At 42.3% G+C, this 285,000-nt stretch overlaps 9 protein-coding genes across 39 annotated transcripts in view; 6 read left to right on the plus strand and 3 right to left on the minus strand.

The window, feature by feature from the left end:
* Positions 1–21,963: 21,963 nt before the first annotated feature.
* Positions 21,964–27,316, plus strand: LOC146976730 (tumor necrosis factor ligand superfamily member 14-like). The gene is made up of 4 exons (XM_085794276.1): positions 21,964–22,173; positions 24,731–24,764; positions 25,173–25,247; positions 26,927–27,316. The coding sequence occupies exons 1-4, from the start codon at positions 21,964–21,966 to the stop codon at positions 27,313–27,315; spliced, it is 708 nt and encodes a 235-aa protein (XP_085650402.1). The 3' UTR covers position 27,316.
* Positions 27,317–33,084: 5,768 nt separating this feature from the next.
* On the plus strand, positions 33,085–66,404 carry naa25 (N-alpha-acetyltransferase 25, NatB auxiliary subunit). 2 transcript variants are annotated; one of them, XM_085792502.1, is made up of 24 exons: positions 33,085–33,177; positions 36,466–36,551; positions 37,578–37,716; positions 40,822–40,940; positions 41,129–41,203; positions 42,194–42,301; positions 42,822–42,900; positions 43,685–43,796; positions 43,902–43,991; positions 45,263–45,435; positions 46,011–46,123; positions 47,446–47,653; positions 49,836–49,925; positions 52,260–52,440; positions 54,038–54,137; positions 54,276–54,427; positions 54,898–55,023; positions 55,714–55,966; positions 56,903–57,026; positions 57,132–57,197; positions 58,354–58,451; positions 58,537–58,647; positions 59,669–59,809; positions 63,593–66,404. In XM_085792502.1, the coding sequence occupies exons 1-24, from the start codon at positions 33,120–33,122 to the stop codon at positions 63,713–63,715; spliced, it is 2,925 nt and encodes a 974-aa protein (XP_085648628.1). In that variant the 5' UTR covers positions 33,085–33,119; the 3' UTR covers positions 63,716–66,404. The 2 variants fall into 2 exon arrangements, with proteins under 2 accessions (XP_085648628.1, XP_085648629.1); XM_085792503.1 differs by lacking the exons at positions 33,085–33,177; positions 36,466–36,551; positions 37,578–37,716; positions 40,822–40,940 and adding an exon at positions 40,992–41,031.
* On the minus strand, positions 66,189–121,116 carry LOC146976732 (NLR family CARD domain-containing protein 3-like). 27 transcript variants are annotated; one of them, XM_085792482.1, is made up of 10 exons: positions 120,805–121,116; positions 119,405–119,611; positions 118,230–118,336; positions 112,649–114,776; positions 110,950–111,123; positions 110,114–110,287; positions 109,357–109,530; positions 70,610–70,783; positions 69,734–69,898; positions 66,189–67,114 (listed from the first exon to the last, which is right to left on the minus strand). In XM_085792482.1, the coding sequence occupies exons 1-10, from the start codon at positions 120,921–120,923 to the stop codon at positions 67,096–67,098; spliced, it is 3,441 nt and encodes a 1,146-aa protein (XP_085648608.1). In that variant the 5' UTR covers positions 120,924–121,116; the 3' UTR covers positions 66,189–67,095. The 27 variants fall into 27 exon arrangements, with proteins under 27 accessions (XP_085648608.1, XP_085648606.1, XP_085648603.1 ...); XM_085792480.1 differs by having other exon boundaries at positions 66,189–67,045; positions 69,725–69,898; XM_085792477.1 differs by having other exon boundaries at positions 66,189–67,094; positions 69,725–69,898.
* On the minus strand, positions 93,556–102,601 carry LOC146976733 (uncharacterized). Its single transcript, XM_085792467.1, has 6 exons — positions 102,566–102,601; positions 101,287–101,452; positions 100,791–100,910; positions 96,763–96,869; positions 95,844–96,562; positions 93,556–93,663 (listed from the first exon to the last, which is right to left on the minus strand). Exons 2-6 carry the CDS (start codon positions 101,403–101,405, stop codon positions 93,556–93,558), a joined length of 1,173 nt encoding a protein of 390 aa, XP_085648593.1. The 5' UTR covers positions 101,406–101,452; positions 102,566–102,601.
* Positions 121,117–138,862: 17,746 nt separating the features above from the next.
* brap (BRCA1 associated protein) lies at positions 138,863–169,530 on the plus strand. 3 transcript variants are annotated; one of them, XM_085792504.1, is made up of 13 exons: positions 138,863–139,220; positions 144,202–144,372; positions 147,441–147,699; positions 149,213–149,402; positions 151,190–151,303; positions 152,766–152,914; positions 154,097–154,172; positions 154,788–154,926; positions 159,706–159,815; positions 161,337–161,426; positions 161,555–161,658; positions 162,306–162,445; positions 169,284–169,530. In XM_085792504.1, the coding sequence occupies exons 1-13, from the start codon at positions 139,136–139,138 to the stop codon at positions 169,514–169,516; spliced, it is 1,860 nt and encodes a 619-aa protein (XP_085648630.1). In that variant the 5' UTR covers positions 138,863–139,135; the 3' UTR covers positions 169,517–169,530. The 3 variants fall into 3 exon arrangements, with proteins under 3 accessions (XP_085648630.1, XP_085648631.1, XP_085648632.1); XM_085792505.1 differs by having other exon boundaries at positions 147,447–147,699; XM_085792506.1 differs by having other exon boundaries at positions 138,864–139,220; positions 144,202–144,363.
* A 9,644-nt stretch (positions 169,531–179,174) lies between these two features.
* On the plus strand, positions 179,175–195,614 carry tor4aa (torsin family 4, member Aa). Its single transcript, XM_085792355.1, has 3 exons — positions 179,175–179,260; positions 187,653–188,156; positions 194,478–195,614. The coding sequence occupies exons 2-3, from the start codon at positions 187,653–187,655 to the stop codon at positions 195,342–195,344; spliced, it is 1,371 nt and encodes a 456-aa protein (XP_085648481.1). The 5' UTR covers positions 179,175–179,260; the 3' UTR covers positions 195,345–195,614.
* Positions 195,615–204,407: 8,793 nt separating this feature from the next.
* Positions 204,408–222,874, minus strand: LOC146976736 (non-selective voltage-gated ion channel VDAC2). The gene is made up of 9 exons (XM_085792507.1): positions 222,664–222,874; positions 220,216–220,286; positions 218,190–218,239; positions 213,237–213,389; positions 213,073–213,125; positions 211,323–211,544; positions 210,502–210,652; positions 206,898–206,955; positions 204,408–204,658 (listed from the first exon to the last, which is right to left on the minus strand). Exons 2-9 carry the CDS (start codon positions 220,280–220,282, stop codon positions 204,567–204,569), a joined length of 846 nt encoding a protein of 281 aa, XP_085648633.1. The 5' UTR covers positions 220,283–220,286; positions 222,664–222,874; the 3' UTR covers positions 204,408–204,566.
* A 2,452-nt stretch (positions 222,875–225,326) lies between these two features.
* slc25a1b (slc25a1 solute carrier family 25 member 1b) lies at positions 225,327–243,825 on the plus strand. The gene is made up of 9 exons (XM_085792508.1): positions 225,327–225,865; positions 233,347–233,454; positions 236,679–236,778; positions 238,584–238,722; positions 239,013–239,097; positions 240,808–240,912; positions 241,245–241,360; positions 241,897–241,970; positions 243,593–243,825. The coding sequence occupies exons 1-9, from the start codon at positions 225,736–225,738 to the stop codon at positions 243,705–243,707; spliced, it is 972 nt and encodes a 323-aa protein (XP_085648634.1). The 5' UTR covers positions 225,327–225,735; the 3' UTR covers positions 243,708–243,825.
* Positions 243,826–247,734: 3,909 nt separating this feature from the next.
* pi4kaa (phosphatidylinositol 4-kinase, catalytic, alpha a) overlaps positions 247,735–285,000 on the plus strand; it is a 69,466-nt gene continuing 32,200 nt past the window's right edge. The window contains exons 1-20 of one of the 2 annotated variants that reach the window (XM_085792510.1): positions 247,735–247,970; positions 254,288–254,404; positions 255,799–255,892; positions 256,009–256,097; positions 261,569–261,641; positions 262,995–263,257; positions 264,971–265,037; positions 265,175–265,323; positions 267,513–267,578; positions 267,686–267,782; positions 269,139–269,330; positions 271,045–271,145; positions 273,470–273,599; positions 274,403–274,532; positions 274,647–274,742; positions 275,987–276,170; positions 282,338–282,438; positions 283,158–283,326; positions 284,558–284,608; positions 284,882–284,990. In XM_085792510.1, coding sequence (XP_085648636.1) covers positions 247,872–247,970; positions 254,288–254,404; positions 255,799–255,892; positions 256,009–256,097; positions 261,569–261,641; positions 262,995–263,257; positions 264,971–265,037; positions 265,175–265,323; positions 267,513–267,578; positions 267,686–267,782; positions 269,139–269,330; positions 271,045–271,145; positions 273,470–273,599; positions 274,403–274,532; positions 274,647–274,742; positions 275,987–276,170; positions 282,338–282,438; positions 283,158–283,326; positions 284,558–284,608; positions 284,882–284,990 — 2,377 coding nt within the window. In that variant the 5' untranslated portion in view covers positions 247,735–247,871. The remainder of the gene's footprint in view (positions 247,971–254,287; positions 254,405–255,798; positions 255,893–256,008; positions 256,098–261,568; positions 261,642–262,994; positions 263,258–264,970; positions 265,038–265,174; positions 265,324–267,512; positions 267,579–267,685; positions 267,783–269,138; positions 269,331–271,044; positions 271,146–273,469; positions 273,600–274,402; positions 274,533–274,646; positions 274,743–275,986; positions 276,171–282,337; positions 282,439–283,157; positions 283,327–284,557; positions 284,609–284,881; positions 284,991–285,000) is intronic. The other variant, XM_085792509.1, reaches the window with a different exon arrangement.

Below are 285,000 nucleotides of genomic sequence, written 5' to 3' on the forward strand. Positions count from 1 at the left end.
GAGGGGAGCAGAATTCAACATCACATAACAAGATTGCTCAGCCTGGATTCGAACTAGTGACCTTAGGGTTGGCAAGCGGCCACCTTACCAACTGGACTACAGACAGAGTTGTTGAGAAGTTACAAAGTTGAGCTCCTTCTCCTGCTGCTGTGAAAAAAATGCATTGGGCTGAATGAGAGCAGAGAGCTCCCTGGCTGCATTTAAGAAATATTTTAAATTATTATCTAAGTCTCTTTGCATTTTTGACCAGAATTTTAGCCAGAAGACAAGTGTGGCTACAAAACTGGAGAAAACTATTTGTCTAGAGTTTAATTTGCAGAAAAAGTTAAATATTTTAAAAAGTATAAATAGTTAAAAAGAGAAAAGTAATGCCGATAAAGTTCAAAAAAAGCTGCACGTTTTGATATATGAATTGTTGAAATAGCACAACACCTAACACACTAACCATATGGCCACAGAGAACCTGAGTTACAATGAGCTTTATACTATGAGGAATCAAAGACTGTCCAATGACAGCTGAATAATTGGAATGAAAAGTCAAGCAATGATGTGAAATGACTGAGGCAAGAATCGAACCGATGACCTTATGATCATTAAGTCTTTACTCTGCCACTCGGTTACAGAGAGCACACTGCTTTCAAGACTGTTGTCATTCATTGTAATGTGATGATGTGCTGCAAACTGGTACGAGTAATCAAGGAGATAACAAACACCTGTAACCAATTGAAGGCGGGGGAGGATAGCAGAATTCAACATAACATAACAAGAGTTCTTCCGTTGGATTCGAACCAGCGACCTTAGGGTTGGCAAGCAGCCACCCTACCCCCTACACTATGGTGGAGTTGTAGAGAAGAGAGGTTGAGACTTTGAAGAATGTGAGATTTTTCAATGATGCTTAAAATAAAAAGAAATTAGTATAAATTAGCCACACCAAGTAAGAAGAGGACTTTTTTGTGACCTGTGACTATTTTTTGGTGAATTAAAATGAACTAGAAAAGGCATTTCCAAGAATGGAAATGGTGTGACTGCTGACAGCAGCTGAACGCTGTTGCAGAATTAGCAAATAGTGCAAGCAGTGATCACCATACAAATGTTTGACCAAGGTCGGATTCGAATCCACGACCTCATGGTCAATAGACTTCCACTCTGCCTCTAGGCCACAGTGCACACATAGTTGCAGAGACTGTTGTCTGTTGATGAGCTGCACTCTGTCTCACTCTGACATCAAGAAAGCTTGAGAGTCAAGCTTGAATGACTTAGAATGAAAATTTCTGTGAATAATTGTTATTGAGGCAAGATTTGAACCAGTAACCTTCAGGTCTCCAGCTCAGCAAGCTAACCACTAGGCTACAGGCAGAGACAGTATGTGAGTGGCAAAGAAAACCTTTAATAAGAGGATCACTGGCTCCTGCTTAAAAAAAGGTAAGGAAAGTGCAGAAATTAGCCACACCAAGTAAGACTTAGAATGAAAATTTCTGTGAATTTCAGGCTGAGAGCAGCAGTTTCAACATGAAGCAAGTTATCAGAAGTCAACAGAGGACGACTGGGAAAATAATTCACTATAATTGTTGATGAGGCAAGATTTGAACCAGTAATCGAACCCACAACCTCATGATCACTAAACCTTTACTCTGCCACTTCACCACAGAGAGCACAGACATAAGCATGTTGCCATTGTAATGTGATGATGTGCAGAGAGCTCCCTGGCTGCATTTAAAAAATATTTAAAATTATTATCTAAGTCTCTTTGCATTTTTGACCAGAATTTTAGCCAGAAGACAAGTGTGGCTACAAAACTGGAGAAAATAATTTGTCTAGAGTTTAATTTGCAGAAAAAGTTTAATATTTTAAAAAGTTTAATATTTTAAAAAGAGAAAAGTAACGCCGATAAAGTTCAAAAAAAGCTGCACGTTTTGATATATGAATTGTTGAAATAGCACAACACCTAACACACTAACCATATGGCCACAGAGAACCTGAGTTACAATGAGCTTTATACTATGAGGAATCAAAGACTGTCCAATGACAGCTGAATAATTGGAATCAAAAGTCAAGCAATGATGTGAAATGACTGAGGCAGGAATCGAACCCGTGACCATATGATCACTAAGCCTTTACTCTGCCACTCAGCTACAGAGAGCACACTGCTTTCAAGACTGTTGTCATTCATTGTAATGTGATGATGTGCTGCAAACTGGTACGAGTAATCAAGGAGATAACAAACACCTGTAACCAATTGAAGGCGGGGGAGGAGAGCAGAATTCAACATAACATAACAAGAATTCTTCCCTTGGATTCGAACCAGTGACCCTAGGGTTGGCAAGCAGTTACCCTACCCCCTACACTACAGTGGAGTTGTGAAGAAGAGAGGTTGAGACTTTGATGAATGTGAGATTTTTCAATGATGCTTAAAACAAAAAGAAATTAGTATAAATTAGCCACACCAAGTAAGAAGAGGACTTTTTTTGTGACCTGTGACTATTTTTTGGTGAATTAAAATGAATTAAAAAGCACTTAACAGCAAGTTACAAAGTTGAGCTCCTTCTCCTGCTGATGTGAAAAAAATGCATTGAGCTGAATGAGAGCAGAGAGCTCCCTGGCTGCATTTAAAAAATATTTTAAATTATTATCTAAGCCTCTTTGCATTTTTGACCAGAATTTTAGCCAGAAGACAAGTGTGGCTACAAAACTGGAGAAAATAATTTGTCTAGAGTTTAATTTGTGGCCGTGCTGACAGTTTAGCCAGAAAAACTCTAGAATGTTTTTTTGCCTCTCTACACTCTAGCACCACTCTGGCTCTGCTCGTTAGACGCAATACACACACATTATAAAGCTGAAAAAAATCAGAAAAAGTTAAATATTTGAAAAAGTATAAATAGTTAAAAAGAGAAAAGTAATGCCGATAAAGTTCAAAAGAAGCTGCACGTTTTGATATATGAATTGTTGAAATAGCACAAAGTATGAAGGACTAGAAGAAGACCGTAAAAAGGCGGAAGAAAATGGCCAAACAGAAGAACAATAGTGTGACTGCTTCAGCAGTCACACTAATTAAAAAGCACTTAACAGCAAGTTACAAAGTTGAGCTCCTTCTCCTGCTGCTATGAAAAAAATGCATTGGGCTGAATGAGAGCAGAGAGCTCCCTGGCTGCATTTAAAAAATATTTTAAATTATTATCTAAGTCTCTTTGCATTTTTGACCAGAATTTTAGCCAGAAGACAAGTGTGGCTACAAAACTGGAGAAAATAATTTGTCTAGAGTTTAATTTGTGGCCGTGCTGACAGTTTAGCCAGAAAAACTCTAGAATGTTTTTTTGCCTCTATCCACTCTAGCACCACTCTAGCTCTGCTCGTTAGACGCAATACACACACATTATAAAGCTGAAAAAATCAGAAAAAGTTAAATATTTGAAAAAGTATAAATAGTTAAAAAGAGAAAAGTAATGCCGATAAAGTTCAAAAAAAGCTGCACGTTTTGATATATGAATTGTTGAAATAGCACAAAGTATGAAGGACTAGAAGAAGACCGTAAAAAGGCGGAAGAAAATGGCCAAACAGAAGAACAATAGTGTGACTGCTTCCAGCAGTCACACTAACTAGAAAAAGCATTTCCAAGAATGGAAATGGTGTGAATGCTGAAAGCAGCTGAACGCTGTTGCAGAATTAGCAAATAGTGCAAGCAGTGATGACCATACAAATGGTTGACCAAGGTAGGAATCGAACCCACAATCTCATGGTCAGAAGACTTTGACTTTGCCTCTAGGCCACAGTGTACACACTGTTGCAAAGACTGTTGTCTGTTGATGAGCTGCACTCTGTCTCACTCTGAAGTTAACGAGCCCAAAGCTGCACCTGTTGGAAACACACTGTGTCAACACCAAGAAAGCTTGAGAGTCAAGCTTGAATGACTTAGAATGAAAATTTCTGTGAATTTCAGGCTGAGAGCAGCAGTTTCAACATGAAGCAAGTTATCAGAAGTCAACAGAGGACGACTGGGAAAATAATTCACTATAATTGTTATTGAGGCAAGATTTGAACCAGTAACCTTCAGGTCTCCAGCTCAGCAAGCTAACCACTAGGCTACAGGCAGAGACAGTATGTGAGGGGCAAATAAAACCTTTAATAAGAGGATCACTGGCTCCTGCTTAAAAAAAAAGGTAAGGAAAGTGCAGAAATTAGCCACACCAAGAAAGAAGAGGACTTTTTTGTGACCTGTGACTATTTTTTGGTGAATTAAAATGATTTAAATGCACTTAACCCTCTATTGCATGAAATATTACTAAGGCATGGTAAAAAATGTTTTGCATGTTTTTATTACTTAAAATTGTCTAAATAACAGAAATATTAAAAAAAATCTTAAATTTTTTGTAAAGGGGGGGTCGTTGGTAAATTGTTGCCATATGGCAACAATATGCAATCGTGGAAAGTCCCATAAAATCAACATTTTTGACCAAAAACTAATTTTATTTAAAGCAAAACTCAACAAATCCATCTCATACTCAACCAAAACTAACAAACAAACATTTATACAATAAAAACATTGTATAATTTCAACAGTTATCTAAAATGTCTGAGAACCTGGAACCTGGAACCCGTCTCAATGAAGTACATTGAATCACTCATTTTATTTCATTTCATTCAGTTATCTAGAAGATATAAGTGCAAGTCCATTTAGATAATATGTTACAAAATACCTTTAATCACAAAATATAAAAAAATATAATGTTTTTACCTTTAAAATATAAGAAAAGGTTGTAAACATAGTCTTAGGGTGGGTTCATGCTATGTAAAATCAATGGGACTCCATTGCGTTGAATGCACCAGGAATTTTCCATATTTGCATACTGTTGCCATATGGCAACACATGTATTTTAGCATATTACAAAAATACTATTACATCAAAACTGAATTAAATGTTAAAAAAATAAAGTTTACTTTCCCCAGATAGGGATTTAAATTTTTTATTTGATGAAAACTTTCCAAAATTCTAAATAAAAGACGGTCTTCGGGAGCCCCGCACAGTGATGTTCACATGGCAGATGTCCATGAGCAAAAGGGACTGGCAAACAGGATATCTTGGTAATTTGACCTCATAAATTGTATGTCCTTCAAAGTAAAAGCCCCCTTTTCACACCTAACTGAAAAAACAAAAAAAAATATCATAGCTTTTTAGAAAAATGAAGATAAAGTAATTGTTGCCATATGGCAACACTATGCAATAGAGGGTTAACAGCAAGTTACAAAGTTGAGCTCCTTCTCCTGCTGCTGTGAAAAAAATGCATTGGGCTGAATGAGAGCAGAGAGCTCCCTGGCTGCATTTAAAAAAATATTTTAAATTATTATCTAAGTCTCTTTGCATTTTTGACCAGAATTTCAGCCAGAAGACAAGTGTGGCTACAAAACTGGAGAAAATAATTTGTCTAGAGTTTAATTTGTGGCCATGCTGACAGTTTAGCCAGAAAAACTCTAGAATGTTTTTTTGCCTCTCTCCACTCTAGCACCACTCTAGCTCTGCTCGTTAGACGCAACACACACACATTATAAAGCTGAAAAAAATCAGAAAAAGTTAAATATTTGAAAAAGTATAAAAAGTATGAAAAATTTGAATACATCCGATAAAGTCCAGAAAAAGCTGCACGTTTTGGTATATGAATTGTTGAAATAGCACAAAGTAGACCGTAAAAAGGCGGAAGAAAATGGCCGAACAGAAGAACAATAGTGTGACTGCTGAAAGCAGTCACACTAACTAGAAAAAGCATTTCCAAGAATGGAAATGGTGTGAATGCTGAAAGCAGCTGAACGCTGTTGCAGAATTAGCAAATAGTGCAAGCAGTGATCATCATACAAATGTTTGACCGAGGTAGGAATCGAACCCACAACCTCATGGTCAGTAGACTTTCACTCTGCCTCAAAGCCACAGTATACACGCAGTTACAGAGACTGTTGTCTGTTGATGAGCTGCACTCTGTCTCACTCTGAAGTTAACGAGCCCAAAGCTGCACCTGTTGGAAACACACTGTGTCAACACCAAAAAAGCTTGAGAGTCAAGCTTGAATGACTTAGAATGAAAATTTCTGTGAATTTCAGGCTGAGAGCAGCAGTTTCAACATGAAGCAAGTTATCAGAAGTCAACAGAGGACGACTGGGAAAATAATTCACTATAATTGTTGTTGAGGCAAGATTTGAACTAGGAATCAAACCCACAACCTCATGATCACTAAACCTTTACTCTGCCACTTCGCCACAGAGAGCACAGACATAAGTATGTTGCCATTGTAATGTGATGATGTGCTGCAAACGGTGGCAGTAGTAATTAACACGTCTCTTAACGAACACCTGTAACCAATTGAGGGTGGGGGAGGGGAGCAGAATTCAACATCACATAACAAGATTGCTCAGCCTGGATTCGAACAAGTGACCTTGGGGTTGGCAAGCGGCCACCTTACCAACTGGACTACAGACAGAGTTGTGGAGAAGAGAGGTTGAGACTTTCATGAATGTGAGATTTTTCAATGATGCTTAAAAAAAAAGCAGAAAATAGTATAAATGATCCACAACAAGTAAGTAAACTTTTTTGTGACCTGTGACTATTTTTTGGTGAATTAAAACGAGTTAAAAAGCACTTAACAGCAAGTTACAAAGTTGAGCTCCTTCTCCTGCTGCTGTGAAAAAAATGCATTGGGCTGAATGAGAGCAGAGAGCTCCCTGGCTGCATTTAAAAAATATTTTAAATTATTATCTAAGTCTCTTTGCATTTTTGACCAGAATTTTAGCCAGAAGACAAGTGTGGCTACAAAACTGGAGAAAATAATTTGTCTAGAGTTTAATTTGTGGCCATGCTGACAGTTTAGCCAGAAAAACTCTAGAATGTTTTTTTGCCTCTATCCACTCTGGCACCACTCTAGCTCTGCTCGTTAGACGCAACACACACCCATTATAAAGCTGAAAAAAATCAGAAAAAGTTAAATATTTGAAAAAGTATAAAAAGTATGAAAAATTTGAATACATCCGATAAAGTCCAGAAAAAGCTGCACGTTTTGATATATGAATTGTTGAAATAGCACAAAGTATGAAGGACTAGAAGAAGACCGTAAAAAGGCGGAAGAAAATGGCCTTTCAGCATTCACACTAATTATAGCTGCTGCACAGCGATGGGTCGGGTCCGGGCTATTTTTGGGAAAATTTAGGCAAATTCTGAGCAACAAACAGGTGAATAGGAAGACAGGACAGTTGACCATATAGTTTTCACTTTGCACCAGTTGAGGATTGAACCCACAACCCGTGGAACCAAAGATCGTTGTCTATCGCACTGAGCTAATTGACAAATGGCAGTTCAACAGTGGCTTCACAAGTTGATTAGGCCATTCACTGTCGTGCAGGCAAATTTGAAACCACTGTAAAAAGAAAAATGAGTTTTTGAGATAAAATTCTACCCTATCTATTTTGTACATTTGTTTCACAAAGACCATCTAGTATTTTGATGTGTTATCATCAACTCCATTGTTGGGTCTTGAACCTACAACCTCCAACACCAAGAACCAGCTCCTAACTCACTGAGCTAATGGTCTGGAAGCCGGTGCATATTCTCATTTGCCCAGGTCATAGTATTTCAAAGGAGGTTAAATCGAAAGCAACTGGACTTAGTTATTTGTCTAGGAAGACGTTTCACCTCTCATCCAAGAGGCTTCATCAGTTCATGTACGCATCTGACCAGGCTGGGACTGGTCCAACTATCTGGTGTGGAGACTCACTATTTAACCTCTTGTGTGGGCGTTCACAAGGGTGATGATGTCACTGGTTCCCATTTGTGCTCCAAGTGCCAACGACAGTCGTTTAAATGACTGCCTTTGATGGAAGGTTGGTTTCGACTTCGTTAGTGCCCTATTGTGTTATAACGACAGTCGTTGGAGCCACTTGCCACTTGTGAACAGTGGTTGTTCTTTGAGGCTAGATTGTTGAATCTCCTGGGAAGGGATGAAAGGGCAGCATTGTAAATTGGAGATAGGTGGTGTCTGAGGCCACCTCCCCTGTTGAGGGATGGTTTCTCTACTTTTACAAAAATAGCTTCTTTGACTCCTCTTTCAAACCATCTGTCCTCTCTGTCTAGGATTTGGACATTGCTGTCCTCAAAGGAGTGGGCTTTCTCCTTGAGATGTAAATGGACAGCAGAGTCCAGTCCTGAGGAGTTTGCTCTCCTGTGTTGGGCCATGCGTTTATGCAGTGGTTGTTTTGTTTCTCCAATGTAGAGGTCTTTGCATTCCTCGTTGCATTGGACTGCATACACCAGATTGCTTTTGTGGGTGTGTGGTGTTCTGTCCTTGGGATGTACCAATCTCTGTCTGAGTGTGTTGCTGGGTTTGAAATACACAGGGATACGGTGTTTGTTAAAGATCCTCCTGAGTTTTTCTGATACTCCAGACACATATGGAATGACTATGTTGTTTCTCTTGTTTTGTCTTTCTTTCTCAACCACTTTGCTGGTTTTCTTTCTGGAAGCAGCTGCAGTTTTCACAAAGGTCCAGCTAGGGTAACCACAAGTTGTGAGGGCGCCTCTCAGGTGCTTGTGTTCTGCCCCTTGGGCCTGTGAGCTGGTGGGCACGTTATCAGCTCTGTGTTGTAAAGTCCTGATAACCCCAAGCTTATGTTCCAGAGGGTGGTGAGAGTCGAAAAGTAGATATTGGTCTGTATGTGTGGGTTTTCTGTATACCCCAATGTGGAGGCTCCTGTCCTTTTTCATATGGACGTCACAATCTAAGAAAGGCAGACTATTGTCCTTGACATCCTCTCTGGTGAACTTGATGTTTTTGTCCACTGAGTTAATGTGTTCGGTAAAAGCTTGCACCTCTTTGGTTTTGATTTTAACCCATGTGTCGTCCACATACCTGAACCAGTGGCTCGGTGTTGTTCCTTCAAAGGAGTTTAGAGCCTTTTTCTCTACCTCCTCCATGTACAGGTTTGCCACAATAGGGGATACTGGTGAACCCATGGCACAGCCGTGTTTTTGCCTGTAAAATTTGCCGTTGAACTGGAAGTATGTGGTGTTCAGGCACAAATCCAGAAGCTGGCAAATATGTTCAGGTTTGAGTTTTGTTCGGTTTTGCAGGGAGTTGTCTTGTGTGAGTCGTTCTCTTACTGTGGCCGAAGCCTCCATAGTTGGGATACAGGTAAAAAGAGAAGTCACATCATAGGATACCATAGTGTCATCTGGTTCCATTTTTATGTCCCGGACTTTATCCACAAAGTCTATAGAGTTTTGGATGTGGTGTGGGGTGTTTCCCACCAAAGGAGCCAAGATATTAGCAATGTGTTTGGCTATGTTGTAAGTGACCGAGTTTATGCTGCTGACAATGGGCCTGAGCGGGGACCCTTCTTTATGGATTTTGGGGAGTCCATATAGGCATGGGGTTGAGTCCTGGGGGTAAAGCCTGTAGTATTGTGTTTTGTCAATGACCCCTTCTTTTTGTAATTGTTGTAGACATTCTATCACCTTCTTTTTATAGCCACTGGTCGGGTCTCGTTTCAGAGTTTCATAAGTGTTAGAGTCGCTGAGTAGTGTAGATATCTTAGCCTGGTAGTCAGTTGTATTGAGCACAACTGTGCATCTACCCTTGTCTGCTGGGAGGATTGTAATGTTTTGGTCTTTGCTCAGAGCCGTCACTGCTTTCCTCTCCTCAAAAGTGAGGTTAGAGGGGGGGACCTTAGCCTCGGCCACCGCCGCTGACACTTTTAACCTTAGCTGATCTGCCTCAGTTCCGGTTAAGTTGTTTTTCCTTATAGCAGATTCTGTAGCTGTAATCAAATCCACTATAGGTAGCTCTTTCGGTGTCATGGCAAAATTCAAGCCTTTGGCTAGGACCTCTTTCTCAGGTTGGGTGAGTTCTCTGTCAGACAAATTCTTAACCCATCTGTTTTGTGTTTCTTTCTGTGCTGAATGGTCAGTTTTTTGCCCCCATGTGAGTATTTCTGTGTTATTGTCAACACGTCGAGATTGTAAATTGCGGAATTTCTTGGTTTGTCTCTCTTTGCTTTTGTTATGTTGTGATAGTTGTGCCTTTTGGGTGAAATCCACAACTTTCTCCATGATGGAGCTAGGTAAATGTTTTTTCAGTTTAAGCAGTGAGTGGTCAGTTTTCACTTTTAGCCCCTCGATAGTGAAATTGACCTGTCTTATTCGTTCGTTAAGGAGTTGGTTTTGAGCCTTTTCCATGATTTTCTCCACTCTATGCCCTCTCATAGTGGAATTCAAGCGTAGGCTAGTTGGTGTAAGCCTTTGTTGTCTGCATCTCAGACTGAACCGTAGGTGGTTCCTGTAATCTGCAATTTTCCGAGCCAACCTTTCATGTTCCCGCACCATTCTTAGGGTAGCCAACCCAAATTGTTCTGCAATAAGCCGGTGCATATTCTCATTTGCCCAGGTCATAGTATTTCAAAGGAGGTTAAATCGAAAGCAACTGGACTTAGTTATTTGTCTAGGAAGACATTCCTAGACAAATAACTAAGTCCAGTTGCTTTCGATTTAACCTCCTTTGAAATACTATGACCTGGGCAAATGAGAATATGCACCGGCTTATTGCAGAACAATTTGGGTTGGCTACCCTAAGAATGGTGCGGGAACATGAAAGGTTGGCTCGGAAAATTGCAGATTACAGGAACCACCTACGGTTCAGTCTGAGATGCAGACAACAAAGGCTTAGGGGAGAGCGGGGTAAGTAGTGCCAATTTTCACTTGAATTTCCTTTAAAGCAAGGGGATTATAATAATGCCCCCAACTAATATATGTACATATAGTTTAGGATGTTGTGCATCCCTGGGAACAATCACTTTGAATCTTAAATAAACTGTTTCAGAAATATAGCTTTAGAAAAAAAAGTGGTTTTGTGGCACAACTTGCCCCCGGTGCGGGGTAAGTTGTGCCATTAGAGAGAATACACTGGGGTAAATTGTGCCATTGATAATTGAAGTAAAACAGATTAGTTTAATCTCACAAATGATAAGGCTATATAAAAGCAAGACGTTCAGAAGCGGCGATGATCGGGCCCTCGCTTGTCCCCATGCAGTCGTGGAGGCCTGAGGCACGCTGGGGGCTGTGGCGCAAAGAAACACAATGTTTCGTTCATCCACCAGGTGGCGCTACGAGCACAACCAGACTGGGCAGGTGTGTTCAGGGGCGGTCCCTCATCACACATGTTAAGTTTCAAGCAAATCCGTGCCCACTGCCATGTTTCTCCTATACACAGACAGCACTGCCACTGGCACAACTTAACCCAGGCCCTTTGGCACAAATTACCCCAAGCCCAGCATTTTGAGAAAAAAGGATTCTCCAGCTGTTTTGAGCTGGCATCATGCTAACTGTATAGACTCATGGTGTAGCTTAATAAAGCACTAAAACATGTGTGAACTGTTTTCAAAGTTATCTATAATTGTTCAAACACGGCAATCAAAAAACCTTGATCATAGAAATTTTACTTTGGAGGGCAAAAACTTGTTTTTTGAACATAAATGTGCTTTCCTCTCAAGCCATGTGTCTCCCTTCTTGATATGATGAGTGAAATGGATGCCCCTTCAAAAATATGTGGTCACATGACCAACTTCTTCTATGGTTTTCTAGATAACAGGAGTGGAACTACTTGCCCCGTGGCACAAATTACCCCACTCTCCCCTACACCAACTAGCCTACGCTTGAATTCCACTATGAGAGGGCATAGAGTGGAGAAAATCATGGAAAAGGCTCAAAACCAACTCCTTAACGAACGAATAAGACAGGTCAATTTCACTATCGAGGGGCTAAAAGTGAAAACTGACCACTCACTGCTTAAACTGAAAAAACATTTACCTAGCTCCATCATGGAGAAAGTTGTGGATTTCACCCAAAAGGCACAACTATCACAACATAACAAAAGCAAAGAGAGACAAACCAAGAAATTCCGCAATTTACAATCTCGACGTGTTGACAATAACACAGAAATACTCACATGGGGGCAAAAAACTGACCATTCAGCACAGAAAGAAACACAAAACAGATGGGTTAAGAATTTGTCTGACAGAGAACTCACCCAACCTGAGAAAGAGGTCCTAGCCAAAGGCTTGAATTTTGCCATGACACCGAAAGAGCTACCTATAGTGGATTTGATTACAGCTACAGAATCTGCTATAAGGAAAAACAACTTAACCGGAACTGAGGCAGATCAGCTAAGGTTAAAAGTGTCAGCGGCGGTGGCCGAGGCTAAGGTCCCCCCCTCTAACCTCACTTTTGAGGAGAGGAAAGCAGTGACGGCTCTGAGCAAAGACCAAAACATTACAATCCTCCCAGCAGACAAGGGTAGATGCACAGTTGTGCTCAATACAACTGACTACCAGGCTAAGATATCTACACTACTCAGCGACTCTAACACTTATGAAACTCTGAAACGAGACCCGACCAGTGGCTATAAAAAGAAGGTGATAGAATGTCTACAACAATTACAAAAAGAAGGGGTCATTGACAAAACACAATACTACAGGCTTTACCCCCAGGACTCAACCCCATGCCTATATGGACTCCCCAAAATCCATAAAGAAGGGTCCCCGCTCAGGCCCATTGTCAGCAGCATAAACTCGGTCACTTACAACATAGCCAAACACATTGCTAATATCTTGGCTCCTTTGGTGGGAAACACCCCACACCACATCCAAAACTCTATAGACTTTGTGGATAAAGTCCGGGACATAAAAATGGAACCAGATGACACTATGGTATCCTATGATGTGACTTCTCTTTTTACCTGTATCCCAACTATGGAGGCTTCGGCCACAGTAAGAGAACGACTCACACAAGACAACTCCCTGCAAAACCGAACAAAACTCAAACCTGAACATATTTGCCAGCTTCTGGATTTGTGCCTGAACACCACATACTTCCAGTTCAACGGCAAATTTTACAGGCAAAAACACGGCTGTGCCATGGGTTCACCAGTATCCCCTATTGTGGCAAACCTGTACATGGAGGAGGTAGAGAAAAAGGCTCTAAACTCCTTTGAAGGAACAACACCGAGCCACTGGTTCAGGTATGTGGACGACACATGGGTTAAAATCAAAACCAAAGAGGTGCAAGCTTTTACCGAACACATTAACTCAGTGGACAAAAACATCAAGTTCACCAGAGAGGATGTCAAGGACAATAGTCTGCCTTTCTTAGATTCAGGGATGCAAACAGCGCGCTGAAAAGCGAAACTCGCTTTTTTCATGACCAATTAGGTGACTTGTGTGAATTGTTCAGATCCGAAGAGTTTTTGTTTTCGAGAGGGGGGGGTCTCAGCTGGGGTCAGTAAAATGTTTTTCTAACAGGCTGACAGTGACAATCACGTGAAACTGAGGCGAACTCATTCATGGTTGTCTCTGATTACACTGATAACAGCCGACCTCAAACGTAGACGCGCGACATGCGCGCTCATTAAGCGGCGCGTATCCGCGTGCAGTCGGTGCGACGGCGACGCTGTTTTTTCCCCCGTGCATGTCATGGATGTATTATATTAACGGTGCATGTCCGTGGAGCTGTGCACCGGACATGCCCCGTTTCAGAGGTGAAGGAAGCCCTAAAGACGTCGCCTCCGCGATGTAGAATGTGTTCAATTAAAGTGAAACTAACACATTATATAGGGCTATATGTCCATTACACACTGGATGAAACATCCCATGTCTTTATTTATTTAGTTAATTTTAATAGTAATAATTATGACTAACATTCAGTGAAGACCTAATAATCAGTATCTCCAAAATGGAAATATTGCAAAGGATTTTTTTAAAAAGCATTTTAATATAGAAATGTTGGCCTTCTGAAAACTATGTCCATCTATATGCACTCAATACTTAGTTGGGGTTGAACTATTGGAAATTGACTTTTCCGTGATATTGTAATGTACTTATTTGTTAATGGTGAGCGCCCCCCCCCCCCCCCCCCCCCACCCCGGAAATTCCTCTCTTTTTTGGTCCTGACCCGTTTGCATCCCTGTAGATTGTGACGTCCATATGAAAAAGGACAGGAGCCTCCACATTGGGGTATACAGAAAACCCACACATACAGACCAATATCTACTTTTCGACTCTCACCACCCTCTGGAACATAAGCTTGGGGTTATCAGGACTTTACAACACAGAGCTGATAACGTGCCCACCAGCTCACAGGCCCAAGGGGCAGAACACAAGCACCTGAGAGGCGCCCTCACAACTTGTGGTTACCCTAGCTGGACCTTTGTGAAAACTGCAGCTGCTTCCAGAAAGAAAACCAGCAAAGTGGTTGAGAAAGAAAGACAAAACAAGAGAAACAACATAGTCATTCCATATGTGTCTGGAGTATCAGAAAAACTCAGGAGGATCTTTAACAAACACCGTATCCCTGTGTATTTCAAACCCAGCAACACACTCAGACAGAGATTGGTACATCCCAAGGACAGAACACCACACACCCACAAAAGCAATCTGGTGTATGCAGTCCAATGCAACGAGGAATGCAAAGACCTCTACATTGGAGAAACAAAACAACCACTGCATAAACGCATGGCCCAACACAGGAGAGCAAACTCCTCAGGACTGGACTCTGCTGTCCATTTACATCTCAAGGAGAAAGCCCACTCCTTTGAGGACAGCAATGTCCAAATCCTAGACAGAGAGGACAGATGGTTTGAAAGAGGAGTCAAAGAAGCTATTTTTGTAAAAGTAGAGAAACCATCCCTCAACAGGGGAGGTGGCCTCAGACACCACCTATCTCCAATTTACAATGCTGCCCTTTCATCCCTTCCCAGGAGATTCAACAATCTAGCCTCAAAGAACAACCACTGTTCACAAGTGGCAAGTGGCTCCAACGACTGTCGTTATAACACAATAGGGCACTAACGAAGTCGAAACCAACCTTCCATCAAAGGCAGTCATTTAAACGACTGTCGTTGGCACTTGGAGCACAAATGGGAACCAGTGACATCATCACCCTTGTGAACGCCCACACAAGAGGTTAAATAGTGAGTCTCCACACCAGATAGTTGGACCAGTCCCAGCCTGGTCAGATGCGTACATGAACTGATGAAGCCTCTTGGATGAGAGGTGAAACGTCTTCCTAGACAAATAACTAAGTCCAGTTGCTTTCCATTTAACCTCCTTTGAAATGGTCTGGAAGTGAGACCTGCTGTGTAGCTTCTCTAATAGACTCAGGGAGTCAATGCCCGGGCAGCAGCTGTTGTCAAGGCAGATTTAAAAAATTGTCAAAATGTCACAAATTCTAATATCTAAACAAAAATCTGATAATACATGAATTGCATCTTGTTGGTGATTTGTTTTTAGCGGTAAGTGTTTTGCTTCTCAAGAGAAAATGTCACTCTTACATTGACTGCAGTTGTTCCCATGAGAGCAGAATTCAAAATGTTCTAGAAGATTCAGTTTTTGAGTTAAAATTCTGATATTTGCCAAACTTCATCAACCATGACTCCAAAATATTCTCAATTTTTTTTCAGGAAGATTGAAAATGTATTTATCAGGAATTTGATGGTATATGTGTTAACAGTACAGTCAAACGTTTTCATGCACTGTAGGCCAGTGGCGCCGCCAGGATTCTATGTCAATGTATGCACAGAAACGGCAAATAGGCTACAACAATTTTTTTTTTCGGGGGGGGGGGGGGGGGGGGGGGGGGGGGGGGGTGGGGGTCGCACACCAGGCTCTACAAACACTGGTGTGCTTATCATGCCACATAGCAATGGGACTTGTCGCTCATTAATATACTGCACAACTGAAAATATTGATGTAACCCCGCAGTAATGTTGTTATGATGTTTAAGTTGTGTGATTTCTGACTGACTGTGAATGTGTACGGGCAGGTAGCGTGTGGTTGGATGAGAAACTGAGGGGCTGGGGTGAGTGTGAGGAAGACAGTGTGTGTGTGTGAGTGAGGAGGAGCAGAGGAAGAAGTGAGAGCTGTCAGATAAGTTTGTGTTATGTTGTTGTACGTCGGCTCGGACGCTACAATATCAATAACAACATGTGCTTATAGACGTCGGACGCGAAATAGCTGCGGAGCGGAGCCAGTTTCCTTTCGGTGCCGTTAACAGATTGTGCCAGATGCGCCAGCGGTTTGTGTTTATTCATCTTAACAGAGCGCGTGAGAGATTAACACACACATTCACACATGCTACACACACATACGGGCTACACATACCCACAGACACACAGCTGATGGGCCGAGGCCCCCCCAGTGGGAGCTCAACCTGGAATCGGCGCCTATGAGCCCATAATGGCGGTGCAGACGAGTGAGTTTGGAGCTAGAGAGGAGAGAGCTTCATTATCGCTGCTCTGCTGCGTGTTTGTGATCGTGGGTTTGGATCTCTCTTTTTTTTTCAAATGCCTGGAAAAGGCTCAACTGTCTTTTTGACATTTCTATACTGGACCGGGCGTAATCATCACATAGCGGTAGTGTAAATAGGCGCCAGAAATCAAAAAGAGACAGATGACAATCACTGGCTTTTACGTTAGGCTTCCAGTGATTGGTTTAACAATCAATGAACTTAGCACGTTTAGCTTGTTACAAACAACAAGCGTCTTTATCACACCCCCTCAAAATAAACTAAATTGCTTCTTTTTTTTTTCACCTATGAAAAAGATTGTACGCACAGTGCGTACAGGATTCCGGCTGGCGGCGCCACTGCTGTAGGCTCAATTTTTGCTTAATCAAAACTCTGAGAAACAAGTTTTGTGGAGGACAGTCTGAAGATGCTCTGTAGCAAGTTTGGTGACAATTGAGCAAAAATTGTGGGAGGAAGATTAATCTGCTTTTCTTCTAGCTTCACCTCAGCTCTTTGTTTGTTATATTCTACGTATATTATAACGATCCTCTTTAGTGAAACCACAGGTCTGAACTTGTTTGATTTGAACTTGTGAGTAAAACTGAAATGAACTCGACTCTTTGTAAAGTTTAAAATCTGTGAAAGTGAAAATCGATCGTCAGCTCCAATAAAACACGTTTCAGTTTCAACAAATAAAACATCAGAAAGAAACTGAATTTAAAGATGAACCGCTCACTTCCTCCTGCAGCCTGCAACACACACACACACACACACACACACACACTTCTCTTCAGTGAATTACTGTAACAACAATCCACAATGACAAACATTAACATCACATTCTTATCATCAGATGTTTCATTAATTCATCAACAGCTTCGTTTCTCCTCATGAGAGTTCAGTTTTTAAAGGTTTAATAGTTAAGGAGGAACTCTTTAGTATTTCCACCTTAAAGGATAATTACCGTTTTTTTTACAATCTGGACCTTATTTCTGTCATAAAATCCGATCATTTCCTCCCCCAGATAACTTTGGTGTCATTCCAAGTGGTTGTGATGAAATGAGCTCCAGCCGAGAGGCGCGTATATCCGTATAATGGAGTCTACAGGGTCTAAATAACACATTATCTGCAGAGAAACTCCTTCATTTCACCAATATTTAGTTGTGATAGGCTAGTGCTATTCCCCTCTGAGTCCGGGGTTAGCTGTTATCAACATCCGGGGTCTGTAGGTTGACCTACTGACCTCTGACCTGGATGATGTCATCTCTGAGCTTGTTGCTACCGCTAATGCTACGGTTCGTTTCTGCATGTTTCTGACTTGTCAGAACAAAATGAGCAGCTGGATGAAGTTCAGCTTCCACAGGCTTCCTCTCCTCAACCTGGACTCACTAAAGCTCCGGCTAGTTGAGATAAAAATGGACCCGAATGCCGAAGCAGAATGATTATTATCAGAATGAGCCGCGCTGTGTGGCGCTCAGAGATGACATCATCCAGGTCAGAGGTCAGTAGGTCAACCTACAGACCCCGGATGTTGATAACAGCTAACCCCGGACTCAGAGGGGAATAGCATGTACTAGCACTGTAAATGAAGCAAAAGTGAAATCACAATATACAATACAAAACAATGTGTTCATGTGTTTTAACTTGAGTTCTTCTGTGTTATTATTATTATTAGTGTGAATGCTGATTCAGCATAGTAGCTACTATGATTCTACACTGATTTTGAGTGAATTGATCACATGACCTGGAAGCTTTTGAGCTAAAATGCTAATATTCAGGCTACGTAGCCTATAAAAATTAATAAAAAATTATGAACAGATGTAAAAACAAGAAGTGTATCTCATGCAAGGGAATTTCTTTCTTTCTTTCTACCCCTCTCTATCTCCATCTATCTACCTCTCTCTATCTATCTCCCTCTTTCTTTCTTTTCTTTCTTTCTTTCTGTCTTTCTACACCCTTTCTCTGTCTTTTTACTTTTTTCTTTCTTTCTTTCTTTCTTTCTTTCTTTCTTTCTACCCCCTTTCTCTGTCTTTTTACTTCTTTCTTTCTGTCTTTCTACCCCCTTTCTCTGTCTTTTTATTTCTTTCTTTCTTTCTACCCCCTTTCTCTGTCTTTTTACTTCTTTCTTTCTTTCTTTCTACCCCCTTTCTCTGTCTTTTTACTTCTTTCTTTCTTTCTTTCTACCCCCTTTCTCTGTCTTTTTACTTCTTTCTTTCTTTCTTTCTTTCTACCTCCTTTCTCTGTCTTTTTGCTTCCTTCTTCAGCTGCTTTCAGCATTCACATGCATTTCCTTCCCTACCAGGAAGTGCTATCTTTTTCTAGTTATTATTATTAACGCACGATCTGATATCACGAAGTAATTAACAGCCCAGGATCAATGTCCAAGTTGTTCGTCCAGGAGCACTGTTACAACCAACCAATCAGGGGTCATTTGTGCGTTGTGATGTCATTGACAGTGCGACGTGAAAAATTCAATGTGCGTTAGCCTGCCTCCTTTTTTGTAGCCTGCCTTCATTTCAGCATTTCCAAATTCGACTTTTGATTGTTTTTAAAACATTTGTGAGAAAAAAGGCTTGATGAGCACGTAGGCTAAATGTTTTCACACAGTGTTTAATAAGGTAGCTAATTTGCTAACAACTAGCAACTAGCCAGTTGTTAGCCTAAGTAATACTTTTGCTTGGTTTTAAAACATTTGCGAGAAAAAAAAGTCTTAGCCTAATAAGCAGGTAGGTGAATGTTTTACGTGTTGGATAAGGTAGCTAGTTTGCTAACAACTAGCAACTAGCCGATTGTTAGCCTAACTGTTAAAACTAGCCAGAACAGTGAACAGTGGGTGAACTGTGCAGTTACTGCCTTGGGAAATATTTAGAATTACTGTCAGATAATGCATTTTGCCTTGATAATGAGTAGTTACTTTTGAGGGGCAGAGTGGTGAAGCAGCAGAGTTCATAATATTTCTGAACAGGATGCGTTGTACGTAGCTTTGTAAACTGTTAGCAGGGAAACAGACTAATGTAAATAATAGCTGTTAGACGAGGTAATTCATCAATAGCTAACTGTAGGCTACTCACCTCAATTTTGACAGAGAATGATGGCAACAGGCTAATCTAGGCCAGGCCGATAACCCCACACATTTTGCTTATCTGTGCTATCAACATTTTAATCCAGGAGCAATATAGTATCACATTTATCCAGGACCACTGTTCATCACCAGTCCAGGACAGTCAGTCTCACTTTCCACTCATTGTTAATCCAGGACTGATACAGCATCACATTCATCCTGGACTGTTGTTACAAGATCTTTAGTCCAGGACAGTCATCACCTTGACGTGGACTGTTCTTCATCAGTCCAGGACAATCACAGTCTCACTCTCCTCTCATTAAGTTTTAATCATACTGATACAGTATCACATTCATCCTGGGCTGTTTTTGCTTAGGCCTATCTTTAGTCCAGGACTCCTGCACTTTAATCTAGGATCACCATAGCACTACTTTTATCCGGACTGTTGCGGACTGTTATTTATTATTAGCCCCGGACAATCACAGCCTTATAGCTATGGTTTACTGTTATTAGAATATTATATCTTGTATTCCTGAATTGTCATTTGGTCTGAAATGTAATTGTCCCTGTTGTTATGATTTTGTCCCAGATACAATGAGATTTAGGGTAGTAGTTTTAATAACTTGATGTTTTTTGTTTGTTGAAAATGTACAGTAGTTGACCCATATGCTTCTTCAACAGGCAATAGACGCACTGATTTACCTCCAGTGTAAGGTATTGACACACTTTATTGTCAATATTTATCAAGTGAATATTACATTTGATTTTATAGTTTTTATGCTTAATGTAATTTCAAAAATACTTTTGGGTAACACTTTATAATGAGTACACCCTATTAAGCATTAGTTAAGCATGAATAAATATTGAATTCATAATTTATAACATATGAATACTCATTAGTATGTAGTTAGTAAACATAGTTATAAATGTTTTACTCATTGGTAAGCACAGTAGTTATGGATTAGTAAACACTGAATTCATCATTTATAAAGCATGTTTCTGACGTTATTACTCATTAGTATGTGGTTTACAATCACAGTTGTAAATGTTTTACTCTTCATTAATAAGCTTATATATATTATATAGTATATATATAAATGATGGATTCAGCATTCCCAAGCGCTCTTACACGTCCAGTATGAATGGTTAGTGAGTGTTAGTAAATGTTTTATAAAAACTCACAAATTTCATTTCCAATGGATGACTTATAAACAGTTATTAATGCAGGAATTCATGAATTCAGGCAGTTACAAAGCACTTACTACTTGTTAATTAAGTATTTTGTGTGAGCTCATCTAAAGTGGGCACTATCTATGCCTTGTAGAGCATTTACAAATGCGATATTAAGGCTGGCAATACCTCAAGACTCATAAAAGTCTTGGTTATCTTAACAGACCAAGGAGAGACACAACACAAAGGGATAGTTTATATTGCATTGTATTTATTGCAACTTCCCAACATATTGTAACTGTACAACTGTTCTGTTGATGAAGGCAGGCTACAAAAAAGGAGGCAGGCTAACGCACATTGAATTTTTCACGTCGCACTGTCAATGACATCACAACGCACAAATGACCCCTGATTGGTTGGTTATAACAGTGCTCCTGGACGAACAACTTGGACATTGATCCTGGGCTGTTAATTACTTGGTGATATCAGATCGTGCAGCCTATATCACCCAGCACGATCTGATATCACCAAGTAATTAACAGCCCAGGATCAATGTCCAAGTTGTTCGTCCAGGAGCACTGTTATAACCAACCAATCAGGGGTCATTTGTGCGTTGTGATGTCATTGACAGTGCGACGTGAAAAATTCAATGTGCGTTAGCCACCACTCTGCCCCTCAAAAGTAACTACTCATTATCAAGGCAAAATGCATTATCTGACAGTAATTCTGAATATTTCCCAAGGCAATAACTGCACAGTTCACCCACTGTTCACTGTTCTGGCTAGTTTTAACAGTTAGGCTAACAATCGGCTAGTTGCTAGTTGTTAGCAAACTAGCTACCTTATCCAACACGTAAAACATTCACCTACCTGCTTATTAGGCTAAGACTTTTTTTTCTCGCAAATGTTTTAAAACCAAGCAAAAGTATTACTTAGGCTAACAATTGGCTAGTTGCTAGTTGTTAGCAAATTAGCTACCTTATTAAACACTGTGTGAAAACATAAGCCTACGTGCTCATCAAGCCTTTTTTCTCACAAATGTTTTAAAAACAATCAAAAGTCGAATTTGGAAATGCTGAAATGAAGGCAGGCTACAAAAAAGGAGGCAGGCTAACGCACATTGAATTTTTCACGTCGCACTGTCAATGACATCACAACGCACAAATGACCCCTGATTGGTTGGTTGTAACAGTGCTCCTGGACGAACAACTTGGACATTGATCCTGGGCTGTTAATTACTTGGTGATATCAGATCGTGCATTATTAACAGTAGTTTTCCAGTTCTGACCTGCAGTACTAACTAGTTTCTATTTCTAATCATAATAAGTGTCACTCTCTCTCTCTCTCTCTCTCTCTCTCTGTCTGAGCCAACCCACTTCACTTTTCCTTCACACTTCTCTGTCCGTCTGCTCTCACTGCTCTCACTCTGAGCCATGGCGCTGAAGGACGACTACGTCCCCGGTCCAGAAGGCATCGGCCTCGTCGGCCTCGTCGGCCCCAGACCAGCAGACATCACCGGTCTGGGCCGGTGGCGGCGTCGCGTCGGCGCCACTCAGACTCTGCTGCTGCTGCTGGTGACTGTGTCTCTGTGTGGCCTCGTGATCCAAGGCTGCTTCATCTACAGACTGATGCATCCTCCACCTGTAAGTATACAGCTTCATCATGGATTTATCATGTAATAGATAATAAATGTACTATAATAACCAGCTTCATCATGGGTTCACAATGTTATAATAAATGTACTATAATAACCAGCTTCATTATGGAGTCTATAGATAATAAATGTACTATAATAACCAGCTTCATTATGGAGTCTATAGATAATACATGTAATATAATAACCAGCTTCATCATGGGTTCACAATGTTATAATAAATGTACTATAATAACCAGCTTCATCATGGGTTCACAATGTTATAATAAATGTACTATAATAACCAGCTTCATCATGGGTTCACAATGTTATAATAACCAGCTTTATCCTGGAGTCAATACATAATAACCAGCTACATCCTGGATATATCATTTAATAGATAATAAATGTACTATAATAACCAGCTTCATCATGGGTTCAATACATAATAAATATACTAATAACCAGCTTCATCCTGGATTTAGTAGATAATAAATATACTATAATAACCAGCTTCATTATGGAGTCTATAGATAATAAATGTACTATAATAACCAGCTTCATCATGGAGTCAATACATAATAAATGTACTATAATAACCAGCTTCATTATGGAGTCTATAGATAATAAATGTACTATAATAAACAGCTTCATCATGGAGTCAATAGATAATACATGTATTATAATAACCAGCTTCATTATGGAGTCTATAGATAATAAATGTACTATAATAAACAGCTTCATCATGGAGTCAATAGATAATACATGTATTATAATAACCAGCTTCATTATGGAGTCTATAGATAATAAATGTACTATAATAAACAGCTTCATCATGGAGTCAATAGATAATACATGTATTATAATAACCAGCTGGAGTCAATAGATAATAAATGTGTTATAATAACCAGCTTCATCAATAATAAATAAATAAATGTACTATAATAACCAGCTTCACCATGGGGTCAATAGATAATAAATGTGCTATAATAAACATTTATTACAGGAAATGTAACATTAGTGCAGGGCTCCAGACAACTGCCCCCAAATAGCAGCATTTTGCCTCAGCAGTTTGAGACGGTGCAAATAGATGTTTCGTCTAGTTGTACATGTACATCCAGTAAATTTGGTGTTTTTTGTAAAGGGGCGACTCAAAGACTCAGAGGAGATATTTTTCTCAGTGTGCACCCCTAAGTTTCCTGTCAGGAGCCGCTGTGCTCAGTCCGTTGGTGATAAAGAAGCTACTTTAACATCTGAATATTATGCATTTTATGAATGAAAAGTTTGAGGCAGAACGGTCTCAGTTCACGTGAGTCTGTTAATGTCAGGAAACGTGCAGCAGCGGTGAGGTTGTTGTCAGGACGACGGAGCCCCTGTGGGTTTAAAACATGTGCGTCATCAGCAGAATGTGGAGTCGCAGCTCTAAACTTCTGTTTACGACACTTTGTTTGGGTTTTGTGGAGAAAGAATCTCACCTTCCTCTAACCCTAAACTCTAAACCCAACGGAGTCTCATGACAGAAACAAGAGAGACAGAGAGATGGAAAAGAGCTGATGGTGGAAGAAGTGGAAGTGGATGAGGAAGAGAGAGAAAAGATGGAGAAGTTCTGACCAGACCTGAGGATCGTCATAAAGAAACAGGAAGTGCCTCTTCCATCTGAAACCATGAAGCCACAGAGAAACAGAAGATTTAATGGAGAATAATAAACAAAGATTCACTGACACAGTCACATCTATTCATTTATATTAATAACATAATCTCCTCATCACAATAATATTATTATTCTTCATCACTGACATAATTAGACACAGTGTCTTTGTTCATCTACAGCTTCATTTCTCCATTTCAACCACATTTCACCACATTATAATATAAACTGGAATAATCTGTTTCATCTTGGTTCAATTTATGATCTGATTCTGGTTCACTTGGATGTGGAGGAGGAATTTCAAATTTAAAGCACCACTTACACATGATGATTATGAATGAAAGTATCTGATTGATGTTTTCATGTTGGATCAATGCTGTTGATCAGTGGGGACATTAGTGCCACTATTGTTATTCAATTTTCGATTCGCAAACTGACGGAAAAAAAAAATCCATAGAGAATGAATGGGAATAAACAATTTATTAGACTTTTTCAAAGGTCTACTACTCCGACATACTTTCACCTACAGACTCCATTTAAACTGTAAAATGTAGACACAAGTCTTGTCTATTGGTGTGTTGATCTACGTGTCGATAGGTCATACAGTTTCTGATTAATCACTGTTCAATGACCATGACCATATTTGGTGAAGTGTTGAGATTATCATGGGTGTGTGTTGCACGGAATGTTCTGGTTAGAGTGGTTGTCTGAAATCTTCTGAAACGTTTCTGTTTCGACGCTGCTCCCAGACACAGTTTACACTCTACACACTTGAGTTTTTCCACAGTTGTAGACAAACTTGTCCTCTCTCCAACAATGTGTTCAACAAAGCAGAGAGACTTACAGAATTTAAACTGTGAGCCTCTCAGTGCGGCCACGTCTCTCTCTGCTCCTCATTGACTCGTTGTGTTGTCTGCAGGTTTCCTCGGCCTCGTCCTCTCAGCTGCTGGCAGGTACGTCAACACCTGCACTGCAAAAACTCAAACTCTTACCAAGAATATTTGTCTTATTTCTAGTCAAAACTAATCTCATTCTACTTAGAATAAGACTCATCACCTAAAAAGCAGCTTGTTTTTAGACACTTTTTACTTCTTTCAAGCTGATTTTCACTTGAAATAAGTAGAAAAATCTGATAGTGGAGCAAGTTTTTCTTTCTTATTACAAACACAAAAAACTTGCTTTGACTGGCAGATTTTTCTACTTATTTCAAGAGAAAATTAGTTTGAAACAAGTGAAAATGATGTAAAGACAAGTTCATTTTTAGGTGATGAGTTTATTTTAAGTGGAAAGAGATTAGTTTTGACTAGAAATGAGACATTTTGACCTGAAATAAGACAAATATTCTCCTCCTCCTCCCACAGGTCCAGAGGTCACGTCTCCCCCTGACGACCAACATCACGACGTCCTCCCGTCCAAACCTGTTGCCCATCTGACAGGTGAGTCCTTCATCATCATCATCATCATCATCATCATCATCATCATCATCATCATCAGGGCTCAGTCGTTAAAAGAGTTTAATCTGATCAGATTCTGGATCAAATACGTCAAATGATCCCTCCACACAGACCGGCTCCATGATGACGCCCTGTATCCCTCCGCCATCGGCTGTTTAGATCAGCAGCGTGTGGAAGAGGTGGAGGGATACAGAGCCTGTCTGTCTGTGTGGAGGGATACTGAGTGAGTCGGTTAGTTCCAGATAAACAGCTTTTTCTGACCAGTTGATGAACTGAAACATAATGTGTTTATAACGTATAACTACACTTTATGGGACTTCTTGAGTCAAGTAACGGAGCGTTTTACTGTTGTAACGCTATCGTGACGGACGTAACAGTAACTTGTTTGATTAGCCTACTGTTACTGAAAAAAGTAGTGCCGTTAGTAATGCTCATCAAACTCATCAAATACACAATCCAACAACTCCACAACGCTCTGGTGGACAAGTTGTGAGCTGCACATTCACCACGCTATGAGATAATAACACAACGTTACCACACAGAGTTGTTGTAGAGGGAAATACATGCAAAACCGCTGATGCACGTTGCCTTCAGGGACAGTTTTTCATCAACAGTCTCTGTATTTCCCTCTAAAACAACTCTGTGTGGTAACGTTGTGTTATTATCTCATAGCGTGGTGAATGTGCAGCTCACAACTTGTCCACCAGAGCGTTGTGGAGTTGTTGGATTGTGTATTTGATGAGTTTGATGAGGGAAACCAAGAAATCCCATAATGAGCCTCCGTAGCGTAGCTCTGAGCAGCTCACGGCTCTGCTCCGCCGTTCTAAAAATAGCTTGGACCGACAATTGACCTCTGGCTAAGCCACGCCCCCAAACACGATGAGCCAATCACAGTGCTCATAGCTAGCCCATACACTGGGACATTCTCTGCTTCCACGTCCATTGAAATGCATTGCAGTTAGTCAGTTTTCACTTGCTTTTATATGTTTTTTCTTGACATTTTAAGTTTAAATGGTCAAACGGTGTTCATGGGGTACATGTAGCTCTGACACTAGGTATCCTGAGAGGCCACGGGGGGATTTTTTTACCTTTTCCCAAGCCACATCTCAACCCAGAGAAGTGTCTGCTCTGGATAAAGTTATGAGGTAGACCACAACACCAACTAAACCTGGATAAACTTAACAAGGATGTCTACATCTGTTCTAAGTTAAGTCAACAACGTATTTGAGGCAACATATTGTCAGAGATGTTTAGATGTTAGCCAGTATCACAGCTAAGCATAAAGTCCGCTAGCTTAATGCTAACGTATAATGTAAAACTCCATAGACAGGCTAACAGAAATTAGCCCGTCGCTATCTGCGTTTCACTGATGACTTCAACATGATATTTAATCTTTCTGTCTCCAAGAATCATCAATTGCCTCCTGTGAAATGTCTCCATATGTCTCCAATGTCGCCATAGCAACTGTCACCCAATGTTGACTGTTTGTCCCAGTGAGTGGAGGGGGCGGGGCTTAGCCAGAGGTCAATTAAAGGTAACAAACCTACTGCTATGACTATAGAGATGGAGGGCCAATTTGACAACATGTTGAATTATCCCTTAAATGATTCCCTAACCCTGTTGTTGTCATGTTGTCATGTTGTCATGTTGTCCTCTTACAGACGGCCAGGACGTGGTCCACGGCCCTCAGGTGTTGTGCTGGTCTCTGAGCTCTGAGCCGCTGCTGCACCAGATGCTGTACGGGGCGGGGCGGCTGCAGGTCCAGACCGAGGGCTTCTACTACGTCTACTCTAAGGTCTTCTTCTCCGACTGCAGCATCTTCCACCACAGCGTCGGCCTGCTCACCGCCAAGTACACGGGCGGCGGCGTCACGCTGCTGCAGGCCAGGAAGTACTCCTCTAGCGGGGGGGCCAGGACGCGCTCCAACAGCTTCCTGGGAGGAGTCTTCCACCTGTACGCCGGAGACAAAGTCTACGTCCGCGTCAGCAACTCCTCCAAGGTGGAGCGGCACGGGGCCAGCGAGAACGTCTTCGGGGCCTTCATGATATGAAGCAAACAAACCACAACACACCACACTGGTGACGTTGTAGCGCTAAGTGCTAAGTTGAATAGAAGGTGTATAGAAGATAAGGTGGGAGGACTAGATTATTCTGAGCTACAGAATATGAATGAAACCCATAGACAAAGGAGGTTGAATGAAGCAAAGTGTATTGTAGCCTACACAGGTGATAAATATTTACAAGATATACAGTTGGCCAAAAGCTTAGAATGAATAAATGGTTTATCAATTGACTAAGTCTAGTTCAGTATACTTCAATTTAACCAAAGCAATAATAAATCACACACACAAATAGTAAATCACACCAGTATCAAAACCCATGCAGCCAGAGATAGATAGATATAGATACTTTCATTCATCCCAAGGGAAATTCACAACTTCCAGCAGTTTAGGATAAAAAAAAAAATCATTTTTTTTTTTTTTTAAAGGGACAATGAGGAGTTTCTATTTGGTTATAAAACAGTCTCATATTAATGTGGATGAATCTACGTTACCACTTGTTAGGGACTGTTCGTTATTTATCATCAGTGCCACCGGAGGGATTCACAGGACTTTTTTTTTTTTTTTACATGACCCCCCTGTCGGAGTCAGTAAATTTTAACATGACCCTGCATTAAGCCTTATCAAAAGATACATGACCCCCCCCCCCCAGTCATCGACACGCGACATCGCATCACGTAGCGCGTGACACTACATTATTTCATTTTGACAACTATGTGCAACACCTTCTCATCAATCCATGCCATTTATCAGCTGTTATTAAAACCCAACTCATCAATAACAGAATCGCGATTTTGGACCAGCTCACATTACACAACAAGCCATTAACAATTAATCCACACTCAAACCGAAGCAACAATAATGTGAACTGCACTCAACAACAACGTATTATTACAAGGTTTACGACAGATATGACAGACAACTGTGTGTGTGTGTGTGTGTGTGTGTGTGTGTGTGTGTGTGTGTGTGTGTGTGTGTGTGTGTGTGTGTGTGTGTGTGTGTGTGTGTGTGTGTGTAAGAAAGAGAGGGAAAGAGAGAGAGAAGTAGATAAAACCAGCTAACTGTAAGCTACCGTAGCTCAGGCGTCGGTCTCCCGTCAGGTAAAAGCTGCCGTTTATTCCTCAAATGTAGTTCATGAAGTTGTCTCCGGTACAGTTATCCATCACTGCAGTTGAATTAGCCGCTAAACTGCTGGACGCTAAAACCGAGGGGGGTGTCTGTGTGTTTACAATTCACAAAAGCAACGTGAACGTACGTGCTGCTCAGACTATGTAGAGTTACGCAATGAGGCAGGCAGGCAGCGTAGCCTCTGTATGGTACTGAAGTTAAACTCACTCACCCATAAGAGACGTGCTAAGCCGCAGGCAGAACCCTTATTGAGTTCTTGGCGAAGCGGTTAGCATCTTCGCCTGCGGTGCGGGAGACCCGGGTTCGAAACCAACTCAGGGCAGATCAGGGCAACATAACATAACGTTGTGATTCGGGGGCCGTTGCTCTCATTGTCATCAGTGCTTGCAGCTTTGAAATGTCCCGTTTTTGTTTTGTTTTTGTTTTCTGCGGGCATTGCAGTGTCCTCCAGACAAAATGTTGAATGACCCCCCCTCACTGACCTTTTTTTTTTAGTGGACCCACCCCTCAACAAAGAATATTATGACATGACCCCCCCCCATTTTCCTCCGGTGGCCCATTCCATAAATAACGAACGGTCCCTTAATGGGCCCGTTTTAGATAAATATATGGTTTTGTCTCTATCGTTATCAGAATCAGAATCAGAATCAGATTTTTACGTACGCACAGACATACAAGGAATTTGACTCCGGTTTATGTGCTCACTTGTACACACATAAGAAAGAAGCAACAAGAACTGAGCAATGACATCATACAACAGAGAACACGTACAAGTACAAACATAGATAAGTAAAGTGGCAGGTGGATTAAGGTGGTCAGTCGGTGGTGCAAATAAACAATGAGATAGATAGATAAATAATAAATACTGGATATGTGTGTATATGTATATGTTATTTACAGCAGGGTTGTATTGCAATATCTATGGCAGTGACAGTGGGACATGAAAGATGATTTAGTGATGAGTAAGTGGGTTGATACGTTATAGATGGTTATTGACAGTGTATGACACAAACAGGAGTTCAGGTGTTCAGTAGAGTGACGGCCTGAGGGAAGAAGCTGTTGTTGTGTCTTGTTGTGTTGGCGTACAGTGTTGTATAGCGCCTTCCAGAGGGGAGGAGTGTGAACAGGTATTGTGTTATTATTAGTGGTGGTGGAAATGCTGGGCGAGCCGACCAGCGTTTCTTTACTTTCGGTTTCGTGGCGAGTCATGAGAATAACGCCGCCGTATGAATCTCCGTTTATGGTGGGAACTACGACGGTATGTGATCGTCTTCCAACCTCTGACTTTAATTCTTGATGAATGAAAACATGAGTCTGTCTTGCGCCGGTCAAAGAATTTCACGGTGCGGAGGCTCATAAATGTAGTGAGAAACACTTCGCTTTTACAAAACTCCTCGTTGTCCCTTTAAGGTGTATGTAGCCTACAAGTTTATTTACGCCACATTGGATGCTGACGTATATGAAGTGCACAAAAACGTTCCCAAACAGGACAACCTTCACTCACACAGACCACATTGGGCTTTTACACAACTGGCTTTTAATGCACAAATGCTTCCACCTTGTTCCAAAATTAAACTAGTAGCCTACAAACAAAAATGAAAAAAAAAAAAGATAAAAAATTGAAGGATTTCTAATGATGTTGAAATAAGAGAGTCAGGTGGAAGTTAAGTATTACTATTGAACCTCAACAGAAGTAAATAAAATACACATACATGCAAAAAGAGAAACAGAGCTGTGTGTAAATGGCATCAAAATCTAGAAAACATTTCATTATGAAAACCTACAGTATGCACATCACATAAAACACATATATAATACACATATAATACGCCCCAAGAAGTCGTTTCAGTAGAGCTAATTTCCAGCGTTTACACCAGAAAAAAAACATTTAACAAAGCATGCAATAAAATACTAATAAATACAATAAAATATATCAATACTGTCTTAAAATGCAAGGTTTTTCAGCGTGGAACTGAAGAGCTGCATCGTCATCATCATCGTCGTCAGAAATCCATGAAGCTTGACTCGGTGAAAACACCCTGAATAAATAATAACATGAACGTTTGGAGTTAAAGTTTCAGGTGTGAAGAGAGTCGGACTGAACTGTTTTATAGTTTATATTATTAACAACTAAAACCAGGTGCTTCTTATATAAACTGCATTATTCTTATTATTCACTTCAATAAACACAGATTGAAAAGTCTGCGAGGTTTCCCCGACAACCAGCTAATAATAATAATCACAGTAAAGTTTTGATTTAATCCATGTTTGATTTTGAGCTGATAAATGTATTTGTTTGTAACATTTGTACTTCTGCTGCTGGTGAAACTTTTTATTAAAATGTTTTGATTAAAATGATTTGATCAAGTGGTTTTGATTCTGGTTCAAACACACAGGAAGGACGACCTTTCAAAATAAAGCTCCTGTCTCATAATAAAGGTCACTACACGAGCAGCAGGTGAATGATGTTCTATGAAGTTGTCCTATACTACACACTGTGTCAGTCTGATTTAGCTGTGTCTGTGTCTTTATAAACATTTAAACGAGCGCCAGGTGGATTGTTTATGAAGTTAACGAGCTCTGGCCTGAGGATCAGAGGTTACCACGGCAACTCCAGGTGGTTACCACGGCGATAGGGGCCCCCGCAGGCTGAGACAGACAGAAACGTGGAGAAAAAGAGCCATTTTCTGCCTCTGCACCGGTCTCACATTTAGGCTTAGCATGACAAAACGGTAACTCCTATCAGAACAAAACACAGATCACATTGCTCTAAGGACTTCCTGAAAATTTCGGTACGATTTGGTGTTTCTACAGTAAATATTTTGGCGACGCTGGCAGTTTTAAAACATCAGGCCGTTCTGCTTCTCTCAGAAAATATTTGTATTGGAGTCAATGAGGAGCAGAGACAGACGTGGCCGCACTCAGAGGCTGATTCTGTCAATTCTGTAAGTCTCTCTGATATTTTGAGCACATGATATGAGAGATAACAAGTTTGTCTTACAAATTCTGAAAGAATCATGTGTGTAGAGTGTAAATTGTGGCCGGGCCGAGTGTGGAAAGAGAAAAAATCTGGAGTTTTTCTGGCATCTCTCGCACTCTAACCGATGATGTCACGCACTCTGACACGAACATTCCATGCAATACACACCCATTATAATCTCATAATTTCTCCAAAAATGATCATGGTCATTGATCAGGGATTGATCAAAAACTATATGACCTATCAAAACGTGGAGTAATACGACAATACACAAGACTTGTGTCTACTGTTTAAAGTTTAAATGAAGTCTCTAGGTGAAAGTATGCCTGAGCAGTAGACGTTTGTTAAACTCCAATGATTGGTCTTTTTCGCTCTTTTTTTCCCCGCCCGTCCCATTGACTTACATGCAAAATTTTGCGCAGTTTTTCGCGACTTACGTACACTGTTGAGAAAAGTAATAGCACACCGATCCCGATCAGGACGCACGTTTTGATATATAATTTGTGGCTAGTAGTGAATCGAAATCTGCTCGTTAGACGCAACACACACCCATTATAAAGCTGGATTTTGTCAAAAAACTTAATGATTTTAAAACTGCCAAATATCAGAAACTGTTGAAGATATCAATAAGCTGAGTCATAGAGGAACACTTAAAAAGTTTGTCTACAGCTTAGAATTTGAATGAAGTCTCTAGCTGGAAGTATGGTGAAGCTTTAGTGGCTGAAAGAAGTAAGAAGATTTGAAGAGTTTGAAGACTGTTCCAATGCATTCTCTATGGGGGAAAAAAAAAACAGAAAAAGTTAAATATTTGAAAAAGTATAAAAAGTATGAAAAATTTGAATACATCCGATAAAGTCCAGAAAAAGCTGCATGTTTTGATATATGAATTGTTGAAATAGCACAAAGTATGAAGGACTAGAAGAAGACCGTAAAAAGGCGGATGAAAATGGCGGAGAGGAAGAACAATAGTGTGACACTAACTAGGAAAAAATCCACACAATAACAGTAGTGCCCGGGCTTTGCAGCTATTTCATAGCTGTTGGGACCAGTGCCCGGTGCGATGGCCCGTGGCCCTAATAAGTTAGCTCCTTTAACTCTGCTCCCCGACAGAGTACTCCACTACTCTGAGTAGTCTGATTACTGCCAGTACTTGCTGCAGCGCTCAGCACTAACTCCTTTAATCCCCCTCCTCTTCCTCTCCTCTTCCTCCTCCTCCTCTCTCCTCCTCTTCCTCCTCCTCCTCTCCTCTCCTCCTCCTCTTCCTCCTCTCTCCTCCTCCTCTCTCCTCTCCTCTCCTCCTCCTCCTCCTCCCCCTCCCCCTCCTCCTCTCCCCCTCTCCCCTCCTCCTCTCCTCTCCTCCTCCTCCTCTCCTCTCTCCTCCTCTCCCTCTCCCTCCTCCTCCTCTCCTCCTCCTCCTCTCCTCCTCCTCCTCCCCCCCCCCTCCTCCTCTCCCCCCTCCTCTCCCTCCTCCTCTCTCCTCCTTCTCCCCTCCTCCTCCTCCTCTCTCCTCCTCCTCCTCCCCCCTCCTCCTCTTCCTCCTCCTCCCCCCCCCTCCTCCTCTTCCCCCCTCTCTTCCTCCTCTCTCCTCCTCCTCCCCTCTCTTCCTCCTCTCTCCTCCTCCTCCTCCTCCTCTCCTCTCTGTCTCTCTGCGCATGCGCAGTCCTTCAGCAGCAGCAGTATCTCCACCATGGCGGCTCGAGGCCATGTGCAGGACCCCAACGACCGCAGACTCAGACCCATTTACGGTCAGTTACAGACTCTCAGTGCTGGGGTGGGGGTTCGAACCTGGTCCCGGCTGGTCCGGTGGGGGGAGGAGGGGTCTGGTGGTGGTGTTAGAGCGGGGTTAGGGGGGGTAGAGGGGCTCTGTTCGGAGAGTTTCTGCTGCTAACGCTTCTCTGTTTGACAGCTAGCCTAGCATGCTAGCGTGTCGGCTAGCCGGGACAGACAGTCTGTAGCTGCTTCTTTTTATTCTTTTTCTTTTCTTTTTTTAGATAAAGATGTTTTTATTTAATTTATTTATGTAATGTGGTTCCGGTGGACCGGTTGTGGAGGTCCTGGTCCGGTGTCCAGGTCCGGTTCGGTCCGGTACCAGCTCCAGTGTGGGGCTAAGGGCAGCTAGCTGAGTTAGCTCCAGCGTTAGCTCCACTGTTAGCATCAGGCTCATTCACCGTTAAAGGACAATGCTGCTGCTGCAGGCTAGCCGCTAGCCGCTAGCATGTAGCATGTAGCCTGTTAATAACCGTTAACGCTACAGAGACTCTGTTAAACTGTGTTAGTGTTGATGAGAGCAGCTGCAGATGTTGGACAGATGTTCACAGCTTCACCAGCTGCTGGTAGCTTCTTGTTACTGAGGAGTATTGATTGTTTATAAACTGATATGTCAGTGAAATCCTCCACTGATCGATAAGAAACAGTTTCCTGGAGCTTTGACTGTGATAATGAGCCAAAAACACAACAAAACACATTAAAACAACTCTTCTACTGAGGAAAGAGATGAAAAAGATGTGACAGTTGTTATATTAGAGCTGGGTATCAATATCAAGTCGATCCCCATTCAATTCGATATTGATTCATTCAGAGAAATTTCAGTTGTAATACCAATTTCCACAGAACTAAAGCTGCAGATTGGACAAAGATTTAACTCTCTAACATGGTGCATTATAAAAAATATTAATGTTTACATCAAATATTGACCCAAAAGCAGTTGCATCAATGCACATGTATTTAATAAGACCAGTTTAACAGTGCAACAGCTCTAACAGAGGAAACAGAACATTTCATAGATTAAAAGATCGATCTAATCCTTCAAATGAAGATCGATATGAATCGTAAAAATCTATTTTTTAAACCCAACCCTAATCAGCGTGTTAGCAGTTTATAGATACCACTCAGGGAATTCAGAGTATTGATTGTTTATAAACTGACATGTCAGTGATTTTCTCTACTGATCGATGAGTTGGTTTAGAAACAGTTTCCTGTGACAAAGAGACAAAAACACATTAAAACAACTCTTCTACTGAGGAAAGACATGAAAAAGATGTGACAGTTGTTATATTAGAGCTGGGTATCAATACTGATTTACTGAATCAGTTCGATATTGATTCATTCAGAGATATTTCAGTTTTAACACCAGTTATGAAAGAGATTTCCACAGAACTAAAGCTGCAGATTGAACAAAGATGGAACTCTCTAACCCGGTGCGTTATTAAAAATATGAATATTTACATTAAAGATTGACCCAAAAGCTGTTGCATCAATGCACATGAATTTAACACAACCAGTTTAACAGTGCAACTCCTCAGTTCAGCTGTGGGAAAATCGATTTTTTAACACACAAACACACATCACATATAGATTTATATATATTTTTTAAATGTAAATGAAGCAATCAGATGAATGTATTAGCCTAATGAATCCACTGAACAGTTGTAACAGCTGTAACAGATTATAGATGACAGGTGTCTGCTTCAGTCTGACAGTTTATAATCTATAATCTCTCTCATGTCAGATTAATTATCTCTGAATCTCAGAATAAATCTGTTGTTGATGTTGATCAGTAGAATAAAACTCAAAAATACACACATCTAAAAAACAGGAATACAGATGTGTCCTGTCCTCCAGATGTTTTAATATATAAGTTAATAAGTTAAGTTATTTTCTTCCAGCTGTTTCCCAACTTGTTCTGTGACCTTTCAAAATAAAAGTCTGAAGTCAGAGAACAGAGAATAATCGTTAGTGAACTAATACGTAAAGCTGACGCCGTAAACTATTAACGCTTCTGAATGGACGGTAAAGACACACACACACACACACACACACACACACACACACACACACACACTCTCGTCAGGACAGCTGGGGGCCAAATTTAACTGTGTGAGACAGGACAGTGTGATGATGTCATGTCTATTCTCTGGGTTCATGAGGAAACTGCTGCTCCGCTTCACATCCAGACTCAGATGGAGCCTTAATGTTTAATATATATATAATATATATAATATATTAAATATACATATACAGTATACAGCTCTGGAAAAAACTAAGAGAGCACTTTCACAAATGTTTGTTAAAAGCATCTCTACATGTATGAATGATGAACTGCTGGATTAAACATCGACATTATCCCACTAAAACTGGTTTATAAACTCTTCCTGAGGTAAAATATTCTTGCTGTGTTGTTTAGGAATAAATATGAACTTGTTTTCTTTGCATTATTATTATTATTATTATTATTATTATTATTATTAAAGATCTGAAAAGACTTGATATTTTTGTTATTTAGACTAGTTTAGTCATTTTCTAATTTAATTTTACTCAAACACACACCTAGAAATAGTAAAACCAGAGAAACTGATCATTTTGGGAGTGGTCTCTTAATGTTTTTCCAGAGCTACAGTATATGTGTATATATATATACATATAATATAATATAATATAATATAATATAATATAAAGACTAAGACTTAAAGTGGTTGAAGGTGAAACGTCCCTGAGACTGAAACGCTGACGGAGCCGTTGCACTGTAAAAATAAATCAGTTACAAGAAACAGGACAAAGTGGAAGTGAAGCTTGTAAATGTTGCTTTCTGTTTCATTATTATTAGTTTTATTATTATCATCATTATTATTATTATTATTATTATTAGTATCATTATTATTATTATTATTATTATTATTATTATTATTATTATTATTATTATTATTATTATTATCATATCAGTAGATAATTAATATGTGGTGTTGGGTGGTTGGTTGATAGTTAGTTTTATAGTTTATTCATTAGTTATTTAAAGTAGAACCAGTGAAGCTGCTGGTTCATGTTTCAGACGACCTCCTGCTGTGACTGGTCTCATCTCAGACTGATGATGCTGATGGACTATTGATTATTGATTGGTGACCCTGAGCTGTGTGTGTGTGTGTGTGTGTGTGTGTGTGTGTGTGTGTGTGTCTCTCTCTGTGTGTGTGTGTGTGTGTGTGTGTGTGTGTGTGTGTGTGTGTGTGTGTGTGTGTGTGTGTGTGTGTGTGTGTGTGTAGACTACCTGGACAATGGGAACAACAAGATGGCGATCCAGCAGGCCGACAAGCTGCTGAAGAAGCACAAGGACCTGCACTGTGCCAAGGTGACACACACACTGTTACTGTTACTGCTACTCCTCTTCTTCTCCTTCTTATTCCTCCTCTTTTTCCTATTACTCCTCCTTGTCCTCCCCTCCTCTTCTTCCTCCTCTTCTCTCTCCTCTCCCTCCTCCGTCCTCCAGTCTCCTTGGAGGACCGTCACTCTACTGACATTTCAGACCAACATAACAGTTCCATTATGTTATTGTGATCATTAGGGTCGTCACGATGCCAGAACTTCAGTAGTCGATACCAATACCTGTGAATTTCCACGATTCTCGATGCTAATTCGATACCAAGATTAAGAAACAAAACAAAAACAGAACCCATGTACTTGTTATGTCAAGTGTTTAACATCACTGCGCTTCAACATCTTTTTGCACAGAATTTAAAATAAGGGCTGCCCCCAAATAGTCGACCAAGCAAAAAACATTTGGAGCCCTGTCTGGTCAAAATGAAGTCAAAGTCATGACTGAACTGTAGGCCTATGTGAAAGGCTATAGGACTTTTAATTTGAAGGGCCAGATTGGTGATAAACGGGCATGCTGCCTGTAATAACTGTAAAACCCGACCGGCTTGTTGAATCTCCGACCCAACATGGCTGGACTCAAACTCAACTAAAAAAGCAGGTATCGAATATTTCTTTTCTGTGTTGGTATCGAATTGGTACCGGTAGTATCGGTTGTTGTGACAACCCTAGTGATCATAAAGAAGAGGCTGTGTAACAACAGTTGTGTTGTTGTTGTGTTGTGATGTTAGGGATTGTATTCGCGTCTATCCCGTCTGGTGTGAACGCCCCGTAACATAACGGTTCCATTCTGTTATTGTGATCATAACCACACCTGCAAACTGGTCACCTTTTGGCTACAGTCACCTTTTTTTATGTCAACCAGGGTAGTAGAAGTGAATGAAGAGGGTTTTAGTTTTGTATCTTGTCACCCTTTTCACTACTCCAGAGTTTGTAGGTCTGTAATGAAAAGGCCCTCTAACAGTTGAGTTGTTGTTGTGTTGTTGTGTTGTTGTGGTGTTAGGTGCTGAAGGCCATCGGCCTGCAGAGGACGGGGAAGCAGGACGAAGCTTTCTCTCTGGCTCAGGAAGTGGCCACGCTGGAACCTACTGACGACAACTCTCTGCAGGCTCTCACCATCCTCTACAGAGAGATGCACCGCCGTGAGGACTCACACTCACACACACACACACACACACACACACACACACACGCATGCACACGCACACACACACACACATCAAACTAAAAATCTGCAATATCAGAGAATCACAATTTAACTCGAATCTGCACTAGTGCTGTGAGATATGGACAACATTTTATATCCCGATAACGATATATATATATATATATACGATATAGAATCTTCTCTTAAAATCATTTATGTACAGGGTTGTTCCTGCATAGATAATTCGGTGGTGGCTGCCACGTTAAATATCCCACCGCCAGCTCACGAGTCAGAGTTTTTTTGTTGGTTTTTTTCCCTCCGGCTTTTTGTGCTTTTATTTTGAAAGGACAGCTAGAGAAAGACGGGAAGGAGGAAGAGAGAGCGCCGCTTCAGCTTCAGAGTTGGGGCAGACGCACAATAATGGCTCTTTACACTACAAAGTTCCAGCTCTACTCGACTTGGTTTAGGTCCTGTTCCATAACAGCAGAGTTCCTCCTCAGCGGCCGGGGACACGGTCGTTGTCATATCACGGCCGCTACGTTCGTCTCGCTCTCGTTTTTCTCTCCTCCCGTCAGCTCCAAACACACTCGTCTGCGACTCGATCACAGAACTACAGCGTGGTTTTCTACACAGCAGTTTTTCCCCCCACAACTCATGTGAAACGGTATTAAAACGTGACGTCAGCCGACTGCCTTCCACTGATTGGACAGAGCGTCGTCACTGGAAGAGTGCAGCGCTACGTCCGACATGAGAATCAAACCTGGACATTTCAAAAACAGAACAGCACCAGCAGCTGATCTGTATCAGACTGTTGTTGTTCCTTCACCTGAGTTAAATGTTGCTGTGTTAAACCACTGTGGTCTGTTAACTCATTGAGTGCCGCGCTCCTTTCCAAAGTTTTAGTCAAGTGTACCGGCAAATTAGACCATATTTGACTTTTTATTTTAGAGCCATAGTGTATTCTATATTATTGCCACCAACACATACTGTGGCTCATTTGAAAGGTTTAACTTTATCCTTCAAATGGCCACAAACCGTTTGTTTCTACGTGCCTCCGTTCCTGAGAAAAGTCAAGCTAAACATGGCTGGGTTTCACCAAAATCCCTCCTTTTTTTCTAGAAAAGGAGATAGAGCGTCTTTTATGAAAGGTGCTCTGTTTGTGTCTGTCGCTCTTCAGACACTCGCATTTCTGGATCAAAGGGCTCGTATAAGATAAATATACACAACAATTGTTGTTCTATTCACAAAACCACCATCGGGGGGGGGGGGGGCACCACTAAACAGCAATAACACAGACGCACCGTGCCGTGTCACAGCCTCTCGCCGCGGAACGTGAGGCTCTGCCGGCCACAGCGGCTCGCGAACACCGGTCCCGCCGGTGGTCGCGGTCCTTCTGTGGTACGGGTCGGTGGTGCCGGTCTGCTTTGGTCCAGAGACCATCAGATTTTACCGCGGGAGGACTTTGGGGAGGACACGGTGTTGCTCCAGATGAAGACCGGGCGAGACAGTGGGCTGAGAGCTTCCTGGTTCAGCTCCCAGCTGCTGCAGCCTCGCGGGTGAGAGCAGAGCAGCAGCGGAGCAGCTGCGCTGCATCTGCATGCAGACCTCCGTTTGCAGAAGCTGAGTTATGATAAAAACTTCCAGATCATGAGCTGTCATGTGACTTTGATCGTCATCTATTTCAGTTCTCCTCGTCGTAGAGTCCCCAAATTTACATATAATGTGTATTAAAGTGTCTATTTTCATAATTTAAAAAAAAAGCAAAAAACGAAAAATTTCGTTTTTGGCACTCAACGCATGGGAACGAAAAACGAGAAATTACGTGGTTGGCACTCAATGAGTTAACGAGGTGCAGACCAGTCAGTTTGGAGCTGAAGAGACGAGAGAAACAAAAGAGACGGACAATGCGGCTCCGCTACGACCCCGCCCCCGCTGAGGAGGAACTAGAAGAACTCAGCTGTAGTGGAAAAGCACCTTTAGTTTACAATCTCCTCTCCTGCAGCGTCTCGTCCTCACTACAGCTGTTCAGTTGTAAACAAACTCACTTGTGGAGTTTGGCTGTTTGTCTGTCACTCAGCATGCAGAGATGGTTCAGGGTAGAGGGCTGCATTGGGATTGGGTCCTGCCGGGTCCCGCGGGACCCAACCCAAATCTCGCGGGAGCGGGCGGTTTGAACTTTGCTGCGGGCGGGAACGGGCGGGTAAAACAAAACACTGCGGGAGCGACAGGATGACGGAGTCAACAAATGAAATAGAAAAAAAGCTAAAACAAGGTCTCTACAACACAAAAAATAAGCAAGGCAAGTCTGATATTTGGAAAAGATTCTCAATTGTTTGTGACAAAGATATAAAGGTAGAAAAATAAATAAAATACAGAAGAGGAGAATAGAATATGAAACAGCCCTTATTGAATTGAAAAATGAAAACAACGAAATAGGAGCGCTAGACCAGTGCGTCAAAAGACACGCAGCCCATGAGTCTCTTTTTAATAGCCTATAGAATTACGTGTTTTCTCCTGCGGGACAGGAGAAGACACAAAATCAATGCATCTCTATTATTGTGCGGCATAAATTCTCAGAGTTTTGCAGGTGCGGGCGGGAGTGGACATGCACATTGCGGGAGCGGGCGGGAATGTAACACACACGTTGCGGGCGCGGGCGGTAATGGTCAGAAATTCAGCGGGAGCGGGCAGGAGCGGGATGAAGAAAACAGTCCCGTGCAGGGCTGTAGTTCAGTGTCCCACATCCTTGAGTTTTACACTGCTGACTTGTACTTGGAACAAGTTTTACATGTCCTGTGACCTGTAGAAATGTCAACATTGGTTAGCTGTAGCAACAGAGCTAACCCAGTACTACACACGTTGAAATCACGATATACGAGGGCTATATCGTATGGTAGACATTTTCATATCGCACTACGATATACATCCTAATATCGCACAGCACTACAGTAATCTGCACTCAAAATATCATAAAAGAATTGAATCAGGAGAAAAGCATATCGTCCCAGCGCTAGTGTGTTAACTGTGTGTTAACTGTGTGTGTTAAGTGTGTGTTAACTATGTGTGTTAACTGTGTTAACTGTGTGTGTGTTTTGTGCAGCTGAGCTGGTGACGAAGCTGTATGAAGCAGCGGTGAAGAAGGTTCCTCTCAGTGAGGAGTATCACTCTCACCTCTTCATGGCCTACGCCCGGGTGGGAGAGTACAAGAAGATGCAGCAGGTAACTATACACACTGTATACACTATATACACATACTATATACTACACACAGGCCTACGCTCGAGTCTGAGAGTACAAGAAGATGCAGCAGGTAACTATACACACTGTATACTACACACTGTACACACTCTAGCCTCTACCCTCTCCACCTCTAACCTGTGTCCTCTCTCCTTCTCTCCCCCCTCCAGGCCGGCATGGCGCTCTACAAGATCGTCCCTAAGAACCCGTACTACTTCTGGTCTGTCATGAGTCTGGTCATGCAGGTGAGATTGATTCCTCTCTTACAAGAATTTTTCGCACTATCTGGCAACCCTGGTCTGCCTGAGTGTATGAGCCTGGTGATGTGACTCAGTCACTATACTGGTTTATACCGGTACGTAGCAGCGTTGGGTCTCCTGCTGCTGTTGACGTCGGCACGAGCGGACTTGTTGGTCATATGTTGGTCCGCCGCCGCGGTCCGAGCGGACGTGGCGGCGCGCATTCGGTTTGTTTGTTTTTTTGTTTTGTTTTTTACCGTGCATGTCCGCTGTGCACCGCTGCACGGACAAACAGCAGAGGAAACTGCCCCTGAATGGCTGGTCCAGACCAGGTCCAGACCAGGTCCAGACCAGGTCCAGACCCCTACATTTAAAATATGAGATTTGTTTTTGCTCCACTAGACCAGTTCTGAGTTCAGTTTAAGTTTCATACACCCCAGCCATTCTGGCCTTGTTGCCTTACAATGAGAGGAACCTTAGTCAGTAGGCCTAATCAATTTTTTTTAATCTGAAACAAATGTTCCCTTCATAGATAGAACTTTATTCATCCCGAAGGAAATTATTCGGCCAGGCCGCTCCAGAGGAAAATAACTTAGTTTAAGTAGTAGTTCATGTTCTTCTCAGAGTGGCCTAGTACACCAGAATGCTTCATTGATGTGTTAAAATCACACATTTTTTCTGGGCCCCCAGACCCCCCTACAGGGGTTCGGTGACTCACCTTTTTCACCACTTCAGAGTTTGCAGGCAGTGTAGCTGCATCTTCAGGTTTATGCATATGCAGAATCATTTATTGAAGAATCAAAGAAACAACTTTACCCATGAGACCGGACCGGGAACCAGTTAAACACAGAACCAGCTGCAGGTTGTTATTGATGTTCTGGTGGTTCTGACCCGTTGTTGACCTGTTGTTGTCCTGTTGTTGACCTGTTGTTGACCTGTTGTTGACCTGTTGTTGACCTGTTGTTGTCCTGTTGTTGTCCCTCCCGTGTGGTCCAGGCGATCTCAGCGCAGGACGAGAAGCTGTCCCAGACCATGTTCCTGCCTCTGGCCGAGCGCATGGTGGAGAAGATGGTGAAGGAGGACAAGATCGAGGCCGAGGCCGAGGTGAGAGGAGGAAACACCCCGTTCTGCAGCTTCCTGGGTCTCATTAAGGCTCACAGACATTATTAACCCTTCACAGTCTGTGTCTCTCTCTGCTGGACTCTCTGTGTATTAACACCTTGTTAAACCTCAGGACGACCAGGGCTTTAATATTCATCCTGTTGTGTTGTCATGTGAACGTAGAAAAAGATATATGATAGGAAAAAGACAGGACAATAAAACACAGAAGATAATTTTCACATATATTTGTTGGAAACACACTGAAAATTAATATAAACTTGTATTTAGACACAATATAACTGTTGAGTAAAATATTACCAATTACTTATTAAGGGCCAACCTTCAATTTTGTAAATTTCGGATTTATTCCCATATATTTCCGTTAACTGTTATAGTTGTTATGGTAACCACTCACCTGTCTCTCTCTGTGTGTTGTTGTCATGGTAACCACTCCCCTGTCTCTCTGTGTGTGTGATGTAGTTGTTGTTATGGTAACCACTCCCCTGTCTCTCTGTCTCTGCAGGTGCAGCTGTACTTCATGATCCTGGAGCGTCTGGGGAAGTGTGTGGAGGCTCTGGAGGTGGTCAGAGGTCCTCTAGGAGGTGAGGGACGGTCCAGATGTTAATACTGCCTCACACATGTTACAATACGACTGAACCTTACTGCAAAACAAGGACCAACGTCTTCATCAGGGTCAAATGCTTCTGGTGCGGTATACGAGGCATTTAAAGGGATAGTTCACCCAAAACTGAAGTTTCCCTCATGATCTCCTCCCCCTCATGTGGACTAAGGGCTGGGAGAAGTTTCAGAGTCCTCCATGGCTTCTCTGAGTTACAGGGGGTCTCGGCGTAGCAGTGCATGTCCATATGACGGTTGCTAATGGATACCTACTGTCTTCATAACAAAAAGACACACCAAAAAACATCCAAATACCTCCATGCTGCTCGTATGTAATGTCCCTCTGGTATTGAAGCCCTGAAATGCGAAAAATAAAAAAATTAAATAAGTCTATATTTCAAGCTTGTTTGTAGAGGAAGCTTCTCGAATCTTCTCTTCCCGGTTCGTCCAAATTTGACGAACTGGGAAGAGAAGATTCGAGAAGCTTCCTCTACAAACAAGCTTATTATTTTATGTGCCTCGTATACCGCGCCAGAACCATTTGACCAAACGTTGGTCCTTCTTTTGCACTAATTAAACTACAGTGACAGACACAGACACTCCTACTTTAATTACTAAACGTTACTTGTGTGTGTGTGTGTGTGTGTGTGTGTGTGTGTGTGTGTGTGTGTGTGTGTGTGTGTGTGTGTGTGTGTGTGTGTGTGTGTGTGTGTGTGTGTGTGTGTGTGTGTGTGTGTGTGTGTGTGTGTGTGTGTGTTTGCTCCACAGAGAAGCTGACCAGTGAGCTGCAGAGCAGAGAGAACAAGTGCATGATGCTGTACCAGCGGCTGCAGCGATGGCCCGAGTGCAACGCTCTGGCTCACAAGCTGCTGCTCAAGAAGTCAGTCACGGTTTAACACACTGGTTAAAGTCCTGTAGACCTGTAGAGTAACACACAGCAGTTAATGTGTATGTGGTGTGTGTGTGTGTGTGTGTGTGTGTGCAGCCCTGACGACTGGCAGTTCTACCCCTCCTACTTCGACTCTCTCTTCCACCTGATGGATCAGTCGTGGAGTCCTCCAGAGGACGGAGAGCAGTGAGTCCATCCAGCTTCTGCTCTGAAAACCTCATCACACATTCACACACATTCACCACAGGATAAAAGACTGGTCTTTAGACTATTTCTCTTCCTTATCATGTCCTTATCATCATAAATTTGAGATTTTGGGCTGTTTTGCTTCTTTATCACATCTTCTTTCAGAATAGAGGAAAGAAATGGTAGAAAATCCACTTTAAGGTTTTTATTTCATCAGTAGATTTCTCCTAAACTCACCAGGAGTTAGTCTGAGCCGTGTCATGTCAGGTGTCATTGTAAAGCTCTCTCTCTCCTGAACAATGATGTCATTTCCTTTGTATCATAGCAACAAATCCTAAAAGTAGGATTTACATTAACAATCTGTGTAGTTTTACAGTCCAAGTCTTTAAAGGCCGTTTTCTTCAGACTCAGACTCTGAGCTAGAAATCTCCACTTCAGCAGCACTTCCAGACACCAAACCTTCCACTTTGATCCCTTTCTGAAGGTTTTTACAGAGGGGATTGTTGGTATATCATTCACAGCCTCATTTATACAACATTTTATTACTACAAACATGGAGACATTAGATGTTTTAAAGGGCTGGTGACAGTATTTTCTCATTTACAGAGTGATAAAAAGAGATATCCACAATCCTCCTCTGGAAAAACTAAAGACTCTAATGTGTCAACAAAATAAAACAAAGCAGCTTTATCCATTGTTCAGATTTCTGTTCTGGAAATACCGCTTTGGAAAAAATTAAGAGAGCACTTTCACAAGTGTTTCTTAAAAGCATCTCTACATGTATGACAGTCATTCTTCTCTTTTCTTTTCTTTTTTAAACACAACTCATTCTCCTTAATGAGACACTGATGAGGTCATCACCTGAACCAGATTATAAAAACCACTGCTGGATTAAACATCGACATTATCCCACTAAAACTGATTTATAAACTCTTCCTGAGTTAAAATATTCTTGCTGTGTTGTTTAGGAATAAATATGAACATGTTTTCTTTGCATTATTATTATTATTATTAGTCAAGATCTGAAAAGACGTGATATTTTTTGTTATTTAGACTAGTTTAGTCATTTTCAGCCAATAAAAGCTCTAAATGACAATATATTTTTTTTTCAATTTTTGGAGAAATGTAAACAAACACATACCTATAAATAGTAAAACTAGAGACACTGATCATTATGGGAGTGGTCTCTTATGCAAATTAGCGCATATTTAATGAGACATGTTGTGTGTGTGTGTGTGTGTGTGTGTGTGTGTGTGTGTGTGTGTGTGTAGTTGTGCAGAAGGCCCCGTCCACCACACCGTGGCCGAGGTGGTGAGGTTCGTGGAGGAGAGGATTAAAGGAGAAGACGGTAAAGACTCGCGCTCGCTCCGAGGACCGTTCCTGGCTCGACTGGAGCTGATGCAGCGGCTCAGGCAGCGCGGCGCCGCGGAGGAGAGCATGCTGGGTAACGCACACACACACACACACACACACACACACACACTGCATGTAGACTGCACATCTTTAAACCAGACTTCTGGGAGAGAGAATGAGAGAAGGAATAAACAAAGAATAGAAACAAACTGCAAAAACTCAAAGTCTTTCCAAGAATATTTGTCTTATTTCTTGTCAAAATGTCTCATTTCTAGTCAAAACTAATCTCTTTCCACTTAAAATAAGACTCATCACCTGAAAATCAACTTGTTTTTAGATCATTTTCACTCGTTTCAAACTAATTTTCACTTGAAATAAGTAGAAAAATCTGCCAGTGAAAGTAAGTTTTTTGTGTTTGTAATAAGAAAGAAAAACTTGCTCCACTATCAGATTTTTCTACTTATTTCAAGTGAAAATCTGCTTGAAAGAAGTAAAAAGTGTCTAAAAACAAGCTGCTTTTTATGTGATGAGTCTGATTTTAAGTAGAATGAGATTTGTTTTGACTAGAAATCAGACAAATATTCTTGGTAAGATTTAGAGTTTTGTGTAAAGTTGCAGTGTAAATGTACAGTGTGTGTGTGTGTGTGTGTGTGTTCGGTCCAACAGGCGACCCTCTGGAGCTGATGGTCCAGTTCTTTGGGAAGTTTGGGGACAAGCCGTGCTGCATCACGGACCTGCAGCTCTACCTGCACCTGCTGCCGTCGGAGCAGCACGTCCAGGTGAGGCCCCGCCCACCGCCGCCGCCGCCGCTGCTGCTGCTGCTGCTGCTGCTCGCTCCTTTTTTTTATTTTTTATTTTTTATTTACTTAGTGCAATACAGGTGATAAAACAACATGAAACAGGAAACAATACAAGTGTAAAAGTGTGTAAGACAGGGGTGAAAAACAAACATACATCACAACAACAACACGAGACAAGAGGGGATGTTAAATTCTAATATGTGTGGTGGCCTGGGAAAACCCTTCACATGGTGGGATTTTGACATTTTCATGTTTTAATAATAGCCCTCTCAGATCAAAAGTTATGGGCATTTTAATCTATTAGGACCAAAAAACTGAAAAGTGAGAAAAATGGCTTTAACTAGAACGTTGTTGTTTTAACGCTCTAAAGACGAATGTTTTACAAAACATTAAACAGCTTCTGAATCGTTTATGATAGAGATTAGCTGTAAACTGTATCTGAATCGTGGGATTCTCTGCTTTCCGAGGGTCCTTGAATGTTTCCTCAACAATAACAACGGACCTCCTCTCCTCTAGCGCTGATGCTGTAGCTCAGCTGAAAATGAAATGCTTTACTCGCCACAAAAGCATAAAAATAAGTGCTTTCTGTTTTGTTTTCTTAAAATATTTATTCACCACGATGTAGTAGAGAGTTCAAAGTACCAGAATCACACAAAATATCAAAATCGTGGAAATAAATAGTACTTTTCCACCTATTTTGGCTATTTGCCACATTAGAACGTCAGCGATTTCCGACGGGTTTTCCCAGGCCGCCACACATATATGGACGTATTTTAAATATAATCCAGCAGAAAAAAAACTGAATGCACCACTGTTACCACTTTATCTGTGTGTAGGCTAATGCATAATCCTTAGACCAGAAAGTATTCGCCATTGGGTGGAAACATTATGTGTAAAACCATTTCTTTATTGAATTAATTTGTTAAAAGACTTTTTTTTTTTTTTAACTAAAACTGACTAAAACCTTGTTGAGTTTTTGTCGACTAAAACTAGACTGAAACTATCACATATAGAAATGACTAAAATTGACTAAAACTAATAAGTATTTTCGTCAAAAAGACTAAGACTAAATCTAAAATGCCTGCCAGAAACAACACTGTTTATGTCTCTAACAGAGTGGAGGTATTTGGCCAATTTATATTCTCTGTTTAGAGTTAAATAACAATTTAGTCTGCTTTGAGTTTTTGTTTTCTTTTCCCAGTATTCTAAATATAAATCTTTTGATTGATTAATGGTGGTTTTTATTCTCTGGTGTTTTGGGGCTGAGCTGATGGGAGCTGTCTGTCTGTCTGTGTCTCCAGTTCATCAACCGTCTGAGCGAGGCCGTCCCTCTGGGGCAGCAGGGGGACGACGGCCTGTCCTTCCCCGAGGACACGCGGGCGCTGCAGAGACACCTGTGTGTGTGTCAGCTGAGCCGAGCGCTGGGGCTGCACCACGCTCTGGACCGCCACGGGAAGCTGCGGCTCATCGCCGAGCTCAAGGCGCACTACCGGCACGGACTCAAGTTCGGTGAGAGTTGGTTTCTGTTCAACGAGTTCGGTGAGAGTCGGTTTCTGTTCAACGAGTTCGGTGCGAGTTGGTTTCTGTTCAACGAGTTCGGTGAGAGTTGGTTTCTGTTCAACGAGTTCGGTGAGAGTTGGTTTCTGTTCAACGAGTTCGGTGAGAGTTGGTTTCAACGAGTTCGGTGAGAGTTGGTTTCTGTTCAACGAGTTCGGTGAGAGTTGGTTTCTGTTCAACGAGTTCGGTGAGAGTTGGTTTCTGTTCAACGAGTTCGGTGAGAGTCGGTTTCTGTTCAACGAGTTCGGTGAGAGTCGGTTTCTGTTCAACGAGTTCGGTGAGAGTCGGTTTCTGTTCAACGAGTTCGGTGAGAGTCGGTTTCTGTTCAACGAGTTCGGTGAGAGTCGGTTTCTGTTCAACGAGTTCGGTGAGAGTCGGTTTCTGTTCAACGAGTTCGGTGAGAGTCGGTTTCTGTTCAACGAGTTCGGTGAGAGTCGGTTTCTGTTCAACGAGTTCGGTGAGAGTCGGTTTCTGTTCAACGAGTTCGGTGAGAGTCGGTTTCTGTTCAACGAGTTCGGTGAGAGTCGGTTTCTGATCAACGAGTTCGGTGGGAGTTGGTTTCTGTTCAACGAGTTCGGTGAGAGTTGGTTTCTGTTCAACGGCCGATGGTCCTGGTATCTGGTATCTGGTATCTGGTATCTAATCCTGAACCAGGAGCAAAGAGACGGGAAAGATTCACCACCTGTTCATCAGTGATGGAATAACGGCTTTATAAAATAACAGAGCTACTTCGGTAACACTTTACTGTAATAGGTATTCATCAGATTGACATAACACTGTCATAACCATCAATGAATACTTCTGACAGCTGTGGTTAAGTGTCATTCAGTAAGTTATATCACTTTGGATGCAAAGTTGACATTGTTTGAGATGTTTTTGTTCTGACAACTTGACATAAAGACAATTTAAACTGTCATAGCAGACCTAATGGACACACTTTAAAAAATGATGTCAAGTTGTCAGAACAAAAACATCTCAAACAATGTCTACTTTGCATCAAGTGACATAACTTACCGAATGACACTTAACCACAGCTGTCAGAAGTATTCATTGATGTTTATGACAGCTGTTATGTCAATCTGATGAATACCTATTACAGTAAAGTGGTACCACTAATTTTCTCAGTAACAGTAAATAAAGAAGCCCCTGTTTCCCCCGTCAGAGCGCTGTTACCGCTACTGACAATAAAACGCTCTGTTACTGACTCAACAAGTCCCGTCACATGATAATAACACACCTGTTAACGTGTAAGACGTTATTTACACATTAGATTCAGTTCATCAACTGGTTGAAAGAAGATGTTCATCAGGAACTAACCGACTCACTCGGTATTCTTCCGCCTGTGTGGAAGGATACTGAGTGAGTTGGTTAGTTCCAGATGAACGGGGGCGAGTCCAAGTCATTTGACATATTTGAGCGATTTTATAAAATGCTCAAATATGTCAAATGAAAGTAAGGAGTAACTAACTAATTACTTTTTTTTTTTTAACTTTATTGCCTTTTGCACATTAACAGGCAATTACCATCACAAAGGAAAACAAATCAACACATCCTGAGATTGGGTCTCATTTGTCACACAAATAGCACTGTAAAGGGTATTGCACGTATTTTATCTGGTTTTATATTCCAAAAAAAAGGGATATTTTAGATAATAATAGTGTATAAGAGTCTTAAGCGATAGAATCAGTAACTGGGGTCCACCTTCTCATATCATATGAGTCATATATTCCATCATGTACACATGTTTTACTTTCTGTAACCACTGAGGGATCATGGGGGGGTCAGTCTTCATCCAAGTTATATATATGTTATGAAACACATCTAATAGAAATAACAAAGAGTCCATAGGAAGTTGTCGTACAACGCTATTTTGCCTGGACTACTATGGCATCTGGAACATATGTTAACTAACTAGTTTTTATAGTAACGTGCCCAACGCTGGTGTTTATAGACCTGAGGGTGAACTGGTTTTTCACAATAAAAGCTCCTTTAGTTTGAACCTGAACAAAGACGTTTATAAAACACTGAACTATGATGTTGATCCTCCTCTTCCTCCTCCCTCTCCTTCGGTCTGTGTTGTTGTTGTTGTTGTTGTTGTTGTTGTTGTTGTTGACTGTTGTTTCCCTGCTCACAGGGAAAAACTCCCTGAAGACGGAGCTGCAGTTCTCAGACATGTACTGTCTCATGGCAGCGCATGTGTACGTGGACCTGTGGACCGACACGGGTGAGTCTCTGTCTCCTAGGCAACCAGGACACGGTCTGTCTCTGTCTCCTAGCAACAGCTGCTTCCTGTTTCCTTCAGATTTTTACAAAATAAAAGCGATAATCCTGAAATTGAGAGGTTTTTCAAAATGTAGGTGTTTCCATTACCCGTTTTTTATTGCGATATTTGATTGATTTGATTGATTGAAGTGTTTATTTCGAATATGAAAATAAAATAATAAAAAAAGAGAATAAGACAAAACATTTAAACATGAGATATAGAATACATATTCGAAAAGGAGTGAGAAGAAGTAAAACTTATAAACTCCCACCCCCTCTCCTTATATATGACTAACTAAGATCCTTGTCTAAACATATCTTATGTTACCAAATCATGAATATAATTTACTTATACACACTAATTATACATACACAATTGATATTTAGGTTTTACGCATTTCTAGGGGAAATGGAAACGCACCTATTGTCTGTGTCTGTCTCCTAGCAACAGCTGCTTCCTGTTTCCTTCACAGATTTTCACAAAATAAAAGCGATAATTCTGAAATTACGAAATTTTGCAGGTGTTTCCATTGAAAGGTGTTTAGCGAATTAGCCGTAATCTAGTTTCGCGATATCCCATAATTCTCACCCCGCGAGACTTCACTTTGAGGAAGATGTACACAAGCGGCTTGCGTTTCCATGGTGACGGCACAGCGATCTCAGCAAACTACATCATCATCGTGGTTCAGCTTTTTGTCGTGTTGAACAGTTTCAGATCAAACAGCAACGTGATTTTCTGCTGTGTAAAAGTGTTTTTGGATCGAGCCTCGGACTTTCAAACCTTTTACAATAATCTGTGGTGGTTCCCTCGGAGACGACAGGTGTCATCAAGTCTGGTAGAAAATCTGCTGCTTTCAGTTTACAAACACTCTGAAACCTTCCCAGTTATTTCCTGAGACGATGTGAGGCCGAGAGGAGCGAAGGCACCAACATGTAGCGTGGAGTAATAAGTACTAGGGGTGTCACGATTTCGATTTTTTTATCGAAATCGATCGAAATTACGTCACGATCTCGAGCATCGAAGTCAAAGAGAGGATCGACGACCCCCCCCCCCCGCAAAGCTACAACTGCCCGTTGTCCCCATTGTGCACCAAGCGTCTTGTCAGTCACTGGTCCGAGTTCTCCTTTACTTTTTATTTCGAGACAACACTCACTCATTCTCTCTCTCTCTCTCTCCCTCGCTCTCTTTTTTTTTTTTTGGCCCCTGGATCATGATTTTTGGGGGCATGTTACCTTTATATTGTAAATAAATTATTTAAATGTGACCATTAGTGCCTAATGTGATACATTATGGAAATTGCATCACTTATATGTAGCCCATCTTTTGAAATAAGATTTACTGTACAAAATTTGATGAATAAAACCAATGATCGTAGACTAGACTAGTCTGAAAATAGCAAAGGCCTCTGTGCTGTAAGAAAAAGAAAAAAAATAGAGAATCGAATCGTGACCCTAAAATCGAAAATCAAATCAAATCGAGGATTTGGAGAATCGTGACACCCCTAATAAATAAACACCGCTAATGTGTTAAAAAAAAGAAAATAAAGTTTTCTCCTCCGAGGCAGCCGCGGCATAAAGATGCTCATCTGCCCCGTATGTGCATCTTCAACTCCATCTCTGCTCTGATTATCACCTGATGTTTAGTCTGACGACGCTGTGTGTCAGTGATGTGACTGTCTGACGGACAGAGAGCATTTATGCCCCGGCTGCTCTCTGTCCGTCACATAGATATACAGTATATACACGTATACAGAGTATATATATCTGTCCATCAGACATGACGTCATTTTATTTTTTATTACAGTATTCGGTTACCCGGGTACGACAAGGTTAGGATACTCGGTTAGAAAATTATTCGAAATGCCCATTAGGGCTGGGCCAAAAAAATGATTTTTATATAAATTTTTATATTAATTAATAATGATTTTTTTTTTCTGGTGATTTTTTTCAATTTTTTATTTTTTATTGTTATTTTTTTTTTGGGACGACCAATCTTTATTGTACGATCATGTATTCTGTGCCGTTACACTCAACAAAGTCAAACCGGCCTGAGGCAAACTGATGTGATATGTGTATTGTTTTTTGTAAATATGACTAATGATGTATTGTCAAGCAGGTTGAACCTGCTCTTGTTTAAGGACAGAAAATCACAATAATTGAAATATAAAATCACAATACTTGTTTAATCAGAATCGCAATTAAAATCGAATCGGGACCCAAAAATCGTTAGAGAATCGAATCGGCACAAAAGCGTATCGGCCCAGCCCTAGTCTCTAACCCTGTCTGTGTCTCCTAGGCGACGAGGACATGGTCTGGCTGGCCCTAGCGATGCTCCAGGAGGGCCTGTCCCACAGCGGCTCCAACGCTCAGTTCAAGCTGCTGCTGCTGCTGCTCTACTGTCGCCTCGGGGCCTTCGAGCCCGTCGTCGACCTCTACTCCAGCCTGGACGCCAAGCACGTGCAGCACGACACCATCGGGTCAGAGCGCACACACACACACACACACACACACACAGACACCTTTAATTACATGGAAGAGAGTTGTACATCCAGTAATAAACACGACCAAACAACTGAAGTGTTCATATATCTTAGAGTTAAAGGGACAGTATGTGACATTTACCCCCATCTAGCGGTACGGTTGCATGTCAGCACGTATTCTTGCTGTTGCGTTTACGTAAACTCGGGCAGAAGTCAGAAAAACAACACACGCTGCATGTATCAGGATAAACAAGCCTCTATGTAAACAAACGGTCCGCCAGCACGAGGCAAAACAATACAGGCGTGACAACATGTTGTCATGGCGATGTCGTATTGTTTACCCGACCCACGTTTTACCGGCTTTCTCTCGTCGAGTAAAATAACATCCAGTCGGTTTGCCGACGGCGTCACTCACGGCGTCATTCAGGTGTCTGACTGCACCTGAAGGCAACACCAGTGCCTCCGTCCTTCCTCACACTAGCTACACGGTGGTGACAGTTTTAACAGGCGCTGTCTGGAAAACTTTCTCCCCGAGCCGAGAAGCTCCGGCGGCCCGAGTTTGTGGTTACTGACGGCCACGGTGACGCTGAACGTAAAACATGGCGATTCAACATGGCAGAGAAGGTTCGGTGAACCCCCCCTGTATGTTTGTAACGACTTGTAACATCTCATTCTAAGGTACGAGAAAGCGCTCGTTTGTATGCGGGCGCGATTCCACTTCAGTGAAATACGTATTTATGAAAGCGATATTTGATTTTTGTCAATAAAAAGCCAATAAAGTCCCATACTGTCCCTTTAAAGAGATAGTTCAACATTTTGTCAAACTGGCCCATCACCATAACCCCTATAGTCATAGCAGTAGGTTCGTTACCTTTAATTGTCGGTGCAAGCTGTTTTTAGAACGGCGGAGCAGAGCCGTGAGCTGCTCAGAGCTACGCTACGGAGGCTCATTATGGGATTTCTTGGTTTCAAACTCATCAAACTCATCAAATACACAATCCAACAACTCCACAACGCTCTGGTGGACAAGTTGTGAGCTGCACATTCACCACGCTATGAGATAATAACACAACGTTACCACACAGAGTTGTTTTAGAGGGAAATACAGAGACTGATGATGAAAAACTGTCCCTGAAGGCAACGTGCATCAGTGGTTTTGCATGAATTTCCCTCTAAAACAACTCTGTGTGGTAACGTTGTGTTATTATCTCATAGCGTGGTGAATGTGCAGCTCACAACTTGTCCACCAGAGCGTTGTGGAGTTGTTGGATTGTGTATTTGATGAGTTTGATGATGAGGGAAACCAAGAAATCCCATAATGAGCCTCCGTAGGGTAGCTCTGAGCAGCTCACGGCTCTGCTCCGCCGTTCTAAAAATAGCTTGCACCATCAGTTTCTCCAAATGAAGCCTGTTTTTTCATCATTTACTAATCTACTAATCTAATCGTTGGTCATTAAACTCAGGATCTAGTTTGACTTGAGTCTGATTCTGTGTAAATGAACGTGAAGGAGATAAACTGCATCTGAGTGTTGCAGCTTTCTGGATCTCAGACTGACGTGTTGGACCTTGTTCCTCTTGTTGTCCCCTTGTGCAGGTTTCTGTTGACGCGCTACGCTGAGTCTCTGGGTCAGTTCGCTGCAGCTTCACAGTCCTGCAACTTCTCCCTCAGGTTCTTCCACTCAAACCAGAAAGATGTGAGTTGATCCCAGCAGCTGGTCTGGTCTGACATTTGGACTGGGGGGGGGCAAACTTTTGCATGATGACACTGTATTTATATTTATTATCGTTGGTCTGTGTGTGTCTCTCTGTGTGTGTGTGTGTGTGTGTGTCAGACCTCAGAGTACATCATCCAGGCCTACAAGTACGGAGCCTTTGAGAAGATCCCAGAGTTCATCGCCCTCAGGAACAGACTCAACCAGTCGCTGCACTTCGCTCAAGTCCGAACGGAGAGGATGCTGCTGGACCTGTTCCTAGAGGCTGACATGTAGGACGCACACAGACACACAACACACACACACACAGACACACAACACACAGACACACACACAGACATAGATATCAGACACATAGATATCTGTGAACAAACCAACACAACAGGCCGGTTTGACTTTGTCGAGTGTAACGGCACAGAAAGAATACATGATCGTACAATAAAGATTGGTCGTCCCAAAAAAATAAAAATCGCCAGAAAAAAATTGCTATTAATATAAAAATCGTTTTTTTGGCCCAGCCCTAGTACGCAATGTAGACTGGTCAGATACTGGAGAGATTTATGAATCGGTACGACATCCGGGAATTTCATTCTCTCAGCAGTGTTCTAACTGTGTGTGTGTGTGTGTCTGTGTGTGTGTGTGTGTCTGTGTGTGTGTGTGTCTGTGTGTGTCTGTGTGTGTGTGTCTGTGTGTGTGTGTGTGTGTCTGTGTGTGTGTCTCTCTGTGTGTATTTCTCTGTCAGAGTTGTGAGTCTGGAGGAGAGTGTGAAGGCCATGTCTCTGTCGGCGGAGGAGGACGACATCCCCTGGGAAACCATGAGGGACAACAGAGACCTGACGGTCTTCACCTGCTGGGACCCTCAGGACAGGTAGGAGGGGGAGGGGCTTAGAGCAGGGGGAGGGGGAGGGGCTTAGAGGACAGAGAGGAGGGGGAGGGGCTTAGAGCAGGGGGAGGGGGAGGGGCTTAGAGGACAGAGAGGAGGGGGAGGGGCGGTTTTGCAAAAGAACTGACATCTCTGCATTGTTGGTGAATGAGCAGTGTGGTGTTTTCAATAATTTAAGGACATTTATAGATCACCCACGTTAATAGCATCATTGAGGACCCTTTACAGATAAACATTAACACATAGGTCAGTAAAAAAAAAACAGTTTTCTACATTAATGTTTCAATCTACATTTTGTAATAAACAAATTCTAAGTATAATCTGATATGACCAAGACACCTAAAAACAAAAACACGGCCGTTTTCATCAATTTACCAGCCAGTGGGCAACACACATACATTGGAGTGAATGGGTTTTCTGGGGCTGTTGCAATACCCACATCCTGCCACTAGGGGGCATGAGGCTTTAACCACGGGAGTCAACGGAGGTGTCCTTACTCTCTCTTACAGCGCTCTAGTAGCAGGGGGAGGGGCTTAGAGGACAGGTGTCCACTGGGAATACTGATATCCATCCTAACCTCCTCTTCCTTCTCTTCCTCCTCCTCCTCCTCCTCCTCTCTCCTCCTCTCTCCTCCTCTCTCCTCTTCCTCTTCTTCCTCCGCCCCCCCCCCTACAGAAAGCTGACGGAGGAGCAGCGGCGGCGCTCCCTGGAGGAGGAGACCGTGTGGTTGAGGATTCGCTCCCTGACGCTGCGGCTCCTCGCCCTATTGGCCGGGATGGGCCACGCCCCCTCGCAGCAGAACTCTGAGACGACCAATGAGAACGGAGTCGGAGAGAAGACGTCGTCGTCGTCGTCGCTCGGCGGTTTGTTGTCGCAGCTCCACCAGACGCTGCAGACGGCCAATCAGACGGCAGAGAAACACACACAGGTGAGGTCACCTGCTGTAGCGGTCAAACTGTAAGACGGTTTATTATTTTATTATTGTTCTAACTTTATTAAAACATTTCACTCTGTTTGATCCGCAGAATCAGAGCAGATTAATTAGTTATTCTTTCTTTTAATTATTATTATTGTTCCATAGATTTATTAACCCATTTGCTTGTGGTCCCAAAGTTACAACTCGTGGATTTTAACTTTACAATGTTATGCTTTGGCACAACTATGGGTCAAGTATAGTTGGGTCACACCCCAACAACAATAATAAAATGATGAAATTATCTATTTTATTATTGTATAATCAAAATCCACGACTTGTCACTTTAGTTTATTTGTTTCATTCATTGAAAAAAAGAAAAGAAAAACAGTCAAACACAAAAAAATATTAATAATGCAACTCCTGAATGAACGGGGGCAGAAAGAAGCAAACTTGTGTTTTATTAAAAACTGTCTCATCAAATAAAACTGAAACTGAACAGAGTTACATTTGCACATTTTACGTTTTGAAGATGTTAAACTCTTTGCAGAACATGTGAATGATAGAGACCGAATCGCCTTGTACTTCCGGGTAGAAAACCAGCATGTAATTTGAATGAGAACAATAGGAACGAACGAGAGTTTATATATATATATATATACAGTATATTGTGTTTTTCACGCCCTATCACCATTTAGACAATGATATAGTGACATGAAAAATGAGGTATACTGTATATAGCGAAACTCTTGTCTGTCACTATTGTTCTCATGCTGGTTTTCTACCAGAAGTAGATGTAAACAGGAGATTTATCCTATAAAACGTGTCACTATAGTGGTTATAGTATATATATATATATATATATATATATATATATATATATATATATATATATATATATATATGTAGTAGATGATGATGATGGTGATGATGATGTTTGTTGTGTTGTAGTACCCGTTCCTCGGCCCCCCCTCCACCCGTCTGGCTGCTGCTCTGTCCAGTGGAAGCTGCCAGTGTCAAGCTGCAGCGCTGCAGCTGTCTGTCCATCTGCAGGAGCTGGACGCCGTGGGGCTAGGTACAAATACATCCCATAATATCTCAGATACATCCCATAACATCAGATATTAAACCACAGAAACATGTGGATCATGTTGTAATGTTTGTGGTTGTTTCTCCTCAGACGAGTCGTCGGAGCTTCAGACTCAGATCTGTAACGGTTTCAAATCTTTAGTAGTTCAGCTTCAAGGTGAGTGAGGATGAGGATGAACGTTGTCCTGTCTGTCTCTCACCTGTCTCTCTCTGTCTCTCACCTGTCTCTCTCTGTCTCTCTCTGTCTCTCTCTGTCTCTCATTTCATTTCATTTCATTTATTTGTTTTCATTATTTGTAACGGGACTCTGCGTATTCATGAACATACAAAATGTAAACACACCAGATCCGTAGTCCCGCAGTTCACACAACAACAACAACAGTTATACAAGGAGGAGAATAAGAACAAAGTGGTACAAATACCATATCACAATATAGTATACGATATATCATACTGAAACAGTAGCTTCTGTCAGAAAGAGCAAGGAGTCGTAGTAAAATTAAGTGCATGTAAAAGGTGTCGTATAGCGCTGTTAAGATTCGTTAAAGTGCATCTGTAATAAAGTGCTGGTTTTTATAGTGCCTAGAGTAAAGTGCCTACTATTTTAATCTAAAACAAAGATTGTTTTGTCTCTCTGTCAGGGTTCTTACGGATCCTTAAAAAGTCTTAAAAGGCATTGAATTCATTAATCTAAAAACAAGGCCTTAATTGGCATTAAAATGTCTTCAATCAATTTTTCAAAGGTCCACTTGGTAAGTGGGATTTTATGATTGTAATTAGTCTCAAATCTCAAAATAATTGGTAACATTCTGACATAGAGAAGTTAGTGGCGGCCGTCAACGCTAAATTTCTCACCGCCACCAGCTCCTGAGTCAGTTTTTTTTTTTTTTTTCCGGACTTTTTATGCATTTATTTTGAAAGGACAGCTGGAAAGAGACACAATCCAATGTTCATGTAGCAGTCACAGTAAAATTGTCCCTAACCCTATGTAATTGATGTGGTGTATTTATTTGCTTGTTTTTTTTTCTGCATTTGTGTTTATTATGAAGTCGGTCTTAAATTTCATTTCTAGCGGCTTTAAAAAAGTCTTAAAAAGTCTTAAATTTAAGTTGTCTTAAGCTGTAGGAACCCTGCTCTGTGTCTCACCTGTCTGTCTCTGTCTCACCTGTGTCTCTTTCTCTCACCTGTCTTTCTCTCTTTCTTTCTGTCTCACCTGTGTCTCTTTCTCTCTGTATTTCTGTCTCACCTGTGTCTCTTTCTCTCTGTCTCTCTTTCTTTCTGTCTCACCTGTGTCTCTTTCTCTCTGTCCACAGAAATCCTGAATAAATGCAAAGGAGATGTATTGGAAATGAACGAGAGCAAATTAAAAACGCGGCCGTCGTTATTAGAAAACCTGGTCTTCTTTGTGGAGGTGAGAGCTCGCTGCTACACACACACACACAGACACACACTCTGTCTGTATAAGGTAGTAACCGTAACCATGGCGCTCTGTCCAGACGGTTTCCATAGTGCTGTGGACGGCTGCGTTCTGTGCCAAGGTCCTCCGGCCTCTGAAGAGCAGTCTACAGAAGAAGAAGAAGAAGAAAAAGGACTCCAACACGGCTCTGGTACGATGACGTCGTCCCCTCATCCTCTTGTTCACTGCAGGAAAATATCTTAGAAATGCATCGAAATTTATCACGGCTTCTGGTTGAAGATTAGACAGATTAGAATTTTACCATTTACATTTTTTTTTACATTTTACCATTTACCATAGAATTACAGTAATTCTCCTAACTTTCATGAGAAATGTGATTAACAATAAAAAAAAACACAGTATTTCTCAGATGGATCAGATGGTGTTCACCAGAAATGTCAACAAATATCCAACCAGACAATCCAGATATGATCATTAACTGGCACCTAAACCAAGGACAAACTTTTTAAAACATACTGTAATATACAGAGCCATTATAGGATGGAACCAGGGTTCAAAATTAGCGCCAGTCGCCAGTGGCGGCTAACTTTGATGCTTTGGCGAGTAAAGGAAGCCAGCTGACTGGCCACTCTGGCGAGTGAAAAAAATCCAACTACCTCGTTGTTGTTACTGTTCCTCCCGACCCGGCTGTGACGCTTGGGTTGTGAGCTGGTGTCGTGCAGATCTTAAGGCTCACAACATGCCGTATACCAATGATTTGTGACCGATTACAACGCTTGCGGTGCACCTGTGTTAACATGGATCAATTATAATACGTCCATGTATTTAACGGCAAAAAAAAGGCAAACAAACACTGCATATCTCCAAAATCAGGCAGGTTTCCAGGATGCCAAGTAGCTACTCATTTTAATTTAACAACTGCCGATGAGAACCGGTGTCAAAAAGGAAAAAAGGAAGTAAAAAAAACAATCTATCACGGACTTCATGATCGATTACCATGGCAACAAACAAAGCTTCGAAGCTTCGATTTTTTGGGGTCAGCCCTAGACCCCAGGAAGAATAGCTGATGTTATGACATCAGCCAATGGGGATCCTACAGTATATAAATAAACAAAATCCTCTGACGCCTGCTGCAGGTGGTGAACCCTGAGCTCACGGTGTGTGTGTGTGTCTCTGTGTGTCTCTGTGTGTCTCTGTGTGTGTGCGTGCAGCCGGTGGTGGTGTGTGGCTTCCAGGAGCTGACGGGGAGTCTGCAGGACCTTCTGACCCAGGTGTTGGAGCACATCAAGGGGCAGGAGAGCAACGTGACGGCCCTGAAGCTGGCTGCATTAACTCTGGAAGGATCCTCACAGGTTATACATCACTCTCTGTCTCTCTGTTTCTCTGTCTCTCTAGAAAACCTTTTATTGTTGTTTTTACAAAAGACAGAAGGCGTCAGGTTTAACTTTCACACAGATTCCATCCAGGCCACAGATCCAGATTCAACGCTTCAAATAAAACACAGGAGACGAGAAAATATACAAAGCTTTAAGCTTCTGTCAGACAAATACTTTTTTCCATCCATTGTCCACCGCTTTATCCGGTCCAGGTCGCGGGGGCAGCAGTCGGAGCAGGGATCCCCAGACTTCCCTCTCCCCGGACACTTCCTCCAGCTCTTCCAGGGGGACCCCAAGGCGTTCCCAGGACACTGGAGTGACGCAGTCACTCCAGTGTCCTGGGTCTTCCTCAGGGCCTCCTTGAGGGAGGAGCAGCGGCTCTACTCCGAGCTCCTCCCGGGTGACAGAGCTCCTCACCCTATCTCTAAGGGAGCGCCCCGCCACCCTGCGGAGGAAACTCATTTCGGCCGCTTGTATCCGGGATCCTGTCCTTTCGGTCATGACCCAGAGTTCATGACCGTAGGTGAGGGTGGGAACGTAGATCGACCGGTAAATCGAGAGCTTTGCCTTTTGGCTCAGCTCCTTCTTCACCACGACGGACCGATACAACGACCGCATTACTGCGGCCGCCGCACCGATCCGCCTATCGATCTCGCGCTCCGTTCTCCCCTCATGAGCAAGACCCCAAGATACTTAAACTCCTCCACCTGAGGCAGGAACTCTCCCCCAACCTGGAGGGTGCAAGCCACCTTTTTCCGGTGGAGAACCATGGCCTCGGACTTAGAGGTGCTGATTCTCATCCCAGCTGCTTCACACTCGGCTGCAAACCGCCCCAGTGCATGCTGAAGGTCCTGGCTCGAGGGAGCCAACAAGACCACATCATCTGCAAAAAGCAGAGATGAAATCAAGTGGCTCCCAAACCAGACCTCAGCAGAGGGCCTCCGACCCCATACTCTCGGAGCACCTCCCACAGGATGCCACGTGGGACACGGTCGAAAGCCTTCTCCAAGTCCACAAAACACATGTGGACTGGTTGGGCAAACTCCCATGCGCCCTCGAGCACCCTGCGGAGGGTGTAGAGCTGGTCCAGTGTTCCACGGCCAGGACAAAAACCGCATTGTTCCTCCTGAATCCGAGGTTCGACTATCGGCCGAATTCTCCTCTCCAGCACCCTGGAATAGACTTTCCCCGGGAGGCTGAGGAGTGTGATCCCCCGGTAGTTGGAACACACCCTCCGGTCCCCCTTTTTGAAGAGAGGGACCACCACCCCGGTCTGCCAGTCCAGAGGCACTGTCCCCGACTGCCACACGATGCTGCAGAGGCGTGTCAGCCACGACAGCCCCACAACATCCAGAGACTTGAGGTACTCAGGGCGGATCTCATCCACCCCCGGTGCCTTGCCACTGAGGAGCTTCTGGACTACCTCAGTGACTTCAGCTTGGGTGATGAATGAATCGACCTCTGAGTCCTCAGCCTCTGCTTCCTCTATGGAAGGCGTGTCAGTGGGATTGAGGAAATCCTCGAAGTATTCCTTCCACCGCCCGACGATATCCCCAGTCGAGGTCAACAGCTCCCCTCCTCCACTGTAAACAGTGTTGGCGGAGTTCTGCTTCCCCTTCCTGAGGCGCCGGATGGTTTGCCAGAATTTCCTCGAGGCTGACCGGTAGTCCTCCTCCATGGCCTCCCCGAACTTTTCCCAGACCCGAGTTTTTGCTTCCGTGACTCCTTCTTCAGCTTGACAGCATCCCTTACTTCCGGGGTCCACCACCGGGTTCGGGGATTGCCGCCGTGACAGGCGCCGGAGACCTTACGGCCACAGCTCCGGATGGCTGCGTCAACAATGGAAGTGGAGAACATGGTCCATTCAGACTCAATGTCTCCGGCCTCCCTCAGAATCCGGTCAAAGCTCTCCCGGAGGTGGGAGTTGAAGACCTCCCTGACAGGGGATTCTGCCAGACGTTCCCAGCAGACCCTCACGATACGCTTGGGTCTTCCAAGTCCTCCCATGTGGCATCCTGTGGGAGGAGCTCCGGGAGTATGGGGTCGTAGGCCCTCTGCTGAGGGCTGTACGGTCCCTGTATGACCGGAGCAGGAGCTTGGTTCGCATGGCGGCAGTAAGTCAGACCTGTTCCCGGTGCGTGTTGGACTCGGGCAGGGCTGCCCTTTGTCACCGGTTCTGTTCATTGTCTTTATGGACAGAATTTCTAGGTGCAGCCAAGGGCCGGAGGGGGTACGGTTCGGGAGCCACTTGATTTCATCTCTGCTTTTTGCGGATGATGTGGTCGTTTTTGCACCAGGTGGTGATGAGTTGACAGCTCAGCCCCTCTCTTCACCCGAGTGTCCAAGACAAACGGCCGGAGGTCAGATGACACGACTACAACGTCGATCATTGACCTCCGGCCTAGGGTGTCCTGGTGCCACGTGCACTGATGGACACCCTTATGCCTGAACATGGTGTTCATTATGGACAAACTGTGGCTAGCACAGAAATCCAATAACAAAACACCGCTCGGGTTCAGATTGGGGAGGCCGTTCCTCCCAATCACACCTCTCCAGGTAACACTGTCGCTGCCTAGTGAGCGTTGAAGTCCCCCAACAGAACGATGGAGTCCCCGGTTGGGGCACTTTCCAGCACCCCTCCCAGGGCCTCCAGGAAGGCCGGGTACTCTGCACTGCTGTTCGGCCCGTAGGCCGAGACAACAGTGAGAGACCTATCCCCGACCCGAAGGCGCAGGGAAACGACCCTCTCGTTCAGCGGGGAGAACTCCAACACATGGTGGCTGAGCTGGGGAGCTATGAGCAAGCCCACACCAGCTCGCCGCCTCTCACCGTGGGCAACTCCAGAGTGGAAGAGAGTCCAACCTCTCTCCAGGAGTTGGGTTCCAGAGCCCAGGCTGTGTGGAGGTGAGCCCGACTATCTCTAGCCGATACCGCTCAACCTCTCGCACGAGCTCAGGCTCTTCCCCCCCCAGCGAGGTGATATTCCCAGCTAGGTGACATCCATGTCCCTAAAACCAGAGTCGTTGTCCGGGGATCGGGTCGGCACCGGCCCCTTCTGAACGCTCCCGCAGTGGTGAGCCTACGGAAAGGCCGGCCCACGTCGCTCGTTCGGGCTTTTTTAATTTGTTTTGTTTTTATTCTTTATGATTTTGCTGCTCTTTTTCTTTCTTTCTTTCTTTCTTTCTTTCTTTCTTTCTTTCTTTCTTTCTTTCTTTCTGTTTTTCTTTTGTTCTTTCTGTCTTTCTGACTTTCTTTCAGTCTTTTTTCATTTCTTACTTTTTTCTTCCTTTCTGTTTTTCTTTTGTTCTTTCTTTCTGTCTTTCTTTCTTTTTTCTTTCTTCCTTTCTGACTTTCTTTCTTTCTTTTTTCTTTCTTTCTGTCTTTCTTTCTTTCTTTCTTCCTTCCTCTCTTTATTTCTTTCTTACTTTCTTTATGTCTTTACCTTTATTTATTCAGGGAGGGCCACTCCCTGACGCCCTGACGCCCTGATTTCAATAATTAAAACAGAACAATTCAACAGAACAATAAACTGAACATTCAGGGTGTCAACATAAAGCAACAATTCTGACAAACCATCAAATATTTGACATTTGTGAACAAAAATGATGACTGAGTGATGAAACGACTGCAGATTATTATTATTATACAGCATATACTTATATATATGTATATATGTGTGTGTGTGTGTGTGTGTGTGACTGTGTGTGTGTGTGTGTGCGTGCGTGTGTGTGTGTGCGTGTGTGTGTGCGTGCGCTGCAGGAGGAGGCGTCGTTTACGAAGGCTGCTATGGACAAGGTGCAGAGCAGTTACCTGCGCTCGCTACAGGAGCTGGGAGATCTGCTCAAGAAGAGAGTGGAAACTATAAAGAACCTCAAGATCTGAACCATGATGCATCACGCTGCCCCCCCCCCACAACCCCCCCACATTAAGATGACTCTACCCCCCCCAACATCAGCCCCCACTCCTCCTCCTCTTCCTCCTCTCAGCCCACTAGCTCCTCCTCCTCCTCCTCCTCCTCCTCGTCCCTCAGCGTTTGTGAAGCTTCTCCGTCTGGACCTCCTCCTCCTCCTCCTCCTCCTCCTCCTCCTCCTCTCTTCCTCTCACTCCGACACACACCTCTGGAACATTTGCAACTCTTATAGCACATAAGCTTGTAAGTAAAACTCATGAATTTATACCGCAGTTACACAAAACTACAACAACAACAAGGATGACAACGACTCGCTCCTTTAAAAGTCAATAGAGCAAATTAGGAGAAACAAGCAGCAGTTTTAGATGAACTAATCTAATAAATTATTGTACATAGTGAAGAGCAACTACCACCGTTCATTGACTGAATGAGAATATACGACACAATAAACCACTATACTGTTTGTTGGTCAGTTACGTTTCGTCTTTGTTCCTCACACACTCACTCGTCGCTCTGAGGACGAAACTCCTTCAGTGTTCGTCACCGTGGAGACGTGGACACTCGGCTACCAGCAGGAAGCAAAGCCTTCGCATTCAACTTTCTCATTCAGACATTGTTTTGTCTCGTGTGTGTGTGTGTGTGTTTTTGTTTTCTTTGTGTATCTTGTGTGTCGCTTTGTTATTGGAAGTGGAGCCACCTCTGTAGTCGCAGTATTATTATTATTATTATTATTATTATTATTATTATTATTATTATTATTATTATTATTATGATGAGCAATGTTGGTATGAGGTCGATCACCAGGACTTTGGAAAATATGAATTGTCTGTTTGTTTTTCCCCTTTTCTCTTCCTGTCCCGCTCCCTTTCGTTTGCTTTTCCCTTTTCCCTTTTACATGCCTCTTCCCCTTTTTATTTCCTCTCCCTTTTCCCTTCTGTCATTCCTTTTTCCCTGTCTTTTTGTTCCTTTTTCCCATAACTTTCCTTCACTACAAGTGGGGATTAGTTCAAGACAAAGAAGAAACTTTTCATTCTTTCCCTTTTCCCTTCCTGTCCTGTTCCCTTTTTTCCACTTGCCTTTTGTTTGCTTTTCCCCTTTCCCTTTTTTCTTTTATATCCTCTTCCCTTTCCCCTTTTCATTCCCTTTTTCTTTTCTTTGCCCATACTTTCCTTTTTCCCTTGTCCCATAACTTTCCTTTACCACAAGTGGGGATTGCTTCAACACAAAGAAGAAACTTCTCATCCCTTTTATTTTTTCCTTTCCTCTTTCATTTTGTTTGGTTTCCCCTTTTCCCCGTCTTTTTGCCTGCCCTTACTTTCCTTTTCCCCTTTTCCCTAAACTTTGCTTCAACACAAGTCCCCTTTTATTTCCCCTTTTCTTTTTATTTTCCGTTGTTTTCCCTCTTCCCCGTCTTTTTGCTTGCCCTTATTTTCCCTTTTCCCTCAACTTTGCTTCAACACGAGTCCCCTTTTCTTTTTCGTTTCCTTTTCCGTTGTTTTCCCTCTTCCCTGTCACTTTCCTTTCCTAATTGGGTTTTTTTTCCAGCACAAAGAAAGAGAGGACAATTGGGCATGAATCAAACACTCAGAATCCTTTGAGACTGGACTGATGATCGTTCTGTATGTGATTCATCTAATTATGAATGTCACCAACTCCGGGATGTTTTCTGTTTCCTCCGACTCTGTAGTCGAGCAGTGAGATAAAAGCATCAATATGCAACTACTTTATTTAAACGGGGTAAAAGGAACGAGACCCTGATAAGAACTTCTTCTTCCTCTTCGTGGGCAGAAATGGACCTGGTCTGCCAGATTCTAGACTTTATATTGCGACACATGAGTTCTGGTTCGGTCTTAGACCAGATCGCTGAGAGGATTCTGACCCAGGTCTGATTGTACATTTTGGGCCAACGTGCAGTTTTGTAGAATATGATGATGTTTGTTCTGGTGTGGCTCTTTCCTTCGGTCGTTTACGGCTCAAACCCACAGAGGTGCGTTTCCCAGACAGACATTGGACCTAATTGTAAATAAAAGTCTCGGCAGCCTTTTCAAAGAGCAGCGAGCGAGCGAGCGAGGACGTCGGTGTGTTTTTAAGAGCAGCTGCAGTAGAAACTATCAGATTTGTCCTGTGTTTTATGTTTTGTCATTCCCACCACCGACTCCAAACAACTTCATAGGCTTCGGCATCTTCTCAGTTTTGTGAAAAATGATGGTCTACTGTTAGGAATAACCAATGAATTATAATCTGCAAACAGTGAGGCCGTTTACAGATCTCACCCAGGAGCACTGACGGACGACTGCCACACTGCAGCTCGTTGTTTTCTTCTCTTTTTCTTTTACAATTTGAAGAATTTGGCAGAGCGATGTGAAACTGTGACACACGGTGAATCCTCCCCTCCCATCAGTCTTGTATATGCATACAATCACTATCACATCTGCTAACAAATGCCTTTTTCTGGTCTTTTTTTTTCTTTTTTTGAAGTGTTGAACCCATCTGTTTGAATGGAGAAGATGTTTGTGATCTGACCACATGTGTTGTTGAGGTTCAGAAAAATGGTTGACAATCTGGAGTGTCATCTCACCACCCTCTTTTGTTAGAAAATGGAAAACAGAAACACTGGAATGTCAAAGATTTTTTAAATAAAAAAGGTAAATGTGACATTTCTTCTGTTGTGCAGTGTCTCAACCTTTTTATTTTATATAAGAAAGAATTGATATTTATTATAGTCAACAAATAATCCATAGCTTTATTGACAGAAAATTAATCTGCAGTTGTTTATATCATCGTTTATTACTCTTGCAAAGGGCTTGAGAAATAAGAAAAAAATAAAACTTGAATAATGAAACTCTGAAATCATCTGGTTTCTTGGCATGAAACGTGATGTTTTAAACAGGTAGAGGTTAGAGAACAATGCTGAAGCCACGGTAAGTCAGAATTTTGATTAAATTTAATTGTAAAGCGAATTTCAAAATGGTCAAAAGGACGTTACTTGCGACCACAGAACAATTTAAAGATTAGTCCAGAGCCCATTAATGAACATCGAAAAAACAATAGATTCTTGAACAAAAACGAATCTAAACGTCCAGACGCTGCAGTTGGAGTATGGATGGTAGGAAATGACCTGGTCATAGGTGACCTGATATCTGAGGTAAACATCGATTACGAGTGGAAATGCCCTTTAAGTCCAGAGACACTGATGATGGTCTGTCAGGTCCAGAGGACACACAGGGACGATGGTGGACTGGACTCTGTGTGTGACAGTGGAGCTGTTCTTAGATCAGTTCAGACTGCAGCGCTGGAGTCTCCTCCACTTCCTCTGGTTCATCTGACAGGAACTGGTGAAGAAGCTGTGAACTCAATGTGAATCCATCCACCTACAGACACACAGACAGAGGAGAGGTGATGAATGACAGACTGTTGAGTCAGTGATGCAGCAGCCACTTCAGTCCTGTTCAGACCTAGGGCCTCATTTATCATTGTGGATACACCTTTTTTTACGCCATTTTCCCCCCGTTTTGTGCATACGCACTTTCTCCGCCAAATTTGGGATTTATCAAACCAAAACCTGACGGGGAAAAGTGCGGACATTTACACCCATTTTGACCCTGGCGTACCGTGATTTACGCCTTTTTTGAGGAACAGGAGGAATTGGCGACACCGTTGCTGAGTCAGAGAACTGCAGTGTGAGAGGGAGAGAGGAGCGGAGTACATTTAGAAGAGCACAGTAGGATTTTATTAAGTAATTGTGGTAGTGGTGGACCGTTGATGCTGGCAATCCAACCCGCTCTATAATAACACTAGGCTCTATGTTAATTGAAAAACAGAGCGGATTGTGGATTTTGCTTTTTTGATTAGGATATGTGTGTGACGTCTGACAAGGATCAAACCATCCAAGTTTAAAAACACATCGGCAGCAGCACAAACTGATCTGCAGCCTAGACTGTTATTATTCTGTCACCTGAGTTAACGAGGTGCACGTGTGTTTGGAGCTGACGAGAGAATAAAGAGTGAGACAACGCGGCCCTGAGGAGGAACTGTGAAGGGCTGTAATGGAAAATGACCTAAACCGAGTCCAGTAGAGCTGTAACTGTGTAGTGGAAAGGCGTTCAAAGTAATGGTAACTATCGTCCTGCTTCCTACATTGTTTTAACATCTAGGTAAAAAAAAAAAAAAAAAGATTTTCTGGGATAAAGGGACAGATTACATAAGATTCTTCTTCTTTCTGCTCCCTTTTGTTGAGATTTGGGAGGTTTTTGTTTTTATTGTAGCTTATTAAAGTGCAAGATCATTTTTCTGACTGAGTTATTTCCCGTGTATCTGCTTTCGGAGAAGCGGAGAAGTTCCGCTTCTTTCCCCCGCCCTCCGCCCGTTGTCTCCGTTGTCACTTTGTTGTCACTTGTTGCTGCACCACAGAGAGCACATGGCTAATTAAATATGCACGTGCTGACCATATATAGTTGTATATAGGCGTTGTGTACTCACAACTCTCCGCAATAAATCACACCAGACCCAAGAATGGTGCACACGTGAACACACCTCTTACCCCACCCCCGGAACGCCTATATACAACTATATATGGTCAGCACGTGCATATTTAATTAGCCATGTGCGCTCTGTGGCGCAGCAACAAAGTGACAACGGAGACAACGGGCGGAGGGCGGGGGAAAGAAGCGGAACTTCTCCGCTTCTCCGAAAGCAGATACACGGGCAATAAATCAGTCAGAAAAATGATCTTGCACTTTAATAAGCTACAATAAAAACAAAAACCTCCCAAATCTCAACAAAAGGGAGCAGAAAGAAGAAGAATCTCATGTAATCTGTCCCTTTATCCCAGAAAATCTTTTTTTTTTTTTTACCTAGATGTTAAAACAATGTAGGAAGCAGGACGATAGTTACCATTACTTTGCACGCCTTTCCACTACACAGTTACAGCTCTACTGGACTCGGTTTGGGTCATTTTCCATTACAGCTGAGTCCTTCACAGTTCCTCCTCAGGTGTCTCACTCTTTATTCTCTCCTCTCAGCTCCAAACACACGTGCACCTCGTTAACTCAGGTGACAGATTAATAACAGTCTCAGTAGCAGATCAGTGTGCGCTGCTGCCGGTGTGTTTTTAAACTTGGATGGTTTGATCCTTGTCAGACGTCACACACATATCCTAATCAAAAAAGCAAAATCCTCAATCCGCTCTGTTTATCAATTAACATAGAGCCTAGTGTTATTATAGAGCGGGTTGGATTGCCAGCAGCAACGGTCCACCACTACCACAATTACTTTTTAAAAAATCCTACTGTGCTCTCTAAATGTACTCCGCTCCTCTCTCCCTTTCACACTGCAGTTCTCTGACTCAGCAACGGTGTCGCCAATTCCTCCTGTTCCTCAAAACAGGTGTAAATCACGGTACGCCAGGGTCAAAATGGGTGTAAATGTCCGCACTTTTTCCCGTCAGGTTTTGGCTTGATAGATCCCAAATTTGGCGGAGAAAAGTGCGTACGCACAAAACGAGGGAAAAAGGGTGTAAAAAGAGGTGTATCCACAATGATAAATGAGGCCCCAGATGTGTCAGTTGTTGTTAGTCAGTAGTTGAGTGAGTGGACATTGGCCTGTAGTGAGAGTGAAGCCGTTTCCTGTAACATTGTGTAGAGAGGGGGGGTGGAACCACCTTCACACCTTTTCACACTGTATTGCTGTGTCTTCATTAACAACATGGATTTAGTCAATCTGATAGGAGTGATAGATGCAACAGGACGTCTGGCTCCTACTTCCTGGTTTCATCCTAACACCTTTACCTGATGCTGGAACATTTAGACCTTCAGCTATGGCATCCTGTCTAGATGTGTCTGTCTATATGTCTAAATGTCTGGTTGTGGATCTAAGTTACATGATGAAAGAAACAAACTCCAGAAACCAGATAAACTGCCCAGAAACACTTTTCCTTCATGAGTTGATTGATCTGGAGGGAAACAGCTACAGACTTGACTGACCTCAGAGACTTCAGTCTACAGTCTGGACTCTTCTGGAGATCACACAGATCCTTCAGGTCTGAATCCTGCAGGCCGTTGTACCTCAGGTCCAGTTCTCTCAGGTGGGAGGGGTTGGACTTTAGAGCTGAGACCAGAGAAGAACAGCTGATCTTTGACAACCAGCAGCGCTCCAATCTGAATAAAGAATAAAAGAAGAACAACATTCATTCACCTCTTCATGTCAAAACTGATCGTTGCTGCTGACCTCAGGACAGTCTGTCAATATAGAATCAATATCTGATCAGACAGATCACTGACTAAACACTGACTCCAATACTTTGATTCAGGACTGAACTGGATCAAAGTCTAAAGGTCCAGTCCTGATCCAGGACTAAGGTCTTTCTTGGTCCTGGTCTCAGGAAACTAAAACTACACACATTCAGCTGAACACACACCTGTTGACAACCCCCCCACACACACACACGCACACACGCACACACGCGCACACACACACACACACACACACACACACACACACACACACACACACACACACACACACACACACACACACACACACACACACATCTTATGTGATGGCTTCAGACCAGTCAGTCTTTATTCAGTCAAACGCTCCGACTTTAAGATCAGATTCAAATCATCTCTGTGAACAAAATGAAGTCAAGTGAACAGACATTATTGATCAGACTGAGTGAAATGATCTGAAAGTGAAGAGTCATTGTCAGTGTGAGAGAAGAACAAGTGGAAACATGAGACAACAACTATTTCAAACGTCCTTCATTCATCACATCAAAATCAATGATTCAAGTTCTGAGTGGAGATCAATCAGGTTCAGTTGTGGATCAAAGATCTAAGATCTACAACAGTAACAGTCAGTGAACTGACCTCAGAGTCTCCAGTCTACAGTCTGGACTCTCCAGAAAACCACTCAGATCCTTCACTCCTGAATCCTGCAGGTTGTTTCCACCCAGGTCCAGGTGTCTCAGGTGGGAGGGGTTGGACTTCAGAGCTGACACCAGAGAAGAACAGCTGATCTCTGACAACCGGCAGCTCAACAATCTGAATAAAGAATAACAGATGTAGATCAGATCAGTGGTAATGGATCAGATGTGTCCTGATCAATGATCAGTGTCTAAATGAGTAGAGGGACTTTGTCCTTCTGTTCTTGTGTTCTTCTGTTATTGGGCCTCAAAGAGCCTGAGCCCTATCAGAGCCTTTCAGACACATGTCACATCTACAGTGGAAGGACAATCAGCTCTTTGTGGAACATTGAAGCCTGTAAATCTGTTTGAACAGACACCAAGAATAAAATGATCAACAGTGAAAATGAACACAATAGATTCTGTTTTCAAGAACCAGCTGGAAATCAACTGGAACCTTAGAAACCTTTGATGTTTCCAGAAATCTCCAATCTGCTGCCGTTCATCATCATCACTGATGTGACTTCAGCTTGGTGAAATATTTGTTGAAGCTTCTGTCATGTTCAAATCAGCAGCAGAACATCTGTGAGTTTGATCCTCATCAAGTTTCTGGTTTGAAGATCAAAATCTAGATGATAAAAACCAGAGAACTTGTCTCCATCACAAACACTGACTGGTCTCTCCTTCTTCTTGTAGTAATAAACACTGAGTCCTTTCTCTTCTCCAGCTCTTTGTTGAAATCCTCAACCAATGAACAAGTGAAACTTCAAACATTTGACCTGAATACAGACAAAACACTACGACAGACAAACTGACCTCAGAGTCTCCAGTCTACAGTTTGGACTCTCCAGTCCAGCACACAGAACCTCCACTCCTGAATCCTGCAGGTTCCTGTTGTCACTCAGGTCCAGGTGTGTCAGGTGGGAGGGGTCGGACTTCAGAGCTGAGGCCACGACTTCACAGTGAGTCTCTGAGAGTCCACAGCCACATAGTCTGTGATTAGAGAAAACATCAAATCTGTTCAAATAAAACTCTGATGTAAATAGTGAAAATCCAGTTGGTGCATGTGATGGTGGGACATGATGATGGGATGGTTCAGCTCATCTTCTCTCACTGAGATGATCCTCATGGCTCGGTCCTGCACCTGATTGGCTGGGCCCTTTTTAAATAGAGTCTATTTCCTCCTGAAGGAGCTCTGAGGCTTCCTCTTCTTTAATTCTATTCAACAATAACATCCAATCATATCACTAGATTTCAGTCCTGAGCTACAATAACATTCATGATCTTTGTCACTGCAACAAGGTGGTAACTGCAGACATAGGCGTCATTTACGCTGGGGACGCTGGGGACATGTCCCCACCACTTTTTGTCAAGAACAATTTTGTCCCCACCACAAAATTAACGTAACATTATCCTAAAGAAGAATGGCGAAAAAACGTTGATAAACTATGACAAAATAGGCATCTGAAATAGTGTGCACGGCGCAGAGCTTCTGCCGGAGCCGACTCGCAACAATGTAGCTTACATTTAGTTACTTTTGGATTACTTTAATACCAAAGATGCAAATTCAGTCACGCAGCCATCACGCATCAATCCACGCAGAGGAAACAGGAAATGAAACGCACCGAGCATTCGCTAAATTTCAAAATAAAACACAATGGATAAACTCTCGATTGTAAATCATCACTTTAACATTAGTGACAGCCGCCGGCACAAACCACGAGTTTGGGGGGGGTCACAACAAACAGGTTTGAGGTAAACAATGGTTTACACTTTGCACAGATAAGTCTTAAAGTGTGTATTGCAACACCTTCTCATCACAATCCACATTAATTTACAGCACAGATCAGCTGTTATTAAAACCCAACTCATCAATAACAGGATCTGATATTGGACCACTGCTCACATTAGCTACACAACAACAACCGTTAACAATTAATCCACACTCAAACCAAAGCAACAATAATGTTAACTGTACTCAACAAGCTATTATTACAAGGTTTACAACAAATATGACAGACAACCCGCGCTGTGTGTGTGTGTGTGTGCCAGAGGTGGCAAGTAACGAAGTACAAATACTTCGTTACTGTACTTAAGTAGATTTTTCAGGTATCTGTACTTTACTTGAGTATTTATTTTTTTGACGACTTTTTACTTTTACTCCCTACATTTATACGCAAAAATATGTACTTTCTACTCCTTACATTGTAAAAACAGGCTCGTTACTTTTTTTTTGACACGACGTAAAAGCACCGGGAAAAGACGAACTAGAGAGGGAAAGAGGGAGAACAAGAGGGAGGAGGGAGGGGGGGCGGTAGAGAGAGAACCAAGTTACCTACTTGTACTGTAGCAGCGACATGGAGGCAGCAGCATGGAGGAAGGAAGCGATGGTGGTCGGACTATCCGACGGGGGGGTTGAACACTGTACAATCAGCGCGATATAGCGCATTTATTGTTTACGAGCGGCAAAGCGCAACCTGTCCATGCGCCCGTGTCTCTGTGTACGTGCGCGCGCGCGCATGTGCGTGTGTGTGCGACCGCACGCGAGAGAGACGGCAGGTGGACTGACTGGCAGAGATGAGAGGTGGTGAAACGCTGTTTAAAAATTATTATTAGGGCCCGAGCGGCGACTGCAAGTCGCCTGGCGAAAGCCCTATTGTAATTCGTTCATGCCCCAACGTGCAAGTGACCCCAAAGTGCAAGTGACCCCAAAGTAATCAAGTAGTGAAGTAATCATGTGGTATGGAAGACCCAGGGGGAAAAATGCTATATTGAAATTGTAATGTTTATTATTAGGGCCCGAGCGGCGACTGCAAGTCGCCCAGCGAAAGCCCTATTGTAATTGCTATGTTTATTATTATTATATTCTCCCTAAAATCGCATTTTTGGGGGCCTCAACATGCCCCAAAACGCGTGAATTTTGGCATGCACATCAGGCCTCACGAAAAATTTGATATTTTAAAGTCGTTGGAAATGGGCGTGGCCAAATGGCTGAATAGCGCCCCCTACAAACACGTGTCAATGGCATCGCCATCGTCTTACTTTGTCATACACACACAAAATTCGGTACACATATGTATTATACCCAGATATACAAAAAATCCTCTTGACCTCATGACCTCAACACAACAGGAAGTCGGCCATTTTGGTTTTGATTTTTCCCGCCTAAAATTAACTCCTCCCAGAGCGTTCGCCCGATCAAGTTCAAATTAGGTACACCATATCTCCAGACCTAGCTGAGCTTATCTTGTGCTCCGTGAGTCCGTAGGTCAAAGGGCGTGGCTGCCAGCGCTCAATTCACTTTGGCGTGCTCGCCATGTACATACGAGTGGCTCTCACGCCCACATACTTCATCCAATCAACTTCAAACTTGCTGGACATGATGTTGGCTCCGCCCTGAACGTCCCGATATATTAACTTCCCACGTAACTCATAGCGCCCCCCGGTGGTAACAGGAAGTGGACTAAAATTTGGAAAATGTACATACTTTATCCCATCAACTTCATTCCACTTCTAAAACATGCAGAACCAGTTGGTGAAGCTACATTATGAACACTGTGAAGCTACGAGTAATGGCGTCCGTGTGGCGACGCCGCGACCATTCCTCGCCATGACAATACGTTTGGCTTCATGATGGCTTTAATGAACTCGTATCAACATGAAAATTGGTACACAGGTCCAGGGTCATGACCTCAACGTCTCCATATGCTCATAGGCGATCTCACTCATGTTGCCCCCTAGTGGAAACAGGAAGTGGCATATTTTACATCAACATTGTCCGATTTCCACGAAACTTCACATGTGTGATGAGGGACTGACCCTGAACACACCTGCATGCATCCCATTACTGCCCCCTAGTGGATGAACCATTAACTGCTCATAACTCCCTCATGCTTTGTCCGATTCACTCCAAACTTCACATGAGTGATGAGGGGCCGCCCCTGAACGCACCCGCCCACAACTGCTTAGCGCCACCTGGTGGATGAACAAATCATTGCAGCCCCGACATGCCTCAGGCCCCGCGGTCGCATGGGTGAGCGAGGGCCCGTCATCGCCGCTTGCGGCTTTAATTATTAGGCCCGAGCGGCGAGTAGCACTCGCCCGCGGAGGGCCTATTGAAATCGCGCTGTTTATTATTAGGGCCCGAGCGGCGACTGCAAGTCGCCCAGCGAAAGCCCTATTGAAATTGTAATGTTTATTAGGGCCCGAGCGGCGACTGCAAGTCGCCCAGCGAAAGCCCTATTGTAATTGCTATGTTTATTATTATTATTATATTCTCCCTAAAATCGCATTTTTGGGGGCCTCAACATGCCCCAAAACGCGTGAATTTTGGCATGCACATCAGGCCTCGCGAAAAATTTGATATTTTAAAGTCGTTGGAAATGGGCGTGGCCAAATGGCTGAATAGCGCCCCCTACAAACACGTGTCAATGGCATCGCCATCGTCTTACTTTGTCATACACACACAAAATTCGGTACACATATGTATTATACCCAGATATACAAAAAATCCTCTTGACCTCATGACCTCAACACAACAGGAAGTCGGCCATTTTGGTTTTGATTTTTCCCGCCTAAAATTAACTCCTCCCAGAGCGTTCGCCCGATCAAGTTGAAATTAGGTACACCACATCTCCAGACCTAGCTGAGCTTATCTTGTGCTCCGTGAGTCCGTAGGTCAAAGGGCGAGGCTACCAGCGCTCAATTCACTTTGGCGTGCTCGCCATGTCCATACGAGTGGCTCTCACGCCCACATACTTCATCCAATCAACTTCAAACTTGCTGGACATGACGATGGCTCCGCCCTGAACGTCCCGATATATTAACTTCCCACGTAACTCATAGCGCCCCCCGGTGGTAACAGGAAGTGGACTAAAATTTGGAAAATGTACATACTTTGCCCCATCAACTTCATTCCACTTCTAAAACATGCAGAACCAGTTGGTGAAGCTACATTATGAACGCTGTGAAGCTACGAGTAATGGCGTCCCTGTGGGGGCGTGGCTAACATTCCTCGCCATGACAATACGTTTGCCCTTTTGATGGCTTTAATGAACTCGTATCAACATGAAAATTGGTACACAGGTCCAGGGTCACGACCTCAACGTCTCCATATGCTCGTAGGCGATCTCACTCATGTTGCCCCCTAGTGGAAACAGGAAGTGGCATATTTTACATCAACATTATCCGATTTCCACGAAACTTCACATGTGTGATGAGGGACTGACCCTGAACACACCTGCACGCATCCCATTACTGCCCCCTGGTGGACGAACCTTTAACTGCTCATAACTCCCTCATGCTTTGTCCGATTCACTCCAAACTTCACATGTGTGATGAGGGACTGACCCTGAACACACCTGCACGCATCCCATTACTGCCCCCTAGTGGACGAACCATTAACTGCTCATAACTCCCTCATGCTTTGTCCGATTCACTCCAAACTTCACATGAGTGATGAGGGGCCGCCCCTGAACGCACCACACCACATGCGGTGACTGCCCCCTGGTGGATGAACCATTAACTGCTCATAACTCCTTCATGCTTTGTCCGATTCACTCCAAACTTCACATGAGTGATGAGGGGCCGCCCCTGAACGCACCCACCCACAACTGCTTAGCGCCACCTGGTGGATGAACGAAACATTGCAGCCCAGGCATGCCTCAGGCCCCGCGGTCGCATGGGCGAGCGAGGGCCCGTCATCGCCGCTTGCGGCTTTAATTATTCTTATTATTATTCACGCGACTCTTCATGCCCCAATTTCGCCCCTTTCCCCAACTGGAAAAGTTGTCTAACTTTGCATGTCCCTCCGGCCTCATCCGAAATTCGATATTTTTGGGTCGTCGCACATGGTCGACGCAAAATGGCGAAATAGCGCCCCCTACAAACTCTCAAAATCCCCATAGGGAATTTGACTGACTTTGTCCGATGTTGATAAAATTTGGTACACATATGTATTATACCCAGATATGCAAAAAAGCCTCTTGACCTCATGACCTCAACCCAACAGGAAGTCGGCCATTTTGGTGTAGATTTTTCCCGCCTAAAATTAACTCCTCCCAGAGTGTTCGCCCGATCAAGTTCAAATTAGGTATACCACACCTCCAGACCTAGCTGAGCTTATCTTGTGCTCCGTGAGTCCGTAGGTCAAAGGGCGTGGCTGCCAGCGCTCAATTCACTTTGGCGTTCTCGCCATGTCCATACGTGTGGCTCTCACGCCCACATACTTCATCCAATCAACTTCAAACTTGCTGGACATGACGATGGCTCCGCCCTGAACGTGCCGATATATTAACTTCCCACGTAACTCATAGCGCCCCCCGGTGGTAACAGGAAGTGTACTAAAATTTGGAAAATGTACATACTTTGCCCCATCAACTTCATTCCACTTCTACAACATGCAGAACCAGTTGGTGAAGTTACATTATGAACGCTGTGAAGCTACGAGTAATGGCGTCCCTGTGGGGGCGTGGCTAACATTCCTCGCTATGACAATACGTTTGCCCTTTGGATGGCTTTATTGAACTCCTATCAACATGAAAATTGGTACACAGGTCCAGGGTCACGACCTCAACGTTTCTATGTACTCATAGGCGATCTCAGTAATTTGCCCCCTAGTGGAAACAGGAAGTGCCATTTTTTGCATCAACATTGTCCGATTTCCACGAAACTTCACATGTGTGATGAGGGGCTGACCCTGAACACACCTGCACGCATCCCATTACTGCCCCCTAGTGGACAAACTTTTAACTGCTCATAACTCCCTCATGCTTTGTCCGATTTCCACGAAACTTCACATGTGTGATGAGGGACTGACCCTGAACGCACCTGCACGCATACCATTACTGCCCCCTAGTGGACGAACCTTTAACTGCTCATAACTCCCTCATGCTTTGTCCGATTCACTCCAAACTTCACATGAGTGATGAGGGGCGGCCCCTGAACGCACCAGACCACATACGGTGACTGCCCCCTGGTGGATGAACGAAACATTGCATTTTTGGCCTCCTTCCAGGTTTTTTCTCCATTTCTGCTCCGCGCCACGGCCCCGGCGTGCCTCAGGCCCCGCGGTGGCATGGGCGAGCGAGGGCCCGCCATCGCCGCTTGCGGCTTTAATTATTATTATTCTTTATTATTCTTGCGCTCTTAAAATGCCATTTTGACCCCTTTCCCAAAGGCGAAAATGCGTGTACTTTTGCATGGGCGTCCGGCCGGATCCGAAATTCGATATTTTTGAGTTGTCGCACACGGTCGACGCAAAATGGCGGAATAGCGCCCCCTACAAAGTCCAAAAATGCCCATAGGGAATTTTGCTAACTTTGTCCTACACTCACAAAATTTGGTACACATATGTATTATACCCAGATATGCAAAAAAGCCTCTTGACCTCATGACCTCAACCCAACAGGAAGTCGGCCATTTTGGTTTTGATTTTTCCCGCCTAAACTGAACTCCTCCCACAGCGTTCGCCCGATCAAGTTGAAATTAGGTACGCAACATCGTCATACCTAGCTGAGCTTATCTTGTGCTCCGCAGGTCTGTAGCTCAAAGGGCTTGGCCTCTGGCGTGCCCCCAAGTTTGGCGACTGTTTCGGTGCTCGCCATGTAAATACGAACGGCTCTCATGCCCACATAGTTGATCGTAGACGCTTCAAACTTGGTGCAAAAATCTATGGCGAGACCCTGAACGATCCGACATATTATTTGCCTACGTCGCTCATAGCGCCCCCCGGTGGTAACAGGAAGTGAACTAAAATTCATTAAAAATACATAGTTGACCCCATCAACTTCATTCCACTTCTAAAACATGCAGAACCAGTTGGTGAAGCTACATTATGAACACTGTGAAGCTACGAGTAATGGCGTCCCTGTGGGGGCGTGGCTACCATCAATTACTCGCCATGAAAATACGTTTGGCTTTTTGATGGCTTTAATGAACTCGTATCATCATGAAATTTGATAGACAGGTCCAGGGTGGAGACCTCTTCCATCTGATAGGGGTGTCGCTCATGTGGCCCCCTAGTGGAAACCGGAAGTGCCATTTTTTGCATCAACATTGTCCGATTTCCACGAAACTTCACATGTGTGATGAGGGGCTGACCCTGAACACACCTGCACGCATCCCATTACTGCCCCCTAGTGGACGGACCTTTAACTGCTCATAACTCCCTCATGCTTTGTCCGATTTCCACGAAACTTCACATGTGTGATGAGGGGCTGACCCTGAACACACCTGCACGCATCCCATTACTGCCCCCTAGTGGACAAACCTTTAACTGCTCATAACTCCCTCATGCTTTGTCCGATTTCCACGAAACTTCACATGTGTGATGAGGGACTGACCCTGAACACACCTGCACGCATCTCATTACTGCCCCCTAGTGGACGAACCTTTAACTGCTCATAACTCCCTCATGCTTTGTCCGATTCACTCCAAACTTCACACGAGTGATGAGGGGCGGCCCCTGAACGCACCACACCACATGCGGTGACTGCCCCCTGGTGGATGAACGAAACATTGCGTTTTTGGCCTCCTTCCAGGTTTTTTCTCCATTTCTGCTCCGCGCCACGGCCCCGGCGTGCCTCAGGCCCCGCGGTGGCATGGGCGAGCGAGGGCCCGCCATCGCCGCTTGCGGCTTTAATTATTATTATTCTTCTCCGCCTTCAAACCCCAATTTCGCCCCTTTCCCCAACTCAAAAATGCGTGAACTTTTTGCCGGACGTCCGGCTTCTTCCGAAATTCGATATTTTGTGCTGCTCGCGCATGTCCGACACGAAATGGCGAAATAGCGCCCCCTACAAAGTTCAAAAAAGCCCATAGGGAAATTGGGTCACTTTGGCCTAGACGGACGAAATTCGGTACACATATGTACCATACCCAGATATACAAAAAAGCCTCTTAATGTCATGGTGAAATGTCAACAGGAAGTCGGCCATTTTGAATTGGTCGTTTTTGGCGCCAAATTAACTCGTCCAAAACGATTTGCCCGACACGCTCCAAATTTGATAGACAACATCTTCTGACCTAGCTGAGTAAAGATTGTGCTCCGTAGCTCGATTCGTCAAAGGGCGTGGCTTCTGGTGGGCGCCAAAGTTGGGCTCGAACGCCATCCAAATTCGGTTGGCTGTCACGCCCACATACTTTATCCTATCAACTTCAAACTTGAATTGCAATTACGGCAGTGAGTCCCTGATTCGCCCGATATATCAATATCCCACTTTGCTCAATGCGCCCCCCGGTGGTAACAGGAAGTGACTTTTTTTACATAAACAAGTTAACTCCGCCCACAGATTTTGTCCGATCAACTTCAAATTGGCTACAGACCAGCGAGATACCATGCTGATTAAAAGTTGTGCTCCGCAAGTCTCTAGGTCAAAGGGCGTGGATTCTGCGGCCTTGTCAAGTTTGGCGCCTTTTTGTTTGCTCGCCATTTCACCTTCGAGCGGATGCTCCGCCCACATACTTAATCCTATCAACTTCAATGTTGCTGTGAATGACGATGGCTCCGCCCTGAACGTTTTGATGTATAAACTTCCCATGTACACCCCCTGGTGGTAACAGAAAGTGACCTGCTTTATTGTTGCATTCACTTACATGAGCAGATTCAATTCTAATTTACCATGGGTGATGCCAGTCAGCCACTGAACAAACCTAATACAAATACGCCCCCGGTGGTCAGAGTGACCTGGTTTACACTTACATTGTCCGATTTTCTTCAAATTTAACACATGTGATCCTGGTCAGCCCCTGATCACACCTACCCGCATCTGGATTGATACAAATGCGCCCCCCGGTGGTAACAGGAAGTGACCTGCTTTACACTTACAATGTCCAATCGACCTCCAATTTTACAGATTTCATCCCGGTCAGCCCCTGATCACACCTACCCACATCTGGCTTCATACAAATGCGCCCCCCGGTGGTAACAGGAAGTGACCTGCTTTACACTTACATTGTCAAATCGACTTCAAATGTTACACGTGTGATGACACTCCGCCCCTGAACACACCCAACCACATCTGGATTCATACAAATGCGCCCCCTGTTGGTAACAGGAAGTGACCTGTTTTACATTTACATTGTCCGATTCACATCAAACTTCAGGTGCTTGATCCCGGTCAGCTCCTGAACGCCGCTACCCGCTTCTGGCTTCGTAGCGCCACCTAGTGGACGAACCGCACGTTGCGTTTTTCCGCTCCCGCAGCGCTTTTTCGCCATTCTCGCTTCGCGCCACGGCCCCCGCACGCCTCAGGCCCCCGCGGTCGCATGGGTCGAGCGAGGGCCGATCATCGCCGCTTGCGGCTTTAATTAGGGCCCGAGCGGCGACTGCAAGTCGCCCAGCGAAAGCCCTATTGAAATCGCGCTGTTTATTATTATTATTATTCTTACGCAACTTCTGGCCCCAATTTCGCCCCTTTCCCAAATGCGAAAATGCGTCTACTTTTGCACGGACGTCCGGCCTTCTCCGAAATTCGATATTTTGGTGGTGCCGCACATGGACGGCGCAAAATGACCGAATAGCGCCCCCTACAAACACGTGTCAATGGCATCGCCATTCGTCTTACTTTGTCGTACACACACAAAATTTGGTACACATATGTATTATACCCAGATATACAAAAAATCCTCTTGACCTCATGACCTCAACCCAACAGGAAGTCGGCCATTTTGGTTTTTATTTTTCCCGCCTAAACGTAACTCCTCCCACAGAATTTGCCCGATCAAGTTCAAATTAGGTATACCACATCTCCAGACCTAGCTGAGCTTATCTTGTGCTCCGTGAGTCCGTAGGTCAAAGGGCGTGGCTACCTGTGCTCAACAGACTTTGGCGTTCTCGCCATGTCCATACGAGTGGCTCTCACGCCCACATACTTCATCCAATCAACTTCAAACTTGCTGGACATGATGATGGCTCCGCCCTGAACGTCCCGATATATTAACTTCCCACGTAACTCATAGCGCCCCCCGGTGGTAACAGGAAGTGTACTAAAATTTGGAAAATGTACATACTTTGCCCCATCAACTTCATTCCACTTCTAAAACATGCAGAACCAGTTGGTGAAGCTCCATCATGAACGCTGTGAAGCTACGAGTAATGGCGTCCGTGTGGCGACGCGGCGACCATTCCTCGCCATGACAATACGTTTGCCCTTTGGATGGCTTTATTGAACTCGTATCAACATGAAAATTGGTACACAGGTCCAGGGTCACGACCTCAACGTCTCCATATGCTCATAGGCGATCTCACTCATTCGCCCCCTAGTGGAAACAGGAAGTGCCATATTTTACATCAACATTGTCCGATTTCCACAAAACTTCACATGTGTGATGAGGGACTGACTCTGAACACAGCTGCACGCATCCCATTACTGCCCCCTGGTGGACGAACCTTTAACTGCTCATAACTCCCTCATGCTTTGTCCGATTCACTCCAAACTTCACAGGAGTGATGAGGGGCCGCCCCTGAACGCACCAGACCACATGCGGTGACTGCCCCCTGGTGGATGAACGAAACATTGCGTTTTTTGCCTCCTTCCAGGTTTTTTCTCCATTTCTGCTCCGCGCCACAGCCCCGGCGTGCCTCAGGCCCCGCGGTGGCATGGGCGAGCGAGGGCCCGCCATCGCCGCTTGCGGCTTTAATTAGGGCCCGAGCGGCGACTGCAAGTCGCCCAGCGAAAGCCCTATTGTAATTCGTTCATGCCCCAACGTGCACGTGACCCCAATGTGCAAGTGACCCCAAAGTAATCAAGTAGTGAAGTAATCATGTGGTATGGAAGACCCAGGGGGAAAAATGCTATATTGAAATTGTAATGTTTATTATTCTTATTATTATTATTATTCACGCGACTTTTCATGCCCCAATTTCGCCCCTTTCCCAAACTGGAAAAGTTGTCTAACTTTGCATGTCCCTCCGGCCTCATCCGAAATTCGATATTTTTGGGTCGTCGCACATGGTCGACGCAAAATGGCGAAATAGCGCCCCCTACAAACTTTAAATTTGCCCTCGCCTATTGGGTTACTTTGTCGTAGGCAGACGAAATTTGGTACACACATTCATCATCCCCAGACGCACAAAAAAGTCTCTTAACGTCATGGTAAAATCTCAACAGGAAGTCGGCCATTTTGATTTTAATTTTCAATTTTTGCCATTTTTTGGCCATTTTTGGACATTTCCACTACTTACGTTTGATCTAACTCGTCCTAGGGATTTCACTCGATCGACTTCAAATTTGTTTTCCAGCATCAAAACCCCATGATGACCTTATCTTGTGCTCCGCAGGTGTGTAGGTCATAGGGCGTGGCTGCTATGGCTCAATTCACATTGGCGACTGTTTCGGTGCTCGCCATGTAAATACGAATGGCTCTCACGCCCACATACTTTATCGTAGCTACTTCAAATTTGCTGGACATGATGATGGCTCCACCCTGAACGTCCCGATATATTAATTTCCTACGTCACTCATAGCGCCCCCCGGTGGTAACAGGAAGTGACCAGTTTTTACATTACGTGTACTAATTCCACATAGTTGACCCCATCAACTTCATTCCACTTCTAAAACGTGCAGAACCAGTTGGTGAAGCTACATTATGAACGCTGTGCAGCTACGAGTAATGGCGTCCCTGTGGGGGCGTGGCTAACATTCCTCGCTAAGACAATACGTTTGCCCTTTGGATGGCTTTATTGAACTCCTATCAACATGAAAATTGGTACACAGGTCCAGGGTCACGACCTCAACGTTTCTATGTACTCATAGGCAATCTCACTCATTCGCCCCCTAGTGGAAACAGGAAGTGCCATATTTTACATCAACATTGTCCGATTTCCACGAAACTTCACATGTGTGATGAGGGACTGACTCTGAACACGGCTGCACGCATCCCATTACTGCCCCCTGGTGGACGAACCTTTAACTGCTCATAACTCCCTCATGCTTTGTCCGATTCACTCCAAACTTCACATGAGTGATGAGGGGCCGCCCCTGAACGCACCACACCACATGCGGTGACTGCCCCCTGGTGGATGAACGAAACATTGCAATTTTGGCCTCCTTCCAGGTTTTTTCTCCATTTCTGCTCCGCGCCACAGCCCCGGCGTGCCTCAGGCCCCGCGGTGGCATGGGCGAGCGAGGGCCCGCCATCGCCGCTTGCGGCTTTAATTAGGGCCCGAGCCTGTGTCAACGACCCAGGGAGGTCCCTATTGTAATTCGACATCCACACCGATCACCGACAAGCAACAAGTAACCAAGCAAGTAATCAAGTACTCAAGTGACCTGGCAGGGAAAAAACGCTATCTTGAAATGCAAATGTTTATTATTATTATTATTATTATTATTTTTTTCGAAGGCCATTTCGACCCCTTTCCCAAGCCGAGAAACGGACGAAATTTTGCACGCACGTGGGGCCTGTGGCAACTTAGCGTTGAGTGGTGGTCTCGCATGTGGGCGTGGCCAAATGGCAAAATAGCGCCCCCTACAAACTTGTCAAAAACCCATAGGGAAAAAAATGACGTTAATAAAAGCGGACAAAAGTCGGCACACATATTTATCAATGCAAGATGAACAAAAAATCCTTTTCTGGCGAAGCCCGAAACCCAACAGGAAGTCGGCCATTTTGCTTCAAAGTTTGTAAACGCAAAACGAACTCCTCCGAGGGGTTACGCCCGATCGGCTCCAAATTGAGTCCAGAACATCGCCAGACCTAGCTGAGCTTATCTTGTGCTCCGCAGGTCTGTAGCTCAAAGCGCTTGGCCTCTGGCGTGCCCCGAAGTTTGGCGACTGTTTCGGTGCTCGCCGTGTAAATACGAACGGCTCTCATGCCCTCATACTTGATCGTAGACGCTTCAAACTTGGTGCAAAAATCTATGGAGAGACCCTGAACGATCCGACATATTATTTGCGTACGTCGCTCATAGCGCCCCCCGGTGGTAACAGGAAACGTACAAAAATTCGTTAAAAATACGTAGTTGACCAAATCGACTTCGTTACACTTCTAGTACATGCAGACCCGGATGGCGAAGCTACATCATGACCGCTTTGACCCTACGAGCAACGGCGTCCGTGTGCCGCCGCGGCGAAAGTGTATCATCCCAATTTAAATTTCGTTTGCCTTTCACGCGCACATACTTCGTCGTAGCCACTTGAAATTCAAAGGACATGACGTTGGCTCCTCCCTGAACGTTTTGATGTATCGACTTCCTGCCTGGCTCATAGCGCCCCCCGGTGGTAACAGGAAGTACGCAAAAATTCATTAAAAATCCATACTTCACCCGATCAACTTCATTCCACTTCTAATACATGCAGAACCAGTTGCTGAAGCTACATTATGAACGCTGTGAAGATACGACGAACGGCGTCCGTGTGCCGCCGCGGCGACTGACGATTTTTTATCGTACAATTACGTTTGCCTTTTTCGTGGCTTTAACGAAGTCGTGTCCTCACGAAATTTCATCCACGGGTCAAGAATGGCGAGCTCTTTCAGCGGATAGAGTCGTTTCCCATGGGCGTGGCTAAATGCCTCAATAGCGCCCCCTAGAAGTTTTTCCGAAATTCTCCATAGACAAATTTCGCTTACTTTGTCGTACACATACGAAACTCGACACACACCTGTATCATACCCAAACATACCAAAAATTGAATTGGAGCCACGCCCTAAACCCAACAGGAAGTCGGCCATTTTGGTTAGCATTTCTTTGACGCAAAACGAACTCCTCCGAGGGAGTTCGCCCGATTCACTTCAAATTGGGCACGGAACATCTCCAGACTGAGCTGATTACGGCTTGTGCTCCGCAGGTGTGTAGGTCAAAGGGCGTGGCTGCTAGGGCACGGCCAAGTTCCCGAATTCAGCTAAAAAGGTTTAAATGCTATCGCGCCCACAGATTTGATCGCAGCAGCTTCAAACTTGGTACACATGATGATGGCGTGACCCTGAACGATCCGACATATTATTTTCCTACATCACTCATAGCGCCCCCCGGTGGTAACAGGAAGTGCGCTAAAATTAATTAAAAATACATAGTTGCCCCCATCAACTTCATTCCACTTCTAAAACATGCCGAACAAGTTGGTGAAGGTATTTCGTGAACGCTATGACGCTACGGCTAATGGCCCCCTTGTGGCGGCGACAGGAATAGCGCTCCATCGTGAACTGCCACCTCCCACGGATTTTGCCCGATTGACTTCATATTCGCTACAGATCATCAGGAGACCGAGCTGGTCAAACACTATTAAAAGCTTTTCTCTACGTGAAACGGCGTGGCTGCTAGGGGGCGACAAAGTTGGTCAACTGCTCGTTTAGTCGCCATGCTATTACGTTTGCCTTCCACGCCCACATACTTGGTCGTAGTCACTTCAAAATTTCAGTACATGATCAGGGGCCCGCCCTCTACGCCTCCGTTTGATCGTACGCTAGCTCGCTCAATACGCCCCCTTGTGGACACAGGAAATGTCGCGTTTTGCATTGACATTGTCCGATCGGCTCGAAACTTCACATGTGTGATGAGGGCACGACCCCGTACGCAACGGCCCACATCCCGTTACCGCCCCCTGGTGGACGAACCGTAAACCTGCCGTAACTCCATCGTACGTTGTCCGTTTTGCTCGAAACGTCGCGTGTTCCACGAGGGGACCGCCCTCGACGCAGCCGCCCACGTCCGGTTGCGCGCGGGGGTTTTCGAAGAGCGGCCCGGGGGTAGCGGGGACGCCGAGTGGCGTGGAGCGAGGGCCCGTCATAGCCGCTTGCGGCTTTAATTAGGGCCCGAGCGGCGACTGCAAGTCGCCCAGCGAAAGCCCTATTGTAATTGCTTTGTTTATTATTATTATTATTATATTCTCCCTAAAATCGCATTTTTGGGGGCTTCAACATGCCCCAAAACGCGTAAATTTTGGCATGCACATCAGGACTCGCGAAAAATTTGATATTTTAAAGTCGTTGGGAATGGGCGTGGTCAAATGGCTGAATAGCGCCCCCTAGAAAATTTCAAAACATCAGCCCCTCCTTTGCGTTTCACCTACATGCATGAAATTTGGTGGGCTTATAGAACATGGCAAGACACACAAAAAAGCCTCTTAATGACATGGTGAAATCACAACAGGAAGTCGGCCATTTTGATTTGAACTTTTGACCTGTTTGATCTAACTTCTCCTACAGATTTTGTCCGATTGACTTCAAATTGGCTAGAGACCACCGAGATGCCACTCTGATCAAAAGTTGTGCTCCGCAGGTCTCTAGGTCAAAGGGCGTGGCTTCTGGGGCCTTGAGGATTTTGGCGACTTTTCGTTTGCTCGCCATTTCACCTTCAAACAGCTCTAACGCCCACATACTTTATCCGATCAACTTCTAACTTGCTGGACATGATGATGGCTCCGCCCTGAACGTCCCCATATATTAATTTCCTACGTCACTCATAGCGCCCCCCGGTGGTAACAGGAAGTGGCCAGGTTTTACCTTAACGTGTACTGATGCCACATAGTTGACCCCATCAACTTCATTCCACTTCTAAAACATGCAGACTAAGGTGGTGAAGCTCCATCATGAACGCTGTGAAGCTACGAGTAATGGCGTCCGTGTGGCGACGCGGCGACCATTCCTCGCCATTAAAATACGTTTGGGTTTATGATGGCTTTAATGAACTCGTATCAACATGAAAATTGGTACACAGGTCCAGGGTCACGACCTCAACGTCTCCATATGCTGGTAGGCGATCTCACTCATGTTGCCCCCTAGTGGAAACAGGAAGTGGCATATTTTACATCAACATTGTCCGATTTCCACGAAACTTCACATGTGTGATGAGGGACTGACTCTGAACACACCTGCACGCATACCATTACTGCCCCCTAGTGGATGAACCATTAACTGCTCATAACTCCCTCATGCTTTGTCCGATTCACTCCAAACTTCACATGTGTGATGAGGGACTGACCCTGAACACACCTGCACGCATACCATTACTGCCCCCTAGTGGACAAACCATTAACTGCTCATAACTCCCTCATGCTTTGTCCGATTCACTCCAAACTTCACATGTGTGATGAGGGGCCGCCCCTGAACGCACCCCCCTACAACTGCTTAGCGCCACCTGGTGGATGAACAAAACATTGCAGCCCCGACATGCCTCAGGCCCCGCGGTCGCATGGGTGAGCGAGGGCCCGTCATCGCCGCTTGCGGCTTTAATTAGGGCCCGAGCGGCGACTGCAAGTCGCCCAGCGAAAGCCCTATTGTAATTGCTATGTTTATTATTATTATATTCTCCCTAAAATCGCATTTTTGGGGGCCTCAACATGCCCCAAAACGCGTGAATTTTGGCATGCACATCAGGCCTCGCGAAAAATTCGATATTTTAAAGTCGTTGGAAATGGGCGTGGCCAAATGGCTGAATAGCGCCCCCTACAAACACGTGTCAATGGCATCGCCATCGTCTTACTTTGTCATACACACATAAAATTCGGTACACATATGTATTATACCCAGATATACAAAAAATCCTCTTGACCTCATGACCTCAACACAACAGGAAGTCGGCCATTTTGGTTTTGATTTTTCCCGCCTAAAATTAACTCCTCCCAGAGCGTTCGCCCGATCAAGTTCAAATTAGGTATACCACATCTCCAGACCTAGCTGAGCTTATCTTGTGCTCCGTGAGTCCGTAGGTCAAAGGGCGTGGCTGCCAGCGCTCAATTCACTTTGGCGTGCTCGCCATGTCCATACGAGTGGCTCTCACGCCCACATACTTCATCCAATCAACTTCAAACTTGCTGGACATGACGATGGCTCCGCCCTGAACGTCCCGATATATTAACTTCCCACGTAACTCATAGCGCCCCCCGGTGGTAACAGGAAGTGTACTAAAATTTGGAAAATGTACATACTTTGCCCCATCAACTTCATTCCACTTCTACAACATGCAGAACCAGTTGGTGAAGCTACATTATGAAGACTGTGAAGCTACGAGTAATGGCGTCCGTGTGGCAACGCGGCGACCATTCCTCGCCATGACAATACGTTTGCCCTTTGGATGGCTTTATTGAACTCGTATCAACATGAAAATTGGTACACAGGTCCAGGGTCACGACCTCAACGTTTCCATATGCTCATAGGCGATCTCACTCATTTGCCCCCTGGTGGAAACAGGAAGTGGCATATTTTACATCAACATTGTCCGATTTCCACGAAACTTCACATGTGTGATGACGGACTGACCCTGAACACACCTGCACGCATCCCATTACTGCCCCCTAGTGGACGAACCTTTAACTGCTCATAACTCCCTCATGCTTTGTCCGATTCACTCCAAACTTCACATGAGTGATGAGGGGCCGCCCCTGAACGCACCCACCCACAACTGCTTAGCGCCACCTGGTGGATGAACGAAGCATTGCAGCCCCGACATGCCTCAGGCCCCGCGGTGGCATGGGCGAGCGAGGGCCCGTCATCGCCGCTTGCGGCTTTAATTAGGGCCCGAGCGGCGACTGCAAGTCGCCCAGCGAAAGCCCTATTGTAATTGCTCTGTTTATTATTATTCTTTCTTTCTTTCTTTCATTCTTTTTCTCTCAAAAGGATCGCATTTTTGGAGGCTTCAACATGCCCCAAAACGCGTGAAATTTGGCATGCACATCAGGACTGGCGAAAAATTTGATATTTTAAAGTCGTTGGGAATGGGCGTGGTCAAATGGCTGAATAGCGCCCCCTAGAAAATTTCAAAACATCAGCCCCTCCTTTGTGTGTCACCTAGACGCATGAAATTTGGTGGGCTTATAGAACATGGCAAGACGCACCAAAAAGCCTCTTAATGACATGGTGAAATCACAACAGGAAGTCGGCCATTTTGATTTGAACTTTTGACCTGTTTGATCTATCTTCTCCTACAGATTTCTTCCGATTGACTTCAAATTGGCTAGAGACCACCGAGATGCCACTCTGATCAAAAGTTGTGCTCCGCAGGTCTCTAGGTCAAAGGGCGTGGCTTCTGGGGCCTTGAGGATTTTGGCGACTTTTCGTTTGCTCGCCATTTCACCTTCGAACAGCTCTAACGCCCACATACTTTATCCGATCAACTTCAAACTTGCTGGACATGATGACGGCTCCGCCCTGAACGTCCCCATATATTAATTTCCTACGTCACTCATAGCGCCCCCCGGTGGTAACAGGAAGTGGCCAGGTTTTACCTTAACGTGTACTGATGCCACATAGTTGACCCCATCAACTTCATTCCACTTCTAAAACATGCAGACTAAGGTGGTGAAGCTCCATCATGAACGCTGTGAAGCTACGAGTAATGGCGACCGTGTGGCGACGCGGCGTCAATTCCTCGCCATTAAAATACGTTTGCCTTTTTGATGGCTTTAATGAACTCGTATCAACATGAAAATTGGTACACAGGTCCAGGGTCACGACCTCAACGTCTACATATGCTCATAGGTGATCTCCCTCATGTTGCCCCCTAGTGGAAACAGGAAGTGGCATATTTTACATCAACATTGTCCGATTTCCACGAAACTTCACATGTGTGATGAGGGACTGACCCTGAACGCACCTGCACACATCCCATTACTGCCCCCTGCTGGATGAACCATTAACTGCTCATAACTCCGTCATACTTTGTCCGATTCACTCCAAACTTCACATGTGTGATGAGGGACTGACCCTGAACGCACCAGACCACAACTGCTTAGCGCCACCTGGTGGATGAACAAAACATTGCAGCCCCGACATGCCTCAGGCCCCGCGGTCGCATGTGTGAGCGAGGGCCCGTCATCGCCGCTTGCGGCTTTAATTATTATTATTATTCTTCCGACATTTCGTGCCTCAATTTCGCCCCTTTCCCAAATGCGAAAATGCGTATACTTTTGCACGGACGTCCGGCCTGATCCGAAATTCGATATTTTTGGGTGGTCGCACATGGTCGACGCGAAATGGCGAAATAGCGCCCCCTACAAACTTTCAAAATCCCCATAGGGAATTTGACTGACTTTGTCCGATGTTGATAAAATTTGGTACACATATGTATTATATCCAGATATGCAAAAAAGCCTCTTGACCTCATGACCTCAACCCAACAGGAAGTCGGCCATTTTGGTGTAGATTTTTCCCGCCAAAAATTAACTTCTCCCAGAGCATTCGCCCGATCACGTTCAAATTAGGTATACCACATCTCCAGACCTAGCTGAGCTTATCTTGTGCTCCGTGAGTCCGTAGGTCAAAGGGCGTGGCTGCCAGCGCTCATCAGAATTTGGCATTCTCGCCATGTCCATACGTGTGGCTCTCACGCCCACATACTTCATCCAATCAACTTCAAACTTGCTGGACATAACGATGGCTCCGCCCTGAACGTCCCGATATATTAACTTCCTACGTAACTCATAGCGCCCCCCGGTGGTAACAGGAAGTGTACTAAAATTTGGAAAATGTACATACTTTGCCCCATCAACTTCATTCCACTTCTACAACATGCAGAACCAGTTGGTGAAGTTACATTATGAACGCTGTGAAGCTACGCGTAATGGCGTCCCTGTGGGGGCGTGGCTAACATTCCTCGCTATGACAATACGTTTGCCCTTTGGATGGCTTTATTGAACTCCTATCAACATGAAAATTGGTACACAGGTCCAGGGTCACGACCTCAACGTTTCTATGTACTCATAGGCGATCTCACTCATTCGCCCCCTAGTGGAAACAGGAAGTACCATATTTTACATCAACATTGTCCGATTTCCACGAAACTTCACATGTGTGATGAGGGACTGACCCTGAACACACCTGCACGCATCCCATTACTGCCCCCTAGTGGACGAACCATTAACTGCTCATAACTCCCTCATGCTTTGTCCGATTTCCACAAAACTTCACATGTGTGATGAGGGGCTGACCCTGAACACACCTGCACGCATCCCATTACTGCCCCCTAGTGGACGAACCTTTAACTGCTCATAACTCCCTCATGCTTTGTCTGATTCACTCCAAACTTCACGCGAGTGATGAGGGGCGGCCCCTGAACGCACCAGACCACATGCGGTGACTGCCCCCTGGTGGATGAACGAAACATTGCATTTTTGGCCTCCTTCCAGGTTTTTCTCCATTTCTGCTCCGCGCCACGGCCCCGGTGTGCCTCAGGCCCCGCGGTGGCATGGGCGAGCGAGGGCCCGCCATCGCCGCTTGCGGCTTTAATTGTTATTATTTTGTGAGAGTCTGTGGCGGCCCAAACGTTGGGAAACACTGCCTCTGGTCACTTCAATATTGATTATTCTGTCTGAACTTTTTTTTGTTTAACAAAATTATCAAATGATGTAGGTTTCATTAACGGCAAAAATTCATTTTTACTTTTTACTTTTACTTTGAAAGTACATTTCAGAGCCTGTACTTTCTTACTTTTACTTAAGTAAAGGAGTTGAATCAGTACTTCTACTTTTCTACTTCTACTTCTACTTTTACACATGTATCTGTACTTCTACTTAAGTAGTAGTAGTAGTAGTAGATATAATATGAGTACTTTTGCCACCTCTGGTGTGTGCGCACGCGCACGTGTGTGTGTGTAAGAAAGAGAGGGAGAGAGAGAGAAAGTTTGTAACCTGCTAGCTGTTAGCTACCGTAGCTCAGGCGTCGGTCTCCCGTCAGGTAAAAGCTGCCGTTTATTCCTCAAATGAAGCTCATGTTGAGCCTCTCCGGTACAGTTATCCATCACTGCAGTTGCATTAGCCGCTAAACTCCTGGACGCTAAAACCGAGGGGCCGTCTGTGTTTACAATTCACGAAAGCAACGTGCCGCTCACACTAGTAGAATGAGGCAGTGTAGCCTCAGCCACATACACACCGTACGGGCAGAAGAGGCAGAGCAGCTCTGTGCCTCTCCTCTGAAATACAACGAGACAGCGAGTGGCTTCTACGGCCGCTCTATAGCCTGTGGTTGATTTTTAAAATGTGAAGTAATCAGCCAAGTAATCTCCGTTTTTATCAAATGTACCGGTAATCTGATTACGGGTTTTTTTTCTGTACTTGTAACAGACTACAGTTACCCTTTTTTATATCCTGATTACGTAACGCCGTTACATGTAGTCCGTTACTCCCCAAGCCTGATATCAACCATAGTGAGTCAGTCACACACCTGTGTGTGCAGTGTGTGAGAGGAGCAGCAGAATGAGAGTCAATGACAACAACAGACTGATGGAGATGATGTTTGCTGCTCACATGCTACTGGATTCACTGGAGATGAGAAACACCAGCTCCAGCCCAGTTGAACCTCTGTTATAGGCAGAGTTCAATCTGACACAAGAGGGAGGGGCTCAGTCTGTCAGGTGATGCCCCTCCCAACAGGTGAGTTTAATCTTAAATCTTGTTGCCTTGGTAACAAGTTCAGAGCTGTCTGCAGTGACAGAGCCACTTTACTCACACTACGTACACAACGTAGCTTTGACCAATAGGAGTCATTTACAGTGAGGATGGGGGTTGTAAACAACCACCCCCCCCCAACTTCACCTCATCTTCAGACTCCGCCCACACTGACTCAGGTGACATCACCTGAGAACATTGATCAGACTGTACACAGCTCCCTCTGGAGACACTACAGCTTTAATACTACACAGTCCTACCAACAGCTGGAAACAGCTGGAAACACTGAGGAGGAAGATCAGTGGAGCTGCTTTCACTTGTTTCATCAGGTTGGAATCAAACCAAAAGGTCAAAATGAACTCAACAAAAAACACTAAAGATGTGTTTTTATTCACTGAGCAGCAACAACACAACCAACTGAAGAATCCCCATGTTGGAGCTCACAGCTTTGACAACAGCTCCAGAAAAAATACAACTGACCTGTCGTTGTTTAAAGTCAAACTAAGAAGAATGAGAATCAATGAAAACTGTTTTTTTAACTTGACTAAACCACTGATCTGATCCACTGATCAATAATTATATTGATCTGGACTCACCCAGCCTTCCTGCAGTTCCTCACAGCTGGGATCAGTCTCCATCGTCCCTGATCTGATGTGTTGTACTTCCTCAGGTCCAACTGGTCCAGAACCTGCTCTGACATCTGCAGCATGTAGGCCAGAGCTGAACACTGGATCAGAGAGAGTTTCTTCTTTGATCTGTTCTCTGACTTCAGGAACCGTTGGATCTCCTGATGAACTGACTGGTCCTTCATCTCCGTCAGACAGTGGAAGATGTTGATGCTTCTGTCAGGAGAGATTTCATCACAGTTCATCTTCTTCAGGTTGTTGATGGTTCTCTGGATGGTTCCTGGTCTGTTGTCTGTCTGACCCAGCAGACCTCCTAACAGCCTCTGGTTGGACCTCAGAGAGAGGCCATGAAGGAAGCGAACAAACAGGTCCAGGTGACCGTTTCTACTGCCGAGGGATTTCTGCATGGCTCTCTGCAGGAAGACATCCAGGGTTAAATCATCATGTTGTTTTCCCAGGAACTTCTCCAGGACCTGTGTGTTCCTGTTGGTGAAACAGTGGAACATGTAGACTGCAGCCAGAAACTCCTGAACACTCAGATGAACAAAGCAGTAGACTGTTTTCTGGAAGATCACACTCTCTCTTTTGAAGATCTCAGTACAGAGTCCTGAGTTCACCAAGGCCTCTGTGACATCCAGACCACACTGCTCCAGGTCTTCTTGGTAGAACATGATGTTTCCTTCCTCCAGCTGTTCAAACGCCAGCCTCCCCAGCTTCAGAAGAACTTCCCTGTCGGCCTCCGTCAGCTCCTGTGGACTCGTCTCATGTCCCTTACTAGAGGTCAATGGACGGTGGGTTTTTAATGATCGAAAGAATGACAACCGTTTGGAGCCTGAAGAAGCTGATGATTGATTAATCACCTGATCACCTGTGAAAACAAAATGACATTGTTGTAAATGAACAAGTTGAAGATATTTTTTGTTTTGGCAGCTGATCATCACAAACTTAGTCACAAACTCTACATTTTGCTTTTCCAGGGGAAATTTCTAAAGAGACTGTTTAAAATGTTTTACATCTAGTCTATCAGCATGTCGATCAGAAGCATTAGTATTGGTATATTTCTGATTCAGATTCAGATTTATGATTTATTGTCCCCAGGGGGAAATACTTCATGTTATTAAAAGTAAAGATGTTCATGCTTCTCTGCAATATGACCGAATGTATTTGTTAATACCTGCGGTGAGAGGGATGAAGCAGCAGACCTCTGTGGGCTGTTACCTTTTTCTTTTTGTAATTTCCACACTTTCCACACATGTTTCTCAATAAACTCATTCATATCTTTTCATTGCACTTGGACGTTCAGTTTGGATTAAGGAGCTGAGGGAAAAACCCTGGACACTGAGTTAAAGTCCTGCTATAACACAACCACCAACCTTATCATGCTGATAGTTAGTGAATGAAGTGTTCTCAGTAACAGAGGTGTTACCCTGGCCTGACGCCTGTGCACATCTGCTGCAGTAACATGATGCAGCTGAATGTGACTGGAAGCTGCACAGCCATCGGCCACTATCAGAGCTGAACTGGAGCAATAACAACAGTTAATAAAATGTCCTCTCCACCTCCATCACTCACCGTACTTGTTCTTCTTCCTCTTTGTCTGGACCAGCAGGAAGTGTGAGAACAGGTCCGTCGTGGTCTTGGGCAGCTCTCCTCTCTGGTCTGTGGTCAACATGTGCTCCAGAACTGTAGCACTGATCCAGCAGAAGACTGGGACTTGACACATGATGTGGAGGGTCCTGGACGTCTTGATGTGTGAGATGATTCTTCTGGACAGATCTTCATCACTGGACCTCCTCCTGAAGTACTCCTCCATCTGGGCGTCAGTGAAGCCTCGGACCTCTGTTACCCTGTCAACACATGTAGGAGGGATCTGATTGGCTGCTGCAGGTCTGGAGGTGATCCAGACCAGAGCCGAGGGAAGCAGATTCCCCTGGATGAGGTTTGTCAGCAGCACGTTGACTGATGACGTCTGTGTGACATCAGACACAACCTCCCTGTTGTTGAAGTCCAGTGACAGTCGGCTTTCATCCAGGCCGTCAAAGATGAAGAGAAGTTTACAGACAGCCAGCTGCTCTGCTGTGACCTTCTGTAATGTTGGATGGAAAACATGGAGCAGCCTGAGAAGACTCAACCGCTGATCTCTGATCAGGTTCAGCTCCCTGAACGAAAGCAGAACCAGCAGACTGACATCTTGGTTCTCCAAGCCCTCGGCCCAGTCCAGAGTGAACTTCTGCACCGAGAAGGTTTTTCCAACGCCAGCGACACCGTTGGTCAGAACCACTCTGATGATGGGTCTCTGTTGGACAGGTGAGACCGTAGACACTTTGTTTCTTTGTTGAAGACGCAAATATTTAGAGAACTTACATCTCATTTTGTCAAAAACGTTCGAAGAGACTTTGTCTCTCTGTTGGACAGGTGAGACCGTAGAGACTTCCTCTCTCCGTTGGACAGGTGAGACCGTAGAGACTTCCTCTCTCTGTTGGACAGGTGAGACCGTAGAGACGTCCTCTCTCCGTTGGACAGGTGAGACCATAGAGACGTCCTCTCTCTGTTGGACGGGTGAGACTGTAGAGACGTCCTCTCTCTGTTGGACAGGTGAGACCGTAGAGACGTCCTCTCTCCGTTGGACGGTTGAGACCGTAGAGACGTCCTCTCTCTGTTGGACAGGTGAGACCGTAGAGACGTCCTCTCTCTGTTGGACAGGTAAGTCTTTAAAGATGTCGTTGCACTTGATTGTAGTGTCACGGAGGATCTTCTTCTTCTTGGACGTTGTCTCCAGCTGTCTCACCTCATGTTGGGTATTAACCTCTTCACTCTGTCCCTCTGTGATGTAGAGCTCAGTGTAGATCCTGTTGAGGAGGGTTCCACTTCCTGTTCCACTTCCTGTTCCCTCAGTTCCTTCAGTCACTCGTTCACATCTGCTCCTCAGACTGATCTTATGTTGATCTAAAACCTCCTGCAGACCACCATCTGCTGAGAGACAAGAGACAGAGTCAGACTGAAGACAGAGAGTCTGACAATCTGATCAGATTATTTTCATCAGCTACAGAAAAACTACAGACAACAAAGACAAGGTTTGAATCATCATCTTAAATGTCAGTGCTGTGTGATGGAACAACGACTCTGGAGAAAACAACAAATGACCACATCAGCAGACAGATGTTCAGTCTCACTTTGTCCACAGCTGCTGTGATTGGCTGTCTGCAGCTCACCTCTGGTTCTGGGTCTTTGTCCACTGCAGGACGGCTGCTCGTCCACAGAGACACCGCTCCTCTTCTCTCTGTCAAGACATTTCTGTATCAACAACATGTCACAGTCACAGGTCAACATCTGGGCTCTGATTGGTTCACCACCTCAAGGGGCGGGGCTTCAGTAACCAGAGGAGCAGAGGGAAAGAAGAGAGAGAGTCCTAATGACGCTGCTGTGGCTCTAATGAACCTGTGTTGGAGCTCTGGTCCAGTGTGAGGAGACTGAAGCTGACAACAGAAGCTTCAGCAGCTTCACTACATGTTGTGGAGAAGCTCAGACACTCACAGGCAGGAAACGCTGATTACTCCTCTCTTTAAAGTCATCATTCTGCTCTTTCAGCTGTTTGGTTTCTGATTTTTCAAAATAAAAGTCTCTCTGCATCTGTCTGCCATCCCGTCCTCCCATTAAGCTGGTCTGCCCTCCCTTCCCATGAACCAGTCTGCCAAGCTGGTCTGCTCTCCCTTCCTATGAACCAGTCTGCCATCCAGTCCTCTCATTAAGCTGGTCTGCCCTCCCTTCCCATGAACCAGTCTGCCATCCAGTCCTCCCATTAAGCTGGTCTGCCCTCTCTTCCTATGAACCAGTCTGCCATCCAGTCCTCCCATTAAGCTGGTCTGCCCTCTCTTCCTATGAACCATTCTGCCATCCAGTCCTCCCATTAAGCTGGTCTGCCCTCTCTCAGCAGTAATGACTTCCTAACTTTCTTTACCGAAAAGATAGTTAATATTAGAACAAAAATTGCTAGTAATGGACCACAGATTACAGTACCCATAGAAACACCTCCCAGACTTGGTACACACTTGGACAGCTTCTCTCCCATCGACCTGTCAGACTTAACTTCTGCAATTACTTCTTCCAAGTCAGCCACATGTCTGCTGGATCCAGTCCCGACAAGACTACTTAAGGATGTCTTCCCCTTAATTAACATTTCTTTTCTGAACCAAATCAATCTTTCCTTAGCCACAGGCTACGTGTCACAGGCCTTCAAGGTGGCTGTCATTAACCCTTTACTTAAAAAACCTTCTCTTGACCCAGATGTCCTAGCCAACTATCGGCCTATATCCAACCTTCCTTACATCTCTAAGATCCTTGAGAAGATTGTCCTGGAGCAGCTACATGAACATCTGCACAGCAACGAGCTCTTTGAAGCTTTCCAATCTGGATTCAGAGAACACCATAGCACTGAAACAGCACTTGTCAAAGTCTCTAATGATCTTCTTATAGCTTCAGACAGAGGTCTCGTCTCTGTTCTTGTACTTTTGGACCTCAGTGCTGCATTCGACACCATCGACCACAGCATCCTGCTGCAGAGACTAGATCATGAAATAGGGATTAAAGGAACTGCCCTAAAATGGTTTAAGTCATACTTATCTGACAGGTTCCAATTTGTTAATGTTAATAACGACCACTCAGAGTATAGCAGAGTTACGTATGGTGTACCGCAGGGTTCAGTCTTAGGGCCAATCCTCTTCATTCTTTACATGCTCCCATTAGGTGGCATCATCCGGAAGCACTCAATCAATTTTCACTGTTATGCGGATGATACGCAACTCTACTTGTCCATGGAGCCAGATGACAGAAGCCGCCTCATCAATCTGCAAGACTGTCTGAAAGACATTAGATCCTGGATGTCCTCTAACTTCTTGCTACTGAATTCAGATAAAACTGAGGTCATCGTGTTTGGACCTAAACATCTCAGGGACACGTTCTCTAATCAGATCGCTACTCTAGATGGCATCACCCTGACCCCGAGTACAACCGCGAGGAACCTTGGAGTCATTTTTGACCAGGACCTTTCCTTTAGCTCCCACATAAAACACGTGACTAGGACCGCCTTCTTCCATCTGCGCAGTATCACTAAGATTAGGAATATCCTCTCCCAGAGTGATGCTGAGAAACTAGTACATGCATTTATCACTTCTAGGCTAGACTACTGCAACTCTCTCCTGTCAGGATGTCCGAAAAACTCTCTAAAGAGTCTCCAGCTGGTCCAGAATGCCGCAGCAAGGGTTTTGACAGGAGTTAGGAAGAGAGAGCACATCTCTCCCACCTTAGCTTCTCTCCACTGGCTTCCTGTAGGATTTAGAATAGACTTCAAAATCCTTCTGCTGACTTATAAGGCTCTTAATGATAAAGCTCCAACCTATCTGAAAGAACTAATCATTCCTTACTGTCCTACCAGAGCACTCCGCTCCCAGAACGCAGGTCTGTTAGTGACTCCCAGTATCTCTAAAAACAGACTGGGAGGTAGAGCCTTCAGTTACCGGGCTCCTTTACTGTGGAACCAGCTCTCTCCATGGGTCAAAGAGGCAGACACTCTAACTACATTTAAGTCTAGACTTAAGACCTTCCTTTATGACAGGGCTTTTAGTTAGGGCTGGTTCAGGTAGCTCTGAACCATTTTATAGCTACGCTGCTATAGGCTTAGACTGCTGGGGACACATCTGGTTACACAGAGCCCTCTCCTTTTTCCTCCTCTCCTCTCCTCTCCTTTCCTCTCCTCCCCTCTCCTCTCCTCCCCTCCCCTCTCCTCTCCTCCCCTCCCCTCTCCACTCCTCTCCTCTCCTCTCCTCAGTATATTTTTGAACTGTCATTTTCTACTGTACTTTGTAGTTTGGCCTTGGTGTCTCGCACTCTCTCTGTGTTTCTGCAGATCCACCGGAGCTCCATCTCTCTGCACCAGCCGCCGCCTGCATCGCCCCCCCCCTCCCACCCCTTCCCCTGCTGTTAGACCGGCCTCCCCTTCCTTCCCATGGACCAGTCTACCACCCAGTCCTCCCATCGAGCTGACCGGCTCTCCCTGCCCCCCCCCTCCCCTCACCAGAGACTGCCTTCATCAACTCCTGCTAACATTTCCATATTTCGCACATTCTGTGACAAATTGTAAACTGTTTTCTTGTCTGTAACAACATCTATTGCACGTCTGTCCGTCCTGGGTGAGGGATCCCTCCTCTGTTGCTCACCCTGAGGTTTCTCCGATTTTTCCCTGTTAAAAGGGTTTCCATGGAGTTTTTCCTCAGTCGATGTGAGGGTCTAAGGACAGAGGATGTTGTTACGATGCCATGTAAAGCCCTTTGAGACAAACTGTTTGTAAAAACGGGCTATACAAATAAAATTGCCTTGCCTTGCCTTGCCTTGCCTTGCCTCTTCCTATGAACCATTCTGCCATCCAGTCCTCCCATTAAGCTGGCCTGCTCTCCCTGCCTCTCTTGCCTACCAGAAGCTTCCTCCTTCAGCTGTTGTTAACATTTCCATGTTTCTCACATTCTCTGTTATAAACTGTTTTCTGTTCTCTGTCTGTAACAACATCTCTGTCCCGTCTGTCCGTCCTGGGTGAGGGATCCCTCCTCTGTTGCTCACCCTGAGGTTTCTCCGATTTTCCCTGTTAAAAGGGTTTTCTATGGAGTTTTTCCTCAGTGGATGTGAGGGTCTAAGGACAGAGGATGTTGTTATGATGGGATGTAAAGCCCTTTGAGAATAACTGTTTGTAAAAACGGGCTATACAAATAAAATTGCCTTGCCTTGCCTTGCCTCACTGATCTGATCCGGGACCTCCTCTGTTAATCAAATGTGTTATATGTGATCAGTTATTTCTCAGACTGCCATAGTGGGCATATTGCAGATGCTATGTCACAGGAGTTATTACAATGTTTCCATTTCATGACTTCTGCTGCCGTGCTTGTATTTTTTTCTTGTTATAATTTTGAAAATTGGCCAGATTCTCTCGTGTTTCTTTGTTTGACTTCCTGCCCAACTTGATGCGATCGCTTCTGGTCCCGGAACAGCACCCTCTTGGTGTTCTGGGACCTACACATGGACAAATTAAGCACTGCTCAGACGTGGGGATCGTACACAGAGTCTGATGGATCTGGTTCCTGGTTTCTCTCTGTTTCCTTCACACGAGTCTAATGACTGAATCATCTTCAGATCAGTTTACAGTAGAAACTCTTACCGAGACTCTGAGGGTCCAGGTTCAGGACTGAAGACTGGAGGACGATCTTTGGACCGGTCACTCTTCATAGACAGACAGATGGATCCTGGAGACTCTGCTCTCAGTCGGTGGTTCTGACCTCTGCAACAACACAAACTTGTTTTTATTCATATCACATCAAGCAGCTATCAGTTCTCTGATGACAGAGGCATTGTGGGAAGTCTACAGTGACATCAGCGTCCAGCACCACACACTGTAGTGAAGGACTGATTGTCACTGACTGTAGCTACACACTGAAGTTCAACGGTCAGGCTGTAAAATGATCCTGTTTACTGTCTGGACTTTAGATCACAACTGCTCCGAGCAACTGGTTTTATGGTTTTATGTTCTTATGTTCCTGTTTTTAATGTGTCCTTGTTTGTATTTTGGTCTTTTTTGATTTTATTGTGAAGCTCTAAACTGAACTCTTGTTGCAGAGACAGTTTGGAGGTTCACAGGTTAGTAGCAGGTCTCTTACTGTGACTCTGAGGGTCCAGGTCCAGGACTGAAGTCTAGAGGAGGATCTTTGGATCGGTCACCCTTCACAGGGGGACAGATGGATCCTGGAGACGCTGCTTCGTTCCCCTCTTCCTCCATATTAACACTCCTCTTCAGGACTTCAGTTAGGAAACCACCAACACTGACTGTGAAGGAACACACACACACAGACAAATAATCAAGAAAGAAGTCTGTCCACCAAGGACAAACTCAAGGACAAGCTCAATGCTGCGTACAAAACAACTCGGAAGTTGGTAAAAAAAAAAAACAAGCTTTGAGTTGTCAAAAATGAATTGAATGGCGTTGAACTTGGACATTACAGATTTGGATACTCGGGTATCATTTCAGAGCTCCAACTTTCCGACTCGACGTCATGACAACATCAAATCATGGCTACCCTCGTCTTAAAATAATTTAAGATAAGTTATTTCTTTGAGTTTTAATGTTTACAATTTTTGTGTATTATTGCAGTATGCCTATATGAAATACATTTATATTAAGCTGTGACTGTTGTATTGTTGTATAGGCTAGCGTATGTGTGCCTATGCACATATGTTTGTATATATGCATACTACATGCATTTGTGTGTATGTGTGATGATATGCATGTATTTCTTGTTTCTTATGTCTTTCTAAATTGTGCTGTATACATATATGTGAACTTGATCTTGAACTACTTTGTGTGTGTGTGTGTGTGTGTGTGTGTGTGTGTGTGTGTGTGTGTGTGTGTGTGTGTGTGTGTGTGTGTGTGTGTGTGTGTCTGTGTCTGTGTCTGTGTGTGTCTGTGTCTGTGTCTGTGTGTGTGTGTGTCTGTGTCTGTGTGTGGGGTGCTTAGCAGAGGTTCATAAAAGAGAACTGACTGTATTGAATTTTCCGACCGAGTCACAGACTTTACTTTCACTTTTGTCAACTTACCAACTGTAGCTTTAAACAAGCTCCTTTATTTCCTGTCTTACATTATTGGACAAACTGATTAATCCAGATGTGTCTGACTCTGACCTCAGTAGTCACAACAATGGTCAGACACACCTGGATGAATCAGTTTGTCCAATAATGTAAGACGGAAAAAAAAGGAACTTGTTTAAATTCAGCAAGTAGTGGAGCTGTGCATAAAGCCCATGTGCTGATGAGAATGAGACAGACAGACGATGTCTGACTCCACAGGGACAAACTGATTCACACACTCTGACACATCAACAATAATAATACTACTACTATTAATACAAATAATGAGAAGAGGAATATTTTGTTAACACTCACCCTCAGTCACTTCTGCTCTCTCCAGTCTAAAATGCCGTCAGAACCTCTGGCTCCTCCCTCTTCCAAAGGAAAGGAAATCATGTGTGTTGTTCAACAGGTAGAACGGGCTCAATGCACAGCTGCACTACTTCCTGAACTTAATGCTGCTCCTTTGTTTCCTGCCTTACATTATTGGACAAACTAACTGATTAATCCAGGTGTGTCTGACATTTGGATTAATCAGTTTGTCCATTTGCTAGTGTGAATGTATTTGTTATTCAAATCTCTATGCTGTTTTATTAGTGTGAATGTTCTTCAGATCTTTATTAGTGTGAATGTTCTTCAGATCTTTATTAGTGTGAATGTTCTTCAGATCTTTATTAGTGTGAATGTTCTTCAGATCTTTATTAGTGTGAATGCTGACAGTATTCATGACAGTGTAAACTCAGCTCATCCTTGGCTCTTTGCAGCTCAGTGGTGAAGCCGTTCATTTGCCAACTCCAAGCTTGTGAGCTCAAATCTTGCCTGAACAATCTTGATAGGACATTTTTCCACCAGTCTCTCTCTTTACCTCTTTGTCTTTCTCTCTTGGTTTGTGTTAACATGCCTCTTGTTTACACCGCTGCTCTCAGATTGATATGCACTGAAACTTTGAACTCCAAGACGACAGCGGAGACAAAGCACTGCTCATGAAGGATTTGAATTCAGACATTGTGTGTCTTTCATTTCTTGTCCTGCTCTGCCCTCTAATGGGCTCTATGCACAGCTGCACTACTTCCTGAACCTAATGCTGCTCCTTTGTTTCCTGTCTTACATTATTGGACAAACCGATTCATCCAGGTGTGTCTGAGTCACAATGGTCAGACACACCTGGATGAATCAGTTTGTCCAATAATGCACTTTGGAAAATGAGTTGTCTGTTTTTTCCCCTGTTTCCCTTCCTGTCCTGTTCCCTTTTTGTTTGCTTTTCCTTTTTTGTTTTCCCTTTTTCTTTTTATATTCCTCTTCCCCTTCCCCTTTTTATTACCTTTCCCTCTTTCCTTCTCTCATTCCCTTTTCCTTTTCTTTTCGTTTGCCCTCACTTTCCCTTTTCCCAAAACTTAACTTCACTACAAGTGTGGAGTGCTTCAACACAAAGAAGAAACTTTTCATCTCTTTTCATTTTTCCTTTCCTTTTTCTTTTTGTTTGCTTTCCCCTTTTTCCATTTTCTTTTCCTTTCTCCTGTCTTTTAGCTTGCCCTAACTTTCCTTTTCCCATTTTCCTTCAACTTTGTTTCAACACAAAAATAACCTCCGTTCTTTCTCCCATTCCCCCTTTTATTTCCCCTTTTCTTTTTCTTTCCCGTTGTTTTCCCTCTTCCCTGTAACTTTCCTTTCCTAATTGGGTTTTTTTTTTCCAGCACAAAGAAAGAGAGGACAATTGGGCATGAATCAAACACTCAGAATCCTTTGAGACTGGACTGATGATCGTTCTGTATGTGATTCATCTAATTATGAATGTCACCAACTCCAGGATGTTTTCTGTTTCCTCCGACTCTGCAGTCGAGCAGTGAGATAAAAGCATCAATATGCAACTACTTTATTTAAACGGGGTAAAAGGAACGAGACCCTGATAAGAACTTCTTCCTCTTCCTCTTCGTGGGCAGAAATGGACCCGGTCTGCCAGATTCTAGACTTTATATTGCGACACATGAGTTCTGGTTCGGTCTTAGACCAGATCGCTGAGAGGATTCTGACCCAGGTCTGATTGTACATTTTGGGCCAACGTGCAGTTTTGTAGAATATGATGATGTTTGTTCTGGTGTGGCTCTTTCCTTCGGTCGTTTACGGCTCAAACCCACAGAGGTGCGTTTCCCAGACAGACATTGGACCTAATTGTAAATAAAAGTCTCGGCAGCCTTTTCAAAGAGCAGCGAGCGAGCGAGCGAGCGAGGACGTCGGTGTGTTTTTAAGAGCAGCTGCAGTAGAAACTATCAGATTTGTCCTGTGTTTTATGTTTTGTCATTCCCACCACCGACTCCAAACAACTTCATCGGCTTCAGCATCTTCTCAGTTTAGTGAAAAATTATGGTCTACTGTTAGGAATAACCAATGAATTATAATCTGCAAACAGTGAGGCCGTTTACAGATCTCAGCCAGGAGCACTGATGGACGACTGCCACACTGCAGCTCGTTGTTTTCTTCTCTTTTTCTTTTACAATTTGAATAATTTGGCAGAGCGATGTGAAACTGTGACACACGGTGAATCCTCCCCTCCCATCAGTCTTGTATATGCATACAATCACTATCACATCTGCTAACAAATGCCTTTTTCTGGTCTTTTTTTTTCTTTTTTTGAAGTGTTGAACCCATCTGTTTGAATGGAGAAGATGTTTGTGATCTGACCACATGTGTTGTTGAGGTTCAGAAAAATGGTTGACAATCTGGAGTGTCATCTCACCACCCTCTTTTGTTAGAAAATGGAAAACAGAAACACTGGAATGTCAAATATTTTTTAAATAAAAAAGGTAAATGTGACATTTCTTCTGTTGTGCAGTATCTCAACCTTTTTATTTTATATAAGAAAGAATTGATATTATATAGTCAACAAATAATCCATAGCTTTATTGACAGAAAATTAATCTGCAGCTGTTTATATCACCGTTTATTACTCTTATAAAACACTTGAGAAATAAAAAATAAAAAACCTGAATAATGAAACTTTGAAATCATTTACAGTCATAAGTGTCGTGATTTTATTCTTGTTTTTCCAGACAGCCTGTGTAGCGGCTGCGGTACCGAGTGAGTCCTGTAGGTGGCAGCGTGTGGTGAGTGACGTCCCCTACGTCACCTGTAGTCTGTCTGGAATTTCATTTTATCATAGTTATACAACAAACTGTTGATTTCTTGTCATGAAACGTGATGTTTTAAACAGGTAGAGGTTAGAGAACAATGCTGAAGCCGCGGTAATTCAGAATTTTGATTAAATTTAATTGTAAAGTGAATTTCAAAATGGTCAAAAGGACGTTACTTGCAACAAGGCCCGGCTCTAGCCATTTTGGTGCCCTAGATTACTCCCAGGCGCCCCCCCCAACAATGATCAATAATGATTATAATGATAACGTAGCAGTGTATCTGTATGTCCCCTCTGACCCCGAGATACACAACTTGCACAACACATCGCACATCAGTAAAATGTCATTAAGTAAATCCTGGGTGAAGACATGAAAAAAATGAGTCTACAGTCATGAGAATAACCTGTTGTGATGCTTGAAATGGGTATACGAAAGTCTTAGCTTCACAAAAGCAGTGGAATATACTGTATGAATAAAAGCTAATAGATACGTGTGGAAAACAAGTTAAAATGAAATTTTATGAAATTGCTTTTTGAGCATAAATGTTATCTGTCATTCTATTTTCACCTAATGTCTCAAATGTAAAATAAAAGAAGCTAAATATTGACTGAAAGCAGAAGTAAGTGATATATTTGTGTTACTATAAGTCTTAAATAGTTATATCTTCCGACAGCAATCACTTCTATAGAGTGTTTGGTCTGAAACACGGGTCTGTCAGTCCCTCTGCTCTGCTCTGAGCCCAGGAGAAAACTTTTATCGTATCCTACAGTTTTTATCCAATGAGGAGAGAGAACGGCATGCAGGGCTGTGTGTGCAGCCAAGGAACGCCGTGAATGTGGTGACGTAGGGACGAGGACTGTTATGGTGCGTTCAAGGAAACTCGTGTTTTTCCGACCTGTGAAGTCGTACCAGTTCGATCTGGTACGAGTTCACGGGTCAGAAGTTACGAGTGGCCGTTATAGTGACTTTCACAGGTAAAACAGGTCGGAGAAACACGAGTGGGTTGCCTGGAACGCTACAAAGTCGTAAGTTGTGACTTGAAGCTGTAATTTACGGTTTCAAAAGCCTGCCTGGAACGCAGCATTAGCCAAAACCACCGGATCGCTTACTTCTGCTTTAACATTACATTTCAAACTTCATGAGATGTGTGTAGCCCTAAATGAGAAATTAGCTTTTTTTCTCCAAACAAAATATCAACTAAACAGACAAAAAACACAACATTTACAATATTTAACCTATATAATGTACCCTCCATGTGTTGTCACTGTGGTGCTGTTTGGGAGGTAAAAAACTGGTTTGAGAGCTCAGCAGGTCTGTATACAGAGCTGGAGCTGTGGCCCTGCTGTCTGAGCAGGCTCAAGTCTCAACTCTCTTCTTTTTATCTAATATCTTATATCTTCCTCATCTAATGAGTCAAAACTTTCAGCCTCTGAAGCGCCTTCATCCTCCTCACTGCTTCTCTCTCTCTCTCTCTCTCTCTCTCCTAACGATTCTGCGGCTTCGAAGCGCTTCACAGCTGTTCTTTTGATTGACAGGTCGTCAAGGGCGGCGTAAAATGACCGAAATATGAACAAAAACATATCGAGACGGTCGCGCAAACGAGCCGGCATTCGCGCCGACTTTGAGGATTAATGCAACCAAGTATCCACACATCTAATTAAAAATGTGGCGTTTCTAACAAGAAAACGGCTTGAAAGCATTCCCACTGCAGACAGGTACCTCTGCTGTGTGTGTGACTGCGGGGAGAGCGGAGGGCACGTACCAATGGGCATGTGGGGGAGAGAGGGGGGGGGGGCGACTTCGTAAGTAATGTTGTAACATTTTAATTATTACTTTTTAATAGGTATTGCTTTGCATTTAAATTAACGTGTGGTTATTTTTTGTATTAAGAAATAATAGTATCAACTAGTTATAAAAATAGTGAAAGTTACACTTTTTTTTCTTTCCCATTTGTGGCGCTGGCGCCCCCTGGATGGACGGCGCCCTTAGCATTTGCCTATACGGCCTATGCCACGGGCCGGCCCTGCTTGCAACCACAGAACAATTTTAAAATTATTCCAGAGCTCATTAATGAACATTGAAAAAACGATAGATTCTTGAACAAAAACTAATCTAAACGTCCAGATGCTGCAGTTGGAGTATGGATGGTAGGAAATAACCTGATCATAGGTGACCTGATATCTGAGGTAAACATTGATTACGAGTGGAAATGCCCTTTAAGCAGTGCTTAATTTGTAAATCATGAGGTGCCGGAACGCAAAGTACATATGACAGCCCAGGGATGACGAGACGGGCAGAGGTCCCGGAACGTATGCGGCGCACGTCGGGGGGGGGGGGGGGGCGATGACGGCGGACATGCCATGCTGTGGGACACAAGCCTCAATTTCAAATATAGGCTATAGCCTACTCTGTACAGCACAGGCAAATGCCCACATCACCACAGGCAGGAATTTTCTCAACAGGTCAAAACAAACAAAAAAAAGAGCTTATAATAAATCACACAAATCTTTCTATTATTCAAAGACTGGCACGGCGGCCTATAGACAGTATGCTCAGCTCAGTTGTGCAGCAACACCTGAATTTTCCATAAGAAGCCAGGGGTAGTAAGTCTGCTTCACCTTGAACTGAGCTGCTGTCCAAACAGTTGTGCATCTCATCCCTGACCTGCCGCTGGACGTCCCACACTACTCTCACTGCGCTCTCCTCTTCTTCTGAATCTCCCTGCTGTCAGTGGGCTGATGCCAGGGTCTCCGCCTGTTGCTCCGGCCACTGTTTCCCACAGTTTCAAATAAATTACGTCCGCCACGAATACATTTTTCGGCAATATCGTTCCGTTCATTCATCTCGCTCTTTCGCCGTTATTGGCGCGCGCGGCACACACACGCGCGCACACACACACGCATGCATACACACACACACACACACACACACACACACATACACAGGCAGAGAGGGGTGGAGAGAGAGAGAATGGCGAGTGCAGCAGTGCGCACGCGGTAAAAGCGAAACTATACCGATCAGTGCGTCAACTTCAACAGATCTCCGACTCTTTCAAATGACGTTAAATCTTAATAAACAACATGGATTTATGGGGATTTGTTCTGTAAATTAATAAATAGCCTACATATTATTTTATTTTAAACATTTTTAAAACGTTTTTTTTAATGAGAGGTGCCGATCTGCCCAAATAAGTACCGGAACACAGGGAGGCCAAAATTAAGAGGTGCCGGATCTTGTTCCGGCAGGATCCGGCACAAATTAACCCCTGCCTTTAAGTCCAGAGACACTGATGCTGGTCAGTCAGGTCCAGAGGACACACAGGGACGATGGTGGACTGGACTCTGTGTGTGACAGTGGAGCTGTTCTCAGATCAGTTCAGACTGCAGCGCTGGAGTCTCCTCCACTTCCTCTGGTTCATCTGGCAGGAACTGGTGAAGAAGCTGTGGTCTTAATGCCAACCCCACCTACAGACACACAGACAGAGGAGAGGTGATGAATGACAGACTGTTGAGTCAGTGATGCAGCAGCCACTTCAGTCCTGTTCAGACCAGATGTGTCAGTCGTTGTTAGTCAGTAGTTGAGTGAGTGGACATTGGCCTGTAGTGAGAGTGAAGCCGTTTCCTGTAACATTGTGTAGAGAGGGGAGGTGGAACCACCTTCACACCTTTTCACACTGTATTGCTGTGTCTTCATCAACAAGATGGATTTAGTCAATCTGATATGAGTGATAGATGCAACAGGACGTCTGGCTCCTACTTCCTGGTTTCATCCTAACACTTTCACCTGATGCTGGAATATTTAGACCTTCAGCTATGACATCCTGTCTATATGTCTATGTCTATATGTCTAAATGTCTTGTTGTGGATCTGAGTTACATGATGAAAAAAACAAATTCCAGAAACCAGTTAAACTGCCCAGAAGCACTTTTCCTTCATGAGTTGATTGATCTGGAGGGAAACAGCTACAGACTTGACTGACCTCAGAGTCTCCAGTCTACAGTCTGGACTCCACTGGAGATCACGCAGATCCTTCACGTCTGAATCCTGTAGGTTGTTGTCTCTCAGGTCCAGTTCTCTCAGGTGGGAGGGGTTGGACTTCAGAGCTGAGACCAGATAAGAACAGCTGATCTTTGACAAACTGCAGTTCCTCAATCTGAATAAAGAATAAAAGAAAAACAACATTCATTCACCTCTTCGTGTCAAAACTGATTGATCATTGCTGCTGACCTCAGGACAGTCTGTCAATATAGAATCAATATCTGATCAGACTGATCACTGACTAAACACTGACTCCAATACTTTTATTCAGGACTAAGGTCTTTCTTGGTCCTGGTCTCAGGAAACTAAAACTACACACATTCAACTGAACACACACCTGTTGACAAACCCCCCCACACACACACACACACACACAAACATCTTATGTGATGTCTTCAGACCAGTCAGTCTTTATTTATTCAAACGCTCTGACTTTAAGATCAGATTCAAATCATCTCTGTGAACAAAATGAAGTCAAGTGAACAGACATTATTGATCAGACTGAGTGAAATGATCTGAAAGTGAAGAGTCATTGTCAGTGTGAGAGAAGAACAAGTGGAAACATGAGACAACAACTATTTCAAACGTCCTTCATTCATCACATCAAAGTCAATGATTCAGTTCTGAGTGAAGATCAATCAGGTTCAGTTGTGGATCAAAGATCTAAGATCTACAACAGTAACAGTCAGTGAACTGACCTCAGAGTCTCCAGTCTACAGTCTGGACTCTCCAGAAAACCACTCAGATCCTTCACTCCTGAATCCTGCAGGTTGTTTCCACTCAGGTCCAGGTGTCTCAGGTGGGAGGGGTTGGACTTCAGAGCTGACACCAGAGAAGAACAGCTGATCTTTGACAACCAGCAGCGCTCCAATCTGAATAAAGAAAAACAGATGTAGATCAGATCAGTGCTAATGGATCAGATGTGTCCTGATCAATGATCAGTGTCTAAATGAGTAGAGGGACTTTGTCCTTCTGTTCTTGTGTTCTTCTGTTATTGGGCCTCAAAGAGCCTGAGCCCTATCAGAGCCTTTCAGACACATGTCACATCTACAGCTCTTTGTGGAACATTGAAGCCTGTAAATCTGTTTGAACAGACACCAAGAATAAAATGATCAACAGTGAAAATGGAAACAATAGGTTCTGTTTTCAAGAACCAGCTGGAAATCAACTGGAACCTTAGAAACCTTTGATGTTTCCAGAAATCTCCAATCTGCTGCCGTTCATCATCATCACTGATGTGACTTCAGCTTGGTGAAATATTTGTTGAAGCTTCTGTCATGTTCAAATCAGCAGCAGAACATCTGTGAGTTTGATCCTCATCAAGTTTCTGGTTTGAGGATCAAAATCTAGATGATAAAAACCAGAGAACTTGTCTCCATCACAAACACTGACTGGTCTCACCTTCTTCATGTAGTAATAAACACTGAGTCCTTTCTCTTCTCCAGCTCTTTGTTGAAATCCTCAACCAATGAACAAGTGAAACTTCAAACATTTGACCTGAATACAAACAAAAAACTACAACAGACAAACTGACCTCAGACTCTCCAGTCTACAGTTTGGACTCTCCAGTCCAGCACACAGAACCTCCACTGCTGAATCCTGCAGGTTGTTCCAGCTCAGGTCCAGGTGTCTCAGGTGGGAGGGGTCGGACTTCAGAGCTGAGGCCACGACTTCACAGTGAGTCTCTGAGAGTCCACAGCTACGTAGTCTGTGATTAGAGAAAACATCAAATCTGTTCAAATCAAAATCTGATGTAAATAGTGGTGAAAACACAGTTGGTGCATGTGATGGTGGGACATGATGATGGGATGGTTCAGCTCATCTTCTCTCACTGGGATGATCCTCATGGCTCAGTCCTGCACCTGATTGGCTGGGCCCTTTTTAAATAGAGTCTATTCCTCCTGAAGGAGCTCTGAGGCTTCCTCTTCTTTAATTTAATTCAACAACAACATCCAATGATATCTCTAGATTTCAGTCCTGAGCTACAATAACATTCATGATCTTTGTAAAAGCAACAACCTAAACACCTGTTACTGAGTCAGGAGAAGGTCACAGAGACTCAGAGCGTCATGGTAACTGCAGATGGACATTAGCTTGAAGCTAACTCTGCTACAACGCATCACATGGCAACATTTAGCCTGTGTGTAATATTGTACATGGGCCCATTAGAAATAAAATTGAAAAATAAAGTCTATAACAACCATAGTGAGTCAGTCACACACCTGTGTGTGCAGTGTGTGAGAGGAGCAGCAGAATGAGAATAAATGACAACAACAGACTGATGGAGATGATGTTTGCTGCTCACATGCTACTGGATTCACTGGAGATGAGAAACACCAGCTCCAGCCCAGTTGAACCTCTGTTATAGGCAGAGTTCAATCTGACCGTTCCTCTCTCCTCAACACAAGAGGGAGGGGCTCAGTCTGTCAGGTGATGCCCCTCCCAACAGCTGAGTTTAACCTTAAATCTTGTTGCCTTGGTAACAAGTTCAGAGCTGTCTGCAGTGACCGAGCCACTTTACTCACACTACGTACACAACGTAGCTTTGACCTATAGGAGTCATTTACAGTGAGGATGGGGGTTGTAAACAACCAGCCCCCCCCCCAACTTCACCTCATCTTCAGACTCCGCCCACACTGACTCAGGTGACATCACCTGAGGACATTGATCAGACTGCACACAGCTCCCTCTGGAGACACTACAGCTTTAATACTACACAGTCCTACCAACAGCTGGAAACACTGAGGAGGAAGATCAGTGGAGCTGCTTTCACTTGTTTCATCAGGTTGGAATCAAACCAAAAAGTCAAAATAAACTCAACAAAAAACACAAAAGATGTGTTTTTATTCACTGAGCAGCACAACACAACCAACTGAAGAATCTCCATGTTGGAGCTCACAGCTTTGACAACAGCTCCAGAAAAAACACAACTGACCCGTCGTTGTTTAAAGTCAAACTAAGAAGAATGAGAATCAATGAAAACTGGGTTTATCTGAACTTGACTAAACCACTGATCTGATCCACTGATCAATAATCATTGTGATCATTGTCATGTATTGGATTATGTTGGTCACGTGAGCAGTGACGCGTACGGGAAGTGTTAGGGAAGCCATGAGGCTGTTATTCATCTGTACGGTTGGAGCAATGAAGTGAGTAAATGAGATGCTTGAGTCATGATTAAATTCAGGATGCATATTCTAAGATAAGCACACAACAATCATGTCTGGACTCACTCAGCCTTCCTGCAGTTCCTCACAGCTGGGATCAGTCTCAGTCGTCCCTGAGCTGATGTGTTGTACTTCTTCAGGTCCAACTCATCCAGAACCTGCTCTGACATCTGCAGCATGTAGGCCAGAGCTGAACACTGGATCTCAGAGAGTTCCTTCTCTGATCTGTTCTCTGACTCCAGGAACTGTTGGATCTCCTGATGAACTGACTGGTCCTTCATCTCCGTCAGACAGTGGAAGATGTTGATGCTTCTGTCAGGAGAGATTACATCACTCTCCATCTCCTTGAGGTTGTTGATGGTTCTCTGGATGGTTTCTGGACTGTTGTCTGTCTGACCCAGCAGACCTCCTAACAGCCTCTGGTTGGACTCCAGAGAGAGGCCATGAAGGAAGCGAACAAACAGGTCCAGGTGACCGTTTCTACTGAGGAGGGATTTCTGCATGGCTCTCAGCAGGAAGTCATCCAGGGTTGAACTATTACCTTGTTCTCCCAGGAAGTTCTTGAGGACCTTTCTCTTCCTGTTGGTGAAACAGTGGAACATGTAGACTGCAGCCAGAAACTCCTGAACACTCAGATGAACAAAGCAGTAGACTGTTTTCTGGAAGATCACACTCTCTCTTTTGAAGATCTCAGTACAGAGTCCTGAGTTCACCAAGGCCTCTGTGACATCCAGACCACACTGCTCCAGGTCTTCTTGGTAGAACATGATGTTTCCTTCCTCCAGCTGTTCAAACGCCAGCCTCCCCAGCTTCAGAAGAACTTCCCTGTCGGCCTTTGTTAGCATCTGTAAACTTTTCTTATGTCCTTTACTGTACTTGTTCTTCTTCCTCTTGGTCTGGACCAGCAGGAAGTGTGAGAACAGGTCCGTCGTGGTCTTGGGCAGCTCTCCTCTCTGGTCTGTGGTCAACATGTGCTCCAGAACTGTAGCACTGATCCAGCAGAAGACTGGGACTTGACACATGATGTGGAGGGTCCTGGATGTCTTGATGTGTGAGATGATTCTTCTGGACAGATCTTCATCACTGGACCTCCTCCTGAAGTACTCCTCCATCTGGGCGTCAGTGAAGCCTCGGACCTCTGTTACCCTGTCGACACATGTAGGAGGGATCTGATTGGCTGCTGCAGGTCTGGAGGTGATCCAGACCAGAGCCGAGGGAAGCAGATTCCCCTGGATGAGGTTTGTCAGCAGCACGTTGACTGATGACGTCTGTGTGACATCAGACACAACCTCCCTGTTGTTGAAGTCCAGTGACAGTCGGCTTTCATCCAGGCCGTCAAAGATGAAGAGAAGTTTACAGACAGCCAGCTGCTCTGCTGTGACCTTCTGTAATGTTGGATGGAAAACATGGAGCAGCCTGAGAAGACTCAACCGCTGATCTCTGATCAGGTTCAGCTCCCTGAACGAAAGCAGAACCAGCAGACTGACATCTTGGTTCTCCAAGCCCTCGGCCCAGTCCAGAGTGAACTTCTGCACCGAGAAGGTTTTTCCAACGCCAGCGACGCCGTTGGTCAGAACCACTCTGATGGGTTTCTGTTGGACAGGTGAGACCATAGAGACGTCCTCTCTCTGTTGGACAGGTGAGACCGTAGAGACGTCCCCTCTCTGTTGGACAGGTGAGACCGTAGAGACGTCCTCTCTCTGTTGGACAGGTGAGACCGTAGAGACGTCCTCTCTCTGTTGGACAGGTGAGACCGTAGAGACGTCCTCTCTCTGTTGGACGGGTGAGACCGTAGAGACGTCCTCTCTCTGTTGGACAGGTGGGACAGTAGAGACGTCCTCTCTCTGTTGGATAGGTGAGACCATAGAGACGTCCTCTCTCTGTTGGATAGGTGAGACCGTAGAGACGTCCTCTCTCTGTTGGACAGGTAAGTCTTTAAAGATGTCGTTGCACTTGATTGGAGTGTCATGGAGGGTCTTCTTCTTGGACGTTGTCTCCAGCTGTCTCACCTCATGTTGGGTATTAACCTCTTCACTCTGTCCCTCTGTGATGTAGAGCTCAGTGTAGATGCTGTTGAGGAGGGTTCCACTTCCTGTTCCACTTCCTGTTCCCTCAGTTCCTTCAGTCACTCGTTCACATCTGCTCCTCAGACTGATCTTATGTTGATCTAAAACCTCCTGCAGACCACGATCTGCTGAGAGACAAGAGACAGAGTCAGACTGAAGACAGAGAGTCTGACAATCTGATCAGATTATTTTCATCAGCTGCAGAAAAACTACAGACAACAAAGAGAAGGTTTGAATCATCATCTTAAATGTCAGTGCTGTGTGATGGAACAATGACTCTGGAGAAAACAACAAATGACTGTTATGATTGGATGTTATTACATGTTTGACCGCTAGGCGGCAGTACTGGTTAGTAGTCAGCTTACCGTACCATATAACAGGGTAGAGCAGGACTGCATGGGGCCGCATGTGTGTTGTTGAGAACGTGAGACATTAAACTAAGTTACTTGCTATCAACACGGCCTCATCCTTGGAACACGAACATGACATGGTACCAGGAGTAAACTCGAATGAACGACATGGATTTAAAACCACCGGAAAGTTTGAAACTAACGGGGGACGTCGACGAGAACTGGCGCACCTTCAAACAGCGGTTTCACCTGTATGTTGCTGCTACGGGACTCGAGGAAAAGCCGGAGGCAAGAAAGGTAGCGCTGCTGCTAACAATAGCAGGGCCACAGGCCATAGAAGTATTTAACACGTTCGTGTTTGACAGTCCTGAAGATAATGAAAAGTTGGATGTAGTGCTTAGCAAGTTTGATACTCACTGTTCTCCGAAGAAGAACGAGACGTACGAGAGGTACGTGTTTCGGTCTCGTACACAGCGGCAACATGAGCCTTTTGATAGCTTCCTGACGGACTTGCGGCTAAAGGCGCAGTCCTGCAACTTCGGAACGCTGAGTGACTCCATGGTCCGGGACCAGATCGTCTACGGCGTAGAGGATAAAAAGGTCAGAGAGAGGCTACTACGGGAGATGGAACTGACGCTGGCAGGAGCCATTAAGATCTGCCAGGCCAGTGAGCTGTCCCAAAGGCACGTGAGGACGTTCAGCGAGATGTCTGCAGTCACCTCGGCGCAGAGCGACAGCGCGGCAGCGGTTGGAGCAGTGTCGTATCAGCGGAGACGGCGCACACAGACCCGGCCTGCACAGCAGGAGGACGTGATGACAAACTGCACGCGCTGCGGCTCACAGCACAAGCCTAGACAGTGTCCAGCGTTTGGTAAGCAATGCTCCACTTGCCAAGGCAAGAATCATTTTGCTAAACAATGCTTCTCCAAACGGAAAGAGTGGAAAAAAGAAAAAACTGTAAACTTAATAGACGAGCCTGATCTCAGTGACACGTTCTTTGTTGGAATGGTAAATTGTGAAAGTGAACAAATAAATAAGCCAGACAATGTAAATGATGTCACTACAGAAGATAAGTGGATAGCTCCTCTAATGATAAATGGGACTGTAGTCACCATGAGATTGGACACTGGTGCAAAAGCAAATCTCATAAGCATGTGTGATGTGAAGGCAATGAAAAATAAGCCACAAATAAGAAGAAAAGAATCTGGACTGAAAGACTACAATGGGCGGCCAATCAAATGTTTGGGCACATGCAGGTTGAATGTCACAGCTAAAGGAAAAGTGCACCACCTATTCTTCTTTGTTGTGAATGAGGGACGTGAATCACTTCTTGGTGACAGAGCCTGTGAAGAACTGGGGCTTGTGGAAAGAGTGTATCAACTGATATATACTCCAGGTAAACACCTAGTCGTTGCTGATGCCCTATCCAGAGCAACTACAGGCGACAGTGTGAGTGCAACAGACGAAGACATACAGTGTCACGTGAACATGGTGTCGGCTACACTGCCTGTGTCTGACACAAAGTCAAGACAAATAGCTGAGGCTACAGCAAAGAATGCTGAGCTACAGCATGTCATGAAGAACATGGATGAGGGATGGCCAGCTGGTTCGTGTCCACAATTTTACCATGTCAGAGGTGAGCTTAGTACTGTGGATGGTCTGCTGTTGAAAAAGGGCAGGATTGTTATTCCACGGGCTTTGAGAATGGACATGTTGCACAGGATACATGAAGGCCATCTCGGCATCGAAAAGTGCAAAAGGAGGGCGAGAGACACGGTTTTCTGGCCCGGACTGAACAAAAACATTGAAACACTTGTAAGTAAATGTGAAACATGCCAGAAACACAGGAACAAGCAGAGCAAAGAGCCTATGGTGGTAGCTGAGGTGCCAACAGCACCATGGCACAAAGTAGGAATGGACTTGTTTCATCTCAGAGGTAAAGACTATTTAGTGGTAATGGATTACTACTCAAACTTCCCTGAGATGGCGCTACTAACAAGCTCAACATCAACTTGTGTCATAACACATGCTAAATCTATCTTCGCCAGGCATGGCATCCCACACATCGTGGTGAGCGACAATGGCCCCTGCTTCAGCAGCAAAGAATGGCAGAAGTTTGCAGTGCAATATGATTTCAAGCATGTGACGTCAAGCCCACACTATGCACAGTCAAACGGGCAAGCTGAAAAAGGAGTTCACATTCTCAAGCAACTCCTAAAGAAAGCGGCTGACAGTGACTCGGATCCCTATCTGGCTTTATTGAGCTACAGAGCATCACCTCTTCAGTGCGGCCTATCACCAGCTGAACTGCTGATGAAGAGGAAGCTACGAACAACGTTGCCGAGTCATCAAAACGACAAATTAAAGCAAAAGAATCACTCAAAGATTGAACATAAGCTACGACAACAGAAAATGATGCAAAAGTCATTCTATGACAGAACAACCAAGCATCTCCCTCCACTGTCTACCAATGACACAGTCAGGATTGAGGATGCTGATGGATGGAGTACAAAAGCAACTGTCCTGCAAGAAGTTGCTCCACGATCGTACACGGTGAAAACTGATGATGGACAACTCCTCAGACGCAATCGTCGCAGTCTGTTAAAGACTCCTCAAGGGACTGTTGGTGAGCTCAGTGTAACCTGTGGTGAATCTCAGGTAACTCCCACACCTGCTATGGACTGTAACACTGACTCTCACACACCTACTCCAAGCGAACCTGAGTTAAGAAGGTCCACAAGAGAAATCAGAAAGCCTGATAGACTGAACTTATAAACAAAGACAATTCAATATGCATGTTAAAGATGTTGAACAAAATGTATATTGATTGATGTTGTGAATGTGTTCTAAATGGTCTAGTAGTGGCTTAGAGATGAGTTATGCAATCTGATAAACTGTTTATACTGCTTATGTGTTGCAGAGTTATGCTGAATGAGAAATGGTTGAAATAACTGACACAGCTAATGTGATGATTCATGTTAATGCATTTTACCTTAGAAAAGGGGGGATGTTATGATTGGATGTTATTACATGTTTGACCGCTAGGCGGCAGTACTGGTTAGTAGTCAGCTTACCGTACCATATAACAGGGTAGAGCAGGACTGCATGGGGCCGCATGTGTGTTGTTGAGAACGTGAGACATTAAACTAAGTTACTTGCTATCAACACGGCCTCATCCTTGGAACACGAACATGACAATGACCACATCAGCAGACAGATGTTCAGTCTCACTTTGTCCACAGCTGCTCTGATTGGCTGTCTGCAGCTCACCTCTGGTTCTGGGTCTTTGTCCACTGCAGGACAGCTGCTCGTCCACAGAGACACCGCTCCTCTTCTCTCTGTCAAGACATTTCTGTATCAACAACATGTCACAGTCACAGGTCAACATCTCAGCTCTGATTGGTTAACCACCTCAAGGGGCGGGGCTTCAGTAACCAGAGCAAGTTGCACCACTTCTCGCTAAGTGTTTACTAACCTTAGTTAAAGTCTAAGTGTTTACTAAATCAAGATTTAGTCATTCCTAAATTAAAATGTATTGCACCAGTTTTACCAGGAATCATGTAGAGCTAGTAATCACTAAATGTTTACTAAATATTTACACCTACCCTAGGGGTTGCGTAACTGTTACCTTGTTACCTAGTTTGCCGACACAGGATCAAACTGAAGAAAACAGCAACTAGCTTATAATGTCTCGTTTAGAGAGGTTTCCTTTACAAGACAGAGAACCTGCCGTTAGGAAACGGGTTTTGAGAGACTGAATCCACCCTTTAGATGAACTATATGATGACTTTGATATTTACTGTCGGTTAATCCGCAGATGAAGTGGATCACGGACAGTCAAAATAAAAGTGCCCAGCTGTTCCTGTGTACGTTCTGCTCCACACGCTGATTGGGTAGCCGAGTTGTTGTCATCACTTCATGCGACTGGTAACCACTTACACATCTACTAGATACGGGATTGCGTGAACTGGTCTGGTGCAAGCGGAATTAGTAAACAACTAGCTGCAAACTAGCTAGTAATTCCTAAGTGTTTAGTAGTGGTTTAGTAATGACTAAATCCTGAGTTTAGTAGAGAGATACGCCAAACTGGTGCAACCCCACCCAGAGGAGCAGAGGGATAGAAGAGAGAGAGAGTCCCATCAGCTCTTTGACTAATGAGCTCCTCATCCAGACGCTTTATATTCATCATTGTGCTCTTTCAGCTGTTTGGTTTCTGAATTTTCAAAATAAAAGTCTCTCTGCATCAGCTGCTTTAATGTCTACTGTGACTTCAGTTTAAAAGCTCAGACGTGGGGATCGCACACAGAGTCTGATGGATCTGGTTCCTGGTTTCTCTCTGATTCCTTCACACGAGTCTAATGACTGAATCATCTTCAGCTCAGTTTACAGTAGAAACCGTCTCTTACCGTGACTCTGAGGGTCCAGGTTCAGGACTGAAGTTTGGAGGTAGATCATTGGACCGGTCACTCGTCAAAGACAGACAGGTGGATCCTGGAGACTCTGAGGGTCCAGGTTCAGGACTGAAGTTTGGAGGTAGATCATTGGACCGGTCACTCTTCATAGATGGACAGATGGATCCTGGAGACTCTGCTCTCAGTCGGTGGTTCTGACCTCTGCAAACACAAACATGTTTATATTCATATCACATCAAGCAGCTATCAGTTCTCTGATGACAGAGGCATTGTGGGAAGTCTACAGTGACATCAGCGTCAAGCACCATACACTGTAGTGAAGGACTGATTGTCACTGACTGTACACACTGAAATTCAACAGTCAGTATGTAAAATGATCCTGTCTACTGTCGGTTTGTTTCATACTATGTATTTTGGTCTTTTTTGATTTTACTGTGAAGCACTTTGTGGACCCCATCTATGAAGTGCTATAGGAACAAAGTTTATGAATGTGGCAAGGTGAAGAGGGCCTGGGCGGGGATTGAACCCACACCTCCCGGGTAATAGTTATGCGCACTTGCCAGTCACCCCCTTGGCCAAGTAGCCAGGGCACATGATCAACTGGAGACATAGTGGCAGGAACCTCAACTGTCACATCTCTCCCCCTCTTTTCACAAGCACGTCCTCGCAGGCTGCCACACATTAGGAATCCACGGACCCACCCCTAGTGCTACATGGATCCTGCCAACAAGCACGTCCTCGCAGGCTGCCACACATTTGGAATCCACGGATCCTGCCAACAACGCAGATTGTGGCAAGGTGAAGAGGGCCCTGGCGGGGATTGAACCCACACCTCCAGGGTAAGAGTCATGCGCGCTTACCAGTCACCCAAAGGGACATCCCCTTGGCCAAGTAGCCAGGGCACATGATCAATTGGAGGCATAGTGACAGGACCCTCAACTGTCACATTAAAGCAGAAGTAAACGATCCGGTCGTTTTGGCTAACTTTTTGTCAGCCGATGGAGTTAGCAGTCCCCGCCCTCGTCCCTACGTCACCACATTCAGGCGCATCCCTTGGCTGCACACACAGAGAGGACCGCCCCTTTATGCCGTTCTCTCTCCTTATTGGATAAAGGTTGTAGGATACAAGGAAAGTTTTCTCCTCGGCTTACAGCAGAGCAGAGTGAATGACAGACCCGTGTTTCAGACCAAACACTCTATATAAGTGATTGCTGTCGGAAGATAGAATTAAGACTTATATTAACACAAACATTCCGCTTACTTCTGCTTTAACTTACTTACACACACATAAACGGACAGAAAGTTATGTCCTGTTCCAGTGACGGTGACACGCTAAAGTAACCTCTGTTACAGAGACAGTTTGGAGGTTCACAGGTTTGTAGCAGGTCTCTTACTGTGACTCTGAGGGTCCAGGTCCAGGACTGAAGTTTAGAGGATGATCTTTCGACCGGTCACCCTTCACAGGGGAACAGATGGATCCAGGAGACGCTGCTTCGTTCCCCTCTTCCTCCATATTAACACTCCTCTTCAGGACTTCAGTTAGGAAACCACCAACACTGACTGGTAAGTAACACAAACACACACACACACACACACACACACACACACACACACACACACACACACACACACACACACACACACACACACACACACACACACACACACACACACACACACACACACACACACACACACAAATAATCAAGACACAAGTCTGTTAGTCTGTCCATCAAACTCAAGGACAAGTTCAATGCTGCATTCAAAACAACTCGGAAGTTGGACAAAAACGAGCTCCGAGTTGTCAAAAATGAACGGCATCAAACTCAGAAATTACAGGTCAGAAACTCGGGTATCATTTCAGAGCTCCGACTTTCCGACTTGACGTCACAACAACATCAAAGCATGGCGGCCCTCATCTTAAACGGTTAGAATTTAAAATTATAAAATTATTAGTTATTTATATGAGGTTTTAATGCATATTTTTGGTGTATTATTTATTGCTGTCAAGGGTGAGGGAAGCAGGTGGACCCAAATGCAGGAGCTGGAGCGGAACAAAACAACCATGTCAAACACACAATAATCGGACAAGGAACTGAAAGACACACAAGACTAAATACAACAGAACTAATCAAAGCAACAAGCAACAGGTGAGGAGACAGGAGGGCAAAGAAACCTGATTGGTGGAGACACACAAGGAGCAGAGCAACGCTGACAAGGTGAAACACAGGACAGGTGTGCAAGGAGAGTGTGGAGGGAAAACACAGGAAGTGACACTAGAACAAAATGCACAAGAACTGAACTACAAAATAAAACAGGAACTGAAGAAAACAAGAGTCCAAAACAACAGAAAACGGAGCCACTAAATGGCAGCAGGCTCAGGGCCATGACAGTACCCCTTCCTTAAAGGATGGATCCCAGACGTCCTACCAGGCCAGACAACCCTAACCAGGGTGGGCGGAGGGGGCCTGGAGGAGGGAACCAAGGGCAAGACCAGGCGACATGACAAGCAGAGCATGAGACCTCAGGCGGGCGGCCTGAGAGGCCAAGCAGACAGGCATGGGAGCTCCGGAGGGTGGCCTGGGTCCGAGCCGAGGGGTGTAGGGATTCTGGGGGTCGGCCTGAAGGCCGGGCAGAAGCGCACAGAGTCTGGGGAACGGACCGGAGGCAGGGCTGGAGGGCGACGCTGCTTGTGGGACTGAAGACCAGGAGGGTGGCTTGCCGCTGACTGGAGTCTCGGGACATAGATGGGCTGGGGTGCCAGCTGGACACAGGCGGCAGGAGCCGGACAGATCTCCGGCTGGACACTGGCAACAGGAGTCGAGCATTCCAACAGCTCAACACTTGAGACAGGAGCCGCGTGGACCACCAACTGGACGGTGGCAACCAGTGTTGAGCAGACCACCGGCTGGACACTGGAGACAGGAGCCGGACAGGCCTCCTGCTGGACACTGGAATTAGGAGCAGATGAGCCCCATGGCTGGAGGCTGGGAACCTAGGACTGCTCACCACCAGGTTGGAGACAGGAAACTTCGAGCTCATCAGAGCTGTGGGGTGCTCAGGATCGGCATCCTCGCCGCCTATATCTTCTCCTCGGTGCCCTGTCCTCCACAGGAGAACTAGGTGCTACATCATCTGACACCAGAACTGGGGTGACATCCACCAGGACCCCTGACACTGGAACTAGAGTGGCGTCCGGGGGCGGCTGCAGCCCAGGGAATGGCACTGGAGGACGCTGCAGCTCCGAGGAAGGCACCGGGGAATTCTGTAGCTCTGGAGGTGGCCTGACCACCAACAAAGCACGGGGAGTGGGCGTCGGCCAGACCGCCAACAGGACACGGGGAGCAGGAGTTTGCCAGACGGCCGACGTGGCACATGGCAGGGCTGTGGGCTGTTGAGAGGCCGGGGAGCTGAGCTGCTGACAGACCAGGGCCGGTGAGCAGGGCAGCAGGGCATTCAGGGCTGATGACTGCCGCACAGCAGGTACAGGAGAGTGGCTAGCAGGCCGGGACGAGGCCTGTGCTGCCCTGTTAGCCCGCTGAATGGAGAGGGGTCCTCCACGTGGCAGATGGGATCCCCAGAACAGGTTAGTCTCTGGCTCCACCTACAGCCTGTAATGATATTTGCCAAAATCCACCGCAACCGAAGACTCTCCACCAGTCAGGTAGAGGGAGCAGGAGGAGCAGCCAAGAAAGTGAAAGTAAAGTCCACGATTTGGTCAGACATTTCAAGACAATACACCGTCAGCTCCCTCTTTTTACCTCTGTCAACCCCCCTCCCTCCCTCCACACACAGACACACACAAGAAGAGTGTGTTTCATGGTGAGTGAGACGTGAGATCGTTGTGGAGTCTCCGGTTGCTATGGATATGGTACGTCTTCTCTGGGTGTGTTAATGGGCTACTTTGTGTGTGTGTGTGTGGGGGGGGGGCGCTTTGGCAGAGGTTCATAAAGGGGCCTGATGGAGTATTGTCTTGAAATTTCTGACCAAGTTGCGGACTTTACTTTCACTTTCGTCAATTTACCACAACAATGGTCAGACACACCTGGATTAATCAGTTTGTCCAATAATGTAAGACAGGAAATAAAGATACAATACAAACAACATTCCATCATACAAATATGAAACAATACTGAAGTACAGGTAGCAGTGCATAATACAAATACAATGTATCATGCGTAAGGATAATCATAAGTTCCACATAAAACAAAGTTTCATTTGGAATAGCCTAGAGAAATCTGGCTTCATGTACCGGTATGTGGAATTTATCCAACAGACAAAGCAATTCTATTATATTATTAAAGCAGATATCATCGGCACGGCCGTTTCGGCTAATGCTGTGTTCAAGGCAGGCTTTTGAAACCGTAAGTTACAGCTTCAAGTCACAACTACGACTTGGTAGCGTTCCAGGTAACCCGTAGCTCGTGTTTTTACCGTCCTGTTGTCTGTGAAAGTTCCCTATAACGGCCACTCGTAACTTCCGACCCGTGAACTCGTACCAGATCGAACTGGTATGACTTCACAGGAAGGAAAAACACAAAGTACGAGTTTCCTTGAACGCACCATGAGTTAGCAGCCCCCGCCCTTGTCAGGCATCAATTGGTCCTCGTGCTACGTCACCACATTCACGCGCATCCCTTGGCTGCACACACAGCCCTTCATGCCGTTCTCTCTCCTCATTGGATAACACTTGTATCCCACAAGGAAAATTTTCTCCTCGGGTTACAGCAGAGCAGAGTGACGGAGAGACTCGTGTTTAGGCTGAAATACTTCATGTAAGTGATTGCTGACGGAAAATAGGACTATTTAGGACATATATTAACAAAAACATTCCACTGATATCTGCTTTAACTCCCTTATTTTTACATTCAACATTTAAGAATAAGACCATACTTAAAAGTGATCAAAACTTAATGAGATTCCCAAATCAATAAAGAAATTTGAGTCCAAAACTTTGTAGAATAGGGACGTCAATAAAACAAATGAGAGAAGGACTCAACCTCTTTTTTGCAGAAGGAACATAAAGGGGTATATATGGCAAGGCAAGGCAATTTTATTAGTATAGCCCGTTTTTACCACCAGTTTGTCTCAAAGGGCTTTACATCCCATCATAACAACATCCTCTGTCCTTAGACCCTCACATCCACTGAGGAAAAACTCCATAGAAAACCCTTTTAACAGGGAAAACCAGGAGAAACCTCGGGGTGAGCAACAGAGGAGGGATCCCTCACCCAGGACGGACAGACGGGACAGAGATGTTGTTACAGACAAGAAAACAGTTTATAACAGAGAATGTGAGAAACATGGAAATGTTAACAACAGCTGAAAGAGGAAGCTTATATACAGCTCTGGAAAAAATTAAGAGACCACTTTCACAAGTGTTTCTTAAAAGCATCTCTACATGTATGACAGTCATTCTTTTCTTTTCTTTTTTAAACACCAACACAAACACAACTCATTCTCCTTAATGAGACACTGATGAGGTCATCACCTGATGAGGTCATCACCTGAACCACATCTGGTTTTATAGGAAGATTATAAAAACCACTGCTGGGATTCCTTCCTGAGTTAAAATATTCGTGCTGTGTTCTTTAGGAATAAATATGAACATGTTTTCTTTGCATTATTATTATTATTATTCAAGGTCTGAAAAGACTTGATATTTCTGTTATTTAGACTAGTTTAGTCATTCAAGTCAAGTCAAGTCAAGAGATCTTTATTGTCCCCGGAGGGCAATTTGTAGTGCAGCCAGCAGCATAAGACAATAAAAACCAAAGCACAACAGTGACACAACATACGCTAATAATAAAAATGAAAATAGAAATAAAATACATACACAGGACAAGAATTAGCAATAGTTAATAAAATAAATAAAACAACCAATGTGCAACAATGCCATCCTAGAAGAAACAGGAGTTAAAGTGCAACAATGCCACCTGGATGAAACAGGAGTTAAAGTGCAACAATGCCATCTGGATGAAACAGGAGTTAAAGTGCAACAATGCCATCTGGATGACACAGGAGTTAAAGTGCAACAATGCCATCTGGATGAAACAGGAGTTAAAGTGCAACAATGCCATCTGGATGACACAGGAGCTAAAGTGCAACAATGCCATCTGGATGAAACAGGAGTTAAAGTGCAACAATGCCACCTGGATGAAACAGGAGTTAAAGTGCAACAATGCCACCTGGATGAAACAGGAGTTAAAGTGCAACAATGCCATCTGGATGACACAGGAGTTAAAGTGCAACAATGCCATCTGGATGAAACAGGAGCTAAAGTGCAACAATGCCATCTGGATGAAACAGGAGTTAAAGTGCAACAATGCCACCTGGATGAAACAGGAGTTAAAGTGCAACAATGCCACCTGGATGAAACAGGAGTTAAAGTGCAACAATGCCACCTGGATGAAACAGGAGTTAAAGTGCAATAATGTCATCCTGGATGAAACAGGAGTTAAAGTGCAACAATGCCACCTGGATGAAACAGGAGTTAAAGTGCAACAATGCCACCTGGATGAAACAGGAGTTAAAGTGCAACAATGCCACCTGGATGAAACAGGAGTTAAAGTGCAACAATGCCACCTGGATGAAACAGGAGCTAAAGTGCAACAATGCCACCTGGATGAAACAGGAGTTAAAGTGCAACAATGCCATCTGGATGAAACAGGAGTTAAAGTGCAACAATGCCACCTGGATGAAACAGGAGTTAAAGTGCAACAATGCCATCTGGATGAAACAGGAGTTAAAGTGCAACAATGCCATCTGGATGACACAGGAGTTAAAGTGCAACAATGCCATCCTGTAACAGGAGTAAAAGTGCAACAATGCCATCTGGATGACACAGGAGCTAAAGTGCAACAATGCCACCTGGATGAAACAGGAGTTAAAGTGCAACAATGCCATCCTGTAACAGGAGTAAAAGTGCAACAATGCCATCCTGTAACAGGAGTAAAAGTGCAACAACGCCACCTCGATGAAACAGGAGCTAAAGTGCAACAATGCCATCCTGTAACAGGAGTTAAAGTGCAACAACGCCACCTCGATGAAACAGGAGCTAAAGTGACCACAGTGCTGTCAATTGTTAAGAAGGCCAATGGCCACTGGAACCCAGGAATTTTATATCTGTTGGTCCTGCATCTTGGCACATGAAGTCTGCGTCTGGATGGGAGCAGTTTAAATTCAGGTGCCAAGGGATGGCTGGGGTCAGACAGGACGAGTTTGGCTTTATTCATGGCCCTATAGTTTTGTACAGCAAGGAAATGTCTTTCAGTGGAGCACCAACAATTTTACTGCACACTCTGACTATGCCCTGAAGTCTGTTGCGGTTCTTCAAGTTAATTGACCCAAACCAAGTCAGGACAGATTCGATAAAACAAGAATAAAACATTTCCATGAAATTAGAGTCCATGTTTATGTTCCTGAGCTTACGGAGAAAGTACATGCGCTGGTTGGCCTTTTTGCATACGGCATCAACCTGATGCTCAAAGGACAGCCTGTCATCAATTACTGTCCCCAAATATTTATACTGCTGGACAGATTCTACAGCTTGGTTATTTTATTGATCATTAGCCAATAAAAGCTCTAACTGACAATATTTTTTTTTCAATTTTGGGAGAAATGTTGTCGGTAGTTGACAGAATAAAACTAAAAAAATTAATTTAATTTTACTCAAACACATACCTATAAATAGTAAAACTAGAGACACTGATCATTTTGGGAGTGCTCTCTTAATTTTTTCCAGAGCTGTATATATACCCCTTTTCAATCTGGTTTCCGCCCCCGCCACAGCACCGAAACTGCACTCATAAAAATCACCAACGATCTTCTCACTGCAGCTGATTCCGGTTCACTTTCCATCCTCATCCTCCTCGACCTAAGTGCAGCTTTTGACACCATTTCCCACCCCATCCTCCTTCATAGACTCTCCTCCATCGGCATTACCCACACCCCCCTTCACTGGTTCCACTCCTATCTCTCAGGCCGCACTCAGTTCATCCAGCTCAAATCCTTTAAGTCTGACCCCTCCCCAGTCACTACAGGTGTGCCCCAGGGCTCTGTCCTGGGGCCACTTCTCTTCATCACTTATCTCCTCCCCCTTGGCACCATCTTCCGTAAATACAACAATCATTACCACTGCTACGCGGATGACACCCAGCTCTACCTTTCCAGTAAACCAAACTCCGCACTCCCACCCTCTTCCCTCATCACCTGCTTATCCGAAATCAAATCCTGGTTCACTTCCAACTTCCTCAAATTAAACAGTGATAAAACAGAAATCCCTCTAGTTGGCACCAAATCTACACTATCCAAAATTGACCGTTTCCCCCTTCTTATCGACAGTTCCTCAGTTTCCCCCTCCCCTCAGGTTAAGAGTCTGGGTGTCATCCTTGACAGCACTCTATCATTCAAATCTCACATCAATAACACCACTCGGGCTGCCTACTTTCATCTACGTAATATCAATCGACTCCGTCCCTCCCTCACTCCCAACACCGCCTCCATCCTTGTCCACAGTCTCGTCACCTCCCGTCTTGATTATTGCAACTCGCTCCTCTTCGGTCTCCCTCACAAGTCTCTCCATAAGCTTCAACTGGTTCAAAACTCTGCTGCACGTGTCATCACCAAAACCCCTTCTTCCCACCATATCACCCCCATCCTACAGCAACTTCACTGGCTCCCGGTCACATTACGAATCCAATTCAAAATCCTTCTGTATACTTTCAAAGCTATCCACAACCTCGCCCCTCCATACTTGTCTGATCTTCTCCACATTGCCACTCCAGCACGCTCCCTCAGATCTTCCTCCTCTCTCCACCTCACTGTTCCCCCTGCTCTCCTCAGCACCATGGGGAGCAGAGCTTTCAGTCGCTCTGCTCCCCGACTCTGGAATTCTTTACCATCTCACATCCGTAACATTGACTCTCTCCCTCTTTTCAAAACAAAAATCAAAACCCACCTGTTTCAAATTGCCTATCCACCCCACCACCCCTCACCCTAACACTTCCCTTTTATTCTGCACAGTTTTATTTATTTGTTCTTTTCATTATTCATTCTTACTGATGTGTTTATTGTTGTTTATTCTGTGCTTTTTAATGTTGTTTATTCTGTGCTCTTGTGTTTTGGTATTGTTTATTGATGATTTATTCTGTGTTTTGGTGCTTGATGATTTTAACTGCTGTAAAGTGTCCTTGAGTGGCGTGAAAGGCGCTTTCTAAATAAAATGTATTATATATATATGTTTAGAACACGGCTCTCTTGAATACTCGATTCTGATTGGTCAATCACCAATATTCTGCGGTGTTTATTTCTCGATAGACCACCGCTGAGCGGACCGTTGCTAGGGACTCCATAGCAACAGCCGACTCTGCATGTCCGGTCAATATAATACATCCATGGGTCACGGCCGCTGTTTTGCTGAGCCTCCTCCCGTTCGTGCATTTGAAGCCTTTGATAATCAATCAGTGGATCGATGGATTACCATACACGTTACGTGTATTTTGTGTAGTCCTATCTGTCATAAACAAGAGATTATGGGGTGCGTTTGTGTCGCGGAGCTACAGAGAGGAGAGGAGCTGTGACACGGTCAGAGGTTCTTTTCAGCCACGATGTGGAAATAACTTAGGAGCCTCCACTCTCCCTGTAACAGGTTACAAGTCGTTTATCAACATCACTATTAGTCCGAAGCTATTTAATGACGGTAAAAATGAAACATAAAGTAAATATCCTGCATAGTTTCTCTTTTCTGTGCTGCGCTGGTCAGAGCGGCGTCCCGAGCAACGGTCTAATTTTACATGAATAAAATCTCTTTTTATCATTATTTTGTGTTACATTATTGAATGATTTAGTTGTAGGCCGTGTTCTAAGCGGGATAATGTATAGTTGGTCGGTTGTTATGGAGAAATAAACCCCTTCAGGTTGTATGAAACCCCTCCGCTTCGCGTCGGGGTTCCATACAACCTGTCGGGGTTTATTTCTCCATAACAACCTCCGAACTATACATTATCCCTTACATATATATATATATATATATATATATATATATGAATTTCTTTAGCTTTATTGACAACAAAAAATCTACCCTAACCCTAAATTCAGTCCAGACATTGTTACTGATGTCAGGAAACATCACTCTCCAACGATGAAATGAATTTGGATACTGACTATAAACAGAAGTAAAAACTGATCTAATATGAGCATTGTTACATGAACGTTTCTCAAGAACCTTTCCACCAAGCCACAGAGCAGGAATCATTCCTGAGAAAAGTGTCTACAGAACAGGCGATCTAATAAGAGACAACAGTAGGTATACTTTTGAGCAGAGGTACTGCAGGGGGGTCGCGAAAGTTTTGGTTGAGGGAAAAAAAATATGAAAAAAGATATGGAAGTTATGAAAAAAAAGATCCATTGTGAATATAGGGGTGTTCCCTGCTGCTGAACATCGGATTTTTACATACAAGTCCTTTGTTTTCTATAGGCGTCAGCCTTTGTATTGTATCCGATACAAACACTGCGCACCGTCTCTCTCTCACTATCTCTCGCTCTCTCCCCCCCACCCCCCTCTAAAATCAGCCCGATCGTGGGCGCGCACACACACACACACACCGCTGTCAGTGGTGCTGTGACACTTGGTCCCTGAACCGTCGGCTACACAACGATGGGACTTTTTCATTCTCCATACACACTCGTTAATTCACAGCACACACTCATACGACGGTGACATTTACGCGCGCCGCCACGTCTGCTCATAGCGCAGCAATAAAGAAGCAGCTCAGGCCGTCACTGAAACGCTCCGTGGAACCGAGACATCACGGCGCGCTCGGTGGAAATGTTCCCAGAATCAGCTCCGGTGACCGCAGCGCTGACGACTGGGGGTGAGTTGCGAGCGTCATATGTCTTGGTCGAGCACGGCCGCTGCAGCGACCCTCAGACAGTCTCATCGCTGCGTGCAGGGCCGGCTCAAGCCATTTTGGTGCCCTAGGCGAGATTACTCTCAGGCGCCCCCCCAACAATACATAGCAGTGTATCTCTATGTCCCCTCTGACCCTGAGATACACAACTTGCACAACAATCAGTAAAATTGCATTGAGTAAATCCTGGGTGAAGACATGAAAAAATTAGTCTCTTCACAATCATGAGAACAAACTGTTGTGGTGCTTGAAATGGGTATACGAAAGTCTGGGCTTCACAAAAGCAGTGGAATATACTGTATGATATAAGGCGAGAAGTGTGGAAAAAAAATTGTGAAATTGCTTTTTGAGCATAAATGTTAGGCCTAACTGTCATTCTCACCAAATGTCTCAAATGTGGGATAACAGAAGCTAAATATTGACTTCATTGACTTCAACTTCATGAGATGTGTGTAGCCCTAAATGAGAAATTTTCTCCAAATATCAACTAAGTAGACAAAAAACACACAAAATTTACAATATTTAGCCTATATAATGTATCCTATATGTGTTGTCATTGTGGTACTGTTTGAGAGGTAAAAAAAACAAAAAAAAAACTAGTTTGAGAGCTCAGCAGGTCTGAATACAGAGCTGGAGCTGATCTGGAGCTGTGGCCCACTGGCCCTGCTGTCTGAGCAGACTGAAGTCTCAACTCTGTCTTCTTTTTTCATAATCTTCCTCATCAAATTAGTCAGAACTTTAAACCTCTGAAGCACCGTCATCATCCTCACTGCTTCTCTCTCTCTCTCTCTCTCTGAACGACTCTGCTGTTTCGAAGCGTTGCACAGTTGTTTTGATTGACAGGTCGTCAAGGGCGTGCGGCCGTGCGTATTTGAAAGAGGAGAGTCTCCCAATCACAGTAGTTGAACCGCATTTCTACTGCGTAAATGACCGAAATATGAAAAAAAAAAAAACATGGAGACGGTCGCGCAAACGCGCCGGCTTTTGTGCCACACATCTAATTAAAAATGTGGCGTTTCTAACAAGAAAACAGCTTGAGAGCATTCCTGCTGCAGACAGGTAGGCTATCTGCTGTGTGTGTGTGTGACTATACACAATTTAGGAACATGTTTGTCATTGTTTTTTTCTACACAGAAAACACTAAGTGAGGGGGCGCCAGCGGACATAAATCATTATTATTATCTTTTTTTTTCCCTTGACTGGCGGCGCCCCTCCAGCAGTTGGCGCTCTAGGCGACCGCCTATATCGCCTATGCCTAGAGCCGGCCCTGGCTGCGTGTCAATCCCCCCTCTCACTTTCTCTCCGCATCCCTGTCTCTCTCCAGCTGCCCTTTCAAAATAAAAGCATAAAAAGCCTGAGAAAAAAACAAAGTAGGGGAAACACTGCTTTGTTTTCTCTGTCTTTTTATGCTTTAGTCATGTAATTCTTTCATTGGTGCAGTAGCAGCGTCCCATGACCAGCCAAACTCCTAAAAAAAGCGTGATTTATAGTCCAGAATATGGTACTTTTGGCACATGGCACTACAGGACCAGTTAAATAGGCTATACAACACAATTTTATACAATATATATAAGTAGGGGGTCCCCGCTCCATCTCTCCATCAGTTTGGGGGTCCTTGGCCTGGAAAACGTTGAAGACCCCTGCTTTTGAGTATTCTTGAATGCATAGAGCGAGACATGTCTAATCCTTTTCGTTGGATGAATTCTTTATAGGTAGCTAGGTCCCCGTTATCATTCAAAAGATCAAAAACAAACATACCACCTTGATCACCAGTCTTTGATAAAGGAGCTGGTTTAAGTTCAGGAAGTAGTGGAGCAGTGCATAAAGCCTATGTGCTGACAAGAATGATACAGACAGACTATGTATAGCCCTATTTGCACGGGATTAGTTTTACCTGGGGACCTCTGGTAATTTGTAATAATTGCGGAGGACGTCTGTGATTTTAATCCCGTGTGAATGCGCCATGTCAGTAATTTGTAAAGTAAAAATTCCCCCGCAAATGACCGACTATATTTCACCAAAGACCGACGTCCCGTGGTAAAACTAGTCCCGTGCCAATCTGCATCTCAGTAGTAATTGAGGGGCATTTTTTTGTTTTTGTTGTTTTTATTGCGCGCCTTTTCTACTTCTTCCCCGGTTGAAACCAAACTGTAAGGGGTTAAAACATGGAGGCTGCGGTGGAAATTATGAGCGGCATTTTCGAAGGCGTTTTAGGTGCAAACACACGGGCTGGTATCGGTGCTGGAGGCTCATTTAAATAAACAGCTCAGATCCATAAAAAGAGAGACATTTCGGAGGATATTGAGATGGATGACGGCGGCTTTCAACAGGTTTAATACAGATGCCGTGACGGCCCGTTACTGCGACAACAACTGCACTGTTGTGAAGTCACGTTGCTGCTTTGACATTTTATTTACATTTGCTTCGCACATGGATGTGACTGCAGTGGATGTTACGATGTGCACAGCTTTGACGTCATATCAGAGCCTCAGTAAATTCGAGTAAAATACAGACTTCACTTATCCCGTGCGATTGCACTGCAAGAAACACAGACGTGGGGGGGGGGTAATTTACAAATCACCAGACGTGGGGTAAGGGTTTAAGACTCCACAGGGACAAACTGATTCACACACTCTGACACATCAACAATAATAATACTATACTACTATTAATACAAATAATGAGAAGAGGAATATTTTGTTAACACTCACCCTCAGTCACTTCTGCTCTCTCCCGTCTAAAATGGAACCTACGGCTCCTCCCTTTTCCAAAGGAAAGGAAATGCCTGAACAATCTTGATGGGACATTTTTCCAGCGGTCTCTCTCTTTACATGTCTTGTCCTGCTCTGCCCTCTAATGGGCTCAATGCACAGCTGCACTACTTCCTGAACTTAATGCTGCTCCTTTGTTTCCTGTCTTGCATTATTGGACAAACTGATTCATCCAGGTGTATCTGACCATCGTGACTACTCAGAGTCAATGGTTTCTGATGTTCAAGTTTATTTCTATAGCACGTTTGAAAACAACCATTGTTGACCAAAGTGCTGTACAAGTCTTATCAGACACATAATATCAACACACATTCAGCACAAATAAACAGTCCCACAGCATACATAGCTGAGTTTCCCATATTAACCTACATTGAAGGGCAGCGAGAAAAAGTAGATCTTGAGCAATGATTTGAGGCTTATTCCAGAGCCTGGGAGCTGCCACCGCAAAAACTCTGTCACCTCTACTTCTGCATCTTGTTCTAGAAACCCCCAGGAGAAGCGTATTTGCTAATCTTGTTGCTCTGGGTGCAACTTGAAAACTTAAAAGGTTGCATAAATAGGGTGGGGCTAGCCTCGTAAACAGGGCCGGTTCTAGGCGGCATATATGAGGGGGCAGTCAGAAATGTGAAGGGGGCATCATGTGAACACATCATGCTCCAGCACTTTTTTTTCTCTGTGCTTATAGTAACTTCATTGAATTGGATTGTTGACTATGTGTCCAACGCCAACCTGGAGAAGTGGATTGCACTTTGTCAGGCCTCTACCTTCAGACTTGTCCAAATAGGGGCCGGGGGGGCCAACCAGGGTCTTAGAGCCTCTACCTTCAGACCTGTCCAACTAGGGGCCGGGGGGGCCAACCAGGGTCTTAGAGCCTCTACCTTCAGACCTGTCCAACTAGGGGCCGGGGGGGCCAACCAGGGTCTTAGGCCTCTACCTTCAGACCTGTCCAACTAGGGGCCGGGGGGCCAACCAGGGTCTTAGAGCCTCTACCTTCAGACCTGTCCAACTAGGGGCCGGGGGGCAGGGTCTTAGAGCCTCTACCTTCAGACCTGTCCAACTCGGGGCCGGGGGGGCCAACCAGGGTCTTAGAGCCTCTACCTTCAGACCTGTCCAACTCGGGGCCGGGGGGCCAACCAGGGTCTTAGAGCCTCTACCTTCAGACCTGTCCAACTCGGGGCCGGGGGGGCCAACCAGGGTCTTAGAGCCTCTACCTTCAGACCTGTCCAACTAGGGGCCGGGGGGGCCAACCAGGGTCTTAGGCCTCTACCTTCAGACCTGTCCAACTAGGGGCCGGGGGGCCAACCAGGGTCTTAGAGCCTCTACCTTCAGACCTGTCCAACTAGGGGCCGGGGGGCCAACCAGGGTCTTAGGCCTCTACCTTCAGACCTGTCCAACTAGGGGCCGGGAGGCCAACCAGGGTCTTAGAGCCTCTACCTTCAGACCTGTCCAACTAGGGGCCGGGGGGCCAACCAGGGTCTTAGGCCTCTACCTTCAGACCTGTCCAACTATGGGCCGGGGGGCAGGGTCTTAGAGCCTCTACCTTCAGACCTGTCCAACTAGGGGCCGGGGGCCAACCAGGGTCTTAGAGCCTCGACCTTCAGACCTGTCCAACTAGGGGCGGGGGGGGCCAACCAGGGTCTTAGAGCCTCTACCTTCAGACCTGTCCAACTAGGGGCCGGGGGGCAGGGTCTTAGAGCCTCTACCTTCAGACCTGTCCGACTAGGGGCCGGGGGGCCAACCAGGGTCTTAGGCCTCTACCTTCAGACCTGTCCAACTAGGGGCCGGGGGGGCCAACCAGGGTCTTAGGCCTCTACCTTCAGACCTGTCCAACTCGGGGCCGGGGGGCCAACCAGGGTCTTAGAGCCTCTACCTTCAGACCTGTCCAACTAGGGGCCGGGGGGGCCAACCAGGGTCTTAGAGCCTCTACCTTCAGACCTGTCGAACTAGGGGCCGGGGGGCAGGGTCTTAGAGCCTCTACCTTCAGACCTGTCCGACTAGGGGCCGGGGGGCCAACCAGGGTCTTAGAGCCTCTTCAGACCTGTCCAACTAGGGGCCGGGGGGCCAACCAGGGTCTTAGAGCCTCTACCTTCAGACCTGTCCAACTAGGGGCCGGGGGGCAGGGTCTTAGAGCCTCTACCTTCAGACCTGTCCAACTAGGGGCCGGGGGGCAGGGTCTTAGAGCCTCTACCTTCAGACCTGTCCAACTCGGGGCCGGGGGGCCAACCAGGGTCTTAGAGCCTCTACCTTCAGACCTGTCCAACTAGGGGCCGGGGGGCCAACCAGGGTCTTAGGCCTCTACCTTCAGACCTGTCCAACTAGGGGCCGGGGGGGCCAACCAGGGTCTTAGGCCTCTACCTTCAGACCTGTCCAACTAGGGGCCGGGGGGCCAACCAGGGTCTTAGGCCTCTACCTTCAGACCTGTCCAACTAGGGGCCGGGGGGCAGGGTCTTAGAGCCTCTACCTTCAGACCTGTCCAACTAGGGGCCGGGGGGCCAACCAGGGTCTTAGAGCCTCTACCTTCAGACCTGTCCAACTAGGGGCCGGGGGGGCCAACCAGGGTCTTAGAGCCTCTACCTTCAGACCTGTCCAACTAGGGGCCGGGGGGCAGGGTCTTAGAGCCTCTACCTTCACACCTGTCCAACTAGGGGCCGGGGGGCCAACCAGGGTCTTAGAGCCTCTACCTTCAGACCTGTCCGACTAGGGGCCGGGGGGGCCAACCAGGGTCTTAGGCCTCTACCTTCAGACATGTCCAACTAGGGGCCGGGGGGCCAACCAGGGTCTTAGGCCTCTACCTTCAGACCTGTCCAACTCGGGGCCGGGGGGCCAACCAGGGTCTTAGAGCCTCTACCTTCAGACCTGTCCAACTAGGGGCCGGGGGGGCCAACCAGGGTCTTAGAGCCTCTACCTTCAGACCTGTCCAACTAGGGGCCGGGGGGCAGGGTCTTAGAGCCTCTACCTTCAGACCTGTCCGACTAGGGGCCGGGGGGCCAACCAGGGTCTTAGAGCCTCTACCTTCAGACCTGTCCAACTAGGGGCCGGGGGGCCAACCAGGGTCTTAGAGCCTCTACCTTCAGACCTGTCCAACTAGGGGCCGGGGGGCAGGGTCTTAGAGCCTCTACCTTCAGACCTGTCCAACTAGGGGCCGGGGGGCAGGGTCTTAGAGCCTCTACCTTCAGACCTGTCCAACTCGGGGCCGGGGGGCCAACCAGGGTCTTAGAGCCTCTACCTTCAGACCTGTCCAACTAGGGGCCGGGGGGCCAACCAGGGTCTTAGGCCTCTACCTTCAGACCTGTCCAACTAGGGGCCGGGGGGGCCAACCAGGGTCTTAGGCCTCTACCTTCAGACCTGTCCAACTCGGGGCCGGGGGGCCAACCAGGGTCTTAGAGCCTCTACCTTCAGACCTGTCCAACTCGGGGCCGGGGGGGCCAACCAGGGTCTTAGAGCCTCTACCTTCAGACCTGTCCAACTAGGGGCCGGGGGGGCCAACCAGGGTCTTAGGCCTCTACCTTCAGACCTGTCCAACTCGGGGCCGGGGGGCCAACCAGGGTCTTAGAGCCTCTACCTTCAGACCTGTCCAACTAGGGGCCGGGGGGGCCAACCAGGGTCTTAGAGCCTCTACCTTCAGACCTGTCCAACTAGGGGCCGGGGGGCCAACCAGGGTCTTAGGCCTCTACCTTCAGACCTGTCCAACTAGGGGCCGGGGGGCCAACCAGGGTCTTAGAGCCTCTACCTTCAGACCTGTCCAACTAGGGGCCGGGGGGGCCAACCAGGGTCTTAGAGCCTCTACCTTCAGACCTGTCCAACTAGGGCCGGGGGGCCAACCAGGGTCTTAGAGCCTCTACCTTCAGACCTGTCCAACTCGGGGCCGGGGGGCAGGGTCTTAGAGCCTCTACCTTCAGACCTGTCCAACTAGGGGCCGGGGGGCAGGGTCTTAGGCCTCTGCCTTCAGACCTGCCCAACTAGGGGCCGGGGGGCCAACCAGGGTCTTAGGCCTCTGCCTTCAGACCTGTCCGACTAGGGGCCGGGGGGGCCAACCAGGGTCTTAGGCCTCTCCCTTCAGACCTGTCCAACTAGGGGCCGGGGGGGCCAACCAGGGTCTTAGGCCTCTACCTTCAGACCTGTCCAACTAGGGGCCGGGGGGCAGGGTCTTAGAGCCTCTACCTTCAGACCTGTCCGACTAGGGGCCGGGGGGGCCAACCAGGGTCTTAGGCCTCTACCTTCAGACCTGTCCAACTAGGGGCCGGGGGGGCCAACCAGGGTCTTAGAGCCTCTACCTTCAGACCTGTCCAACTAGGGGCCGGGGGGCCAACCAGGGTCTTAGAGCCTCTACCTTCAGACCTGTCCAACTAGGGGCCGGGGGGGCCAACCAGGGTCTTAGAGCCTCTACCTTCAGACCTGTCCAACTCGGGGCCGGGGGGGCCAACCAGGGTCTTAGAGCCCAAATTTGTTACTGTCGTAATGCAAAGAGCCACATTATATGGGGGGTTAGGGGTGCATATACCTGAAGATGCATTGCAAACCCAGAGGGGGTGAAAAAGGTGATTAGCTAAACCCCTGTAGGGGGGTCTGGGGGAATCGGGGGCATCGGGGGCACCCACCCCCCCCGAAAATGTTTGTGATTTTAAAATGCCAGTGAAGCATTCTGGTGTACTCTGAGAAGAGTGGGGGGGGTCTACTATGGTCAAGATTTACAAAACTGAAAGGTAGTCTTATGAATAAAAAAAGAAAAGAAAAAAGAACAGAACATTTTAGAAAATGTCCCTTTTTCGGCGGATTTTTGTGCTACTGCAGGTAATTTTGTCAACTTGTAGTATACACATGTTTTGACTATATTAAAATGTGCTTTCTCAACTTCTAAAATTTGGATTTGAGGGGGCAAGACATTTATTTGAGGGGGCGCTGCCCCCTCTTGCCCCTGCATAGAGCCGGCCCTGCTCATAAACCAGCCGCTCCCGGAAATGTATTTCATTTAATTTCTGAGGGAGAGTCTGGCCTCATCCCCATTCTAAGTGGTTGGACTGAAACCCTCAGAAGGCCGAGCCAATCAGCGTCGCCGCTGTGATTGACACACGTTGGCCAATCAGGGACCGACTGGTGCAAAGCCCCGTCACTACACCAACTTGCTGATTGGCTGAATGGGGTTGTCTGTCAACGCTACTACTCCCGCCCAGCTCCCGCCCACCCCAAACGCTGACAGGGGGAATGAGGCCAGACTCTCCCTCAGAAATGAAATGACATGAAATGCATTTCCGCAAGAGGCTGGTTTACGAGGCTAGGGTGGGGCAAGGCCATTTAAGATCTTAAAAACAAACGATAAAATCTTAAAATCAATCCTAAATTTGACAGGAAGCCAGTGTAGTGAGGCCAAAACTGGTGTGATATGGTCCCTTTGTCTTTTTCCTGTTAAAAGACGGGCAGCTGAATTCGGTGGAGGGATGACTGTCCCAGGCCAGCATGTTGACTGACTAGTTTCTCTTGCAAAGTGCTTGAGAAATAATAATAATAATAGTAATAATAATAATAATAAACATGAAGAATTCACCTTTTTTAATCATTTACAGTAATAAGTCCCACTTATATAGATTGTATGTTTGTTTTCCAGACAGTTAGCTACACCCAGTGTTAGTGCCTGTGTATCGGCTGCAGTACCGGGTAGATCCTGTAGGGGGCAGCACCACTGCTCTGGCCGGTCAGCTCCTGTTGTCTTTAGAGCGGAGAAGCAGAGCGCTGTTATGAGCCTCTAGTTAGCTGTTAGCTTCTGTTAGCATCAGCTGTGACAGCAGCTCCAGTCTCACTCTGCTGCTGCTGCTGCTTCATGTCTTCATGTCTTCATGTCTTAGTGTCTCTTCACAGCTTTAAAACACAACATGTGTGTGTTCACCAGCGGCGGGAACAACAACAACAGGAAGTTAAACTCTGTGTTGTGACGGAGCAGTTTGTTGTTTAGCCTGTTAGCCGCTTAGCTTAGCCTAGCCTAGCCTAGCTTAGCCTAGCTCCTTGTAGTTGTTGTGTTTGTGGCTCGGTGAACTAAACAAAACAAACACATGAGTGTGAGTGTGTCCCTGGTCGTGATCCGTCTGGAGCTGGCTGACCAGTCCCCCTGTCCGCGAGGCTTCACCTACTCAGCAGGTGAGTTAATTTACCTTACCGGTAGTCCATCATGACGTCACTGCCTTCACCTGGCTGCAGGACAACGGTCACAACACGTCACAGCAACACGTTAATATAACACATCCACGGTCACAACACGTCGTTTAGAAACGTCACGTCGTTCATTTTTTGTATTTTATTTATTTGCACCATAAAAAAACGACAATTACAAAAAACAGAAATGAAAGAAGAATAGTAAGTGCAGGAGAGGTTAAAAAACCCTACATGGGCTTATAAGAAGCACCTCCCCAAGAAATATACACATTCAGAGGATAAATCAACAACAACAATTATAGGAGAAAGCAACAACAAATAACAACAAAAAAGGAAGCAATACAAGTGCCATTTTATAGCACACACTCAAAGAAGTCAGAAAAATAAAAACATGGGCATGGTTCAACGTTACAGACACACACATTACAACACGACAACACAGATGGAGAGGAAACGAATGGTAGAATTAGAGATACTATACTCACTATTTCAGAGGATTAAAGATGAGGAAACAAAAAAAACAAACAGTGAACACAACTCTCTATTCAACAACATCTTCTTAAACTGAGTTATACTTGTACAACTCTTCAGTTTCATTCATTTTCATGTATGAGTTTATTTCATAGGGACAGTGCACCACTAATCAACAGAGTTAAAAGACAAACTGTCAGTGGGCCAGAGTTAGAGCCAACAAGGCTAGTTCTCCTCCGTTGTCCCTGGACAGATGTTAAAGGCAACCTAAAAGACAAAAAAAGGGGCAACAATTAGGCCTAAGTACTTTCAAAACACAACTTACATAACAATCTAGCTAGTAAAAACTCATAATAACAAGTAAAACAGGTAAGAAGTCTGACATACAGCATAACAATATCAGACATTACAAGACAGGACATAAAATGGCATTAGGCAAGAAAACAAAAGCTAACAAACAAGCAAACAAACAGGAAAAAAAACAAAACAAAAACAGGACATATAATTACAAGCACTTCAAGTTCTTTGCTTTGTGAAGTAGTAGCTAGTAGTTTTACAGCTGCAACAGAAACACACATTTGTTTTAAACTTAGCTTTGTAAATGTCTGTTTACAATCCAGCTTTAATCTGTCATCCTCTTCCTCCAGTAAAACGGTCAGAATACGTCACAACACGTTAATATAACACATCCATGGTCACAGCACATCGTTTAGAAACGTCACGTCGTTTCATTTCAGTTTAGTCCGTTCATGGTTCAACGGTACAGACACACACATCACAACATAACAACACAAATGGAGAGGAAACGTATGGTTTCTGCTGGTTTCTATAGTTATAATTACCTTCACGTAGATACTATACTCACTATTACAGAGGATTAAAGATGATAACAGTGAACACAACTCTCTATTCAACATCTTCTTAAACTGAGTTATACTTGTACAACTCTTCAGTTCTTTGCTTTGTGAAGTAGTAGCTAGTAGTTTTACACCTGCAGCAGAAACACACATTTGTTTTAAACAGGGTATCCACGGGGTCTTGAAAAGTATTAAAAGGTGATAAATCAATTGTGGGAAAATGAAGACCCTTAAAAAGTATTAAAAAGTCTTTTCACAACTTTATAAAGTCTTAAATGTTGGAGGTATTTTTTCTGAATTAGTTGTCCAAGAGTTTGAGTCCTAAAAAAAACATTGTAAAAGTGTGTGAATTTATTCATTTTATTAAAAAACAAAGATGAACCGGTACATAAAGAAGAAAAGAAGATTGTTGTTTTTGTTTTTTTGAGAGTTGAGCAATGTTTTTTTTATAAACTTTGCCTTTGATTTCTTATCCCAGCCTTTTTTGAATTCTGTTGTATCATAGTGGTCTATAGTCTTTATCACAAACTAAAACTGTTCAGTTAAAAGTGTCACTGATGTAAATGGTTACAGCTTGAAGTGGCGGTGAGGTGTTGAAAAATGTTGAGAAGGTCTTGAAAAAGTCTTAAAAAGGTATTAAAATTAACTTCAAGATTCCTGTATAAACCCTGTTAAACCTAGCCTTGTAAATGTATGTTTATAATCCAGCTTTAATCTGTCATCCTCTTCCTCCAGCGTGAACATGTTCTGCAGATGTTCTGCTAATGTCCAATATACCAACTCATGATCCAGATGTAGTTACAGTAGAGAAGTAATCAGAGTATATTACAACAATATAAATATCAAAGTGCTCGAGGTTTAAGAAAGTGTTGATGGTTTTCGTTGTAGATGAGAATAGAGTTTTGGTGCTGGTTCAGTCGAAGGCAGGTTAGTATGAGTTCAGAGTGTGTAGGATCATCCAGATGTTTCACACACACACACACACACACACACACACACACACACACACACTGAAGATAGTTTGAGTTATAGCGCCTATGAGCTTTAAAGCTATCAGTGAGCGATCCGGTTTTTTTGTCTAACTTCCTGTCAGCCGATGGAGTTAGCAGCCCCCATGTTTCAGACCAAACACTCTATAGAAGTGATTGCTGTCGGAAGATACAACTATTTAAGACTTATATTAACACAAACATTCACCTGACTTCTGCTTTAACGCTGCTTCGATGACATGCACCAATTGAGCTGAAAGCCACATCTCATTTGAAGTCAGATTGAACTGTTTATTCAGAAGAATCTTAGGAAAAACCTCCTGTGTTGTAGTTTGACACATGAACGTGAGCTGTCTGTCCATGTGGACATCTGAATCTGATGAAACTACAACAGGATTGTGGTCACCGACGGACTTTGGATATGATTTCTTCACATCTGAGTGTCTCTGTCTCTGTCTCTGTGTCTCTATGTCTCAGTAGTTGCGTTTCCATCCACCTTTTTTTCTTCGCATTTTCAAAAATTGCGAATAAATACTTGGATGGAAACGCCAGAAATTTGAAAAAAGGCAGTAAATGCGCATAAAAGTTTATACGCTTGGAGGGGGGGGATTTGTCAGTGTATCAATTAAAGGAAATGAGAGTTTTTGTGATGGAAACAGATGATGTGAACTGAGGCAGAGTTTGTGGGTGAAGCTGCTGGACTTCACCCAGCGACGCCCCGGTCTCCCAGCTCTCCTCTCTGCTGCACCGCAACACAAACGCTCCGTAACCCATAATCTGTTGTTTATGACGGTTAAGACGACACAAACACACGTGGCAACATCGTTATGTAACGTTATCCACCGCTACATTTATTGATTTTTCACCGGCTTCGTATGTAAACAGATGCACATGGGCGAGAGGAGCGTAACCAGAACAGCGGAAAAGCGAGCGGACTGTCACAGTTCTACTGTCTTTCTGTGTAAATATCTCATGTTACAACATGAAAACCTGCAGCTTATATTCAAGTGCGGCCTATAGCTATGTACAGTATTTTCTTTTAACATTTAGCTGGTGCGGCTACTCAGGTCCGTCTATAGTCCGGAAAGTACGGTAAATTGTCCATGATGTTGAGTGTCAGCTGAGTGTCAACTGTTGGATACATTCATATAGGCTATATATCACATAATGAATGGAAACGGTCATAAATTCACATTTGCTTTTTGCACATTTTCACAAAATCTGCTTTTAAATTCGATACGACTTGGATGGAAACCCAACTTGTGTCTCTATATGTCTCTATGTGTCAATTCAATTCAATTCAATTCAATTGGCTTTATTGGCATGACATACATTGTATATATTGCCAAAGCAAGCGTTTGGAATTAAAGAAAAATAATAATGATCATGACAATTAAGGAAAACAACATTTACAGTATAGTGTTGTCATTACTGAGTAAAGACGTGTAATCATTGTAAATACAATAAACAAAACAACAAACAACAACATTTGTGTCAGCTGGGAGTGTCACTCCCTGTCCCTCAGACACAGAGACTGCTGCTAGTTTATTAGTCTTTGCTTCTTCCCCCAGCAGGATGGGAAGTTTTTCTTCATCTGATAGTTTAAACTTTTGTTATAGATTCAAATTTTAGGAAATATGTTTCTCTAATATTTATATATTTTTCACATTTGGTGAGGAAGTGTAGTTGTGTTTCTGGTTGATTAAAGCAGAAGTCAGGTGAATGTTTGTGTTAATCTAAGTCTTAAATAGTTGTATCTTCCGACAGCAATCACTTCTATAGAGTGTTTGGTCTGAAACACGGGTCTGTCAGTCACTCTGCTCTGCTCTGAGCCCAGGAGAAAACTTTCCTTGTATCCTACAACCTTTATCCAATGAGGAGAGAGAACGGCATAAAGGGGCAGTCCTCTCTGTGTGTGCAGCCAAGGGATGCGCCTGAATGTGGTGACGTAGGGACGAGGACTGTTATGGTGCGTTCAAGGCAACTCGTAACTGGTGTTTTTCCGACCTGTGAAGTGGTACCAGTTCGATCTGGTACGAGTTCACGGGTCAGAAGTTACGAGTGGCCGTTATAGTGACTTTCACAGGTAAAACAGGTCGGAGAAACACGAGTGGGTTGCCTGGAACGCTACAAAGTCGTAAGTTGTGACTTGAAGCTGTAATTTACGGTTTCAAAAGCCTGCCTGGAACGCAGCATTAGCCCAAACCACCGGATCGCTGACTTCTGCTTTAATATAGTGTCTCTCTGTGTCTCTCTGTCTCTCTGTGTCCTGTCTGTCTCTCTGTCTCTCTCTGTCTCTCTGTGTCCTGTCTGTCTCTCTGTGTCTCTGTCTCTCTCTGTCTCTCTGTCTCTCTGTCTCTCTGTGTCCTGTCTGTCTCTCTGTGTCCTGTCTGTCTCTCTGTGTCTCTGTCTCTCTCTGTCTCTCTGTCTCTGTGTCTCTCTGTGTCCTGTCTGTCTCTCTGTGTCCTGTCTGTCTCTCTGTGTCTCTGTCTCTCTCTGTCTCTCTGTCTCTCTGTCTCTCTGTGTCCTGTCTGTCTCTCTGTGTCTCTGTCTCTCTCTGTCTCTCTGTCTCTCTGTCTCTCTGTGTCCTGTCTGTCTCTCTGTGTCCGTGTGTCCTGTCTGTCTCTCTGTGTCCTGTCTGTCCCACAGCGGAGGACATGTCTGAGGACGAGCAGCAGGACCGAGCTCTGGGATTGGCTCGTCTGACTCTGAGCGGGAAGACGGAGCAGGAGAGAGCGTCTGTCCTCCACCAGCACATCGGCAGCAGAGCCATGGGGGACATGGTCATAGAGACATTCCAGCCTGGGACAGGTGAGACAGGTGAGACATGGGGGACATGGTCATAGAGACATTCCAGCCTGGGACAGGTGAGACAGGTGAGACATGGGGGACATGGTCATAGAGACATTCCAGCCGGGGACAGGTGAGACAGGTGAGACAGGTGAGACAGGTGAGACAGGTGAGACACAAGCTGCGTTTCCATTACAGATTTTCGCAAAATAAAAGCGATATTTCTGAAACTTCGAAAAAGTGCAATTGCTATTTGCGGGTGTTTCCATTGAAAGGTATTTCGCGAATGAGCCGTAATGCGTCTTCCGTTTCTATGGTGACGGCACAGCGATCTCAGCTGCCGACAGCTGTTGCTGTTATTGTTATTAACAAAGACAAAAACAGCGCTTGATTGCTGAAAGGCAAAGCCCGTGTGGCGCTGCAGCGGCCACAAATAAGGACGCACTCACACGGGCCAGTTGTACCGTGCTGAAGCTCTAATGCCCCCTCCCCTGTCCCCCGCTGGCCCCTCACACCACCTCCAACCCAAGCTGCTCAGCACGGTCGCCTCCGTTGATATAGAGGGATTAATTGTTTACCAACACGGCGGGTGTGCGCTTTAACCTGACTGCAGAAAGAACGGAGCCTTTTAACACCAGCGGGGATGAGGCGCTGACAACAATATAGGTGGTTGTGTCCACACACCCGTACTGGTTTATGTGACTTAAGGTGACATGTCGGCGCAGGAGGGAGTGGGAGCGTGGATGCGAGCCAGTCTCCTTCAACCATGCACGGAAAAGGGGAACGATAGGAAAGGGTTTTCTAATTTATTGAGAAACAATGCCCAGGTCAGCAATGCATGACAATAAACATGTGGTTCATTTGTCCCCTCAAGTTACATAAACCAACACAGCGTGGACACACACAACTCCGCTGACGCCGTTGACGTGTAGAAAAGCGGAAAAAGTGTTTCCATTACACTTTTGCGATACACTTTTGTATCGATACGTCTCAAAAACCACCTCATGAGAGTGCAAAAACTTTTTTGCGATATTTGTGAGTTTTTTCGAAATGTAGGTGTTTCCATTACCACTTTTTAATTTCGATATTTGGGTTTTGCGCATTTCAAGGGGGTAATGGAAACGCACCTACTGTCCTGTCTCCTAAATCTGCCTTCACACCGGACCTTTAGTTTTTCTCTCTGGCGACCAGTTTACATGTTAAGTCGATGCAAACGAGCGATTGAACGTTTAATCACTCAGGTGAAAACTCGCTGGGGCTCGGAGCGATGGAGCGACGGAGCAATTTTTTTGGAGCGATACGAGCGATAGCGTCAAAAATAAAAGGTCCGGTGTGAACGCAGCTTAACACAACCATCATCAGTCCAGCTCTAAAGCTGCGTTCACACCGGACCTTTTATTTTTGTCGCTATCGCTTGTATCGCTCCGAAAAAATCGCTCCGTGGCTCAGCTGCAGTCGCTCGTCGGTTTGGCACAGAGCCACAGACTCACATTTTGGCTTTAAAGCCAAAATATATATATATATATATACAGTATATATATATATATATATATATATACAGTACAGGCCAAAAGTCTGGACACACTCAATGCATTTCCTTTATTTTCATGACTATTTACATTGTAGATTCTCAGTGAAATTCCACTAATGAACCTGACAAGGCAACACCACCTGTGAAGTGAAAACCATGTTCAGGTCAGGTTCACCTCTTGAAGCTCATCAAGAGAAGCCAAGAGTGTGCAAAGCAGTAATCAGAGCAAAGGGGTGGGGGCTACTCTGAAGAAACTAGAACTGGTGGGGGCAGAGATAGAGGAGGAGGAGGAGGAAGAAGGAGAGGAAGAAGAAAAGAAGAAAGAGAAGACAAAGAAGAAAAGACGTGTTTTCAGTTATTTCACACTTTTTTGTTAAAGGGACAACGAGGAGTTTTGGAAAAGCGAAGCGTTTTCACACTACATTTATGAGTCTCCGCGCGCACCGTACATTTCTTTGACCGGGCGCAAGACAGACTCATGTTTTCATTCATCAATAATTAAAGTCAGAGGTTCATAGAGGTTCACATACCGTCGTAGTTCCCACCATAAACGGCGATGCGGCTGCGTTATTCTCATGATTCGCAACGAAGGAAACGCTGGTCGGCTCGCCCAGCATTTCCGCCACCACTAATAATAACAAAATAACCATAGAGACAGAACGATATATTTATCGAAAATGGGCCCATTAACAAGTGGTAACGGAGATTCATCCACATTAACGTGAGACTTTTTTATAACCGAATAGAAACTCCTCGTTGTCCCTTTAATTCCACATGTGTTCATTCATAGTTTTGGTGCCTTCAGTGAGAATAAAGGAAACACATTGAATGAGAAGGTGTGTCCAAACTGTTGGCCTGTACTGTATATATATTAGGGCTGTCAGAGTTAACGCGTTAATCGCGATGAGATTAATTAAAAAAATTAACGAGATTAAATGTTTTAATCGCGGTTAATCGCAGCCCATTTTGTCCTCTGTCTGCTGGACTGGAGGACTGGAGTGTGGGACCTCCAGTCCAGTAGGTGGCGGTAAGCCACCTTCAAGTTGGTTGCTACACAAATATACACAGTCTAACATATATCCACAGCTCCATCCATTCATTTTTGGACGGCTTTGTTGTAAACAAATGCACATGGCCAGGCAGAGGCGTAGCAAAGTAAAGGGCAATTTCCACTGGATGCAATTTGTTTCAATTCTGTGTGAGTTTCATGCATCATGTGTTATGATTAGGTAGGCCTGCTAGGTCTGGTCTAAAAGTTGTTTGTCTAGAGATTATAACACTTTGGAGTGTTGAAAGTCCAAAGCGCCATATATAATATTTTTAATAGAGATTAATCGCAAGTTAACTATGGAAAAAATGCGATTAATCGCGATTAGAAAAATTAATCGTTTGACAGCCCTAATATATATATATATATATATATATATATATATACATACATACACAAACACCATCACCTATGTTTTTAGACTCAGGAAGGGTAACCACCAGTGTTTAAAGGCAGCAGTGGTTTGTATGAGTGTCAGCGGCCATGAGCTCCAGATGTGAACATGAGCTTCTCCTGCAGATAAAGGAGGAGGTGAGGAGTCGACGGAGCAGAGCTCTGATGTTCAGGCTGCACAGACCGACCCAGAAGCAGACCCAGAACCAGAACCAGAAGCAGACCCAGACCCAGACCCAGAGAGCCCCGAGGCCTCAGACGGCTCAGCGGCCACAGGTTCGACTCCAGACTCTCCCTCCAAGCAGCTGCCAGACCAGATCTCCTTCTTCAGCGGGAACCCGTCGGTGGAGATCGTCTACGGCATCATGCACCTCTACAAGACCAAGTCAGTCTCATCTGGCCTCTCACATCCACGTGGTTACATACAGACACGGGTTTATTTCTGTCCTTCAGTACCTTCAATAATGTGATATTAATAGAGCTGCAACAATTAATCAATTAAACGAACAATAATCGATTATTAAAGCAGATATCAGGGGCACGGCCGTTTCGGCTAATGCTGTGTTCAAGGCAGGCTTTTGAAACCGTAAGTTACAGCTTCAAGTCACAACTACGACTTGGTAGCGTTCCAGGTAACCCGTAGCTCGTGTTTTTACCGTCCTGTTGTCTGTGAAAGTTCCCTATAACGGCCACTCGTAACTTCCGACCCGTGAACTCGTACCAGATCGAACTGGTATGACTTCACAGGAAGGAAAAACACAAGCTACGGGTTACCTGGAACGCACCATGAGTTAGCAGCCCCCGCCCTTGTCAGGCATCAATTGGTCCTCGTGCTACGTCACCACATTCACGCGCATCCCTTGGCTGCACACACAGCCCTTCATGCCGTTCTCTCCCCTCATTGGATAACACTTGTATCCCACAAGGAAAATTTTCTCCTCGGGTTACAGCAGAGCAGAGTGACGGAGAGACTCGTGTTTAGGCTGAAATACTTCATGTAAGTGATTGCTGACGGAAAATAGGACTATTTAGGACTTATATTAACAAAAACATTCCACTGATATCTGCTTTAAATGAAGCAGCTCACGGCTCTGCTCCGCCGTTCTAAAAACAGCTTGCACCGACAATTAAAGGTAACGAACCTACTGCTATGACTATAGGGATTATGGCAATGGGCCAATTTGACAAAAATGTTGAACTATCCCTTAAAATATACTATCCCAAAAACTTTCAACATTTACTGTCTGAAATGACCTTATTTCTTGTATTTGACCACGTGTACACATTAATTCTAAAAAGGTTTTACACAAACACAATTCCATTCAAACTGAAAACTTCCTATTTTACAATTTGAAACATGTTCAATCATAATTCATTAAAGGGACAATGAGGAGTTTCTATTTGGTTATAAAAAAGTCTGATATTAATGTGGATGAATCTCCGTTACCACTTGTTAATGGTCCATTTTAGATAAATCTATGGTTTTGTCTCTATGGTTATTTTGTTATTATTAGTGGTGGTGGAAATGCTGGGCGAGCCGACCAGCGTTTCTTTACTTTAGGTTTCGTGGCGAGTCATGAGAATAACGCCGCCGTATGAATCTCCGTTTATGGTGGGAACTACGACGGTATGTGATCGTCTTCCAACCTCTGACTTTAATTCTTGATGAATGAAAACATGAGTCTGTCTTGACCCGGTCAAAGAATTTCACGGTGCGGAGGCTCATAAATGTAGTGAGGAAACACTTCACTTTAACAAAACTCCTGGTTGTCCCTTTAAATTCTAAGAGAAACTGTTTTAACTTTAACTTCTTTATTACTTATGAACAGAACCGTGTTAAACCTCCTTCCTCTCTGTCTTGTTGTCTTGTTGTGTTGTTGTTGTTGTTGTTGCTGCAGTAAGATGACCTCCCTGACCGAAGACGTGCGGCGCAGCGCCATGGTCTGCATCCTGACGGTCCCCGCCACCATGACCAGCCACGACCTCATGAAGCTGCTGGCGCCGTTCAACGACGTCATGGAGCACATGAAGATCATCAGAGACTCCACCCCCAACCAGTACATGGTGCTCATCAAGTTCTGTTCCCAGGTCAGTTATACAGCCCAACCAGTACATGGTGCTCATCAAGTTCTGTTCCCAGGTCAGTTATACAGCCCAACCAGTACATGGTGCTCATCAAGTTCTGTTCCCAGGTCAGTTATACAGCCCAACCAGTACATGGTGCTCATCAAGTTCTGTTCCCAGGTCAGTTATACAGCCCAACCAGTACATGGTGCTGATCAAGTTCTGTTCCCAGGTCAGTTATACAGCCCAACCAGTACATGGTGCTCATCAAGTTCTGTTCCCAGGTCAGTTATACAGCCCAACCAGTACATGGTGCTGATCAAGTTCTGTTCCCAGGTCAGTTATACAGCCCAACCAGTACATGGTGCTCATCAAGTTCTGTTCCCAGGTCAGTTATTCTGGACCAGGAGCTACTTTACTTTACTTTACTTAATTTGTGTATTTAGTCGAGACAGAGTGCATATTAATGGACAGTGAGTGCAGTACTACTCACTGTAAATACACCGCATTTAGCACTAATGCTAAATTACATCCGTAGTCCCCAAAACAATACAACAAGTAACATAAAAAGACAGAGGACCGTTAGATAACAGGATAAGTACATTTACATAATTGCAGGAGGATTGGACATGATTCGTTGAATTATAAGAAAATATAATCTAATGCAGTTGCGATTGACATGATTCATTGAAATCTAAAAATATATGTATCTATACAGTTGCGTTAGACATGATTAATTGAATTATAAAACATGAGAGAGTTACAATAAAACATTTCAAAATGCATGTGCAACTCGGTTAAATAAAAGTCTGTTGGTCCAGTCATATATTTTGTCATTGTAGTTTTCTTAAAATCTCGTCTCGTCTCGTGAGCTGACTGTATCGTCACACCCCTAAAATATATATGGACATATAAAAACATGTAAATGAGCCGGATTATAGCAGCTAGTGCTAATTTCCATCCGGAGTCCCAAAACATAAAAACAGTACAGTGACAGAACAACATAGTATTATAAACGACATAACAATGCAGACAACAAGGACATAACGCAACGACTATAACGAAATAAAACATTGACATTTTGACAACTCTTCCATGGGTAGTGGGACCTAAAGAGTTTCTGAGAGATAAAGTGCTAAAGTTTTGTCGGACTTCATTCAATCAACGCACTTTAAAATACAGAGGACCATCCTTATGGAATAATCTACCTACATCACTACTTGTTCAAAAAACATCTGAAAAAAACATTTTTTAGTTAAGATTTGTAACATTTCTGGATCTGTCAATTTGCACCTTTAATTTACTTTTTTTTTTCTTCTCATTACGTGAATTGTTTTTTGTTTTTTTTAATTCAGTATCTTTCATTTTTCTATGTTTATTTGTCTTTCTTTCTTTTCATTTTCATTTTTCTATATTAATTTGTCTTTCTTTCTTTTCTGTTTCTTATGTTGTGAATTTCTGTATTATCTTTTTACTCTGAAGACCACCGCTGTTGTTGTTGTTGTTGTTATATATTTTTATCAGCCTTTTTTGGCTTCTACCTCTCCTGTACAATGTTTAATTTGACTATTTTCATTGTTTATGCAGGTTATATAATGTGCAAATAAAAACTAAACTAAACTAAGTGCAAAAGTGCAGCAGTGTATGGGTACCAAGTTGTACTGCACGGTGCTCTAAAGTGCACAACAGTTCAAAGTGCCAGATTGTGTTGCACGATGCCCGTACACAGTTGCACAAGCAGATAAAACCTGTCATATGTCATATTTCATATTTCATATTTGATTCAGTCTGTGCTGCTGTTTGTGCTGCAGGCGGACGCCGACAGCTTCTACACGGCCTGTAACGGCCGACAGTTCAACTCCATAGAGGAAGCAGTCTGTCAGCTGGTTTATGTGGAGAGAGCCGAGGTCATCAAGTCTGACGAGGTAAACACACACACACACACACACACACACTGCTGCTGCTGCTGCTGCTTATACAGGTGTGTGTCTTAAAGGGATAGTTCACCCAAAATTCAAATTTCAGAGTCCTCCGTGGCTTCTCTGAGTTACAGGGGGTCTCGGCGTAGCAGTGCATGTCCATATGACGGTTGCTAATGGATACCAACTGTCTTCATAACAAAAAGACACACCAAAAAACATCCAGATACCTCCATGCTGCTCGTATGTAATGTCCGTCTTGTATTGAAGCCCCGACATGAGAAATTGTTCCGAAAAAAATGAGATAAGTCTATATTTTAAGCTTGTTTGTAGCGGAAGCTTCTCGAAGCTCCTCTTCCTGGTCCGTCCAAATCTCGCGTGATTCGCAGTAACCGCACTGACGCCGGCGCAAATCACGCGAGATTTGGACGGACCAGGAAGAGGAGCTTCGAGAAGCTTCCGCTACAAACAAGCTTAAAATATAGACTTATTTAATTTTTTTCGGGACAATTACGCAATTTGGGGCTTCAGCACAAGACGGACATTACATACGAGCAGCATGGAGGTATTTGGATGTTTTTTTGTGTGTGTTTTTTTACGAAGAGCTCTGGTGTCCCTTTACAACCGTTATATGGACATGCACTGCTATGCCGAGACCCCCTGTAACTCAGAGAAGGGACGGAGGAATCTGAAGCTTCTTCCAGCCCTTAGTCCACATGAGGGGGAGGAGATAATGAGCGAAATATCATTCTAGGGTGAACTATCCCTTTAAGACAGTTGATGTTTAGTTTTATGTGTCGCCTCGACAAATCAGAGAATCACATAATTGAGGCTCTAGTCAGCCCATTGACAGCTACCGATTCACTTCTAGGCTACGGTGGCATTGGTGCAATAGTCTGTATATTTTATGAAATGTATTTTTGTACTTTCTTTTTATTTTTGTACTATTTATTATTGTTTGATTGTGATATGGACCTGTGTCTGAAATAAAGTTTATATCAGGGTTCCTACGCAAGTATGGAAAGTATGGAAAAGAATGGAATTTTATTTTATACATTTCCAGGTCTGCAAAAGTATGGAAAATGGAAACTATTGTATGGAAATATATTTATTTTATTTATCTTATCTTGGTTTGGTCTCATCTGAAGTGATTTGGGTTAATTATTTTGTATGCGCTATTGTACCTAGCTACAATCTCCTGGAAATCATTTGGTTGCATAATGGCATACTCATTCAGAATAATGACAAGAAATGAGAAATTGCATGCTTTTTTTATATTATGCACGTCTATTTACTTAAATATCACAAATTATTAGATTTTTTTTACCGAGAAGTCTGGAAATTAGGGTCTGGAAAAAGTATGGAATTTGGGATTTTCAAATGTGTAGGAACCCTGTTATATATATAATGAGGGAAATTTGAATTTTGGGTGAACTATCCCTTTAAAGCTGCCCCCCCCCCCCCACAGGGAGCCAGCCTTCCTGTGATGGAGCTGACTGAACTCCCTAAATGCACCGTGTGTCTGGAGCGGATGGACGAGTCGGTCAACGGCATCCTCACCACGCTGTGCAACCACAGCTTCCACAGCCAGTGTCTGCAGCGCTGGGAGGACGCCTCGTCAGTAGCACACACACACACACACACACACACACACACACACACACACACACACACACACACACACACACACACACACACACACACACACACACACTCACACACACACACACACACACACACACACACACACACACACACACTCTCACACACACACACACACACACACACACACACACACACACACACACACACACACACTCTCACACACACACACACACACTCACACACACACACACACACAGTCTTACATTTACACAACTTTCTAAATAAAAGCTCGAATAGAAATAAGAATTCTCTATAATAAACTAAAGCAGGTAAAACCACTCACCTGTCAATCAGGTCAACTCTTATATAACAAGTAATAAAAGTCATAAATCAAAACTTTTTAAGCTCTTACAATAATAATTTAACCAGAAACATGCTGTATACAGGTAGAAATGGGTGGAATGGACCTTAAACAAGACTCTAGACGACGATACTGGACTGGAATAATAATTGATGGATGCACTAATCTGCAGAATAATGTTCAATCCCCAGGCAGCTTTCTGTTTAGTTTGTTAGCAATAATTTGTCAATAAAAATTTAAGTGACAGAAAAAGCATCAAGTGCATCTCAATGAATTAGAATATCATGTAACAAAGTGTATGTCAGTAATTCAAATTTACACCCCGTCCTGACATTTGGCGGCGGTGTCCCGCCCCTAAACGCTTCTTATTGGTTGAAAAGTCCACGCTGCTTCCTGTTGACAAGCTAGTTATCAGAGAGAGGAGAATATGAGAGGCATAAAATTAAAAAAACACTCAAAGATGTGAAAAACGGCAACCAGGAATCTCAGAATAGCGCCGCAAGTTTGTGTAGCTACGTCCCTCGATAATTTGATTGGTTTGGATTCTAAACCAATAGAATATACTCGCAACAAAATCGTCACGCTGCAGATCAGGACACCTTCGCGCAAGTTTTCTTTGCCGTTTAGCTCACTGGCTGTATGTCAGGACGAGGTGTAAGAGAGGGAAACTAACACATTATATAGATCCACCATTACACAAAGAATGAAACATTTCATTGCTTTATTTAATTTCTTGTTTTTGTAATGATTATGTTTTCACATTTAATGAAGAACTAAATCTCAGAACATGTGAATGTTCCAGAAGACCAATGAAGTGATGTGTTGTGTTGCAGGTGTCCCGTGTGCAGGTACTGTCAGACCCCCGAGCCGGTGGAGGAGAACAAGTGCTTCGAGTGTGGAGTTCAGGAGGTAACTGACCTCTGTCTATCTATCTATCTATCTATCTATCTATCTATCTATCTATCTATCTATCTATCTATCTATCTATCTATCTATCTATCTATCTATCTGTCTATCTATCTGTCTATCTGTCTATCTGTCTATCTGTCTATCTATCTATCTATCTATCTATCTATCTATCTATCTATCTATCTATCTATCTATCTATCTATCTATCTATCTATCTATCTATCTATCTGTCTATCTGTCTATCTGTCTATCTGTCTATCTATCTATCTATCTATCTATCTATCTATCTATCTATCTATCTATCTAATTTAATTCAGTTTATTTGATAGGGACAATGCAGGTTAACATAGTGACACCTCCACTCGTTACAAACAAGTCAATGTGACTGATGTTCTGCAGATTATAGCTGATGCTAGTTTCCAACTCCCGTCCCTAGTTCGGCTTTTAGTAAAGGCTGTCTGTCTGTCTGTCTGTCTGTCTGTCTGTCTGTCTGTCTGTCTGTCTGTCTGTCTGTCTCTAACCTGTCTCTCTCTCTGCCCCCCCCCCCCCCCCATAGAACCTGTGGATCTGTCTGTCTCTAACCTGTCTCTCTCTCTGCCCCCCCCCCCCCTGTAGAACCTGTGGATCTGTCTGATCTGCGGCCACATCGGCTGCGGTCGCTACGTGAGTCGTCACGCCTACAAACACTTTGAGGAGACGCAGCACACGTACGCCATGCAGCTGACCAACCACCGCGTCTGGGACTACGCCGGAGGTACCACCCCTTATATTTATATATATATATATATATATATATACGCCGGAGGTACCACCCCCCTGTTTATCACGCACTCAGGGTTTATATTTATATATAGTGGAGTTGAGGGGGGATGAGGGAGGATGGCATCCCCCCTGAAATAAAAACAATCAAAATCATCCCCCCTGAAATAAAAACAATCAAAATCATCCCCCCTGAAATAAAAACAATCAAAATCATCCCCCCTGAAATAAAAACAATCAAAATCATCCCCCCTGAAATAAAAACAATCAAAATCATCCCCCCTGAAAAAATGCCACCCCCCCTCTCCATCCGTCCCCTTTTTACATTAAATGTTGGACATTTAACTTGTAATCATAGGCTGTCAAATCAATTTTAACGGCGTCAATTTCTTTTTATCTATTGATAGTTGATTTCATTAAAAAACATTTGCACAAATCAAGCCTACCCACTTTTCCATGTTGATAAAAGTATTGAAATGATAATTCAAGGGACATTTAGGCGATAATAGATAAAAATGTGCAATTAATTTGCGATTAATCACGAGTTAAGTATGACATTCATGAGATTAATCGGGATTAAATATTTTAATAGATTGACAGCCCTAATTATTTCATCATTAGAGAGTTGAATAAAATAAATAATAAAATCTGAGGGCACAAATAAAAAAATTCAAATAAACTTGGCTTGATTTGATTTGAGAGGATTAAGAAGTCTTATTTTCAGTGTTTTGTTTTGATATCATTTTTTTAAGGTGAAAAAAAAACCATCCCCCCTGAATTTTTTTTACAACTCGACTACTGTGTATATATATATATATATATATATATATATATATATATATATATATATACATACAGCTCTGGAAAAAAAATAAGAGACCACTTTGACAAATGTTTCTTAAAAGCATCTCTACATGTATGACAGTCATTCTCTTCTGTTAACGGTTGAGTCCTGAGTGACTCCAGTGGTTTTTAAAGCTGTTGTAGCTGCTGTGAAGCTGTTTGACCAGCAGGGGGCAGAAGGACATCATATATAGTTTATAGTATTTGCTCCCTTCTGGATTTCTTACTTTTTTGCAGATTCTTCTCTACATGTATGACAGCCATTCTTTCTTTTCTATTTTAAACACCAACACAAACACATGAGGTCATCGCCTGAACCACATCTGGTTTTATAGGAAGATTATAAATAAAAACCACTGCTGGGATTAAACATCGACATTATCCCACTAAAACTGGTTTATAAACTCTTCCTGAGGTAAAATGTTCTTGCTGTGTTGTTTAGGAATAAATATGAACATGTTTTCTTTGCATTATTATTATTATTATTATTATTCAAGGTCTGAAAAGACTTGATATTCCTGTTATTTAGACTAGTTTAGTCATTTTCAGCCAATAAAAGCTCTAAATGACAATATTTTTATTTCAATTTTGGGAGAAATGTTGTCGGTAGTTGATAGAATAAAACCAAAAAAAAATAATTTAATTGTACTCAAACACACAGCTATAAATAGTAAAACCAGAGAAACTGATCATTTTGGGAGTGGTCTCTTAATGTTTTCCAGAGCTGTATGTTTTCATGTGATAAGAGCTGAAGGGTTTTATTTTTAGATTTCACTGTAAAAACAAAGTGGTGGATGAAGTGGTTTTTGTTTGAGCTTGAACTGAACCGACCAGTTCCTGTGTGTGATTCATCAGCCGAGATGTTTTTATATCGACACATGATTTATTATAGTGTTAGATAGTTGTTGTTTAGTTGTTGGTTAGTTGTTCTGACAGATTTCACCACCATATTTGATAATATATCTGTTAAAAGTTGAGTCCTGAGTGACTCCAGTGGTTTTTTAAAGCTGTTGTAGCTGCTGTGAAGCTGTTTGACCAGCAGGGGGCAGAATGATATCAAATAGTATTTGCTCCCTTCTGGATTTCTTACTTTTTTGCAGATTTATCACACTTTTGTTTCACACTTTGTTTATATATTAGACAAAGACAACCCAAGTAAACATAAAATACAGTTTTTAGATGATAATTTCATTCTTTAATCACTTCTATTTCTATTTAATCATTTGGTCCCAAAGCTTTACAACGGTCTCTATAACACTTTCCAAACTGAAAGTTGTCAGTGATTTCGTTTTTCATTTTATCTTGAATTTTATAATGTGTTGCTGCAGAACAACTGGATGCAAATCACACTGTCAGACATTTCCAAAGCTTTTTTTGTCTCTAGTGTGAAAGCAATAACTTATTTATCTGTTGCTCTGTCTGATTTATTCACAAAAACACGTGCTCATAGTGTGCATTCATCTCTTATCTACGGTTCAGTTTCTTTTTTTGCTATTTTTCTACTTTATTTTGTTCTTATTGCATGTTTTTATTATTCTACTGCAGCAACAGTGTGTGAGACTCATATTGTTTCTAAATTAATTAAGATTTGCATTGATTCTGAATGGGTTGTTACAGGATAGATTAATATATAAAGTTAGATATTCCACAGAAAATAAGGCAAGGCAAGGCAAGGCATCTTTATTTATATAGCGCATTTCATGCCAAGGCAACTCAATGTGCTTTACATAAAGACAAAACTTTTTTTTTTTTAAAAGAGAAGCATAAAACAGAATAAAAACAAACACAAAAAAGTTTTAAGTTCTTAAAAAGAGCTCAGCTATAAGCACGTGAAATGAGAAAAGAGAAATAAGAGCATTAAGTGGCTCTATGATGGTAGAGATCCACACAAGACAATACGTAAGTCATAACCTCCACAAAGTAAATACATGAGTAGCTTGTAATAATAATAATAAATCAATGAAGGTGAGAGTAGAAATGTGCAGAATGAGGCAGAGCCGGATCAGAACAATGGTCCTAGTGTCTCGACCGACTCTCTGGTTTCATGACGTTTATTTGAGTTTCACTCTCTGACTGAAGCTGAGATCGTTACGTCTTCATCTGATCTGATCCCACACTGTTATTAGGAGAAATGACGTTGTAGATATCTGTAACTGGAATTATGACTAGTCAGAATTAGGGCTGGGACGATACACTTTTCTCCCGATTCGATTTTTCTACGATTTTTTTGGATGGCGATTCGATTTAAATTGCGATTCTACGATATTGCCGATTCTCTCTATGATTTTTAGTCTTTAGCATTTTTAACATTTATCTGCACACAAATACTGTAGGAGCCTATAAATTAACATACTCCATTATAAAGTGAACTTAAACCAGGGTTTCCCCCAGAAAACTTGTTAAAGGGATAGTTCAACATTTTGGCAAATTGGCCCATTGCCATAATCGCTATAGTCATAGCAGTAGGTTCGTTACCTTTAATTGTAGGTGTAAGCTATTTTCAGCACGGCGGAGCGCAGCAGCAGGCTGCTCAGAGCTACGCTATGGAGGCTAAGGGAATTTCTTGGTTTCCCTCATTAAACTCATCAAATACAAAATCCCAAAACTCCACAGCGCTTTTGTAGACAAGTTGTGACCTGCACAACCACCACGCTATGAGATAATGACGGAACGATACGAAACGGAGCCGTTTTCGAGGTAAATTCATACAAAACCGCTGATGCGCGTTGCGTTCAGGGACAGTTTTTCAGCAAGCAGTCTCCGTATTTACCCTGTATTTACCTCGAAAACGGCTCCGTTTCGTATCGTTCCGTCATTATCTCATAGCGTGGTGGTTGTGCAGGTCACAACTTGTCTACAAAAGCGCTGTGGAGTTTTGGGATGTTGAATTTGATGAGTTTAATGAGGGAAACCAAGAAATTCCCTTAGCCTCCATAGCGTAGCTCTGAGCAGCCAGCTGCTGCGCTCCGCCGTTCTAAAAATAGCTTACACCTACAATTAAAGGTAACGAACCTACTGCTATGACTATAGCAATTATGGCAATGGGCCAATTTGCCAAAATGTTGAACTATCCCTTTAAGCCCGGTGGTAGGGTGGCACCGGCGGGCCACCGGTGCCCAAGCGTGTTTTTCTGTGACAGGGGCCTGACCCTGACCGATGGCAGGGCCCTGTAGGGAACAGATTCATTAATGGAGCAGTAGCATTTAGCAGGTGTGATTCCATAAGGCCATAAGATCCATGTTAAAAGTTGACTGGAAATTTGAAAATATTATCATAAACATCTGTTATTATAAGACTTTATGTAACTTAAACACCAGCTATAGCAGAGTCTTACAGAAAGGCACTCTTGAAATGCTGTTCAATCAACCACAAAAAAAAGTAGGCCTAATAATTATAATTATAAAAAAATATTTAAATAAATAACATCAACTGTTTGCATTAAAAACTAAAAAACAACTGCCTGGTGTCTCCATTGTTAAAGTCTAGCCTTATTTCCATGGATTATAGATCCATCATCCATGTTTTGTTTTTTTTATTTATTTTTTACATCTGGAGTCACGTGCACATGACGTACCACTCTCTTTTTCCGGTAAATGAACTGTAGATATCTGTAATGACAAACCCCATACACATGAATGGTTAAAGTGACGTCATTTGTCCTATAGGAAGAACGTAGTTGTGGATCTGAAATGTTCTTTTTGACAAGAGGCAAAACTGAATTACAGATATCTGGAATAAAAAATCCAACTATTCAAAATGTAGTTAGGACCAGTCAGAAAGACGTTGTTGATATCTACAATGTTCATTCTGGAGAGTCAAACTGAGCTTTTAAATGTTAAATCTGCTTGTCATAGTCTGCTCTCCCTGACTCCTGTCTGTGTGTGTGTGTGTGTGTGTGTCTGTGTGTGTGTGTGTGTGTGTGTGTGTGTAGATAACTACGTCCATCGGCTGGTGGCCAGTAAGACGGACGGGAAGATGGTTCAGTACGAGTGTGAAGGCGACACCTGCCACGCTGAGAAGATCGACGCTCTGCAGCTGGAGGTACAGAGGAGCATGTTGATGTGTTAAAGGGACAGTTCAACATTTAGTCAGACTGGCCCATTGCCATAATGTCCCTATAGTCATAGCAGGTTCATTACCTTTAATTGTCGGTGCAAGCTGTTTTTACACAATCCAACAACTCCACAACGCTCTGGTGGACAAGTTGTGAGCTGCACATTCACCACGCTATGAGATAATAACACAACGTTACCACACAGAGTTGTTTTAGAGGGAAATACAGAGACTGTTGATGAAAAACTGTCCCTGAAGGCAACGTGCATCAGTGGTTTTACATGTATTTCCCTCTAAAACAACTCTGTGTGGTAACGTTGTGTTATTATCTCATAGCGTGGTGAATGTGCAGCTCACAACTTGTCCACCAGAGCGTTGTGGAGTTGTTGGATTGTGTATTTGATGAGTTTGATGAGGGAAACCAATTAAGAAATCCCATAATGAGCCTCCGTAGCGTAGCTCTGAGCAGCTCACGGCTCTGCTCCTCCGTTCTAAAAACAGCTTGCACCGACAATTAAAGGTAACAAACCTACTGCTATGACTATAGGGATTATGGTGATGGGCTAATGTGACAAAATGTTGAACTATCCCTTTAAACAGTTCAGCAAGTGGTAGATGAAATGATCTCCAAAAGACATAAAGTTACAGACGACACATTCCCTTTACATTTTAAATATTTGTTTTATTTTTATCTTTTACATTTTTATTTCATGTCATTAGTTTGTTCCAGTCCTGGGGTCTGAAAGGAGCAGGATGAAGAGAACTTATAACACCTGCTCCTTTCTTCAAAAATAAGCACAAACATCAGATGAAATACCATAATAATGAGCCGGTTGCAGCCAACAATATACAAAATCAAAAATCCATAGCAATTCTTTTTTTATTACATGTTTTTATATTATTCTTTTGCTTATACTTCCTCTTGAACTGAAAAATATTTGAGCAGCTTTTTCCTTCTATCGTTACAGTAATAATAATAAATTCCTTATTGTAACAGCCACCACAGAAATACACATTTGTTTTAACTTAGTCTTTGCAATGTAGAAAATTAAAAATAATACACTGATATTGATTAAAATATTGAAAAAGAGTGTTTCATGTTTAACTTTATGTCTTTTGGAGATCATTTCATCTTCCACTTAACACATTAACGGACACTTGGACCAGAGCGGGTGGACAAACTTTCACATGTTTCATTTTATTATGAGTTAAAATTAAATTAAATTTTCTTATTATGTATTGTTTTAGAAAACTAAAATAATCCACTGATATTGAATAAAATATTGAAAAAGAGTGTTTCATGTTTAACTTTATGTCTTTTGGAGATCATTTCATCTTCCACTGGATGAACCGTTAAACACATTAACACACATTTTAAACCAGAGGGGGGACAAACTTTCACATGTTTCATTTCATTATGAGTTATTATGATTTCTAATGTGATATTATGGGATGTAATGTGTTGTAACGAGGTGTTGTGTGTGTGTGTGTGTGGTTGTGTGTCGTCAGTACTCGTACCTGCTGACCAGTCAGCTGGAGTCTCAGAGGATCTACTGGGAGAACAAGATCGTTCACCTGGAGAAGGAGACGGCCGAGGAGGTGAAACACTGACACACTGACCCCAGACCAGCCAGCTGCACACATCTGGCTGCTATGGCAACACACATCTGGCTGCTATGGCAACACACATCTGGCTGCTCCCTCTGACTCCTGTCTGTGTGTCTCAGATCAACAACATGAAGGCGAAGTTTAAGGAAACTCTGGAGCGCTGCGACAACCTGGAGCAGCGACTGGGAGAGATCAGCAAGGAGAAGCAGAGCGTGGAGAAGAAGTAGGAGCTCCTTAAAGGGATAGTTCACCTGAAAATTGAAGTTTCAGAGTCCTCCGTGGCTTCTCTGAGTTACAGGGGGTCTCGGCGTAGCAGTGCATGTCCATATGACGGTTGCAAATGGATACCAACTGTCTTCGTAACAAAAAGACACACCAAAAAACATCCAAATACCTCCATGCTGCTGGTATGTAATGTCCCTCTTGTATTGAAGCCCCGAAATGAGAAATTGTTCCGAAAAAAATTAAATAAGTCTATATTTCAAGCTTGTTTGTAGCAGAAGCCCAAATCTCGGACCAGGAAGAGCAGTGCTGGGAGCTTCCGCTACAAACAAGCTTGTAATATAGACTAATTTAATTTTTTCTGAACAATTTCTCATGTCGGGGCCTCAATACAAGAGGGCGTGGAGGTATTTGGATGTTTTTTGGTGTGTCTTTTTGTTACGAAGACAGTTGGTATCCATTAGCAACCGTCATATGGACATGCACTGCTACGCCGAGACCCCCTGTAACTCAGAGAAGACACGGAGGACTTCTCGGACAGAAATTTCAATTTTGGGTGAACTATCACTTTAATCCTTTACTCACTGTCTACATGTGTTTGTTCCTGCAGCCAGTGAATGCACCACTCACTGTCTCCTCCTCCTGCAGGTTCACGCAGCTGAACAGTCGGGTGGTGAAGCTGAGTCAGGAGCTGAAGGAGGAGCAGGAGATGAACCGCTGCCTGAGAGCCAATCAGACGCAGCTGCAGGCCCAGCTGGGGGAGGAGGAGAGGAGGGGGAGGGAGACCGGTGAGTGGAGGGGGAGAGGAGGAGGAGGAGGAGGGGAGGGGGAGGGAGAGGAGAGGAGGAGAGGAGGAGGGAGGGAGACAGTAGTAGTAGTAGTAGTAGTAGTAGTAAACCTTTATTTTACCAGGCAAGAATAGCTAAGAATACATTCTTATTAAGGCAATGTCCTGGTAGGAGGTGAAGACCTCCTAAGGGACAAGGGAGAGGGGGAGTAGAACATTAAAATATAGACAATAAAAGCACATACAACAACAGTGACACAAAAGAAGAAAGAATAAAGACAGTAAGCCAACATAATGCAATGACATACCACAAAATGACAGTTAGTTTGACGTACAGTGACATACAACCAGTTAAGTAAGGACAGAGACACTAAAAGTAAAAACAGTGATACTAGACAACCATAGATGAGACAGTAACAGAACAACAGCAGTAACAGGCGGTGTTAGTGAGGTTAGTGAGGTGACAGGATCAGAGAGAGCTCTGGCTGGGACAGCTGCAGGTAAACTTTATACTTTATGGATTTAGTTTTGACTTGTTTGAAGGAGTTGACAGAGGTAGGAGTTTGTAATCGTAAGGATTTTTGGAGTTGATTCCAGCTGTCGGCGGCTGCAACCTGGAAGGAGGAACGGCCCAGGGAAGAGTTGTACCCTCGGGGCATTTAACAACAATGATGTAACAGCTGTGAGTCGTTGGTAAAGGTCAGGTGGTTTATTGATCACAGAGAGAATCCAGTAACACTCATCATCAGACAGCAGAGAAGAGACGGAGGGTTGTTATTATGTTATTACAGGGTTCAGCTCTGGCTCTGCCCACATGTAGCTCACATAGATATAGATATAGATATAGATATATATACTGACTAGATGCAGCGTTCCCAGGCAGCTCTGTTGAGTGGAATACGTCAACGCGGCGGCCATCTTGGTCAGGGGGAAGCCATGTCTACTTCCTGCATTAGAGATCTATCAACCATTATAATCACCAGAACTCACTGAATATTCAACCCATTTTCAAGCCGTTTGGTTTATTATAAATGATAAATGATGAGTCCAGTGTCCTCAGTCCACTTCCTGTCTCCTCTCTGAGCTCAGCTCCTCCTCTTCTTCTTCGTTATTTACGTCTTCTTCTTTTTCGTCTTCTTTGTATACTTCTCTTTTTCTTCTTTCAACTAGCTTCTTGTAGTGCGGCCTCAGGTGTTGATGCAGTTGTGTGTTGTGTTGTTAGATAGACAGACAGACAGACAGACAGATAGACAGACAGACAGACAGACAGACAGACAGACAGACAGACAGACAGATAGATAGATAGATAGATAGATAGATAGATAGATAGATAGACTTTATTGATCCCAAGCTGGGAAATGACAGTGCAGCAGCAGCATTACACACAGTGACGCTACAGTGACGATAACAACATATAGTATAAGAATGTAAAGGACAAACTATACATAATAAAATAGCAAAATAGCAATACCAAATAAAATAAAATGTAATGTACAAAAGTATATACAACAAATTGGCAGTGTTGTGTTGTTGCAGTGACACACTGGTTCATACATACAGAGACAGAGACAGAGACAAGAGCAGCAGCAGCTTCAGCAGCAGGGGGCGCTGTGTGGATGTGAGGAGCCGTTCTCACTCTTATTGATCCTGAAAATGAGTAATAATGAGCCACAGTTACTAGTTACTTCCCCCAGAAAGTAACTGAAGACTTTACTTTACATACATAAAGTAATGTGAGTTAGCTGTAAATGTTTTAAACCCCTGAGTCTGAGTCTGAGTCTGAGTCTGAGTCCGACCTGCAGCTGCTGCAGTTCACCGTTCAGTTCCCAGAAGTTTCTGGTTTGCTGGTGAAACAGTTTGAACTAATCTCAGAGTTTTGAAACGTCTGTGTGAAACAGAAGAACAGGAAACGATCCGGTGTTTCAGCTGCTCAGTCTGAGTCTGAGTCTGAGTCTGGGACAGTGGAGAAGTAGATTTGTGTCATTATGATTCAACCAAAAGAAGTTGCTTCAACCAAAACAAATATTTAAATCAAAAAAGAAAAGTGTTTGAATGGAAAAAAACATTTGACACCCAAAAGAATTGTATTTGAACACTATATTTTTGCTTTTTTTGCTTGAAGTGAAGTTTTTATTTTGATTGAATAATAAAGACACAAATCTATCTTCATAACAGATGAAGTGTTTTCTCCTTTGAACCACACTGCAAAAACTCAACATCTTACCAAGAATATTTGTCTTATTTATAGTCAAAATGTCATTTCTAGTCAAAACAAATCTCATTCTACCTAAAATATGTTTATACTGTATATATATACACATAGTTATACATTTTTTTTAAAAGTAGCTTGTCTTTAGACACTTTTGACTTATTTCAAGTCTATTTTCATTTGAAATAAGTAGAAAAATCTGATAGTGGAGCAAGTTTTTCTTTCTTATTACAAACACTGCCAGATTTTTCTACTTATTTCAAGTGAAATTTAGTTTGAAACAAATGAAAATGATCTAAAAACAAGTAAATTTTTAGGTGATGAGTCTTATTTTAAGTAAAAAGAGATTAGTTTTGACTAGAAATGAGACATTTTGACAAGAAATAAGACAAATATTCTTGGAGTTTTTGCAGTGCAGAGCTGGTTTACGCCCGTGTGTCGTTTATCTGTGTCGACACAAACTCAGACTCAAAGGTCGACTCACTCACAGACTGAAGGACGTCGGCTCGCCCGCGGCGCTCGGAGCTCACAGTTCCTCATTTATCTATCTGCTCATATTTTGCAAATGCTAAACAAATAGCAGCCGGACAGGTAAACAGGAAGTGCAGCGAGCATGCAAAGTGTTTACAGAGGAGGTGGACAGAATAATAGAAACAGGAAGCGCCGGTTTATGAAGTTAAAGAGCAGCGGCGGCGGCGTCTCGGCCTCGGGGCAGAGTGGATGTAAATGTCACGAAATCTTCCGTCTGAACTTTAGACACCTGTGTTTTTCCTTAAACAGCAGCATGAGTGTGTGTTTATGAGGAGGAAACACACACACCTACACACACCACTGTATTTACTGACACAGTCCATAATAATCACCGGTTTTGGTTTCCTGGTGCTGTGATCTCAGGCTGAATCATCGTCGCCATGGGAACTAATGAGTGTTGTTTCAGCAGCAGGAACAGGAAGTCGTTGTGTTTCTGCACATTGATTAAACGTTTTTTACCCGTTAAGAAGATCAAACCGTTTTTATCTTGTCGGGACGTTTGTGTTGGCGCAGCTTCAATGGAGCGCTCCCATTGGCTGTCAGCGCCTCGTACAGGAAACTAGCTGCGTTTCTGGAGGACGCAATAAAGGGACGGACCGGGACGTAGCACTAAAGCTAAGCTAACGGTTCTGTCCAGACCGGTCCCTCGCTTTATTGTGTCCTCAGAAACAGCTGTTGTGTTGTGATTAAAGGATAATTTCCGTTTTTTTACAACCTGGACCTTATTTCTAGCATAAAATACGATCATTTTCCTCCCCCAGATAACTTTGGTGTCATTTGGAGTCGTTTTGACGAAATTAGCCCCAGTGGAGAGGCGCCAGAGACGTTCTAATATGAAGGACTTTGGAGGCGCGTATATCCGTATAATGAGAGAACATGGGGCAGCGCAATGCAGCCTCTAAATAACACATTATCTGCAGAGAAACTCCTTCATTTCACCAATATTTAGTTGTGATAGGCTAGTGCTATTCCCCTCTGAGTCCGGGGTTAGCTGTTATCAACATCCGGGGTCTGTAGGTTGACCTGCTGACCTCTGACCTGGATGATGTCATCTCTGAGCTTGTTGCTACCGCTAATGCTACGGTTGGTTTCTGCGTGTTTGTGACTTGTCAGAACAAAATGAGCAGCTGGATGAAGTTCAGCTTCCACAGGCTTCCTCTCCTCAACCTGGACTCACTAAAGCTCCGGCTAGTTGAGATAAAAATGGACCCGAATGCCGAAGCAGAATGATTATTATCAGAATGAGCCGCGCTGTGTGGCGCTCAGAGATGACATCATCCAGGTCAGAGGTCAGTAGGTCAACCTACAGACCCCGGATGTTGATAACAGCTAACCCCGGACTCAGAGGGGAATAGCACTAGCCTATCAGAACTAAATATTGGTGACATGAAGGAGTTTCTCTGCAGATAATGTGTTATTTAGACCCTGTAGACTCCATTATACGGATTTATACCATGGTCTGGATGAATCCTCGATTCTGATTGGCTGCTGGGTGTCCATTAAAAAGTGATAATGGACACCCATAAAGATGTTCCGGTAAAATAGCCTGATTACGTTCTAAATATTACTGCGCTGGCTCAAACGCTTGTTGGTAACCACGGCAACGGACACTCGGACCAAAACAACTTTTTTTCAGCGCATCACGGCACTGGAGTCTGTAAACACACCAGCGGTAAGAAGTGCACTGGACCTCTGAAAAACTTTGTGTCACCGTAACGTTTAAGCTGTCACCTCACCTCCCTTCACTGATCAACTATCAGGCTGTAGCAGAGTCACTGGCTGTAACGTTACGCTGCCGTCACAGCGGGTCCCTCTTTTTTTTTCTTTTATCGCCGACAAGAGTTATTAAATAGTCCGCTCAGCCGCTTATTGTTACAGACGAGACGACGTATGATTTTAACCGTAAAAACAACATTAAATCATGACTGAATTAATTAATATGTATTTTTCTCGTAAGTGACCATGGTATAAGCGGGATAATGCCCTTCGAGGTGTCCGATTATCAGAAATTAATGGACATTAATTTCTGATAATGGACACCTCGTCGGGCATTATCCCTTACATACGCGCCTCTCGGCTGGAGCTCATTTCATCACAACCACTTGGAATGACACCAAAGTTATCTGGGGGAGGAAATGATCGGATTTTATGCTAGAAATAAGGTCCAGATTGTAAAAAAAAAAAAACAGTAATTATCCTTTAAGTTGTTTTCTGAGTGTTTGTGAGCATTGAACCTTGAGACACATGAACAACATAAACAGTGTTGTTAAAGGTCTAGTCATGGACATGCTAACAGATGCTAATAGACATGCTAACAGACGCTAACAGCTAACAGATGCTAATAGAAATGCTAACAGATGCTAACAGCTAACAGATTCTAACAGCTAACAGATGCTAACAGCTAACAGCTTCAGCAGCTTCTTGTCTCCTGTTGCAGAGTTTTTCCTCCGTGAACTCACAGTTGATTTACACAACCTGTAAGTGTTTCACCATCTCTGGGTGTTGAGCCACAGGAAGTGTGGGTGCGGGTCGTCCTGGTTGCCGTGGTAACGCCCGCCGGTCCAGCGCTCCATTTGAAAGCAGCAGAGTGTTGTAAACTCTGGTGCAGCTCGTCCACACCTCGGTGGTGTTGACGTGATGAGATTCATCGTCGTCACTCAGCTTCTCTAAATGTTTATGTGAGACTCTGGAGGAGACAGGAAGCTGACACAGCTGTGTGGGGGCTCGACCCCGAGGCCGTCGCTGCAGGTCGCACACGCACGCACACACACACACACACACAACACTGGTGATGAAGCTCCAGAGAATCAACAGTCTGAGTCTCAGCTCCTGGTTCATCTGTTTAGACCAGAAGCTGCAGTTCCTCTCCTCACCACTAGAGTCAAACCATGTTTCCATCCACCTGTCGATCAAATCATCTAAAGATTGATAAAAATATTAATGTAAATAACACAGGTTCAAGTGCGTTTATTTATTTATTTCGGACATGTTAATTGAATCACACACAATTTCAGTTACACAATACAAGCACATGACCGAAACGGAAAACGGGAGAAGCAGAAAGCTCATCCGGTTTCCTTCTAAGAGCTTTAAAGCTCTTACACAGACGTCTTGCCAAGAATATTTTTATTCATCAAAATTAAAGTCAGAGGTTGGAAGACGATCACATACCGTCGTAGTTCCCACCATAAACGGAGATTCATACGGCGGCGTTATTCTCATGACTCGCCACGAAACCGAAAGTAAAGAAACGCTGGTCGGCTCGCCCAGCATTTCCACCACCACTAATAATAACAAAATAACCATAGAGACAAAACCATAGATTTATCTAAAATGGACCATTAACAAGTGGTAACGGAGATTCATCCACATTAATATCAGACTTTTTATAACCAAATAGAAACTCCTCACTGTCCCTTTAAAAAGAACAGTGCAGTTAAACATGCAGCCTTTTAAATTCTAAGGAAATGGAGGCCGACAGCAGCAGATTTGTTTCATTTTTTTATCTTTTAAAATCGATTTTGGGACATTTCATATCGATTCTGAATCGTATTAAATGAGAATTGCGATTATTATGTGAATCGATTTTTTGGCGGCACACCCCTATAAATTAAAGGGATAGTATCATTTTTTTAAAGTGGGGTTGTATGATCTCCAAATAGCCCCTAAGTACTTTAATTGCAGTAGAAGACTCTCTGCACTCCAAAGGTCCAAATAAAAACTGTGTTTTTCCTGCACTTTGAAGGGCTGGAAAAAATTATATTATAGCGAACAATGGAACTGTGTAATTTTTTTCAGGTAAAACCTCTTTTAGGCCGTGAAAATAGGCCGTTTCTTTGGGTCTGTTCACAACACTGTATGTTGTAAATCTCTGGGCAGGGCTATTATGGGCTGGCGTTGCTAACGGGAGGAGTGCAGAGAGTCTTCTACTGCAATTAAAGTACTTAGGGGCTATTTGGAGATCATACAACCCCACTTTTAAAAAAAAATGCTACTATCCCTTTAAGTTTATAAATGTGTTATTCCAGATGTGCTGAATCTTGTCCTCCAGCTGTGAGTGGTGGTTAACTCTTCTCCTCGGTGTGTGTCTATCCTTCAGGTGAGCGTAAGGACGAGACGATCTCGGAGCTGCAGGAGCAGCTGAGGGACGTGATGTTCTACCTGGAGGCTCAGCAGCAGATCGAACACCTTCCTCCTGAGGAGCGCAGCGAGATCCAGGAGGGGCAGATCAACATCGCCGCCGGCCCCGGAGACCCCGCCGCCGGCCCCGGCAACGCCACGGCAACGGCATCGGGCAGAGGGAGGAGGGGCCGCGGCAGGAAGAGGAAGTAGGAGGAAACATCTGATAGGACACGTTGAACCGCTCCGATTCCTCCGTCACAGAAACAGTTTCTGTTCTGGTCGCTGAGTCCGTTTCTCCTCCTCATCATCGTCTTCGTCTCTTTGTCTCTTCTCGTCCTCCGGAGTCGGACAGAACAGAAAGACGCCGAAGGACGAACCGGTTTGTTCCTGTGAAGTGGAAAAAGAAAAAACACTCTGGAGAAGTTTCGTCGGTAACACTTTACACTGCAAAAACTCTACATCTTTCCAAGAATATTTGTCTTCTTTCTTGTCAAAATGTCTCATTTCTAGTCAAAACTAATCTCTTTCCACTTAAAATAAGACTCATCACCTAAAAATTAACTTGTTTTTAGATCATTTTCACTTGTTTCAAACTAATTTTCACTTGAAATAAGTAGAAAAATCTGCCAGTGAAAGCAAGTTTTGTGTGTTTGTAATAAGAAAGAAAAACTTGCTCCACTATCAGATTTTTCTACTTATTTCAAGTAAAAATCTGCTTGAAAGTAGTAAAAAGTGTCTAAAAACAAGCTGCTTTTTAATGTGATGAGTCTTATTTTAGGTATAATTAGATCTATTTTGACTAGAAATGAGACATTTTGACTAAAAATAAGACAAATATTCTTGGTAAGATATTTGATTTTTTGCAGTGTACTCTTTGTCTTCGTCTCTTCTCGTCCTTCGGAGTCGGACAGAACAGAAAGACGCCCTAGGACGAACCGGTTTGTTCCTGTGAAGTGGAAAAAGAAAAAAGACTCTGGAGAAGTTTCGTCTACTTTCTCCTGAATCCTCTCAGACTCAGTTTGTGTTCACTGCAAAAAATTCAAAATCTTACCAAGAATATTAGTCTTATTTCTAGTTAAAAATGTAATTTCTAGTCAAAATAAATCTAATTCTACTTAAAATAAGACTCATCACATAAAAAAGCAGCTTGTTTTTAGACACTTTTTACTTTTTTCAAGCAGATTTTCACTTTAAATAAGTAGAAAAATCTGATAGTGGAGCAAGTTTTTCTTTCTTATTACAAGCACAAAAAAAAAACTTGCTTTCACTGGCAGATTTTTCTACTTATTTCAAGTGAAAATTAGTTTGAAACAAGTGAAAATGATCTAAAAACAAGTTAATTTTAGGTGATGAGTCTTATTTTTAGTGAAAAGAGATTAGTTTTGACTAGAAATGAGACATTTTGACAAGAAAGAAGACAAATATTCTTGGAAAGATGTAGAGTTTTTGCAGTGTTTGTGTTGAAGGTTTTTTTTTTTTTTCTCCAGTTTCCATTGAAATCTACTCAGGATGTCGGAGCGCTGGACGGATTATTTCCTTTCCCTGAACTCCTGGAAAGTCCAGGACTTGAACGCTCACTGCCAGGAAACAGGAAGTGTTTTTTTTTTACCTTTTGGCTGACACAGGAAACGTTGAGACGGGCGTCGAGAGTTCACACACTCCTCTTTTGAATTGTAAATCGGTGAAACTCTGATCCAGGAAGGAACATGAATGATGAAAACAACCAATCAGACATCGGCAGGACAGGACGCAGGCCACGCCCCCTTTCCTCTGCACCCAACGTTCATGTTCTTTACATTAATTATAAACGTTTTATTAAATTTATTTCAGTTCTGGTTGAAGACGACTCTGTTCTGATTGGCTCCTTCATAACCAGAGGAATAAATGTGGAAATGTTGTTAAATGGTGAAGTTATGACATCATCATCTTTTATGAAGGAATCACATCTGGTTTACCTGATAAAGTTGTTATCATTACATATTATTAAAGGGATAGTTCAACATTTTGTCCAATTGGCCCATTGCCATAATCCCTATAGTCATAGCAGTAGGTTCGTTACCTTTAATTGTCGGTGCAAGCTGTTTTTAGAACGGCGGAGCAGAGCCGTGAGCTGCTCAGAGCTACGCTACGGAGGCTCATTATGGGATTTCTTGGTTTCAAACTCATCATCAAACTCATCAAATACACAATCCAACAACTCCACAACGCTCTGGTGGACAAGTTGTGAGCTGCACATTCACCACGCTATGAGATAATAACACAACGTTACCACACAGAGTTGTTTTAGAGGGAAATTCATGTAAAACCACTGATGCACGTTGCCTTCAGGGACAGTTTTTCATCAACAGTCTCTGTATTTCCCTCTAAAACAACTCTGTCTGTAGCTCTGAGCAGCTCACGGCTCTGCTCCGCCGTTCTAAAAATAGCTTGCACAACCTACTGCTATGACTATAGGGATTATGGCGATGGGCCAATTTGACAAAATGTTGAATTTATCCCTTTAAAGCTGCAACAGTCGGTCAATTAATCAATTAGTAGTTTCAAAAATTAGAAATTACTTTTTTTTTCCCAGAATCAAATCCAAATGCTTTTATATTCTGATGTATAAAACTGTGATGTTTCCTCGTCGCTCCAGATCTAAACTGCTTCTGTTTCATTGTCGTGGAGGTGAAAGAGAGGAGCTGTGAGCCTGCACATCATCGTCTTGTTGTTGTGGAAACACCACAGTGAACTCTGACCTTTAAGGTGCGACCTCTTGCTGACGAGATGAGGGGGAGATTTAGTGTTTTTCTCTGCGTGTAGAAGCTGCAGCCGCATCCCGAAGGCCTTAACGGAGAACTACACTGCAAAAACTCTACATCTTTCCAAGAATATTTGTCTTATTTCTTGTCCAAATGTCTCATTTCTAGTCAAAACTAATCTCTTTCCACTTTAAATAAGACTCATCACATAAAAATTAACTTGTTTTTAGATCATTTTCACTTGTTTCAAACTAATTTTTACTTGAAATAAGTAGAAAAATCTGATAGTGAAAGCAAGTTTTTTGTGCTTGTAATAAGAAAGAAAAACTTGCTCCACTATCAGATTTTTCTACTTATTTCAAGTGAAAATCTGCTTGAAAGAAGTAAAAAGTGTCTAAAAACAAGCTGCTTTTAATATGATGAGTCTGATTTTAAGTAGAATGGGATTTGTTTTGAGTAGAAATAAGACAAATATTCTTGGTAAGATGTTTGAGTTTTTGCAGTGTAACAGGTCGAATGTTCAACAGCTTTAATTTAATTCACACTGGAGGAGGGAAGAAGAAGACGAGGAGGCGTCGCTATGCAACAAGATGTTTAATGAGGAGGAGGAGGAGGAAGAGGAAGGTGTTTATGTCCGTGTGCCAGAGAGCAACTGTCACTTTACACAAACTTGAGATACTAAAGGAGAGAGAAGAAAAAGAACTGATTTGTAGTTTTTTCTTTTAGTGTGGTGGTTTGTACCGTTACCATGGCTACATCAATAAAAAAAAATAAAAAAAAGATGTCGGTCGGCTGATCAGTTGTGTCGGTTTCAGTTTTTCTGTTTCTGTCGTTGTCTTTCCCACCAGAGACTCAGATGATGCTGATGAAACCGTGGTTACGACGAGTTTCGCTGAGTCATGAAAAACACTCAAAAAAAACTTCACACCTTCTGCAGCGGGTTAGAAATAACTGTGTGTGTGTGTGTGTGTGTGTGTGTGTGCAGCCCTGAGGCCGATCTTCTCTGTCATACGTGACCAGAGCAGCTTGTTGAGAGTTAAACTGTTCTCAGAAACACTCATCACTGTTTAGTTTAGTTCAGTTAAACAGCGTATCCTCCGCGGGGTCTTGAAAAGTAGTTCAGTAAACTTTATTGTCAATCACACAATGTAACTGACATTTACACAGGGGATCGAAATTACGTTTCCCCCAAACTCCAAATGTGCAATTTAAAAACACTGAAGCATTTAAAAATTTCAGCATCATACCACACATACATGACATAAAAGCACAGATATACTGACAGAGGCCTATGATGTTGTGGGGAGGTAATAAGTGCAATGTGAAAAGTGCAAAGTGCAGAGCAGCAGAAACAGGTCCATATGTTCTGTATGTGTGTGTTCATATGTGTGTGTGTTGTGTATGTCCTTGAGTGAGTTGAGTAGTCTGATGGCCTGTGGAAAGAAGCTGTAGCTGAGTCTGGTTGTCTTGCACCGCAGGCTGCTGCGGTAGCGTTTGCCGGATGGTAGGGGGGAGAACAGTTTGTGTGCTGGGTGGGTATTGTCTTTGATGATATTGATGGCTCTCTTGCAGCAACGGGATGTGTACAGATCCTGGATGAGTGGTAAGTATTAAAAGGTGATGAATCAATTGTGGGAAAATTAAGACTCTTAAAAAGTATTAAAAAGTCTTTTCATGACTTCATAAAGTCTTACTTTTTGAAGGTATTTTTTTCTGAATTAGCTGTCCAAGAGTTTGAGTCCTAAAAAAAACACTGGTTAAAAACAAATCAGACATGCACTCATATAGTTTAAATACTGTTTAAATCTGATGTCTGTTCCCGGGCATGTATGGTATATTGTTCTTTAACTGTGGGTCAAAATTGTCTGTTTTTTGTTTGTCTGCGTCTGTTCTGCCTTGATATTGTCTGTCTGTGTTCTGTCTTGTAATTGTCCACTGTATGACGACTTGTCATCACAAGGTTTTAAAGTCTTCTGTGTTATGTTTTTTAGAAACCTGCCTTGGGACTGCAGCTGAAATTTAGCAGTTGTGCTAAGTCCGGCACATTTACACTGCTGCTTAATGTGTCAGTGTTGATGAATGTGCACTGTCCCAATTCAATAAATAAAGAAATGAAATGAAATTGTGAGAGTGTGTGAATTTATTTGTTTTATTAAAAAACAAAGATGAACAGGTAAATAAAAAACTAAAGGCTATTGTGGGTGCGTTCGTAAATTGTCTCTGAGAGCGCCCCCAGCCTATTTTGAATTCTGTTGTATCATAGTGGTCTATCTATAGTCTTTATCACAAACTAAGTGTCACTGATATAAATGTTTACAGCTTGAAGCGGCGGTGAGGTGTTAAAAAATATTGAGAAGGTCTTGAAAAAGTCTTAAAAAGGTTTTAAAATGAACTTCAAGATTCCTGTATAAACCCTGTTAAAGACACTTTATTAATTAACCCTCTGCAGGAAACGATGATGTCGTTCCAGCAGCAGCAAACAAACGAACGACCACAGACAGACACACAACAACATCTACACTGCAAAAACTCAATATCTTACCAAGAATATTTGTCTTATTTCTAGTCAAAACTAATCTCATTTTACTAAAAAATAAGACTCATCACATTAAAAGCAGCTTGTTTTTAGACACTTTTTACTTCTTTCAAGCAGATTTTCACTTGAAATAAGTAGAAAAATCTGATAGTGGAGCAAGTTTTTCTTTCTTATTATAAAAGCACAAAAAACTTGCTTTCACTGGCAGATTTTTCTACTTATTTCAAGTGAAAATTAGTTTGAAACAAGTGAAAATGATCTAAAAACAAGTTCATTTTTAGATGATGAGTCTTATTTTAAGTGGAAAGAGATTAGTTTTGACAAGAAATAAGACAAATATTCTTGGAAAGATGTAGAGTTTTTGCAGTGTACAGGATTAAATACACAAACACAAACACATTGCACGACTCTCTTTTGTCCTCTAGAAACAGCAACGACTTAAACTTCTTCAACTAAATCACAGAATTCACCGCAACACAAAATGACATCTATGTGAGTTTATTATTCATGTTCCAACACTGAAGCATCTTCCTGTGGCCCATCACCATAATAATCCCTATAGTCATAGCAGTAGGTTCGTTACCTTTAATTGTCGGTGCAAGCTGTTTTTAGAACGGCGGAGCAGAGCCGCGAGCTGCTCAGAGCTACGCTACGGAGGCTCATTATGGGATTTCTTGGTTGAATGAATGAATGAATTTATTTATTTAAAACAGGGACAATGCACAAAAAACATTAATCTTGTAAAACAAAAGGAGATGCTTTGAGCCAGGTTATAGCAACAATTGCTAATTTCCGCCTGTAGTCCCTGGGCAGGTAAAGTGCTAAACAGATACAATATTAAGATTAATTGAAATAAGACATGATAACCATAATATTTAAAAAATTGACAGAATGCACTAATAAAAGCAGGGAAACAGGAGCGCCAAATCATAAAGTGCACAATAGGGACTAACAGCACATACACTCTCTCTCACTCTCATCACACATTCCCTCATCAAACTCATCAAATACACAATCCAACAACTCCACAACGCTCTGGTGGACAAGTTGTGAGCTGCACATTCACCACGCTATGAGATAATAACACAACGTTACCACACAGAGTTGTTTTAGAGGGAAATTCATGTAAAACCGCTGATGCACGTTGCCTTCAGGGACAGTTTTTCATCATCAGTCTCTGTATTTGCACCGACAGTTAAAGGTAACGAACCTACTGCTGCTAAGACTATAGGGATTACAGTATGGCAATGGGCCAATTTGACACAATCTTGAACTATCCCTTTAGAGAACATATTCTGATAATACTAATGAAAGGTGAACATGTATGAATGGAAACCTTCAGCTCATAATCCATGCAAAACTCCAGGAAAGATGTTTAATCCTAACCAAACAACAGAGATAAAAGGTGTTAACAACCGTCCTCACCTTGTCAGTCAGTGTTTCAAACATAACATCATCAATAAACATCAATGAAAAGACTCATATTTCACCTGAGAACCTGCTCTTTCATCTTAAACAAGTTACCTGAATCAAACTTCAACCGTATCGACACTAATCAACATTTAGATTTGGTCCAAAAGTTTAGTTTCTGACCTAAAAAACATGTACACTGCAAAAACTCAAAATCTTTCCAAGAATATTTGTCTTATTTCTTGTCAAAATGTCTCATTTCTAGTCAAAACTAATCTCTTTCCACTTTAAATAAGACTCATCACCTAAAAATTAACTTGTTTTTAGATCATTTTCACTTGTTTCAAACTAATTTTCACTTGAAATAAGTAGAAAAATCTGCCAGTGAAAGCAGTTTTTTGTGCTTGTAATAAGAAAGAAAAACTTTCTCCACTATCAGATTTTTCTACTTATTTCAAGTGAAAATCTGCTTGAAAGAAGTAAAAAGTGTCTAAAAACAAGCTGCTTTTAATGTGATGAGTCTGATTTTAAGTAGAATGAGATTTGTTTTGACTAGAAATGAGATAAATATTCTTGGTAAGATGTAGAGTTTTTGCAGTGTAATGTCAGAGAGGGAGTGGGTTCACATGATATTGATCACATGGCTCTAATTTAATCCCTTATTGGTGAAAGTGAAGCTGTTCCAACCATCCTCGGTCTCCCCTACATAAATGAAAGTAGTACTACTACGGTCTAGAATAAAGATGAAAAAAGGGGCAGTGCCACAGATAACAGCAGACACAACGACTGGGTTACTGGAAGTGAAAACGCCTGAGGCAGCGACAGGAAGGACTCGAGCTTCCTCTAGATTCTCTAATCATCATCAGACTTTAGAGTTTCTGCTGCAGCGTTTAGTTTCTGTGCAGTGTGAAGCGTCGTGTTCTGGTTTTATGAATGTCATCACACTGCAATAACAACGGCTGTCGAGTTCAGTTCACTTCTCATATGAAGGAGAAACGTGCACGCGTAACGTTACACAACATTTTTTATTTTTAGATGTAGGCAAATCATGCGCTATGCAAACATGAAGCAACCACACCTCAGAGTTGTTCTGTTTATATCCTCTTGACATGTGAACACCCACGCAGCTGCATGTTCCCTAGAAAACACCGGCCGCAAAACATCCAGGAGTTCAAAAGAGACAGATTCAAATGAGCTGCAGCGTAAAAAAACCCAAAGATGAACAGATTAACAGATAAAACATTATAATATATATATAACTACATTATCTGAGAACCTGAAACCAGCTGCGGTTTAGTTGGTTTCGTTGAAATCTGAATAAAATGATGAAAAACTGTTTCTAATTTATGTTTTTTCGGTGTTTATTTCCAATCTTCTCAATAGATTTCATTTCACTCTCGTGTCTGAACGTTAAATCTGAAGCTACAGCAAGTTAGTTTAGCTTAGCATAAAGACTGGTACTGGTATGTGGGGAAAGCTTTGACTGCTTTAAAGGGACAGTTCAACATTTAGTCAGATCCTCCTCTCACTATAACCACTATAGTCATAGCAGCAGGTTCATCACCTTTAATTATCGGTGCACATTCACTACACTAGGAAATGTATAATCCTGTAACATTATGATGCATGAAGCAAATACTGGGAACTACTTTCTCTTCTGAAATCCCTCCGCCCAGCAGCAGCCGTGTCTGGAATGTAGTTCCGGCTGCATTCACCTCTAAAACAACAGGATTATCTCATATAAATATCACAGTGACAAACTAATTCAAATTAATCAGGTTGATGAAAAGTAATGACGCATGAACAAGCACTTTGTGTGTGTGTGTGTGTGTGTGTGTGTGTGTGTGTGTGTGTGTGTGTGTGTGTGTGTGTGTGTGTTTCTTGTGCGATAAGCTACGATGAGCCATGTTTCCTGTGAAACTCACACAAGTGATAAGTGAAACGACCACAAAGAAACTTTTTTTCTTTTCTTTTTTTAGCCTTGAGGCGTTTGAAGCTGCAGCGTTACAACAGTAACACACTGAAGAACATCATGAACAGGCTGTTAAATACACAATGAAACACTTCACCTCACTTTTCACTTTTCATTTTCTACTTATTAGAGCCACGGGCCATCGCACCGAGCACTGGGCCCCTAACAACCTTATCCACCGCTCCATGGATCGATTTCTCACCGGCTTCGTTGGAAACAGATGCACATCTTACTAAGAATATTTGTCTTATTTCTAGTCAAAATGTCATTTCTAGTCAAAACAAATCAAATAAGACTCATCACATAAAAGCAGCTTGTTTTTAGACACTTTTTACTTCTTTCAAGCAGATTTTCACTTGAAATAAGTAGAAAAATCTGATAGTGGAGCAAGTTTTTCTTTCTTATTACAAACACAAAAAACTTGCTTCACTGGCAGATTTTTCTACTTATTTCAAGTGAAAATTAGTTTGAAACAAGGCAAGGCAATTTTATTTGTATAGCCCATTTTTACCAGCAGTTTGTCTCAAAGGGCTTTACATCCCATCATGACAACATCCTCTGTCCTTAGACCCTCACATCCACTGAGGAAAAACTCCATGGAAAACCCTTTTAACAGGGAAAACCAGGAGAAAGCTCAGGGTGAGCAACAGAAACAAGTGAAAATGATCTAAAAACAAGTGATTTTTTAGGTGATGAGTCTTATTTTAAGTGGAAAGAGATTAGTTTAGACTAGAAATGAGACATTTTGACAAGAAATAAGACAAATATTCTTGGAAAGATGTAGAGTTTTTGCAGTGTAGAGACACAAAGGAGGAGAGTTCAGACTCAAAACAAAACCTATGTTTTATGATAATTTGCTTTTTCTTTATTTCTTTTTTCTTTTCAAGCAGCTTTTTGAGGCTTCAGAGTGTGAAAGAGGAGGAGGAGAAGAGGAGGAGGAGGAGGAGAGAAAGAGGAGGAGCCAGCTGATGGTCTGTGCTGCAGAGCTGCAGCTGTGACAGTCGGTCGGTCGGTCGGTCGGTGGAGGCTCTTCCTGCTGAGAGGAGCTGCTCTCTCTGCTGCAAAGCTCCACTATGGACTAAAACCTGGACCTGGACTAGACCTAAACCTGGGCTAAACCTAGACCAGGACTAAACCTAGACCTGGACTAAACCTAAACCTGGACCTGGACTAGACCTAGACCTAGACTAAACCTGGACCTGGACTAAACCTAGACCTGGACTAAACCTAGACCTAGACCTAGACTGGATCTAGCTGCTCTTCAACCTCCACTGGAACCTTACAGACACTTCAAGGTGAGAGCAACTTCCTCTTCATCTTCTCCTGCTCATGCAAGCTGTTAGTTTACTTTATTTTACTTTATTTATTCATTCTCTGTAACTTCCAACTTCCTCTCCTCTGTCTGTCTGTTGCTCTGACTGCTCTGTTCCCATCCACAACTCTACCTCTACCTCTGTCTCTGTCAATTCAATTCAATTCAGTTAGCTTTATTGGCATGAACAGAAATGTGTTGTTGCCAAAGCACTGTACAAACTATTACAGAGACATTTCAATAGAACAATATATCTCTGTCTCAGTCTCTGTGGGGAACAGCAGCAGCTCTCCAAAAAGACGTTTCCAGAAAGCTGCTGCTAATCCCCAGCGTGTGTGTGTGTGTGTGCGTGTGTGTGTGTGTGTGTGTGTGTGTGCAGGTCCATGCATGTTGTTGACTCTTCCATGTTTAACATCACAGTGCTGCTACGTAGCGACGTAGCGGTGAAATGTCCGGTATGCAGCTGATCCTCTCAGGTCGCTGCCCCCCCCCCCCAGAGGAAAGACAACACACACACAGATTACACACAGACAACACACACATTACACAGTGATACCGACGCCTCTCTACCCCTCCTTTACCCCTCCTCCCTCCCTCCCTCCCTCCCTCCCTCCCTTCAGGCTTCACACTCACTTCACCAGAATCGACTTCGTCTCTGAGCCAAGATTCAGATTCAGTTCACTGAACTTTCACTGGAATAAGAACTTCTCTTCTCTTCTCTTCTCTTCTCTTCTCTTCTCTTCTCTTCTCTTCTCTTCTCTTCTCTTCTCTTCTCTTCTCTTCTCTTCTCTTCTCCTCCCTTCTCTTCTCTTCTCCTCTCTTCTCTTCTCTTCTCTTCTCTTCTCTTCTCTTCTCTTCTCTTCTCTTCTCTTCTCTTCTCTTCTCTTCTCTTCTCTTCTCTTCTTTTCCCTTCCCTTCTCTTCTCTTCTCTTCTCTTCTCTCCTCTTCTCTCCTCTCCTCTCCTCTTCTCCTCTCCTCTCTTCTCTTCTCTTCTCTTCTCTCCTCTCCTCGTCTCTTCTCTTCCCTTCTCCTCTCTTCTCTTCTCTTCTCTTCTCTCCTCTTCTCTTCTCTTCTCTTCTCTTCTCTTCTCTTCTCTTCTCTTCTCTTCTCTTCTCTTCTCTTCTCTTCTCTTCTCTTCTCTTCTCTTCTCTTCTCCTCTCTTCTTTTCTCTTCTCTTCTCCTCCCCCCTCTCTGCTCTGTCAGGAAGTTTATTTACCATAAAGTTCCTTGTTACAGTTTTTCTCGATTGCTAAGACACATTTCTCGAAAGCTTCTCTAATTTTCTCTATACTGTGAACACAAACCCCAATTTTCAAGCTACATTCACAAAACCTCAGACTCTTCTTGCAAAACCAAACTTTCACCTCAAAACAGTTCAATCTGGTGCCCAAAACTGAACTTTGTTGCCAAATCGTGCCCCGAGTCAATCAAAATTAAAAACACTACTGAGCAGTCACTAAACACTACATAGAAAAATAGAAAACACAACGCTCAGCACATGAAGCTGTAGAAATACATGTTTATTGTTCACTGTAGCTAAATGCATGTTGCAAAACAAAAAACCTGTGCATTTACACTGTAGCACTTCTCTCCTTCCCTTTCTTTCACCCTCCTCCTTCCCTCTCCACATCCATTTCATCCCCTTTTCCTTCCTTCTTTTTTTCTGCCCAGTTCATCCCTCCCTCCCTCCCTCCCTCCCTCCCTCATCCTTTCTTTCTTCACCCTGTCTCCTCTCATCTTCTCCTCTTGCAAAACAAAAAACCTGTGCATTTAGCACTTGTACATAGTAAAAAAAAAAGGAGTACAAAAAACAGAAATCTTGTGCATTTACACGTAGCACTTGTACAGTACAAAGACAAACAGAAATCTTGTGCATTTAGTACTTGTATACAGTAAGCCTACGTAAAAATAAAGTACAAAAATATAGAAATGAGAAGTGCATAACTCAGCCACAGCATCATTTCTCTGTACTGGGTCAGGCCACAGGACTTCATCCTGAACTAGCTACAGTATATGTGCCCTCACATCATTGGACACAAGTGTGATCCATTCTGAGTTGTTGTGTTCAACCAGTGAAACTTGTGCTTTAGTTGTGTTTGACTTTTGCCTCCTGTGCTCAGCATTTTGCAACACAGGTGCATCACAATGAAAATGTGTTGGTAAGTTGTGTCTAAACAGGTGAAAAGTGCTGATGGTTTTGCCATAAGAGACTGATTCAATCAGTGGGTTCAGGCAACTGAGCACTTGGTTCAGACAACAGGGTTTAGTGTTTTAGCAATTGAGAAAAACTGTAACTGTGTCACTAATTGTGTTGCATGTGTGTGTGTGTTGCATGTGTGTGTGTGTGTGTGTGTGTGACATTTTTCTTCTGACCCGACCGACCGGCCACCGCTGGGTGTAACCGATAGTTCCTCCTTTTCAGAGAGAGAGAACAGTTCTGCAACAGGAGGAGGAGGAGGTTGTATAACAGGACGACTGTAGTTCTGCAAACTGACTACACACACATACAGTATATACTATATACAAACTAACTACACACACACACACACACATATAAACCTTAGATCATGTGAGTTATTTAACATTAGGCAAGGCAAGGCATCTTTATTTCTACAGCGCATTTCATACCAAGGCAACTCAATGTGCTTTACATAAAGACTAAACATTAAAAAAAGAAGCATAAGACAGAATAAAAACAAACAAAACACTAAAAACAGAGCAAATAAAAGTAAAAGAAAAGAAAATAGATAAAGTTTGAAGTTCTCAGCTATAAGCAGGTGAAAAGAGGTTAAAGACTTAAGAGGTTTTAATGGTCAGAACGAAGCAGAAACTGCAGCTGGTTTGTTAAAATGCTTCTTATTAAAAGGACCTGCAGCTCTTTTACTGCTCACGTTTCTCTTGATTTAAATATCACGTGAGAGGAAACAACATGGAGAAGAAGAGTTCATGTGGAAGTTGAGCAGCAGTTGAAAGTTTAAAGTTAAACTTTAAAAGTCTGAATCAACGGATCTGAGCCGATGGAGGAACTGAGGAGTTTAGTGAAAGGAATCTGAGCTCAGAGATGTTATCATGCAGGAGCTTTGTTTTCTGTAGAAACTGGAACTGGCTGCAGGTATTTAACCCCCCACCCCCCCTCTACCACACACACACACACACACACACACACACACACACACCACCGCGCCTTTATCAGGAATCATCCTCGGCCACAGCTGGATGTCTATCTGATCCAGCTGTGGCTCCAGTCTCCTCCTCCTCCTCTGAGCTGCTGTGTCATGTTTGATTTGATTTGATTTATTTATTTAGCACAATGTTAAAACAGTGCAAGGAGGGAACGAAGCCTAGGAGGCTTGCACAAAGTTCCACTCCCTTCATCATAGAATTACATTAACTCAAGAAGATAAACAATGAGAAATACAGAAAAATAAAATTAGGAATGAAACAATAAAATGTTCAGTGCAACAGAGAAAAACTATGAAACACAAACAAACAAAAGAAAAGAAAAAGTCATGTCTTTGCTCCAGCTGGGAGGAGGAGGAGGAGGAGGAGGAAGCTGCACATGAGAGGACACGTGGTGCTTTAGTCAAACTTTACATTTAGAATACAGTTTTGCTCGATTGCTAAGACACATTTCTTGAAAGCTTCTCTCCTTTTCTCTAAACTGTGAACACAAACCCCAATTTTCAAGCTACATTCACAAAACCTCAGACTCTTCTTGCAAAACCAAACTTTCACCTCAAAACAGTTTAATCTGGTGCCCAAAACTGAACTTTGTTGCCAAATCGTGCCCCGAGTCAATCAAAATTAAAAGCACTACTGAGCAGACACTAAACACTACATAGAAAAATAGAAAACACAACGCTCAGCACATGAAGCTTTAGAAATAAATGTTTATCGTTCACTGTAGCTAAATGCATGTTGCAAAACAAAAAACCTGTGCATTTACACTGTAGCACTTCTCTCCTTCCCTTTCTTTCACCCTCCTCCTTCCCTCTCCACATCCATTTCATCCCCTTTTCCTTCCTTCTTTTTTTCTGCCCAGTTCATCCCTCCCTCCCTCCCTCCCTCCCTCATCCTTTCTTTCTTCACCCTGTCGCCTCTCATCTTCTCCTCTTGCAAAACAAAAAACCTGTGCATTTAGCACTTGTACATAGTAAAAAAAAAAAGGAGTACAAAAACCAGAAATCTTGTACATTTTCACGTAGCAGTTGTACAGTACAAAAACAAACAGAAATCTTGTGCATTTAGCACTTGTATGCAGTAAACCTACGTAAAAATAAAGTACAAAAATATAGAAATGAGAAGTGCACAACTCAGCCACAGCATCATTTCTCTGTACTGGATCAGGCCACAGGACTTCATCCTCAACCAGCTACAGTATATGTGCCCTCACATCATTGGACACAAGTGTGATCAATTTTGAGTTGTTGTGTTCAACCGGTGAAACTTGTGCTTTAGTTGTGTTTGACTTTTGCCACCTGTGCTCAGCATTATGCAACACAGGTGCATCACAATGAAAATGTGTTGGTAAGTTGAGTCTAAACAGGTGAAAAGTGTTGATGGTTTTGCCAAAAGAGACTGATTCAATCAGTGGGTTCAGGCAACTGAGCACTTGGTTCAGACAACAGGGTTTAGTGTTTTAGCAACTGAGAAAAACTGTAATATGTCAAACAGTTGATGACGCTGCTGTTGCATTAATCAGAGAAGTTGTTATTGCCACGAGCAGAAAAGTTCACTTTACTTTTTACTTACTAAGGAACTGGACGTGGTGTCGGGTGCAAACACAGAAGCTACAAAAAATTGTAAAAAGTAGCGATAAAATAAACTAATAAACTGTAAGAAGCTCCAGACAGGAGATGGTTAGCTTAGCTTAGCTTAGCATAAAGACTGGAAGCGGAGGGAAACTGCTAGCACAGCTTCACCCAACCTGCTTCCTTCTATTTAAGCCGGTGCATATTCTCATTTGCCCAGGTCATAGTATTTCAAAGGAGGTTAAATCGAAAGCAACTGGACAAATAACTAAGTCCAGTTGCTTTCGATTTAACCTCCTTTGAAATTCCTTCTATTTAAAACTCAGTAATCAGCTGCTCATGACACAGCTGTGGTTTATTTAGTGTCAGAGAGTCGACACCTTCAGTCACGTGTCGATCTGTGACTCATCCTGAAGTTATGGAGAATATTTAACACACCATGACGACGCTGTGAAGCTGCTGAACGCTCCACTACTGTCCTCAGCAGCCAATCAGCAGCTCCTCATTAAAGCCTTTAACCTGAGATCTACGGAGGCCCCGAGGGGCCAACGCACTGCAACTACAGAAAACACACAAACATGAACATCATCAGTTTGACACATGAGCTGCATAAACTCACAACACAACAGACAGTGTTACTGTTGTGAGTTTCTGCAGCTCAACGTGTCAAAGTGTTGAAGTTGTTTTCTGTATCTCATCAGTGTCTTTGCATGTTGTTACTCTGATGCTGCGTTTGAGACAAAACGTTGTTGCATCTCAAACATTTTGAAGTCAGAAATCATGGTGATGGTCCAACACGGTCCAACAAACAGCGCAGTATACGGATCCACTATCCACCGATCAAAAAGCCACTTACAGCCACAAATAATGCTCAGAACAGCACCAAACGTCATCAACAGTACAAACAGGGTCCCATCCCATAATACGAGGCATCAAACGTCTGTTAGCTTAGCCTGGTTTCTATTGAAAAGAGACGAAAACAACTCACCCACTCTCCTCCAGTTATACGCTATGCAGCAACTTTCTGTGTCCAGCACAGAGTCCAGGTACTGACAACACACGTCTGAGGCCGACTGGCAGCACAAACATCTGGTTTCAGCACAAACATCTGGTTTCAGCACAAACATCTGGTTTCAGCACAAACATCTGGTTTCAGCACAAACATCTGGTTTCAGCACAGACATCTGGTTTCAGCACAAACATCTGGTTTCAGCATAAACATCTGGTTTCAGCACAAACATCTGGTTTCAGCATAAACATCTGGTTTCAGCACAAACATCTGGTTTCAGCACAAACATCTGGTTTCAGCATAAACATCTGGTTTCAGCACAAACATCTGGTTTCAGCATAAACATCTGGTTTCAGCACAAACATCTGGTTTCAGCACAAACATCTGGTTTCAGCACAAACATCTGGTTTCAGCACAAACATCTGGTTTCAGCGCAAACATCTGGTTTCAGCGCAAACATCTGGTTTCAGCGCAAACATCTGGTTTCAGCACAGACATCTGGTTTCAGCATAAACATCTGGTTTCAGCACAAACATGTGGTTTCAGCACAAACATCTGGTTTCAGCATAAACATCTGGTTTCAGCACAAACATCTGGTTTCAGCACAAACATCTGGTTTCAGCACAATCATCTGGTTTCAGCACAATCATCTGGTTTCAGCACAAACATCTGGTTTCAGCACAAACATCTGGTTTCAGCACAAACATCTGGTTTCAGCACAAACATCTGGTTTCAGCGGCCACCGACAGGCAGTGACCACCACACTGACCACTTGATTCCCCCATATCCTATCTGTGATGTCTGCTTGTTGTAGCCATGGTTACAGGTAGTCAGCTGTTGTAGCCATGGTTACAGGTAGTCAGCTGTTGTAGCCATGGCTACAGGTAGTCAGCTGTTGTAGCCATGGTTACAGGTAGTCAGCTGTTGTAGCCATGGCTACAGGTAGTCAGCTGTTGTAGCCATGGTTACAGGTAGTCAGCTGTTGTAGCCATGGTTACAGGTAGTCAGCTGTTGTAGCCATGGTTACAGGCAGTCAGCTGTTGTAGCCATGGTTACAGGCAGTCAGCTGTTGTAGCCATGGTTACAGGCAGTCAGCTGTTGTAGCCATGGTTACAGGTAGTCAGCTGTTGTAGCCATGGTTACAGGTAGTCAGCTGTTGTAGCCATGGTTACAGGTAGTCAGCTGTTGTAGCCATGGTTACAGGTAGTCAGCTGTTGTAGCCATGGTTACAGGTAGTCAGCTGGCGTGGAGGTGATGACAGAGTGAAGTAGAGTCCTGCAGCTCAAGGATGAATGTGTGTGTATTACTCCATATAATGCAGCTAAGTTCCTATGTATCTTCATCAGTTTATAAAAGTTATTATCGAGTGCTCACAGGGAAATGAACCGAGAGAATCACGTGAACAAGCGCGAGATTAGACGCAACGTCACACACGCGATCAGGACGCCGTTTGTTGCAGGAAGAGACTGTCTGTAATTTAGTGAAGGAAACATCACGGACACGGCTGAGTTTATGCAGTTTGAGAACAACAACGACTGGTTTCATTTCGATGGGCGCTGCTATCAGTTAGAGACCGGGTTTACTGAAGACGAGCTGAAGGAAATGGAGGAGAAAAGTCAAAGAGGGGCAGCTGCGGTGGAGACTATGTTCTGGACCTGGGGGAATCAAGTGGTTAGTGTGGTCACTGCCTGTCCTCTGAAACCAGATGATTGTGCTGAAACCAGATGTTTGTGCTGAAACCAGATGTTTATGCTGAAACCAGATGTCTGTGCTGAAACCAGATGTCTGTGCTGAAACCAGATGTTTGTGCTGAAACCAGATGTTTGTGCTGAAACCAGATGTTTGTGCTGAAACCAGATGTTTGTGCTGCCAGTCGGCCTCAGACGTGTGTTGTCAGTGCCTGGACTCTGTGTTGGACACAGAAAGTTGCTGCATAGCGTATAACTGGAGCAGAGTGGGTGAGTTGTGTTCGTCTCTTTTCAATAGAAACCAGGCTAAGCTAACAGATGTTTGATGCCTCGTATTATGGGATGGGACCCTGTTTGTACTGTTGATGACGTTTGGTGCTGTTCTGAGCATTATTTGTGGCTGTAAGTGGCTTTTTGATCGGTGGCTAGTGGATCCATAGACTGCGCTGTTTGTTATGGTGCGGTCATTGCTAACGCTGCTACAACTAGAGAAGCGGGTCCATGCCTATGTTCCCTCAGCCCTATGTTCCCACTCAACTCTCTCTACCTATCTGGACTCTCTCTACCTGGCCTGTCTAGCCTCTACCGGGTCTTTTTACTAAACTTAACCAACTCCTTTCTTCATTGCCTAAACCCAATGGTGGGACCAAAGGGCTGTGGGAACATAGGGCCTAATTTTTAGTGACAACAAAAGTTAGAAATGTGGGAACATGGGAATGACCCCAGAGAAGCTAGCGGTTAGCAGACTTCATCATCCAGGGAGGGGTCTAACTCGGTGTTACGGTGCGTTGGACCATGGCTTAAACTGACGCCGGAATATAGACCCACAGAGGGCTCAAATTCATTTTTATTTTCTGTACAGCTTTAATGTTTAGGACAGATGAACTAAACCTGAACTGATGTGTGTCTGTCTGTCTGTGTGTGCAGATGAGCGACCAGGACAGCAGCAGCTCGGCCTCGCAGACGGACGGCGAGTGTGAGTGTGAGGAGGAGCTGATGGAGGGAGAGATGGAGGGAGAGAACGGAGGAGAGAACGAAGGAGGAGAGAGGGGGGACGAGAGCCACAGGGCGAGCCCGGTCCCCAGCCTGTCCTCGTTCTCCTCGTCGCTCCGCGCCGTCATCCGCATCAAGCAGAAGTACCAGGCGCTGAAGAAGCGGCGGATGGACCTGGCCCTGGAGGCGGCGGGGGTGGGGCTGGGGGGGCCGTCGGGGGCCCCGGCCCGGACCAGCCCCAAGATCTTCACCTTCGACGGCCTCACGCCCTCGTCCTCGGTGCCGGCCCTGTCCTCCGCCGCCGCCCAGAGGAAGAAGAGGAGGAAGAGGAGGCGCGTGATGTTCCCCAACGGGGGCCGGTGCCGCGCGCCGCCCAAACAGGAGCAGAGCCGCGCCAAGTACTGCCTCTACCTGCTCTGTGCCATCGTCTTCCTACAGGTGAGACCCAGAGACCGCCGCCATATATGGTATAACAGGAAGTAGACAGGTGAGGGTCTCCTCACAGCTCCAGTCAGAACATCAGACTTCATATTTAAAGGCTATTTTAAAGGGATAGTATCATTTTTTTAAAGTGTGGTTGTATGATCTCCAAATAGCCCCTAAGTACTTTAAAGCAGAAGTAAGTGATATATTTGTGTTAATCTAAGTCTTAAATAGTTGTATCTTCCGACAGCAATCACTTCTATAGAGTGTTTGGTCTGAAACACGGGTCTGTCAGTCACTCTGCTCTGCTCTGAGCCCAGGAGAAAACATTTATCGTATCCTACAGTTTTTATCCAATGAGGAGAGAGAACGGCATGCAGGGCTGTGTGTGCAGCCAAGGAACGCCGTGAATGTGGCGACGTAGGGACGAGGACTGTTATGGTGCGTTCAAGGAAACTCGTATTTTTCCGACCGTGAAGTGGTACCAGTTCGATCTGGTACGAGTTCACGGGTCAGAAGTTACGAGTGGCCGTTATAGTGACTTTCACCGGTAAAACAGGTCGGAAAAACACGAGTGGGTTGCCTGGAACGCTACAAAGTCGTAAGTTGTGACTTGAAGCTGTAATTTACGATTTCAAAAGCCTGCCTGGAACGCAGCATTAGCCAAAACGACCGGACCACTTACTTCTGCTTTAAAATAAGACTCATCACATTAAAAGCAGCTTGTTTTTAGACACTTTTTACTTCTTTCAAGCAGATTTTCACTTGAAATAAGTAGAAAAATCTGATAGTGGAGCAAGTTTTTCTTTCTTATTACAAGCACAAAAAACTTGCTTTCACTGGCAGATTTTTCTACTTATTTCAACTGAAAATTAGTTTAAAACAAGTGAACATGATCTAAAAACAAGTGATTTTTTAGGTGATGAGTCTTATTTTAAGTGGAAAGAGATTAGTTTGGACTAGAAATGAGACAAATATTCTTGGAAAGATGTTGAGTTTTTGCAGTGTTGAGTAAGAGTACAAATACTACTGGTCAAAATGTACTCCGTTACAAGTAAAAGTAGCTCAGTCGACATGTTACTCCAGTAAGAGTAAAAAAAAGTACTTGCTTTTAAAGGTACTTAAGTATCCAAAAGTACATGCTTTTAGTACAAGTAAGAGTAAGAGTAAATGTCTTATTTTTCACATAAATGAATGACTCTAATTGTTTTAGGGTTTCCTTCTTTGACAAACACAGCTTGTGTCCAATAGGATTTTACCAAGTAGCCTACTGTCTCTACCTGCTCTGTGCCATCGTCTTCCTACAGGTGAGACCCAGAGACCGCCATATATGGTATAACAGGAAGTAGACAGGTGAGGGTCTCCTCACAGCTCCAGTCAGAACATCAAACTTCATATTTAATGGCTATTTTAAAGGGATAGTAGCATTTTTTTAAGTGTATAATATAATACATCGTCTGATAGATGAGTTATTACACTAATGTTAAAGGGATATTCCAGTGTAAGTTTAACCCATGGTCCAACGCACCGTAACACCGAGTTAGACCCCCCCTCGATGATGAAGTCTGCTAACCGCTAGCTTCTCTAGTTGTAGCAACGTTAGCAATGACCGCACCGTAACAAACTGCGCAGTATACGGATCCACTATCCACCGATCAAAAAGCCACTTACAGCCACAAATAATGCTCAGAACAGCACTAAACGTCATCAACAGTACAAACAGGGTCCCATCCCATAATACGAGGCATCAAACATCTGTTAGCTTAGCCTGGTTTATATTGAAACGAGACGAAAACAACTCACCCACGCTATTTTAAAGGGATAGTAGCATTTTTTTTAAAGTGGGGTTGTCTGATCTACAAATAGCTCCTAAGTACTTTAATTGCAGTAGAAGACTCTCTGCACTCCTCCCGTTAGCAACGCCAGCCCATAATAGCCCTGCCCAGAGATTTACAACATACAGTGTTGTGAACAGACCCAAAGAAACGGCCTATTTTCACGGCCTAAAAGAGGTTTTACCTGAAAAAAAATACACAGTTCCATTGTTCGCTATAATATAATTTTTTCCAGTTTTTATTTGGACCTAACCAACTCACGTATCCCTCCGCCCAGGGTTAGCGCCCGCCGATCAGCAGTTGGTTAGGTCCAAATAAAAACTTTTTTTTTCAGGTCAAACCTCTTTTAGGCCGTGAAAATCGGCCGTTTCTTTGGGTCTGTTCACAACACTGTATGTTGTAAATCTCTGGGCAGGGCTTATCCTAAGCAACTCAGTGGTATTTTTCATGCTGCATTCAGGTGAAATCGGGCAGACGGCAGACGGACGACAGCCGCTGCACGTAACGGCATAAACAAGCCTCTATGTAAACAAGTGGTCCGTCAGCACGAGGCAAAACAATACACGTGACAATATGAACGGCTAATTCAGAGCTGAAAGGAACACTTCACTTTGTTGATGGGGGGATTGAAAAACAGTTAATGAAAAACAGACAGAAGAACCAAATAATCGATTTTCGTGAATAGATGACAGGAGAAGTTACACAATGTCCCTTTAAACAAATATGTGGACAGATATAAATACGGTATAAATTCCTCATGTGGCCACGCCCAGGAGCTCACCTGTACATCACAATATGAGAAATAGAAATAGAAATAGAAATAGAAATAGAAATAGAAATAGAAAGCCTTTATTGTCATTGTACATCAGTACAATGAAATGATGACTCAATATACAATAAAAACTTCGATCAAAGCAATTCAGCCAAAACAAGACATTTAAAAGGAGTTGTGTTACTCTTTAAACAATCTGCACATCTCTTCAATATTCTTCTTCACTATGTGCTGATTTTTCCCCAAATAATTTCAACCACTCATCTTTACCACAATAAAATGTTGTGGTAAATATGTTATTATGTTATTATATCATTTATCTTTACACAATCCATTATCTAAAAAAGTGTTAAAAGTGTTGAATCACCACTTTTTAGCCTGTTTGGCTCCATCTATTGGTGGATAACCACAGTGTGAGATGAACTTATCACACTTAAGTGTTCAAATTTTTTAAAATGAGCTGTATTATTGGTTAAATTGGTTAAAATCCACAGAGTAAAGAACCTCATTGAGCTGATTTTTCCTCTATTATCTCCATTAGTTCAAATTAGTAGTTTTAATGTGAAACAACATTCCCAACAGTTGTTCCTAAGCTGCCATGACTTCCTGTTCCTGCCCAGAGCAGAAGCAGTGAACCGACTGTTGCAGCTGGATGTGCAGTGAAGAGTGGAGGGAGAAGAGTTGGTGTTAACCTGAAGAACACAGAGTGTAGACATGTTTGGTCCTGTCGGGCTCCGACGTTCACATCCAGCTGCTCCGACGCTGAGGTTCACTGCAAAAACTCTAAATCTTTCCAAGAATATTTGTCTTATTTCTTGTCAAAATGTCTCATTTCTAGTCAAAACTAATCTCTTTCCACTTAAAATAAGACTCATCACCTAAAAATCAACTTGTTTTTAGATCATTTTCACTTGTTTCAAACTAATTTTCACTTGAAATAAGTAGAAAAATCTGCCAGTGAAAGCAAGTTTTTTGTGCTTGTAATAAGAAAGAAACACTTGCTCCACTATCAGATTTTTCTACTTATTTAAAGTGGAAAATTTGCTTGAAAAAATTAAAAAGTGTCTAAAAAAGTCTTATTATATGTATAATTAGATCTATTTTGACTAGAAATGGCATTTTGACTAGAAATAAGACAAATATTCTTGGTAAGATTTTGAATTTCCGCCTCACGTGCATCGCTCCGAATCTCTGGCCTTTTATTCCAACACAAACATCTTTAATGGATCCCTGTGAGTTTCCTGTTGCAGCCTCATGCCGTCTGCAGCGGAGCGGAAATAAACTTGGACTGGAGTTGTTTCCTCTTCTAGAGCTACAAAGCAAAGAGATCTGTGGAGATTAGACGCTCCATTAGCAGAAATAAACACCAGCGCTGCCGCCTGTCATCGCCTCGGTGTCGGACTCGTTCCTCCAGTCGTTTATCTGGAGTCCCAGATCTGGTCTGGTCTGGTCTACACCACAGCAGCTTCTCAACATGCTGCACGTTCACGCTGGATGAAATGAAACAAACCTAAACATCAGCGATTGATCAACTTTAACTGTCCTCAGGGAGAAAAAAAAACAGTTTAGTAGGTCTTAAAAACACTTGAGTTGTGCAGTGAACAGTGAACACATGTTTACAGTTTCTGCAGTACAACTGGTTAATGTGTTCTATGACTCCAGTTAGACTTAATAGATTCAACAGTGCCATTCCAGATGTTTGCATAAAATGTGAGAAGGAAAAGGGCGGTTTCCCTCCGTTTGTGGCCGAGTTCTCAAATAAAGAACTTCAGGGAAGAAGTGAAACAGTGACTTGAGGAAATATTAGAGATTAAATTACATTTAGAAACAAAACTTTTTCTGTTTGGTTTTTTACGCAATCAACTGTAACATAAGAAAGAAACAAAGATTATTTTTAGATATCGGCCTGTTGTTGGCCAAAAGAGTCATCACAGTTGCTTGGAAGGAGGTGGACAGACCAACGATAGGTAAATGTCTCTCAGAGTTAATGTTAACTCTGCCTTTATTCAATTCAATTCAATTCAATTCAATTCAATTCAATTCAATTCAATTCAAAAAACTTTATTCATCCCCAAGGGGCAATTAAAAAGCACGCTGAGCAGTTCAAGTAAGAACAGATCACGTTCAGGGTTCAGAAACCACTTTTTGAGAACATCTGGAGCCCCTTTAGACATTTTTTTGCAAAGAAATCCCATCCGATCTAATGGAAACACCTGGGAATAAGTTTCCCTCTGCAGTTCAGCTGGATAAGATGCTCACTGTTTGGTGTTGAACGCCCACTAACCAACATGTGTGTAGTGTAAACTTGTGAGTATTTGCAGGGTACAGTGAGTTATGTGTATACTTATACCCCCTTTTTACTTATTTACTAATATTTTTAGTTTATTTTGTATGTATTTAAGTTATTTCTTTCTCTATTATTTACTTCTGTGGCTGTTTTGTTGTTAAGCCTTGATCAATCGTAGGTGGGTGGAGGTAGGTCCAAACTATTCCTATTATTCCTCAAAGGGCCGGGGTGTGGCTGCAGGTTTTTGTTCCAAAACAGTTTGACCAATCGACTCTCTGAAGACTGAGATCAGTTTATTAAATGGGTCAAATCTGGTGCTGCTGCTGATTGGTTGGTGTGAACAAAAACCTGCAGCCTCACACCGGCCCTTTGTGGAATATGATAGTTTGGACCTACCTGTTCTACATGGTTTTGTTGCAGGAGCATTATGTCCCAGTGGTTTCAGATGTCTGTTGATATGTTTGGAAAGGTAAAAAAGGTAACCCTTTAATTTACAAGCCGTTAATTACGTGATAATGTCAAGAAATAACCAAGAAATAACAAATAATTGCATCACAATGTCTAGAATTTGCCTAGAAATAACGGTCAATTTCATAGCAATGTCGAGAAATAATATACAGCCAAGAAATAACAATTGATTGCGTAGAAATAGCCCAGAAATATTAGTCAATTAGTCAAGGACTTGGTGGAGAAATCTTGGCTTTTCCCAAAGAATTCAAAGCAATCTTTTGCCTTTATGAAAAACATGAGATTACTACAAAATTGACCGTTATTTCTAGACTATTTCTTGACATTAGTACCAAATTAATTGTTATTTCTTGGCTATTTCTTTATGTGACTTCATGTGCCTTTATTTTCGAAGGATAGCCCCTTGAGATGTACCATCTCATTTTCGAGGGGGTGGTTACTTGATATTATCTCGTAATTAGTGGCCTGTAAAGACCATAGACTGTAAAAAGAATGGACGTAGCGTCCGTGACGTCACCCATTGGTTTTGGGGAGTCGTTTTTGTGACTCCAACATGGCAGCCTGAACAGCGCCATGTTGGATTGGCCGGCCGAGAACCCGCCCACTGGCCTCGAAGCAGCTGTCCACGGAGCTGCTCGGACCTGTCACTCAACGTTTCCGCGCCCTAATTGGCGTTTTAACCTAATAACAGTAAAACAGTAGAGTTAAACCCCTCAGAGTTTTAACCTAATAACAGTAAACACCAGGCTTTGATCATGTTTATTGAGGATGTAAAGTGGGTGATTTTAACATGGGGGTCTATGGAGAATGCTGCTTTCTGACACCAGCCCCCAGAGGAAGAAGAGGGGATTGCAGTTTGTTGAACGAGGAAGTGACTTCACTTCTCAGACCGACAACTGCCCCCTTGGTAAAGATCCAGAGCATAGCTGGTGGATTCTGGGTAGTAACTCCGCCTGGTCTGTGTGTGTCGTCAGGTGTACAACGCCATCGAGAACCTGGACGACCACGTGCTGCGCTACGACCTGGAGGGCCTGGAGAAGACGCTGCGGCGGGAGGTGTTCGGCCAGCAGGGGGCGGTGGAGGGGCTGCTGTCCCACCTGAGGGACTACCTGTCCACCTACGTGCACAACAAGCCGCTGCTGCTGTCGCTGCACGGGCCGAGCGGCGTGGGCAAGAGCCACCTGGGCCGGCTGCTGGCCGCGCACTTCCGCTCGGTGGTGGGCGAGGCGCTGGTGCTGCAGTACTACGTGCTGCACCGCTGCCCCCAGGAGGCCGACGCCGCGCGCTGCGCCCGCGAGCTCGCCGCGCTCGTGGCCGCGGCGGTGGAGCGCGCCGAGGAGGAGGAGAAGATCCCGCTCTTCATCTTCGACGAGGCCGAGCACATGCACGCGGAGATCCTGGACGCGCTGTGGCGGCTGGTGGCGCCGGCGTCCAAGCAGTCCAACGAGTTCCTCAACGCCGTCTACCTGTTCCTCAGCAACCTCGGCCACGCCCACATCACCAAGCACATGCTGCACAACTCCTCCAGCGTCTCCATGGCCATGACCACGGCGGCCGGGCGCCACGGCAACCTGGTGAAGGAGCTGACGCCGATCCTCCGCGGCGGCCTGAAGGCGCTGCACCGGCTGTGGACCGAGGCGGACGTGTTGCCCCTCGGCCTCCTGGAGAAAGGACACGTCATGGAGTGTTTCCTGGACGAGATGACGCGCGAGGGCTTCTACCCGGACCGTACCAACATCGAGCGGCTGGCGGGGGAGATCCAGTACTACCCCGCGGTGGGGGGGCGCGAGTACTCGCAGACCGGCTGCAAGCAGGTGGTGGCCAAGGTCAACCTGCTGTGAAGACACTTCCCCTTCTCCAAACCATGAAGACACACAGAGCCACGGGACTGACTGTGCGTTCACACCAAAAGCTTCCAAAGCCTCTGTTGCTCACCCTGAGGTTTCTCCTGGTTTTCCCTGTTAAAAGGGTTTTCCATGGAGTTTTTCCTCGTGGATGTGAGGGTCTAAGGACAGAGGATGTTGTTACAATGCCATGTAAAGCCCTTTGAGACAAACTGTTTGTAAAAAACGGGCTATACAAATAAAATTGCCTTGCCTTGCCTTGCCTTCCAAAGCGTCAAAAACGCTCGAGGCTGGGCGTCAGACAAGACAGCTCCCAAAACGGCAAATATTTTCAGCCGCTTTGGTCGCTCGTCACGTGACTGACGTCAAAGTTCGATCACGCTGGTCATTGGGGAGCCGAAATACCAAAAAAAGGAGTTAAAAAAAGGCAGCCGACGGACATCTCTATTCTGACAGGTTGCCGCCGAACCGCGTCATAGCTAATTACCCTAAAGCTCAACTTCTCGTCTGGTGAAGCTTTGGACGCTCAGTGTCGCCGGGCTCTCATTGAAAATGAATTGACTTCCGGCGTTTTGACGCTTTGGAAGCTTTTGGTGTGAACGCACAGTAAAGGCCTGGCTTCTACCCGGACCGTACCAACATCGAGCGGCTGGCGGGGGAGATCCAGTACTACCCCGCGGTGGGGGGGCGCGAGTACTCGCAGACCGGCTGCAAGCAGGTGGTGGCCAAGGTCAACCTGCTGTGAAGACGCTGCTTCTGCTTCACTTCTCCAAACCATGAAGACACAGGGAGCGTGCCTATGTTCCCACTGGACTCTCTCTACCTATCTGGCCTGTCTAGCCTCTACCAGGTCTTTTTACTAAACTTAACCAACTCTTTTCTTGATTGCCTAAACCCAACCAATGGTGGGACCAAAGGGCTGTGGGAACATAGGGCCTAATTTTCAGTGACAACAAAAGTTAGAAATGTGGGAACATAAGAATGACCCCAAGACACAGAGCCACAGGAGAGGCATCAGGAAACTTGAACGAGCCAAAACTCTGAAGAAAAAAACAACAGGACGGTTTGTTCATTCAGACGGAAAGAGTTGGTTCAGCTACGACTCGGCTGCTTCAGAGTCTGTGAAACACTCGGACCAGAAACCAGATTTTTAAAGGTTCAGACAAAGTCCAAACAACTCATTGACCTCTGGTTGTTTCCCTCCACGCAGGAGGTTCAGGTTTTATTGATCCGTTTCTGCCTCCAAACACAAAGACAAAGTGACTGAACTGGTCTGAACACTACAGTCAAAAGTCTGGACACACCTTCTCATTCAGTGTTTTTTCTTTATTTTTTATCACTTTCTACATTGTAGATTCAAACTGAGACATCAGAACTATGAAGGAAGGTTACATGCTGTCATTCCGACATCCCACCACTCCGACATACCACCATTTAGAGAACCCACCATTCCGACATCCCACCATTCCGACATACCACAATTTAGAGAACCCACCATTCCGACATCCCACCATTCCGACATACCGCTATTCGGACATGCAAACGTCCCACCATTCCGACAAGGCTTTCAATATGAGGAAATGTGCATTACTCAACAGGTGACTCCCTTCTTTAAGACATGCTGATAGAGGAATACCCACATGGTTGTGCGTTTTGCTAAACTTAACCAACTCCTTTCTTCATTGCCTAAACCCAACCAGTGCAAAATCTTTTGGGGAAAAAAAATACGCTATTAAAGGAATTGTTGGAAAGACCGGATGTTTAAAAAAAGAAAAACATACCATCATTCCGACCATAGGAGGCAAGAAGTGTTAGCCTGACAAGCCAAACTATATCATTAACATGTCTAGTCTGGTAACGACCGGTAGACCTCGGCTCAATCCAGGGGACGGGATGAAGGCTGTCTTTCAAACTGCCTCTGCACCAATAGGGTAGCGCTACGACCAATCAGAGCAAAGAGCAGGATGACGTTAGCCTGACAAGCCAATTAAAATGTATGTCGTCATCACGTTAAGCTGCCCAACGACTCTCTAAACAGATAGAGCGCTGTGATTGGTCAACACAAACGGTGTTCCAGACTCAAAAAGTTCCTATGGCTCGTTTCTAGACCCACCTACGGAGCAAATATATTTGCTGCCGCTAGGGGGAAGATAGATTTCTAGGCTAAAGAAGTGTCGGAATGATGGGACACTTGATAGAAAATTAAGTGTTGCCATTTAGACAATTAGAGCCCTATGTCGGACCGGTAGGATGTCGGAATGGCGGTTGCCCCCCATGAAGGAACTCATATGGAGTTATGTAGTAAACACCAAAGTGTTGAACAAAGCAGAATATGTTTTATATGTTAGATTTTTCTCCACCTTTTGCTTGTTGTTTCTGTTTTCCAACAGTGTTGAAGGAGTTCTTCCCAGAGGAGCTGAGACCTTTGTTGCTGTTGCCATCTCAGCTGCTTTAGCTCAGAGGACAGAGACACTTTGGTTTTATTAACACTTTATAACTCCATGTGAGTTCCTTCATAGTTCCGATGTCTCCAGTTTGAATCTACGATGTAGAAAGTGATAAAAAATAATAATAATAAGGAAAACCCATTGAAGGAGAAGGTGGACTGGTAGTGTACGTCATCGTTTGCTCTTCAGACCTTCAGGCTCCTCTGAGGATGAACACACTGACTGTGAAATACTGAAATATAAACGTCTACATGTCTTTGATGCACTGACAGAACTCGGTTCAGACCTCCGTGATCCTCAGTCTGAACTCTGATTCTTCGTCTAATTTAACTGTGATTTTCCAGCTTTGTGAACGAGCTCTGACTCACCTGCATCGTTACATTAACGTTACGAAGTTCAGCAGCTTCAGAGCAGCAGGAAACTCCACTGATACGTCCGTCTGATAATTAGAGCTAAGAGGTTGTTTTCAAAGACCTACGGTGGCCCTGAGAGGACACACGCAGACAGAAACAAGCTACAAGTTCAGAAAACAACTGGACAACAGGAAGTGTTTCTGGAGGACACAATGAAGTGAGGGACTAAAGGCTAAAGGCTAATGCTAAGCTAACAGTCCATGTGATCAATTACATGTGAATCGACGTTCTAATAAACCAAAAAATTATTTATTGACTATTTTATTGACTGGTCCCTCGCTTTATTGACTGGTCCCTCGCTTTATTGACTGGCCCTTGCTTTATTGACTAGTCCCTCACTTTATTGACTGTCCCTGACTGGTCCCTCACTTTATTGACCGGTCCCTCACTCTATTGACCGGTCCCTCACTCTATTGACCGGTCCCTCGTTTTATTGACCGGTCCCTCACTCTATTGACTGGTCCCTCACTTTATTGTGACTGGTCCCTCGCTTTATTGACCGGTCCCTCACTCTATTGACTGGTCCCTCACTTTATTGTGACTGGTCCCTCACTTTATTGTGCCTGGTCCCTCACTCTATTGACCGGTCCCTCACTCTATTGACCGGTCCCTCGTTTTATTGACCGGTCCCTCACTCTATTGACTGGTCCCTCACTTTATTGTGACTGGTCCCTCGCTTTATTGACTGGTCCCTCACTCTACTGACTGGTCTCTCACTCTACTGACTGGTCCCTCACTTTATTGACCGGTCCCTCGCTTTATTGACTGGTCCCTGACTGGTCCCTCACTTTATTGACTGGTCCCTCGCTTTATTGACTGGTCTCTCTCTTTATTGTGACTGGTCCCTAGCTTTATTATGACTGGTCCCTCACTCTATTGACTGGTCCCTCACTCTATTGACTGGTCCCTCTCTTTATTATGACCGGCCCCTCACTCTATTGACTGGTCCCTCTCTTTATTATGACTGGTCCCTCACTCTATTGACTGGTCCCTCTCTTTATTGACTGGTCCCTCGCTCTATTGACTGGTCCCTCACTCTATTGACTGGTCCCTCACTCTATTGACTGGTCCCTCGCTTTATTGACTGGTCCCTCGCTTTATTGACTGGTCCCTCACTCTATTGACTGGTCCCTCGCTTTATTGACTGGTCTCTCGCTTAATTGACTGGTCCCTCGCTTAATTGACTGGTCCCTCGCTTAATTAACTGGTCCTTCACTTTATTGACTGGTCCCTCACTCTATTGACTGGTCCCTGACTGGTCCCTCTCTTTATTATGACCGGCCCCTCACTCTATTGACTGGTCCCTCTCTTTATTGACTGGTCCCTCACTCTATTGACTGGTCCCTCGCTTTATTGACTGGTCCCTCGCTTAATTAACTGGTCCTTCACTTTATTGACTGGTCCCTCACTCTATTGACTGGTCCCTGACTGGTCCCTCACTTTATCGTGTCCCCAGAAACACTTCTTTTCTGGATTTGAAGAGTTCATTTGCAAAAGCAGATAAACGCCATTTTGAAAGAAATGAGCTGAGGCTTTGTAATTATTCTTTGCATAGTTTTGTTTTCAATAAAACTTTATTTTTTTGAGATATGTCTGTTTTGTTACATCTCGAAGTCACTCAACTTTGGTTTGACTGATATCACCTTATGTAAATAAAATATAAAAAATGAAGATTTTCTAGAGTTTTTTAAAAACGGAGTTATCTGCTTTTGCAAATGAACTCTTCAGGTTTGTTTCTCTGCAGTGAGTTTGTCCCTCTGAGCCACCGTAGCCTCAGACAAGTCAGACAGATGGATGCAACCAGAGGTCACCGAGGACGTTTGGTTTGGGTGAACTGAACCTTTAACTACAGTACAACATCACATCATCGTATTGGCAGCTCAACCAGACATGAACACTGATGGGAAACAGTGAAGGACTCTCATTACTGCTCGTTTGGTGGTAACAGATATGAAAAAACAAAAAACAAAAACAGGAACCTAATATACAAGTTATTATGGGATGTTTGACCGACATTCATTCATCTGAACAGGAAGTAACAGGCTGATAGAGGAAGTCCCTCTGCTTTATTAATGCTGGTGCAAGTTCCTCTGTCACGTAGGAACCTTCAGACCAGCTGGTTTATTATTTATTACAGAACATTACAGTCTTTGCATTGATTGTACACACACACACACACACACTTGCACTAGCATTAAGGTTTCATTGTTATTAATTGGTGGATTCAATAACGTTAACGTCCTAGTTTCAGGTTTAATTTTAGTCCAAATATTTCTAATACGAATTTAAATTCAAATGTGTATTCATTCAAGTGCCTTAAAATAAAAAAGAAACCATTTAAACATGGACAAGACTCTTTGTTTTTTTCATCTGTAAACTGTTAATTCATAGCAAAACCACTGATGCGTGTTGCCTTCAGGGACAGTTTTTCATCAGCAGTCTCTGTATTTCCCTCTAAAACAACTCTGTGTGGTAACGTTGTGTTATTATCTCATAGCGTGGTGAATGTGCAGCTCACAACTTGTCCACCAGAGCGTTGTGGAGTTGTTGGATTGTGTATTTGATGAGTTTGAAACCAAGAAATCCCATAATGAGCCTCCGTAGCGTAGCTCTGAGCAGCTCACGGCTCTGCTCCGCCAATTAAAGGTAACGAACCTACTGCTGTGACTATAGGGATTATGGAAATGGGCCAATTTGACTAAATGTTGAACTATCCCTTAATATTTTAAGACTTTGGTAAATACAGTTGGGCATCCTGGTCAAAATTCCTGTTAAAGTTGAAACAGTTAAAGCAAATGGAAGATGTTTTTTCTTCAAAAGGCAGATGTTTAACAGGAAGCATTGCATTTCAATATTTTAAGCAGTATCAGTTCATTTTTTTTGTTGTTTTCGACAATTTAAAAATGAAAAAGGGAAAGCAACAACCTGCAAAACAATGGGGTGTCCACACTTTTTCATGCCACTGTACATGACAATTAACGTTAATGTGTGTAACACTGTTAGTTTTGTGATTGTGTGTGTGTTTTCCTCCATTATGCTAAACTAAGCTGGACTGGTGTCAATATTCAACCTGAAAATGTCAAATTGTTCATAACTGAACATCATTAGTCATTCACATGTGGTTCAAAACCTTTTTTTAAAACCTTTTCTAACTTCAGACTCAGTTTTTATTTTTAATTTGGACGAGATTCGGAATTCGGAAAATACGACAACGTCCACACATAGTTTTTGATTTCTCTGTATTATTAGAATTCCCTTAGTTAACATTAGAAAAAAAAGAGGTTAAGCAACAACCTGCAAATGAATGGGGTGTCCACACTTTTTCATGCCACTTAACTGTACACAACAATTAACGTTAATGTGTGTAACACTGTGGTAGTTTTGTGATTGTGTGTGTGTGTTTTATTCTCTTCAGTTTCCCTCCTTTATGCTATAGTATATATGGTATACATGTAAACTAAGCTGGATTGGTGTCAATATTCAACCTGAAAATGTCAAATTGTTTTTAACCAACACCTGTTTATAACTGAACATCATATTAGTCATTTACATGTGGTTCAAAACTATTTTTACAGGGTTCCTACAGCTTAAGCCAAGTTAAATTTAAGACTTTTTAAGACTTTTTTAAAGCCACTTGAAATGAAATTTAAGACCGACTTCATAATAAACACAAATGCAGAAAAAAGACAAAAAAACACCACATCTATTACATAATAGTGTTAGGGACAATTTGACCCACTTTCCTATGTGATCCAAGGTAAAGTGACTGCTACATGAACATTGGATTGTGTCTCTTTCCAGCTGTCCTTTCAAAATAAATGTCTCTTTCCAGCTGTCCTTTCAAAATAAATGCATAAAAAGTCCGAAAAAAATAAATAAAACTGACTCTGGAGCTGGAGGCGGTGAGAGATTTAGCGTTGACGGCCGCCACTAACTTCTCTATGTCGGAATGTTACCAATTATTTTGAGATTTGAGACCAATTGGCTATATGCCCAGCTGGCTAAAATCCAGGAAGTAGTGGTACTTCCTGGTTGGTACTTTCTGAATTTCAGCCAGCCAGGTGTGTCTGATTATTGTTTTGAGGTCAGACACACCGGGATTAATCAGTTTGGCCAATCATGTACAACAGGAAATAAAGGAGCTGGCTGAAATTCAGGCAGTACCAACCAGGAAGTACCACTACTTCCTGGATTTTAGCCAGCTGGGCATATAGCCTATTACAACCATAAAATACCACTCACCATGTGTTAACATTTTTAAGACTTTTGAAAAATTGATTTAGGACATTTTAATGCCAATTAAGGCCTTGTTTTTAGATTAATGAATTCAATGCCTTTTAAGACTTTTTAAGGATCTGTAAGAACCCTGTTTTAAAACCTTTTCTAACTTCAGACTCAGTTTTTATCTTTAATTCAGACGAGGAAAAGACGACAACGTCCACACACAGTTTTTTTGATTTCTCTTTATTATTAGAATTCCCTTAGTTAACATTGGAAAAAAAATGAGGTACTGTGTCTACGTGACAAAGAAAAAAGAAAAATGAGCCTCGAAACGGTGACGACATGAGATGGAAAACACATTTTGATGCATGACGGTCGAAACAAAAAAAAAAGGAAAAAGAGACGTGATAGTGATAGGTGTGGGACACTCACGGTCCAATCAGATCGGAGCAGCTGCTGTGGTCCAATCAGAGCGCAGCGTTGGTTTCTACAGATCTGAGGAATTGTATTTGGAGCCGAACAGCGACGACGAGCGCCGAGACGAAGCGACACGACGACGAGACGAGGACGCAGCCGCAGCCGATAGATGAAAACAATGTCGTAGAAATGCGAAAAAAAAAAAGAACTAAACTACGTTAAACGACGCTAACCAGAAGATTCCACCACACTGGTTTCACCTATCGCCACGACGACGACGAGGAGCGTCCACGTCCGTCCACGACCACAGACGACAGACTTATTATCCACTGTTTAAAACTTCCAACTTCAAACTTCCACTTTATGGAGTCAATGGTCCACAAACCTCAACACAACAACACAAAACAAACACACTCAGCACTTTAAAAAGCAGCTTTTGGTAAAACTTTACTGTAATAGGTGTTAATCAGATTAACATAACAGCTGTCATAAACATCAATGAATACTTCTGACAGCTGTGGTTAAGTGTCATTCTGTAAGTTATGTCACTTTTAATACAAAGTTGACATTGTTAGAGATGTTTTTGTTCTGACAACTTGACATAAAGACAATTTAAACTGTCATAGCAGACCTAATTGCCTTTAAACTTTAAAAATGATGTAATAAGTTCTCATAACAAGGACATCTCAAATAATGTCAACTTTGCATCAAAAGTGACATACACTGCAAAAACAAAAAAGTCTTTCCAAGAATATTTGACTTATTTCTTGTCAAAATGTCTCAATTTTGTCAAAATTAACCACTTTCCACTTAAAATAAGACTCATCACATTAAAAGCAGCTTGTTTTTAGACACTTTTTACTTGTTTCAAACTAATTTTCAATTGAAATAAGTAGAAAGCAAGTTTTTTTTCAAGTTTCAAGTGAAAATCTGCTTGAAAGAAGTAAAAAGTGTCTAAAAACAAGCTGCTTTTTATGTGATGAGTCTTATTTTAAGTAGAATGAGTTTAGTTTTGACTAGAAATGACATTTTGAGTAGAAATTAGACAAATATTCTTGGTAAGATTTTGAGTTTTTGCAGTGCAACTTACCGAATGACACTTAACCACAGCTGTCATAAGTATTCATTGATGTTTATTATGACAGCTGTTTTATGTCAATCTTATGAATACCTATTCAGGTAAAGTGTTGCCCAGCTTTCAGCTCTGCATCCTGGTCTTCTTCATCCTCACGCTCTGTTTTTTTAATCTTTTTATTTACGTATTTATTCATTTATTTCTTTTCTACGGAGGCGGAGCGACGCTGCAACCAGCTTCACATTTACAACGACGACGACGACGACGATTAAGACGACAAAAACGACAAAAACTAACTTCATCCAAGACCTACGGGGGAAATAAATAAATAGTGCCACTTGGGTCAGTAACCATGGTAACAGTCCACAACTTCCTGCTCCGCCATCTTTCTTTCTTTTTTCTTTAAATCTTTTTATCCGTGACCTTGTTCTTCTTCCTCCTCAGAGCGTCGCTGTCGGAGAGACTGGTGACGTGGTGGGGGGAGGGGGAGGGGGAGTGCTACATGATGGGGAGGTGGGGGGGGTAATGTGTGTGTGTGTGTGTGTGTGTGTGTGTGTGTGTGTGTGTGTGTGTGTGTGTGTGTGAGGGAGTGATGATTCTGGGCTTTTCTTCTCCTTCGTGGCTCGGCGGTTGGTTGAGTTCCTCTCTACGCCTCCAGCTCGAAGCCCATCCCCACCTTGTGTCCGCCGGCGTTGAAGTTCTTCCCATCGATCAGAGCCGACAGGGTCACCTTCACACCTGCGCACACACACACACACACACACACACACAGAGTCATATCTAACATCTGTTTGACAGCTGTGCAGGTCGGAGCGTGAGAGGAACGAAGGAAGTTATTAACTAACCAACTGCAGTGCATGCCTACATATACAGGTAATACTCAGAAAATTAGAATATCGTGAAAAAGTTCATTCACTTCCCCATGATTGCGAACTGTCCTGAACCAGACAGAGAGCTTTTAAAGGCTCAGGAACCCTTTGCAGGTGTTTTGGATTAATTGGCTGACGAGGCTGTGACAATTTGAGCTACAACATTGAACTTTTTCACGATATTCAAATTTTTTGAGACTCTGATTTTGGGGTTTTCATAAGCTGTAAGCCATAATAATCAAAATTCTAACAAATAAAAGCTTGAAATATCTTGCAATGCCTGTTATGAGTCTAAATAATATATTCATTTCACCTTTTAAGTTGAATTACTTAAATGAATGAACTTTTTCACGATATTCTAATTTTCTGAGTATTACCTGTACGTATGTATGCATGCACTGCATTTGTCTTATTTTTCTATATTGCAATTTATCTCTGTAAGTATGTGTGTGAATGGCACGTATATAACTGCTGCTACTGTCTCCAATGTCTTGGTGCATCACATTCTGGATCCATCCATTTAGACACTTTACCTATTTAAACTTGCACTTGCACTTTAGAAACTGGCCCTTTATACCAGGCACTTTACAGATCACATGCACTTTATGTAGCTATAGGTATGAATGTGTATATGATTGTGAATCACTGTAGAATTCTTGTGTATTTCTGTCTGTTTGTGTGTTACCTGCCAAGGGACTACGGATGCAAATTAGCAAGTTACTAACTCTGACGCATTTACATTTGTGCACACGTACAAATGTTCATTAATGTGTATTGTCCCTTTTAAATAAAAAAAAACTTCACAAAAGCCGTGTCTCCACTGCAGACAGGGTACTAGATTACTATAGTACTAGAGTAATAGAGTACTAGAGTACTGGTGACCCACTGGGCTCTGATGGCCACGTGCAACAGTTTCCATCACCGCGCGGTCGTTGTGCAGCGTTTTTTTTTAGTTTTTTTTTACTGCTCTTGCTGTTGTTTTTTTCTGTCAGTATAAACGCTTTCTTAAAAAAAGAAAAAAGCCGTCTCGATCGTCACGTAATCCCACGATCGCCTATTTACCAATCTGCTACTCTCGTCTTTTATGGGTTATTCTCTCTTTTTTCCGTTTTTAGTAACGTTGGGTTGTAAAAATGCATCTTATTTCGGGTCTTTCTCTTAGCGTCACATCCTGCTTGAGTCTGACCAATCAGCACAGAGTAAATCTCTGACCAATCAGCACAGAGTAAATCTCTGACCAATCAGCACAGAGTAAATCTCAAGCCCCACCAGGACTTCTTCAGGGCCGATCAGAGCACCGACCCCCAGGCAGGGACTCCGCTCGGCCCTGTAAAGGTTCCTGTAAGCGGAGACACGCCTATAGATTACTGGTGGACTAGAGTAATAGATTACTAGAGTAATAGAGTTCAGCCCTGTGGGGGAGGTTCCTGCAGTGGAGACACGCACCAACGGGGCCGAACCCGGAAAATTACCCCCAAGTTCCTGCAGTGGAAACGCTCCTATTTAGTTTATTTAGTATTCAGGAGCTTTATTGTGAAAGGGGGAGGAGCTACTAAGAGATATGAGCTCCGGGGTAAAACACATAAACCACACTTCTCTCTGAATATGAACTCTTAAACTCAGGTAGAAGATACCGAGTCCCTCTGTGCAGGCACAACCGCCTCAAAAACTCCTTCATCTCTGTCCATTAAACTCCTGAATGAGCAGCTTGTGTGATGATGTGTATGAATGTTTGTGTGTCTGTACGTCTGTCCCTCTCTACTCTCTGAGGCATATTGCACTTGAAGATTTTTCCGTATGTTTTAAACACTTTTTGCAGCTGTTTTTTGTTCTGTTTTGTCTTGTTGTGTAGCAGCAGCACTGCCCTTTGTCCGAGACAATAAATGACTAATAAATGATTTTGACTTTGACTTAAAACTATGAGCATCTCAGTCTGTGGGTAAAACTCTGGATGGAAGTATTAGAAACTGTACAAATCTGTTTAAAAAGTTAGTTTATAATCATCAATCACAGGCTGCTGCACCGTCTGGACAGGAAGGAGGAGAACAACCTCAGGCTGTAACCTACATATCTGTTAGAGAGGAGGGGGGTGAGGGGGGGTTACATACCTGGCCGGAGGCTCTGGGTGTAGCCGACTCCGATCAGACTGGCATTGTTCACTTTGGCCTGAAACACGAGAAAAGAAACAGACACAGAGACTCAGACTCAGTCTCAGAATAATAAACCTCAGACAGTCAGAGAGACTCACTAACAGAGACAGAGGACAGAGTCATAGAAACACAGAGACTCAGACTCAGATTCACCAACAGTCTCAGAATAATAAACCTCGGATGGTCAGAGAGACTCAGACATAGAGACAGACACAGCCTCATTCAGAGTAACAGTCGGTACATTTACCGCTCAGTCCAGTTCTGCTCTCAGCTCCTCAGAGTAGGGATGGGCATTTCGAATAATTTCCTAACCGAGTATCCTAATCTGGTGTTACCCGGGTAACCGAATACTGTAATAAAAAATAAAATGAGGTCATGTCTGACGGACAGAGCGCAGCCGGTGCATAAATGCTCTCTGCCCGTCAGACAGTCACATCACCAGCCATGTTTCCATCCAAAGTGATTCGAATTACTGGGAAATGCGCATGAAAAGAAATTCGAATCATGTGTGTTTCCATCTACGGACTTTGCACCCCCCGCCCCCACCTCCCGGCCGGACGGACGGACGGTCTGATTTGAACACATTAGCGCGATTTAGCGCATATGTTTATTACCTTCATAACGCGACCCGTGTGTGTGTGTGTGTGTGTGTGGGGGGGGGAGAGAGAGTTGCGCCGCCCCAGACTTTATTAATGATAAACTCTGGATTCGCTGGTTGATAAGTTTGGTTTTTACTGAGGAGGAACTATGAAGAACTGTGCAGTAACATCATTATGAAGGTGTGTGGGGGCTTTTATTTTGCCGTGGCAATGCGCCACAATTAATTAATTGTTGTGTGACAGCGGAAACCCTGATGTTGTCTTGTGAGTGAACTGCAACACGGGAGCAGATGGGGTGAAAGTGGCTACGTCACTTGATTCACATACAGCTGTTTCCATCCCATTCCAATCAACCAAAACCCGGCCATAGCAGCGTATTTCATTTCGTGCGAATCAGAGGATTTTAATGCGAATCACGGCGTTTCCATCATCATTTTCCGATGCGATACATCTCGATGCATCTAAACAGCTGATGGAAACACACCTACTGACACACAGCGTCGTCAGACTAAATATCAGCTGGATAATCAGAGTAGAGATGGAGTTTAAGATGCACATACGGGGCAGATGAGCATCTTTATGCCGCGGCTCCTCGGAGGAGAAAACTTTATTTTCTTTTTTTTTTCTTTTAATCATTAGCGGTGCTTATTTATTAGTCCACACTACATGTTGGTGCCTTCGCTCCTCTCGGCCTCGCATCGTCTCAGGAAATAACTGGGAAGGTTTCAGAGTGTTTGTATTTTCTACCAGACTTGATGACACCTGTCGTCTCCGAGGGAACCACCACAGATTATTGTAAAAGGTTTGAAAGTCCGAGGCTCGATCCAAAAACACTTTTACACAGCAGAAAATCACGTTACTGCTCGATCCAAAACTGTTTAACACGACAAAAAGCTGAACCATGTTGTGATGATGTAGTTTGATCCGACACTAGACTGCTGCTCTAACGTGCCGTTTCTTTAATCCTAGTTTAACCGGGTAATAAATTCATAACCGGAGAGCAGATTACCTACTTGGGTACCCGGGTACTCAGGGAACCGTGCACATCCCTACTTCAGAGTTCAGTTCTTGTCCCACTTCACATGCAGCAGAGAGACTCTAATAAGTGTCAGTGTCTCCTCCTCAACACCAGGGGGAGCTATGTGTCTTTAATATGAACTCCTTTCTGTCACTGAGTAAAAAAAAAGGAAATAAATAACTTAGAGTTGTCAACTTCAGTTCCCAACCAGTCAAACCGCTCTGGGCCGGTTTCAGGCTGAAAAGAGGCTGTAGTCCATAATACAACTGACTCGTACAGGGTTGGTCCACGGCTTCCTTTTCTTTATTTATTTTTTTATCTCACTGGTCTCACTGTGTGAAATTCACTCAATCAGCGCTAACGCTGCTTTTTTTATTTTCAATTTTCTTTGCCGGGTTCTGTGCTCCACTCTGTGTCATCTTTACTGTTTCTGTCAGATGAAGACGTTTATACACGCAGAAGAAAATAGATGTTCAATCTGGGGGTCTTAGTCAGATTTGAGGTCAGTATTAGTCAGACTAACATGTTTACATGCCCTTCAGCTGACCAGTTACTGTCCCATTAAGACCAAGATTCAGTTTTTCCTGACAGATACGGTCACAGAGTCACAGACTGAGACTCACAGACAGCAACACTAACAGTAACAGTCACTCAGAGACAGAAACACAGACTCATGCTGCGTTCAAAACAACTCGGAAGTCGGAAAAAAAACGAGCTCTGAGTTGTAAAAAATGAATTGAACGGCATCGAACTCTGAAATTACAGGTGGGAAACTCAGGTAACATCATATCAAAGCTCCGACTTTCCGACTTGACGTCACGGCAACATCAAAACATGGCGTCCCTCATCTTAAACGGTTAGAATTTAGACATTTGAAGTTATATGTTGTTGGTTTTAATGCATATTGTTGTGTATTATTGCAGTAGCCGATATGAGATACGTTTATATTAAGCTGTGATTGTTGTATGGTGTGGTGTTGTGTTCCTCGTATGTGACGGAAATAAGGTTTAACTGTTATCAAGGCTGTAACGTTATATGTGCACTCATCTGCAGCGTCTCCTCGCCTCCACAATAAACATCATTTACTGCTGCAGTGATTTTTACTATTCAGCTCTGAGCCACAATACGACAAACTTCCTTCAGGTATCCATGGTTTTTATTCTTCTGAGTTCCTGCAGCGTGAACGCAATGATGACAGAAGTCGGAAATTTTAGAGTTGGGAATCCTGACCTCCGAGTTGTTATGAACGCAGCATTAGTCCCAGACTCACAGACAGTCAGTACATTTACATGCAGAGCTTCATCCAGCTCGGCTCAAAATTAGATTTTGGCGTCAAGTCAGACTTCTGTCCTTGTCTCAATATACATGCAACTGAGAAAACCGAATAACTGACGGGTCCATCGCCCCCTCATGCAGCGTCACCCGTTGTTTCAGCGGGTTAATAGCTACCCCCCCTGTCCTGTTGACTTTTCTGTCACCTCCTAAAAAACTGAATATAAACAACTTAGTAGCTTAATAATAAATTCTCAACTGCAGTTCCCGACCAGACGCACCAGTCTGGGCTGGATGCGCCCTGAGAATAGGATACGGGCTTCCTTTTTCCTCTCTCTCTCCCTCTTTTTTTTTCTTTACTTTGCTGGGTTCAGGCGGCTTCTCTGCTCCACTTGGTGCCGTCTCTACTGTTGTGGAGCAGCACATGCATTGTCCAGTTCTACTCCGACTAAGGTGTATATACATGACGGAGAAAATCTAACTCCAATCGCATTATCTGGGTGTCTTAATGGGAGTTCTCAACTCCGATTTCAGTCGGACTAAGGTGTTTACATGCACTTCAGTTGTCCAGTTCTAGTCGGATTAAGGCAATAATTCGGTTTTTTCAAGTGTCATGTAAACGTACTGAGTAACACAGACTCAGTAATAGTCAGTAACCCTAACAGAGACTCACAGACAGCGAGGCGTCCTTGTCCAGTTTGTACTTGGCAGCGATGCCGAAGCGAGTGTTGTTGCTGCCGGCCGTCCAGGCCAAGGTCACGGCCGTCTCCAACTCCTCGTTCACCTTCTGGTAGATGGAGCCTCCGAACTCTGTACCGTCGTTCCTGAAGAAGATTCAATACATTGGATAAATAAAGACATGAAATGTTTCATTCTGCGTGTAATGGATCTACACAACTTATTAGTTTCACTTTTCACTCACTGAATTACTGACATGGGCCTTAATAAACTTTTCCATGATATTCTAATGCACCTCGAATTGGAAATAAAAGGAGTGATAGGTACAGTTTATATGCAATAATAAAAACGTGAAAACTTTTGACTCTAATATGTCAACAAAATAAAACAAGAATTTTGAAAGTAGCTTTATCCATTGTTCAGATTTCTGTTCTGGAAATTAGTGCATAATTTGTCTTATTTCTTGTCAAAATGTCTCATTTCTAGTCAAAACTAAACTCTTTCCACTTAAAATAAGACTCATCACCTAAAAATGAACTTGTTTTTAGATCATTTTCACTTGTTTCAAACTAATTTTCACTTGAAATAAGTAGAAAAATCTGCCAGTGAAAGCAAGTTTTTTGTATAAGAAAGAAAAACTTGCTCCACTATCAGATTTTCTACTCATTTCAAGTAAAAATCTGCTTGAAAGAAGTAAGAAGTGTCTAAAAACAAGCTGCTTTTAATGTGATGAGTCTTATTTGATTTCTTTTGACTAGAAATAAGACAAATATTCTTGATAAGATTTTGAGTTTTTGCAGTGAGGGTGTAACTCACACGTTGGTGTGCAGCTGGAAGTCCCCGGCGCGGTATCCCAGGGCGAAGTTGTTCTGGGCCAGCTTGGACTTGGCGGTGTCGAAGGCCATCTGGTAGCCGGCCAGCCAGCCCTCGTAGCCCAGCACGGCCGCCGCGTGGATGATCGGCCCCTCCAGGTCCACGTCGCAGCCCACGTTCACAAAGTCCCGCTTGTAGCCCGTCTTCAGCTTCCCGCTCTTCTTACTGAGAGAAACACATTGATCCAGGGTTGATTATTGATTATTGATCATCTCCGATCGGAAAACTCGTCTTAAAACCCATTTTTATTCCTTGGCTTTCAACTCAGCATGAGACTCTACCTCTGTTTTAGTGTTTTATGGTCTGTTTTATTATTTTTTTTAATGGTTTTTATTTGTCTTAATTGTTTTATTTAAATTGTAAATTGTTTTATTGCTTTCAAATAATAATTAGTATTTTATATTTATTTTTCTGCTATTTGTGTTATTTCCATATGGTGCATTATGTACAGCACTTTGTTTCAGCTGTGGTTGTTTTAAAGGGCTTTATAAATAAAGTTGAGTTGAGCTGAGAGTTGAGTAACATCAGTGTATGAAGATGAATAAAGAGAATCTACGGTCTGGTCCTTTAAACTGGATGATTGACAGGTCTGGATGTCTCAGTCTATAAAACACATGTTCCTTCTCATTATCTATAACAGGACCAGCTTATTGATCGATCGTGTATTGATCCCTCCAGTCTGATCAGCTGCTTTAGGAAAACTAGTTTTAACATTCAAGCTAAATGGGATTTTTAGGGTTGATATTAATATTAGGGAGCAAATAAATCTGATTAATTAGTTATTATTCTTTATGTTTATGAAAATACACATCAATAACTGAAGGGGGAACAACTGTGAAGGGGGAACAACGCCCCTTAGCCGTGGTATAATGAGCATAGACCACCAACTGGAGGGATATATTACTTAAATATATCAGCTCTATATCAGTTATATAGCAGCTATATCTTACTCTGTACATATATGTGCAAATACCCACTAATGTCAGTGAAGACAGATTGCTGCTTTTTCACTTGTTTTTTTTTATTGATTCAGATTTTTTTTGTTTTTGTTTGCTTGTTTTGTTGGTATTTTGTGTTTTTGTTTCTTTGTTTGTCTTATATCACCCCATCATCGATATTGTTTCAGGATGGATATTTTTGTTGTTGCATCCTTTTTGTTAAATTATTGGAAATAAAAACATATACAGTATATATATATATATATATATATATATATATATATAAAGCTATATCTTACTCATATATCAGCTCTATTATTAATCATATATCACTTCTTTATCAGCTCTATATCAGTTATTATATCAGTTCTTTATCAGCTCTATATCAGATTTTAATTAGTTTTCAGCTCTATATCAGTTCTATATTAATCATATATCACTTCTTTATCAGCTCTATATCAGTTATTATATCAGTTATATATTAGTTATCAGCTCTATATCAGTTATATATCAGTTCTTTATCAGCTCTATATCAGTTTTTAATTAGTTTTCAGCTCTATATCAGTTCTATATTAATCATATATCACTTCTTTATCAGTTCTATATTAGTTATCAGTTATATATCAGTTCTATATCAGTTCTATATTAGTTTCCAGCTCTATATCAGTTATATATCAGTTCTTTATCAGCTCTATATCAGTTCTATATTAGTTATCAGCTCTATATCTGCTGTGTCTGGTAGAAACGTGTCTCACCCTGTGTTTGGTACAAAAGACGTGTCCAGCGCCACCTTCAGTCCCTGAGCCAGCTGTGGATGATAACACAACACACATGGTTAAACACACACACACACACACACAGAGCTGTAACAACAGTGTGTTATCATAGTGAACACACACACACACAGACACACACACACCTGGTCCTCCACGGTGACCTCGGTGGCCAGCGTGTTGTCTGTGTTCCACTTCTGGTTGAAGCTCAGGCCGAACTCCTTCATCTTGTACTTGGTCTCCAGGCTGCCGGCCGCCTTCCCCGTGTCCGTGTTGCTGGAGCCGGACGTGTTGAACTCCTGGAGACACACACACACACACACACACACACACACACACACACGGAGTTAGAGCGACACACACTGGACACACACAGGAAACACAGACTGACCCACAGAGACAGAGTGTTTGGTGTGTTTGGTGTTTGGTGTTTGGAGAAAATCCAGAAACAAAGACGTGGTGACAGAGAGGAAGAGATAAAAAAAAAGTGAATTATTCATTAACTGTGCAGAAATAAAGAAATAAAACAAGTTTAAACACACACACAGACACACAACTGTGAGAGAAAACACACAAAACCTTTAACACACTGATTAATAATTAGAGCTGTCAGAGTTAAAATTAACGGCACTGTTCCTTTAAAAACACACTAAGTTTTAATCAGATGTTTGTTTGGTGTGAGACCAAAACCAGACTTATAATGAGTTATAATGCAGTTAAAGCACTGTATAACTATAATTATTAATTATAAACACTCATAAATGATCATAATGCTTTATAACAATAATCATAACACACTATAAAGCATTTTATCATGATTTACAAGGTCAGGTATTATAATATGTTATAATTGTTAGTAACTCACTGACGATGACCACATAGATAATGCATTATAAATATAGTTATAATGTGTTATAATAGGCTTATAGACATGTATAACTATCATTATAAACACTCATCAATGATCAGAAGACTTTATAGCAATAAGCAAAACACATCATAGAGCATTATAACTCTATTATAATACTAAGACCTTATAAGCCATTATAAAATGCTCTATGATGTGTTATACTTATTGTTATAAAGCATTATGTGATTTATTAGTGTTTATAATGATAGTTATACACGTTTATTAGCCAATTCTAACACATTATAACTATATTTATAATGTATTATCGATGTGGGCATTGTCAGTGAGTTAATATTAATTAACCTATTATAATACCTGACCTTATAAGTCATGATAAAATGCTTTATAGTGTTATTGTTATAAAGCATTATGATCATTTATGAGTATTAATAACTATAGTTATACAGTGTTATAACTGCATTATAACTCATTATAAGTCTGGTTTTAATGCGTTATAGAGATAGGCGTCAAGTAAAGTGTTAGAATTTGTTAGAAAAAATGTTTAGAATGAGTCAAAATGACCATTTATCTACACATGTAATCACATTATATTATATTATGTATATCAGGTTTAGGAAACAGTGTTTTCTGACTAGTTAAACCATGAATGAGCAGATTAGTTAATAATTAATGATAAAAGATGGTTAATAAATTAATAAAAACCATAGTTTCTCCAGAGGGAAATGAATCAGAGGAGAAGATGAGACAGAACATCGACATCCATGAGTGAGAGAGAGATTATCACAGAAAAGAAAAACCACGTGAAACATTAAACCAGGATGAGAGAGGAAGAAGAAGACGACCACGACCACGAAGACGACCACCACCACGACCACGAGAAGAAGAAGAAGAGGAGGAAGAGGAGGAGGAAGAGGAGGAAATGAAGAAATGGTTTTAGTCCAAATGAGTCGATCGTCGTCTTACCATCTAACATTAGAGCCGTTAGAGTCCAGACAGAGAGGCAGCAGCAGGAGAGAGAGCAGGTTAGGACACACGGAGAGGCTGAACACACACACACTGAGACACACACACACACACACACACAGAGACACACACATACAGGCCAAACACACACACACACACATCTGCAGCTGCGGCAGCGTCCACAGCTGGAAACCTCAGAGCTCAGGTTAGTTCAGTTATTATGACATTTACCATAGATATTCTGTAGCCTATAGACCAGAGCGGCATTTTTATGCAAATGAGAATGACTGATGCATCCTGGGTAATTTAGGGGCAGCGCCCGGCATTTTTAAATTGCACTCAGTGGCTTTTTGTGTTTTGATGGAGCGTAGACTAACTAACAATCAATTTGAATGTTTTATTTTGTGTTTCTTTTGTAGCACTATGACTCATCATTATTTTGACACCCTCTTTGAAACCCACCGTTCACGCTATCTTGAAAAACTACAATGAATGAATCTAGCGGTATGCTCCTTTAGCCTCCCACAGTGATCAATGACTCCACACAGTGGCCAGAAATGTCTGAATGAATCTAGCGGTATGCTCCTTTAGCCTCCCACAGTGATCAATGACTCCACACAGTGGCCAGAAATGTCTGAATGAATCTACGGTATGCTCCTTTAGCCTCCCACAGTGATCAATGACTCCACACAGTGGCCAGAAATGTCTGAATGAATCTACGGTATGCTCCTTTAGCCTCCCACAGTGATCAATGACTCCACACAGTGGCCAGAAATGTCTGAATGAATCTACGGTATGCTCCTTTAGCCTCCCACAGTGATCAATGACTCCACACAGTGGCCAGAAATGTCTGAATGAATCTACGGTATGCTCCTTTAGCCTCCCACAGTGATCAATGACTCCACACAGTGGCCAGAAATGTCTGAATGAATCTACGGTATGCTCCTTTAGCCTCCCACAGTGGCCAGAAATGTCTGACCCAGACATCTACACGTATTTGGTGGAATCACCGGGAGGTTTTGGCTCAGTGTTGTCTGGAAACAGCCTGTTAATAGACAACTTTTTGTTACTTAGTTTGTCAAGACAGTTAGGATGAACTTTACAATGGAGGGATGCCGGGCGCTGCCCCTAAATTACCCAGGATGCATCAGTCATTCTCATTTGCATAAAAAAGCTGCTCTGGTCTATATACTGACTAGATGCTTCTCAGCGTACGTCAACACGGCGGCCATCTTGGTGAGGGGTTTCTGACCACAGACATATAAACGTCTGAGCAGCAGTCAGACCAGTCAGACCCTGGAGAACACATCTCAGTGTATTTATGCATGTGGCTGTGTGTCTGAGTATGTTAGTGTATGTTCAATACATAAGAATAAATAATGTAATATGTAGCCTATATGTATAATAATGTTGTATCATAAATATCTGTCTGACATTTATAATAAACCAAACAGTTGAAAATCGGTTGAATATTCGGTGAGTTATGGTGATTTTAAAGGGACAACGAGGAGTTTCTATTTGGTTATAAAAAAGTCTGATATTAATGTGGATGAATCTCCGTTACCACTTGTTAATGGTCCATTTTAGATAAATATATAGCCTAGAAATCTAGCTGCACCCTAGCGGCAGCAAAAATATTTGCTCCGTAGGTGGGTCTAGAAACGAGCCATAGGAACTTTTTGAGTCTCGAACACCGATTGTGTTGACCAATCACAGCGCTCTATCTGTTTAGAGAGTCGTTGGGCGGCTTAACGTGATGACGACATACATTTTAATTGGCTTGTCTTGTGGCTGGACGTCATTTCCAGACTATACATTTTAGTGATATAGTCTGGCTCGTCAGGCTAATAAATCTATGGTTTTGTCTCTGTGGTTATTTTGTTATTATTAGTGGTGGTGGAAATGCTGGGCGAGCCGACCAGCGTTTCTTTACTTTCGGTTTCGTGGCGAGTCATGAGAATAACGCCGCCGTATGAATCTCCGTTTATGGTGGGAACTACGACGGTATGTGATCGTCTTCCAACCTCTGACTTTAATTCTTGATGAATGAAAACATGAGTCTGTCTTGACCCGGTCAAAGAATTTCACGGTGCGGAGGCTCATAAATGTAGTGTGGAAACACTTCACTTTAACAAAACTCCTCATTGTCCCTTTAATACGTAACAAAAAAAAAAAAAAATTCTAATTTTTTTGTTGTTGTTGTATCATAAATATCTGTCTGACATTTATAATAAACCAAACGGCTTGAAAACCGGTTGAGTATTCAGTGAGTTGTGGTGATGTTAATGGTTGATAGACCTCTAATGCAGGAAGTAGACACGGCTTCCCCCTGACCAAGATGGCCGCCATGTTGACACATTCCAGTTGACTTGCTTGGAAAAGAGATTTTTTTTATCTCAAGCAATCTGCCTGGTAAAATAAAGGTTAAATAAATAATTCCACTCAGTAGAGCTGCCTGGGAACGCAGCATCTAGTCAGTATATACATATATCTATGAACATTTACAACAAGTCAGGTGATCATGTGTGATGTCATGTGTGATGTCAGAGCGTAGTGGAGGGTTAGCAGGAAACACGGAGCAGAATGTGTTGTTGTGATAGAAGTTGTCTGTTTTATTTATGTCCATGTTTCTCTACATTCTGTTATAAACTGAATAGAGCTGTCATCAGATCGGACTCTGCTCTTCCAACAGGATTCTAATTATTTTATAAATGAGAGCAGCAGTTGCAGGTGAAACTGACGACGTTCCAACGTGTTCCTTCTGCAACGAACGACGCACATTAGTGTTCAGAAACGTCTGTTTGTCGCCTCCTTCTATGAGTTTCCACGAGTTGCTGCACGAGTTTACCCGAGTAAGGAAAACGAGGTGGGATATTCAATGTTTGGGGCGATGTGGAAAATGTGGGGGAAAAAATACCACACTTTCATCCCAGATTTACTCAAAAATAGAATTTTGCACAAAGTTTGGGCTCCATTGTCTGATAGATGAGTTATTACACTGTTGTTAAGACCCAGAGTGGGCTTAAATTCAATTTTTTTTAAAAGCTGGAGGTGCGTTCACGCGTCCGTAGCCCCTAACCCTCCAACCTGACACTGAAAACCAGAGAGACTGAAAACAAATGGCAGCGTAAACTAACAGACAACTTCTATTACAATGCAAAATGTTACGTTTAATGCCAATAGTTTTTATAACAAGGCCAGATTGTGTTTTCAGTGTGAGATGTTAGAGAGTCTGTGATGTGCAGCAGGAAGAGAAGATCCTCACCACTCCGCTCTGGGACTTGGTCTTCAGGTCCAGTTTCACCACACCGAAGCCTGAGGGGGAGGAAGAGAAGGGGTTAACAGGTGGAGGGGGGGGGGCAGGTGATGATGAGAGGAGACAGAGCAGCAGATTAACAGAGCTTCAATCAGCTTCAGTCCATTAACTCATTAACCACCAGGTGACTTCCTGTCAATCAGCTGGAGGATCAATTAACCACCTGTAGCAGCTCGTTAGCGTCTCTATGGTAACTACTGCTCAATTACTGTCTTGTTGGCTAAGACTGGACATTCACAGTTTATATTTTGCATTTTGCAGGGTTATAAAAATGGTTTGTTGAACATATTTGTGGTTTTCGCAGTAAGAAAAATCCAGCTTTTTCTACTCAGATTTGATGTTTTTTGTGGTTTTAGATCCACTGTGTTAATAAGAATGAAAAAATAACGGTAAAGCTACACTTCTTTTTACCTCTTTTACTTCTTTTTATATCTGTTTTTAATTCTTTCTCTTGTCTGTTTTTAAATAATGTTTGCTTTTTATGTTCTTATTTTGCTAATATGTAAAGCACCTTGAGTTGTCTTGTTGCGGAAATGTGCTACACAAATAAACTTGCCTTGCGTTACACATGTGAGGTTGTGCTGAGAAGAATGACACCAAACGAGGCAGGTAAACGGTTTATAAGGTGAAATATAAAGGTAAAAGGTAAAAAAAGTAGTCAAAACCATTGACTGCAGAGACTAAATGTCTCCTGCTGCAAAAACCAATGAGCAGAAGATGATTTGGATTTAACTGCACTGTTAGATTTGTATATAAAGGTTTGCATTAATGTGATTTGATTAATTTTAATTTCATCTAAATGATTTCCCACGTTTTTTCTTTACAAACTCATGTAACTGTCTCAACTGTCTAAATAAAATACACTATGTTATAACAGTAACACTTTAGATTAGGGAACATATTCACCATTAACTAGCTGCTTATTAATATGCATATAAGTAGCTTACTAGCTCCTTATTAGTTATTATTAAGCACCTATTAACACTTTATTCTACCTCTATTACACCATGAATTAAGATTTTTCTTGATATTAACTCCTAATTATGGCTTATTCATTGTAAATTAATGCATTAATGCTACTAATTCAGAGTGATGAAGGAAGAATTACTAACCCACTGGTTATTCACATCATTATTAATTTACAATGAATAAGCCATAATTAGGAGTTAATATCAGGAAAAATCTTAATTCATAGTGTAATAGAGGTAGAATAAGGTGTTAATAGGTGCTTAATAATGACTAATAAGGAGCTAGTAAGTTACTTATATGCATATTAATAAGCACCTAGTTAATGGTGAATATGTGTTCATTAATCTAAAGTGTTACTGTTATAACATATACACATTCTGGGGCTGACTGTTGAGTAAATCATGGTTCACTAACTAACTAACTGGGGATTCATTGTAGATTTTTTATTTCATGTGTTTAATAATGAACTAATGAGCTGCTGCTTTAAACAGATGTAACTTTATTATTCATTAACAAAAACCAGTGACACATATTTATAATGAAACAAGTTTTTATCACGTTAACATGGACGTATTGTGCATTATTATGAGATTATTTAGAAACAAAATACTGAGTTCCTACTAGTGTTTTTGTTCTTTGTTTTTTATTTTATGGACTGTACTAATTATCTGGAATACATATTTTACTATGACTGTTTTTTATAACCTATTATTTTGATTAGTATTATATAAATAGAAGGGGGTAGGACTAAAAAAGTTTTTAACTTCTTCTTACCCCTTTTGAACATGACAGGCACCTTCTTTAGAGATGATGATTATTAATATACATTTATTCATTGTTTTTATTTTTGTTATTTCGTTTTTATTATGACGTGTTCAATAAAGAAACTAATCTGAATCTGAATCTGCAGCAGCGTTTCCTCTACTATTGATGATATAAATCCAGTTTTGTAACAGTTTGTCGGAGCGTTTCCATGAATGGGTTGTGAGAGTTAGTTGCTACTCACCGTAGCCCTTGCTGAAGATGTCCTTGGCAGCTTTGCCCAGGTCTGAGTAGGAGGGGGGGACAGCCATTGTGCTGCAGGAGGAGATAAAGTCCAACAATGTCTTTATTTATTTTATTATTACACATAACTTCACTATTGTGTTTCTGCAGGCGACTGAACCGACTGAACCAACGGAGCAGCAGACTGAGCGGCGCTGCAGCAAACCACCGTTTATCACTTCAACCTGTTTCACAGTCAAACACACACAGACTAGAGCACCAAGACAATAATACATTCACTTATAAATGTTCTTTATATGAAATGTTTCTCTTCTAATAACGTCATTCATCAATTTACATAAACTTCATCCAGATGATAATCCTCAATATCCTCCAGAGCAGCTCATCTGACCTCACTATCAACATTATTATTGATTCTGCACAACTTTTTAATTCTTTCACAAACTCTATTACACCATGAATTAAGATTTTTCCTGATATTAACTCCTAATTATGGCTTATTCATTGTAAATTAATGCATTGTTGTTTAGGAATAATGATGTGAATAACCAGTGGGTTAGTAATTCTTCCTTTATCACTCTGAATTAGTAGCATTAATGCATTAATTTACAATGAATAAGCCATAATTAGGAGTTAATATCAGGAAAAATCTTAATTCATGGTGTAATAGAGTTAGTAGTAATAGAATGAGGTGTTTACATTCATTTATAAATGTTCTTTATATGAAATGTTTCTCTTCTAATAACGTCATTCATCAATTTACATAAACTTCATCCAGATGATAATCGTCAATATCCTCCAGAGCAGCTCATCTCAGCTCACTATCAACATTATTACTGATTCTGCACAACTTTTCAATTCTTTCACAAACTTGATGAATGAAAATAAAATGAAAAACTGATTAATGCATCATAACAAGTTGACAACAGTGTCTTATTGTTCATAAACAGACTCACAACCACAGATTAAAGTGCAAAAATATGATTGATATTGTGTAGCCTACAGCATCTTTGTAATGGAGATAATTACTTTTAATTTAAGAACACAAAAAGAGGTATTTATTGATTATTGGCAAAAATGGATTACATACCGTATGTGAATGAATGAATTTATTTATTTCGGTATATATCAAGCTTATATATACATACCGTATGTCTCTACCATAAGACCAGACTTCAGGTAATCTCAGACTGGACTATCAGAATATTTTTATGTTTTTACTACTTTAATCTTTTCACTTTTTCTTTCTCATTTTCTCGTCCCCTTATGAACGCTTTTACTTCCCCCTTGATATTTTTTGTTTGTACCCGTCTATAGGTCTTCATGTTGGTTGTTTGACTGTTTGTTCGTTTACATGTAAAATCAAAAACCAATAAAAAGTAAATGACATTAAAAAAAAGTGCAAAAATATAAGTAATGTCACCATATATCCGAGCCTTTTTAATGACTTATTCTGCTGTGTGAACTGCATTCAAGCTGCTACTGCTGTGAGGATGAGTCATGATCATCACTGACTCATCCATGTTCACAATCTGATCCACTCTGTCTTTACAAACAATCACAGCAGTAATATTATTAATATTATTATTATTGTCATTAATAATGATCGGTGTCTTCTGACTGGACTGTTCCCAGCAGCAGAGAACAGCTTGTTCCTGCTGCTGCTCACTGAGGGAGGGGGAGAGAAGGGAGCTAACTGCTGCTAACGCTGCAGCTGGACAACACATGCTGCACCTTTAAAACTCAATATTTTAGGTTTAAGTAACGTTATTTTAGGTTCAACAGCCAGAAGGGATGGGATGATGGAGGAGGAGGAAGAGGAGGAGGAGGAAGAGGAGGTGGAGGGTCATGGAGAAGCTGCAGAACAAAAGACTGTCCGGTCCTGAAGGTTGAACAGAACCAGAGGCCCAGAGGATGATCGATTATAGTTATTATATAGTTATTGATCTGGTTCTAATAAACACATGATAATGATGATAATGGTGGATTAAAGACAGGAGGAAACAGCGGAGTTTGGTGCATCTGCAGCGGGACAAAGGAGCAGATGGGCCGGTGGAGAGCTGCTCCTCCTGGGACTCATTAATGATGCTCAGACAGACTCACGGTTCTTCTCTACCGACTCTCACACACCCTGTTAGCCGCAAACCGAGCTCGTTAAGCGGCTGCAGCTGCTAGCAAGCCCCGGTACTGGTCCTGGTTCTGGTTCTGGTTCAGTAGCAGTGATTCTGTCTGTGTGTGTGTGTCTGTGCACCATCTATCACAGACGGATTAAAGTGTGTGTGCATCATCAGCAGCATCATTACATAACACAGAGACCTGCAGCTCAACCTGCTAACAGGCTAACCGAGCGGCGGCTAACGGCTAGCTAACCTTGAGCACAAACGTCACCAAAAAGGCGGTTGTAGTTGAATTAAAACGTAGTAAATGAAGGTTAATTAGCTGTTTTTACCCGGTGTGGAGGTGTTAGTGGTGGTGGTTCTGGTCCTGGTCCTGGTCCTGGTCCCTGTAGGTCCTGCTGTAGGTGGTGATGATGACAGCTAGCCTAGCCTGTAGCCTGTAGCTCGTAGCTCCGCTCCGCTCCGACTACAACACAGCGACAGAGCAGCAGACAGGGCACAATGAAGGAGACTCACGGCGCATGCGCGGTGACGGCGGGAAAACGGCCATCAAAGAGTCGCTGCGACGGAGAGACGACAAGAGAACAATCCTCAAAACTCATCTCATGGTCGGTCGGCTCGCTCTGTTTCAAAGATGTCTGAGATAGATAGATAGATAGATAGATAGATAGATAGATAGATAGATAGATAGATAGATAGATAGATAGATAGATAGATAGATAGATAGATAGATAGATAGATAGATAGATAGATAGATAGATAGATAGATAGATAGATAGATAGATAGATAGATAGATAGATAGATAGATAGATAGATAGATAGACTTTATTATTAGACTCATGGTCCATTAAAAAAAAGATAGATAGATAGATAGATAGATAGATAGATAGATAGATAGATAGATAGATAGATAGATAGATAGATAGATAGATAGATAGATAGATAGATAGATAAAATAAAATAAAATGTGATGTACAAAAGTATATACAACAACAAATGCCCAAGCTGTATAGGCTACATTTATGGAAATTCTTCAATTGTGATGCCCCTTGTATCTTTTATTTATCTTTTTTTTTCTTCTTTTGATTACTTCTTTTATTTATTTCATGCATTAATTTCATACTCTCTATAGGCTCTGGTACTCAGCCTTGATTTCCTGTGTAATGCAGGAGGTGTGATGTTTCTTTCACTGTGATTTGATTTGCACATATGGACAGAAATGAGTATGTCATTGTATTTGTTCTTCATGTTTAATAAAGAAAGTTAAGAGAAAAAAAAAGAAAAAGAGACGACAAGAGAACAATCCCCCTCTACTCTCTACCATAGTCTCTGCTCCTCCTGAGGACAACACGGTTTTATCTCAGCTGCTGTGTCACTGGAGCAAAGAGTGATGAAGCATTTACTTATCAAACAATAAAAAATAGGACATTTAAAAAATATATATAATAATTTACAAATCAACCATTAATACAACAGGATTTAAAACTGGCTCCACAAAAACAGCACAAAACTCTCATTAAATAAATCCTTTGTAAGCACATTTATTAATTCATTAATAATAAACAAAATAAAAAAATAAAAAATTAAGTGATATAAAGGTTAAATGTACGATGCTGTTTGTTTCCATAAGTGTTCACTGACAAAAACAAAACTCAAAAACACTGGTTTAATGCTTCATAGTGTACACTGTATTTTTAGATTTAAATTTATAGTTTTGATTTTTTTTTTATTGTCTCATTGTCTTGTCTCAACTGACCTAATCTTTGTCTGAAATAAAATGTGATCTCTTGTGGGAAGTTATCTAATAGTGTTCCATTCCACATTTACAATTAAATTAAATTGATTTTTTTTTTAAAAAGATAAATAGCCTAATACTAGAGGCAAACGGTAGCCTATTTAACAGTTTGCCATTTCTCAGATACAAATAATAGAAAACCAAAATATAACAATGATAATAAAACAATATAATATTCCACACATATAAAGATGTGTGTAAAAATGACAGCGTCAACTCATCGTGAAAAGGCTAAAAATATTTAATCCTTCATATACTGTATTTTCAGATTTTAAATTTAGATGTTTTTTCTTGTCTCAACTGACCTAATCTTTGTCTGAAATAAAATATATTTACATGTATGTATGTATAATCTTTTGTGGGAAGTTATCTAATAGTGTCAACTCATCGTGAAAAGGCTAAAAATATTTAACAATAAAGTCTCAGTAAGTTGGATTCATTGTAGCTACAAACAGCGCCCCCTACAGATTATTTTCAAAAAGTCCTTAAAACATATCAAAACGAAACAAGCCTTATGTGTTTATGAAAGTTTAACTACTTTAATTCCAGACTAAAACTCTGACTGTGTATTTTTTTTCTTTTTTTTCCCCATTTGTATGTTGTTGTTGTTTTTATTTATTCTATCACCTTATTTTCTGGGTGGTTGTTGGTGGATATTTATGTATTGTTTGCTTGGTCATTTTGGCCACATGTTGACAAGTATTTTGAATTTTGTCTATGTAATGCCGGATTTTGTCAATAAAAATTGAGATTGAAAAAAAAAATCTAATAGTGTCAACTCATCGTGAAAAGGCTAAAAAAATATATATATAGAAGATGAATTTTTCAATGAGGGAGAAATAATGGACGTGTTTTTAGTGTCTTGGAGAGTTATTTTAAACAACTTTGTGTAGGTTAGCAATTTGAATCAAAGAATAGTCATAGCAGAGCATTTTTACACATTTTAAAATGCCTCTTTAGGGGGTCTTTAACAATAAAGTCTCAGTAAGCTGGATTCACTGTAGCTCCAAACAGCGCCCCCTACAGACCACATGTGGTACTGCTCTGACAGAGGAACTCCTCAGTCCACCTTAAAACTCTGAGCCCAACATGGCGCTTCCTGGAGGGGGGGGGGTCGGCCTGGCTGCCCCGCCCTGACTGAACACTGACTCGACGCTATCTGCTCCGTGTGTGTGTGTATGAGAGTGTGTGTGTGTCGAGGTGATAACTTCACTGTCACAAGTACAACACACACACACTCACGCAAACACGCACGCAAACACGCACTCAACACGCACGCCCCCCCTGCAGGTCCAGCAGCCGCTCCAGAGTCCAATGTTCGGCCTCTGGTCCTCTGGTCCTCCGGCTGCTGCACCGACCGCTGCTGCTCTCTGACCCCGGACTGAGAGGCTGAAAGTCGGACTGCAAGGCTGCGACGCTCCGCTGGTTCAGCTGGTTCTGGTTCTCCTCCACCGACTGCTGCTGCTCTCTGACCCCGGACTGAGAGGCTGAAAGTCGGACTGCGCTGCTCCGAGGCTCCGCTGGTTCAGCTGGTTCTGGTTCAACAAAGTTCCAGCAGCAGCAGCAGAGTTCAGAGTGTTTTGCTGTGGAGGAGTGATTGAGTGAGTGATGTCGGGACCAGCAGGCTTCGTGAGCCCGTTCCCCAGCCCGCGGTGCCTCGCCGCTGCTGCTGCCGGGGCTGCAGCTCCTCCCGCCGGGAAGCCGAAGCTCACACACCCGGGGAAGGCGATCCTGGCCGGTAGGTAGCCTGGGATACTTTCTGCTGCTGCTGCTTAAAGTTAAAGTTAAACTTACTGCTGCTGCTGTTGTTGTTGGGTTTAGGCGGCTGCACACAGGCCCGAGAGGAGGAGGAGGAGGGTGGGGTGGAGGGGAAAGTTAAATACACTCATGCACATGGGAAATAAGTCTCGTAGTCAGGTATCTCATAGTAAAACTGCACAGAACTGGGTTTTATGGTGATGAAGTTGCAGAAATTGGTGCAAAATCTGGTTCCAGTGATGGAAATGTTGTAGTTTTATGCCCTAAATCCTTCTATAACTCCAGATAAGTGAAATATGTAGCAGATACTGCTGTAAAAAGTAGCATATTAGTTTTAGACCAGAATGGATCTATGATGATAGATATTCAATCTAGTGCCTCTCTACTGGTTCACAGTCAGATATCTCATAGTAAAACTGCACAGAACTGGATTTTACAGTGATGAAGTTGCAGAAATTGGTGCAAAATCTGGTTCCAGTGATGGAAATGTTGTAGTTTTCTGCTCTAAACCTGTCAACTATGACACATACAGTCATGCATATGGTAAATACTCCACTCTAGGTCTCTTCCTACTGGTTCTTAGAGATAGATTTACTACTATAACTCCAGATAAGTGAAATATGTAGCAGATATTGCTGTAAAATGTTTTTGCTTTAGGCCAGAATGGATCTATAATGATAGATATTCAATCTAGTGCCTCTCTACTGGTTCACAGTCAGATATCTCATAGTAAAACTGCACAGAACTGGATTTTATAGTGATGAAGTTGCAGAAATTGGGACAAAATCTGGTTACAGTGATGGAAATGTTAAAGTTTTTATGCATAAACTTATTTACTAGGATAAATACAGTCATGCATATGGCAAATAATCCACTATAGGGCCCTTCCTACTGGTTCTAAAATGTTTTAGTGTTAGGCCAGAATTATCTTATTGATGCGTTTCTCACTGTAATGAGATCCTAGTGAATCCTGGAGCAGAAACTCTGCTTCCAACTCTGGAGACGCGTCAGTGTAGAGCAGATAGATGAAGTTCCTTCTACCAGGCCTGTGAGGGCAGATCGCCTCGGCCTGGGGGGGTCAACCTTGACTCTGTGTGTGTGTGTGTGTGTGTGTGGGGGGGGTTGTGAACCTTGACTCCAGTAGTGTAGTGTGATGTGGTGACGCAGCAGTCAGAGTGAAACCATGTGAGCATCCAGCTGATTGAGTTAGATCCAGATCACTGACACACGGGTCTCTGTCCTGTAGCAGAGACCTGACCCCCCCCGCCCCCCTTTAACCCCCTCTCTGCCTCTCTGCCTCCCTGCCCCCCCTATCTGCCCCGCTCCCTTTGCCCCCCCCCCCCGGTGTTTAAAGAGGCGTGGTAGCTGACGTAGAGCTAGGTGAACTCTAGTGAACGTCGGTTTAATCAGTGACAGGAAGTCAAACTTCACACAGCTCAGAGCTCAGAGCTCAGAGCTGATCATTACCATCAATACTGATAACTGACTGATGACCAATAACCAATAACCAATCACTGACCGGCTGGCTGGCTGGCCACGCCCCCTGAGAGGCAGGTTGACCAATCACTGACAGGCTGGCTGGCCCCGCCCCCTTGGAGCCAAGGTTATTAGAGTTTTAACATGTTCATCACTTTTTATCTTTATCTAGTTTTCTTTTCTTTTTTTTTAAATCTCAGTTTAGTTTTAGTGAGTTCAACAAGAGATGAATCAGTTTGAGTTTAGTTTTTATTTCAGAGGAATTGACTCGTTTTTATTTAGTTTTTATTTAGTTTTAGTCTTAGTTGTGGTCTAAACACATAAATAGGCTACTCCACTCTAGGTCTCTTCCTACTGGTTCTCAGAGATAGATTTACTACTATAACTCCAGATAAGTGAAATACGTACTGTAAAATGAATGGATCTATGATGATAGATATTCAATCTAGTGCCTCTCTACTGGTTCACAGTCAGATATCTCAGACTGAAACTGCACAGAACTGGATTTTACAGTGATGAAGTTGCAGAAATTGGTGCAAAATCTGGTTCCAGTGATGGAAATGTTGTAGTTTTCTGCTCTGAACCTGAAATTTCAGTTTAGTTTTAGTGAGTTCAACAAGGGAGGAATCAGTTTGAGTTTAGTCTTAGTTGTAGTTTTTATTTAGTCTAGTCTTCTAGATCTGGAGCAGATGTAAAGAGAACAAACATTTCCCTGCTGCTGGCAGCTAGTAGTGGATTTAAATTCAGTTTGACTGTAACGAACATGACGAGTCGTTAGACAAAATGCATTTTTAGTTTCAGAGCAACGAGAACAAAACAAAGAGGTGGAGCAGCAGATGATGAGAAACTGGTGGAATAAACTTTAATAATGTAATATAACATTTATACTGAATGTCTGAATAGAAACATGGTGACAGGTTCAGAGCAGCTGAAGAAACTCACACACTTTCTTCTCACTTGTAGTGTTTTATATTAATTAAAAGGCCGATGTTTGTGTTGTTTAACTTCCTTTGACGCCCTGAAGACGGTTACACAACACACACACCGGGCTTTTAATAAATACACAACACTGCTAGTCAGAAGAAAGTCTGCAGGAGTTTCTTCCTCCTCCTCCGACACACCCAAAGTGTTTGTTTCACTGCAGTTTATCTTCACTGATCAATATGTAAATATGAAGGTCACATATTAGATCCAGGTGCGTTCAAATGGTGTCAGAATAATTGGAAAAATCAGTTTCAGACTCAAATCTTTCGTGTCAACAACAGCGTGGTAGTTGTAACTTGTTGAGCTGTAACGTTATAAACCTGGAGGACGACGGTGAATGTGACAAACTTTTGATTCACAGTGCAAATATTTTCTTTAAAGGGATAGTTCAACAACATTTAGTCAAACTGGCCCATCACCATAATCCCTATAGTCATAGCAGTAGGTTCGTTACCTTTAATTGTCGGTGCAAGCTGTTTTTAGAACGGTGGAGCAGAGCCGTGAGCTGCTCAGAGCTACGCTACGGAGGCTCATTATGGGATTTCTTGGTTTGTTTCCCTCATCAAACTCATCAAATACACAATCCAACAACTCCACAACGCTCTGGTGGACAAGTTGTGAGCTGCACATTCACCACGCTATGAGATAATAACACAACGTTACCACACAGAGTTGTTTTAGAGGGAAATTCATGCAAAACCACTGATGCACGTTGCCTTCAGGGACAGTTTTTCATCAACAGTCTCTGTATTTACCTCTACAACAACTCTGTGTGGTAACGTTGTGTTATTATCTCATAGCGTGGTGAATGTGCAGCTCACAACTTGTCCACCAGAGCGTTGTGGAGTTGTTGGATTGTGTATTTGATGAGTTTGATGAGGGAAACCAAGAAATCCCATAATGAGCCTCCGTAGCGTAGCTCTGAGCAGCTCACGGCTCTGCTCCGCCGTTCTAAAAACAGCTTGCACCGACAATTAAAGGTAACGAACCTACTGCTATGACTATAGGGATTATGGTGATGGGACAATTTGACTAAATGTTGTTGAACTGTCCCTTTAAAACCAGGTTCATGAATAATGCTGAGTCAGTTATTGATCAGCAGAAACTGAAACGTCCACGTCGTCGTTGTTTTCACCGACTCGTTCCAAAGCACATGAACATGACGTGGGAATGTCCCAGAGGCCTTGAAGGCATCGTCCCTCAGGGCAAACACACTGACTGACGTGTGTGTGTGTGTGTGTGTGTGTGTGTGTGTGTGTGTGTGAGAGTGTGTGTGTGTGTAGCTGGTTAAACTGGTTGTGTGTCTCCTCCTCAGCCTGAACACCAGGACCGACAACAGGTACCATGACGACGATGATGACTTGTTGTTTGTGTTTTTTGACTCCGGTCTAAAAACTCCCAGTTACACAACACTTACCAAAATAAAAGCCTGGGTGTGTCAGAGCCTCTTACCAAAATAAAAGCCTGTGCAGCCTGCGGTGCGTTTGATGTCCTGGTGAAAACAGTAATTTGCGGCTCTGTTCTGTGTGATCGTGTGTCGGCCTGAACCTGCATGATGTCGTGGTGCCGTGGTGCGTTCGAGTGCACTGCAAAAACTCAACATCTTAGCAAGAATATTTGTCTTATTTCTAGTCAAAACTAATCTCATTTTACTTAAAATCAGACTCATCACATTAAAAAGCAGCTTGTTTTTAGACACTTTTTACTTCTTTCAAGCAGATTTTCACTTGAAATAAGTAGAAAAATCTGATAGTGGAGCAAGTTTTCTTTCTTATTACAAGCACAAAAAACTTTTTCTACTTATTTCAAGTGAAAATGAGTTTGAAACAAGTGAAAATGATCTAAAAACAAGTTAATTTTTAGGTGATGAGTCTTATTTTAAGTGAAAAGAGTTTAGTTTTAACTAGAAATGAGACATTTTGACAAGAAAGAAGACAAATATTCTTGTTTTTGCAGTGTGCATGCAACAACAAAGAGTCTTTTTAAACATCTCAGACTCAATTAAAGGGTTGTTTTCTTTGTTTTTTTTTAGCTGCTGCAGAAATGTGTGGTTTGGTTTGTGAACATGCCCTTTTGAATGAGCTGCGTTCACTAAACACTGGGACGTTGTAGCTTCAGCTCCTGCAGGAAAAATCTGTCAAAACTTTACAACAACTAATAACTAACTATACACACGATGAAGCTTCAGTAAAGTCAGATTCATAAAACATTCCTCCTGCATCGACACCAAGGAGTCTGAGCTTTATAAACACACTGTGTAGATGGTGATTCATCATTTATAAGTAAAGTTTTATATCTGTTCAGTTATTTATAGATGTCAGTGGTTCATCAGATCATTTATTAAGTGTCAGTAAATGATGAACATTGATGCTGCAACTAGTTAAACACTTATTAACACTCAGGTAGTTAAACACTTTGTAAAACAACTTAAATTTGAACTAAACTGAACTGAATCTGAACTAAAATCCATCTATAAATCCTGTGTTTAAAACTTAAAAGTGCAAAACTATCATCGGTTAAATGCACTTCAAATATTAAAAGTAATAAATAACATTATATTACTAATGAATTTATATTTCAGCTGCATTTTACAGTTGCAGCTTCTTGGTTAGAGAGCGTGTTAATAGAAGTTTTATTAAAACAAAGGAAGTTTCTACTTGTTAACACTTTGTAAAACAACTGAAATTTGAACTGAACTGAATCTGAACTAAAATCCATCTATAAATCCTGCATTTAAAACTCAGAAGTGCAAAAGTATCTTCGTTTACATGCGCTTCAAGTAATAAAAGTAATAAATAACATTATAATACTAATGAATTCATGTTTCAGCTGCATTTTACAGTTGCAGCTTCTTGGTTAGAGATCGTGTTAATAGAAGTTGAAGAATGATTCATGGAGTTTTTCTAAAGTTTGACCAGAAACTTCAAACTTTCTACAGTTGAGTGACGGAGCTGAAGTTTCCTCCGGCTCTTGAACGCGTCACGTGTCCAACAGCAGAGGATCAGACCATCTGAACTCTGTGTTGTCACGGTGACGATGTGGTAAAAACTCTGCAGGCTACACAACACTACACAACACTACACTACACTACACTACACAACACTACACTACACTACACTGCACTACACAACACTACACAACACTACACAACACAACACTACACTACACACCCCCTGTGGTTGGATGGAGGTGAAGGGGGTGAAGGGGGGTTGAGGGGGGGTTGGGGGGTATCTGTGGGGGGGGGGGGGGGTATCTGTGGGCAGAATCGCACTGTGTCGGCCGAGCCAATCAGAGGCCGGCTCACTGTTTGCTGTTGAACGGCAGATGTGCGACAGTGAGAGTTTTAAGGTGGAACGGAGGAGTTAAACAGGTGATGAATCATCTCAGAGGAAACTAAAAACACCTCTAATGACATTTAATTATTACACTAAGTTAACAGTAATACAGCTTTTTATTATTATTATCCTGTTAAATGCATCAGTGTTTGTGTTTTTAACCCTTTACCAGCAGCATGGTGTGGTGTGTTGCATCTCTGTGTGTGAACTGAACTGGACTCTATAGATGTAGTTTATTAGAACTGTCAGAATAAGAGTATTATCAAAGTTGAGAGTTTGCAAGTAAATGTTTCATTCTTGCACCTGTGCAGCTCCAAATATCTGATATCTGTCATCACTGGTCTCAGGTCAGTGTGTGTGTGTGTGTGTGTGTGTGTGTGTGTGAGGACCAGGAATGAAAAGGAAATGGGAATATTTGCTTTGTACGACGGCGTATTAGGGCCACATTGACAAATGAAAAAATCACAAACTTATGAGAATAAAGTCATAAATGTACGACTTTATTCTCATAATGTTATGACTTTTTTCTCGTAGGAAATGTACGACTTTATTCTTGTAAATTGTATGACTTTATTCCCGTAAATTAGACTTTATTCTCGTAAATTTATGACTTAATTCTCGTAGGAAATGTACGACTTTATTCTCGTAAATTTATGACTTTATTCTCGTAGGAAATGTACGACTTTATTCTCGTAAATGTACAACTTTATTCTTGTAAATTGTATGACTTTATTCTCGTAAATTTATGACTTTATTCTCATAAATTTATGACTTTATTCTCGTAGGAAATGTACGACTTTATTCTCGTAAATTTATGACTTTATTCTCGTAGGAAATGTACGACTTTATTCTCGTAAATTTATGACTTTATTCTTGTAAATTTTTTACTTTATTCTCGTAATTTACGACTTTATTCTCGAAGGACATGTACGACTTTATTCTCGTAAATTTACAACTTTATTCTCGTAATGTTATGACTTTTTTCTCGTAGGAAATGTACGACTTTATTCTTGTAAATTGTATGACTTTATTCCCGTAAATTAGACTTTATTCTTGTAAATTTATGACTTTATTCTCGTAAATTAGACTATATTCTCGTAATGTTATGACTTTATTCTCGTAAATCTACAACTTTATTCTCGTAAATTTACAACTTTATTCTCGTAAATTTACAACTTTATTCTCGTAAATTTATGACTTTATTCTCGTAAAAGTACGACTTTATCTCGTAAATTTATGACTTTATTCTCGAAGTCTGTGGCCCTAATACTCCGTCGTAGCTTTGCAAGTCGATTTGTTAAATGTTCTGCTTGCACTCCTAAAATCTTAAGTTAAAGGGGGAGAGAGGAGGTCACTGTGCTCCGAGTGAAAAAGTGAGTCTGGAGCCCTGAAAAGGATGTGAAAAGTCTAATATTTAATAATGTCATAAAGAATATGGGATCACTGAAGATACTGAGGATTATATGAGAGAAAGTAGATTTTAACCATCACTAACTTGTTGTCTGCAGCTGTGATGGTGATGGTGTGTGTTTGTTTTTGTGCAGAGGAGAGGCTGTTTTCTCTGTATGTGTGTGTGTGTGTGTGTGTTTGTGCATGTGTGTGTGTGTGTGTGTGTGTCTAAGTGTGTGTGTGCACCCCTCTGACTGACGTGGTTGTGTTGTTGCAGGTGGCATCGCTGGAGGCATCGAGATCTGCATCACCTTCCCCACAGAGTACGTGAAGACTCAGCTGCAGCTGGACGAGAAGGCAAACCCCCCCAAGTACAGAGGCATCGGTGAGGAAACCAAACACACCCAACCCGGTCGTTAATGTGTCTTTACATAATGTACAGCACCTCATCATAATCCAGATTCAGATTCAGATTTCACTTTATTATTAGTGCATAAAAACCAGAGACTGTTCAGAGATTCAAAAACTATTTACACACTGCAAAAACTCAAACTCTTACCAAGAATATTTGTCTCATTTCTAGTCAAAACTAATCTCATTCTACTTAAAATCAGACTCATCACATAAAAAGCAGCTTGTTTTTAGACACTTTTTACTTCTTTCAAGCAGATTTTCACTTGAAATAAGTAGAAAAATCTGATAGTGGAGCAAGTTTTTCTTTCTTATTACAAACACAAAAAAAAACTTGCTTTCACTGGCAGATTTTTCTACTTATTTCAAGTGAAAATTAGTTTGAAACAAATGAAAATGATCTAAAAACAAGTTAATTTTTAGGTGATGAGTCTTTTAAGTGGAAAGAGATTAGTTTTGACTAGAAATGAGACATTTTGACAAGAAAGAAGACAAATATTCTTGGAAAGATTTAGAGTTTTTGCAGTGCAGAGAAACGGTGCAGCTATAAAAAAAGTCAAACTGAGGATAACAGGTGATCTGTAACCCTCCTTACAGGACGAGGTCATGACCTCTGACCTCTGGTTATTGTTGTGTGATGATATTAGAGGTTGATATTCTGTTTATTGTTGTGAAACAGTGCAGATATTAACATGAACCTGCAGCAGGCTAACTGTTTCCACCCACTTCCAGCACCTATGCTAGGCTAAGCTAAGGTAACTGCGGATGGACAGACACTAGACTCGAGTTTAAATGGTGGGAGAAAAATAGATAAAACATAGTAGTATTGCAATATTTTGTGGTAATGTGTCGCAACATGATATTGTGATTTAGGATATTGCATCAATATTGTATTGTGTGGTTAAAATGAGCAGTGTTATATTACTCAGGATATTTAGTAATGATTGTAAAAGAACAATAATATTGTATCATGAGCCAGACAGTCTGATTCTATAGATTCATCAACTCAACTTTATTTATAAAGCACTTTAAGAGCAGCCTCAGCTGGAACAAAGTGCTGTACACGTACGTAAGTAAAAATAGAACATAATAAAAACGATGTAGAAACAGTAAAAACATAAGAAATAATAAAAACAGTATAGACACAAAAAACAATAACAATGTTCACTACACTAAAACAACACATAGAGTTGAAAGCCAAGGAATAAAAATGGAAATCAAACATGATTTAACTTGTTTCCTTTGGTTCATTGAGGAAACTGTGATATATTATTCTAATATATTTACAATAGTATTCATCAGAAATAAAACAATTTTCAACAACGTCATTAAAGTCTGAGCTGTGACAGCAGAATTACAGCAGATCCACATGGTTACAGGTCTGACAGAGAGTTGAGGAGCTGGATATTGATTAATGATTGATTAGTGAGGAGGCTTCAGGTCCAAAGTCTTCGGGGTCTCTGAGTCCTCCACCTGATTAATGAGAATCCACACAGACAAACACTTTGATCTCTGATGAACTTTGACCCTGTTTGTCTGTGGAATCATGCTGCCTTCATGTGCTATGGTACAGATGGTATTTTCCACTTGTGACCTGGTATTTACCAGTGCGTTGTTGTTACAGAGAAAATAAAGATGGTGGACACACAGATTCAGACTTGTTACTTGGGTAAAACCACAGATATATGACACGTGCAGCATCTACATGTATATATCTATGGGGTAAAACAATCTTGATTGCCTAGTTCATCTCTTACAGCAAGAAGATGAATTATCAAAACTCAAACGGTAAATATTAATATTCATGGAGATTTAGCACTGGCTATTTGGCTTTTTAAAAGTGTTTTTTACTGTACATGCAGGCATATATAAAGTGAATAGCTGCTAACTGTTTTCTAAAGGCTTGCCTTGCTCACCATTAACCAATCTTGCGTTGCTCGCCGCCATGTTGAAAAGGTCAAAGGTTATTCTCATCTCGGCAACTCGGGCATCAAAAAATTCTACGAGTTGCCCAGTGGAAAATACCACATGAGAGGGTGTTCATGTGCACTTTTCACCTCGTCTTTTGGTATTTACCATAATTACCATAGCACATGAAGGCACCAACAGACACAGGAGGAGATTAGTTCTTTGATTTTATATTTCTAGTCACTTATTAGTATACGGGGCCATCGCACCGAGCACTGGACCATGACCATATTTGGAGAAATGTTGAGATTATAATGGGTGTGTATTGCATGGAATGTTCGTGTCAGAGTGGGTGACATCATCGGTTAGAGTGAAGTTGTCTGAAATCGTCTGAAACTTTTCTCTTTCCACACTCCTCCCGGACACAATTTACACTCTACACACATGATTTTTTCCACAGTTGTAGACAAACATGTTCTGTCTCTCATCATCTGCTCAAAATATCAGAGAGACTTAAAGAATTTGAATTATCAGCCTCTAAGTGTGGCCATGTCTGTCTCTGCTCCTCATTGACTCCAATACAAAGATTTTCTGAGAGAAGCAGAACGGACCCCTGTTTTAAAATCGCACGTTTCTGCAAAATATTTACTGTAGAAACACCAGAATCACACCAAATCGTTCAGGACGTCCTTACAGCGATGATGGTCTGTGTTTTGTTCTGATAGGAGTTACCGTTTTGTCACAGTAAGCCCAAATGTGAGACCGGTGCAGAGGCAGAAAATCGCTCTTTTTCTCCACGTTTCTGTCTGCCTCAGCCTGGGGGGCCCCAATCGTCATGACAACCACCTCAAGTTGCCGTGGTAACCTCTGAGCCTCAGGCCAGAGCTCGTTAAGGTTCATAAACAATCCACCTGGAGCTCGTTAACATGTTTATAAACACACACAGATAGCTTCATGTGATTACAGCTCCTCAATCTCTGTCTGATCAGCTCTGTCTTGACCTGAAGATCGTGGGTTTGATTCCCATGTTGACAGAGATGGTATGGAAGAGGAATGGAAATGGAGGAAATTTTCTAGTTTTTATTTTATCACCTCTTTTTTCTTGTTTTATCCACTTTATCTGCTGTGAGACGTTCAAAGACTCTTCAGTTCATCTCATTTTGAGTTTTTACTGTTCTTCACAGTAACATCACAGGTTTTATCTCCATGCAGGAAATTATTGTGTCGTTCTTTCTAATGTGCATCCCAACCTTTCTCTCCTCCTCCCCCCCCGCCCCCCCCCCCCTCCAGTGGACTGTGTGAAGCAGACGGTGAACGGTCATGGTGTGAGGGGTTTGTACCGAGGCCTGAGCTCTCTGCTCTACGGCTCCATCCCTAAAGCCGCCGTCAGGTAACAGCAACACCTCAACATCTTCCTTCATCATAAATCTGTTTAACCAGGTCTTGTTTTGAATATTAAAGGGATAGTTCACTCAAAATTGAGATTCCCCCTCCCCCTCATGTGGACTAAGGGCTGGGAGAAGTTTCAGAGTCCTCCGTGGCTTCTCTGAGTTACAGCGGGGCTCCGTGCAGCACTGTATGTCCATATGACGGTTGAGAACGCAGCTCACTTTTCTTCGTCCAAAAAGACACACCAAAAAACATCCAAATACCTCCATGCTGCTCGTCTGTAATGTCCGTCTTGTATTGAAGCCTCAACATGAGAAATTGTTCAGAAAAAAATTAAATAAGTCTGTATTTCAAGCTTGTTTGTAGAGGAAGCTCCCAGTGTTCACTAGGGCTGTCAACGAATGGCAGAAATGAGGTTCGAATATTGCCTCTTAAAAAAAACAGATATTCGAATAAAATTCGAATATCTATTTTTTCATATTTTCTCCAAAAATCAATAAAAAGATATGGACTTTTATAGCGGTAGCCTGTATTTATTATCAGCGCATGTCAAACACGTTTTGAACAGCTTACATTACACAAAACAAACAGCTACACAATCAGCAACAACATTATATGCATATTAATACGTGAAAAAAGACCGCGTTTTACTCGGCGTTTATCAATTCATGTCAAACAAGTTTTGTGATGACGCGAGCAAACAGCTCGCTCGGGAACGGGATAAGAGCCAGCATGTTTTCTTCCCACATCAGTAATGATCCTTATAACGCGGATCAAGCACAGTCGCGATGAAGTGCAGAGGATCATCACTGCTCTCAGTGAACGGCACTATTTTTTTAATGCGCGGTTAAAGCTGTCACTCGGTAGTTTGGGAAAACAGAGAAGCTGCTTCTCTCCAGACGTGACCACACAGACAGGTGTGTGTGTGTGTGTCTGTGTGAGTTACTACGGTTACCGCGGCGCTCCCGTCCCCCGGATATTCCTGCAGCTGGATTGACATGATCCGGTCTGAGACATGAAACTCGTGGACTGAGGAGTCGTCCTGCTGCGTCCTGCTGCGTTCTGCACGTCACACCGACGAGCGTGCATTTGTAGGAGGAAGTTGTAGTTGCTGTTGTTGTGGTTGTGCGCGTGAAGATAATTTAAAAATAAATTATTAATATTCGAATATCATATTTTAATAATCGAATTTCATTTTTATTACTATAATTCGAATATACATTCGAATTTCAAATATTCATTGACAGTCCTAGTGTTCACTCAGTTCACTGCTTTCCCTGTGTCATTTCAAACATTTCAATTTTGAGTGAACTATCCCTTTAATCTGCAATACATTTTCTTTCTTTATAAACTGAATATGTTTCTGTCACTTATTTTCTGATCTAAATAAATGAGTTGATGATAAAAGTGTTTGATAGGTGCAGGTGCAGGTTATAATTTAGATGTTGTTGCTTATTCGCTTTAAGTTGACATCATCAAAATTCTTATTTCATCCAAACATCCAATAATATTCAAAAGAAAAGAAGATAAAAATGACTGAAACACTTCATTCATTACTCAAATATGCTATATTATGTAACTTTTCATTCTTTATATCAACTAAGTGATTAATCAACCAACTATTTCAGCTCTAATATCGATGTTTTAGTTGCCAGGTTGTAAAAAATGAATCCCCTGTTTGTGGTGTTTAAACTTTTTATTGCAAAAAAATGCTAATGCTAGTGACTGCTAATAAAAAGTTGAATAGTTTTTTGATTAATAAAAAGTAATAGGTGTTAATTTTTGTGTGTGTGTGTGTGTGTGTAGGTTCGGTGTGTTTGAGTTCATCAGTAATAAGATGCGTGATGAGAGCGGCCGTCTGGACAGTAAGAGAGGTTTCCTCTGCGGTCTGGGCGCCGGCGTGGCCGAGGCCGTGTTCGTCGTCTGTCCCATGGAGACGGTCAAGGTAAACAACAACCTTTTTATTATTACTATTAAGAGTATTTATTTATTATCTTTTTAATTAACATAGGATTTTATTTTGTATGCTTTTATTCTATTTGAATGTTCAGATTTTTTGCACTCTTTTTAATCTAGGAGCACACAATTTCATCTCATGTACACCGTACAAGAAATGACAAATAAAAAACCTTTGACCTTTGACCTTTGAACAACCAATCAGCTGCTACCTCAGGTTTTCTCCCATGATGCTTTGTGCTTTGTGCTTCATCTGTCTGCGTCTCGGTGTCGCTGCAGGTGAAGTTCATCCACGACCAGACGTCGGCCAACCCCAAGTACCGAGGCTTCTTCCACGGAGTCAGAGAGATCGTTAGGACCGAAGGTAACCACGGCAACCAGCGGCTCTAATCTGATCATCACACAGATTATTTTGATTTTTGATTTTTAATCTAACACAAAAAACACAAAAAATAATGATGAGGTTTGTCATGTTTCAACTTTAGGCTCAGATCAAAAATAGAAAATGGAAAAACGGGCCACAGGACTGAATTTGAATGATTTTAATATTTAATTGGTCGGGGTTTACCACGTGACCCCCCCTTGGTTACTGTTGCTATGTCTGTCAAGCTTTCACTCCCAGCCAGGCTACTATACAGTATATACGTATATATATAGAGTTTTCAGCGACATCGGCATCGAAATCAAATGAAATATCAGCACACTCAGCCTCCGTTTCCTTAGAATTTAAAAGGCTGTACTGCCCTACAACCCAAGAAAGGGGTAACTCATTTTTTGTCAAAAATGAGATTTTGTCATTTTTGGGACATTAAAGGTTCTGCTGCATCATGTGGATAAATATCTTGACTCAACGTTATCTTATTTGGGATATATTTGCGGGTAGTTTTCATAGTAACTCCCAAAAACTGCGGTGAAACAACAAGAGAACACAGTAACATGAGTTACCCTTTTCTTCCTGTGTATAGAATGTTCAACACGTCCTACTGTACAACAGGCTACTACCACTTTAGAACCAATGGGAGTTTCCTCTTTCTTGTGTTGTATGGCCAGGTTATATTTTGCCTCAATGCACAGACAGACAGAGGTAACTCTGAAATAAGGGTAAAATGTTAAGTTTGAGTTAAATATTTTTACACAGCTAGACTACTACTCGCAAAAGCAAAAGCAAGGATTTGAACAATTTTTAGAATCCTAAGTTCAATACAGTTGACTGGACAACAAAAATACTTTAAACTCATTTTTCTCAGAACTGCACTCTGAGGAGTTTTACCCCGTTCTTCTGTTGTAGGGCAGTGTATGTTTAACTGCACATTTAATTTTGTTACTTCAGCAATATGTGATATTGCTTTTATGCAACAGTTTCAACAATTCCATCTAAGCATGGATACATGTTTAAAACTCAATAAATGTGAAAAAGACACTTTAGTCTAGTCACTTAGAGGATCCTTTGCACACCGATACTGACTGTATCAGTGACTGAAGCAGAAATCATTAGGAATCAAATTGATTTCAATCGAAAATCCATTTTGAATCGAATCGTAGCCACAAAAACCAATTAAATATGAAAATCAAATTCAGTCCATTGGCCTGTTTGTTTGATTTCCTTTTCCAAACAGCAGAAACACAGTGTTTATTAGTGAATTCATGGTTGTGAATATGAGTTTTGGCTAAGAACTAATATTAAGTTAATTATATAAGTAGTATTGATTTCATTGGAGGGATGAGACTGAAAAGAAACTGGACAGCGCTGCCCCCTGCTGGTCCAGGTGTGTGTGTGTCACTACAGGAGTTCACTGGAGAAAGTTCTTCCTCTGATCAAACAGTTTTTATTTTGATATGTTATTTTAATATTTTCTGTGTGTGTAGGTCTGAAGGGGACGTACCATGAAACAGTTTTTATTTTAATATGTTAATATTTTCTGTGTGTTTCTGTGTGTTCAGGTCTGAAGGGAACCTACCATGAAACAGTTTTTATTTTAACATGTTAATATGTTGTGTGTTGTCTTTAGGTCTGAAGGGGACGTACCATGAAACAGTTTTTATTGTTATATTTTCTGTGTGTGTGTGTGTTTAGGTCTGAAGGGGACGTACCAGGGTCTGACGGCCACGGTGCTGAAGCAGGGCTCCAACCAGGCCATCCGCTTCTACTGCATGACCTCACTCAGGAACTGGTACAAAGGTACAGACGAGCCACACACACATAGAAACTGCTGCTATTAGAGATTATATCTATTATTAACTGTCTTTCTCTGTGCCCCCCATCAGTTTTCTTAAACACAAACACACATAGTTATTGCACATTGTTTGTCCTTTCTATGTATTTTTCTTTCTTCCTCTCTGCACTGAGCACTTATGTATTTTTGTTGTTGTATTTTATTTCCTCTGTATGTGGTTTTATGTAAAGCGTCTTTGAGAGCTGTAAAAGTGCTGTATAAATAAAATGTATTATTATTATTATTATTATTATTATTATTATCTGACATACATTACCTTTATTTAATAATCTCCAAGGCGACGACCCCAACAAGTCCATTAACCCCCTGTTGACCGGCCTGTTTGGAGCGGCGGCCGGAGCTGCCAGTGTGTTTGGAAACACTCCTCTGGACGTCATCAAGACCAGGATGCAGGTCGGTGGAGCAACAACAATAAAGACAACAACACAAAATGAAACAACAACAAGACTTATTTATGATTAACAGGAGTGGGAAGAAGCCAAAGCTTATTACTTTTAAACTCATTTTGACTCGTTGGCTTTAATACAACAGGACAGTTGTGTGTCTCTGTTTGTCTTTTATTGTGTTTTTATATTTCTTAGTGTTTTATCTGATCTCATGTTTTTCTTAGTGCTTTTAATTTACTGTATTTTAACTTTAACTTTCTTTATTTAACTGTTTTGTATCTGTTGTGCTGCAGCACTTTGGTTACCTTGTTGTTTTTAAAATGTGCTGGGCTATATAAATGAAGTGGATTATTAAACCCCACCCCTTCTCCCTATGTTAATTCAATAGATTATAATATCTTATAAAATAGCAATATATAGTGTATATATAACATATAATAATGTATAATATATATATATATATACCGTATGCACACACATAAGTACACATACACACACATATAGTCACAATGAGATGATGAGGAGTGTGTTTTCTGTTGCCAGGGTCTGGAAGCTCACAAGTACAAGAGCACGATGGACTGCGCCATGAAGATCATGAAGCACGAGGGGCCGAAGGCGTAAGTTCACTACACTGACAAGGAGGAGATAGATAGATAGATAGATAGATAGATAGATAGATAGATAGATAGATAGATAGATAGATAGATAGATAGATAGATAGATAGATAGATAGATAGATAGATAGATAGATAGATAGAAGGACATTCTTCTGCCAGGATGCTCCAAAGGGAAATGTGCAAGGGAGATAAATAGGATACAAAGAGGAAGTGTATGATAAATCAATCAATCAATAAGTTTATTTGCCCCCAAGGGGGTGATTAATTTGCAGAAGCAGGAGCACACGAGACAAAATATACAAAACACATGGCTTAATAAATTACATTACATTACAGATGGCAATACAGACCCAAGATAAGTTAGGAGGGAAGGCTGTTTCACCCTGACTACCTTTTCCTCCTGGCATTTAAAAGAAGAACAGCAGAAGGTACAATGTCTAAAACAATAGAATAAACACTACAAGTACAAAGGAGAAACCTAGACATACAGTAGGTTAAATACTGTGCTACATACCTTGAGTGCAGTAATAGAAACAGTCGGTGCAGGAGAAGTTAAAAACCTTTTATGAGCTTTTATACTAAACACCTCCACAAAAAATACAATACAACAACTACAACAACAACAAAGAAAGCAACACACATGCCTTATACACTGCAGCTGTGTTGTGTTGTAGCACGTTTGTTTCAGCTCCTACAAACACAAAAGTCTAAGTCACCAGCTTTGAGCTCCATGTTGGATGTTATTTAACCGTCCTGTTGTCCACCTGGGGCAAGGAAGGAAGGACAAAGGAAAAGTAGGAAGGAAGGAAGGAAGGAAGGAAGGAAAGGGAAAGATGGGAGGAAAGAAGGAAGGAAGGAAGGAGGGAGGGAAAGAAGGAAGGAAGGAAAGGGAAAGATGGGAGTCTGTTTTTTAATGTGAGGACTACGGACGGAAACTAGCTTTGAGCTAAATCCAGCACACTAGCGTTAATTTGTTATTTAATGTGCACTGTCCTCGACAAATAAACAATAAATGAATGAAATGAAATGAAAATGAAGGAAGGAAGGGAAAAGGGAAGGAAAGATAGATGGAGGGAGGGAACAGATTGGGTCAAAAAGGAAGGAATGAATGTGTGATCCGTGTACAGTTACTGCCGTAGGCTATTTTATATATATATATATATATATATATTTTTTTTTTATCCTTTAAATGTTTTTTACTGTGTCATTGTGTTCTGTTTTGTGAGACATGTCTATAATGAAACCAGAGAGGAATTTCCACTCTGTGGATAATAAAGGTTTTGAAATTGAAATTGAAAAGGAAGGAAGGAAGGTTGGGAAAAACGGTTGTGGGAAGAAGGAAGGGGAAAATGAAGGAAAGAAAGATGGAGGGTCAATTGGATCAAAAGAAGAAGGAAGAAAAGTAAGGATGAAGGGAAGGAAGGAAAGACAAAGGGAAAGAAGGAAGGGAAAAAGGAAGGAAAGAAAGATGGGTGGGTCAATTGGATCAAAAAGGGAAGGAAGTAAGGATGAAGGAAGGAAGGGAAAAAAGATTGTGTAAAGAAGGAAGGGAGAAAGACAACAGGAAATGTTAAATGTTATTTTCAATAGAATCTTTATTCTTTCTCTTTCTCTCTCCTCAGCTTCTACAAAGGCACGGTCCCTCGGCTGGGCCGGGTGTGCATGGACGTGGCCATCGTCTTCATCATCTACGAGGAGGTGGTGAAGGTCCTCAACGTGGTCTGGAAGACGGACTGAGACGGAAAATGAATGAAAATCCTCCTCTTCTTCCTCCTCTTCCTCTTCTTCCTCTTCCTCCTCTTCCTCTTCCTCCCGGTGCTACACGAGCCAGGAGCTTTTAAACTACCTAAGCTACCTCCTACTGGTCATCACACACACAGACAGACACACACAGAGAGAGAGGGAGGGAGGGGCTGGTTTGGTCTTAGCTTTTTATTTATAACAGTTAGTTCCAGTGGAAGCAGCAGAGCAGAGTCGCTGCTTCTCACACTTACAGTGGATAGTTCACCCAAAATAGAAATTTCATTATCTCATTATCTACTACTCCCCCTCATGTGGACTAAGGGCTGGGAGAAGTTTCAGAGTCCTCCGTGGCTTCTCTGAGTTACAGGGGGTCTCGGCGTAGCAGTGCATGTCCATATGACGGTTGCTAATGGATACCAACTGTCTTCGTAACAAAAAGACACACCAAAAAACATCCAGATACCTCCATGCTGCTCGTATGTAATGTCCCTCTGGTATTGAAGCCCTGACATGAGAAATTGTCCCAAAAAAATTAAATAAATCTATATTTCAAGCTTGTTCCCAGTTCGTCCAAATTTGACGAACCAGGAAGAGGAGCTTCGAGAAGCTTCTGCTACAAACAAGCTTGAAATATAGACTTATTTAATTTTTTTCGGGACAGTTTCGCATTTCGGGGCTTCAATACAAGAGGGACATTACAGACGAGCAGCATGGAGGTATCTGGATGTTTTTTGGTGTGTCTTTTTGTTACGAAGACAGTTGGTATCCATTTGCAACCGTCATATGGACAATATGCACTGCTTACGCCGAAATTTGAATTTTGGGTGAACTATCCCTTTAACGCTTTTATTTTAATTTTTTAAAATGATTTTCTTCTTTAATTCCAGAAAAGGGTGAAGTTCGTTTTTTTTTTTTAAAAAGAGCTCAGGGAAGGAACGGGGCATTTTAACTTTTCACGTTTCACCTGCAGCTCTTTAAAAGTCCAGTCACATTGAAGCTGTTGTAATATTATGAACTCAACCAGTCGCCAACGGCAACGGCAACGCCCGACCAACCCGACATAATGTGATTCACACACCGCAAAGAAATGATACTTGAAGACGAGATAAAACCGTATGGATCCAGTCTAAAGTGAAAGAGAGAAAGAGAAAGAAAGAAAGAAAGAAAACCCTCCTGATATGCAACCATCGTTCAGTGCCTCGGTCAATAATCGATACTCAGACCTCACACGCTGCACAACTAAAGGTACAATAATCAGATTAATCAACATCGTAGGAGAGATGCAGCTTCACTTTTACGTTGCAGAGATGTTTTAATCCTTTAATCTACTCACAAAAACAAAAAAAAGAAAAGAAAAAGTGCCTATGATGATAATATGATCTGATTCATTTTGATCTTCTGAGATTAAGAATGAGTGAATGTTGCTGTGTGAATCGGTCACTACAGGTGGTTTGTAAAGAGAGAGATGTCCTCAGCTGCACACGCTGCTGTTCTCAGTTCATCCTAACCGTTAGTAGGAAATATTATTATTATGATTATTATGATTATGATTTTTTAATTTTGTCTTTCTGCTTCAGATGTTTTAATTGCCTTCGGTGCATAGAGAGATGCCTGTTTGAGAAGAAGTGCCATTAACAGTGCCTTCCAGCTCGTTCGCTGCAGGACGAGCGGTGTAGGAAAAGCTTTTTATTGCAGAGTTTCAGGTTCTGTTGTTTTTTAATTTTTAATTTTTAATTTTTTTTAAAAAATGTTTAACGATGTAATATTAATTGCCTTTAATTTTTTTTACATCAACTGACAACCCAATGTGCCAACTGCTGCTCAGAAATATGAAACCATGTTATAGACTAGAGTCTGACATGTTTACATGCAGTGCAATTCATGTGTAATTTTATTTTATTTTCCTTATTTTGCTCATCACACAGTCTTTGTGTTGGATACAGTGTTTACTTTGACCTTGTGTCATAGACATAGATATATAGATATATATATATATATATATGCAGTATATAAGTATCTGTGGAGGTTAACTTTCATTATATCACAAAACATTCGCTGTAGCTCAACACAGTATTGTGCCTTCAGTCTAATTAACTCTAACATGTATGCTCATCACCAATAAACATGGATCAGACTGTTCACAGTGTCCTGTTCATTTCATTCATGGTGGAGAAGTGTGAAAATGAAAGAAAATATGTGTGTAGTGTAGCTATGTCTGTAACTGTAATCACATAAAGTTACCAGATACATTGTGTGTGGTAGAGGAGCGCGCAAATACACACGTGCATGAATGTTACTCTGGGTGGCCCGGAAAAGTGTTCCCATTCTGAGGTCATTACACACTGCAAAAACTCAAATTCTTACCAAGAATATTTGTCTTATTTCTAGTCAAAATGTCATTTCTAGTCAAAACAGATCTCATTATAATTAAAATAAGACTCATCACATTAAAGTAGCTTGTTTTTAGACACTTTTTACTTCTTTCAAGCAGATTTTCACTTGAAATAAGTAGAAAAATCTGAAGTCTTTCTTTCTTACTACAAGCACAAAAAACTTGCTTTCACTGGAAGATTTTTCTACTTATTTCAAGTGAATATTTGTTTGAAACAAGTGAAAATGATCTAAAAACAAGTTAATTTTTAGGTGATGAGTCTTATTTTAAGTGAAAAGAGATTAGTTTTGACTAGAAATGAGACATTTTGACAAGAAATAAGATTTATCTTGGAAATCTTTGGAAAGATTTTGAGTTTTTGCAGTGCAGGCTACTTCTGGCATTGAAAAAGTCTACCTGGCCATCAGCCACCGTCGGGTCACACGAAACTTGACAGGGCGGATGAACCTGGCCTCATAATGAACATACTAGGATTTCGGCCGCCTAGCTCAAAGCGTTTACAAGTTATTCAAAAAAAAGGCATTAAAAAGCAAGCCTCATCACCCCCCGGGCGGTGACCTTTGACCTGGTCTGAGCTTGTGAGCTTTTTTCAAAGTGAAAGGGGCAGGCTGGCCGAAACCCTGCCACAAGGCAAAAACTACAAAGTGTTTGTGATTCATTTTAGGCAGTTTTCAACTGGTCGACTATACAAGTCAGTCCGATGTACTCAGTTCACCCTATGAAGAAAGAAGCCTGAATGTAGCTACCGGTTATTGGGCTACTTTTTATTCAAGAAAGTCGCCCAATATAAAGACCAGTTGAAGACTAAGGCTAACGAGTCAGTTTTTCTCAGTTTGAGCTACTTCTTTTAGAAGAAAGTAGCCTGTTTTCAACTGGTCCGTTTTTAAGGTATAGATCTTACACAGTCATATGCGCAATAACACATATATACACTTTTTTTTATATTGTAAATGTAATTTCGTTATATTACTTTTACCATGAATGACAATAAAATTAAATTTTGAACTTTATACAAGGGTCTGTCTTTAATGTACAAGGCTGAAACAATGTATTCAATGTAGAAAGTAGCCATTTCCCTACTGGGGCACTTTGACGTTGAATGAAGAGCCCCAAACTGAAGGGGCAGGGCCACGCCGGATGGGCATCACCGAGTCGGGTAGCCCGTTATTACCTTAGCTCAGGTTTCCATCTTTGCTGAGCATAACATTCGTTCAAAATTAATTTAAAACCTGTCCCGTACACGGTAGACGCCTGTCTAAACAGACACTAGCTGGGTCAGCAAATAAAAGTAAAAGTAAAAGAAAAGAAAATAGATAAAGTTTTAAGTTCTCAGCTATAAGCACGTGAAAAGAGAAATGTTTTAAATGTCTTAATATAAAATGAAGTAAAATAGGGAGGTGTAGTAGGATAAAATAGAATAAAAATGGATGAATTAAAATAGAATAAAAAAAGATAATAATAAAAAATAAAAAATAAAACAAATTGATGGTTTTATAACGATTAAAATAATAAGAATCAGTTAAAAGCCAGGCTAAAAAGGTAGGTCTTCAGTCTGCTTTACTGTACCACTAGCATCTTTGCGTCGTGACCTTGCTTCGCGTTTTTTGTGCCGCTGCGCTTGCCGTAGTTGTCATTTGCAGAGTCCGGACTTCTCCTTAGTCGGGACGAATGAAAGAAAGATGTGTGTGTGTCTGAGTGTGTGTGAGTTTGTATGAGTGAGAGTGTGTGTCTGAGAGCAGCAGCTTCTCCTTCTTCTTCAGTCCACCATGAGTGTGAATGGCGCCGCTCACAGAGGCTTCTACTTCAGCACCGTCTTGTCTCTGGCGCGGTCGCTCGCTGCTCACCAGTTCCCGTCCATAGACAAGGTAAAACGCGTTAGCTTCGGGCTAACGAGCTACCGGCTAGTCTAGGAGGCGCTAAGGCTAATACCTGTCAGTTTGAGACAGACACCGAGACTGAGGCCCGTTTCGGTTCTTCATGTGTGTGTGTTTGTTCTGTTGTGAGTCTGAAAACACTCCCAACACGTCTTTTATCGTGTGTGTGTGTGTTTTATTGTATAATTGTGTGTTTTATCAGACAAACTCGAGCTGATAGTAGCTGAGCTAACGGCGGCTAACGCTAGCTGCTGCTGCTGCTGCTGTTGTTTTGAACCTGTCGTTAATCTTTAATCTTCTTCCTCCGGGTTTATGTTCAAGACTCACAACGGAGCTCAACAAATCCCACATTCCTGCACTTTCACTGCATTATAAAGTCAGTGTGTTATTATTCCTGTTAGCTCGTTATTAGCTTCCATTCAAACGGGCAGACACAGGAAACACAGGCTAATGCAAACTTTGTTATTGTTTTTTTGTAGCAAGGTCCTGCTGTCTTCTGTCATTTAAATATAATACATTTTACTAAATTATGTTATATTATTATAGAGCTGCAACAATCTGCCATTCAGATGATCAACAGAGAATGAATTGCAATGATTTTGTGGTGTATTATCAATGTGTACGTTCAGGTAGAGGAACCTTAAGTTTGTAAATGGATTTTAGTCTGATTATTATAGTAGTATACAGTATATTACATTACACTGTGATTATTCAGTTAAAAAGCAGTAGATAGTTAAATTTTAGAGGCAAAATCATGTTTAATTTGGTGTTTGTGCTTCAATAAGATGAAACTATCAAAATTAGTGGCTAATGCAAACTTTGTTATTGTTTTTTTGTAACAAGGTCCTGCTGTCTTCTGTCATTTAAATATAATACATTATATTATATTATGTTATATTATTATAGAGCTGCAACAATCTGCCATTCAGATTATCAAAAGAGAATGAATTGCAATGATTTTGTGGTTTATTATCAATGTGTATGTTCAGGTATGTAGAGTAAGCTGAAGTGTGTTGGATTTTAGTCTTATTATTATAGTAGTATACAGTATATTACATTACACTGTGATTATTCAGTTAAAAAGCAGTATGTAGTTAAATTTTAGAGGCAAAATCATGTTTAGTTTGTTGTTTGTGCTTCAATAAGATGATGAAACTATCAGAGTTAGTGCACTGTCCATCAGCTAATTGATCAATCAGCTGATTGCTGCTGCAGCTTTTAGAGTGAATTGTTTTGGCCTCATAAATCTCTCCACCGCTCTGTGTTACAGTAGATATAATGATTTCTTCTTAGTTATTTTCCCCATGAATGTACAATTATGTCTAATCTTTTAGCCTCGTTGGTTTATATTACGCTAGGGATGTCACGATTATAGATTTTCTTGGTACGATTAGAAATAATCACGGTATTACGATTATCACGATTATTATGCATTAATTAATTTCACAACACTATGTAGGCTATGTGTAAAATCAAATATAGTCTAAATAATCACAATGCTCTATTAATAAAGGACCAATTATATTCCCCAGGGGAATTAATTGTCATATTTACCAAATGTTTAAGTCTATTTTAATCGTTTTTTTTTTTGTTACAAATGACACACAAACTTTTAAATTCCTACCGATTCAATGTTATATTAGATAAATGGGCCAGTATCTATACATTTACCTTTTACTTTGGCGCACATCACATTTGTCAAGATGGTTCTGACATAATCTTTTTTGGAAAGTGACGGTATTTAGTAATCGTGACATCCCTATATTACGCTCACGCTGGTGGATTTTTTTTCTAAAAGCAAAGCTGTTTCTTATCAAATGATCACAAACTAGGAGGTATATTGTTGAAAACCTTTGGCCCCAGACGTAGAGTTAAATAAAACAATACAGGTTAATGTTCACAGGACAGGATTCATTGTTTTTTACCACCGTTCTGTAAAAGAAACGAGGGGAAGCTGAATCTGAAGTAAGAGACTCCCCGCTGAGACGGAGAATGTGGAAATCTGAGGCAGGAAGTCGGTCCTGTGATGAAAGTGCTGAGATTAACAATAACACAATGAGCCGGCTGCAGAACAGTGTGTTCATGTTCATGTTCATTATGTGTGTCAATGAATAATATCTTGTGTGTCAGTTTGTGGAAGCAGTAAAGTGAATGATTAGACTCATTAACTCGTGTTTTATTCCTGTTTTTCACTGGTTTTCTGACACGTCTTTGTTATGGAGGGAAGTACGAGCCTCAGTCGTCTCTATGACCTGAACTTTATCTATCAAATACGTCCCTTTTTTCCTGATTGATTGATTATTTTGTTATGTTTTATGAAACGTCACACTCTGGGTAGTTTCCTCCTTCAGCCTTTGGTTCCATAAAAGCATAATATAGCTATATTTATTATATAACAACACTCTCTGCTCCTCTGGCGTGTGATGGAAGCTGGTGCAGCTCCAACTTTCTCATTAAAACGTCTTTGTGTTTCCATGAACAAGGATTTTCTGGCTCAGTGAGAAAGACGCTGAGTTCGTGTCTGCTTAGAGTTCTGACTGGCACTAACTCTTAAATCCCTTCTTACACTTTATTACACTTCTGGCACTGAGATCCACAACAGTGTAGTGTAGTAGGGCTCCAACTAATGAGTATTTTCATTATCGATTAATTAAACAAATAATTGATTAGTTGTTTTGTCAATAAAATGTTGAAAAATATCAATCAGTGTTTCTCAAACCACAAGACGACGTCCTCAAATGTCTTGTTTTGTCCACAAACCAAAGAGAGACTCAGTTTATTGTCATAAAGGAACAAAGAAACCAGAAATATTCACATTTAAGAAGCTGGAATCAGAGAATTTTGACTTTTTTTCTTAAAAAAAACGACTCAAACTGATTATTAGATTATCATAATAGTTGAAGATTCATTTAATAATCGATTATTGTTCAATGAATTGATTAATTGTTGCAGCTCTACAACAGTGTTGATGTTCATGGTGGTTTTAGAAGAAGTCGGTGTTATAAGTTGTCTGAAATCTTCTGAAACTTTTCTCTTTCGGCACTCCTCCCGGCCACAATTTACACTCTACACACATGATTTTTTCCACAGTTGTAGACAAACTTGTTCTGTCTCTCACCATGTGCTCAAAATATCAGAGAGACTTACAGAATTTGAATTATCAGCCTCTGAGTGCAGCCACGTCGGTCTCTGCTCCTCATTGACTCCAATACAAAGAATTCCTGAGAGAAGCAGAACGGACCGATGTTTTAAACTCGCAAGTGTCTCCAAAATATTTACTGTAGAAACACCAAATCACACCAAATCGTTCAGGAAGTCCTTAGAGCGATGATGGTCTGTGTTTTGTTCTGATAGGAGTTACCGTTTTGTCAGAATAAGCCCAAATGTGAGACCAGTGCAGAGGCAGAAAATCGCTCTTTTTCTCCACGTTTCTGTCTGTCTCAGCCTGGGGGGCCCCTATCGTCCTTGGCAACCACCTCAAGTTGCCGTGGTAACCTCTGAGCCTCAAACAATCCACCTGGAGCTCGTTAACATGTTTATAAACACACACAGGTCAGACTTTATTCCTCCTGTTGCTCCCTGTTGTACCTATTTGACTTCTCTTTCAAAGCTCTGTGCTTATTATGGGCTGCTTTTTTTAAACTTTTATAACATTGCTTCAGGCACCTTCATCAGGTTTAGTTCAAGTCTCTGTCAAACACAATCACACACAGGTGAGTTCCTGTGGTGCGTTCAGGAGCATCAGGGTTTTTAGATGTTTTGTTGCTGCAGCTGATTCAAACTGTAAAACAGTGGGTTTTATTATTGTTCTAACTTTATTAAAACATTTCACTCTGTTTGATCGACAGCTGCAAAACAAAAACCGTCAGAGAACAGAATCAGAGCAGATTAATTAATTATTCTCATTTTCTTTCTTTGTTATTATTCTTCCATAGATTTATTAACCCATTCGCTCGTGGCTCCAAAGTTACAACTCGTAGTTTTTGACGATAAACAAATAAAATATATAATTTAGTTTATTTGTTTCATTCATTAAAAAAAGAAAATAGTGTAACAGTGCAACTCCTGAATGAACGGAGGCAGAAAGAAGCAAACTTATGTTTTTAAGTGTTTTATTAAAAACAGTCTCAAGATGATCATGTGTCTATTTCATCAGCTCTGTCTTGACCTTAAGATCGTGGGTTTGATTCCCATGTTGACAGAGATGGTAAAACCGGCCGTAGCTCCCGTGGCCCTATCAAAATTTCCCAGAGGAAAATTTCTAGTTATTCTTATTGGGTAACACTTTAGATTAGGGAACACATATTCACCATTAACTAGGTGCTTATTAATATGCATATAAGTAGCTTACTAGCTCCTTATTAGTAATTATTAAGCACATATTAACACCTTATTCTACCTCTATTACACCATGAATTAAGGTTTTTCCTGATATTAACTCCTTATTATGGCTTATTCATTGTAAATTAATGCATTGTTGTTTCTGAATAATGATGTGAATAACCAGTGGGTTAGTAATTCTTCCTTTATCACTCTGAATTAGTAGCATTAATGCATTAATTTACAATGAATAAGCCATAATTAGGAGTTAATATCAGGAAAAATCTTAATTCATGGTGTAATAGAGGTAGAATAAGGTGTTAATATGTGCTTAATAATTACTAATAAGGAGCTAGTAAGCTACTTATATGCATATTAATAAGCACCTAGTTAATGGTGAATATGTGTTCCCTAATCTAAAGTGTTACCTATTATTGTTATTAAATATTATTATCATCAGTTTGAAGGAGCCTCAGATAAAACCTGAGCTCTCTCTCTCTCTGTCTCTATCTCAGTAAAAAGCTGTTAATCCCTGTCGGTGCTCAGTCTGCTGCTGCAGCATTAGTTAGGCTCATTAAAGCCTCTGGCCCGCTGCTGCTTCCTGCTGAAGCCCATTTATCTAACAGACCCACAGACAGAGTCATTACTGCTAATGGAAGCAGACGTGAATGATGAGTGTGCTGCTGCTTGAATCCCCGTGGGCAGGTAGAGTCTGCTCTGCTCTCAAATCTAAAAGACAGTGAAAGTGCATTTTTCATCTACTTGCTCATCATGTGCAACAACCACTAGGGCCGGGAATCTTTTACTATCTCACAATTAGATTCGATTCTGAGTTTTGGGGCTACGATTCGATTCAAAATGGATTTTCGATTCAAAACGATTTGATTCCTAATGATTTCTGCTTCAGTCTGTCGGTGTGAAAGGATCCTCATGATCTACTCCAGTCTGCTTTACAAGACAGAATGACTGAAGTGTCTTTTTCACATTTATTGAGTTTTAAACATTTATCCATGCTTAGATGGAACTGTTGAAACTGTTGCATAAAACCAATATCACACATTGCTGAAGTAACAAATTAAATGTGCCTCTTTATTTAAAAAAATAGTGCAGTTAAACATGCAGCCTTTTAAATTCTAAGGAAATGGAGGCCGACAGATGGGAGATTTGTTTCATTTTTTTATTTTTTAAAATCGATTTTGGGACATTTTATATCGATTCTGAATCGTATTAAATGAGAATTGCGATTCTTATGTGAATCGATTTTTTGGCGGCACACCCCCCAGCAACCAGTAAATTTGCCTTTTTTTTTTAACACCGGTGAAACTTAGAATCTGGAATCTGCGTCCCCAGAGTTCTATCTATCTATCTATCTATCTATCTATCTATCTATCTATCTATCTATCTATCTATCTATCTATCTATCTATCTATCTATCTATCTATCTATCTATCTATCTATCTATCTATCAGACTGGTCCCTCACTTTACTGTGTCAATCATCCGACCAGCTTTTTTTTAACCCTTTTTTTTGCCATATCTACCTCAGAAGTCCAACATACTTATGCACATCACAGACACGCATGCACACACACACACACACACACACACACACACACGCGTATCCTAAACAAAAACATTGTCTTTGTTATTTCAATTGTGTTATTTTATTTTATTTTTTATTTTTCATTTATTGTTTTTTTTGTTATTTCATTTGATTGGTTATAATAGTTATCACTGCGTATTGTCTTGTACTGTGTTGCTATATATGTTTGTTTTTCACCCCTGTCTTACACACCTTTACACTTGTATTGTTGTTTATCACCTGCATTGCACTATAAATAAAAAAAAAAACTGGACAATTTCCGAAGATAAAAAAAAAAAAATAATAATAATCCGACCAGCTCTGAACTGAAAGCCTTGTCTTATGATTGAGAAGGAAACGTAACAGATGAGTGTTGTTGACCCTGATGTGGTGTCGCCCCCCCTCAGGTCCAGAAGCTACAATGCATGTGTCCCGTGGACTTCAGAGGCGTCTTCCAGCTGGACGAGAGGAGGAGAGACGCCGTCATCGCCCTGGGGATCTTCTTAGTGGAGTCCAACCTGCAGGTAAAACGCTCCTCCACCTCTCCATCCTGAGTTCATACTGTAGCACCACCTCATGTTACAGCACCTTCAGTTTGCACTATTGCACATTATTTATTATTGCATGAATATTATATATAGCTACACAAGACATAAGACAATTTAATAATTCCACACATGGGAAATTTAGTTGTTACAGTAGCATTTGTAACATACAAGATAAAAAAGTAGAAGAGTAACAAATACAGTATATAGATATAAAAACGATGTAAGACAAACATATAGTTGTACCAAAACGTTTCAGTAATATATATATATATATATATATATATATACAGCTCTGGAAAAAACTAAGAGACCACTTTCACAAATGTTTCTTAAAAGCATCTCTACATGTATGACAGTCATTCTTGTCTTTTCTTTTTTAAACACCAACACAAACACAACTCATTCATCACCTGAACCACATCTGGTTTTATAGGAAGATTATAAATAAAAACCACTGCTGGGATTAAACATCGACATTATCCCACTAAAACTGGTTTATAAACTCTTCCTGAGTTAACATATTCTAATAAATATGAACATGTTTTCTTTGCATTATTATTATTATTATTATTCAAGGTCTGAAAAGACTTGATATTCCTGTTATTTAGACTAGTTTAGTCATTTTCAGACAATAAAAGCTCTAAATGACAATATTTTTATTTCAATTTTGGGAGAAATTTTGTCGGTAGTTGATAGAATAAAACAACATTTTTTAAATTTAATTTTACTCAAACACATACCTATGAAGAGTAAAACTGATCATTTTGGGAGTGGTCTCTTAACTTTTTCCAGAGCGGGGCGGTGTTTAGCTCAGTTGGTAGAGCACCCGCCCCATATGTTGAGGCTACAGTCCTCACTGCAGGCGACCCCGGTTCGAATCCCGCCGAGCGGCCCTATCCTGCGTGTCATTCCCCCTCTCTCTGCATCCCATTTCCTGTCTCTCTCTGAACTATCCTGTCAATTAAAGGCAAAAAAAGCCCCCAAAAATATTTAAAAAAAAAAAAATTCCAGAGCTGTATATTTATATTTATAAGAATAGAATAAAATCATATACACACTCAGTCTTGGTAGTTGTAAGGCATAAGAAAGTATTGCACAGATGCGGGGATGTATGGGGGTGTAAAGCAGCAAGGTGTGCAGTTTGTACACAAAAATGGAAACTGTTGGACGTCAGTAATAAAGAAATAAATAACAACTGGAACGAGAAAAACACTAGAGATGTGTGAATAGGGCCTCTTGACTCCTGTTTGTCTCTGAGGTCTCTAACCTCCACACCTGTTCACCTGTCCACCTGTCCACCTGTCCATCCTACCTGTGGTCCTGTTTGGTCTGTAACGTCCGGTCTGTGTTTCTGTGTTTGTGTGTTGCAGCACAAAGACGCCATCGTGCCGTACCTGCTGGGGCTGCTCAAAGGCCTGCCCAAGGTGCAGTGGATCGAAGAGAGCTCCGAGCGCAAATGTAGAGGTGAGGAGAGGACACACACCTCTTGTTGTTGTTGTTGTTGTTGTTGTTGTTGTTGTTAATGATCTATGACGTCATGGTTTAGTAACGTGAGAGTGAACTTCCTGTCATTCCTGCAGAAGCACTTCCTGTTGCAGAGAACTTCAGCTTCTGTCTGGTGACGCTGCTGTCGGACGTGGCTCAGCGCGATGAGACGCTACGAGGACAGGTGTGTGTGTTGGACTCACCGACACTTTATGTTTATTTTATTTTATTATAAGAGTCTCTGCACCAGATTATAGATTTTTTATTTCCATCTGCTCACCCTGCACTCACAGAGTTTAATGACATTTTTTTTTTTTTTTAAACAATATATTTATTAACATTTTCTTACATACACATACACTTGTATTACATATGCAGTTATATCAATATGTAGATCTGTGCTCCATTAATGAAGGCACCTGTTATGGTACGAGTAGGGTTGCAAAGGGGTGGAAAATTTCCAGTAAATTTCCGGAAAATTTCCAGAAACTTTCCATGGGAAGTTAAGCTGGGGAATTTTGGAAATATTCCAAATTGGAAACTTTCCATGGGAATTATGGGAATTTATGCGAATCATGGAAATGTATGGGAATTATTGGGAATTTATGGGAATTAACTGGAAATTGGGGGTAATTAATTTAAACAAACTGTATCATATCCAAACATAAATGTAAATGTTTAGTTTTGTCATAAGCAGACATCCATGCTAAATAATACAATTAAACAACATTTCAACAGATTTATTTGTGAGTAGAACTTTATCAAGTTTTAATTCTTGTATGAACAATCAATTCTTTTACTGAACCACAAAAACATGAACGTTGACTAAAATATTACTCACCCTCACCAATCAATTTTGTAAATTTCGGATTTATTCCCGTTTATTCCCATATATTCCCATTAATTCCCATTTATTCCCGTTAATTCCCATATATTCCCGTTAATTCCCATGGAAAGTTTCCAACTTTGAAAATTCCCGGAATTTTGCAACCCTAGGTACGAGTGTTGTAGAAAGAACAAAACCGAACAAACAAACATTACATATACACATCACAAACATCCACTTCTCAGCCATAAAACATTTTGTACATAAAAGGGCTTAATACAATTGCGGGTATTTGAACTCATTAATTCTGTTACAAGGTTTACATGACTACTTATTCCTCTTCATTGTCATTTGCTAAATCGATACCATTAACAAACACATTAAACGGTTTCCATATTCAGCATCTGTTTCACCCAATACGTAACACTTGGTCTGCTGATCTTTTTCCAAAACATTGCAATGGATCTTTTGGCATGTAACAGACACATATCTATTATTATTCGTTCACTTTTATTGTACTTATGACCTTTTGGGTAAAGACCTAAGATAAAGAATGTAGGATCCATTGGAATGTTTTTTGAAGAATCTAATGACATTTAATTAAAATACATCTGATACAGGATATAGATAAATCAGACTCTAGATAACGACAACATACAAAAGAAGAAAACACAAATATACCGTTACAAACTTCAATAATCCGAACATAATATCATTTAAATACATAGAACAAAAATAATCCAAAGATAATCTCCCACATTACCTCAAAACAACAACAACTGTCATACCTTAAAGGTGTAGCTACAGAAATGGCCGTTTGTCCTGTTTGTCGCGTCGAGTTTCCACGAGTTGCCACATGAGTTTACCCGAGTAAGGAAAACGAATTTGATTGAGCAGCGTGACGTGTAATCCGTGCACCTGCAATTATCCAATGTGGAAAAAAAACTACCACACTTTCATCCCGGATTTAATCAAAAATAGAATTTTGCACAAAGTTTGTTCTACATCGTCTGATAGATGAGTTATTACACTAATGTTAAGACCCACAGTGGGATCAAATTCAATTTTCTTTTCTGTACAGCTTTAAGTTAGATTTCTCTTCTCTGAACCGCTTAAATTTTTCAATATATTTTGCTTTATAAGAATAAGAGAATAATAGAAGAATAAGAAAACAGCAGGTACAAAATATAAATGCATCATATTTTATACATGTTGTACACAACAAACTCACACACCAATAACATCTGAACACTTTATTCTTCCTGCTGCCTGTCCTGTCCATCTTCCCGCCTCCTTTTCCTCCTCTTCCTCCTCTGTTTTCTCACATTTTTCCGATGTGGGAGGTGATAGATGTCGATCGTACACGCTCAACAGACCGGCTCGCACTGCTGCAGCTTCCCTCTGTTCACACCGAACCTGGAAAGACCAGTTTCTCTTCCTGTTGCACCTTCAACCTGGAACTTTCTGCAAAACCATCTGAAACTTACCGCACTTTTATCAATAGGACAATTTAAAACCATAACTACATCTTATTTTTTACCTCTAACTGCTCCTGCTTTTAACTACACTTATGTTTCAGTTTATCCTTGTCACCTTTAACTTCTGGTATTCTGTTATTATTGTAAAGTTGCAACAATTACAATTAAGACACAGAAATCACACAGCAACACAGATAAAATACATTACAAGATAGAAGCTACAGGACTAAAGCTCCAGATTCACATTGAAACAAGAACAAGTGCGGTATGAAGCTGCTCCAGTTTCTCTCACACGAGTTTTCAAAGATCCGAGGTCGATGAGCTCCTTTAACTTTAGAGTTTTCTGCAGGGCGTTCCAAGCAGCAGGTGCAGCGTACTTAAAGCAGCGCTTACCAAGTTCAGAATTACTAACTTTGGGCACGCTAATTTGCATACATACAACACCTGATCTAAACATTGGGTAGAGCAGGTGAAAATGTCTTGTTCAATCTTGTTAACATATTACAGTTAAAAAACTTAAGGAATGGAACCAATTTAGGCCCATGAGCATTAATAGAGACGGAGCATGTCATACCTGCTCTACTAAGGATGTGGCTGTCTTGAAAAATTGCAGTCATCTTGAAATTTAAAGTGGTCAACTTGTCGGTTGACCGATGGAGTCAACTCATTCCAGTTTTCATGCTGGTACCACCACAGCAACTTCATATATACATGTGCCGTCAAAACGGTGGAATTTATGCAAATTTATGCAAATTTGCTCATGTTAACAAAGAATTTCAAAAAACTTGTAATACATTTTTTGTTTGTCTTAAAGGACAATTCCAGGTGAATTCAACTCAGGGGTGTATTTTCATATCATTTTAGGTCTAAAAGAATGAATCTGAAGATTTTCAGTTTAATGTCTCCTGTTTTGCGGTAGTTGCGTCTGTCCGCGCATCGCCACGGCAGCAATGAATGGGAGTGGATGTAAGTTCTGCTGTTTAGGCTGTTTACATCCCTCAAAGCCACAGACAGCGTCAGATGGAGACTCAAACATGCACCGAGAAGTTTATTTACTTCAACAAGCCGACATGTTTGTAAAACTAGATCTAATTCAAAGTCTCCCGGAGTCTCGCGCGAGCCCCAGTTGCCGTGCTCGGTGTGTTCAGGTGCAGTGGGAAAAGCTACCGTTTGTGTCATAAACACAGGAATATCAACTCTTTACTTGCTTCAAGTAAAAAAAACTTCTCGGTGCATGTTTGAGTAGCCACCTGACGCTGTCTGTGGAAAAAAATGTACACTTCAAGCAAGTAAAGAGTTGATATTCCTGTGTTTATGACACAAGCGGTAGCTCCGACTGCACCTGAACACACCAGCACTGCAACTTCGGGCTCGCGCGAGACTCCGGGAGACTTTGAATTAGATCTAGTTTTACAAACATGTCGGCTTGCTTGAAGTAAATAAACTTCTCGGTGCATGTTTGAGTCTCCATCTGATGCTGTCTGTGGAAAAAAATTGCGGCTTTGAGGGCTGGAAACACCCTAAACAGCGGAACTTACATCCACTCCCATTCATTGCTGCCGTGGCGATGCACGGACAGACGCAACTACCACAAAACAGGAGACATTAAACTGAAAATCTTCAGATTCATTCTTTTAGACTTAAAATGATATGAAAATACACCCCTGAGTTGAATTCGCCCGGAATTGTCCTTTAATGTAAGTAATCAACTCAGTAATTTTCATGGAGATATCTAAAGGTAAAACATAAATGACCTAGTTCACTCTTCACATGCACTCCACAAAGTTTTGTTTGCCGATGACACTAATATGTTTTTATCCCATAACAATCTTGTTGAGCTCGAACAAATCATAAACAGTGAACTCACCAAAGTAGACACCTGGTTCAAATGCAATAAACTTTCTCTCAATATAAGCAAAACAAACTACATCATATTCCGTTCAAATAAAAAACAATTCGACACTAATCACATATATCCTAACATAAATGGAAAGAACATTACTCGAGTCAGCTCAACAAGATTCTTAGGGATTGTGATCGACGAATGCCTCAATTTTAAACAACATATTGATGACTTACTAAAAAAACTGTCTAAATATGTTGGTCTATTCTTTAAGTTGAGGCATTTCATTCCACTTTCTGCACTCCTCACCTTATATAAAACCTTATTTGAACCACATTTAAACTACTGTAATGTCATATGGTGCAATACATTTCCCACTTACACAAAAAAACTTGAGATTTTACAAAAAAAAATAACACGGGCTCTATCATGGTCTAGCTACAATTCTCCTACAGGACCACTTTTCCTTCGCTTCAATCTCCTGAAGCTCTCCGACTATAACTATTTTCAAAATGCTGTAACAATGTACCAAGTTGTGTATAAATTAAATAAGAAGTTATGTGACCTCATTCCAATCTTTCGACCTCTGCACACCTATAGCACTAGAAATAAACATCTAATTATAGGAAAAAGGAGGAAATTAAAATCTACCAGCCACAGTGTTGTTTGCAGAGGACCAGAGATCTGGAATGGGCTTGATGACACTATTAAAATGTCACGCTCTATCTCAATTTTTAAAAAAAACCTTAAAAAGCAATTACTGTTAAGGTATGTTTGATTAATTATAATGTATTGTATTATCGATGTAGCCCTGACTTGTCGAAGGAATACTGCCTTTTCTCGCCATTCTACCCCACACCCAAACCGTTATGTCCACCTGCTTATCTTTATTTTACTTAATTCCTTTTTTTCTCTCCACTCACACACACAGTTGCATTTGGAAGATGTAAATGTTGCTGTATGTCTGTCCTAGTGTCTGCTTGTGCTGATGTCTGTTTGTGTGTCTGTTTTGGCATGTACTCAATGTATGTTATGGTATGTCTGAGGGCCCCCTACTATGAGCCTTGAGTGGCTTCCTTGGGGTGACCCGTTTTCGCACACTGCAGCTAAACGTAATATGTATCTAAGATGCTCTGCAGATGCTGTTGTACGTGTGTGAAATAAATTGAATAAATTGTGCAAAGGTTAAAAATGTTACCCTATTCACATGAGAAACATAATGAATAGGCGTATTATGGGATATGTTTGGGTGTTTTTCTAAACTTTCCCCTAATGGGATTCTTCGGGGCTTTTTTTCCCTCATTCAGGACATGTTGAGGAAACAAAACCAGTTTGTTTAACGTTGACCCCTTTTTTGGCCTAAAATGACTGGACTATCTCGGCTGTATTGTAAATGAGGTTACTCCTCAATATATCTCCGAGTTTAAATAAAGGTTATGAAATGAAATGAAATGAAATGATGTGTTGTTGTGTTGATGTGTTGCTGTGTTGCTGTGTTGTGTGTCTAGATCCTGGAGGCGATCATGGACATCATGCAGCTGCTGCAGGACGTCTGCAGGGAACCAGAGGCTCATGATAAAGGTGCAACAAACACAACAATAACAACACTGAACCTGCTGCTGCTCCGTTGTGTCTAGGGATGTCATCACCACTACTTGTTTTCACAATTAATCGCGGTATTAAACGCCACAATTAATTAATCGTAAAGATTCATAAATACCGTCACTTTCAGAAAAAGATTATGTTGGAAACACGGAGGCAGATGTTGCACCAGAGTGAAGGTAAATGTAAGAAATACTGGTCCATTTACCTAACGTAACATACAATTGGTAGGAATTTAAATATTAGCGTCTCATTTGTGATAAAAAAACAAACAAACAATTAAAATAAACTTAAACATTTAGTATACAGCAGATGACAATTAATGATTTGAATATTTAAAACACTTCCCCTGGAGGATTAATAATTGCTTATATATGAATAGACTAGTAGAGACTAAAATATTTAGTGTAAAAATTTGTACTGTAATTATATTTTGACTGTATTTGCTTTTACACATTCATATGTTGTGAAATTAATTAAAGGGACAACCAGGAGTTTTTCCGTCAGCAGAACGAAAAATTCCGCGACAATAAAAAAGTCTGATATTAATGTGGATGAATCTCCGTTACCACTTGTTAATGGTCCATTCTAGATAAATCTATGGTTTTGTCTCTATGGTTATTTTGTTATTATTAGTGGTGGTGGAAATGCTGGGCGAGCCGACCAGCGTTTCTTTACTTTCGGTGACAATTAATGATTTGAATATTTAAAACACTTCCCCTGGAGGATTAATAATTGGTTATATATGAATAGTAGAGACTTAAAATATTTGGTGTAAAAATTTGTACTGTAATTATATTTTGACTATATTTGATTTTACACATAGATAGTGTTGTGAAATTAATTAATGCAGAATAATCGTGATAATCGTAATACCGTAATTATACTTTACTTACTTTACTTTATTTGTTTATTTAGTGGGGACAGTGCATATTAATGAACATTGAGTACTAGAGTACCCACAGTAAATACACCGGATTTAGCACATGTGTTAAATTACATCGTCGTCCCCAAAACAATACAACAATTAACATAAAAAGTCCAAAAAGACAGAGGACCGGTAGATAACAGGAAAAGTACATTTACATAGTTACAGGGTTAGACATGATTCTATCTATATAGCTGGAATTAACATGATTCATTGAAATATAAAAATATATATCTACTGTATACAGTTGGGATTGACATGATTCATTTTAAATATAAAAATATAAAACAATATATATATATTTCTCTGACAATAATCGTACCAGAACATCTATACTAATGACATCTCTAGTTGTGTCTCTGAGCTGTTTCCAGGTTGTGATGTGTTTTCCCGCTTCCCTCCAGAATACCTGTGCAGGTACACGGTTCCCACGCTGCTGGGCGTGGCCCGGGCCTTCGGTCGCTATAGCAACACGGACGAGCCGCTGCTGTCCAAGCTGTTCCCCCGGCCCGTTCCTCCCGTGCTGCCCTCGGGCGACAACCAGGACGCGTCGCGGCGCCGTTCCTTCAACGACTTCCGGTCCATCCTGCCCAGCTCGCTGCTCACCGCCTGTCAGGGAGACAGCCTGAAGAGGAGGAGCTGCTCCAGCTCCACAGCCTCCAGACAGGTACACACACCACTTACACACACCTCACACACACCTCAGACACTTCTTAGTTTTATTATAGGGCTGCAACTAACCATTATATTTAAAGGGAAAGTTCACCCAAAATTGAAATGTCTCTCTCTTTACAAACCACCTGTAGTGACCGACTTCACACAACAACATTCAATCATTCTTAATCTCAAAAGATCAAAATGAATCCGATAATATTATCATAGGCACAGGGTCTTTTATTGTAGGTCGGTTTAACTCAGTACCTGAGGATGAAAGACTATGCACATTGTGTAATTTAAATGTAATTGAGGATGAACTGCATTTTGTGTTTCATTGTCCGTTATATGACGAAGCCAGGCAGTTTTTGTTTCAGAAAATGCAAAATGTGAAACCTGAGTTGTTTCGGGCTGATGATGAGGTAAAGTTGGAATGGTTCTTCAGAAAGGAAGTCTTTACTTTAGCTACTTTCATAAAAAATGCCTGGTCAAAAAGAAGAGGTGAATTATTTATGTGAAATCCATGAGGTTTCTGTCTTGGTTTTTGTTTGGTTTTGTTTGTGCTCTGATTATTTTGTTTGGTGTCTAAATATGATGATAATGTGTCTTGTAAGCCTTTATGGGCTGGGCGCCTTGATTGGTGCACGACACGTAAATAAATAAAAATCCCCTCCCTATAGGGCTGCAACTAACCATTATATTTAAAGGGATAGTTCACCCAAAATTCAAATTTCCTCCGCCTCATGTGGACTAAGGGCTGGGAGAAGTTTCAGGCCCCGTCCAGACGAATCCGCGGCTTCACCGAATCCGATCTTTTTCTTAATCGTTTTGAAAAAAATCTCCGTAAACACGGCATCGTTTTCAGAAATACCTGCGTCCACACGGATCACCTGAAAACGACCCAAAGCGCTGTAGTACTACATACTGCAGGCGTGTGTGGAGCGTGTGTGCCACAAACACTAAGACAGCTGAAGAAGACGGGAAGTCCCCGCTGTAATTCAATAGAAGAAGTTCCCCGCTGTATTAAACTAAAACATGGATTAAATGTTGACAGGAGTCGTGTCAGAGTAAATATTACGATCAGTGATGATTAAACAGACGCGACGTTGTTGTTACGTCCATAGACTGTCAGTGTGCAGCTGCTGCAGCGGTGTGTGTGTGTGTGTGTGTGTGTGTGTGTGTGTGTGTGTCTCAGGTTACAGGTAGAGCGGCGGGGGGCATGACATCATCGTTTTTGAAAAAACCCGTATTGGCCGTCCAGACGAAAACGCTGGGGCGGCGTTTTCAAATTTTCCCACTCTGGGACCCGTTTTCAAAAAATACTGTTTCCCCCCCCCCTGAAAACGCCGGATCTGTGTGGACGCGAGGCCGATCCGATAAAGTATTTATCCGGATTCGAAAAAAACGGATTCGTGTGGACGGGGCCTCAGAGTCCTCCGTGGCTTCTCTGAGTTACAGGGGGTCTCGGCGTAGCAGTGCATGTCCATATGGCGGTTGCTAATCGATGCCAACTGTCTTCGTAACAAAAAGACACACCAAAAAACATCCAGATACCTCCATGCTGCTCGTATGTAATGTCCCTCTGGTATTGAAGCCCCGAAATGCGAAATTGTCCCGAAAAAAATTAAAGAAGTCTATATTTCAAGCTTGTTTTGTAGCGGAAGCTCCTGGAAGCTCGAACCGGGAAGAGGAGCTGCAGATTCTCACCATTCCTTGTGTTTTCCAGACCAGTCCGGAGAGAGCCGGCCTGACCCCCATCTCCCCCGCCGACCCCTCGGCCCAGTACTTTGAAGGTCAGTGTCTCACCAGCAGCAGCAGCAGAAACTAGTGTGACAATAACTAGGTCATAGTTTTATTTGTGGACCACGGGACGACAGTAAATCTGACACATTAACAACACATTACTACTGTATCTGTGTGTGTTTGTCAGGCTCGTACCTCCCAGACGGCAGTGCTGTGGACCCAGACTACTACTTCTCCACCATCAGCTCCAGCTTCTCCGTGTCTCCTCTGTTCACCGGCAGCAGCTCCGGAGAGTTCCTGGTTCCTCTGGACATGTTGAGACAGCTGCTGCACATGGTCAGACACACAACACACAACACACATGTTAACACATCTTCACACATGTTAACACATCTTCACACATCTTCACACATGTTCTGCTCCTCATTCACAGAGTCTCTTTTAACATTTACAATGACAAATACAGGCTGGAGAGCATCAGTAACGTTTGCAAAAACATCATTTGCATTAACCTGAATAAGACAGAGACAGAGATTTGAGGTGGACTTCCATAATGAGACCTAATCAAAGATATTTTAGATCATTTTATTTTTTATTTTACCCTTATTTTACCTTATTTTATTTAACCATTGAGATTAGATCTGTTTTTTTTCCGAGGGAGACCTGGACAAGAGGCTGAACTGGTGCACAACAATTATAAAAACAATTGACATAACAATAATAATTAAATAAAACAAAATTTGCTCCCTTAGCTTCTGGATTTTTTTATTTATTAAATGTAATATGTTAGTATGTTAACAATATATTAATATTAAGACAGCTGCTGCACATGGTCAGAGACACACACACACATGTTCACACATGTTCTGCTCCTCATTCACAGACTCACTTTTAACATTTACTTCTTTTTTTTTACTCTTTATTTATTTATTTTTTTCACAAAAGAAAATACAGTCAAAAGAAAATACAATCAGTAAAGCAATAAAGGAGAACAAAACAGCCAGTCACATCGACAGCAACAGAAGAAAAAATAAAAAATAAAATACAAGACGGAACAAAACAAAAAGGAATAGATAAACAAACAATCAAAAACAGGTATGTCCAAAGACATTATATCAAAATGGGCACCATAGTTCTATCACAAAATCACAAACAGGGACAATACTGCCACACCAAATTCTTTTCTTTTCTTTTTTTTTTCTTTTTCCCCCATTCATTCCATAGCAGTTAGAAAACAAGACCAAATGTTTTCATTTTTATCCACCGAGTTTGTGTTACACTTTTAACATTTACAATGGTTTCTTGGTTTTACAGCCTCGGTTTAGCCGGTAGATCGAGGCTGGAGAGCATCGGTAACGTCTGCAAAACCATAATTTGCTTGTTTAACTTATTTATAACCTTTATTTAAACTCGGAAATATATTGAGGAGCAACTTCATTTGCAATATAGCCGAGACAAAAGACAAAACATAACACAAAAATGCTTCAGGGACAGTTCTTCATCAAGCAGTCTCTGCATTTGCAAACTCAAAAAGCTTATTAGATGCCTCCACCAATAGTTGACAATACAATATAATGTCATACAAAAAGAAAACAGAACATACAAATGAACAATCAACAATGTATAAATGATCATAATAAAAGAAAGAGTACATTAGTCAAATTCATTGTCAATACTTTTCCATGTGTTTCAAATTCAAACTTCAAATTTCAGATTCTATTAAATTATGCAGTAGTTAGGGAAAAGTTCTTCAACTTATTTATAACCTTTATCTAAACTCGGAAATATATTGAGGAGCAACTTCATTTGCAATATAGCCGAGACAAAAGACAAAACATTTGAAGACAAGACACAACACAAAACGTTTGAGGCATAGAAGCATAATCCGAAATCTGAAATACCAAAAAGTAAAGTGACAAAGATAAATTGAAAACAGAGAAGTCTGGTTAAAAACAGGAGCAGTCGGAGGTAAAATAAAAGATGCAGTTATGGATTTAAACTGTGTGATATAAAAGTGTGGTGAGTTTCAGATGGTTTTGCAGATTCTTCCAGGCTGCAGGTGCAACAGGAAGAAAAACTGGACTTTCAAAATTCAGTATTAACTCTAACTTGAATAAGACAGAGACAGAGATTTGAGGTCGACTCCATAAAGAGACATAATCAAAGATATTTCAGATCATTTGTTCCCTCAAGGTCTTTTTATTTTGTTTTTTACAAATGTACAATTTAACCCAAGTCCAACAAAACAAAAAGTGGAAACTAAACACCCCCAGACTTTCAGTATTAATAGTCTAAAATACAGCGTTCACATAGCCAGACATTTAAAGAAACCAACAACAATGATGAATCCCAGTGAAATAAAAAGGCAGCAGCAGAGTTTTACAGTAGCTGCTTTATTATCGACCTCTAGATCTTCAACAAACATTAAGAAAAGCTGCCAGATATGATAAAGGTATCTTCTAATATGTGATGTTCTTCCTGTTTATCTGACTCGTCTGTGTGTTTTCCCTCCGTCTCTGTTTCAGGTGGAGCTGTTTGTGTCCGAGACGTTTCTGAAGTCACTGGACGACGCGTTGGCCGAACTCCACGAGGTTTTAACTCTAATTTAAATCTCTGCAGGTTCAGTTTCTCTGTGTTTTTTATTGTTGTGAAACATTTTTCATCGATGTTTCTCTGTTTATGCTTCTTCTTCATCCAGCTGAGTCCTGGTCTCCATCTGCACTACAAGACCTTCAGCGACCCGCTGTACGTGGCCATCTTCAAGATGCTGAGGGACACGCTGTACAACCTGAAAGGTGAAGAATGAGAATCCACACGTCTCCTTCTTCATTTCATTTCTCATTTTTCATTTTATTGTTTATTTGACAAGGACAGTGCACATTAATGAACAATTTGTAACCTCACATTTAGAGATGGACAGACAAACCATACAGAAAGATAACAGTAGGAAGCTGCCTGCATAAGTATGAAAAAACATAGTAATAGCAGCAGTTACAACAATAAAAAAACAGACCTGCATAAATATAAGAGAGGACAGAGTTCTAGCAGCAGTTATAGCAGTAAAAGATAAGAAATAAGAAAACAGATAACAATGCCATGCAGCGCTGCCTGCATGGCATTGTTATCTGCATAAATGTAAGAAAAAAACAGAAAATTAGCAGCAGATTCACAATAAAATTACAATACAGAATAAGATACGGTTAGAAATAAGGGCTACAGTAATACTGTATTAAAGTGCTAGTCAATATTTCATTCATTCATGGGTGCAGATTTGATGGGACAGTAACGATTCTTTAAGCTGTTTTTTGAATGCGTTAAAAGATAGGGAAAGATAGACAGCTGATTTTAAAACTTTTAAGGTTTTCAAAGCTCAAGAACTTGTTTCAAACAAGAATTGGACAGTGATGAGAAGAATATGATTTTCTGGCAAATACCTTAATGGCTTATTTATATACGATAGTTGTTCAATCGGCTTCAGTGTGGTGACAGCAGAGAACGACCAAATCACAAAACAGTGTTCAATGTGTGATAGAATCATGCAATGGAGAAAAGATTTTGCTGCATCAGATGAGATGAGGGGCCTGATCTGTTTAAAATCTTATGGTGTTGGCTACTTTTTTATGTGTTTTTTAAATGTGAGATTTCAAACTTTATGACGTATTATTTAGGGGTGTGCCAAAAACATCGATTCACATAAGAATCGCAATTCTCATTTAATACGATTCAGAATCGATATAAAATGTCCCAAAATAGTTTAAAAAAATGAAACCAATCTTCTGGCTGTCAGCCTCCATTTCCTTAGAATTTAAAAGGCAGCAAGTTTAACTGCACTATTTAGTTTTTTAAAAAGAGGCACTTTTAATTTTGTTACTTAAGCAATATGTGATATTGCTTTTATGCAACAGTTTCAACAATTCCATCTAAGCATGGATAAATGTTTAAAAAGACACTTTAGTCATTCTGTCTTGTAGAGCAGACTGGAGTAGATCATGAGGATCCTTTCACACCGACAGACTGAAGCAGAAATCATCAGGAATCTAATCGTTTTGAATCGAATTGTAGCTCCAAAACTCAGAATCTAATCTAATCGTGAGAAAGTAAAAGATTCCCACTCCTAGTTTTATTAACGATCTGTGTGTGTTTGCCACCAGACCTGCAGACGGACTTTGTGAAGGAGGTGCACGACTTTGTCCTGGAGCAGTTCAGCAGCAGCCAGTCGGAGCTGCAGAGGATCCTTCACGACGTGGAGTATCTGCAGAGCGAGCTGAGTCCGCTCAAGCTGCGTTGCCAGGCCAACGCCGCCTGCGTGGACCTGATGGTGTGGGCCGTGACGGAGGAGCAGGGTGAGTGAGGCTACGCTCCGTCATCCATTCATAACTCCGTCATCCATTCATAACCTTTATTTAAACCTCAACCTCATTTACAATACAGCCGAGATGAAACACAGAACATATAAAGACAGAAGACAAGACAATTGACCTCTGGCTAAGCCCCGCCCCCTCCACTCACTGGGACAAACAGTCAACATACGGTGACAGTTGCTATGACAACAGCTGTCACTAGGAGACATTTCACAGGAGAGACAGAAAGATTAAATATCATCTGGAAGTCACCAAAACTTCACGTAGCTTTACTGCTATGGCTGTCGGTAACTTCTGTTAGCCTGTCTATGGAGTTTTCCATTATACGTTAGCATTAAGCTAGCGGGCTTTATGCTTAGTTGTGATGCTGGCTAACATCTAAACATCTCTGACAATATGTTGCCTCAAATATGTTGTTGACTTAACTTAGAACAGATGTAGACATCCTTGTTAAGTTTATCCAGGTTTAGTTGGTGTTGTGGTCTACTGCATAACTTTATCCAGAGCAGACACTTCTCTGGGTTGAGATGTGGTTTAGGAAAAGGTAAATAAATCCCCCCCGTGGCCCCCAGCCTCTCAGGATACCTAGTGTCAGAGCTGCATGTACCCCATGAACACCGTTTGACCATTTTAAACTTAAAATGTCAAGAAAAAACATATAAAAACAGATGAAAACTGACTAACTGCAATGCATTTCAATGGACGTGGAAGCAGAGAATGTCCCAGTGTATGGGCTAGCTATGCGCACTGTGATTGGCTCATCGCGTTTGGGGGCGTGGCTTAGCCAGAGGTCAATTGAGACATACATGGGGATGTCACCATAATAGATTTTTTTGGTACGATTATTGTCAGAGAAATAATCACGGTGTTACGATTATCACGATTATTATGCATTAATTAATTTCACAACACTATTAATGTGTAAAATCAAAAATAGTTAAAATATACATTACTAATTATAAAATATTTTAAATATCTATTAAAATATGACCAATTATTAATCTGCCAGGGGAAGTGTTTGAAATATTCAAGTCATTCATTGTCATTGATACCAAATGTTTAAGTTAATTTTAATTTTTTTTTTTATTTATTACAAATGACACTATAGCATTTAAATTCCTACGAATTCAATGCTATGTTAGTTAAATGGACCAGTATCTGTGCATTTACCTTTATTTTGGCGCCACATTTGCTGACACGGTTCATACATGATCTTTTTTTGGAAAGTGACGGTATTTAGGGATCTTTGCGATTAATTAATTGTGGCTTTTAATACCACGATTAATTGTGAAAACAAGTAATTGTGACATCCGTAGACATACATAAATATTCAGACATAACAAACATACATAAGCATAACTTGAATACATAAGTGTAGTTAAAAGCAGGAGCAGTTGGAGGTAAAATATGATGTAATTATGGATTTAAATTGTCCTATTGATAAAAGTGAGGTAACTTTCAGATGATTTTGCATAGAGCTCCAGGTTGAAGGTGCAACAGGAAGAGAAGCTGGTCTTTCTAAGTTCGGTGTTGACAGAGGGAAGCTGCAGTGTGAGCCGGTCTGTTGAGCGTGTATGATAGAGACCTGCATTAAAAGATACTAGCGAGTTAATATAAGATGGTAAAAGACCAGTGAGAGCTCCTGAGGCGTCTCTCACTAACAACTCTCTCTGTGTCCTCTTGTGTTTTCCACCAGGAGCTGAGAACCTCTGCACCAAACTGTCGGAGAAGCTTCAGTCCAAGACGTCCAGCAAAGTCATCATCGCTCACATGCCGCTGCTCATCTGCTGCCTGCAGGTAACACAACCAGCTGGAAACTACACAACCAGCTGGACACTACACAACCAGCTGGAAACTACACAACCAGCTGGAAAAAACTACACACAGTCGGTCCAAAGGTTCAATCTGGAGCCAAATGATCCAGATTTTGAATGAAATACCTTGTTTTCCCATCCATCTTTCCTTTAAAAAAAAAAAAATTAACAAATTGGCCCATCACCATAATCCCTATAGTCATGCAGTAAGTTCGTTACCTTTAATTGTCGGTGCAAGCTGTTTTTAGAACGGCGGAGCAGAGCCGTGAGCTGCTCAGAGCTACGCTACGGAGGCTCATTATGGGATTTCTTGGTTTCAAACTCATCATCAAACTGATCAAATACACAATCCAACAACTCCACAACGCTCTGGTGGACAAGTTGTGAGCTGCACATTCACCACGCTATGAGATAATAACACAACGTTACCACACAGAGTTGTTTTAGAGGGAAATTCATGCAAAACCGACAATTAACTCTAGTGATTTAAATTTTTTATTTGATGAAAATTTTCCAAAAGTCTGAATAAAAGACCCACATAACACAATGATGTTTACATGGCAAATGTCCATGAGCAAAAGGGAGTCACTGGCAAACAGGATATCTTGGTCATTTGACCTCATAAATTGTATGTCCTTCAAAGTAAAAGCCCCCTTTTCACACCTAACTGTAAAAACCAAAAAAAATATCATAGTTTTTTAGAAAAATGAAGATAAAGTAATTTAGAGGGTTAAAGGTAACGAACCTACTGCTATGACTATAGGGATTATGGCAATGGGCCAGTTTGACTAAATGTTGAACTATCCAGAATCTGATCAGATTAAACTCTTTGAACACCTGTTGACTCATGTGTTCACTAGACTGAGGTTAAAAGTTGTTTCAGCAGCTCTCAGGGCGTGAACATGAACAACAGCAGAATGACGGTTGCTGCTCCAGGCGTTTTGGGTGTAACACAGTAAACAAATCACAGAAGAGATTCCTGCTTTTCCCTGTCAGAGCCAAGAATAATTAACTGCACCTGGTAGATTAGAGCTGTCAGGGTTCTTACTGATCCTTAAAAAGTCTTAAAAGGCATTGAATTCATTAATCTAAAAACAAGGCCTTAATCGGCATTAAAATGTCTTAAATCAATTTTTCAAAAGTCTTAAAAATGTTAACACATGGTTAGTGGGATTTTATGATTGCAATTAGTCTAAAACCTCAAAATAATTGTTAACATTCTGACATAGAGAAGTTAGTGGCGGCCGTCAACGCTAAATTTCTTACCGCCACCAGCTCCAGAGTCAGTGTTTTTTTTCCCCCCAATCATTCATGTAGCAGTCGTTTTACCTTGGATCACAGAGGAAAGTGGGTAAAATTGTCCCTAACCCTATGTAATTGATGTGGTGACGCTTTGCATTTGTGTTTATTGTGAAGTCGGTCTTAAATTTCATTTCAAGTGGCTTTAAAAACGTCTTAAAAAGTCTTAAATTTAAGTTGGCTTAAGCTGTAGGAACCCACAGGTAGATTTCTGTTCAGGCCTGAGACTGCATCCTAATGTTTATTCTGACATTTATCAACACCTGAAGCACATTTTCAGATTCTCAGTTCACTCTGCTTGTTCACTTCCCTCCACCTCATCACAGCGCTGTGTCACCGTTCTGTCTGACACGTCTCGTCTCCAGCTGCTCAGATGAGCGTGAAGTGAATTTCTTATATAACCGACGTGGGCGCTGGATGTGAAGATTTATTTATTACCCTAACCCGTCCTGATAAAATAAATTACAGAGTCATCTTAAATTGGATTATCTCCCAAGATTTTGATGGATTCCAAAATCTGGTCACTTCCGGTTTAGACAGCCATTTTGAATTTTGAAAATGTCAGAAATGGATTCAGCATCATCAATAACCCCTAAAACCACTCCAATATTGCCCAGATTAGCCAAGCAGTTGTTGAAATATTGCCCATATAGGCAATTATGCTAATTTATGCTAATTATGTCAATTATGCTAATTGTCCAATATATATAAGTTAGCATCCGGCAGTTTCTGAATACTGGGGACCCATACTATCTATTTCTAACATAAAACTTTGGGGTACTCAACATTTCCGGGTACTCATTGTTGGCAAGTAGACTAAAAGGTTAAATAAAAATTTAAAAAAATATTTTTTCCGTAAAGATTTCTGTCTCTCTCTCTCCCTGATTTCCTGTCTCTCACACTGTCCTTTCAAAATAAAACACCTGTACAGACTGTGAGAGTTCCCTCTGAGCTCTTAAAGTAACAGAATCTGTTTTCCTGTGTTTTCCGTGTGTTTTCCGTGTTTAGGGTTTGGGTCGTCTGTGCGAGCGCTTCCCGGTGGTGGCTCATTCCGTCACCATGTCCCTCAGAGACTTCCTGGTGGTTCCCTCTCCGGTCCTGGTCAAGCTCTACAAGTATCACAGCCAGCTCACGCCAGGTAAACACAACAGCAACAACAACAACAACACTCAGCAGCTTTACCCTCACATGCTCCCTCAGTGATTTCTCTATTGTCAGTGACTACTATGTTTTTATTTTTTTTATTTTTTTATTCCTGTCTATATTCTGAAGGTGTTTACAGAGGGGATTGTTGATATATCATTCATACAACATTTTATTCCAAAAAAAGCACAAAAAAAAGAAAAGAAGCTAAATTAGATTTTTTTAGGGCTGGTGACAGTATTTTCTCATTTACATGATGAGTGATAAAAAGAGATATCCACAATCCTCCTCTGTGAAAACTAAAAACTCTAATATGTCAACAAAATAATAGAAGAATTTTGAAAGTAGCTTTACCCATTGTTCAGATTTCTGTTCTGGAAATGTATGAAAATTAGCGCATATTTCATTAGATATCGCCTCATTTACATATTTAAACATAAAATTTGACAAAACTTGTAATACAAAGAATATTTGTCTTAATATGAGTGATAAACTTGGGAAGTTTCATGGTGAAATCTGTTAGTTAAATTTTTTTTTTTTTACTTCTTTCAAACAAATTTTCACTTGAAATAAGTAGAAAAATCTGCCAGTGAAAGCAAGTTTTTTGTGCTTGTAATAAGAAAGAAAAACTTGCAAGAAGTAAAAAGTGTCTAAAAATAAGCTCATTTTTAATGTGATGAGTCTTATTTTGAGTAGAATTAGATTTGTTTTGACTAGAAGTGACATTTTGACTAGAAATAAGACAAATATTCTTGGTGAGATTTGTTTTTCTAACAAGCGACTGGTTTGTTTTTCCAGGAGCTGGTGAGATAAAGATCCACGTGACCAACGAACATTCCCAGTCGACGCTCAGCACCAACGCCAGCAAGAAGAGCCAGCCGTCCATGTACGAGCAGCTGAGGGACATCTCCATAGACAACATCTGCAGGTGCACACACACACACACACACACACACACACACACACACACACACACACACCCCTGTACGGTACAACAGACATGATCTCCGTGGTAACTCTGAACTCCTTCCTCGGTGCTCAGGTGTCTGAAAGCCGGTCTGACCATGGACAACGTCATCGTTGAAGCTTTTCTCGCCAGTTTGTCAAACCGTCTCTACATCTACCAGGAGAACGACAAGTCAGTCCAGCTTCCTCTTCCTGTTCCTCTTCCTATTCCTATTACTCTCTCTTTCCCTGTTCCTGTTCTTGTTCCTCTTCCTCTCCCTCTTTCTGTTTCTCTTCCTCCTTTTCTCTCTGTTCCTGTTCTTGTTCCTCTTTCTATTCCTATTCCCCTTACTCTTCCTGTTCCTCTTTCTATCCTTGTTCCTCTTTTTCTTCCTTTTCCTGTTCCTCTCTCTGTTCCTGTTCCTATTCCTATTCCTCTCCCTATTTCTGTTTCTCTTCCTCCTTTTCTCTCTGTTCCTGTTCTTGTTCCTCTTTCTGTTCCTCTTTTTGTTCCTGCTTATCTTTCTGCTCCTGTTCCTATTCCTGATCCTCTTCCTATTTCTTTTTCTGGACCTGTTCCTGTTTTTATTCCTGTTCCTCTTCCTGATTTTCTTTCTGTTGCTGATCCTGGTCCTCTTTTTATTCCTGTTCCTGATCATCTTTCTGTTCCTATTCCTTTTTTTTAATTCCTGTTCATCTTCCTCTTTCTGTTCCCCTTCCTTTTCCTTTTTCTGTTCCTCTTTTTATTCCCGTTCCTGATCACATTCCTCTTTCTGCTCCTGATCCCATTCATGATCCTTTTTATATTTCTTTTTCTGTTCCTATTCCTCTTTTTATTCCTGTTCCTCTTTCTGTTCCTGTACCTGGTCCTCTTTCTATTTCTTTTTCTGTTCCTGTTCCTCTTTTTATTCCTGTTCCCAATCGTCTTTCTGTTCCTGATCCTGTTCCTCTTTATGTTTTTGATCCCATTCATTATCCTCTTCCCATTCCTTTTTAGTCCTCTTCCTGATCCTCTTCCTCTTCCTCTTTCTGTTCCTCTTTTTATTCCTGTTCTTGATCCTATTCCTCTTTTTGATCCCGTTCATGATCCTCTTCCCATTCCTTTTTAGTCCTCTTCCTGGTCCTATTCCTCTTCCTCTTTCTGTTTCTGTTTCTGTTCTTATTCCTGATCCTCTTCCTATTTCTTTTTCTGTTCCTATTCCTGTTCCTGTTTTTATTCCTATTCCTCTTCCTGATTTTCTTTCTGTTCCTGATCCTGTTCCTCTTTTTGTTCTCGTTCCTGATTTTCTTTCTGTTCTTGATACTGTTCCTCTTTTTATTCCTGATCCTATTCCTCTTTCTCTTCCTGTTTGTATTTCTGTTCCTGTTCTTATTCCCGATCCTCTTCCTGTTGAGTTGAGACAGCACTGACCACCCTCTCCCCCCCCCCTCCCTCAGGGACGCCCACCTGATTCCCGACCACACCATCCGGGCGCTGGGCCACATCTCCGTGGCGCTCCGCGACACTCCGCGGGTGATGGAGCCCATCCTGCAGATCCTGCAGCAGAAGTTCTGTCAGCCGCCGTCGCAGCTCGACGTGCTCATCATCGACCAGCTGGGCTGCATGGTCATCACCGGAAACGTATGTCTTCCTCACGTCGGCTCGGGAATATTTATTATTATATACGTAGTTCTAGTTTCAGAGCCTCGTGTCTCGTGTTTTATAACTCACACTTACGAGGAATCATCAGGTTTTATGTATTCCTATTCCTCTTTCTTTTCTTTTTCCTCTTCCTATTCCTCTCCCTCTACCTTTCTGTTCTTGTTCCTCTTTCTATGCTTCTTTCTATTCCTCTTCCTATTCCTGTTCCTCTCTCTTTTCCTGTTCTTGTTCCTCTTTCTATGGCTCTTTCTATTCCTCTTCCTATTCCTGTTCCTCTCTCTTTTCCTGTTCTTGTTCCTCTTTCTATGCCTCTTTCTATTCCTATTCCTGTTCCTCTCTCTTTTCCTGTTCTTGTTCCTCTTTCTATGCCTCTTTCTATTCCTCTTCCTATTCCTGTTCCTCTCTCTTTTCCTGTTCTTGTTCCTCTTTCTATTCCTCTTCCTATTCCTGTTCCTTTCTCTTTTCCTGTTCCTGTTCCTCTTTCTATGCCTCTTTCTATTCCTCTTCCTATTCCTGTTCCTCTCTCTTTTCCTGTTCTTGTTCCTCTTTCTATTCCTCTTCCTATTCCTGTTCCTTTCTCTTTTCCTGTTCCTGTTCCTCTTTCTATGCCTCTTTCTATTCCTCTTCCTATTCCTGTTCCTCTCTCTTTTCCTGTTCCTATTCCTCTTTCTATGCCTCTTTCTATTCCTCTTCCTATTCCTGTTCCTCTCTCTTTTCCTGTTCTTGTTCCTCTTTCTATGCCTCTTTCTATTCCTCTTCCTATTCCTGTTCCTCTCTCTTTTCCTGTTCTTGTTCCTCTTTCTATTCCTCTTCCTATTCCTGTTCCTTTCTCTTTTCCTGTTCCTGTTCCTCTTTCTATGCCTCTTTCTATTCCTCTTCCTATTCCTGTTCCTCTCTCTTTTCCTGTTCTTGTTCCTCTTTCTATTCCTCTTCCTATTCCTGTTCCTTTCTCTTTTCCTGTTCCTGTTCCTCTTTCTATGCCTCTTTCTATTCCTCTTCCTATTCCTGTTCCTCTCTCTTTTCCTGTTCTTGTTCCTCTTTCTATGCCTCTTTCTATTCCTCTTCCTATTCCTGTTCCTCTCTCTTTTCCTGTTCTTATTCCTCTTTCTATGCCTCTTTCTATTCCTCTTCCTATTCCTGTTCCTCTCTCTTTTCCTGTTCTTGTTCCTCTTTCTATGCCTCTTTCTATTCCTCTTCCTATTCCTGTTCCTCTCTCTTTTCCTGTTCTTGTTCCTCTTTCTATGCCTCTTTCTATTCCTCTTCCTATTCCTGTTCCTCTCTCTTTTCCTGTTCCTATTCCTCTTTCTATGCCTCTTTCTATTCCTCTTCCTATTCCTGTTCCTCTCTCTTTTCCTGTCCCTGTTCCTCTTTCTATGCCTCTTTCTATTCCTCTTCCTATTCCTGTTCCTCTCTCTTTTCCTGTTCTTGTTCCTCTTTCTATGCCTCTTTCTATTCCTCTTCCTATTCCTGTTCCTCTCTCTTTTCCTGTTCTTGTTCCTCTTTCTATGCCTCTTTCTATTCCTCTTCCTATTCCTGTTCCTCTCTCTTTTCCTGTTCTTGTTCCTCTTTCTATGGCTCTTTCTATTCCTCTTCCTATTCCTCTCTCTATTCCTGTTCTTCTTCCTCTTTCTATGCCTCTTTCTATTCCTCTTCCTATTCCTGTTCCTCTCTCTTTTCCTGTTCTTGTTCCTCTTTCTATGCCTCTTTCTATTCCTCTTCCTATTCCTGTTCCTCTCTCTTTTCCTGTTCCTGTTCCTCTTTCTATGCCTCTTTCTATTCCTCTTCCTATTCCTGTTCCTCCTCTTCCTATTCCTGTTCCTCTCTCTTTTCCTGTTCCTGTTCCTCTTTCTATGCCTCTTTCTATTCCTCTTCCTATTCCTGTTCCTCTCTCTTTTCCTGTTCTTGTTCCTCTTTCTATTCCTCTTCCTATTCCTCTTCCTTTCTCTTTTCCTGTTCCTGTTCCTCTTTCTATGCCTCTTTCTATTCCTCTTCCTATTCCTGTTCCTCTCTCTTTTCCTGTTCCTATTCCTCTTTCTATGCCTCTTTCTATTCCTCTTCCTATTCCTGTTCCTCTCTCTTTTCCTGTTCTTGTTCCTCTTTCTATGCCTCTTTCTATTCCTCTTCCTATTCCTGTTCCTCTCTCTTTTCCTGTTCTTGTTCCTCTTTCTATTCCTCTTCCTATTCCTGTTCCTTTCTCTTTTCCTGTTCCTGTTCCTCTTTCTATGCCTCTTTCTATTCCTCTTCCTATTCCTGTTCCTCTCTCTTTTCCTGTTCTTGTTCCTCTTTCTATTCCTCTTCCTATTCCTGTTCCTTTCTCTTTTCCTGTTCCTGTTCCTCTTTCTATGCCTCTTTCTATTCCTCTTCCTATTCCTGTTCCTCTCTCTTTTCCTGTTCTTGTTCCTCTTTCTATGCCTCTTTCTATTCCTCTTCCTATTCCTGTTCCTCTCTCTTTTCCTGTTCTTATTCCTCTTTCTATGCCTCTTTCTATTCCTCTTCCTATTCCTGTTCCTCTCTCTTTTCCTGTTCTTGTTCCTCTTTCTATGCCTCTTTCTATTCCTCTTCCTATTCCTGTTCCTCTCTCTTTTCCTGTTCTTGTTCCTCTTTCTATGCCTCTTTCTATTCCTCTTCCTATTCCTGTTCCTCTCTCTTTTCCTGTTCCTATTCCTCTTTCTATGCCTCTTTCTATTCCTCTTCCTATTCCTGTTCCTCTCTCTTTTCCTGTCCCTGTTCCTCTTTCTATGCCTCTTTCTATTCCTCTTCCTATTCCTGTTCCTCTCTCTTTTCCTGTTCTTGTTCCTCTTTCTATGCCTCTTTCTATTCCTCTTCCTATTCCTGTTCCTCTCTCTTTTCCTGTTCTTGTTCCTCTTTCTATGCCTCTTTCTATTCCTCTTCCTATTCCTGTTCCTCTCTCTTTTCCTGTTCTTGTTCCTCTTTCTATGGCTCTTTCTATTCCTCTTCCTATTCCTCTCTCTATTCCTGTTCTTCTTCCTCTTTCTATGCCTCTTTCTATTCCTCTTCCTATTCCTGTTCCTCTTTCTTTTCCTGTTCTTGTTCCTCTTTCTATGCCTCTTTCTATTCCTCTTCCTATTCCTGTTCCTCTCTCTTTTCCTGTTCCTGTTCCTCTTTCTATGCCTCTTTCTATTCCTCTTCCTATTCCTGTTCCTCCTCTTCCTATTCCTGTTCCTCTCTCTTTTCCTGTCCCTGTTCCTCTTTCTATGCCTCTTTCTATTCCTCTTCCTATTCCTGTTCCTCTCTCTTTTCCTGTTCTTGTTCCTCTTTCTATGCCTCTTTCTATTCCTCTTCCTATTCCTGTTCCTCTCTCTTTTCCTGTTCTTGTTCCTCTTTCTATGCCTCTTTCTATTCCTCTTCCTATTCCTGTTCCTCTCTCTTTTCCTGTTCCTGTTCCTCTTTCTATGCCTCTTTCTATTCCTCTTCCTATTCCTGTTCCTCTCTCTTTTCCTGTTCCTCTTTCTATGCCTCTTTCTATTCCTCTTCCTATTCCTGTTCCTCTCTCTTTTCCTGTTCTTATTCCTCTTTCTATGCCTCTTTCTATTCCTCTTCCTATTCCTGTTCCTCTCTCTTTTCCTGTTCTTGTTCCTCGTTCTATGCCTCTTTCTATTCCTCTTCCTATTCCTGTTCCTCTCTCTTTTCCTGTTCTTGTTCCTCTTTCTATGCCTCTTTCTATTCCTCTTCCTATTCCTGTTCCTCTCTCTTTTCCTGTTCCTATTCCTCTTTCTATGCCTCTTTCTATTCCTCTTCCTATTCCTGTTCCTCTCTCTTTTCCTGTCCCTGTTCCTCTTTCTATGCCTCTTTCTATTCCTCTTCCTATTCCTGTTCCTCTCTCTTTTCCTGTTCTTGTTCCTCTTTCTATGCCTCTTTCTATTCCTCTTCCTATTCCTGTTCCTCTCTCTTTTCCTGTTCTTGTTCCTCTTTCTATGCCTCTTTCTATTCCTCTTCCTATTCCTGTTCCTCTCTCTTTTCCTGTTCTTGTTCCTCTTTCTATGGCTCTTTCTATTCCTCTTCCTATTCCTCTCTCTATTCCTGTTCTTCTTCCTCTTTCTATGCCTCTTTCTATTGCTCTTCCTATTCCTCTTCCTATTCCTCTTTCTCTTCCTATTCTCATTTCTCTTTTGATTCCTCTTCCTCTACCTTTCTGTTTCTCTTCCTGTTCCTCTCTCTTTTCCTGTTCTTCTTCCTCTTTCTATTCCTCTTTCTATTCCTCTTCCTATTCCTGTTCCTCTCTCTTTTCCTGTTCCTATTCCTCTTTCTATGCCTCTTTCTATTCCTCTTCCTATTCCTGTTCCTCTCTCTTTTCCTGTCCCTGTTCCTCTTTCTATTCCTCTTCCTATTCCTGTTCCTCTCTCTTTTCCTGTTCCTATTCCTCTTTCTATTCCTCTTCCTATTCCTCTCTCTATTCCTGTTCTTCTTCCTCTTTCTATGCCTCTTTCTATTCCTCTTCCTATTCCTGTTCCTCTCTCTTTTCCTGTTCTTGTTCCTCTTTCTATGCCTCTTTCTATTCCTCTTCCTATTCCTGTTCCTCTCTCAATTCATCTTCCTCCACCTTTCTGTTGTGCTTCCTCTTCCTATTCCTATTCCTCTTCCTCTCCCTGTTCCTCTCACTTTTCCTGTTCTTGTTCCTCTTTCTATGCCTCTTCCATGGAGTTTTTCTTCTGTAGATGTGAGGGTCTAAGGGCAGAGGATGTTGTTATGATGCCATGTAAAGCCCTTTGAGACAAACTGTTTGTAAAAATGGGCTATACAAATAAGATCACCTTGCCTTGCCTTCCTATTCCTCTTCCTATTCCTCTTTCTCTTCCTATTCTCATTTCTCTTTTGATTCATCTTCCTCTACCTTTCTGTTGTGCTTCCTCTTCCTATTCCTCTCCCTCTCCCTCTTACGGTTTCTCTTTCTCTTCCTCTCCCTGTTCCTCTCTCTTTTCCTATTCCTGTTCCTCTTTCTATTCCTCTTCCTCTACCTTTCTGTTTCTCTTCCTTTTCCTCTCTCTTTTCCTATTCCTGTTCCTCTTTCTATTCCTGTTCGTCTTCTTCCTCTTTCTATTCCTCTTCCTCTACCTTTCTGTTTCTCTTCCTGTTCCTCTCTCTTTTCCTGTTCTTCTTCCTCTTTCTATTCCTCTTCCTCTACCTTTCTGTTTCTCTTCCTGTTCCTCTCTCTTTTCCTGTTCTTGTTCCTCTTTCTATTCCTCTTCCTCTACCTTTCTGTTTCTCTTCCTGTTCCTCTCTCTTTTCCTGTTCTTGTTCCTCTTTCTATTCCTCTTCCTCTACCTTTCTGTTTCTCTTCCTGTTCCTCTCTCTTTTCCTGTTCTTGTTCCTCTTTCTATTCCTCTTCCTATTCCTGTTCCTCTCACTCTTCCTGTTCCTTTTCCTATTCCTCTTTCTCCTCTCCCTGTTCCTCTCTCTTTTCCTGTTCTTATTCCTCTTTCTCTTCCTCTTCCTATTCCTGTTCCTCTCACTCTTCCTGTTCCTATTCCTGTTCCTCTTTCTGTTTCTCTTTCTCTTCCTCTCCCTGTTCCTCTCTCTTTTCCTATTCCTCTTCCTATACCTTTCTGATTCTCTTCCTGTTCCTCTCCCTGTTCCTCTCTTTTCCTGTTCTTCTTCCTCTTTCTATTCCTCTTCCTCTACCTCTCTGTTTCTCTCCCTGTTCCTCTCTTTTCCTGTTCTTGTTCCTCTTTCTATTCCTCTTCCTATTCCCGTTCCTCTCCCTCTACCTTTCTGTTTTGCTTCCTATTCCTGTTCATCTTCCTCTCCCTGTTCCTCTCTCTTTTCCTGTTCTTGTCCCTCTTTCTATTCATCTTCTTCCTCTTTCTATTCCTCTTCCTCTACCCTTTATTCATCTTCTTGTTCCTCTCCCTGTCCCTCTCTCTTTTCCTGTTCTTGTTCCTCTCTCTATGCCTCTTCCTTTTCCTCTTTATGTTCATCTTCTTCCTCTTTCTATTCCTCTTCCTCTACCTTCCTGTTCCTCTCCCTGGTTGGAGCAGGAAACAACAACAACAACAACAACAACAACAACAACAACAACAACAACAACAACAACAACAACAACAACAACAACAACAACAACAACAACAACAACAACAACAACAACAACATTAAGGTAGTAAAACTATTTTTCTTCTTTCTCTCATCAGCAATACATCTACCAGGAGGTGTGGAACTTGTTCCAGCAGATCAGCGTGAAGGCCAGCTCCATGGTTTACTCCACCAAGGACTACAAGGACCACGGATACAGGTTAGATCCTGTTCCTGCTCATAGAGGAGCACCATTAAAGGGAGAGTTCACCAAAAATTGAAATTTCACTCATTATCTCCTCCTCCCCCTCATGTGGACTAAGGGCTGGGAGAAGTTTCAGAGTCCTCCGTGGCTTCTCTGAGTTACAGGGGGTCTCGACGTAGCAGTGCATGTCCATATGACGGTTGCAAATGGATACCAACTGTCTTCATAACAAAAAGACACACCAAAAAACATCCAGATACCTCCATGCTGCTCGTATGTAATGTCCCTCTTGTATTGAAGCCCCAAAATGCGGAATTGTCCCGAAAAAAATTTAAATAAGTCTATATTTTAAGCTTGTTTGCAGTGGAAGCTCCTCTTCCCAGTTTGTCCAAATTTGACGAACCAGGAAGAGGAGCTTCCGTTACAAAACAAGCTTGAAATATAGACTTATTTAATTTTTTTCTGAACAACTTCTCATGTCGGGGCTTCAATCCAAGAGGGACATTACATACGATGTTTTTTGGTGTGTCTTTTTGTTACAAAGACAGTTGGTATCCATTTGCAACCGTTATATGGACATGCACTGCTACGCCGAGACCCCCTGTAACTCAGAGAAGCCACGGAGGACTCTGAAACTTCTCCCAGCCCTTAGTCCACATGAGGGGGAGGAGATAATGAGGGAAATTTCAATTTGTGAACTATCCCTTTAACATCCTCCCTGTGTGTTTATACAGACACTGCTCTCTGGCGGTGATCAACGCTCTGGGGAACATCGCGGCCAACGTGCAGGCGGAGCAGCAGGTGGACGAGCTGCTGGTCAACCTGCTGGAGCTGTTTGTTCAGCTCGGCCTGGAGGGCAAGAGGGCCAGCGAGAGGGCGTCGGACAAAGGCCCCGCGCTCAAGGTCACACACACACACACACACACACACACACACACACACACGTTTATATTTAAGCAATATATCATGACAGGCCGCGTTGGGCCGAACAATGCCCCTTAGAGTGGTATAATGAGCCTAGACCACGGACTGGAGTGATACTGTACGTATATTGCTTTTATAAAACGGTTACCAATAATGACAATATGAAAGAGGGATACGCAATCAATTTCATGTAGTTTTATTCAACCAGAAATACATATTATCCAATAAAATAGCCCCACTGTGAAAAACTTGGAACTTTAGTGATGGAAAACTTTAAAAACAAGAAAATGCACAAGATTAAAGTGATGTTTGTCCAGGAAACAGAGAAGCTAACTGTGCTAGCTGCTGCCTACACTAACCTTTCTAACTGCGTGTTCACACCAAAACCTTCCAAAGCCTCAAAACGCCAGAAGTCAATTCATTTTCAATGAGAGCCCGGCGACAGGCGCTTCCAAAGCTTCCAAAGCTTCCACAGCGTCACCAGACGAGAAGTTGAGCCCTGGTTTACCCTAGGGTAATTAGCTATGACGCGGTCAGAATAGAGATGTCTGTCGGCTCCTTTTTTTCTTTTTTTTTGTATTTCGGCTCCCCAATGACCAGCGCTATCGAACTTTGACGTCAGTCACATGACGAGCGGCCAAAGCTGCTGAAAATATTTGTCGTTTTGGGAGCTGTCTTGTCTGACGCCCACCCTCGAGCGTTTTTGACGCTTTGGAAGCTTTTGGTGTGATCTTATTTTTCTATATTGCAATTTATCTCTGTAAGTATGTGTGTGAATGGCACTTCTATAACTGCTGCTACTGTCTCCAATGTCTTGGTGCGGGCCATCACATTCTGGATCCATCCATTTAGACTTGTACTTTACCTATTTAAACTTGCACTTGCACTTTAGAAACTGGCCCTTTATACCAGGCACTTTACAGATCACATGTACTTTATGTAGCTATAGGTGTGACTGTGTATATGATTGTGAACCACTGTAGAATTCTTGTGTATTTCTGTCTGTTTGTGTGTTACCTGCCAAGGGACTACGGATGCAAATTAGCAAGTTGCTAACTCTGACGCATTTACATTTGTGCGCACGTACGAATGTTCATTAATGTGTATTGTCCCTTTTAAATAAATAAATAAATAAACACACAGTTAGAGCTGGTTGTGGTTCTGGTTCTGGTAACACTCAGTAATCCTCCTGACTGGTTTCTCTCTCCAGGCGTCGAGCAGCGCCGGGAACCTCGGTGTCCTGATCCCAGTCATAGCTGTGGTGAGTGATCATTATGGGATATTTATTTACTACTGCTACTACTACTACTACTACTTATTCTGGTACTTTTTTAATATATTTAAATTGTAATATTCTACATTTATCCAGCTTTATCTCTGTGTTTATCCAGGAGAGAAGCCAAGCATCATTTAATTGTACCAAAAATAAAGCTGGTCCTGAAATATCTGCTCTTTAATCCTGTGTTGTTGTTGTTGTTATTATTATGGGTTGTACCTGCTGTATCCTAGCAACCACTGATCTCTCCTCCCTCAGCTGACTCGGAGGCTGCCGCCGATCAAAGAAGCGAAGCCGCGTCTGCAGAAGCTGTTCAGGGACTTCTGGCTCTACTCCGTCGTCATGGGCTTCGCCGTGGAGGGTTCAGGTACAAGACG

The sequence above is a fragment of the Trachurus japonicus genome, chromosome 12 (assembly GCF_045865225.1).
Source record: "Trachurus japonicus isolate A0001 chromosome 12, Traja_1.0".
In the NCBI taxonomy this organism is placed as follows: domain Eukaryota; kingdom Metazoa; phylum Chordata; class Actinopteri; order Carangiformes; family Carangidae; genus Trachurus; species Trachurus japonicus.

Excerpts from the sequence above, each read along its gene's own strand:
- LOC146976732 (XM_085792474.1), bottom strand. The coding sequence starts at position 120,923 with ATGGAGGAAGAGGGGAACGAAGCAGCGTCTCCTGGATCCATCTGTTCC. Across the intron at positions 111,124-112,648 it reads AGGAACTGCAGGAAGGCTGA|ACTACGTAGCTGTGGACTCT; the intron begins GTGAGTCCAGAC and ends CTCTAATCACAG. Across the intron at positions 70,784-109,356 it reads TGTAGACTGGAGACTCTGAG|ATTGTTGAGCTGCCGGTTGT; the intron begins GTCAGTCAAGTC and ends TTCTTTATTCAG.
- LOC146976736 (XM_085792507.1), bottom strand. The coding sequence starts at position 220,282 with ATGGCTGTCCCCCCCTCCTACTCAGACCTGGGCAAAGCTGCCAAGGAC. Across the intron at positions 213,390-218,189 it reads CCAAGTCCCAGAGCGGAGTG|GAGTTCAACACGTCCGGCTC; the intron begins GTGAGGATCTTC and ends GTGTGTCTCCAG. Across the intron at positions 204,659-206,897 it reads CACCCAGAGCCTCCGGCCAG|GTGTGAAGGTGACCCTGTCG; the intron begins GTATGTAACCCC and ends GTGTGTGCGCAG.
- tor4aa (XM_085792355.1), top strand. The coding sequence starts at position 187,653 with ATGAGCGACCAGGACAGCAGCAGCTCGGCCTCGCAGACGGACGGCGAG. Across the intron at positions 188,157-194,477 it reads GTGCCATCGTCTTCCTACAG|GTGTACAACGCCATCGAGAA; the intron begins GTGAGACCCAGA and ends GTGTGTCGTCAG.
- LOC146976733 (XM_085792467.1), bottom strand. The coding sequence starts at position 101,405 with ATGGAGGAAGAGGGGAACGAAGCAGCGTCTCCAGGATCCATCTGTCCC. Across the intron at positions 96,870-100,790 it reads CCTGGACCCTCAGAGTCTCG|AGAGAAGAGGAGCGGTGTCT; the intron begins GTAAGAGTTTCT and ends ATGTCTTGACAG. Across the intron at positions 96,563-96,762 it reads TCACAGCAGCTGTGGACAAA|CAGATGGTGGTCTGCAGGAG; the intron begins GTGAGACTGAAC and ends CTTGTCTCTCAG.
- slc25a1b (XM_085792508.1), top strand. The coding sequence starts at position 225,736 with ATGTCGGGACCAGCAGGCTTCGTGAGCCCGTTCCCCAGCCCGCGGTGC. Across the intron at positions 225,866-233,346 it reads GGGGAAGGCGATCCTGGCCG|GTGGCATCGCTGGAGGCATC; the intron begins GTAGGTAGCCTG and ends GTGTTGTTGCAG. Across the intron at positions 238,723-239,012 it reads GTCCCATGGAGACGGTCAAG|GTGAAGTTCATCCACGACCA; the intron begins GTAAACAACAAC and ends GTGTCGCTGCAG.
- LOC146976730 (XM_085794276.1), top strand. The coding sequence starts at position 21,964 with ATGGCGCTGAAGGACGACTACGTCCCCGGTCCAGAAGGCATCGGCCTC. Across the intron at positions 24,765-25,172 it reads GTCCTCTCAGCTGCTGGCAG|GTCCAGAGGTCACGTCTCCC; the intron begins GTACGTCAACAC and ends CTCCTCCCACAG. Across the intron at positions 25,248-26,926 it reads ACCTGTTGCCCATCTGACAG|ACGGCCAGGACGTGGTCCAC; the intron begins GTGAGTCCTTCA and ends GTCCTCTTACAG.
- brap (XM_085792504.1), top strand. The coding sequence starts at position 139,136 with ATGAGTGTGAGTGTGTCCCTGGTCGTGATCCGTCTGGAGCTGGCTGAC. Across the intron at positions 147,700-149,212 it reads ATGCACCTCTACAAGACCAA|TAAGATGACCTCCCTGACCG; the intron begins GTCAGTCTCATC and ends TTGTTGCTGCAG. Across the intron at positions 162,446-169,283 it reads GAGGAGGGGGAGGGAGACCG|GTGAGCGTAAGGACGAGACG; the intron begins GTGAGTGGAGGG and ends TCTATCCTTCAG.
- naa25 (XM_085792502.1), top strand. The coding sequence starts at position 33,120 with ATGGCGGCTCGAGGCCATGTGCAGGACCCCAACGACCGCAGACTCAGA. Across the intron at positions 49,926-52,259 it reads GGACCTGTGGACCGACACGG|GCGACGAGGACATGGTCTGG; the intron begins GTGAGTCTCTGT and ends TGTGTCTCCTAG. Across the intron at positions 58,648-59,668 it reads AGGACTCCAACACGGCTCTG|CCGGTGGTGGTGTGTGGCTT; the intron begins GTACGATGACGT and ends GTGTGCGTGCAG.